Source organism: Myiozetetes cayanensis, unplaced genomic scaffold, assembly GCF_022539395.1.
Source record: "Myiozetetes cayanensis isolate MyiCay16 unplaced genomic scaffold, myiCay2020 scf1, whole genome shotgun sequence".
Taxonomy (NCBI): Eukaryota; Metazoa; Chordata; class Aves; order Passeriformes; family Tyrannidae; genus Myiozetetes; species Myiozetetes cayanensis.
In genome coordinates, this window is record NW_026086604.1 from 68,602,209 (window position 1) to 68,890,566 (window position 288,358).

At 39.9% G+C, this 288,358-nt stretch overlaps 4 protein-coding genes across 16 annotated transcripts in view; 3 read left to right on the forward strand and 1 right to left on the reverse strand.

Annotated features, from left to right (window-relative positions):
• The first annotated feature begins 8,647 nt into the window (after positions 1 to 8,647).
• GRB10 (growth factor receptor bound protein 10) lies at positions 8,648 to 158,602 on the forward strand. 4 transcript variants are annotated; one of them, XM_050324916.1, is made up of 17 exons: positions 8,648 to 8,665; positions 44,899 to 44,996; positions 74,645 to 74,738; positions 101,578 to 101,794; positions 104,546 to 104,687; positions 134,876 to 135,032; positions 140,664 to 140,779; positions 142,780 to 142,854; positions 145,951 to 146,088; positions 146,635 to 146,745; positions 147,924 to 148,022; positions 149,517 to 149,594; positions 150,258 to 150,374; positions 151,269 to 151,335; positions 152,326 to 152,413; positions 154,588 to 154,681; positions 155,472 to 158,602. In XM_050324916.1, exons 2-17 carry the CDS (start codon positions 44,946 to 44,948, stop codon positions 155,616 to 155,618), a joined length of 1,791 nt encoding a protein of 596 aa, XP_050180873.1. In that variant the 5' UTR covers positions 8,648 to 8,665; positions 44,899 to 44,945; the 3' UTR covers positions 155,619 to 158,602. The 4 variants fall into 4 exon arrangements, 3 of the variants coding, with proteins under 3 accessions (XP_050180873.1, XP_050179200.1, XP_050180052.1); XM_050323243.1 differs by lacking the exon at positions 8,648 to 8,665 and adding an exon at positions 9,624 to 9,775; XM_050324095.1 differs by lacking the exon at positions 8,648 to 8,665 and adding an exon at positions 9,836 to 10,130.
• A 5,151-nt stretch (positions 158,603 to 163,753) lies between these two features.
• DDC (dopa decarboxylase) lies at positions 163,754 to 234,127 on the forward strand. Its single transcript, XM_050322378.1, has 14 exons — positions 163,754 to 163,930; positions 184,347 to 184,583; positions 189,834 to 189,947; positions 190,625 to 190,744; positions 194,795 to 194,929; positions 198,655 to 198,798; positions 204,635 to 204,701; positions 206,723 to 206,817; positions 208,623 to 208,690; positions 214,840 to 214,916; positions 218,700 to 218,719; positions 219,424 to 219,522; positions 226,231 to 226,332; positions 230,466 to 234,127. The coding sequence occupies exons 2-14, from the start codon at positions 184,383 to 184,385 to the stop codon at positions 230,679 to 230,681; spliced, it is 1,458 nt and encodes a 485-aa protein (XP_050178335.1). The 5' UTR covers positions 163,754 to 163,930; positions 184,347 to 184,382; the 3' UTR covers positions 230,682 to 234,127.
• Positions 234,128 to 238,723: 4,596 nt separating this feature from the next.
• Positions 238,724 to 241,522, forward strand: FIGNL1 (fidgetin like 1). The gene has a single exon (XM_050324881.1). It carries the CDS (start codon positions 238,827 to 238,829, stop codon positions 240,900 to 240,902), a length of 2,076 nt encoding a protein of 691 aa, XP_050180838.1. The 5' UTR covers positions 238,724 to 238,826; the 3' UTR covers positions 240,903 to 241,522.
• Positions 241,523 to 258,120: 16,598 nt separating this feature from the next.
• IKZF1 (IKAROS family zinc finger 1) overlaps positions 258,121 to 288,358 on the reverse strand; it is a 69,593-nt gene continuing 39,355 nt past the window's right edge. For 3 of the 10 annotated variants that reach the window (XM_050321935.1, XM_050321943.1, XM_050321951.1), the window contains exons 4-10: positions 283,462 to 283,515; positions 281,324 to 281,383; positions 278,998 to 279,258; positions 273,304 to 273,471; positions 271,251 to 271,376; positions 266,776 to 266,910; positions 258,121 to 262,647 (exon numbers count right to left, since the gene is read on the reverse strand). In XM_050321935.1, coding sequence (XP_050177892.1) covers positions 261,944 to 262,647; positions 266,776 to 266,910; positions 271,251 to 271,376; positions 273,304 to 273,471; positions 278,998 to 279,258; positions 281,324 to 281,383; positions 283,462 to 283,515 — 1,508 coding nt within the window. In that variant the 3' untranslated portion in view covers positions 258,121 to 261,943. The remainder of the gene's footprint in view (positions 262,648 to 266,775; positions 266,911 to 271,250; positions 271,377 to 273,303; positions 273,472 to 278,997; positions 279,259 to 281,323; positions 281,384 to 283,461; positions 283,516 to 288,358) is intronic. The other 7 variants (XM_050321959.1, XM_050322003.1, XM_050321968.1 and 4 more) reach the window with 7 other exon arrangements.

Below are 288,358 nucleotides of genomic sequence, written 5' to 3' on the forward strand. Positions count from 1 at the left end.
TGAAATAAAATATTTATGGATGGAATCCCCACTTCAAATCATGCCAGAGTTCTCATATCTTCGTGTTATTGTGAACTTTGCAAACCATGCCATGTATTCCACACAACATACTCCTGACGATAATGTTTGGCTGATACACGTTTTTCTAGCTCCACTTCTACAGAGAGTTTAGACCCAGTTAAGATCTGCTGTTACGGATGTGCACTATAATTTACAGAAAAGTTCTTTGCTGTGTGCCCAGCGTTATTCATGCTTGAGGGTTTTGTTTTCAACCTCATTGTGAATAGAATAAGGTCTGAGAAGTATGCAACTTTCTCTCACTCTCAAATTAAAGTCTTTATATCATCCCTCAACATTTGGGCTGAAATTCTACACATTTCAATATCATGACAGTATTGGTTACTATATCAGTGTAAGAAGTAGGAATATCTTTCTGCTTTTTCCATTTTAGAAATGTCTCTTTCATGACCCAAGTTTGATTGGCCCTGACCAGGGAAGCATACTGACTGTCTATTTATGGTGAATTTCACCATCTCAGCAAGTTACCTGTATCCAGCTGTGCTGGAGGGTATAATGCCTAGTAGGTATTTGCTTTCAGAATTTCAGTTCCACTTTAAACAAGTGCTTAACTTGTTCAAGAGGTGCTTTTTGTTGGCAAGTTGTTTCAGGAGCAGCTGGGTACTCCCCATGCACTCATAGGGTAAGCCTGCAAAGCACAGCCAGGACTGAGCCCCTCCGGGTCCAGGTCCTGCTATGTGCTTTCTTGCATTGCTTGGGAAAGTCTCTTTTTGCCAATGGCTTTGTGTCTGCCTCTAATTAGCATCCCTTAATTTCACATACTTGATGTTTGTGTGCTGAGCTTATAGTAGAATGCTGAGATTTTAGAGATGCTGATTGTTCTTCAGATGGAGAATGGGATCTCTTGGAAAACTGTGGGCATGGCAATGGTGTAACCATGACTTTCACATGCATCAGTTTCCCCACGTTCTAAAGCAGGAAAATCCTAATAACTTTGCTATCAGAGAACTATAAGATTACATTCATTACTGTTTATAAAAGGCATTGGGTTTCTTAAATCAATACTGCTACTGAAGTACAAAGTAATAGTACTTCTTGAGGAGGAAGAGGATTGCCTTTTGAGTTGCCATCTGCTCCTGGCCTGATTCCAATTGCTTCTTAGTGAGTAATCTGAAGTCAATTTTTTAGAATCAATTTTGTATCACATTTTTGCAATATGACATATGTATCTCTAGATCTTAAAGAGGGAAGAACAATCCACCAGTAGTCTGCCTCCCACTGTACGAGCAAATGGTCTAAATTAGAGCATAGTAATTAGACAGATCCATTGATTTGCTGTACATATCCTTGCTGTATTGTCATCCCACTGTCATTCACGGAATGAGGTTTGTATGTTTGTTTGTTTCTTTCTTAATATAGCATTTTCCAAATAATCTTGTCCCTGAGGCATGGGTGAAACAAAGGTCCCTTCAAATGCTTTCCAAACCATAACTAGTGTAAGAAGATCACCAAATCTTTGGGGGGAAGTGAGAGAACCTACAAAGGAAATAGTGTAAGACCAGAAATGTAATATGTCATCTTAGAACAAGGGCTATGTGGAACAGAACCCATACTCTTGAGGTGGGCTCATGATCACAGAGGAGCCACATTCCTGCTTCAAGGGAGCCTAATTGCTGGAGCCCCAGTCCTGCTGAGATATTCTCTGATATTCTCTGTTCACTTTCACTAAACTTTCTGAGGTCCAAATAGCTTATGGTATTAGGCAGATGTGCACCTTTTCACTACTAAGTTTAGAAAAACAGAATAAATCATAGCTAAATCTTAGGCTATAGGTGACAAGCTTGCCTGTCCCAAATTATCAGCTATAGAGTGTGAGAGCTTCCTGAGGAGCACCAGTGGATTTCCTCTCAGCTGCTTTAGTAGCTAATGTGAGACTCCTTGAGACTTCTGACTGTCTGTGGACCTACAATGCTGCTGCTGCTGAACCTCTCCGCTACTGTGTTGTACCACATCTTTTTTTTTCTGTTTCACATCTGCTAAAGCATCATAAGAAAACAATTAGGGGCAACTTGACCTTAATAACTTTAATTACAGTCTTCGATAGCTGAATGAACAATCCTCAAAAATTTCCTTCCCAAGAAAGTTACAAAGTTCACTAAAAATATATTATTTCTATACAGATTATTTGTATACATCTGACAACCCTGGAAAGGACGTCTTTTGATAAAGAACAGCCATCACAGTTTTGAGAGGAGAGGAGTCATAGAATCATTAAGATTGGAATGACCTCCAAGAGATCTTCACTTTGTCAGGATAGCAACTACAGGGCAGTCCTTTCTGTTTGAAAGATTGCTCTCTTATCAAAGGATGTATATCACATTGCATATATCACACAATTTGTCCTCCAAGGTTTTGTCTGTAAAAAAGATACACTAAATGCCTACTTCTGGCCAGACAGTATGAAGTGCAAGTCCCATCCGGATTTGTAAATGAGGCCCTTGCTGACAGATGTATTTCTAGATGCAGCCTGGTATACACAATGGGAAAAATTGACAAATCTGGCCATTTTCCTTACAATTAGATAAGATGATGCATACTACATGGAAAAAATGTCATTTAAAATCTCTTCTCTGCTTGAAGTGAGATACTTTTTCAAAGAAATTGACCCTTTCCTCAGGTTGGATGATGTTCCGTCACGAGAGTCTTTTAGACTGTTCTATTAAAAGAAAAAAAATACATTAATTCATTAACTAAGAAGAGGAGAAAGAATTAAGACAGTACATAACAGGTAAACAGTACATAGTAAATCTTTCTTGCATTGGAGAGTCAACGCTGGGTCTCTACTGTCCTAGCAGGGTGTACTAACTGCTAAGCCTCAGGGTCTCATGCTCTCTCTTTATCTGACCAAATGTTTTTCCCAACAAAAAGAAATAATTTAGATTGAAGAATGACTTCTTACTCCCTTAGTATAGTTGAATAAGTACACAAGATTTGTAGAAAATATGCTTCTAAATCACTGCAGGAACAATTTGTGTTTCAGCAGAAGTTTTCAATGGTCTGCATAAGCAGCCAATCCACTGCTTGCTATGGATGGAGCAAGGGAATCTCCTCCTGCCAGCTGATTTCTGAGAAATGTTTAGCTGAATTGGCTAGGAGGAGTTTGTGAGAGATTGCAAATTTATGACAAGAGACTAATTTAGATGATAATGCAGTGTACATTTATTTTAGTTTGGCAATTTTTTTTGGTAATTCTTGAACCAGGAAAGCAAAATATGACTTCCTTTGCAAAATGCAGTCTAAATATACTTCTAGTTCAGACTTGGATTGACTATTAGATGTCTACATTTTGCTAATTTAAAGCCACAGGATGGGAATGCTCCCAAAACTCCACATTGCCTGCTTTGGAGAATGGCTTGAGACTGGTTGCTATAGAGAGTGGTGGTGCCTACTGTACACAGGGAGAACCTACCTCAGCTCTGCATCCATACCCTGCAAACCAACAAAAGGCCCACCTACACCTTGCAAGGCTGTGTTGTACAGAGGTGCATTTTAATTCAGAGAATGCCGGGATCTACACACAGCTCAGCGTGTAAACCGAGGGAAGATCTGGTTTGAGTCCAATACAGTTATATTGCTCTGTCTCTTCTCTCAGCTTGGTAAAACCTACTTCTATGAAATCTCTTCTTGTTTGCACCATTTAAATGTTTCTGGTTTTCAGATGGCACTAGCCTGATGATCCTGTTACTGCTGTGGTGAGAGTGTGCTCCTAAAAGCCTCAGCATGCAGGGCAAATTATATCATTAAAGATTTTCTTTTTGTCTTTATTATTATTTTAATTCCCCCTCCCCCAGAAGCCAAGAAAAGACTTGAGATGAAATTACTGTTGCACTAAGCTCTGTAAAAGTTTTGCCACTGACTGCAGTGTGGCTGGATTTAATTCTGAGTCACAGTTCTTGTTGCCTTCTCTCCTCATCTGTGGCAAAGCTGTGAATGAGCACTACATGTTTTGAATAAATCCTGATTTCTCATGTCAAAAATGAGCATATAGAGGATAGCTTGAACTGAACCTCCTCTTATTGCAGTATAATTTTAAATTTTTCTTCCCATCCAGTGTTATCTAGCATCCTAGTTGAAAACTGATGCATCAGGAAAGAGGTTGACTTTGATTTGGAAAAAGTAAACACTTTTAAGGTGTCATTCACTTAACACCTTTAATGTCCAGAAATACCCATTTTCTTTATCACTTTATTGAAACTGAGAGAATATAGCAATTTATAATTATTAGTGTTGAATCAGTCTATGTGTTAATTGTGGAGCTAGCGTTGGGAACAGATGTGTTTTTATAGAAGGGTGAGCTAAATGTATTCATCTTTTTAGTGTTGTTTCTGTTTGAATGATCAGTATCAGTTAAAATTCCCTTCTCCTCTCCACTACCCTGTGTAACTGCACTATTTTGTACAGTCCAGGAAGAGCACATCTCTCTCACTGGAGCTTAGGACTCCATCTCAAATTACAAAATGTCCCTGACTATTCAGCGTTTTGAAAAAGCTGTAAATAGAGATATAACTTACCTAGCAACAAAAAGCAGATCTCCACAATGTAGCCTATGAATGTAGTGAGTTCATTCAGTTATGGTCATGCCACAGCTTTTCTTTTTCTGTTGCTAGTCTTTTAGAGATAGACTACAGAAAAAGTATTTTCTGTGCTCAGCTGATATTAAGAAACCATCTTGATAACAATCGTGCAGAAGATGAAGTCTCTAAACTTCTAAAATTAGTGTACTTGATAAAGTTTCTGCTGAGTCAGGTGAAAAAAAGAATTGAGCAATTACTGGTGGAAAATATGAAAAGTTTTGAAAATCTCAGTCTTTTGGTGAATATTGAAATTCAATCTGTATCCTTTGACTCATACAGCTATATTTAGTAAGTGTTTTCACAAACTTGTTTAGTTTCTTTCTTAGTGTTTTCCTTTCTTCTTCCAGCTTTCAATCTCCACCATAGAGTGGAGATATTCCATAAAATAATGGGAAAGTAGGATGTAGACAGAAAGGAATGAGAATGTTTCCCCTCCACCCCCCCCATCTTGATGTTAAAAAGAACTCTTTTTTTTTTTCTGTATTTTCTGTATTTTAAAAATATTTTAAGCATTTGCTTCATCTATAGTAAAAGCAACAAAAATAATTTTGAGTTGGTTTTGTTCCAGATTAAGCCTTATTAAAATTCTACTGTGTTATAAGACGTCCTGTCTATTTAAGGTGAAAAGCTTTGTCCATGACAAAAGAAACTTATTATCATTTCAAAGGTTGGTCAGCACTTTTGCCTATATACCTACTAGGTAATAATGACCATGTTGACCCTTTTTTGATTGCTGAATTCTTTTATCAGTGCATTCTACCCGTTAAAGATCATGCTTAATGCCGACTTTCAAATAATGCTTTCATGGAAGTTCCTTTGAGAGTGAAAGCAGTGGACAGATTCTGATCTCTCCTCTTCAGATCTTCTGCTATTGGATTTTCATTTCCTAAATCAATGTAATAGAAAAGAAAATTATGCCTGTTCTCTGTATATATGTGAAATATATTTCTAAGGAAAACTTCATATCTAGTAGACAGTTTTCATTAGTCTATTTAATAAAACTTTAAAAATTACCTTTTTCTCTCTTGGAACTAACTGAATTGTAGAGCTTAGTGTCCTTTGGCTAAGTTCCAAAATGGAAAGTCACCCTGCAGAGTTCAAATCTCTTGGAAAGAAAACCAAGTCCACTGTACTTGAACTCCAACAGCCATTTATTATTAGGTATTGAGTCTTAAACACAGCACTAAATAGACAGAGAACGTCTATATTCTCCTTATATTTTGGACCTGGTTTTGAACACTTAACACACGAGAAACTTACATTAATGTAAGTTCTCTGAGGAGTAAAAATGGCAAAAAGAGAATTTTCTGGGCTTTATGGATATCTTGAGGGTAGTAAATTGGAGAATAAACTGATATCATAAGCCCAATTATACCACAGGCTCTGAGCCTGGTAGCTGTGGGGCAGCAAGACCCTCTCCAGCTAGGAATGAACTGCACGCCCTGTCCTCTTCTCTCCCAGTGCCCTGGATGCCCCCACGCACAGCCAGGGAGTCTCATTAGTTCTACCATGTTCTTCTTCCATCAGGGATCAGGGGAATTTGTCTTCTCTAACCTGAAACTTAACCACTGCAAAGAAGAAGAAAACAGGGAGCTGGGACAAACAGCCTGGGCACAAAGTCCTGAAGGCATCAAGGCTTTTGCCCTGATGTTTGCCTTTTTGGACTGTACTTGAGCAGGAATAATGTTTACATAGTCGGAGTACATTATAGCCAACATTATTTCTTGTGGGTGTTTTTTTTTTTTTCAGAATTTTTTTTTTTATTTTTCTTAGCAAAACTATTGGCATTTTGGGCTGTTATTTTCATGATATAGTGTACAGTAGGGTGTTGCCAGAGATTTGTTAGTTAAGAGAAAAGATAAGTATGTCCTTCATTGCACTGAAAAGATGCATTGCTACTTCTCCAGTTAACAGTTTTAATGGTGCTATTTTGGATAAACAATTTTATAACAGTACAGTTTTGTCTTGAACGATACAGCTGTAGTCTAGGAAACTAAACATATCTTTCCTAATGTTTTTATTTTTCAGAGGAGTATTTTCAATACTCATGTGTATCTATTCTTTTTAACCCACCACAAAATGAAAAATATTATACTGTTAAGACCTGAGCAGTCACTATTTTTGTATGTATTAGAAAGAAATTTAAGTACAGACACATGCTTAATAATAATACAGTTGAACATTTTATCATTGTCAAAGGCATCTTTAGAGGAATCCATCCACTCTTCTGATTTCCATACAAGTCAATTTACTGTCTTCAAAATGTAACATTAATGGCACTCAGTGTACACACTGTAATCCTTTAAAATAATGTACAAGGGAAACGGATATGTTCTCATGCATTAATAATTTAAAAGTTAATTTTAGGTACTTACTGAATATGATTAACTGATGGATCAGCAGTATTATATATGAGAAACAGTGAGCACACTTAAAGGAAGAGTATACTGGAAGGCAGCCAGGTGGTTGCCTGCGAGATGCTTCAAAAATACCTGAGCTTTATCCCTCCAGTTTCCCTTCAGTGTTGGATGCAGAGCATCACAGTCATAAAGGTGTTCTCTGGTTTTGAGATTCAAAAATGCCTGAGAGTGCAAAGTGCCTTAGGGGTTGAGGTAGCAGGACTTAGGGGGAAGAAGGGGGATGTTTGGGAAGGTGGGAATCCCTGCAATGCAATCCTGCCCATGGCTGGCTGGCTCTGCACCACCAGACCAGTTATGTAACTTCTCTCCTTTCATTTCTCGCTTTTTGAGGACACGCTGTAACACAGAGTTGTAAATTGATATTCTACGGTGGAAATACTAGAGATAACAAAATATAACTGATGCATTACAGAGCTAAGGAATGTGCAGGGGCAAATAGCATGAAACAGGATGTAGAAAAGGCATGTCTTGAAGTCCTTGGCCTTGCTCACAACAGCAGGTTCTGCGAAAGCAACAAGAACTGGACTTCTGTGGCACAAAGCCTTGTCAAATCATACAGGTATATGTATGGCTGCAAAAAAAGATGGAAATTCTCTCTTCACAGAGAGACACAGGGAGCAGACAAGCAGTAACAGGTCAAAGTTGTACAAGGAGAGGTTTCATCTTGATTTTGATTCACTGTAAAAAAGGAAATTTTCTATAGTTAGAACAATCACCCACTGGAAAATCATCCCCAGCTATGGGGTGGAGTCCCCATCACTGAAGGCTTTCAAGATGCGATTGGACAGTGTGACAGACAATGTCATCTTGGCTCCCTTTCCCATGAAAAGTTGGACCAGGTTGGACCGTATCTTTGGAGTTCCCTCCCAGCCTGGGCTGGTTGACCTATATGTGCAGAAAGCTTCTCATGTGAGCATGTGGGGCTGTGTTGCCAGCCATGCTGGTCCTGCCACCTGGGATCTGGCAGGTGGTAGGTGCCTCCTCTGGAGTAATCTCAGGAAGAAATCTGATACCGCCTGCATTCACCTTTCCACTAGATAGTAACCTGGATAGGAGACAGCTTCTCCCTTGCTGAGGCATCAGCACTCTGAGGCTGGACCCACAAAATGCATGATCAGGATGAATGATGGATCACAGAAAGTCAGGGCAGAGCAGCCCAGCAGTGGGAAGAGAGGGCTGAGAGTGGGGCTGAGACGAGATGGCACACAGAGCAAGCTCCCAGCAGTCCAGGCCAGGCCAGGCTGGACAGTAGTGGTGCTGACAGGCTGAAGAGCAATGTTCAGCACTGCATCAAGTGGAGATGGCCAAGGGAATTGCAGTTCCCAGGAGAGGTCGGGGGACTGGTGGCTTGAGGAGGATGAGCACTGAGCAGGCAGGAGAACGGCACGCGTGTCCAAGAGGCTGAGGTGACACACACGAGGAAACTGGAGAGATTATTTGAGGAGTTGAACAGGGAGAGCAAGTGGTGAGAACAGAGCAAGACCAGAGCAGGGCTGGAAACACGGGGACCTGGAGGGCAGGCTGATAAGAAAAACATTCCTTTAAATACACTAAAGAAGAGCCACGGAGGAAGAAACAGCAAAAGCAAAGAAGGTATCATGTTACATTTCAAAATATATTCAGCTCGGGCACTCAGCCACAATGCTCCCATTAGTGTACATGCATCTGTCTTAGGAGGAAAAGACCATAGATTTCTCCCACTTCTCCTTAGGCTCGATTTCCTTTTATAGGGCTGACCACTTTCTTATGAGAGGTGTTTTTGCGTCTGGCGGAGTGAATATTCCTCTCCTCCCAGAGTGTGATGGCTCATGTTGGAAGTCTATATGCTTTAAAACAGTAGCTCTTCAGGAAGCGAGGAGCTTCTCTTCTCTTGAAAGAGCTTTACCACAGTCCTAGTTATTTGCATGCTACTTGCAAAATGGGATGGCTTGGAGCTACCGGGGTGAAATACCAAAAGTCCCAGTGCACAGAAGTTCGCAGCAGCGGAACTGTAGGAGTGCTGGTGGCAGTCTCAAGATTCAGGGAGAACAGGGCGTTTTGCAGTACAGAGGAGCTCTGAGCCGTACCCCGTACTATTGGCACACGCCGGGCGCCTGGTCCACGCTGTCTGGAAGGGCAGCAGGGACACCTTCCCTGCGCAGTTTTCTGGGGAAAAAAATGTGAGAATACGCCCAGTTAGGTTAAAGTCCACGCACATATGCCTCGCGTTTGCAGATGCTGTGTTAGTTTTATTTTAAAGAAAATAAAAGCCCTTCCCAATAAAAGCAAGAGCGGGTGAGCTTTTGTTAGAGGGCAGGAGACCCGCCACGGCTCCGCGAGCTGCCGCCCCCGGCCCCGTTCGCACCGGGACGGGGGAGGGTGGCGATGCGGGGGGACGCCATCCGCACACCACCCGCCGCCGCAGCACCCCGCCGCCTCCTGCCCTCGGCGGAGCGCGGTCCGGGGCTGCGGCTGCGTGCGGCGGGGGCGGGAGCGGGGCGGGAGCAGGGCGGGAATGGGGCGGGAGCGGGGCGGGGCGGCACCGGGAGTCAGCTGGGCGCGAGGCGAGAGCGCGGCGGTGTCGGCGCGCCGTTAGTACCGGGATCGGCGGCAGCAGCAGCAGCAGCAGCAGGAGCGGGCAGACAGGCAGAAGTTTTCTCCGCAGATCTCTTCCCGCAGCCCGGGGACGCCTTGCGGAGGCGCGAACGTCCCCGTACGCTTTGGGTGTGTTTTGCCTTTTTTTTCTTTTTTTTCTTTTTTTTTTTTTTTTTCTTTTTTCCCCCCTCCCGATCTGTTTGATTGCAAATTTTTTTTTTTGTATTTTTAATTTTATTTTTTCTAAAACTGTAATTTTTTTTTTCTTTTGTTACTGTTGTACTTGAGAGGCGCGTGGGTCCCAGAGCTTGCCCTCCCCGCCCGTGCCCCACTCCACCCCGCCGCTCGGAGGATCCCCCGTCCCCGCCCGCGCTCCCGTCCCCGCCGCCTCACACGACCCTTCCTTCCCCGACCCCCTCGCCCGCCCCGGGCTCGGCGGGTGCGCGGCGCCCGGCAGGGTCGGTGCCGGCCTCCCGCCCAGCAGGTAAGGGGCTGGGGGCGCGCAGAGGGCAGCGGCTGCCCCTGGGGAGCCGCAGCGGGGGATGGGGGGGTCGGGCCGGGGTGGGTGAGGGCTCGCCGGCTCCTCGGTGGCGGAGGCCGGTGGGAGGAGGAGGAGGAGAGCAAACTTCCTTTTCCTGGGGCCGCCGGCGAGCTGCCCCCACCCTCCCCCTCTCCGTGCTCGCGGGGAGCGCCCCCCGCCCGCCGTCCGCGGGCCCGGCCGGGGCACGGCCGGCTGCTGCGGGGCTCGGGGGAGCGGCCCTTTCCCCCGGTTTTGGGGCTTCCTTGCCGCGTTTTGTTTGCTCGCCTGCTGCGCGCCTCGCCCCGGCGGTGCCGGGAGCCGGGCTGTTCGGTCGCCCCGCACTGGAGGAGAGTGAGGTCCTGCCCCGCCAACTGTTGGCGGTGCTGCTGCCGCCACCGAAACTCCGCGGTGTTTCCCCTGCTCCGTTCGGGGTTTGCGGGTGTGCTGGCGGATGGGCAGTTCGCAGAAATGCCGCTCCGGAGTGCTGCCACCTCACTGCTCATCCACGGCGGGGATGTGCGGCCGCTCCGGGCGGCCGTGTGCCTGCTGCAGAGCGGCCCTGCCGCGGCGGAACCCTGGCCGTGCCCGGAGCCCCGCGCTAGCCCAGGAGCCCAGCAATAGCGGGGAGTGCGGAGCTGCTCCTACCCCAGCTCCCCGCCGGGGAGAGCCGTGCAGGCATGGCTCTCTCATTGTATAACTGTGGTATACAGCCCCGACTGCGAGCTGGGGCTGAAACTGTGGCATCGTTATAAGAACAGTTTGCAGTTAATTGGTTTGGCAGATGAACGCCTGCTCAATCCTCTTGCCCGCTTCTGCTGCTTAAGTGCCAGCGCCCCCCCTCAACCCCTTTCCCCCCTTTCCCCCCGCTTTCCTTTGAAGCGTCGCATAACTCTGTATTGCCAGCAGGATGGAAAGTGCTGATTCAGCAGCCGGGAGCCCCACTCCATCTGAAGTGGTGGTCTGCCTGAAATGTTCCCATTTGTTGAAATAGGAACATGTGTTGCTGGTATGTCAAAGCAGCATTGATCAGGTTTTCTAAAACAGACCCAGAGAATGTGGTTTGCTTTTCCTTTCGGTAAAGCAGAATGAATTTGAGTTTGGGGGAAAGCAAGAGTGAGCAGGATAGGAGAGATGTGGGTATCTACCACCTCAAGTTACACTTCTAAGGGAGAGTTGAAATTGTTCTGCCTTGTAAAGGTTGCAGAGATGCATTTGCACTCCAACTCCACCTATTCCTGCATTTAGAGACTAGTAGTTGTGCTTAAAGGTCTAGAAAAGGTACGGAGAAGGGCAACAAGGCTAATCCTAGGATTAAAAGGGGTGAGTTATGAGGACAGATTAAAAAAACCCACTACAAATGCATGGAGATTAGAAAACACATGGAAAAAGGAAATATGCTTGAAACTTTAAATAGGAGCTTTGGCTGTGCTTCATTATCATTTTGGGACTGAAGCAGGGTGCAGAAGGTAAGCAAGATGCACTTGCCATGCTGTGTTACATCTTCCTTCAGGGCTTAACCTCTCAGTGCAGCATAAGAAGGAGAGCTGTTCTGGAGCTGTATTCCTCTGGCTATCTTTGTACAGGTGTATGTTAATATCAAGGCTACTTGGGTTTTCTTTCTCCAAAACCAAACTCTTTAAATTTCAGCACAATATAGAGCAAACAGCAAAGCCTGAAGAGTACTGTTTGGTAGCCTTGCTGCAAACAGTAAACTGACAGAGCAGCAGACCCTGATGCTTGCCTCCAGTGATCATTTTAGCATGTTATAGTCTGATTTATTTTCTTCACTTGGACTTTATTTGTTCTTAAAGTAGATCTTGTTTGCCCTGGCTACATATTAAAGATCTTGTGGTACTTCCATGGTTTTCCTTGGTTTTGTTAATCAAACTGTCCCCTCCCTGAGTGCTGTGTCAATTGGCTTTCATCCTCAGATACAGCCACACCTGGATTTCAGTAGCATATTCCTGTGTTTTTTATGAGGTAGTCCAAAAGCGCTGCCTAAATACAAAATGGATCTCTGCGTTTTAGTTCTGCTTAAGTGTATACTGTGTGCTCTGTGAATAAAACAAATATTTGCAACCCTCTGTCTTGTGAGCACTTAAATGACTCCAGCAAGAATTGTCACAAGGGTTTTTTAGAAGTCTTTGGTCATGTTCTCATCTGTGCTTGGGGTGTAAATGGACAGAAAAGTATCTGGATCCTTCTGGCAAAGGTATCCTTCCAAGGCAGGGAGTTCCCAGCTGGCGTAGGAGAGGCATAGATGGGTCATGCACTGCCTCTGCCAGCAGCACGGGAGTGTTGCCTTGGGAATTTGTTTTCTGACAGCCCCGAATGAGCAGATGTCCATCTAGACTGTGAGGCACCGTCAGCTTCCCTGGGTGTGAGTAGCGGTGGCAGCAGGCAAGCTGAGGGGCTCCCAGGTACTGTCACACTGGGTGGGACCATGCTGTTGCTCCTCTCTTCCCTTTTGCCATGCCTCTCTATGTCTGGTTGTAGAGGTGATGGTGCTAAATGAGGCCAGATTTCTAGATAAAACTTTTGCTTAGACCAGCTGAGCTCTGTCTCAGGAAAAGTGTATATGTGTGTATGGGAAATGCACTCAAGTGCTTCTTCAGACCACAGAAACTGGGGGTGGGGGAGTAGATGAAGGGGTTACCTTTTGATGTGGTAGACATTTTTAGGATGCACTTAAGTATTTGCTCGAGTGAAAATTTCTCTGGTTGCACCAAACACTGTGGTGCAAAACCCTTACTATTTTCTGCTGGCCTTTTTACTCTAAACCTCTGGGTGAACTTTAATTATGGGGTCAAGAGAAAAGCTTTTCTTCACTTTAGGCTGACATTTTTTGTCCAAACTAAGATTAAGGAAGGTTGCTTTTCTTTGGATTTATTTCAGTTACGAGAGTATTGATGCCAGTTCACTCTGTAGTGTTTCTTATGTGTGCCCACCTGGTCCAGTGTTTTCACAAACAAGGAAGATAACTCTTGAGACCTCTGCCTCTGTCAGGCTTGCATGCAGCTTGCCAATTGGCTTGACTACAGCATGATTGCATAAGCCTCCTTCTGTAGGAAAGCAGGCTAAGAAGTTTGGATTGTTTTTCTTGGAAACTGGACCTGCTCCTGGCCATGTCCAAAATATACCAGTTGTGACTCTTCACTCAGGGAAATCTAGGAATGGTGATCCTTTACCAAAAAGTTGAAACCCCACAATCTTTTTAACAGTTGCAAGGAATGAGGTTGCCAAGGAGTCCTTTTATTAGCACTGAACTTTATTTACAGGTTTGCTAACCTTGCACTGCCTGCTGGTCAGGAGAGCACTCTACAGTCTAAACTTGGATGTGGCAAAGTAGTCCTGCTTCCTACTGCTTTTTCTCCCAAACCAGTGGTTGTTGTGAAACATAATATTATGAAGTAAACAGATGTCACCTCACTGACTTCTCTTTATACATGTTGAGCTGTGTGCTTCTGAACTAGTCCTGTGCCAGGTCGTTCCTATTCTCATGCCATCTGTTGAATTGGATGATCTTTTTGGACAGCATTTCCCACTTTAGCTCAGTATGGCTCCTCTATTGCATTGTGGATGTGGAGAGTACTGTCCTAGGAAGCCAGATTCCACTATGAGTGCAGCATTAAAGAAAACTGTTGATCAGCATGAGGCATCCTGTCTACAAACAGGCTGTTAATCTCTTCAGCGATGAAACAACCAGAACAGCCTGACTATAAGATTTGGTTGGACATATTCTACATCCCTTTGCCTATATGCTGTATTCCTGTGGATGCCGTCTGTTCAGCAGGTAGCTCATATAAGAGAGACAGATAGGCGCTACATTTTTCAAACAGGTACAGTCATCTGAAAGTGGTGGGTTTTGTGGTTTCTAGCAGCTTTTGGACTTAAAATGTGCAAAAGAGCACTGAATATTGGAGGATTCATGAAGTGAGTCACCATCAGTGACAGGTTATCCTGAAACTGTTTAAAGAGATCTTCACATTCACACTAACGTCCACCCATTGACTGAAAACTTCGCTCCCTCTTTGCTTTCCTAGGGTCTTTCATAAGTCGCAGCTGGATCAGTTCATGCAGAGCAGATGGACATGGTTGTCAGAATTGAAGGCAAGTTCATGCCCTACTTTAGAGTAGTGACCCTATGAACAGTTCTGTGTTTCGTGGTCTCTGTATCAGAAAAGACCAGAGATTTCTGTTTAATGGTGAGGAGTCACTCATGGAACCATGAGGTTTTGAGCACTGGGTGAGTCACCTTCCGTTAGAAGGTGTCAGCAGCTATATGGTGCTTGGATTTTTACCAGCAAGCAACCTTTGTAGGCAAGGACCAGAGACTCAGGTGTGGATTGAACAAAAATATAGTCAGGAAGAATAATGTGGGTTCTTCAAAGCCAAACACTAATGCTTATTTACAAGTCAAGAGAGCTTTTAATAAAACCTGCTAATTGCATCCCAATTTAGTTAACCCATGGGGAATGCTGATTACCACTCCTGAATGGCTACAGCCAAAGCTGTCATGAAGATCAGTTGTTTTAAAGTGGGTGATCTCTTTAGCAGAGTAGGAGACCTCCAGTAGCATGGATAATACAGCATGTAACTACTATTATAAATTATGTGAGGGACCCTTTTCTTGCTGATGCCTTTTAGAACCATTTGGTAAGTCATTGTATCCCTGGATATCAACTTTGGAGAGAGTAAAACAGAGAGAAAAATGTGTAGTTCTCTGATGTGTGATATGAAGTAAAATTACAGGTTGTATCAAACTTGTAGATTGCTAGACTAAAACTTGCATAATCTAGGCATATGGCATGAAAGTCTACCTTGTTGATACTGAGGGAAATGAAGTCTCTCTTTTGGAGCTCTTAGCAGCTTTCAAGACTGCTGTCTTTGAGACAATGTTGGTTCAGGTATGATGGGATAAGGCTTCTTTGCTAGAATAATTTGACCTCTTCTTGGAGAAAGGATCAGCAGTGAGAAATTCTCCCTTTACCACGTGAAGATGGGCCAGACTCTGTTTATTCTTCCCTGAAGTGAGAACTGGGGAGGGGCTGAGGGGAGTTGCAAGTCGTAATTATACTGTGCAGTATGTTTCTGAAAAGAGCTTTGGGGTTATGGTGATAGTCATGATCCTTGGATGCAGAGGTGATGAGTGCCCTAGATGAACTTAACTGGGAACACCATGACCATCTCTGCATTCTCTTCTTGTGGGCAGAAGCTGTAAAGTATCTGAGAAAGAAAGTGTCCTATTTCTGTTGTATCTTTTGTTGGACTCCAGGAGAAGACTGCAAGAGGTTTTCCCATTATCTTACCCTCCTGCTGTTGAGCTGTCATCCTTAGGCCAACAGCAATAAGTTGAGCAGCTATGTTGATGTTAATGTGCAGCAGTTTCATTAATGATTACAGTGTTAACCATTGTAATAATTACTGTTTCAACTGAGCAACAGTTCTGTTGCTCTAGCCATGATATTCAAACAATGCATTTCTTAGTGAGTCTGGTTCAACTTTTTTGGAAGCCAAACCCAAGGAGCATGGGGAAATTCCAAAAAAAGACAGTTTTGCATAGACAGGGCATGATGAATGGGGTGATTGTAAACACATGTTTGGTTAAACCACTAGCAAACCAGCCTCTCATTCTTCCCAGCTTCCATCAGTGCCAGCTTCTACTAGCTCACAACAGGACAAAAATAGGAAATTACTTTCCTGGCAGGCAAACCATAGAGGAAATGCCATGCCATCCTGTTGGAATAAACCTATAGCCCAGTGGGAAGGAGGTCTCCTGCTGAGCAGCAGTGGGGTTTTCTACATTTGTTCACACAGTAAGCTTCAGAGTGTGGTCCTTGTGCTCTCTTCACATTTATTGCTGCAGAATTTGTGTCAACAGAGAAATCAGAGAAACTGAGCTGGCCACATTCAAGCTGAGCCTGTGGTTGCTGAAAACTGCAGATAAGTAAGGGTGGATAATAGTTCATGAGACCAGCATCATTCTTCCATTATGCATCCCTGATGAGAAAATCAATAAGCAGGGAGAATCTATAAGTCTGTAGACTCTTTTCATGATGGAGATTAGCACTTGATGAACACTTAGAAACTTCTTTCAGTGCCCAGGATCTAAATTCTGCCTTTCTGATGGCTTGATCGAGTGGCTGCAGCTCATGTTGTTGCTTTGTAACATAGACTAAGTTTTCAGGAATTATTTTTTTCCTTTGATTAACTTTATTTCTAGGTCATTGTCAGGTGCAATTGAAGATTTGAAACCATGAGGAAGGGAATCTGTAAAATATTACCCAAAAATTTCACTGCAGATGTTCCTCTTAATGAACGAGCTGTGATTCTATAATTCTGATTTGACACAAACATATTTTTGATCAGGAAGTTGCAACTGGATGCTGTGTATATGCATGATTCATATGTTTGTAAAGTGCTTTAGATGTCAAAACTAACTGACAGCAAGGATTTGGATAATTTTCCAGAGAAAAAACTGCTTGAAAATTTTCCCAGATAATTGATTTTAATAGAGGATGATAGCACAAGATAGTTGTATATTAGAAAGTATTAGAGCAGAAGTTTTCAAGGCTGAAATGAAAATAGGGAAGGGATTTTTTTTCTTCTTTTTTTTCCTCTCCCCTTTTTTCTTCCCTTCATTTCTGTGATGTTCATCTCTGCCAAACTACTAGGTATGGATTCAGATAGGAGAGTGTTTTCTCTCCTTAAGTGGGAATTGAGAGAGGGGGTGAGAAGGACTGGGGGAAGGTAAAATCTGTGGGTTGGTCTTGCTTAGTGTACTGTTAAAGCTCTGAGCATCCTTGGAAAGGAACGAGGAGCTTTTATTATATCGAAGCGTGGAATTAAACTTCAAGGAGCTGGAAAAGCTAAAAATTCAGAAGGCTTTGGCACAACACAAAAATATCACAAGCTTTCTTAAAAGGCCTGCTTTCCCTTCTGGCTCAAATGTATTGAAGTCCATTTAGGAGATGTTAAGGGAGAAAAATGTATTGCAAGGCCATTGATTCTTCCTGAATTAATGTCTTGTGGGTGATCATTCTTCATTCTAATAGCTGCTTGTGCTGACATCACCCGAGATGTCAGGGGATTATGTCAGAATTCAAGCCTTGATACTGTGCAGAACAATGGCTCAAGTGCTGTCAGATGCTTTCTTGATGGGTCAGTTTGCTTTTCTTTTTCCTGCTCAGCTCTAACTATGATCCAGTTACTGTGCATAGTCACAGCAGGAGATGTAGTAAACAATTTCCAAGACAAGCATATCTGTGTAGCATAATTGTGAGGACAAAGTACTACTTGTCTCTAAATCTTATGATAGAAGGAGATTTGCCATCAGCATCTACACTCTAGATGGAGAATGCATGCATTTTTAACACTTTATGAGAAAGTTCACTTGCTGTAACATTGTCATCTCCTGTTTTGTTATGAAATATTTCATTCCAGGAATTCAGAAGTCCAAAAAGTTGAGGTCAAAAGTGGTTTTGGTGGAAATGATTTTTTTCCTGGTCGGTCAGTTGGTTCATTGTTGGGGTTTTGTTTGTTTTGTTGTTTTTTTCCCCCTCCTCCCTGGCTATTGCGCACCTAGCTTTAGTTTTTAAGTGATGATTATAACAAAGGCCCTTGTAGTTTAACCTGTCAGGCAACTAAACACCACACTGTTCACTCGCTTCCCCCGGTGGGATGGGGAAGAGAATTGGAAAGAAGGTAAAATTCATGGGTTGAAATACACAGTGTAATAGAACAGAAAAGGAAGGTAAAGTAATAATAACTAAAAAAGACTATACAAACAAATGATGAACAGTGTAGTTGCTCACCACCTGCTGACTGATGCCCAGCCAGTCCCCAAGCAGTGGGCCACTGCCCCCCAGCCAAATCTCCCCGTTTTTTTTGTTCAGCCTGATACCATGTAGAATGGAATATCCCTTTGGCCAGTTTGGATTGGCTGTCCTGGCTGTGTCCCCTCCCAGCCTCTTGTGCACTCCCAGCCTCCTTGCTGGTGGGGTGAGAAACTGAAGAGTCCTTGACTTGGTGTGAGCACTGCTCAGGAACAACCAAAACACCAGTGTGTTATTAACATATTATCGTTCTAAATCCAAAACACAGAACTGTACCAGCTACTAGAAAGAAAATTAACTCCATCCCAGCTGACACCAGGACAACCCTGTGAGGGGAAAGCAATCAAAATAGCCCATTATAATGCTCTAGAAATGATCAGGATGTAATGTCACAGATTTTCATTAACTGTTGCTTTTGATATCCTTTACTGGTAGGCTGTTACAACATTACACAGTCACCACATTTAACATTTGAAAGGTTTTAGAAGAAGCATTAGGTTTATTTTCTAAAAGGCTTCAGGAGAATTGAGCAAGAAAACTATGAGATGAGCTTTAGGAGTGGAGAGCAAATGCTATTTGGGTTTCTGACATCTCTGGTGTGTACTCAGACTTGTTTTGTGTTCGGCATGCATTATTTGTTTTAGAGCTGATGCCAAAAAAGGTCAGGAAGAATCTCTATGGAGTTCCTTGCTAGCAAAAGAGTATTACACTGTTAAAAAAATGAGAAGTCTGAGGAGCATTGCAAAGGCTGTTGCAGATGATGCTGTACATGGCAGGATTAGTTTAGGTGTGTGATAACACTTGCAACACCTGGTTGAGTTGTTGTTGGAGGATAACTTCCTCCCCACTGTCCTTTGAAAAATAGTACTGATACAGCCTGCAGTAGGAGAAGAGCACTGCAAGATGTCTTGCTGGTGTTATCGTTAGCTAATTTTGATAAATATATAATTTGTCCTGGTTTACTCACAAATGGTTAAACTCTTCTTCCCAGGGAACAGGTTCTCATGGGTATTTGGAAAATGGATGATTTTGAAAACTTGAATAAAGGAGTCCTGTGCTGTAACAGCCTGACTGTTTTGCTTGTATTCATCTCTGAGAAGTTCTTGGGTCCTTCATGTCCAACAGTCCAGCTCTTGCTTACAAGGTTTATTCTACAGGGGTCTCATTTAAAATGCCCATTAGCTAAGGTGACATGTCTATAGGCAATGTGAAGTTGCCTTTCAGGTCAATTTGGCAATGCTCAGAGTTTCAGGGAGACAGTGTGTATGCAGCCATCAGAGATGCAAGTCACTTTTTCCTCTTTGAGTGTTGAAATGTTATTTTTGTTTTGTTTTTTGGTTTTTTTTTGTGTGTGAAAAATCTACAGTGTGAAGAGGTGAAGAAAATTTTCCCCTGGGAGAAAGGCAGGTCATCATTTCTCAAGGGATGCGGGCAGTGCTAAAAGCTCACTGCTACCAAAAGATGATGCTTTTGTTAGAGCATTTGTGTCTCTTACCTCAGGCCAACTTGGTCATTCACTACCTGTGTGCATGCCTGACTCCACAGCTGTCACGTGTACTTGTTTTTCCTGAGATTGGTTTTCTTTTGGGTTAAAGGATGGAATCAGTTCTTGGAAGCATGAGGTGAGGCAGATGACGTAAGATGCCCTTACAGGGAAAGGAAGAAAAAGAAATGGGAAAGAGAAGAATAGGTCCCATCTCTTTTCACTAGTATCAAACTGCTGGGCCAGCTTGGCCAGGGAAGCCTACTAATTTTTCTGGCAACCCAACAAAGGTTATTTTTCTCTATGAATTCCAACAAATCTCATGGAACTACGTAAGCAAACAAGCCTAATGACTTAGATCTGGCTTTGCAGAGGGTCTCCAGAGCTTGCCTGTATTTGCAAGGTTTACCTATTGAAGGGCTGAAGGGAATTTTTCTACCATGTGTGGGGGTTAACCTTGTGTCTGATCTGTGTGTTGCTCTGGACTGTGGTTCTAAGAGATGTTGTCTATTTGTGTCTTTAAATTTCACTTTTTTTTTTTTTTCCTAAATAAAATGGACCTGTGGTGTTGGGTTGTTTTCTTAAAATGAATATGAAATGTGTTAGTGCTAGGTGGGGTTTTTTATTGAGCAACTCAACCATAACAAAAATGTCACTATTGCTTTGGTACATTTAAAAAAAGTAAAAATAGCACCTTCAGTTTCAGCAGATTATGTAAGGTATGTTTAGCTGTATCTTATATGATCATCATAAAACAGAGCAGCTGGGAACTAACTGGTAATAAATCTGTCATTATTCATATTATGAAAAATATCAAGTATAATAGCTGTTCAAACACCAGAGACTGGGTTGACTTGCTCTGAAATGTAGTGGCAAAACATACTTGTTTCACACCAGTTACCAGCTGAAATGTGTTTTTTCCTGGAGTGGTTCATGTTTCCAGTCTCAGGTTCCCAGAGCTACCTGCAAGCTGGTTCAGCCACACTGCTCTGACCAAGACGGGTTTCTGTAAGCAAAGTCAAATAAAAGCATTAATGGTGACTTGTCTTGTGCCTTCCAGGAAATGGTTTTAATGACTGCAAGCAGATCTTGCCTGTGCGCTCTTGTGACTCTTCAGAGGCTGCCTTAGAGAGCAAATTTCTCAGCCTTGTAAAGCTAGTATGCTTTAGCCTGAAAAAAAACCCAACCACCCCACAGACTGAAAACCAATGTAAGCTCAGTAATTTCAATTATTATTATTGTGTGTGGTAAATGTGGAATAATTTTGAGGGCAAGGTGACACTTTATGGATTTTCCTTGTTCTACCAAACAGAGTTTGAGCAGATCTAGGATTTGGGTTCTTGGGTTCTCAATTGCATGGCAGGGACTGGGGTTTCTCTTTAGAAACATATCTGAGTAGCTGTTTCCATAATTTTAGCAGAAAAATGGTTGAGTAAATTGACTAACTCAGTCTTTCTGACTGGTACCAACTCTGTTATAGATGGACTCCTGGACGGATGGAGGAAGTGATCTTTTCTCAGCCTTTATTACAGGGATTCGTGTCCATCTAAAAACAGTTTTGGTCTTTTGCAAGGTTATTTGAAGAGTGACAAATTACCTGTTCTCTCCATACTCTGTGTTTTACTTTGAGCACTCTATAGCATCTGCTGAATGAAGTTTGGGCTTTATAACAAATGCTACTCATAATGATTTGGTTGGTTTGCATAGCTGTAGGGTTTGGAGCTGTTGAGGTGAAGGAAGTAATGAATGACAAAGTGTGCCCATAAAATTACTTCTAATGTGGTTGTATACAAATACCAAGTTTCTTCCTCTTCTCAGGATATCTGGCCAACCTGTATGCTTGCCTTCAACCATGTCATATCTGTACTGACTTTAGCAGTGATTCAGAGCAGATTCATCCAGCCAGAGAAGCATTCATGGGATGGGTACTTTTAAAAATCAATTGCTTTATGTATTTTTTTTAAAGTGTCTTAGGACTGAACCTTTTTTCTTATGTGCAGCTGTGGCTGGTCTAAAGTCAATGTTTGGCTAGAGTTCGAGCTGTCTGGTCAGAGTGAATTTTTGCCTAAACCTATGTTACAGCCATAAATTGTTGCATTGTGTGGGCAATGATGCTTTCATCCAGTAGCTGGTCTTAGATATCTCTTCCTGCCAGTATCCTCTAATTCTGCAGTTGTAACTCTGTAAAGCCAAGCAAGGAAGTTTGTACTTTGTGTGTGAACTCACTGAAATCCTGGCTTACTGTGTTGAAAGCCTGGAGGTTCCCAAAGTGTCTTTCTCTGCTCCTCCTCCTGCCTTGCAGCCAGGGCTGCCTACCTGCAAAGTCACCTTCTGTTCCCAGTAGCCCTGTGGCCACGCTTTCTCCCCTCCCAGACACCCAAATACCCCATCTCTCTCTGGAGGATGGACGAGGTCGATGCAAAATAGGATTGCAAAACCAGATTTTATTGGAATACTTTATGGATGTTGAAGGATTCTTGTTGAGCGCTGGCGTAGTTTAGCAGTGTGCTGAAGGTCGGTAAAGGCCTTATAACTGATCCATACATAAAGCTGACTGTTTATGTTCTGTGGGAAGATGAGGGGAAAAGATGAAGGGAAGAATGTGTTGCTTCTCATGGTCAGGGCAGCAAATGTCCTTCTGCACGTCAGGCTTAGGGCATCATCAGGATGGCTTCAATTGAAATGAAATAGTTTACTGTACTCTGGTTATACTACATTATACAGCCTCTTCATGTTGTCTGAGAGTGGTGTATCTCCTCTGCAGTTCATTGCATACTGCATCCAACACTCATCCAACACTTCTTTGGTATTCCTAGGACCTTAGGATGAAGGCTTTCAGCAACGTGGTGTATGAAGGGCTGGTTCATGTTGGAGTATGCAATTGGAGACATTGTTCCAAGCTGGGCTGGGGGGCTGCTGGGTGGTAGTGTGGAACCTTAGCAGGGCTGTGGCTGTATGTGGAGCTTAAGAGCTTGGAGGAGAGAGCTTCAGGTTAGGTCTTCCTATGGTCTTCTGAGATCCTTTTAAAAGTACTGCTGTAACAGGGTAACTCATGATACCTGACACCTTAGCCATGTCAAATGAGATCCCTAGAAAACCAGTGGACTCAAAGGGTTATATTAAAAGTGACTTTCACCTTGTTTATTTAAGTGAAGCCTGGATTGCAAATGTGTTATTTTATCATTGAAGATGATTTTGTAGCATGACATTAATCTTCCTAAAGATTTGTCTGGTCAATGAAGAAGTAACAGGATTTGTATAAACCAAAGCAGAGCAGTCTAAAGTAGCTGTATCCTAAAGCTGACCTAACCTATAAAGCTTTGAATTACCATGTCATCTTCCACCAGGGAACACTGCAAAGTCTTCTGCCGTTTTCCATCCTGTAAGAAAGAATCTAGTCATCCCATTATTAGGGAGGAAAAACTGAATACAGACTAAAGATCTAAAATTTAATGAAGAATGTAAATTACTGATTACTGATATGATTATTTTTTCAGAGTAATACTAACACTTTCTTGGAGCTACTGTCAGGCATCTGTATGAGAAAAGCCTGCAGTTTTTGGTGGCTGTATAGTTTTTGGTGTTTTGCCCGTGTGATGGTTGTATCACTGTGTTTGCTTCCATGTCCCAGCTCGTGGAAGTTAAATTCTCAGAGATGATGATTGTCTCACCAAAGGTGAAGGAAGTGTTAAGAACAAGAAAAAAACTGTGAGAGAACAAGTATTTATACCACAATGCATTGTAAACATCCCACTTGTGATACAGGTAGCTAATTCACATCTAAAACTTTGCCTGACTTCAGTCCTGGTCTAGATCATAAGTGTCAATTTTGAGTAGATGTTTATGTGCATCTCCTGTGGTCTGGTGGCCATTAAGACAGCCAGGGATTCCAGGGATAACCACGTGGTAAGGCCCCTGAGCAAAAACATTTCTGCTCTGAGTGCAAACAGTGGTATGGTGGAACTCCATGAAATGGCAATGCCTGTTCACCTTTCTTGACTTCAAATGCCTATACCTATTGATTTTACCTTTTAAAATCAATTTATTTTCCTTTCTTTTATGTCCCAGCCCTGTCACTCTTTAGGAGCAACTGGCACTTTGCCTTTGTGAGCTGTCAGCCTCATACTCCAAAATCCCAGTATCTGCAGTTGTAGAAATGCAAAGTGGAGAGCAGAGGGTCATTCCTGAGAGGGAGGGCTGGGCACTGGTGCTAATCCTGTAAATCCACAGCAAGTCCCTCCCATGCACAGAAACCTGATCTTAACTCTTATATCCTCCTTTGCTGTGATATTTATATATAATTCCTACTTTTTTAAAATAAGGAGTTAGATCTAGTCAGATTTAAGGAAACCTGCATGAACTAGCCTTATAAATATTTATCTCTGCATTGGCATCTCACTCAGGGATACTCAAGAAAATATGACAAATGACTGTCTTTTTGACACTGCACAATATAAATCAAATGCAATTTCAAAGCCTCCCTTAAGCCTTTGTGGCATGCTTAAATATCTTCCGTTTGAATGGTTAAAGGCTAAAATAAGTCTTGTACCCAGGAGTGCTGGATTTGGGAGATGTGTGAAATGTCTGTCCCCAGCTACTTCCATTGATGCAAATGGTGACCAAACTGCAGAGAGGGGGACTGCATTTTATTGGCTGGATAAGCTGATAGTGCCTGCAGTTATTTCTAACCAGAGTTCATTTCCTATAGATACTCCCAGAGGTTTTGCATAGTGAGAACAAATGCAAATGCAGTTTGGAACACATTGGTGGCTATAGATCAATGGTTACAGTCCACAAGCTAAAAAAAAATTGAAGAGATTGAGATTTTGTGGGTTTCACCCCAGGTTCCCCCCCCCTCCCCCCATACTTCTAGAGATGCTTGCTACTGAGTATGTGTTAATGACAACCTGCAGAATGATAAGATTGCACTTTACAGTACTGACTCCACTTAACTGTGGTGGGATGGCCATGTATAGATAATCATCTTCCATAGTTTTGTGGAAGAAGAAATTTCTCCATACCATGTACCCACAGGCAGTGAAAACCTGACAGGCAGTGAAACCGTAAGATCTTGATCTACATCTCGCTGATTGTGGCTAAGCATTTAAAAATACTCAAGACATTATAGTCAAAGTGGTGTTTCTGCTATTTGTCCCCCAGAATGAGACTAGAGAGCAAAATTTCTAGGGTTGAGGGAGTTTGCAATGTACCTTTCTGCTGTCAGGTACCTCTTTGTTTGTAGTGTTAGGACATAGCTGGATATCAACAGAAGCAATTAGATGGGTTAGACTTCTTAAGCTATTTTAACACCTAAGGTTTTAAGTTGTTTGTTTGGTGTTTTTTTTTTTTAAAGACATTTCAGCACAGAAAGTTACAGTTGGTATGCAACTCGTTGGTGTTCTCATTTTGGGTACTGTGCTTTTAAGAAAGAGAAGACAATGCATCTGTTAAAGTTGTTTTTCTTGTACACAGTCCTAGATCTGGAGAGGAAACTTTACAGAGGTCAACTAGTCCATGAAAAGCTGGAGTATAGTTGTGTTTTTGATGGCAGCTTGGTGAAAGTGATTGGGGGGGGGGTGGGAAACGTGTGTCCTCCCTAGATACTCTTGTCTATTGACTCATTGTTTTTTTCCCCCCTTTTAGCAATTTTGATTTGGTGCTTCTCTTTTCTCTGTTCCCTCACTCCACACCCTCCCTGACACTCCACCCAGTAATGTTTTCCTAAATCTTTGCTTTTTAAACCTTTCTGTTTCTTCTTCTGAAGGTGGTGGGTACAGAGAACAGATTATTCTCTCATTCTCTGCAGCAGGTTTTCATAGATTTGGAAGATTTCATCATGACCCTTACTTTTGCTTCTTTTGGCTGAGCTCCAGTTAATTGTTTTTTCTTTTTTCCTCCCAGATGTCCTGTTTTTCTAATTCTGTGATGTTCTATTGCTTTTGCTTGGACTCTTTCCAGTTGATCTTTTCTGAAATTTGCTGAAGACTGGGTACAGCTTTGTGCTGGAAGCTTTATCAACCACAAGTAGAACAGAACTGTTGCTTCATGATTCTCACATATGTTCTTCTGTACATTCCTGTGTGGTATTTGCCTCTTTCTCAACAAAGACTTTTACAGTTTCTCAAACTTGCTTTGAATTAAGTCTTCCACCAAGCCCTTTAAGTTAGCAGCGTCTCCAAGTTTAATGAATGTAATTTTCTCCTTCATTATCTAGATCATTATTGTCAGAATAGTGTGGTACCGGGGAAGACCTCCGCAGAGGTTATTCAGTATGTCAGACTGTTCTGTATTTCAATTTTTCTTGATATTCCAAGCAAATGTGAGTCAGTGCAGTTACCCAGTCATTTTCAAGTCAGCCATAAGATGACTGTTTTCATTGATAACAGTATGACAAAGTTTTCCTACCTCTTTGTGAGAACGCGATTTGAATTTTTTGATGTGGTTTTGCTAATGTCAAGATTCAGTGTCTACCGCTTCTGTGTTCCTAAAATACATTATTTTGACATAGTAGGATGTTGTTGAAGTCAATGATTTATTTTCTTCCTGATGCTAGTAGATGGGTTAATAGCAATCCATGTGCAAATTAAATAAAAAGTATCATTCTTCAGGATTTTCTTTCCACTCCTTTCTCCTCCCACTTCTTTAGGATATCACTGTTTGCCATTCTCATTGTCTATCTACTATGAACTTTCAAAAATAGTCGCTAATGATTTGAAGCTTTAAGAAAAATTATTCAAACTATTCAATTCATGACTGAATTTCATGAAAAGCAACTAATTTGAAAGTTGATTAATCTAATTTCTTTTCTTTCCTCTGTCCTATCATCACTAGTAATAGTTGGGTTTTTTTGTTTCATTGTTGTTACCTGTAGCTTTCCTCAGAAAGTGATGAGTGGACTGATGTTTCCCTTAATCATTATTTTATTGCTGTGGAATTACAGAATGAGTTTTTGATGTCTCTTGTTTCACTTTCACTTATTTTGGTATTGCAATAATTGTCTGCAGGCTATTGCTCTTTTAGCGGAGTGCAGATGAATGGACTTTGCTTGACCTCTGTAGCTAGTGAGACAGAAGAACTAACTGTTGCTTGCTTTTTGTCATATATGGGCAACAGCAAAACTTAAACATCTTGGGTCTGAGGATTAACTGGAAGCCAGCTAAAAGCTGGAGATGAGAAAGAATAGTCAGTGACAGAAAGCTCTCTTCAAATACAAAGCAAGTTCTTTCATCCAGAATGAATGGACTGAAATGGTTAATGGGCAAATGCCAAAGGGCTGAATTTTTGCCTCAACTTCTTTTGTCAGACTTGGGTTGGAGAACATCATTTAGTTGGTGCCCCTGATCAACTCATCCATAATTGAGAAACCATGAATGGTTTTATATATGTTGCTTCTGCTGCTGAGATTATAATAATTGAAAATATAAAGTACTGAAATATACTGATGAACCCAAATTGACTAGATAATGATATGATAAACCAGAGGCTTAGTTCTGTATCACCACCAAATCTAGAAGCATGTTGGATAAGGGGCTGTTGATAGAACGGAGAGAGAGAACAATGCTAATGCTGTTCACAAAATAAGAACCCTTCTGAAAAGGAACGTACAGTTTCAGGAACAGATGGTCTAGTGGTAATAGAGACTAACAAATTTTTGTTGGCTGGCAGCCGTCTTTCAGGTTAGGATCTTGTCTTTAAAACTCTTTCATAGAGTTGACTTCCTCGCTGCAAAGTACTTGGTAAAAGGACAGAGTAAATTCTTCCTGGGAACTTATTCTTCCTGGTCTAACAAAAATGAGATTACAGTGGAAGCACAAGGCAGTGAGCTCACGGTGACAAGGTAGGCTTTGTTGGAGCAGCCTATGGTTTTTTTGGATTTTGTTCTGCTCCCTGCACTCCAGAATTAGCATGCTGCAGGACGGTTGTCACCCCTGTGATGGAAGGTGGGAAGACTGACTTGGAAACATGCACAAGTCTTGCTTTGATCATCTCATTTCTTCTGCAGAAGAAGCATATTGTTTGTGAGACAGAGCTTACATAATACTCCTTCTGTGTGTGTGTGTGTGTAAACATATTTAACACAGGCCTTTTGTTTCTTGACTAGTTTAAATTTAATCCATAATGTACATGCAGTGTGGAAGGGGACAGAATAGGGGTGAGTTACAGTGCATTTTGGATTTATCCTCTCCTCCAGTGCCCCAGAACTTGTATGGACTCATAACAGGCAAAATGGAGGTGAAATAATCCCATTCCCATCTTCTATCTGTGCCCTAAAAACAAACTGACTGTCTCCAACTAATCAGTGGTATTGCAACCCTTTGTCTTTCCTTACTGAGTTGATTCTCTTGTTGCACAGTAGCTGGTAGAGGGGCTTTAGATGCAGAATTAGCATATAAGCCTGTGCCATTTTTGGCTGGCTGTTAATGTTTAAAGTCGCCCACTAAAGACAAGGCAGAAGAACAAACGTCGGCCTGGATATGTGGCGTGTGTGTTCTTGTTTAATATCGGAATTTCTGGTATGGCCAGGGATGCATGCCAGCTTTGGCAGTACAGGGCACAGTTCAGATACTTAAGTACTGTACTAAAAATAACAGGACTATTTTAGACTGGGACCCAATTAGGGAGAGAATAACTTGTTGCTCTGCAATCAGTAATCTGAAGTAGCAGGCAGGGCTGCAATGCGCATGTAAACTGGTCTGTTTTGCTTGCAGAGTTGCCAGTTCTGACACTGCTCCCTCACTGTGTTCCTTAGATGCTTTTCCAGAGGTTAAAAAAGAAAAATCAACAACCCCCCCCTCCTCTTAAGGCAGACTTTATGAGCTTTAGTTCACATTTTGATATTGCAGTGTTTAATAGCATTACATCTCCTAATCCTCCAGTGTTGGCACGGGAAATTCCTAGAAGGCGGGGAGCAGGAGGTGAGGAGCAATGCTCTCCATGACACAGTGAGTGAGCTTTGTCCTGCCCCACAGAAGGGCATCGAGGGTGAATCTGGGCACTCAAGGAGAGAGGGCCTGGCTGATTTGGAGACTTCCTTTTCCCCTGCTTTGCCTACTGGGGATGGAGGAGAAGGGAGTATGGTTCCCAAAATTTGCTGCTACTTGGTTTCTATGTCAAGGAGTACAGTGAAAATAACCTGCATGTTTAACCTCCTGAAACAAAATATTACTTCACACATCAGTAGTTTGTCTCTGATGATTTTATTTTTGGTAATGCTGCTGGCTGCCACCTTCTATTAAAACCCTTGAATTACAGTGAAGCAAGGTAGAGGAATCTGAATTTCTTTGTGTGCAGCATTTGTGGGTGACAAAAAGGTGCAAGCTTGCTCCAGCATCCAAATCCTCTGGTCTTGGAGGGCTTTCAAGTGATTGGCTGCATCTGATCTCAGTTTTGTGCCACTGATCGGAGCGGGGTTGCTGATGAGGGAATGCTTTATGGAGCCTTACGCAAATGCTTCATTGGATAGACTTGTGCTGATGCTCGAGATGAAAGCGAAATGCACCTAAAACTTCTATTTTTGTACATGTCTTTCTAGCATGCTATTCTGAGAACATGAAAAAGCCAGAATCTTTTTGGTGTTGTGACTCTTGTGCTGTTTTGAAAGTAGCTTTTCATTTTTTTAAAAATAAAAAGCTTATGAGAAATGTTCAAGGCTTTGTTCAGCTGTGGTCTCTTAGCAGCTTTCAGTATGGTTTTGGCTTATGTTGTGATTTTTGGGAGGACATAATCAGGTTTCCTTTATCACGAAGGAAGCTTCGTGTTCTTTAAAATCTTAGATTTCAATTTGCTCTTGTCCTGACCTGAAATGCCAAGGAAGAGTCTTCCTAGATGCCCATTATGAAAACAGCATCTTTTGTATTCAGTGTTAAAATGAATTGTATTGTGGATGTAGTAAGTTCCCATGGAAATAGTGGGAGAGGCACCTTGGCAAAGTGGATTGTGTTTTGTGTTGCAGAGAGCCAGCATTTAGGCATGTGCTTGTCAACTCACGGGCTGCATGTGTTCTACCTTCTTCATACTGCAGCAGGCTGCAGGACTTGCTGTTAAAAGTAAATGTTACATGGAGGATGCCTAGCAACTGTAGTTTCTAGTTCTGTGCCAAACTGTGAAAGGTGTAAATCTGTTGGATTGATGCAGTGTTTTTTGGAGGATGCAGTGTGGCAGTGCTGAGGTGGTACTTCTGCACCCCAGTGATGTGGCTGTCCTTGCAGCTCTCCTTCACCATCCCCATTAGGTTAATGTATAGTGCCCACAATTCACAGACAGAAATATTAATTAAAAAAAAAAAGCTAATTTGTATTGCAGTTTCTTAGGTAGAAAGCCTGCAAGGAGTTTTTTTCTGCTTTTAGACCCTTCTGCTTCATGGGTGAGCTGTGCTCTAGTTCTCTGGACATGCACACCCATTACTATAGTTGCTGTCCCCTAATAAGCTTTCTCCAGTGTTTAGCCTAAATTATTATTATTTTAAAACATTGATCAAAGTCCAGTCACCCCATTGAAAAGATATGCCTGTTTCCTATCTACTCAGTGTTTGCTCTCTTCTCCCTCAGCTGTCTCTCTTCTTCTCTGTGCCAAATAATCCCAGGATTGTTCATTTCTGATTTAGGAATTCCTGTTCCCTGTACTCTTTTTCATTCTATTTACCCTTTTAGTGTCGTAACAGCCCACAGTTTTCAAGAAGTGGGTGTGTCCTGGATTTAATGACTTGTCATGAGTCTGCTTTGCTTGTGGCAGTTCCTGGATTCTTAATACTGTATTACTGTATTTCTTTGTGAGATACTGTCTGCTCCCTCCCCACCTCCCCCTTCCCTCTAAGACGATACTTAAAACAAGACTTAAGACAGTAATTCTGGAGACTCCTTGTATGGAAAAACCCCCTCTGTTTTCCTCCCTTTAATTCTTACCCTTCAGCTGGGTGTTAAGAGGGAACCGCTCCTGCAAACTACAGCAGCTCTGGTCCTTTGAAGTGTCCCCAGCCTAGGGATAATGGCCACATGTGTCTTATTCATACAGTATCATAAACCTTGGGTAGGTTTGAGTTGTAACTTCTGCAAAAACTATACTGACTCTTCCTCATGCCATTTTATTTATTATTCAAGTCCATGATATCTAGTTTTAAATAGTTCTTTCAGAAAAGAAGTCACTTCCTGATGCTTCAGTTCACTGGATTTAGATTGAACTTGTTTCTAAAAACTGATATAACTTTCCATCTTCCATGCTATGTCCAAATCACTTTGTGCATGACAGGGTAAGGACAACAATTAATAGCTTGGTAGTTTGATATTTTCCTCTAGAAATCTTGACTGAATGCTTTCTGTTGTGCAACTTACTACAGTTGCTTAATGCTGCTCTTAGAATGTAATCTGTCAGCAGTTGTTTAGTATATGTGGTGCCTGGTTGACTTATTTGACTTCTTTTAATGAGCAAAAATAATATTTCTTAAGGAACTAAAACCAAAGCAGTCCTTACCTTTTCTTTCTGTCAAGAAACCTAGAAGACGTTTACAGCTAAGGTGAGTTTTGAGGTGAGGGGTGGGAAAGACTTTATTTCCTGTATTTTGCATTAGAGCTGGTAGCAGGTGCCGTTCTAGGCTGGTCTTTGGGTTAAGTCTTGTGCCCCAAATTCAGCCTGGGCATTTGTTTGAAGGTAACCATAAACATGAAATTGATCTTCCACTACCCTGACTTCTGCGGCTCTTGTCACAGGTTATTGGGTGTGCCTGGTACAGCATCAGTACATCCTGTGTTTCATTTCTGAACTTGTCTGCGTTGCCTGGTCTCAAGTTACTGGGACATCAAGTTAACATCTTTGAGTACACTTGGCAGAACAAAGTCAGAGGAATATACTTCTTGGTTAAATCTCCAACTTTTGCAGCAAAAAGATGGATATGAAATTTCCACACCTGAGCAAGAAGTGTCAGGCAAATCTCCCACTGGCAAAGGAAAAGGCCTGGGAAGCTCTCATGTATCTTTTACAATATTTCTAGCACATAATTAAATGCTGCTTTCTTGCCCAGTCTGAGAACTTGTTTATGAAACCTAATACTGCCCTGTGAAACTCTACACGTTTCTTCTTAATACTACAGCTTGAGTGATGCTCAATAACGTGGACAGGGTGCTTTGTGTATCAGCTGTTTTGGGCATCGTGAAGTCTAAATACAGCGCTTCCTTAGCTTGCACTTGGAAGCTTCACCCGCTCCCAGGGAGGGGGAAGAAATGTCAGTGTCACGGCTCAACCCTGCAGCAGATGCATCCTTCAAAAAAATAAATAAAACAGCTGAGTCATTCATTCTTTTTCTTCCATGCTGCCGGCCAATCCCAATACCCTTGTATTTCACACAGGAGGGAGAAGGCAGACAATACTGTCTTTTATTATTCATACCCTGCAGCTCACTATCTTCTTCACAAAATAAGGGTGGCGTCTGTCTGTCTCCACTTCATGGGAAAGATTAACAACAATTAAGGTCAGCAATTAAGGTTGTGAAAATCTTTGAATAACTGCAACATCTGTTCTTATACTAGAATAAATAAAATAAAGCTGGAGCTCTAATTGCCAACAGAGTACTTGCTCATATCTGTTTTGTAATAGAGGGCTTGTGAAATTCGTATTGTTAACTGGTCCCTCGCAGACCAACATTATTGGTCAGCCATTAGTGCAAACTTGCATGGTTTAGCTCAGAGCCATGTGCTGGAAGTGAGGGTGCAGGATGAGAAGTGAGAATAGTGTATAAAATGTGGGACACTGTGAACCTTGCCCTGGCAGGGTGGCCTAGTGGTTCCTGAGATGGCTGTGGGATGTTATCAGCCCCTCACCTTGGACAGAGCAGTTGATCCCCTGAACTTCTCAGTCCATTTCAATGTCAAATAAAATTGTTTTTCCTAAACTGCTTTTAACTGACTGATTCTCTTACTTTGAGACAGAATAGGGCTGTTAAGGGGAATTTTACTACTTCTCAACTGACTGTTGTTTTTTCCATAAGCTTAAATTTGATGGCAAGAGAGCACCTGAGTGTTCAGAGATGGACACTTCTAGAAGTAGTTATATTCAGTGTTGCCTCAAAGCCTGACTTGGATCAGGAAAAAATTTACAAATTCAAGAAAGAGAATGTCCTGAACTTCAGTTAAATAGCATTTGCTCAGATAAAGCCATTTTGGTATAAAACAATGTTCCTCGAATGTCCAACAAATGGAATAGAACATTCCAGTTTGAAGGTGATCATCCAGTCTAACTGTGTGACCACTTCAGGGCTGACCAAAAGTCAAGGCACAATTCTAAGGACATTGTCCAAGTGCCTCTTAAACACTGACAGACTTGGGGTATTGACCACCTTTCTAGAAAGCCTGTTCCAGTGTTTGACCAACCATTTGGTAAATGAATCATTTCTGTATCTCTAGTCTGAGCCTCCCCTGACTCAGCTGTGAACCATTCTCGTACATCCTGTCACTGGATACCAGGGAGAGGGTTTCCAGTAACGAATGGCACATTTACTTAATTTTGTCTGACTAAATGGGATGATATGTTAACTGTCTGCAGAGCAAATGCTCAGCAGTGTTGTACTTCCCATCCAGAGAATGAAAACTTCAGTGCTGCTCAAGTGCTGGGAGCTGGAGCCTAGTCCGTGGCACTTGTGGCCTTTACAGAGGGAAATGTTTGTGTTCTGACTTGGCACTAAACTGCGGTTTCCAGTTGTCTTTTTTTGTGTTTTTAAAAGTGGATCTCATGAGGCATTTAAATCTTAAAAGGCTTAACCTGCTAGACAGAGATCTGTCCTAAGACTTAGGGATCTATCCTCGAAGTCTGGTAGAAAACCAACCATGTCTTTCTGTTCCTCAGACCATGGGAAAAATTCATGAGTGTTGTTTCCTGGTGTGTTCAATATTTCTCCCTCTCCATCTGTTGGTAGTAGTTTTCTATAATCTTACATTTCTTAACTCTAGCTGCAAGACATTTTCTGACCAGTGCTGCTACTTGCTGCCATGGGAAAAATTATATCCATGTTATTCCTGCTGCACGTTTCACTGTTCTGCATAGTCCCACTGAGACTGACCGGAGTGCTGCATTATGCAATGTGTTGTTGCGTTTCTGCAGCAGCAGAGAATAAGGGTATGCCAGTATCTTAGGAGACAGCACTAGGAAGTTCTACAACTGGGTGCTTCTCTGGGAACAATGGCTATCGTCTCCTGCCATGGAGAGAAGAGCAGTTCTGTATGGAGCAGCCTTTTTAAATCTGGCTCAAGAGGCAACTGGCTTCAGTGAACTTCTGTTTCTGTCTTGTGTTTTGGAGAGAAGCTTTTTGGTTTTGTATAATGAAGAGGTTGTCATGTACTTAAATGATACAGTCCTCATGAAAATTGTGCTGCTTATTTTAGGCTATTGACTTATATGAGTTATTGGACTGGAAAAGATGCGTGGGCAGAGATGTTGCAGGAAACAAATCTGATACTTTGCAAGCCATAGTCTAATTTATCTAAGGCCAGTAATGCCATAAAGAGGAGAGAGTATCAGACGCTGGCGGCAAATTCTGTGGTTCTGCTGTCCATTTGAAGGAGATGGGGAATATTACAAGCTAGTGATTGCTGAGATCTGTAAGCATCAAAGCCTTAGGTGAAGGGAATATTCACCCTCTTCTAATGACAGAAAGTAGCATGAAAGCCTGTGGGAGGTATTTATGTAAAGCAGGCAGTTGTGTGAAGCCATCTCTTTGCGCAGAGCTGGGTTTTAATAAAATAGAACTGCTAATTAGTGAGGCTGAAATGAAAATCAAGACTTTTCTGATGCATCTGTCAAATTGATTGTATTAATTATGAGTGAATGCTTTCACAGATCAAAATACAAAGCTAAAAAACCTTTCTGAATTGTTATTTCTTCAATTAACAGCAGCAGTTAAAAATTTCAAATTTCTGATGTTCACAGAGGCTTTTGCAAGATAGCTAGCCTGCCTTTTTGGTAAATCTTTTGTTTTATTACACTGCAGTGTATTTTGGAAGGGGGAGAACTTTTTGGAAAACCAAAGTGTGAACAAAATCTCTGCCTTGAACAGCAAAGGAAGTTCAGGGAAGAAAACTGACATATTTTTGTTTTGTTTTGTTTAAGTGTACTGAGTTCTGCCTTGTCAGCTGAAAGAGTTTTCTGTTGCATTCTGTGCTGCAGATAAAGAATCTCTTCATCTGTTTACAGAGTTTACATGAACTTGTAAGAGTACGTGTATTATATATATATATATGTATACACACCCTGAGTGAAATCAAACCCTGAGAGTTGCTGGGAGAAACTGAAGCTTTGTCAGGATTGACTCCTGCAGTACAGAGATGAAAAATCTGAGACCAGCAGGGCTGGTCTGGCATAGTTTTCACTCTTGTCCAAAGGTGCTGAGAGTTTAAAGCTTAGGTGCTGAACATTGGGGAGGGATTCCTCTGGCTGCTTTTGTGCCTTTAGACTGTGGATGGCTACATCTGAGCCAGTTTGCTAAATTCCCTTTGTAGTCAGTGGAAAGAACCAGGTGCTGCAGTGGTGTGCTTCATTGAATTGTGTAGGTTGTAAGTGGCCTCTAGAGCTCATCTCATCCAAACCCCAGCTTTCTCTAACATCTTTTAGATAGCTGCTGTGTAATGAGATGGACTGTACATAAGGAGAGCCTGTTTCTCCTCACTGACTGATGTGGCAGTGCAGGGGTGTACATTTCTCCTGTACGCATACCATCGCCTAGAGTATATGAGTTTCTTCATATCCTATATTAGTGTTGTGGTCAATTCTTTGTGTAGCCTGGATGTTGATTTGCTTCTGTGGGCAATGTACTGCAGGCCTGTAAAATGATGTTATGTGTGGGGACACTTAGGTGCTGCCTTTTCCATCCTTACTACTGCTGCCAGTACCAGTCGGACAACCTTGGAGGTGGGAGAATGCAGATGGGACCTGTGTGTGGGTTCCAGGCTTGGAGTACAGGTGCTTTGTGGGTTAAAGTACATTGGTACATAGGGAAGGCACTTTGGCTACATCTGGAGCCTATACCCTTTGAGAACAAATGTTCCCCTTCATCAGCTCTGTAGTCTGAAGGTTAACTAGACATGTTCCTTTTTTAACGTGTATCTAGTTAACCTTCAGTGATGGTGATACTCAGCATTTCATCCCTCTGTTAAATAGTCTCGTAAGGCCTGAAACAACAGATTTCCTTTATGGCACCCTGAAAGTACAGGGAAGTAGCTTTTAATGTAGGTGGCTTGGCAAAATACTCTAGTCGAGTATTTGGCCTGCTACCCAGCCTTCGATATATAATCTTTCGGTGCTGCCAAAATACCATTCTAATTAAGTTGACATAGTCTATGAAGCCTGTGTGGTATTATTTCAGTTTTCTTTACTGTGCTTTCCAACACTGCATTTCGAAAGGGTTGGTGGAAGCTCTGACACTTACAACCTCAACAGAGTCTTCATTAAGCTGGGATTTTGGTGACCTTGTGACCTTCAGTATCAAAGGAGGGAATAATTCTCTTTCTTCCTCTCTGCAGGTACCTGTTAATAGCAATAAAGAAATGTACACTAATGCACATGAAACGTGATCAATTGGCCAGATTTCAGCTTTTCATTGAACATTAGCCCTTCTACAAAACATTAACCTATTCTGTAGGTTTATTTTCTGTTTTGCTTACACTTATTTGAGAAAGCTATGCCCTGTTTGTCCCAGGGTGGTATTATATTTGCAAGTAGGTCAGCATACTCGCTTTTGAGATGTCAGCTTGAAACTGGTTTTCAAGGGCTGAAAAGCAAAAGGGGTTAAGAAAGACTTTTGCATGTCCAATATACTTTATTTATTTATTTATTTATTTATAGACATTCCTAGCCTGTAATCAAGAACAGAGCACTGGTAACATTTTAGTTGTTGTTTGAAAGTCTGCACTGATTGCCTGCTGCTAACTATAAGCCACCCGTGGATTTGAAGCTTGTGTGTTGCATAATGCCAGCAAATGCATCTGAGATTACAAAATGGTCTCTTTGCTCTAAGAAGAGATTGTTGTGATTTGTTAGTAAGGCAGCGTTAAAGTACACATGAGGTATCTATGACATCAGTATCTTAAAACCACAAGCAGTTTTTTGCAGTTGAGTGTGCTCTGGCACTGCTGGTGCTTCATTGCATGTGAGTGAATAAGTGCAGCCTCCAAACTGGGTACAGTTTTTATGTTCCAGGTAATCAGTCAAGAGTGTGTGTATTCCTTTAAGTTTCTTTGTGTTATCGTTTACGCTTCTTTATTATAACCCTCTTGAATAGACAGGATTTTCTGTTCATCCCAAGAGAAACACCGTATTTCCTGGAGTTGCCTCCTTGCACTCTTTGGAATTAGAAGCAGAGTTCATGGTCATCTGCTTGCTCGGGGTTGATGGAGTCCAGGGCTCTCCTGGCTTTACTGAGTTATCACAAGATACACGATGGTAACTCTTACCCTGCCGTGTATGAGATGTAAAATTGGTTTGCTTTTTTATTTTTACTCCTTGCTATTGTTACTTACTGTGGTGTCTCTATAGTAATTGTTTCCACAGTTGAATTCTTTAAAATAAAGCACATTTGGAAATACATCACTCCCAAATTCTTTGGAGGGTGAATTGTTGCTATTGGGGAATGCATCTCTGCTCGCAGCATGTGATTTTTTTCAGAGTGTTCTAACCATACAAATGAAATATGTTGAGAATAACCTGCATACTCGTCTAATAGTATCTCAAAAAGATACTGTCTTAGTGAGTGGCCTGTTGTTTGAATTGAAATGTCTAAACTTGCCTTCCAGCTTCAAGTATTTATATGGCATTAGACAATGTAAATAAATTAGTGCTTATTCATGAGCATAAATTATAGATAACTGTAAAAGCCTCTGTCAATTGATTTGCTTTAAAAACATGAACCTTGATGTCTAAATAAAAGCTTTTGAAAGTCCTAGTCAATAACTCTTAAAAAATCTTTTACCAGGAGAACAGCAAGTGACACTTGTGTTGATTGTGTTAACTATCAGTATTAAACCCTGTAAATCATCAAAGTGAAAAACCTAATGTCTAATGTCTTTTCTTCACTATGATGAAGTTTTAGATCCAGGAAAAGTATTTTAACTCACCTGAAGAGTCTGGAGCGCAGGAGAGATGTAAGAAGGGATGTGGATGGTATTGACAGATCTCTCTGTCTATAGCTTTCTGTGCATTTTGGTTTTGAAGTGTCTTATGGTCAGCCGTCTGTAACCAGTATGGTGTTAAAAAAACTAGCGGGCTCATTGAGAAACTTTGCTGAGCCCCCTGCATAAAGTGTCCCAGTAAAGAAAAATAGGCTTGAATAGCTGTAATGACTGGTGAATGGATCATTTGGATGAAACAAGCGTAAAATGCTTGTAAAACTGATCAGTAGGCAATGTGATAGGAGATTGCCTTTTGTTCTGTTTATTTTTTTTTTTTATATCTGTCTTTTGCATCAGCCAGAAGGGGAGGAAAGGCTTTTGTGTACTCTGGAATATTCTCCTCCAAAATAAAGGAGTGTTGTCGAGAAATGAGGGAACAGAAGCTGGGAACAGGGCATCCTTGCTACAGGTTGCTACTCTATGAATTTAAAAGTCCCTCTATCAAACCTTTTTTGCATGTGTTTCAACTATTTTCTCTCCTAACTTTTGTCAGGCTGAACTTGTTCTAATTGTATGGGAGTTGGGTAGAAAAATGTCTTGTGTGTAGTTTAGTCTCTGGGTTGGGGGGTCTAGAGCCATTGGCTTTCAAATTCCACCCCAGAGCACCATTCCATGTGTTCACATCAGTTGAAGGTTGAAAGCATTAGGGCTCATTAGTGTGTCAAATGCAAAAAGCAGTGTTTTGGTAAGTATGCAACAGAAGCAGACTTCAGTTGAGTTGGTACCACAACGTGAAAGTAAATGGCTTTGAGAAAAATGCAACTTTATATTTTATTTGGAGATTTCTCCAGTTGTTTAACTTCTGTGGGATGCCTGGAAAACAGTAATTCTCACAGACGTGCATGCAGTAGGAAAGGTTTGCCATGTCCCAAGGGCAGTAAACAAAGAAAATGAAAGTTCAGGTTTCCTTGGCCAATGCAGTAGTTTGCTGCCACTGGAAGAGGGTGATCCTGTTCCTTTCCCTTCTTACTCGTGGTCTCCTGCCATTCACATTGTGCCAGCTGAACTGCCTGTCAGAACTAAGTTTATTGCACTTGCTTCCTTAGCAGAACACTATCCCAGCAAAATAAATACATTAATTAACACAAGCTGAACTCATTAAGGACCATACATGACACAAAAGTAGGAGAAGGAGGGAGTGCCATGAAGTTGCTGGGAGGAAGTGAAGGAAGAAAGCAGAGCAAGGGCTGATGGAGAGAGTGGGATGTCTGTCCTGTTCTTGGTAGTAACAAGCTATTAAATCATCTTGACTGTTGTATAACTTCACTCTAAATCTTCAGGTTGAATAATAAAAGCCTAAAATAAGATAAGGAAATAATTATTTAGACTGCTTCCCAAAATTATAAACCTTTGGATTCTGTTTTGCAAGAAATGTGACTAAATTGAGGTGGGATGGGGGGGGGACAGTTAGACAATGACAACACAGAGAATAAAGACAGTATTTTTTTGGTTCTCTGGAGGCAAAGAATGTGAGGAACTGTATATATGAAATTAGAGACCGTTAGTCATTGCATTCTCAGAAGTTCACCTTCGGCTGCTTCCCTATGTATATCCTGTCCCAGTCATGCATCTGTGGACCTGCCCTAACTCTGCATATGGCTTGCTGATGGGGTTGTCTCCTGTATACTGCATAGTTTTTTATATCAGTTTCTGTCTAGTTAACATTTTGTTTAGACTTGGGTACAGTCTCTGTTTAGTTGACAAAGTTCCTGCTTCGAAGCTATGGATTTAGCTGTTAAGAAGGCAGAACAAGATTTTCAGTGATCAAGGGAGATGGTGAAACTGCAGTTTGGGAAATATTTCTAAAGTTCATTATAGGTTTGGGGTTTTGTGTTTTGTTTTGTTTTTTTTGTTTTTTTTTTTTTTTTTTTTTTGTGGTTGGTTTTTTTTATTTGTTTTTAACTGAACTACTTACTTCGGATATAAGGGGGAAAATCCTTACGTAGATGGGCTAAGTACTATTTTTCTCCCAGGACTTTATTTTTGCTGTCAGTGAACCTGCTGTGCCAGGAGGTAAACATTAATTCACAGGTTATGAGTCTTGAGCCTTTTCAAAATTTTAGGCAGATTCAGGAAACAAAAAAATGCTGAACTGCATATATTTTATTTAATTTTATTTGGCAAGACTGGAAGTGGGATGGCATCAGCTCTTCTGTGCTTCTTCTGAAGTATATATCTGTTTTGGCTTTCAAAAGCCTGAATTGCTGTTGCCAAGATTCTTCACTTTCTGGCAAAATTACAATGGCAAGTGGCTTCCTTTACAAGGTGTAATATTTAGACTAACAGCTTTGCAATTAAGAATGGCAAAAAGAATTATATTCCCTTTTTTTTATAAGACCAGATTTTTTAGTATGGATTCGTGGGAGTGTTTGGACATAACTGAAGTGCTTTTGATTGATGATTTATATTTTGAACAGTGCTTTTCATTTTAGTGTGCAACACTCACTTGAAATTTTAACTAGAACAATGCTTTGTTTTCAAAGATGTTCAAAGTATTTTTGTAGTTAGGCAGTTGCTCTGTATCATAGACTTGCAAATGCCTTTTGGGTATGTATGTGTAACAAAACGTGTTTGCAGATACCAACTTGTGCAAGGGAAGTGGGAAAGCTGCAAGTATTCTTAAATATTACCTGCTGCTAATCTCAGTAGGCCATCAGGGTGTTAAGGAGTATGTTGTTGAATCTTTTGCGGTTGGAGAGTGATGCCTTTCTGGAGTATTTGGGGAGGTGTTTTGGAGGAAAAAACTTGTTTGAAGGAAAGCTGGCCAAGTATTATTTTCCAGCATGGAAAACCTGGAGACTTGGAGTGCAAGGAGGGACATTTAGAGCTGGGGAGAGAAGCAAGCATATGTTTGGACTTAGTAAATTGGGAAAGTGGTCAATAAAATGTTTGAGATGATGGATCCAGTCCTCTTAGTACCAGCAAAGCCATGCTGTGTTGTTCTGTGTGCGGAAAGCTGCCAGTATGGTTTGAAGTCAGTCTTTTGGTTTTATCTGTTTGACAGCCTGCACTAATGAACCTTTGAGTCCTGCTGGCCAAGTTTTTACCTTGGGAGTGGAGGGCATCCTCATTCTTGTAAACTGGCACAGTCTCCACCTGAAACTATCACTGAAAGAGGGCAACATGCTTTAGAAATCCTTATACATACTGATTACTAAAGCTACAATGAAATCTGATGTCAAACTTGTGTGCTGCCATGGGTGTTCTATGATCTAGTTTCCTTGGTCCAGCCAGCTAGGGAACCTGATGGCACTTGCTTTTCAGCCCACATAGTTGTCATTCAGGCTTCATTCTTGTGAGAAGTTGTGTGGATCTTGCATGCAAAAGCACATCTGGGTCCCGCAGTTTCAGTGCAGCTGGGGACATTGCTAGCTGTCAGGTCTTTCAGCTGAACAGAAGATTCACTGGCATGCCTCATGCTGCTTGTATCCAAATTTATTTCCATTGTAACTATGGCAATAGGAGTAGATTGGGAATAAAGTTTCAGAGTATGGGTCCTCATGCCCTGTGTTGTAGAGGATTGCTGGATGTATCCATTTATTTGCTTCATCTTGAAAACCTGCTTCAGTGATGCAGATGTACATAGATACATATATGTCTGTAGAAAAAAACCAGAACACTTTCCTAGGTGCTGAATCTTTAAGATGTTAAATTATAGGTCAAGTAGACTTAACCCAGACAGTCCTGAAGGTAACTTAGGGGAGAATATTGTATGAACTCAGTTGCTTTAAGGGTTTGTTCTAGTTTCTTAGGAAAATCCAGGTTTGGTCTGCTGAGCATCATGCTGTAGTGTGGGGAGAAATGGAATGGTGATATTTAGTTATGTTAAACCTGAGGTTTTAGAGAAAGGTCTTCAGACAGGTCAAAACTTAAGGCTGTGTTGAAGCTTTTTCCCTTTCCTGTTTCATAGTAGTTCAGTTACAGAGAGCAGAACATTACAGAAGAAAAATAATGAAATACTTAAAAGGGTATAGTATTCAATATATTTGTTAAGTTACCTTTCATAAAAGAGCATAAATCCAGTTTTCAAGAGCTCTGGAGCTTTTTTTGCATCTCTGCCAGGTTAAAATATTTTTTTTTTGTCCTTCCTCTTGTTCCCAACTAATATGCAAGCAATTGCATTTTAAAAATTATTTTTCTCTTGAATTTAAAGACTTTGACAGATGGCACATGTAGAACCTGGAAAACTTCCTGAATTGGCAGAGTGACCATACCCCTGCCATTTTCCTACCGCAGTATCTGTAGGTGCGTAGGCTGTGTCTGCTTCCAGAGTGCTGGGCGAGATATCGTTTCCTCTGCTGGGAATGTGCAGAGAGCAAGTGATAAATCAAAAAAACATACCTGGTGATGGGCTTAATTTACAGTTAATAAATAACATAATCTACTGGTTAGGTGGATAATTTGATTGTGACTTAAACAACTCATTCAGAGCAGCAACAATCTCCAGGATGCATACCTGCAGTGTTTTCCATGCGGGATGAATACCAATCTTTGTTTAGATTATGTGAGTTGGTTTAACATTTCTGAGAGACTGGGACATCAAAGCTATGCCTTACAATAGTCTATTCTTTAATCTAGAGAATGTCATACCAAAAATTAGTCTTATGACCTTTGAAACTTCGTTTATCATGACTGTCCTTCTTTCAGGGACTCTGTCCAAGGCAGAACTCTTAAGCCAATAATGGCACATGAAAGTGCTTGGTTATGAATGTGCACAGGCTGTCTCGCTTGATCTTACATGACAGTTGTTCTCGCCACTGAATGTGGTGAGTTTTGTAACAGTGATTGACTACATGGCTTGTTTTCTATTTACAATCCTTTGGAATTTCCCTCCCCCATCTAAGGCATTTTAGGAAAAGGGCAGTAACTTGGCACTTGAATACCTCTTTGCGATTTATGCTGTTTAACTTGTGTGGAAAGAACATGTATGTCTCTATGCAGCTACAGTCCCTGAAGAGAAGTGCTAAAAATCATGTTTAAGGCAACAGCAAAGGAAAAGTTGATTTATTTATTCTTTCTAAGTCCTAATGTTTATCTGCTGAACACATGAATAAGTATAGAGTTTTGTCCCTATAGAATTTGTTTGTTGATGTGTTACAACAGGGCCTTAGATCTTAAAGGTGAGCAAAGGCTTTTTGTATTCCTAGGGTAGGACTAGTTTGATTAACTGCTTTTAGACAGACAAAAGAGATGCGATCTTAAATCAGTGTTAATGTGTGACTGACCAGGAATGATATCATCTAGAGATTGCTTTCCTCTGTTTCTGCAGTGTTAACAAATGAATACTCAAGAATGTAGCAGTAAAGCAAATGGTTCTTGATGAATTATGCAGTTTTGACTCCAACTATTGTTTGAGGTAATTTATGATCTTCCATTGGCATAATACGGCTGTGGCATAAACTGCAGCACACCCTAGAGTAGACAAATTGGTCTGGTATTGTTTAGAAACATATTTAATCTATGTTGCTATAAATGAATTGGAGCTTTTTGCTGAAACATCAAAAGACAGTATTTTGATATTCAGTCCTAAATAACCTACCATTAAATTTGCATCAGTTGTGCCTTTTCCTGTTTTCTAAATATTGAAGTGATAATAAACATAAAACTGTTGCAGTATAAAGCTGAATTCTTTTCCCTTATCCCTTTACGTAAACTTTTTTGGGTTTAGAGGTTGATAATACAGTTCTTTTTGTTCTTGATGCATTTTACCAGCTTCAGAACAGCTATTTCAGTGGCTTGCCTAATTTCACTATAGGTGAAATTTCACTATAGGTGAAATTAGCTTACAGAAAACTGTACTTCCCAAAGTTAAAAGGTTTTTAAGAGCTTTTCTTAAATTGATGCTTAATTCTCCTGGAACAAACTGGGTGATTAGAGTGAAATATTCAGATCAGTCTTAAAAACTTACTGCAAACTTTTAAGTGCGGAGAAATAGATGCCTGTAGACCATTGTTTATATTTTTAAAGACTAGCAATAGCACAAGTTGGGTATTGTGCCTAGAGAGTTAGATGTTTGAGCTGGCCTCCCCTTGCTTCATCCCCCACTGTGAATGCTGTAAGATTTTGCGTGTAAACTTTCTTTTTCCATAGCATTTACTTACCTAGAATAAACAACTTGATCTATGCAAATTGGGTTGAATAGATTTTCAGACTTGCTGTTGCCAAAAGCAGTTTCCTCCCGAGATAATTGGCTGTAAGAATTGATTGGGGAAAACTGCAGAAGCCCAGTAACTACTTCCTGGAAAGGAGCTCCCAGGAGTTTGCCTGCCTTACAGGAGCTCACTTGTGGTAGAAGTAAAAGTTCTGGCTCTGTTTTTAGCCTGCTCTCTCTACCCCAGTCACCCTTCTTTCATCTGCTTGGAGATGACATCACTTGTCTTAGTCTGCAGAGATGTCTCCAGCTGAATATCAGTGGAAAAAATGCTGGACCAGCAAATAGTGCTTTAAACTTTTATTTATTTTTGTTTATTTTTATTTCCTTTGTTATAAGGCAGCAGTTAAAATAACTTTGACATGTCTTAATACTGCCTTCTCTTTTGTCATTCTTAGTTCTTTAGCCATATGTACCTCTAAATGTTTGCCAATTTCTTTTAAAGCTGTATCAGATCACAGAAGCTATGCTTAAAAGAAACACAGCTCACCTTGAAAAATTGTTGCTGATGATCACTCAAAAGAGCAAATGCAAGACTTGAATGAATTTGTATGGGGCACCCTATTTGATAGATTGTGTGAGAATAAAATCATGAGAGAAAAGGCAGGCAGGAAAGGGTAAAGGTTGATGTTGGTAACTAGGCATTGAAGGCTAATGCTACATAAGGATCTTGATGATCATATGGGTCTTTTCCTACCTAAATGATTCTATGATAAGTGACTGTCATCTTAATCCTAATTAACTCAATGATTTCAGTGGTTTCTTTCCACAACTGAGAAGATAGCCTCAATTGGTGAGAGCCAATTTTTAAATGGTCAAGGCTTTGGTGCTTTGCAATGAAAGAGAGGCTTTCATTTTGCCTGGATAGTGGAAATAAAAGATGAGAATAGTTTTAAAGGATGACCTGAGGATAGTTATGTTGGGATTTTAAATGAAATGCCAAATTGAATGTGTTTTCTAGGCTACAGACAGCAAATGTGCAGAATTGCTACTCCCAAGTTGATGCAAATCCTCATCACCTCATCTTGCTCTTCTTGGTCTTTCCCCTCCAACTGTTTTCAATAATAAGTTGATGAAATGTCTTCAGTATGGTTTCTGACAGTTTGTTTGTACTCTGCAGGTCCTGGGAAGCAGTAGATGTAATTTGAAGAAAATTTGAAGGAACAAATGGCTTTAGCTGGCTGCCCAGACTCCTTTTTACATCTTCCTTATCGGATAGTAAGTCGTGAAACTGCATGTTCCTGTCAGCTTGTAGCATCATATTGCTGTGTGCTGGTGATTGATTGTGCATTCAAACTTTTCATCAAACTGCTAATAGCTGTCTGGCAATTCTCTGGGTTTTGCTAACATTTGGGAATAGAGCCTCTGTTACCATCCAGTATTCAGAATCTGCTGCTGAAAAAAATTGGGTCACTAGTATATACTGATTAAGATTTGATATTTGTCTTCCAAATAGCCATTTCATACTTGGGAGAAGTCACTTATTTAAAAAAAAATGGCAAGCTACAAAATCAGTGAAATGCCTTGCACTGAAATGTATCAATGCTTTCTGAATGCTATATTTGTAGGAACAAAGGCAGAGATTTTTACACTTTGTTAGATCCTATGCTTTTTTGAGTCATTGTACTGTATCTAAGCAGCCAATATGGCATATTACAAAGAGTATGTTTTAAAAAGCCCTCAGATAACTTCAAAGGTACTATGCATGTAACAGTTCCCTTTTCTGGGCAGTTTTAGTTGGCATTATGCATGCTTTGTATTTTTTATGGAACTGCAAATTCGTTAGTTTGGATGTGACCTTTTCTTTTTGCACTTCTTATCTCTTGTTTTCATAATGTGATTATCACCCTGAGCATTCAGTTATGATTTTGGACCCTGCAGATATACAAATAATTAAACAGTGTTGTATGACATTAAAACCTTTTCCCTTTGTCGCAAGAGAAACATTACTAGTAGTGATTACTACAGTCATGCTACTCATTTGGAAGAAAAGCAAAAACCCAAACATAAACAACAACAAAATTCCCCAAAAAACTATAGTACTTGTGCATGCTTTGTAATGTGTCAACTTACATTTTTTTTTCCCCCAACATGAAACCTTAAATGAGTTAAAAATCTAGTGTTAATATATGCTGAGTTGTCAGCTGAATGTACCTGAATGCTTTTCCTGATAACAGGAAAAAGATAACAGTTCCTTTATAACTGCTTTTGCAGCTATAAAAATAGAATGGATGTTGAGAAATTGGGTGTCCTGAAAATCTGTTACTATACTTGGATCTATGATTTTAAAAGAATATATGAATAGATGTGCCTGGACTTCATAATTTTGATGCACTGTGAAATTATGCTTCCAATTCATTTAGAGCATCATCTGAGTCATGATGCAAAGCTGAGGGAGAGGAGAGCTATGTAAGAGAAATTTGACATTATATGCATTCATGTTTGAGCTGCAAGTTCTTTAACTGAACATCAGTCATTCTTGTGAAAATAGTATCTTTACTGGTTCATAGGAAGTAAGAATGTGAATTTTCATTGTTACTTCTTTTCTCTGACAAACCCTGTAGATAATCTGCTTTAGTCTGGGGCAGTCAGCAGACTAGAAGTGTCAGAGCAACATGGGTGACTTAAGATGGTGGGAAAGTGACTCATTTAATTTGGGTCATAGCTTACTGTGTATTAACTACCCTAAGTACTTATAACCAGTTTGAAGACTAGCTTTGGAAGCCCATTCACAACTACTGTGCCTTCTGTCAGAACTGAAGTTTGCATTAAAAAAACCCTGAACATCTGTTTTTCCACCCCTACTAAATCTGACTTAGGAGCTTTCATCAACTTGTCTTTCAAATTTGGCTGCAGTGCCAGCATTTTGTTGGTAAAGGCCTGAAAGAAGGTTAAACTAAATATGCTCTAGATTAGAGTGCAAAGTGTTCTATTTTTTCAGTACATTTTCTGACTTAATATGAATGAAAGTCTATGGAGGATACTGGTCCAGAGATCTCAAGGTTGGGACCTTAATGCTGTAACTTCAACATAAGAATAAATTGACACATCAGAGTTTGGGATTACATTCAAAACAAGAAAAATGAGAACCTGGATAAGTGAGTGTGCACTACAGAATAACCTTTCAGATTCCCTGTTGCCAATCCAACTCTGCTCTTCATTTTTTCTGCTTTTTGGGAGATGAGCAAAGTATAGAGCTCTGAATTTCTTACTAGGCTCTTTGTTTGCAACCTTTGCTCCTTTCAGAAGCTTTCAGGTCTTGTTTAAGAGTTGTTTTTTTTCTTTTTCTTTTAACTTTCTCAGGAGTTAGCACATAAACCAGTCACACTGAGTGCATTCTCCTAAAAACAATCTCTAGCTTTGTACTATCTTTCAGTGGCTTTCAGGAGCCCTTTCCAAATTCTTGAACTCTTCAATAAAAATCCAGCAGTGAGAATTGGCAGTGTTTATCTTCTGTTCCTGGAAATTCAGAACATAGTCCCAGAATTTCTCAGAAAAAATGGGATGATTTACTGTGTTTCCGTTCTTTTGCAATCTGTAGTCACAACAGTATTTATGTACAGTGACTTGAACTCTTGGGGAATATTTAATTCTTTAACCCTTTGCATTAATTGTACAAGTCTCAGTGACATAAATAGCAAAAGGATGGGGTTTTTTCTCAATTTATGAGGAGAAAATTCTGATTTTCTGTTCATCTTCCCCTTTCTGCCTTCTGTTTATTTTCTCATAACCAAGATGTAGGTATATACTTCAGTAATAATTAAGAGTTTGTTTTCAGTGAGCTGAATGCTTATTAGAGAAAGGATTTGTAACTTGGCATGAAATGACCTATAAATACTTGGTCACAAAATAGGGAGAAAATGGAAATTGCTTTCTCATACATGTACAGAGCTGTGGATTTTGGAATTGCTAATAATCCTCTTGATCAGATAAGAGAGCAGAATATTGCACATCATACTTGAGAAGCTTTGTGCACTTCAAGAGCAGGGAATTAAATACCTAGGAGAACTAATCAGAGACTAGCTACTGTAATGAAAGCCTCTTTTAATGATGTCAGATTTGTGGATGTGAAGGTGATGTGCTGCCAATACTACAGCTGCAATAGTGACATTCCTTTGCCTTCACCTGGAGGAACAGCTAGGCACGCTAGGTTTTCCAGGTTTTAGTATGGCAGGTTTGACCCTTGTTTTTAATATAATGATACAGTAAGTCAGACAACACCTTTGGAGGTTGTCTGATCCAAGTCCACGGCATAGTGAAGTTATACTTGTTTCCCTAGAGTGCTTCATCTTGATGAGTGTGGTTTTTTGGGAAACTTGGTTTTTTTCATTTTCAGGGGTGGCTTGCTTTGATTGGGCAGTTAAAGAAGAAAGGGTTTCTGTTTTAGTGAAATAGGGAAAAAAACCCTTTTGATTTGATTAAATCTCTAATTTAATTAGATAATTACATTGATAGATGCCATAATCCTCATCCTGGGGACATCAAGGTGCCTTCTGTGTGACTCAGTCTTATCTCTGCCACTGTGGAATTGAACTGTCTTGTTATTTAGCGTAATATAAGTATACATGCTGCTGTCCATGTCTGCGTGCATGAAGTGTCTCATCCTAAAAAAACCTCCATGAAAAAAAAGTTGATAGCAGAATTTGTCTCCAAGTAGACTTGGGAAGAGCTGTCCAGACCTATGTTTTGGCCCTCATTGTCTGCCTGACACTATTTGAAAATCTTAGTTTTCTTGGCTATTGACAAGTTGTTTATTGAGTCTACGGGCATCTTTCTTACCAATTTTAGTAAGAAAGACATCAGGCCAAAGTGGCTTTGGTCACTCCCCTCCTCAGCTGGGCAGGGGAGATAAAATATTATGAAAGGCTCATGGGACGAGATAAGGGCAGGGAAAGATAACTGGGGGCAGGGAAAGATAACTTGCCAGTTACCATCATGGGCAGAACAGACTTGACTGGGGGAAATTAACTGAATTTATTACCAATCAAATCAGAGTAGGGTAATGAGAAATAAAGCCAAATCTTACAAACACCTTCCCCCCACCCCTTCTTCCTTCCCAGGCTCAACTTCACTCCCAGTTTTCTCTCCATCCTCTCCTCGCAGGGGATGGGGAATGGGGACTGCAGTCCGTTATACATTGTCTATGCTGCTCTTCCCTCCTCAAGGGGAGGACTCCTCCCACTCTTCCCTTGCTCCAGCAGGGGGTCCCTCCCATGGGAGACAGACCTCTGTGAACTATAATGTGGATCCCTCCCTCTCCATCATGCTCCAATATGAGCTTCTCTTCGCATGGGTCCACAGGTCCTGCCAGGAGCCTGTTCCAGCAAGGGCTTCACATGGGGTCATAGCCTCCTTTGTGCATCCACAGGTTCCAGCATAGGGTCCCCTGCACCACAGGCTTCAGGGGATCTCAGCTCCAGTTCCTGGAGTTCCTCCTCCCACTCCTTTGTCACTGACCCTGGTTTCTGCAGCGCTGTTTCTCTCACATTCCCACTCCTCACTCCAGTCTTTGTGGTTTAGGAATGGTACTCTCTAATTTGTTATCCAAAACGAGGTTCTGCAAACCACACTGCCCTCCCACCCCCAATGAAGGTGGCCAAAGAGGAGAATTGGAGGCACAAAAGGCACATGTGCAGGTTGAGATAGTAACAATTTACTGGAAACAGCAGTGAGATAAGAAAATTAACAGTAACAGCAACAATTTTAACAACAAAAGTGTATGAAAGAGAGAATTATTCACATGCAAAATGCTTAAGGAGCCTGATGCCCCTTCTCCTGGGAAGAGTCCCTTTCCCCCACACCCAGCAACTGACATGAGGTGATACAGAGTAACTTCTATGTCCTAGCCCTGTCTTCTCCCTCCTACCGCGGAGAATTAACCCTGCCCCGGCTGGAACCAGGGCACAATTGAATGGGATTTTCCCCCTCTTAAATCCAGTATCAATCATCCAGTGAGGGACTCCCTGCCTCAAGGGTGGTACTGCCACTGTCGCTCATGGGCTTGGCCTTGACCAGTGGTGGGTCTGTCTTACAGATGGCTGACTTTAGCTCTGTTGGGCATGGGGGAGCTTCTGGCAGCTTCTCACAGAAACCACGCCTGTAGCCCTCCCCATTACCACAGCCTTGTCTTGCAAAGGCAATACATGATGTTCAAGATTCAAAATAAACAGTGGCTTAATTTAGTCTTATTAGGCTTAAAAGTACAAGTACTCTGCTTGCATAGAATTTGTCCCAGGGTTTGGGTTTTCCATGCTAAGAGGACAATATGGAAGGACCAGAGTGCGCAGGCAGTCTTTCAAAGTCCTTGGGCATAGCTGAGTGAAAAAACACCAGATGCATTATTGCATTGCATCATTCTTCTACATATTGCATAAAGAAAAGCTGAAATGTTGCTACTGCCAATGCAGAAAGTTATCAGATTTGTGAAATATGGTGTCAGTCAACAGATCTTTTTTATTGACGATGCTCTTGTTTTAACAGTTTACATGTATGTGGTGTAGAGGGTTGATGGACTGGAGCAGACATAAAGTACAAAGCAGTGAGAACATTAGTGAATGTTTTTACAAGACATGTTGCCTCCAATATGACGTTACAAAATCTGTCTCTGTGAGTGCAGACTGCAAATGTTTTTTACAGATAGAGTTTGATGCTGCTTGGTAGTTTTCGTTGAAGACCAACTAAAGCTAGATTTCTAGCCCCTATTTTTCTTGGAAAGAAATCTGTTTAAAAACTTGTCCCAAAAGCAGTCGTTTTCACTAACACTGAAATAAAATTGCGGTGCTCACCTCTTAAAGAGGCCATTGGAAGTGTACTTGCCACCACTAAGGTGTATCATCAGACTATTTTATATGAAGCAAAATAATGTAAAAGAAATTTGTATCTTACACTAAGCCTATATACAATTGATTATGGTTTCCCTTCTTACAGGAAATACATATCAATTATTTTTTTTGTTGTACCAGTTTACCTTTTTACATTTTCAACTGAAAGTCTGTACTTACCTGTTTGCACTTCTGCTTTTGTATTCCAATTTACGGAGGAGTTGGATGGCAAAACATGAAGTCTTTTTATCAAGGTGAATGCAAGCAAGAAATTTCAAGTGGCTGGGTCCACATTTTTCAGTTATTTGAGCTTTTTCAAGCCACAAAAAAAAAAAGGACTCAAAGCATTCTAGTGGTCAATCGTAGCATTTTCTACTTTTGTTACTACTAACAGTGGTCAGGAAACAATGTAGGTGTTTCAAATCAAGGAATTTATTTTGCATCTTTCTGTTAGTGGTTTCATGCTTGAACACTAGACTGAACCTATCATTTAGTCTTGTTATGTCATTACATGCAAGCAATCTCTTGATTTACCTCTATTTTTCATGCATCTTTAAATCTACGGTTTGCTGCTTTTATGCTTAAGAGAAAGTTAAGGGTGATCTTATGAATGTATATATATATACAAATACCTGAAGGGAGGGTGCAAAGAGAATGGAGCTAGGCTCTTTTCCCTGGTGACCAGAGGCAATGGACACAATCCGAAACACAGGAGATTCCCTCTGAAAACTGGGCACCACTCTTCCACTGTGAGGGTGACTGAGCACTGACAGATTGCCCAGAGAGGGGGTGGAATGTCAATCCTTGGAGATAATCCAAACCCATGCAGACATGGTCTCAGGCATCCGGCTGTAGGTGGCTCTGCTTGAGCAGGGGGTTGGACCAAGTGAATTCGAGGCCTCGTCCAAACCCCATCATTCAGTGGTCCTATGAAAATCAAAAGCAATGTGTCACTTTAGGTTCTGACTTGTATGCAACTTTTAAGATGTCACTTCCAGATTATAAAAACATCCATGTTGATAAAAACAGACCATTTTCTGGTGTTTTCTCACAGAACTTCACGAGAACGTTCTGAAGCAATGGTAACAATCAGCTTAGCAAACTATAGCACCAAATGAAATCCTGTATATTTTTTTAAATGAATGTGGTCTTTTCCAAATGAGCATATATTTAACAAGCTGTTTACTAACTGGTTATTTTGGAGAATTACAAGTATTTTCATGTTACTAACAGCTCTAACTTAACAGAAGAGAAAAGTTGGTGTACCAGTCCTGAGACAGCTTCATACTTCTAATGTCTGTGTAAACGCAACAGAATAGAAACTTGAAATACAAGGGAATGGAAGCATTTTTTTTTTTTTTTAAATTTCCTTTGTCATAATCAACTGGAATTATGTTAGTGATAGTTTGGGGGGATGTGCTTTTAATGAACCTTCCTCCTACAGATGTTCTGTGCTCTACATATGAGCAAATAATAACCAGTGGAAAAGATTATTTTGTTTTTTTAAAGAGAAAGATAAGATTGCTGTGCATTTGGAGCTGTCACTTTTCAAGAAAGTACTGTGGCTCGGAAAATTCTTGGTGCTGTTTTCGATGCCTGTTGGCTCAGAAAGGCCTTTTCTATCCTTGGAAGAGACCAATGATATAATATTGTCTTATATTTAAGTATTTCCAAGAAATGTATCTAGATACAGACCTTGTGTAAAGTTATGCCCAGTACATTTTCTTGCCTTACATAGTCTAAAGGGAATCTGTTTGATCAAAGGAAGGACAATATTTCATAAGCACTTATTTCGTTCCTTTTTTTAAAAGTTAAAGGGCAGGGGAGGAGGGGAACTCTTCCAAAGTACCACTCCACAGTCAAAATCCTGTGGTTCTGCATGAAACTGTTTGTGTCATCAACTCTGAGAGAATTTTTCAGCTTCTAAAAAGAAGCTGTGGGTACAGTTTCCAAACTTTATTGTTTATGTGATGTCTTATGGCAGGGATCATTTTGTTTGTTTCTACAGTTGCAGACTTTCCATTCCTTATGCTGCAGCTGAGTCCTGAACTGAAGCTGATCCAAAGAAGAATGGATAACCTGAACTCACTGTGGCCTTGGTGGTGGATGGGCCACTTACCTTGTAAAGCTAGGGGTGAATATATCAGGTTTATCTAGCACTAGCTATGACTGAAAATGTTCTTTACCTGTTCCTTTTGCATCCTTTAAGAATTTTTCTTTCAGTTTCCAATATAAGACAGTCTGAAACATTATTTTTTAAAAGTTGTCATAGAACTCTGCTGCTTTTCAGGTGTATCTTTCATTTATAGTGTTCAGGTATGTTCCCTTCATGGAGATGTGGGATGGAGAGTACTACACAGAGCAAGGGTATTGTTCTTGTGTGACTGACTTTGCTTATGCAGGAGGGAATTTTACCAAATTGATCAGCTTTCAGCAATCCTTCATGAAGAAAGGGCGACATTATTGGTATTAACGGCCTTTTATGCTAGATAGTATTGATATTTTAATCTGAGGCATTAAGATACAGTGTTTTTCTTTCTGGTTTTGAAAGAACAACAAGCAATCAAAAGTAGAACACAAATGTCCAGCAAAGCTCTCAGGCTTTACTGCTATTTTGGTATAGTTTTGGCCTGCACACTGGTACGACCAGTGTGCATGCTTGAAATTCTAGCCTCTACAATGAAAAGACAAGCCCACGGAAACAGCCAGTGGTTTTGGAGCATGCTGGTCCTTTGCAAGCTGAGTGTTAAACAATGACTTAAGACTCTACTACACACTGGCTGTAGCTCTTGATGTCTTACACACTGGCTCCATTTTTTGACATAACTTTGGCAAGTGGGGAACCTGGCAACCCTTCATGCTAGAGGCCTTAGCTCTAATAAAGCGCTTTAGTTATTAGCACAAGTAAATAGTTGTCCATTTGTGCTTCATTAATGCATATTAGTCATACAGTAAATACTGTCAGCTGGCAAGTTCCCCAGAATACTGAATACTTCTGCACAGTTCAGGAGGGGGTTTCTGACAAAGTGGTGTTGGCACCTTTCTTGAAGAAGTTCTTGAAGCTATTAGTGTATGAGAGTGACAGACCATTATTTCAGCTCACGTGGGTTTTGTAAAACTGATACTTCAGTGGAGGCAAAGAAGTATTTTTGATGAATTTTAGGCTGTTGCAGTAGGTCCTTCTTAAGTTTGCAGTTAAATTTTCTACAATCTGCAGCTATATCTGAGGCACGTTGCTTTGGGCTATGCAAAGTACAAATGAGGTGCCTACTTTTCTGATGAACATAAATGTTCTGAAAATCCCATAAGATTGTCCAATATCATAAAATTCTAACTATATGTTTGAAGAACCTAGAATGTGGAGCTCGATAAAGAAACCAAAAGGCAGCGCAATGATCCATGATCTATGTGTTTTGAGTTCTTGAGAGATAAGACCTTTAATATAAATGATATAAAATTGTGAGCTGAAATGTCAGGTATGACTTGTTTTTTGGAACAGCCAGCGTAGATTTACCAATTGGGGTTTTTTTTTTGTCTTTCGTGTTCCTGGCAGTGACTTCCAGGAGGACTTGCTCCATAATCTTAACAGAAACTGGGCAAGGTTGACCAGTTTCTGGTTCTTGATATTGTCAGTGTTACCTGTTTTGAAGAGGAATGTGGTTTTTTGCCCTCTGCAGTCATCAGGACCATCCTCTGATCAGTGACTTACTCTTTTGAAGATATGAGAGAGTAGCCTCTCAGTGGTATTGGATAGCTTCCATAGCACCTTCTGATGCATCCTATCTGTCCCAGGGACTTGGTTCAGTTAGCTTGTCTGATCCATAACTTTCCTTTGCTGTGAGTAATGGTTCAGTCCTCCAGATGCTGACACTGTGTTCAAAGAACTGGAAGACACGAGGATGAACTTTACTAGGAAAAACTGAGGCAAAGACATCAGTGATCTTTTGTGTCATTAGCTGCTGGGTCCCATGCACAACTGAGGACAAACTAGACCAATATTAGCCATCCTTTTGTCCTTTCGTGTTTTTTCTTGTCATCGTTTTCTTGCTCTAACTCTTCTGCATGGGCAGTTATCTCCATATTCTTTCTGCGTAACCTCTTCCTACTTTGACCTTCTTTGCATTATGGACGGCGTTTGAGCTGACAGAGGAGTTGCCTCTCCATTCAGCCTATCTTTCTGCCATTCCCTTGTGACTTTCTGCATGCCAAAATGAACCATTTTTGAGGTTTGAGGAGGTTGTCCTGCAAGATTGTTACCTTGAGCACCTTGGTCCCTCAGAGCAGTCTGCCATGGGAACCTTGCAAGCAGATCTTTAAACAAGCCAAAAATCTGCTTTACCACATTCTAGGACTGTAATTTTGCTAGTCTTGCTCCCTTCGCTCAGTCATTACCATCATCTCCGCTGCCATCAACCTCTTCCTCCCCAACTGGTTCTTCTTTGTCCGCAAGTTGTCTTTGCTTGTTGGTCAAGCAGCAGAATGCTTCCCTGGCTGGCTCACTGATCACTTGTGATGTGATGTTATCTTCAGTCCAGTCCAGGAATCTTTGTAGTGTCCAGTGGCTGCAGCTGGAACTCCACTGTTTGCTTGTGGGTGGGTCAGAAATGTGATTTAGCTGATTTGTCTCTCCCCATCCCATGTACTTGGCTGCAAAAATGAACTTGTTTGGCCTAGGCAAAACAGGTATTCTGAACTTTGATCTTCTTAAAGATGATGGGTGCCTCTTTTGGAAGGAAGTGTTGAGGTGGAAAATGAGGGACTTGCCACTGTGACTGAACCAAAGGAGAGCCTAGGGGTGCTAGTAGCCCAGGTGTCTCCTGGCCCACCTCTGTCCTTTGTGGCTGCCAAGCTGTTGGTACTCAGTCTCCTGTTGTGGCACTCACCCGCCTTCCCTGATGTCTACTCTCTCTTAAAAGGTTTGCATCCAAGTGTACTACCTCCCATACTGCCTTCTCTGAGGACCCACTGCCAGCCATATCTCCCCAAGACTGTCTTTGGGGCAGTGTGGGGAAGGTCCCCCTTGCTAAATGGCTTATGAGCTTCCAGCCTCAGATCTGACTGATGCTGCTATCCTTTGGTCACAAGTGCCCCTGGTCAGAGTCATTTGGTGGGGTCGGGCCTGGGGCACTAGGAGAGTCGTGACCATATGTTCCCCTTTCCACTGTGGGGCCATTGTGGAAGAGATGTCACCCATGTGCCTGGAGAGCAAAGAGAAAATTGGGGTCAGGAAGGAAAGGCTGACACAAGCCTTCAAATGGATGAACTGTTCTATTGATTGTAAAGAGTTCGTGGCTAACCTGGAAAGGCTAACACCTCCCTTTCCTAAAAGCCTGTGGGTTTTCTATCTCCTCCGCCCTCCGGTAGAGACCTGACCTCCCAGGATTTCCCTGAATGGTTGTGTGCAAACTGATGGAGAGTACTGCCTGGGGGAGCTTGGGAGAAGACATTCTGGCCCTTCTAGAAGGAAATAACTGGCTTTTTCTAGAGGACGCCTTGGCAAGGATGATGTCAGAAGACAGTTGATTGAATGTGGGGCTAGCCCACCTCCATGGGTTCTTTTTCCTAATCAGCCTCTGTGGTCTCTGGATATCCTGCCACCTGGTTGAGTGAAGTACTTTAGTTCTGCACAAGCCTTCTGTGTGCTCTCACCCTCTTCCCCTCTGCATATCTTCCTTCTTCCAGAGGCCTTCTTTTGGGCTCGTTCTTCCTTGACTAGCAGAGAAGCAGGAAGCACTGGGCAAGCCAAGGCCACACCACCACAACCTCTTGTCATGACCAGTTGAAAAGATTTCTGTAGAAGGTAACTCTAGGATCATATGTAACATATACACATTCCATACATAAATAAACATCAATTTATTAAAGTGACTTAAAACATCTTTACCCACCCATACATGCACATTCAACTTACTTGATTTTTTTTTTTGCTTTTTGAATTCAAGACAGACTCAAGGAATTTTTAAAACCAGATATTATTGTCAATATTTGAGGGAGTCACCTTGGGTGTTTTGTAGCTGGAAGCATTTGTAGAGCCTGTTCTCTACGGTGAATGCGAATTAAGACCTCAGAGGGACTGTTTCTCTACTTCTGACCATACAGAAGTATAAGGCAGTGTGTTGCAGGTTTGATGGAAAAAATTCTTTCCTACGTGTTAGCTGGTGAAATTTCTGCATGGAATATATATTTTTTTCCTGACAGGGGCAAAAGAGCTAACATTTTTGCTGCCCAGGCTTGACTCCTCCTCGGAACCGATTAAGGCGAGTGAGGGGTGGGTCAGGCTCGTTAGCAAGTGCTAGGGGAGGCTACATAAGAGCACCCCCACAGGAGGAGACTAACAGGGGTGTGGCAGAACAATTTCAAGGCATTTCAAGCAGGCAGGGCACAAACAGCTCCCCCTTCTCGTAGGTGAGTGTGCTTTTTAAAGCTAGCAATGGTTTCCAGAAAAACAAAAGCCGTTACTGCTGTTAATACTAGGAGTGTGTCTGCTCAGACACTCCCCTCGAAGAAGGATGCAGCCACCCAGGTCTCTGGGTGTGCTGAGTGTCTGAGCCTGACGTTGGTACCGGAGGATGGTGTAGGAGGTAGCTGTGTACGATGCGAGCAGGTGAGTGACTTGCTGTGTCTGGTAGCAGAACTTAAGGAAGAGGTAGAGAGATTAAGGTGCATTAGGGAGAGTGAAAAGGAAATTGACTGGTGGAGTCAAACCCTTTTAAACCCTAAGGAAGTCCAACAGGAGACGGTGAAGCCCTGCCCCTCCTGCCATAAGGCAGATGGAGCAGACCAAAATGATGGGGGGGAATGGAAACAGGTCCCTAATGGGAGAGGTAGAAGAATTCTTTCTAGACCCCCATCACCCTTCAGGGTGCTCTTGAAGAATAGATATGAGACCCTGGACCCAGACAGTCAGGTAGGGGACAGCCAAGAAGATCCCTCTAGAGAGCCTCCTCATTCAGCCCTGTCTAAAAGACGGATTACAACCACAGATATAAAAAAAAAAAAAGAAGGGTAGTTGTAGTCGGTGACTCCCTTCTGAGGGGAACTGAGGGCCCTATATGTCGCCCAGACCCATCCCAGAGAGAAGTGTGCTGCCTTCCTGGGGCCAGGGTGAGGGATATTAGTAGGAGACTTCCTGAGTTAATTCAGCTCTCAGACTATTATCCTCTGGTGGTAGTCCAGGCTGGCAGTGAGGACATTAATCGAAGAAGTGCCAGGATAATTAAAAAAGACTTTAAAGCACTGGGTCGGTCAGTTCAGGGGACAGAAGCACAGGTGATATTTGCCTCAGTTCCTGTACTATCTGGGATGGATGAGGAGTTAAATAAAGAGAGGAGTAAAAAAGCCCAACTCCTCAACAGATGGCTAAAGAATTGGTGCCACCATCAAAATTTTGGTTTCTTTGACCATGGGGCAAACTCCATGGTACCTAGTCTCTTAAAATCAGATGGGATTCATCTTTCTAGGAAGAAGGACTGTAGCCCATAAGTTAGCGAGGCTGATCAGGAGGGTTTTAAACTAGGTTTGAAGGGGGAAGGGGTTGAAACCAGGCTCTCCAGTGATCAGCCTAAGGATGGAAAGCCTGAGTTAAGAATGAAATCAGCAGCCCACCTGAAGTGCATGTACACTAATGCATGCAGTATGGGCAACAAACAAGAGGAGCTGGAAGCAATTGTGCAGCAGGAAGGCTATGATGTAGTTGCCATTACAGAAACATGGTGGGATGACTCGCATGACTGGAGTGCTGCCATGGATGGTTACAAGCTCTTCAGAAAGAACAAATAGGGTAGGAGAGGTGGAGGGGTGGCTTTATATGTTAGAGAGTCTCTTGAGTCTGTTGAACTTGAGGTCAGCAACGATAAGGTTGAGTGCCTGGGGACCAGAATCAGGGGAAAGACCAACAAGGCCGACATCATCATGGGTGTCTGTTACAGACCGCCCTACCAGGATGACAAAGGGGATGAATTATTCTACAAGCAGCTGGCGGATGTCTCTAAATCGTCAGCCCTTGTCCTTGTAGGTGACTTTAACCTGCTGGATATCTGCTGGGAGCTCAATACTGCAGAGAAGAGGCAGTCTAGGAATTTCCTGGAGTGTATAGAGGACAATTTCCTTCATCAACTGGTAAATGAACCTACCAGGGGTAAGGCCCCACTAGACCTGCTGTTTACAAACAGAGAGGGACTGGTGGGAGATGTAGTGGTTGAAGGCCGCCTAGGAAATAGTGACCATGAAATAATAGAATTTTCAATACTCAGAGATTCAAGGAGAAACAACAATAAAACCTCTATGCTGGACTTCCAGAGGGCAGATTTTGACCTATTCAGAAGTCTAGTCCAGAGCATACCCTGGGAAACAACCCTTGAAAACAAGGGGGTCCAGGAGGGATGGATGTGCTTCAAGCAGGAAGTTTTGAGTGCACAGGAACAGGCCGTACCGGTGTGCCGAAAGGCAAACCAGCGGGGAAGACAACCAGCCTGGTTAAACAGGGAGATTCTGAAGGAAATCAGGGATAAAAAGAGAGTTTATCGACCATGGAAGAAAGGGCTGGCTACTTACAATGAATTCAGGAAGACAGCTAGATCATGCAGAAGGAAAATCAGGGATACAAAAGTGCAATTTGAAGTTAATTTGGCCACTTCTGTTAGGGATAACAAAAAGTCCTTCTATAAATACATTAATAACAAAAGGAGGGGCAAAGAAAACCCCCATTCTTTGATGGACTCAGAGGGAAACATAGTTAACAGAGATGAAGAGAAGGCTGAGGTACTTAACACCTACTTTGCCTCAGTTTTTACCAGTAAGACAGGTGACCCTCAAGGCAACTGGCCTCTGGAGCTGGTAGACAGAGATAGGAAGCCAAATAGCCCCCCTGTATTCCAGAAGGAAATAGTCAGTGACTTACTGAGTCATCTGGATCCTCACAAGTCTATGGGACCAGACGGGATCCATCCTAGGGTGATGAGGGAGCTGGTAGAAGAGCTTGCCAAGCCACTCTCCATCATCTTCCAACAGTCCTGGCTCACTGGGGAGGTCCCACATGATTGGAAGTTGGCAAATATCACCCCAATCCATAAAAAAGGCTGCAAGGCTGACCCTGGTAACTCCAGGCCTGTCAGCCTGACCTCGGTGCCTGGCAGAGTTATGGAGCAGATCATCCTGTGTGCAATCACACAGCAGCTACAGGATGGACAAGGGATCAGAGCCAGCCACCATGGGTTTAGGAGAGGCAGATCCTGTTTGACCGACCTGATCTCCTTTTACAATCAGGTGACCCAGCTGGTGGATGAGGGGAAGGCTGTGGATGTGTCTATCTGGACTTCAGCAAAGCCTTTGACATTGTCTCCCATAATATACTCCTGGAAAAGCTGGCAGCCCACGGCTTGGACAGGGGCACTCTGTGCTGGGTTAAGAACTGGCTGGAGGGACGGGCCCAGAGAGTGCTGGTGAACGGGGCTGCATCCAGCTGGCAGCCGGTCACCAGTGGTGTCCCCCAGGGATCAGTGCTGGGCCCAGTCCTGTTTAACATCTTTATCAATGATCTAGATGAGGGGATTGAGTCCATTATCAGCAAATTTGCAGATGACACCAAGTTGGGAGGGAGTGTCGACCTGCTGGAAGGCAGGAGGGCTCTGCAGAGGGACCTGGATAGACCTGGATAGACTGGCTGACTCCAATGGAATGAAATTCAACAAGGCCAAGTGCTGGGTCCTGCACTTTGGCCACAACAACCCCCTGCAGCGCTACAGGCTGGGCACAGAGTGGCTGGAGAGCAGCCAGGTGGAAAGGGACCTGGGGTGCTGATTGACAGGAGGCTGAACATGAGCCAGCAGTGTGCCCAGGTGGCCAAGAAGGCCAATGGCATCCTGGCCTGGATCAGGAACAGTGTGGCCAGCAGGAGCAGGGAAGTGATCCTTCCCCTGTACTCGGTGCTGGTGAGGCCACACCTTGAGTATTGTGTTCAGCTCTGGGCCCCTCAGTTCAGGAAGGACATTGAGGTGCTGGAGCGGGTCCAGAGAAGAGCAACCAGGCTGGTGAAGGGACTTGAGCACAAGTCCTGTGAGGAGAGGCTGAGGGAGCTGGGGTTGTTTAGTCTAGAGAAGAGAAGGCTTAGAGGTGACCTCATCACTCTCTTCAACTACCTGAAGGGAAGTTATAGCCAGGTGGGGGTTGGTCTCTTCTCCCAGGCAACCAACAACAGGACAAGGGGACATGGGCTCAAGCTCTGGCAGGGGAAGTTTAGGTTAGATGTTAGGAAGAAATTCTTTACAGAGAGGGTGATCAGGCATTGGAACGGCCTGCCCAGAGAGGTGGTGGATTCACCATCCCTGGAGGTTTTTAAAAAGAGATTGGACATGGCCCTTAGTGCCATGATATAGTAATTAGAGTTGGACCAGGGGTTGGACTTGATGATCTTGGAGGTCTTTTCCAACCCAATCCATTCTATGATTCTATGATTTAACTAAGTGAGCTAAAGATGATCCTAAAAAGGCACCTCTTGCAATATTGTTTTTTCTAGAGTCCATTATGTCCTCAAAATTGTGACAAGCTGATGGCTGTTGAACATGAATTGCCTGGATGGTTTAGTCATAAACCATAACTGCTATGCTGGATGAGAGAAAGCTGGAAAAAATAGTTTTCTGACAGTGTATCTTTTAAAGTATGACTTGCCCTGAAGATTAAAATAAACCCAAACCCACAAGACCAGAAAATTCTTATTGGTTGTCCTGCTAGCATCTTCTGGAACAGGGATATTGACACAATAACATGTAGCATTAGGGTGTAAGACTACACACACACACTGTCAGTATTGCATTGTGCTAAGGAGCTCCCAGGTAATCTGCACAGTTAATTTTCTTGTTTTAGCTAAATGAATGGTCTTCTGTTCATCTGTATCCAGAAGGTGGCTTGTTCCTCTCACCCACAGCTTGCTTCTGAAGCTTAATGCAAAGTTTTTCCTCTGTACCTCCTTTTTTTGATCTCTGGTTGGCTTTAATCTCAGCAGGAATCTTTTCCACTACCTTTATTTCATAGATCTGCATTTCTGGGTTAGAAAGAATAGCTCAAAACTAGAGGAAGCAGTACAATAAACACTGATTGTGCTATAAAAGGTAGCACCCTGAATGCTGGAGTTAATCACCATCTCAGCTGAAGTGTGGTAGCTGCTCATGTGCAAGCTGCCAGCCCCTTGAACTACACAGTAATTAAGTCACTTCTCCTCCCTAGACTTCAGCAGTGGTTTCATGGAAGAGAAAGAAAGGTGTTTGAAAGCCACTTCAATACCAATTGAACACAACGCATCTGATTGCATCTCATCTTTTCTCGGAGTGAACAGTAGAAATCCATTTGAGGAAACTTTCTCATGGTCTGGCTGACCAGCTTTGCAATCTCTGTTCAAATCTCTCCTTGTTTGGAGACCCTGTACCTGGGCAGGTCTTGTTTGAGGTGGTTTGCTTGTTTTGTTTCATGTGCTGCCTTGGCAATGTTTGGCACATCAGACCTTCCTCCAGTAGCATGCTGGTAGTTATGAAACCTCTTTGATCTGTTGAGGCTTTAATGTAGTCTCAGAGGCTTTGTGAAGAATTAAAGCAGCTGCTGCTAACTAGGGTGAAGCTCCGCAGTGTATGTTCTGATGTGCTGTGGGTAACTTCCTTGGATATGTCCAGTAGGCATTAGCAAGAGGTGGGGAGCAGTTGTACAGAATTAGCGGTCACTTAACACACTTATGCTGTAAACAACAGTATAGCAGAATGAAACAAAAAGAACACCTTTCAAGCATGAAGAGGTGTTTGACATGCTTGCTTTTGGTGAGCCAGTTTCTGCAAAAACTAAAGATTGCACTTTGTATTGTGTTTTCCTGGGACAGCTTGCAATTTTACATGTAATTTGTTACTATTTAAATGCAAATTGATGATCTTTTGTGAATTTTCTTCCTTCAGAGTATGTTGAGTCAATAAAGCCATCTTTCTAATAAAGCCATCTTCTTAATGCAGGATAACTGGTAGAGCTACTTACAAAATTAGCTCCCTTTGCTTAAGGAGAGATCATATGGAAGATGCTACCTTGAGATAGATAAAAATAATATTTTTATTAATACTGGAACAAGTGTAACAATTAAGCATGCTACATATTTTACTTAGATTTTTGAAAATTAAGACAGAGATAAAGTATGAAGAGCAGTGAGAGAAGTTCTCAGGCTAAAAAGTAACTTTGAGGTGCTGGGATTTTACTACAGTCAAACTAGTTAATTCTATTTCTAAAGACTCTGAAGACAGAAAATCACAGAATCTTTTAGGTTGGAAAAGACCTCTAAGATCATTGAGTCCAGTGTTTGGATCTTGTCAACTAGACCACAGAACTAAGGGCCGTGCCCAGTTGTTTCCGGAACACCTCCAGGCATAGTTGCTCTGCCACATCCCTAGGCAGTTTGTTCCAATGTTTAACAACTCTTCTAACAACCTTCACAAATTTGTTTTGTGAAGAATTTCCTCCTGATGTCCACCCTGAACCTCTACTGGTGCAGCTGGAGGCTGCATCCTCTCATTCTGTCCCTGGTTGGCTGTGTGAAGAACCTGACCCCCACTTGGCTACAACCTCCTTTCAAGCCGTTGTAGGGAGTGACAAGGTCTCCCCTAAACCTCCTTTTCTCCAGGCTAAACACCCCCCGGCTCCCACAGCCACTCATCATATGACTTACTCTCCAGACTCTTCACCAGCTTTGTTGCCCTTCTCTGGACTTGCTCCAGAACCTCAGTGGCCTTCTTGTAGTGAGAGGCCCAGAACTGGACACAGGACTGAAGGTGCGTCTTCACCAGTGGCTGAATACAGAGGGAACAGTCACTGCCCTAGTTCTGCTGGCCTATTTTTGGTACAAGTCAGGATGCCATCGGTCTTGGCCACCTGGGCACACTGCTGGCTCATGTTTAGCCAGCTCTCAAACAGCACCCACAGGTCCTTTTCTGCTGGGCTGCTTACCAGCCACTCTTCCCCCAGCCTATAGGACTGCATGGGCCTATTGTGACCCAAGTGCAGGACCTGGCATTTGGACTTGTTGAACGTCACACTGTTGGTCTTGGCCCATCTATCCAGACTGTTAGATCCCTCTGCAGAGCCTTCCTACAATCCAGCAGATAAGCACTCCCATTCAACTTGGTGTCATCCACGAACTTACTGAAGAAGTAAGTTCTACTCGTCTAGATCATCAGTAATGGTATTAAACAGGACTGGACCCTATACTGAGCCCTGCAAGTTTCTTTCATTTTGAGAAATGGGAATAAGACAGTGTCACACTGAAATATTCAGGGTGACTCCTGTTGTTAGTCTTATCTTAATCTTTGTTTTGTTTTCTTTCCAGCTGTTATGAATCAACAATTTGTATATAGGTATTTCTATAGCGCAAACTGCAGCATCATTTGTGCTAGAAATTTTGTGCAATCATTGTGTGCAAAGACTTAGGGGTGGTTACTTTATGAGGTCTAATAGAGCTTCACTGTGAGAACTTTTTTTCAGGAAAACTGTTTTGACCATCACTGTGAAAGGTACACTGATGTATGCGACTTTCTTAAAACTGCAAAGGTCAAGTGAGATTCAGACATGATTATGCAGAGGACAAACGAAAGAAACAAGAGGAATACAAGAAATGGCGCGCGATATATGAAAAATACTAAAAGGACTCTTACCTAATAACATGGACGTTTGCAGGCAGTTTAAGCCTATTCGTAAATGAATAGAATGTTCTGTAGTCGTTTGACTAATGTTTATAATGTTTACTGTTAATGCATGCTTTTTAATGTTTGTACCCCGGTTGTATTTGTTATATTATATTTGGACATGTATGAACATGTTGGTCCCCTCATGAATTTTCTCCTCCCTGATTGGTCAAGGTTTCCCTCTCCCTCATTGGCCAGGATTTGCTGCAGTGTGGGCGGTCCTGCCATCTCCCTCCTTTCATGTTATTGGCTCCTAGTTAAGTTATGCATGTTGCTGAATCCCCATTGGTTGTTTAGTCCCATGCTCCTCCCAATTTCCAGATCCTTCCACCCCGAACTCTATATAAGGGTTAGTTCCCCCTCAGTCGGGAGCAGTGTCCTTGAGTCTGTACCCTCATGCATCCCTGTGTTAATAAACACCTACAACAGAGCAAGAACCCCTCGTGCTGTCGTCGCCTCTCCTGTCACTGGGCTGTGGCATGATTAAAGAAAGAAATGCACACGTACAGGCATCTTGTTTTCTTGGTAAAGGTGTGTGGTCTGTTGGTTATTTTTTCTGAGGGCTTGCAAAGTAACCTGTTACTGGAATGTAAGCAGTACAAAAGAACTATTTTTTTTTAAAGTATCCATATATTGTAGACTGTTCTTAGACTCCATAATTTTTTTTTTGCATAAATTACATTACTCATTTGCTCTGAGTGTAACCCTGCTGTTTGGTTAGGGGAGAGCACAGCAATCTGTTCCAATACCTGATCTGATGCTGGGTTATTAATCATGAAAAGGCATGATTATTGTGCTTTAGAGATATGTTTGTGATTTCTGTGGGGTTTAAGTAGGATAGAGAGTAGTCAGCTGAAGTGTATAAATCTTTACCCCATGTCTGAGATTCTGAAATACCATCTTTTTTGTAAGGCTTGGTGTTTTGGAGCTGTGTAAAGAGTTAGTTCTGTATTTAATGCCAAGGGTCACTCTTTGGAAGGAGGGGAGGAGTACCAAGCACACCCTAAATTGCAGCAGTTGAGAAAATTGAGTAGAAAGTAGAGTGATAAGGTCTGTGTTGCTGATAGTTGAAGTAATTAAGCATAGAAAAGTAGTCTTGTATGAATTTGTTCAACATGACACTTTAAATTAGCAGAGTTCCAGTATGAAGACCTGAAGAACAATTTCATCAGCGTGTGAGAGTTACTTTGCTTGCTGGCATCCAGTAAATTTTAGAGGTCTGTGTGGGTACAGATGCTCCTGCCCCACAAGAGGTTTATCATTTTATCAGCTCAGTCAGGGGCTGTGGATAACTATTTTCATCTCTTGGCCTGTTCAAACTCTTGCTTTGAACTGAGCCATCAAGGAGACAAGAGGGGGTAGAAGTATTGCCTGTAAGAGAGCAGACCCACATTCAGATGGCATAAATTCCTTTGCTCTGTGTTTCATGCTACTTTCATTTCTTTGTTAAAGTTTCATCTGTCTTGAGTTTTCAGGGCTGCCTAGCTATGAGAGTATGTACAGTTAAATTTAGGTTATCTAGCTGTGGTTGCTGCTTCCCAAAGCATATAGGTTTGAATATAAATTCTTGAGGAGAATGCACTTGTATGGAAATAGTGGTTCCTTCAACCCAGGTGGCATCTTCCCTTCTCTCCTCCCTCCCCTGGCCTGAGACACCGAAATTTTTTGCTGCAGTGCCAGATCCAGAGTCCACCAGCTCATCCTTTCAAGCGTTGAGCCTTCCAAGGTTAATTCAGGGCATCATTAGCTTGTGCTGGGACAGACTGTCCAAGGCATTTTGCAGAACATCTCCTGTCCACGTGGTGCAAAGAGGCTGTCAAAACCTGACTCCCAATGCCAGTGCTCTGTGAAGCAGCTGGTCATCAGCGCTGCTATAACTGAAGTTCTAGTAGATTTGATGCCAAGTAGAACAGATGAGCTACCTTGTATTTCACAGGTCTGAGCATGGGGAAGGCAGTGCACTGAAAAGGATCAAATATCCTATACCATCTTTCTGTGTTACAGCTTCCCCTGAATGGATATTTTTTTTTTTTTTTTTTTTTTTTTAACCCAAGCTAAAAGAAAATAATTTTGAAGACACTTTCTCAGACTGGACAGGTATGTTAGCAAGTGTGTGACATGCTGAAATTTTCCATAGCACCAGGTTACAAATATTCCCATTGTATTTCTTTTCCTTTTTCTGATGAGGAAGGAATATAGCCTGACCATGCACTTCAGAAACATTTGGACAAAACATAGAAGGTGACCCTGGTAAAGATTCTTGAGTAGGCTAAAGGTTTTACGACACCACCACATTGTTATGGCTTGTGTTACTGCCTCAGATTGCATGAGTACCATCCAGTATAGTAGTTAACATGTATGAACTTGTGCTTTTAGGTCAGTTTAAGTAGTGTAGTCTCTTAAGTCTCAGTTCTTTGATGCAATATGTCACTGAAAAGCCTCTTTAAAAAGAAGAGGAATGTGATGTATTGCTTTATTTATACTTTCTCATGATAGCTAAACTCAGTTTTTCAATTTAATTCCTGTAGGTAAATACAGTTCTCTCCCCAAAAAACCAGATTTTTCAGGGACTTTTTTGGTGGAGTCAGTATTGATCAAAACCAAAGAGCCTAGAACATGCAGCAAAGGAGGGTTTTGGTAGCTTTGTCAGTAGCAGTCCCTTGCCAGTGAGAGTGACATGCTTTGGAGGTAAAGCTAACTTACAATTCAGTAAGCTTAAAGACGCTTTATAAGGATCTATAGGCACCAGCAGAAGAAACAAAATTTTTGTATAAGCATGTGATTTTTCTGCTGTGAAGAATTTCCTAATATAAACTCCATTTATTCAGTGGTTTTGTTAGAAATCAGAAGGAACCTAGTTTGTTTAAAAAAAGAATGCAAAAGAATGCTTTATCAGTAAGTAAATGCTTCATTTTTGTAAGTACTTTATAGGTGAAGACTTCTCTAAGGAGTGATTGCTTTCACTGAGAACTTTGTGCAATTGTTCCTTTTCTGTATCTCAAGACTTTATTTTAGCTGTAAACAGTGTAAACTGTCTCTAACAGACCCAGTGGTTTTAGTCTCATTAAAAATAGAACAAAGCTTTTAGCATTTCTAAGCCTGTCAGTTGGATTCCCTCCTTGCTAGCTGATTAAAAGACAGCAACCATGATGCATTGAATTTTCTTCTCCCATAATAAATGGCAGTCTGGTCCAAAAAGTGCACAGTGTGGAACGTACTATCCATTTTCTCGTACAGAGTACTCGGAGACAGCTCAATTCTTGCAGAAGCAGTTAGTTTCTACTAGGAGAGGACTGCATCTAGTGAGAGAAATTTATTTTGACATTGTTATTTCCAAATTTTGGGTCCAGGAGTGTTGAAAATTCTGTTAATGCCAGTTTTGCAAAGACAGCCTAGAGAAGCTGAATCTGTAATGTTAGCCTGTGTGTGTGCTGTAAAAGTGCATTGCTGGAGCTGTCAGCTAATGTGGTATGCTCACTCCCGCCTTACTGGAGAAAAACCTTTTATTAATAAATTACTCCTAACAGATACTGTTGGAGCTTACTAGTCATGGCCCAGGTCTTGCTGGACTACATTAACTATTTGATTAATTAATTTGTTTATTTCCTGGAGGGCAAAGAGACACTTGGATTTGGGGGGAGGACAGGAAGAAGCTGGCTAGTAGTAACAGTAGTTATTGGTGTGCCCTGATAGCAGTTGCAATGCAGGTAGTGACAAGTCACATAACCGGACTCCTAAAATAAATCTGAAGCACCTTCAGAAAAATAACTTTCTAGCTCAGCTATAGCAGTAGCTTCTATAACTATGTCAGCCCATGGCTGTTAGGAAGAAACACTTCACTGAGTTGGGGCATGCACACTGTGGGGTTTTGGTGTCAACAACAGGGTCCAAACTCCCAATTTTTTTCTGAATTGAAGGACTTATGGTCAGTGGGTTACTGAAACCCAGAGGGTGTCAGGAGAGAAATTCCTCCAAGGTCAGACTGACAAGCCTTTCTGCCTTCCCCTGTATCATGGGATGTAATATAATTCCTGTGATTCATTTAACAAATTCCCTGCCATTGCAGAGACATGCACCACAGACACAGGTCTGTCTTGTCTATCAGTCTCATTTTCCTTCTTTCTTTGCTAATTCCTGGTCTACTGTGTTTCCTGTAGCTATTGTGTATGTTGCATGGTGGGCTGGTAGGTCTGCTGAGGGTTGTATGAATGTGTGGATCACAGTAAGTGTGTACACCATGCCAGGTTTTCAGTGATTTGCAGCAGTGATTTGTGGCACCAAGGATTGGAGGTGCTGCTGTGTGTTGGGAGGAATGTACTGCTGCCCTTGCTGCTCCTGTAATCCTGAGCTGGGCTTGTTTGTTCTTGGTCTCTAGGGTTATTGCTCCCAGTCTTGACAGCCAGTACTGTAAATACAGAAGGATTCCTGCAGTTAGTGGCTTTGCTACTTCAGGAGAGAGAGCCCAACTTTTGACAAAGCTAAGTGGCTTTATTTTAAGCCCTTGTTTGTACAAGCTCTCTTAGCAATGGGAATGCTAAAATTCTAGGTTCACAGTTACTCTGTTGACTTACTGAGCCTTTCACTTGGCTCCTACCTAGTCAAATGACTATAGTTAAGAGGCAGGAAACCAGGTTACAGGTCTTTAATTATGTAATATGTGGGTTGTCTGAGAATGCACTTTAAAGTTTTTTGCCTAGTGTGCAAAGCCTCTTTTTTCTTTATTTCTATGAGATGTTAAGCACTCTTACAGAAAACAGGAAAACATACAAACCGTGTTTGAGTAAAGTTGAAATCATCTGCAAAGAAGTGACTGGGCAAACCCAAGAGCCTTGCTTTTCCCTCAGACCTCTTACTTGGGACACACGTCCTCAAACTCCAGGATGTCAGCTTGCTGAAAATATGCTATACCAGACATATGTCTGGTAGGGGACTGTGCTTCTGTATTTTTAACAAAGGAGCATCACATGCATTGCTAATTGATCTGGACTGTGGAGTTTGGATTAGAACTTGAACATAGGTCTGGATCTGTCAGTTGGATTTATTCTTGTAATAGCTTGTGTGTTTCCCTTCACGGGGCTACATGCTAAAACTGAGTGAACAGAAACTCTGTAGATGCTTGTGGATACCAGAAAGCTATAGGACAGTTTATTAGATGAATAGCTGGCTACTCAGCACTTAGCATAATAGAGTCTATTATCCTCCTTGTACATCTGATGCTTTAAGTAAGCTGCAAAATCACGGTGTAAAGTAGAAGCATAACTTAAAAAGCAGTGCAGAGCTTAAGAAGCAGTGCAGGAAGTTACTTTACATAAATGCAAATAGTCTTTTGTTTGGAAAGTGAGGAATCTTACAAAGCAGTCCTCAGAAGAAAATGCAGCCTAATCTGTTTATTGCCTAAAGAAACTCCAGGAGCATGTTTAGAATTACACTACTGGGTCAGATAAAGAAATGTTCCTCTATCTCTGTGTCCTTCCTCTAAGAGCAACAAGTTGCAGATGCAAAGAGAGAATATCATTTCTCCAAGTATCCCCTTTCTTCTGCAGAAGCCTGGAGCTGTGTCTGCTTTTTCACAGCCCTTAGTGGACACTTCTTCAGTGAATTTTTGTAATTGCCTTTTTTGGAAACCACTTACACTTTAACACTCTGTCATAGTTTCCTTGGTCTGTGATAGCATAAAGTACTTCATTTTGCTTTGCACAAGTTGCCTGAACAGAGTAAAGCTAAGACGGTTCAAATAATGACTTGGCTAATTTTCTCTTTACGCTCAACGAGTTTTAAGACCTCAACCTTGGTGTGGTGAATGAGCTCTGCCAGGTGGGCAGGCAAGGCAGGAATACCTCTGTGCAAACTGAGGTGTATTTGCCTTGATAATCTCCTAAACCACAGTGAGACCCGTCAGCACGTCTGACTTTTCTTTCTGTTGTGCTAGACAGTGTACAAACATCAGAAGTATGTCATGATCTTAATTTGTCGCTGTGGGACTGCTGGCATGAGTACGCGTGACTCTTGCTCAATTGAACCTTTTGTTCAGGGGCATGGCAGTGTGGGTTTGCAAACAGCTACAGTAAATCCAAAACCAGGGACTGTCATCTTGGTGGTCTGGACATCCTCAGTCTGGCCATGCTCCCAGGAGCTTCCGAGAAACTGTGCTGCCACTTGTAGCCTTTCTTCATCTCATGAACTTCCAGTGACTGCTGAAGTTAGAAAAAGTTGAAGCCTTCAGTAACAGGGGATTTCAAGACTTCTCAAGAAAACTGCTCAGTTTCTGCTAATGTTAGGCCCCTTTCGTTGCAAAGAATGAGGGAGAAGGGAAGTACTGCTGATGCTTTATTATTTGCTTTCGAATATTCTTCCTCCCTTCTCTAGGCACTATTTACCCTTAAGATTATCCTGAATGACTGACTAGATAACCTTTGTTGAGTGAACTAGGATGAGAGAAGCAGCAGTAGTAGTACTCCCAGTAGTAGCAACATACTGGTCAGCCTAATAACAATTGTTTCATACTGATAAATACTCTTCTGAGCTAACCTGCAGGTGGGAACAGTACCACTTGGAGCTGAAGAAATTATTAAAGAGCATGTGTGCAGACAGGGGAGCTGCTATAGTATATGACTATCTGATTCACCAATTAAAAACAAGATTTAATGTTTTCTTTGATAACTGAAATGCTTATCATGCTAGCATAAACAGCAGCAGACATATGCCCTAGTTGAAAGATTGCAACTTGAAAGGCTTGGTTATAGATTGAAAAATAAATCAAGATTGTCCTGGTTACTGATACGTAGAGATAACGGTGTCTATGAGTGGACTTTGGCTCTCAGAGCGATGCAAGTGTGTCACCTTTTGTGTCGTGCAATATAGGTTTGCAAAAGGACACTGTTGTGTGACCTGTAATGATGGTGTGTTTGGCAACATGAAATCCTAATGCTTTAAAGGACTGTGAAAAATAAACCCTGCTTCAGATCCTTCTAGCACTCTTGCTAGTCACTTGATTAAATCATCCTTGGTTGCAGATGTTGACTGACAGAGAAAATAGTACATGCAAACAAGTCAGGGAGGGCTAATGCTTTGTTAGCTTCTAAAAATACTACAAAAGCTGGATGGTACAGTAAGTTAAGTAACATGCTTTCATTTCATATTGAGAGCATTTATTGGAAAAGGAGGGAGAGCTGGGGATTAAACCATGAAGCAAACAAATGACTTCAAGCTTGGTTTCAGCCACGACAGGGGGGATGGTAATAGATCAAAGCAGGTGCCCACCTTGCTGAGGGCCATGGCCTCAGCTTTGAGATGGAGCCCAACAACAAGGCTGCTGGCACAGAGCAATTATATAACTTTATTTCCTGCCCCCCTCCCCTTTCTTCTTTTAACCTTGTTCCAGTGTCTGATCTCAGCTGCTGCTGGCCGAGTGCCAGTGTTTGTCTGTGCACAACGGACACAAACAGATTCTGGAGGGTCATGTGAAACTACCCCTAGCTCTTTAAACCACACCGCCCTTACCTTTTCCCCTCCACTGCCTGCATTGCTGTAACAGGTGTGGCTTTGTTTATGCACGGCTTGTTGCTTTGCTTTAGCACCTGGGTTTTGCTGGCCCTCAGTGTCCGGAGGAAACCTTTGTTTCCCTGCTTTGCTCAAGCAGCAGGAGAACTCTCTGGACCTTCTGAGCAGCTGTTTGCACCGAACGAAATAGACAGGGGTATCAGCTTTATAAGGGCAGCAACCAGCAGTCATTAGTCACTATAGCCTCTGCTTCTGCAAACTTTGACCATGGGTTTGGCTTAACTTCGTAAGGCCTGTGGTTCTCAGCGTCTTCTGGTACAGATGTAAGGTGATTCCAGAGAGGGTGTATCCTATTCCTGTAAATTATTGGCAATTGCTAGTGAAAAAAAAAAAAATCTATTTTAATTGAAGAATTGTGGGCTTGGAGCCAGTTGTAAGCCTGAAATAAGGTCTTTTCAGTTAAGTGTTTATGTGTTATTGCTGTGGGAAACTCAAATGTAAAATGATGCATCTTAGCCTCATTTCACCTTTGTTGATACATAGCACTGCATGAATCTTACCTTGCCCTTGTATATATTGGGGCAGCTGAAAACACATTTAGATAAGTAACAAATAGCTTATAACTGGTTTACTTGTTCCAGCTTTTATTTTTCTTGGGTGCCCTGTTGTTCTTCCCAGCCAAGAGGCAATATGTAAATGCATCCATGCGTTGGACATTGAGGTTTGTTCCTGGGAAGTGGAACTGATAGTGCTAAACTGCATCTCTGGGGTTTTAGCTACCCCATAAAAATTTGTCATGTTGAATTGCATGGAGTGAAATGCACAGAGAAAAGCTCTGTTCTAGAGAGGGATGTTCTGCTGAGTTCTCAGTGCTTGGGATGCTCATGTCTTAGCCTTTGTACTGAGAGCAATCATCTTCAGCTTTAGGTTTTGACTGAAAATTTTCCTAGATTAGCATCTCCTCCCTTCTGTTGCCCTTGGCACCTTTGAATCAATTATACTAAACTTTCTGGGGAACAGACTCATAATTTTGTACGTCCTTTCTGCAGTTGCCATCTTGTGTTCCAAGTCCCAGATTTCCTGCCTGAAATGTAAAACTGAGATGATGTGGTCCAGTTCAATGATGGCTTTATGGTGTTCCAGAGAAAATGAGATGTATCCAGTGAGAATGACTAGTGCTCCAAAAGTGCTAGAAATGTTGGAATGTGATACCCTGCAGTTGCAAGGGATTTGATGGAAGCAGGACCTCGTGAGTTGCCTAATACATGTTCAGCTAGCTCCAGTGAAAGAGCTAACAAGTACTGCAGTTTCAAGAAAGTAAGAACAGATAGTTGCGCTGACAGCAGGTCTGATGTGGTTTTGGGTTTTTTTTGATTCCTAAGAAGCTACTACAAAAACTTGTGAGGTAAAGGAGATGTGGCTCATGAAACAACAGCCAGTGTTGTGAAAACCAGTGCAAAGAATGTGAAGAGCTATACGTGGGGATAGTCAATACGGAGGCAGAAGTCTGAGTGGTCCCAGTTGTATCTGGCATAGATGGATGCCCTTTGTATCTTATCATATATTGGTTTACTCATAAAAACCTTCCTTAGTCATACCACTGTTGGCAGCTTTTGTCTTTTAAATGCCTGTGGGGTCTTGAACTGATCCCTGATGGTGAAGACACTTGAGAGTAAGTGCTAGAGAATTTAAATCAAAGCTCAAGTATTTGCTGAGACAGTCTCTCTGATGAAGAGATAATATAATTCATTTCATATATTGTACAACTATATGCAATTCTAAGCTCCAAACACTACATCCATTATGTTTTTGAGCATTAGCTTATATTCTGTAAACTGGAAGTGCTGGGCTGAGAGTTCACGGTTGCACGTAGTTGAATTGCCACTCACTGTGGGCATGCTATAGCTCTGCCATAATTACAACATCATTTGCCATGAAGGTGGTTCCTATGTTTTGACATAAATGTGGGTGATGCCATTGTGTATTTATCCCACACTTTGGGCACAGCAGGATCGTGTATATAGTCACGTATATCACTGCAGCAGTTTATGGTGGGTGATATATCAATGCAGTCAACTTTATGCACTTTTCTATACCCACTCATAACTGGTATGCACACAAAGGTATGCAAACTTTATAAACCTATGTACCTGCTTTAAATCCCCTTCTCTTACTTCAAAAATGTGATTTATCTTGCTTTTCTTATATTCTTGTTTATATTTCAATTCCCCTGCTTTCTCCCTAGTTGTCTCCTTTGGCAAGATCTGTGAGAAACTGTGGTGTTCTAGGCTGAGCCAAATTCAGTTTGTCTTAAAACTTCATGAAACCTGATCTTGTGAGAGTTCTAGTATGAAAAAAACAACAGGTTGGCATCCAGAGGCATGGATGTTTATCTAAACTGAACTTCTGATTCCTCTTGAGGTTTAGTAGTTCACTACTGAATCTGTTTCAGTCCAGTTAATTAGTTACAAAACCCTAAGCCGCAGACTTGGAATTAAAGAAAACAAAGCCCCAAGCCTCCACATAATTTGATGCTAGAAGAAACTTTTGTTAAACTAGGTAGTGCATTTACATCACTATTTCTCAGTTTGAAATGCAAACTCGTGTACAGATGAGCCAACAGTATAGTCATTGATTCTGGATTCATGCCACAGGTATTAATGTGACAGTCTGGTGTCCCCCTCTGCTCTGCCCCCCCACCTTTTCTGACACTGATTTCTCCTGTCAGAGGTATGGCAGGGTTTTTTTTGGTTTGTATCAGTGGTTTGACTTCGTGTAATGTAGCTTACAGGAAGTACAGAATGCCTGGTTTTAATAAGATATTCTGCTCCTCTCTTTTTAGGACAATGTAGATCAGACTTCAGCTCATGGTCGACGGGATCTGGTGGAACCAGGTTTCCAAGAACCATCTAATCGCATCTCCCTGAATCACCAAGGTAAGGAACAGTGGGTGGAAATCCAGGCTTCTCAAGAGAATGCAGATGTGGTTTGATCTCCATATTGCCATTTTCCTCACTGGGGGAAAGAAATGTTCTCGATGGTTGGAGGAGGAGAGCTGAGGAAATTGTTTCTTGTCACAACTGTCCTTTGAGCTGTGAGTGAACATGATGAAGGACTTATATGCATTTCTTGCAGCCCAAAATGGGATTACTAGGCAGGGTAACAGGGATATTCTCCTGTTTTTAGGAGGGGGGGGGAGACAAGTAGTGAAATGGAATTCAACATTTGTAATGTTAAAGTTGCATTTAAAAAAATTTTTGACTGTTATAAGAAGGATTCAGGGCTCTGGGTCAATGTCTGCAGTAGGAGAAAACAAAAGCATGTTTACTTGCTTTCCATGATAGAATTCAGCTTATTTGGGAAAAGAAAGTCCTGAACTAGAATTTGTAGTGCTAGTGTAATAATTCAGCTTCTGTAAGTCAACAAAAGTACTCATAAAAAGTTGAAATAAATCTTAAAAGTCTGTCTTTGCTGATTTCTGTCTGTTCAGACACATAAAAGGCAACAGTTACTATTATTGCAGAGACTGTTCAGCTCAGGTGGTTTTTTTTTAGGTTTGAAATAATTGATTATAGAGAGTGCTGTCTTAACCAGTGAACCCTTTTTCCCTTGGGGTTCCTGATGGTTTAATTTGAAACCAAGTCCTTGAAGGTCATCTTCAAATGTTGTTTCATCAGTGAAACAGCTAATAGTAATGCAGTCAGAACAAGACTATTGAGCAGAAAAGATTACAGATGTATTACTTAAAATATTTGCCAAATATGACATGCTTGAGTTTGTCCTTTAAAAGTCCAGCATTTTTAATTTGTCAAGGGCAGCAAGACTGGAATTTCATGACTCTTAAATTATCAAGACCATTTAAGTTTCACAAACAAGTTCCAGAATGTAATGAGGATTGTACTTTAACTTGCTCCCCTCTCCACGCTCCAACTCTTCTGGTGTTTTTGAAGCTTTGTTTTCAATTGCAATGTAATCCAGTCTAAAACTTTCAGTAACACAGGCAGTGTGTTGTGGCATACTTGCGTGCATCGAGCAGAGTTTATAAATTCATTTTTTCGTTTGTTTTAGTATGGTACTGTTACATTAATTTCATCCATCTCAGGATGTGCAAATCTTGGAGAAGATCTATACAGGTGACTTCTGAAGTTATTTGTAAATATCCCCCTTTTAATCAAGGGATTTTTCTTGGAGGGGACACATGCTGTGTGGTTCGAGTTCATGCTTTATAGTATGTGTGGCTGCTGCTTTTGAAGCCTGAACATTTCTTGAAGAAATAGGTAGTATTGTGTTTTGACGGCAAAATGCCAGCTTTGCAGCCTGACGTTTTCCTGCTTCCTTTTCAGATCTTTCTTTTCCTCTAGTGAGTATTGTTGTACTGCAGAAGGATCCATACAGTGTCACCTGACATGTAGCTCTGTCTCAGCCACTTCAAGACAAATGTCTGTATGTAGGGGTCCAAATTAATTTAGGAAACAGCTGTCTTTAAAGAAAATTTTGCATAGCGGGGGATATTGGCAGTTTAATGCCTATTTCTAAAGCAAGACTCAGTTAATGGATTTCCCAATACTTTCTGAAGTAAAGATCACTTATGCATCTACAAATTGTTTGGGATTTTAATTCTATGTCAACTGACTGAAAGCAATCAAATCCAGGATTTCTAAAATCTTTCTAATTTTGTTGCTGAAGTAAGTATATAGTACATTATTAATCTTGACACTGTTAACGTTAGTGGTGTGGATTAAGAACTGAAATCTGAATGCCTGAAGGCGGCCCTTAATGCTGTGCTGGGCTGTAGCACTTCTGTCTTTTTGCAGTGTTGGAGGGAAGCAATGTGCCTTACAGACGTGATATCTGCTGATTTGGTACCTTTTTGAAAATGGAACTGACCATAAGCATGATATGGTGTCATGTTTTGTGTGTCCCCCTGTCCAAGTGTGAGCATCTACACTCTTTCACAGCATATGACATATACATTCTTATCCAAGGACTTGAAAGTACAAGTATTTTAAGAGCTGGCATATAATCCAGTAACTGATTAATGAATAGTACATAGAAAAAGTACAACACAAAGAGCTTCAATGGGAGTTATGACATAGTCTGAACTAGCTCCCATGCAGTCACATTAGTCACATAATAAATAGGAAGACTAGATTATTGACATGAAATTGATTTTTAAGTTCTATGGCCACTGTTTACTTTGGTGTTTTCTATTCTTACACAAAACTTTGTTATCCATTACTTTCTATTAAAGCTTTACTGGCACTGGCACTGGTTAAAAATGTAAGAGTAAACCTGTATCTGGAAGCAACTTGCAGGACCACTGCAAATTAATCTAGTGGTATGTCTTGATTATGTTGATGATAAAGATACTTGCAACAGACTTTGGCAGTTTTTGCTTCCAGTTATGTACAACGTTGCATGCTGACTTCAGCATATACCTATTATTAGATCTGAAGCCTTTGTTCCTGTGTTTCACATGAGCAGAAATTGTGGAGGTATTAGAATTGGCTAAAATATTTAATGTGTTAGATGTTCCTTACCTTTTTCTCTTTAGTGTCTTGTGCATTAAACGCTGCAGCTGAACTTTAAGCAATGGTACTTGTTATGTTACTTTATGTGTGCACTTCCAATTCATACCTGACCACATTGCTCAGCGAGTGCAGCCGATCTGCCGGTTTCTGTTGAACATTAACTTATGGCCCTTTGCTTTTCACTGGGGGGAGCTTTTGGAACAAGCACTTGCAATCTTGAACCTGAACTGCTTTCCACAGCCTATAAAAATGGTGATTAGCTTCTTCCCAGGCATCTGAATCCCTTCAACTTGAACTGGAAAAAGAGCATTCAAGTGGAGACTGAGATAGCCCTGCCAACTGTCCCTGCCTGAATGAGCCCTTTCTTGTGAAGGGTATTTCAAGTACGTGTTTCCTGCTGAATCACTGTTTTTACACAAGCAGATGCTTTATAACTGCTCAGCTTTTTATTTCAAAAGAGTATCTTGTAAAGATTGGGAAGCAGAAGATACTTTTGTAAAGTGAGGAGTCATTAGAATAGGACGGTTTCATGTGAAACACATGTACAAAGTTGAGTGTAAATGGAATGGTATTTTTTCCTAGAAATAGTTTAATAACTGCTTATGTGTAGGTATGTTAATAAGCTTGCTTACTTTAGCAGTAAGTATTTTTATATCTAAGCCATTATTTAGTACTCACTTTTCAATGATTCTGGTAATTGGGCAAATTTTGTAAATGTGCTAAATGCAAACAGTGAGAACTGTGATGTCTTTCCTGTATTCCCCATAAGCTACTTCATAAATTAAATGTAATAGGAAAAAACAACCTTTGTCTTGCTGAGCAATACTAATATTGCAATACTAGCATTATTAGCAATGCTAAAATTGAAATAGTGATAGCCACTGATGTAAAGGATGCTTCAAGTACCTATTAAAAGTTATAGGAAGTTAATAACAGCCAACCAGGATTTGGCATTTAATAACCACAACTCTAAATATTTCTGGAACAGTCCTTCCAGAAGTTGTAGTGAAGTTTCTAGGCTTAGAGAAGAAAAATAGTTTTAAATTATGTGGCCTTTTCTGAAGAGGAAAAGGAAGGAGCTGAAGAAACAGTCTCAACAACTATTCACCATCTTTAAAAACACCAAGAGAAAGAGAAAGTGAGAGCATGCTTAGGATGGGACAAGTATTGTTATTTTTCGAAATTTTTTCCCTTCTGCAGTGGAATGTGGAGATGAAGGAAACTGTAGCCCCTCAGGCACATCTCACTTTGCAATACATTCAACAGTCACAAATGTTTAAAATTTTGCAATGACAGGTTTTCTACAGTGTGTAGTCTACAGCATTTGTACCCTATCCAGTAGTGAGGGGTACTGTGGGGCAGAGCTGGGGACCATAGTGGTGATTTTTTAGTCAAAAGCCCTGCGTTCACATGAAGATACCATTTTGAGGTTTTTAGTAGAGGTGATGGGCTTCAGCCCTTGTTCTCCCTGTCCTGTCCCGAAGGAGGCTGCTGTTTCTTCTCTCTCCCTAAGGACCCTGGCAGTGCAGCCTCTGTTCCTCTTGGCTGCTCTGTGAGATGCCACCAAATTTAACCTTGGATGTGTCTCAGTAGCAGGACAAATCTATCATAGATATCCCTGTGCAACTGAGGAAGAGTTTTGTTTTGCTGTATGAATTATGGTAGCAAAATACACTATGCTACAGAAACTATAAGCCCAACAGAATTTGTTGACACTGGGACTTCAGGGGCTTTAAACTGACAGCCATGCCACTGCTGTTTCTATTTTCACTCTGTACTTCTGGGATTTTCTTTGTTGAAGCATGTTTTGGAGCTCATTTTTCCTGTTATTGTTTTTGTTGTTTTTTTGTTGGTTTGGTTTTGGGTTTTGTTTGTTTGTTTTTGTTTGGTTGGGGTTTGTGTGGTTTTTTGTTTTTGTTTTTTTCTAGCAAGGAGCAAATAGTGCAAACTTCGGTCCCAGATGTGAAGTTTATGGGCAATGCATTTATTGGTACTTGACATGTACTTTTTGAGATTGAGTAGGTACTTCTTATTCAGAATTTTGAAGCCATACATAAATAAGATGCATTCTGTCACCTTGCCTTTTAGTGGAAGTATTAAATATGCAATTATGGCACTTTCTGTATGTATGTACTTTTGGGATGATTGTCAGTTTCTGTACAAATGTGCTTTGCCATGGGTCTGTGATGAAAGATTTATCTTCCTTTTATTAATGGATTCACATGCACCCTTCCTTTCCTGAGGTCTTGTTGCACTCAATGCTTTTTGTCACTGCAGTTTGCAGACGGAGCTGAGCTGAACCTTATGGTACCTCTGGCTGCACAGCCAGGTGTCTCCAGCAGTGAAAAGGAAATGGCGATATGAGTTGTTTTAGCCATCAACTGCCCTTTGCCAACAGCCAGCTCAGCCTTGGTCTTTCTTGGTTGGTCATGGTAGAAAATCCTGTCTATTGTGAGATGATGAATATGCTTTGGTTGTGGAGTGGGTTGACATTAGATTTCCTCCCTGTAATTACAGACGACTTGCTCCCAGTGAAACTGGAGGGATCCAGGGCATCTGTCAACTTGCATCATACTGCAGCCAACCCTTGAGGTAGATGCTATCTGGTACTTCACTGGCTAGTCACTAATACATTAACTTCCATAGAGAGAGTGAATGTCAGCATGGTGGAAACTATCCTTCTAGCACACTGCCTGGATCCAAAAAAATACAAGCCCATGTAAATACAGGCAGACTTTTGAATGAGCATGGGTGTAGATGAAGTATTACAATGCCTCAGATTTAGCCCAGAGAAGCAGTCTTGTGTAGCGCTTTTTTTCTCCGCCACTGTTGTTATTACTTGCTTTTAATATGTTTTCTTTTGTATCTGCCTCAGGATAGATATGGGAGGTTGAGGCGATGTTGTTATTCATTCCGTAGCTAAGGAGGAGTGTGTTTAGTAGCAGCTGGTGCTACTTCTGAAATGCTTCACTTGTGGGATCTGACTGGGATGAGTCTGTTATCTGGTGTATCAGAACTAATCCATGTTTTTGCAGAATCTAGCTGGTACCGAGTTGAAAATGTAGAGTGAAAACCAGATAGACTTGTTTGTCTTTCAGAGACAATACTGCTAGACATTCATGAATTCTCGTGCTTTGTGTAAATGTTGTTGTCATTGTCCAGCCTTAGAAAAAAAACCCCATTAGTGCCAAAAAGATTTACACTGACTAATCTTGCAAAGAGAGTGGAAGCTCTGCTTCCTGCCTAGCTCATTACAGTACCTTTGTCTTGTTCTGAAGAACATTTCCATTTATATTTGGTGATGAATCTTGTTAGCTACTAGAAAGGCAGCTGTAATAGCTCTGTAGAAGTTTAACTTCCCTTTTTAGATTACTTCCCAAACCCTAGGGCTAACAGAACTCTGAAAAAAACCCCAAAAAACCAAACCAAAACAAACATGAAAAGACAAAGTAGAGGTGTTTAGTACAGATAGTTTGAGAGATTTGCAGCAAGCTACAGGAAGAGAGAGAAACTGAGTTTAACTGGAAGACTGTATATAATATAATGAATATTGAGTGAAATCAGTGAAATGAGAAGAAACAGATAAAAAATTATTAAAATGTTGCATGTTCAGAGAAAAATGTTTTTTGGCTACTGGTGCATTTTCTTTTAATTGTATTTTTTAATTTTATTTCCTATTTTATCTTCCATTTATTGATTTTTTGTTATCAGCTTTGCAAATCATCACTTTTTGGACATATTTAAAAATACTGTGTTCCTCTGAAGCCAGTCTGTGACCTATGGGATAATGGTAGCTATTACCAGGTTTGCAATGATCTTGCTGTCATGGAAGGGAGATGGTTGTTGCAGCAGAGCAGTTGCATTGGGAGAGCAAGTGAAGCTGGATTTGGAAATTGGGTTCCTTGCTCAGGATAGTCCATGATTACCCATCCTCAGGGACTGAAGCTGTATGGGCGTATGGCATCTGAAATAGTGGTTGGGGTTTTTTTATACTAAAGAGAGAGATTGTTTTCACCTCTTTCAATATTTGTATCTACAGTTATCAAGGGGCAGAGGGGAGCAGATTCACAAGGTGTGAATTTAGGGTAATTAAAAGGTCATTTCTTGTTATAGTTAAATTCTTATCTAAAGATTTAGGAGGTGAAGATGTAAATTGGGCCTCTGAGTGGTGTGATTCTCTTGCTTCTTTACAGATATGTCTCAGAAAAAGAGAGCATTTAACCTCCCTCACCCTTTGCTTTTAACTACTGGAAAACAAGTTCCTAGTATAGGCCTAAAGCAATGACTCTGTAAGAAACTCACCACTCAGGGAATACTGAGAGACACTGCCAAAAAGGCACTTTTGTCTTTAGTATTAAGGGACGTGCATTTCCTGCTGCCACTGAAGCAGAGCAAATCCACCTGTTGCAGCAGGCGGCTTTTTGCATCCTCGAGGTGTAATGCAAGAGGTAGCATCGGGATGCCCTCACTCCTTGTCTGGGGGTGTGCACTCTTGGGCACCTCGTGGCAGACTGTCATTCTGCGCTGCAGCTATTGCGGCACGCTTCGGGGGCTCTTGGTGAGGGGCTGGGATGCCAAGAGGCAGGTGCACGAGGCGCTGCTGGGAGTGCCTGCTCTGTTAGCGGGAGGCAAACATTCACATCGAGTATTTGTTTACCTTTGGCACGCTTCCCCGGAGGTATGTCAGCTCGAAGAGGTGATGTCATCGGCGGCATAAATGCTTTCTGTGCTGGTGCGACTACGCCTGCCCAGCGAGCGCCTGTCTGCTGGCAGCCTGATGCAACAGCCTTGCTGGTGGCTTCTTGGGAGGGACAGCACCTTGCACGGGCTGAGAGAGGGCTCCTGGAGGGAAGCAGCCTGGCAAGCCCTTCATGGGGATGATGTTGTTCCAGGTGTTTCATTTTGCGGGCTTGAGCTCGTCGGTCTGACACTTCCATTGGAAATGGTGTGCTTGGAGAAAATCAGATATCAGAGGGAAAACAGTGTCTCAATATCCACTTGTGATGAGATGTTTCTCTCAGGTACCAGAGCTGAGCCTCTTTCTTGTGCATTTATGTCCTCTCTGAGAAAAAAAGTCGAATATCCTATGGGTAGTGCACTCTCTCCTCTGTAAATGTATTTACTTAGCAAATTGCATCATTCCTGTCGCTAAAGCAGCCAAATACAATATATTTCAATAATTTTTAAATAATTTTATATACTTATTTATTTACTATCCAGGGTATGGGGACACTCGTGGTCTCAGGTCTTTCTCTGCCTCCCAGGTGGCTTATTTCTTCCATTTGAGTTAATAGTCCATAACTGAACTTAGAGATCTGAAATACTCTCTTCTAATTTAATCAGTACAAGTTAACTGTAAGATCTTGGGATTAGCTCATATGTTTTCTGGCATAACTTTATTGCTTTTATGGTTTTTTGTTTTATTTTGGTTGTGTTTTTTTTTTTTTAATCTGACTAAATTTGTTAACATGTTAGAGCAGAAGAATGGAAATTAATACTATCAACATAGGCTCTTTTGACAGCTTCTGGATGACATTTTAATTCTGGCCTGTGCCACTCCACCCTCTTCCTGCTGCACAATCTTGGGTTTTACATATTCCCTGTTAGGGGTAATATTTTAAGTGTATTTATCTTTATGTAAGAAGCTTTTGAACCTGTCAGTGAGGGTGTTATAGCCAAATGTCAAAACGTGGCTGTGGGCACTTAAAGTAGTCTCAGTACTAATGAGCTTTCCAGCTAGGAAAGTTGATTTATTATGTAGCCTGGCTTTTAATCATTCCATAACAATGGCAGTTGTTCAGTAAAAACAGTGTCTCTGTAGCATCAGAATTAACTTCAAATTCTGACACCTTAACCAAAATCAAATTCTAAATTTCAAAGGCGTTTTGACATGTAAAGGGGAAGGGTATAGTTAGAGATGGAAACAATCTACATACTCACTATACCGTCTGCTATGAAATACACTTTCAAAAATATTCTTTTAAGAAGTATCTCTAATTTTTGAGATAAAAGCACAATGTTACTATGCAAGGACAGCTTTAATGGAGACAGAACTGCCTTTCAGTATCTGATTACATAGAAAGCTCTAGGGCCTTAATCTGGTTTCATGACTGTTGTGTTCAAGTCTGAAATAAATCTATTCTGCTTATTTGGACATTTAAAAGTATCATCAGTGGATCAGAAATTGATTTTCTTTTATCTGCAGTGCACATTTGAAATCACTGTGACTGCTGAGGGAAGGCTATTTTATTTTTTAAATCTCTCTACTTTGGTAAAAGACAGATTTATCAAGAGCACGGTGTTAACTGTACATACTCTGCTTTTGAAACTGATGGGGGAAAGGAATTCCATTTTCTATGAAACTGATTTCCAAGAGTGTGGTGGCAGTGGTGTGGTGGAGTGCAGGCAGTTGTAATGCCAGAAACTGCTCCTTGAGTTGAGATTGACTGGACTGCAGCTTCACAAGAAAGCTTTTAACAGCCTTGGTTCACTGGTATATTTAATGGTTTTGGGATAAGAGTGGTTTTTTTAGAAGGAGATCCATTTAACCTGATGAAGCCCTGAGTTACTCCCACCCCCATTTAAAGCACACTGAACTGATTTTTGTTCTGTCTCTGACCAGCCATGCACCTTTGATCTCTCTTGTGATGGCAGATAATTTCTAATAACTGACACAGTATAGCCCTCTTGTCTGCAAACAATTCTGAGAGATGTGTATTCAAGTTTTGGATTTTTGTTTTCCCCGACCTTCAAGGTTGTATTTTTGGTCTCTGCCAAAGTAGTGAGAGGGTGGAGAACAGTTTCCTTCCATTGTTTGTCCTAGTAAGTGTCCTAAACTTTGGCTTCTGTCTCTTCTTTCCAGTGTCTCAAGTAAAGTATAAGTTAATTTACCTTTTTATGACTTTCATCTTCTAAGCAGAGTTTTTATCATCTTAGAAATGAATACAGAAATTCACTTTTCTCCTCTTTTAAAAAATAAAAATAATCAAAAAATAAGCAAGCAATGTCTAGATCTGTAACATTTCCAGGGGTAAGAAATAGAATGAGCGTGAGCTAAGACTGGTTTGCAAGAGTGAAATGGGGTGTATTTGTGATACAGCAGTTCTCTTGGCAAAGGCTTCTGTTGCTTTAGGATTCCTAACGATTCAACAACTTTGTGCTCCTCCTTTTCAGTTGTTAACTGGTCTTAATTAGAGGAAGAATTATAAATGCTAAACAAAGGTTGGCCTTGTGCTTAAAAATTGAATGGATTTTAAAAGTTGGCTGACACTATTATAGCAAATTTAGGTTAAGCAGTCTGAACAAGTATAGAGTTAGTTTAAGGGTTTAGTATCCTTTTCTGCATATTAAAACGATTTTCAGGAGCTTACATACTAGAAAAATGGGATTGTCACATAAAGCTGTAACACATTTACAGCTGAGAGAAAAATACCCAGTTCGAGTTATGGCTTAAACATGATCTTTCTTAGAAATGCCTTTTCTGATCTGTTTATTAAATTGGTTCAGCCAGACGACTGGGAAGTTGAGGACTGCAGATTTTAAGTTTTTTCCAGCATGGGAACATATCTCCTTTAGCTGAAACAAACAAGTTGCACTGGAATGCACTCATGGTCTATATCAGCAAGTATAGCTTAACTTAGTTATGTCAAAAAGAATATATACTATGGTATATCTGAAAAAAATAAATGTCACTAAAATACTTGGCTAATAAATTACTGTGGTTTTGGGTGAATGTGAAAGTAGGCTTTCTTAGTGGCAAAGTTCTGTTTATATAAGTATCAACATGATTTTCTATGTTTAAAAAATGATTAAAGATTCATGAACGATGTCAGACTTCAGATAGCAAGAAGAGCGTAAAATGGCACAGGCTTCAATTACAGCAGCTTTATGGTTCTTTCTGTAAGCTCTGCTTCTCTACAGAGTGTCCTGCCTGTATTTACAGCCAGTCCTTGCTCAAAGAAGGCGATTTGAAGGCGAGTGACTTTTGGCTAGCTAGCAGCTTTATTGATAGTGAGGTCCTTACTGGGGGAATGGTTCATTGTTCACTCATTTTGGAAGTTGCGTAGAGTAGCAAACATCCAAAGCCTGTGCTGCAGGGTTTTACAGACTCTTACGCATATATGCGAATGAGTGGTTGCAAACTCTAGCAGTTAATGATGGCAGCAGCAGACCTGGGTCCCTTGTGTTAACCATCTATAGCTCAGGCATACATAAGCTGCTCGGAATAATGGGACTCACTTGAGGTTTTGATGAAACCGGACTGCAGAAATCGTTGCAGGACGCTTCTAAGTGAGTGTTTCTCTGTGTGAGCACACCGAAGCAGCCATGAGCTCTTCACAACCCCCTCCAAGCAGAAGCTGGGAAATACTTTTTGGGGTTGACCCCTGTGCCTATGGGGAGCAAAGCAAAGAGTTAAAAGCACTTGTTCAACAAATTAGCTGTTACATAGAACAAAACAAATCACTGTAGATGTCTACCTACATTTTCCCCATCAGCAAAATGAGGATATTGCTATTGCAAAACTTCTGTTAAATATGTTGTTCAGATCTGCTTGGTAGTGTGCATGCTATTTTTGAGACGAAGTCCTGTTTTGTTCATGGTATTGAACCAGTTCTGATGAGATGAAATCAAGACTGAAATGTGAACATATGTGAGATTGTGTCCTAATACATAGGGTAAACCACAGGGTATTTTTTGACATGGTGGGTAGCCGTTCTGTAGAGTGACTTGTTTGTATGCCATGTTTCACATGGAAGTGGTGAGAAATGATGCGGCTTCTAAGTACATAAACGTGCTTTGATGGTGCATAATTCTTGACTCACAGTATGGAGGAGGTCAGTGAATTAAGCTGAAGGGTAGCTCTAGCTTTTTCTTTGTGCACCTGGGGGTTGAAATTAAAGTTTGGAACAGTAATCAGACTTGCCAGTTGACAATGAAACATTTACTAAAAACAAAAAAAGAAAGGCATTAAATGTGGGATAACGAGATAAGGAAAAACCACTTGAGGCATAAAGCATGGTGAAAAGCCAAGGAGTTTCTTTAAGATGGTTTTAGTATGTAGCTAAAGTGAAACTACTGAAAGAGATCTAATTTGTTTTCATTACTGTAGGAGCCGAGATGTCTACTAATACAGTATTTATGTTTGTGGTAATATCTTTCTGCCATTGTGTATCTCTATAAACCTTCTGTTTAAGAAAACGACCAAACAAAGCAAAACAAAAAAACCTCTCAACCCTTCCTCGGTATGGCAATAGTGCGGAGCTGTTTGGGCCAGGATACATGTCTCCTGCTGTGTTAAGCTGGTGAAATACAAAACAGAGAGATCTCTTTCTGAAGAGCAAGCTTAGAGATGAATCTGGCAGATTGTTGGCTCCGAGGCAAATTGAGACTATCAGAGAAATTTGTTGAAGGCCTGGCTGGGGTGAATGCCTCCTTTCTTACAGTTAGGGTGTCTGAGCAAGAAGAGTTGGTGATCTCGGTGCTGATGACTTTGCCCTGAAAAAAGATGTCCTTTCAAGCAGGCTGTTCTCAGACCATTTACATTCCCCAGGGTCTGGTGTCTCCCAGGGGTTTGGTGGTACAGCTGTGCTGGCACACTTCCTAATGTACTTGTAATAGCAAAAAAACCCACTTTCTCTGAAGGAAGTTTATTCTGGTTTGACAAGTGAAATGAAATGCAGCAATAAAAGCTTTCTTAGACACTTATACTGAACTAGAAATACCGATATTTTAAAAGGAAAAACAGTAGAAATTTGGAGTCATTTCTACTGAACTGGTTGTGTGCAACCTTTCCTTGTATTTCAGGCAAATGTGCAGTTCTATACAAAGTGAGGGCACTAAATTCAAGAGGTTAACATTGAAAGTGTATGTGTCTCAGCTCCAGCCTGAAGGCTCAGCCCCCTGCCAATAAATCTGACACAAAAGAGATAGAGAAGAAACGCTTTTGCACTATTAAGTTTTTTGGTTTCAAATATGGGAGATGATAGAGAGACTTTTAGTGCCATGGGTTAAATAGCTTTTAAATAGGCTTGGAAGAAACTTAACAGTTACTCTATTCTCAAAACTTTTATGGATTTATTTTTAGTAGTATAGTTTTGTGATCCCTTTACTGTATTTTTTACTTGTAATGATTCCTTGGTCAAAATACTTGACATGTCTCATGCTGGCATCTAGATTACTTCTAAATGCATTTTATTGAGAACATGTGGGAAGACAGTCCTCTAGTGAATCCTCAGTTTTGGAGGGGCCAACAGACAGACTGCCTAATGAGGGCAGAATGAGGGGTGTTGTTGACAGAGTGAACATTAGAGACATTAATAGTGTAGAAAAGAACATAAGCCCGCAATGAAATGGTACCCTACTGTGCTGAAAGAGGAAGACAGTAAGAATCTGAAATCCGTTTGAATGAAGTACAAAAGAAGATGTTACTCTTCAGCAAGATAATGCTCAAAGTTAGTTCACCACAAGTTGAAAGGAAGCCCAGGTGGGACATCCACTTTGGAGGACTGTGAGGGATAGAGGAAACTTTAAATGATTTCTAGTGCTTCATGTAGTACAGAAGCTCTTAGTGCAGGTCTTTCCTGCTCTCAGACTGCTTAGTGTTTTGTTCTCTTTATGGTTAAAGTATGTATAGGTGCATAAACACATCAGAAAACAGAAAGAACCTTAATTTATTTTTTACTCCTAAAGATTAAAAATACTTCTAGGTAACTCTACATTCTGATGTTATACTACATCCGCCTTGGCTTGGGCTTTAAGTTGTAAATTTGTCAAATAAGGAAACAAAGTCTGTGCTTGTTTGTTTGTTTTTCTAGTCAGATGCAGGTTCATCTAAGAAAAGACTGAGGAACATCAGTGAAAATGTTGTCATACCAAAGAAAATGCTTTTGAATTTTTTAAAGGGAAGTAAAATAGCAAAAGCTAATATGGTAGTGTTGCATTATTTATAGTGCCTATAGCTTTGAAAAAATTTTGCAATGTTAAAACTGTCCTAAAATGAACTGGAATGTTACATTTCTGTAACTCTTTTTCTCTAATTTCTTACTTTGTCTATAAAGCAGATATAGCAGGGGGGAAAGAGCAGGGGAGAAAACCCCTCAACTTTCATAGCTTAACAGAATAAGCAAAATTTGTAGAAAAACAACTATGTTGTAATTTGATGTCAGTTCTGCACTAAAATCTTTTATCACAGTGCAGCATTGTAACAATAAGCCTCAGTCATCACTGTCTTTCAACCTACCTGACTGTGATAAGCAGTACGGTATTTGTTTCTGCCTTTATGTCAACATTGCGCTGCAAGTAGTTCATGACAGCACTTCAGTATGGCAAGCTGTGTCATGTGAGGATACTTGAGAAACTCATCCTTTCAAGGCAGCTGACATTCTTGCATTGAGGTTGAAGAAGGTTGCAGCACTTTCCTTGAAGCCAAGAATCTTCAAGAGGAAGATCAACCTGAATTTGCTACTTTTTCCACATCTCTTTGTGCCTATTAAAAAGGACAAGCTTCTGTCAGGATAGTTATATTTTCAGCTAAAAAAACACAGAGTTAAATGGGGCAAACCAGCTAAATAAAAAAAAAAAAAAAGTCAAAATATAGCATGAGATGTAGCTAAATTTGGAGTTCTTAACAGCAAGCAGCTGCTTAAGTAATTAAAGTGTATAAGGTGCTACTGACCAAAGCAATTAGTATGTAATTTCATTAATGGTATTAGGATTGCAGTAACAATATTTAAGTCTTTCTGTCCAAATCAAGATTGCAGGCAATTTGTGACGTGCACAAGATGAGGTTAGAAGCAGTGAGATGTTATGGTATGTTACAGCACCACTGTCTGAGAGGATTTGTAACTGCGCAGGAACGTGTCTTACACTGGCTGTATCTTGTTAACGCTCCTAATTGATACGTTGCTCTTGAGTTTCTGTATACATACATTTCTAAAATTTTATAAGCTAGGATGTTTTTAAGTTTACATATAAAACAAGGCTTATTGGGGCTGTTAATTTTTTTGTTTATCTTTGTAATTCATTTGTGAGCTTGCTGCTGTTTAAGAGCAAAAGAGAATTATTCTTTTTATGTATGTTTTTGTGGTTTGGCCTTTAAGTGGTTCAAAAATCCTGGAGAGCTCAGGCATACTGAAATATTCCAAGTCCCTCTGAAATTGAAAATGCCACAGATGACGGGTTTCTAAGTTACAAGGTCTGCAACTCAAAGACAAGTGGGTGATGAGCCCAGCAACTATAGTTAGGTAACTTCATTCCTTCAAGAATAACTATAAATATTCTTCAGAAGATGACAATGAGTTTTAGAGACTAGTTAGAAAAAATACCTATCAGAGGGTGAATATGGAATATACTTAAGTCACCTGCAAGGCTAGGGTAGCATCACTGACAAATCATTCAGTCAGGGAACCGAAGCTGGGAAAGCTTGCTGCTGGGACACCCGTAGGTATTACTACCACAGTGGCTAACCTGGAGCTGCTGACACTGTTAAAAAGCCATTGAGAGGAGTCCTTCAGAGCCTTCAGGCTTTACAGCATCACTTATGGACTACCTTAAGCTCTGTCCTGTTGACGCATTACCTCTTTCTAGGTCTAAGGCTTTCTAGGTCTGTAAATACGTGGGCGTGCTTTTGGCAGAGGGAGCCAATCTTCACTGCTTTTCTGGGCTGTATTTCAGATGTGAAACAAAGCCAGGTGAGCAGGTTGTCTCATCCCCTGTGAATACTGACCCAGGGGTTTTTGGGGCATCATTCCTAAGAGGAGTGGTGGGAGTGACTTAAGGCAGCACAGTGCAGGACATCAGTGCCCTGCAAGCTCTTTCGAGCATGCCAGTGGCATCCCTGTCACGTGGGGTGAAGGAAATGGAGACAGCCTTGTAAGAAGCAATGGGCTGTAATCAGACCTGGGGGAAAGTATCTTGTGTCCTGCTTCCAGCCTTGTTATATGGGCATGCAAGGAGGTGAATCTAGACAGGGAATTGGGCTCCCTGAACATTGACTAGATGGAGAAGAGCAGCGAGCAAAATCACAGGGCACGCTGTGTACCTGAACAGGGAATGCATGCAACTTGTAAAATCAGGCATATGGGTCTCAGAAGGAAAATGGGCATAATGGATGAGTTGGTTTTGACTCACACCAGTATGTGACAAGTCTTCTGTGTAGCACACTATCAGCTTTTGCCTCTGGGTGAGCCTGATTCTGCTTGATTTTTACCGTTGCAGTTTACCTGTGGGATAGTAAATCACAAAGGTCCAGGCTTTGAGTAGCTGAAAGAAAGGAAACTTCATTTGATGAGCTCAGAAGAAACATTAACATGTTTTCTGGTTTTCTTAGGCCTAGGTAAATTTAGGCTGATTTTCAATGAAGATTTGAATGGTAAATTCACATTACTTGTTCTTTTGTATTGTTGCTGGTCTCAGGGTTGTTGTTGGTAATTTGGATTGGGGTTAGGTTTTTTGGTTTTTTATGTTTAAAAAAACCCCGTGTTGGCTAGCAGGAGTTCTTGGAGTCAGTGTAAGGCAGAGGAAACGTCACAGAGATTTTATAAATGACTGTTTTTCGCATCAGCGGTGTGCGGTACAGACACCTTCAGTGGTGGCTCCACACCGCCATTTGGGATGAGACTGCAGCAATATGCTTTGCCATCTGGGGATCCGTGCGGCAGGACTGTGGCGTTCCCTTCTCATGCAGTGGAGGTTTGTGCTGTGCTACAGCAGTAATTCCTCACAAATTATCCACCCTTTGCTGACGGGGCCAGGGGAGATCTCCTTATTCTGTGCCCAAAAGGACTGTGTGATTTTTGAAAATAACCGCTCAGCTTGCCTGAAGGGAAAGCCTAAAATAGACAGCTAATTCAGGGACAGCATATCTGTCTGCAGATGAAATCAAATGCATGCCCGAAAACACTGTTCCTTTAGTGGGGCAAAGAAATGTACAGAAAGCTTATGTCGGTGCTGCATAGGCAATAAGAGGACACTGATGGTAGCTGGCTTCATCTGTGAAGCAGAGCTCAGGTAGGCAAGCGTGCTCATTGTTATCTGTCAGGTGCCAGGTTTCAAAGACCCAAGTCAGAGGCAATTTCTAATATTCTATAAGTAAATTTATTTTAATCCTCAACAGGCTCTTAGAGAAGGCTTTTTTGATGCAGTGGTGCAATATCAAACAACTCTCCCCCAGTTCAGTCTCTTGTAGATAATTTACTAAAATGATGATTGGAGTTAATATGAAACTATTAAAGCTACTGACATAAAGAAACCAAAATTATCCTGGCATTAAAGGATTTTACTTTTTCATACGACTTTGTTTCTGTTAACTCAACTTTGACAAGAAGTACCTTAAATATGAAATATTCCTGTTGCCTGCTTTGCAGGTCCATCGGTCACAACTAGGTAACTATTATGTGCTGAAAATGCAATCTTTAATTAACTTGGAGGAATAGCTGATTCATTAATTGCTGTATGCAACTTTTGGAACTTGAATTACATCCTCAAACATGCTTTCTAAGCCAGCAATAAACCTGTTCAAACAAATTTTAAAACTCGTGGTTTAAACTTGGTAGGAGTAAAGGTGAGCTCGGGTATCAAGTGATGAGTGACACACCTAATTTAATAGCAACAACAAGAACAACTAATAATAATAAAAATAATAATAATAATGCTTCAGCACCAGCTCTGCAGACCCATCACTTCCTGAAGAGAAATGCTAATGGACTTTTTGGGTGAATCCAACCACTTTTTACTTGAAAGCTGTATTTAAGTTGTGGAGTGGCTGTGAAATAAAACACCCTAGGCAAGAAGCCTGGGTGTTGCTGGCTGCCAGGCAGGGACTTCCCCAGGCAGGTGGGTGATGCTCTTGCTGAGCAGCCGCCAGCACTGGTGCTAGAGGAGGCACGCATTACTGGCATTGGCTGGAGCGACCCAGCAGCACGTTAGGAAGTTACGCACGATGTTTCCTGGAGCAGGGATAAGGCTTGGACTTTCTTGGCAGGATGGGAGGGACTAATCCGTGCAGTGGTACTTATATTGATTTGTAAGGATTGTTCAACTGGGATTACTCGGCTGGGTATTATGGTGTTTAATCAGGGAGGGAGAACACAGGTTCCCTAAAGGAAAGGCATAGATGCTTTGACTCTTTTTAACTTTGCTTTTAATAGCTTTAGATTTGTAAGACACGTGGTAACTCTTCTCATCTTGTATGAATTTTTAACTCCTTTTTGAACTGTGACTTGTGTAGTAATGTTGTTTATTTGTCTATATTTGATTTGCACTCTCATTTTTTAATTTTTTTTTTCGCTGGCATGGGTGATAAGAATAAACCATCCAAGTAAAACTTTAGAGAAGCATTACAAGTAGAAATGTGTTTATAGGAAATGGTAGAATAAACTGGGAAAAAATAATATTTTTTATTTCTGTAAACATAAGTGAAACACATAGTATTTTAAAACTCTCTATTCTGTTTCTTTTATGTCGAAGTATGTAATCTTAATTAAAATGGAACTAAACCTGACCTTTGCTATGTCAAATTGCAGTTCTTACTGATACAGGATATCTTCTTATAAATATGTCTGTCTAATATAATATGCTGTCTGCCAAGCATTTACCCTGTGGTCAGCACACAGTATTTCAGTTCATCTTCACGTTGCTACCCAAGATTGTGCTTCCTGAGTTCTGACTTGTAAGTATCTTAATGACTCAGTGAGCTAACACGGATTTGCCTGTTTTCTGAAAAGCTTCAGTGAATTTTCTGTTTGTTTGGGGGTTTTATGGGCTGCACAGGCTAGGAGCCCATCTGCTGCCCAACTATTGCCCTAACCATGTTCTCTTGAAGGATAAGGAACAGTCTTTCTATAATCATCATTTTGGGATGTATCAACAGGACTTGCTTTCTCAGTTTTGCTATTGAGGTAATGCACCAAGATTGAAGCATCCAGTTAGCCTTACCAGGAGGGTAAGACTTGAATGGAGAATGCCTGTGTCAGTCAGTCTCTCTGTCTGTCTGTGTCTCATGCATTTCCCCATGTTCACTGTCTTTTTGGTTTTCATCCTGAGTTAAGAAAGGGCCACAATAAGGCTATAGATTCATGACTATTCTTTGTACATCTATAATTTAAGCTTTAGGTTTCCCTCTGTTCATAACTCCTTTTGGAAGAGGAAAATCCTTCTGGCCTGCACACCATGAGATGTATCACATCCTTCACCAATGTAACCACTCAGTCCTTGGGTTTTTTGAAGATTAGTCTACTCCAACCCCAGGTTTGGCCTTTGAAAGAATACACCACTCTGCCCACTATGGTGCTGCTTCTATCCTTGATGTTATTTTCTGTCCTCTGGGTAACTGAGGCTGTTTTGAGTTTTCCCCTGTCTTGATAAACACAAACAAATAAAGGCTTTCTTTTTAAGGTCTTTCTCAGCCTTTTTCTTAATTTTGTAAACTAAAAGTGACATGACAAAATGGTACAGGAAAACCACTGGACTTCATGGAAGAAAGCTGCAGATGTTACCAGTTTCTTTTAATGTTTTGACTGGATTTTGTAATTAACTCAAGAATGGCAATTTCCCAGAGGTCTACTTAATCTGATATTCTGCTTTAAGTGATGTGTTTACTCAGTGTTTACTGTGCAGTAGTGGCTGTGCAGGCATTGGCCTGAAAAGAGGGTTTTGAAAGGCCATCAGCTGCTTGTGATTGCTGTCGTCAGTCATCAGCAATAACTGCACAAGGGTGTGGGTGCTCATTCAACAGGAGATGGGCAGTTTCACTGCCTGTGCAGTCACACAGGATCAGCTGGTGTCATGTTTGGCTTTGGGTTCAAGCTTTGACCTGATGATTTTTTAAGGAAGGTATGCTTTCTTCCTACCTTGTTTTTTTGTTTGTTTGTTTGTTTAGTTGGTTGGGTTTGTTGTGGTGGTAGGATGGGGTTTTTTTGTTGTTGTTGTTTGGTTTTGGTTTTTAAAGCTGCCAATTTCCTAGAAGAAAATGGGTATCTGGAAGATTAAGTCTCAGTTCTGTTTTATAAAGGGTTTGTGTGTGTCTGGAAAAGGCCATGACTTAAATAGTTTATTCCTATATCCTATAGTTGTAATATGCATAATCAGAATTCTAGATGGTTTAGATGTTTTTGTTGGATTTCAAACCCCTCTCTCATAGTGATGCCATTAGTGCTTCAACGCTTCTGAGTGCCTTAGAGTAAAGTGGTGGTGGTGGTGGTAGCCATCTAAGCAATTGTCTGTCAACACAACACTCATCCACTCCACAGAAGGACCAATGAGACTCCACAATTCTTGGGTTAGAAATGGGATCATGCACACTGGGAGGCGCTTCTGAATGTTGTTGCATCATCATTAAAGACAAAACCATTAAAATCTCCATCACAGACTTGCCTTACCTTAATTTATTTCTGGAATTAAACGAATAAGCCCTCCTTATGCACCCCCCTCCCCACAAATGCCTAGCTTTCATCATATTTACTTTTTATGATGTCAAGTGTTAGATGTGTGACCTGGACAAGAACTGAATTTTCCATTTTTTAGCCATCTATTTTTTTTTCATCAGAATTCCTGAAACATTTTATGCGCTAGTCTAAGGGCACAACTTCATTCCTTCCTGCTGTAGGTCACCTGTAGCCAGTTGCTCCTGTTACTTGTTGACACTTTGATTTTTTTTTTTTTACATACCTTTCATATGTAGCTTATTCCTGTAGTTGTTACCTAGCAACATTAATTTTGTTCAATTTAGTTTGTCTTCTATTTCAAGAAGTCTGTCAGGTTTTAAGAACATATCTGGAGTCCAACCATGAACCTGTAGAAAAGAGGTATCTATAAAGGGAATTCTCTCCAGTACCCGTAACTAATGTACATACATTTGGTGTTGGCCATCACAGCCTTACTGTCAGAAATGGAAATAGATGCATGTACCATTCAAAAATTACTCAGAGGATAGTGGAGCGGTTACAAGTTCTCTGTTGATTTCTCTATGTGGTGTTTCTCTGTGTGGTGTTTCAGTGTGCTCAAAGAGTACAGATGCCTATCTCAATTTCATGCTCTTTTACCAATCAGCATCTCTGTTTCTTGCCCTTCTCTCCATGTCATGGTCCATTTAGCATTTTGGAAGCTGCACATGCACTGATGTGACATTTTCTAGGCCAGCAACCATAGTTACAGTACAAAGTAGAGGATTTCACTTAAGCTAAAGAGCATTAGAATGTAATAAAGGAAAGGAGTTATCAGTGCAGAGTCCATAAGGAAACTTACAGGGTGCATAAAATTTTGGAGTTCAGGCTTGTAATTTTTAATTCAGACTGACCACTCTGGAGTTGGGGATGCCTCTAGGATATGAAGTTATGTTTGTGTCTTCCGGTTTCAATTAAAATGAACAACAAACCTCTAAGCTTCTAATGTTCAACCAAGGCAGTCTTAATATTTTTATGATTGGGTTTGACAGCATTCTCTGATCTGGAGAACAGTGGGAGAGCATAGCGTTTGCAAGTAGTTTTTATATTGTCTTTTTGTTTCTTGTGCAAAACTATCCACCTGTGTGGAGTTTTCAGGAAATTAGGAGGGGAGAGATTGCATAGAATTGGAGCTGATATTGGGAATGGACGGTGTCATTCAGCTGTAGCATCGCTGTAGAGGTCACTGTGGGGCTTTTAAAAAATTGTAAGAGATCTGCTTATTATCATCCGCCTTCTGTTGCATGCATCTCTCAGAGGTGCACAAGCTGCCAAGTGCTAAATGCATGCATCTGTAGCGGGGCTGTAGGTAGCAGTTGTACAAGAATTGCAGGTCAGAATAGTCAGCTGGTGCCTGTGGCATTAGTGGAAGCTGGAATCAGACTATGGAGGGATGTGAGACATATTTGTGAACATAGGAAATTTAAGTTACATGCTCAGAGGGAAAAAGTAACAGAGGAGTATGAGTCCGTTACCTAGAATGGACTTCTTTTTGCATCATTACAACTGTTTGTTGTTAGCAATAGTATACTTTCAAAAAGTTTTAATGATTGAGATTTCTGAAAAAATTTATTTTTTTATAAAAACAGCATTTGGATGCAGCACTGGAGGGACAAGCTGCAGTTCCCTTGTGCAAGGGATCCTATTAATAAGGGGTTGTCTTAGAAAAGGAGTTTGTATGCACATGTCACTGGTAATCGTTACCTGCATTTTTGATCATAAAACATGAGATTTCCACAATACCAACATCCTTGCAAAACATACTTGCATCACCAATATGAATCGGAATAACTTCTATGCGGTTTTAGAGGATTTGATACAGGATGTTGAAGTGGATACCACAAGTTCCACCCCCCCCCCTTCAAATTCTGGTTAAGTCCTTCTGTTCATTTTAATGTAAATATATTTTCCCTATATCACCTATAATTTACATAGTGTTTCAATGCATCATCAATGCAAGATACCTAAGATATCTACAACTTGTTCCTTTTCTTTCACTGTTTCCATCTGTCTCCTAATTTATGTGTGCAGGAGGGCCTGCTAACCACTTTGATACCATCCTCTACTGAGCTAAACCTGAATGAAATCTTGTAGTAGTTATATCCTAATTTCTTTATTTTGTCAAGATGAATCTTGAATGTGCTGCACTGAAACTCATTTTGGGGAACTGATTGCTGGAGTTAGCTTGTCAAATAGGAAGGGGTGATCAATCAACAGCTGTGCTACTATATCAGACAGTTGTTTATTTACATGCTGTTAGACTTCATATAGTACCAGACTAAATTTTATGGTGGCAGAAAAGTAATATAGCCTTTTTATAAATCTTCTACTCGGTTCCTAGTAGCTCTTGCATCAGTCTTCTCTGTGAACTGGTACAAGGGATAATGCTGGATGATTAAATTAAAAAACAAGCATATGAGAAGGAAATTATATATTTTTGAAAAATAAACGGTTTTTACAAGCCTCTTAAACCACAGCTCACTTAAGTCCTGTGATGTTTCTCATAGTGTTTTCTGTGAACTGTAGACCATATGTAAAAGGGGAGGGTATCTGTTGAACTGCCATTGGGAGACATGAAATGCATCCTGGTCTGTAGTTGAAAGCTGGGATTCTTTCCATGTTCTTTCTTTCTTTCTTTTTTTTTTTTCCTTCCCTAAGTAAATTTCTTCAATGCAGGAATTGAGCCCTGACAGCCATGGAAATACCTGCTTTCTTTGGGAGGCTGGCACAGATGAAGATGAGCAGGGATCATTTCAGCTTTATGTCTCTTCAGAATAAGTGAGATCCTGCTTAGTCTTGTTAGCTGAGCTTAACATGTCAAGGCCAACAACTACCAAAATAAGTAAATAAATGAGGATCTAAGGGATAGAGAAGGGCTAGAAGGAGAAAGACAAGTGGGACATGGTTAAGCACAGCTCAGGCCTAATTTAGGGGTTGTCATCCGTCCAATGGCATACTCGAAAACATTCAAGAAGTATTCAAAGTGCTTTGTTTTAGTGGAAGAGGATAGCTTAGCTCAATATCTCAGTAGAGGTTTTGTAATAAAGTTTCCTTTTTTCCTTGAACTGAACTTTCTGGTTTTTTTCTTGTAACTGAAATCATGATTTACTTTACAAAAACTATTACTTGCAACATCCAGTGGTGCTAGTTTCTGAACAAAGCCAAAGTTTAACAAGTTTCAGGCAAAGAAACAAGATGAAGTTCAGGCAGCTGTCAGTGTATGCACTTTGGTTCTAGTTTGGGAAAGAACATTGCTCACAGAAGAGTCTATAAAACTGCCAGTACCCTGTCCACCATCAGAAGTATCTCAGAGCCAGGTTTTGCAAATGTTTTCCTTTTAAAAGTATATTCAAAAGCTCTTTGCAGGTTTGTGCATGGAAGTGATAAGCTAGCATCTATGCTGTTCAGTTGAACTGAAAAAATAGCCCATGAATATCCACTTTCATATTCATTGATCTTATGGCAGAATTCAGTACAGATTAAGGAAAATATCCTTTTGTAGCCCTGGAAGTGCATGTCTGCAAGATAGCTGAAAATCTAGAGGTTTGTCAGCTATCTGCAACTCTGCTTGATAGATCCTTCCAGGTCAGTTGCAGAATATGTGTGCACACACTAGAGGACCAGCCTGGTACCATGCTGACTCAAAGCCCTCTGATTTGCAAATTTTGCTGTTAACTAGCAAGCCTCCTTAAAGTCAGTTTTGTCAGCTTTTTTTTTTTTTTTTTTGTCCCATGTAGAGTGCTCTTGATGGAGGCTCACTGGTTGGTAGAGAAAGATACTTCGAAGGATTGCACTATGTATGAAATACACTTCTGAACAGTATGCCTGCAGATAGTTAAAGTAGTTAAAAATCCCATGGATGGCGTATTTCATTTTTGTTTAGTTAAGCTCTATAGAGAACCATCACAAGTAACATACTGGATTACTTGGCAGGCTGAGACATCTGCTGGCACTTCCGAGGTGCAGGCTAAAGCAGCAAGGTTTCCTATTGCATAATGCTGAAATCTCTTCAAAACGCAATGGTATTTAGTAGTAAATGCCATTGTATGGAGATGAAACTGTATGAAATTCAAGATTGCAGGCTTTGTCTTTAAAAAGCCTAAGGATCTGTGCTCCTGCAAAAGTTTTATAGCAAGACTGAGGGCTATTATTAGCAGTGCTGCACCCGCAGAGAAAAGGAGTTGACAGAGGAGTGAAACCAGATTCTGGACTTCAGTGCAACATATTATTAGGAGAACTCTATATGCACCTTGTCAGTGCTTGTCCTGTTGGAAATTGATATACTTAAAAGCCTGCTAATGGTAATTCAATGCTTTAATCTATGTAGTTGGTTTGCTTAGTATTTTGCATGAAGTGCCTCATTTTATGCATATTAGGCTATACAGGACACCTTTGTAACTATTTGATTATTCAGGGAGAGCTTGAGATGACTCTTAATCACTCCTTCCATGTTGCAATCACCTGAAAACTTAATGATCTTGCACGCTAATAGCTTTGTCTAATTGTTAATAAATTAGCACCCTTGTGGACCAAGCCATATGGACTTCCATTGAATGTACACTTTGACTTTCTTCCCTTTCTGCTTTTCACCCTGCCAAACAATTGCTGTTGGTTGCTGTAATATATACTCCCTCATTCTGCAGCCAGGGTCTGTCTTTTATGTCTCCTACATCCAACCCCAAAGCTTTTACTAGACAGCCATCTGACACCCTACAGCTCAGTCTTCTGGTACTTTGGATGAGTGATAAAATTCTAAAGCTTTGTAATTTGGCCTCTTCCTCTTTAGACTCCTACTCCTGTGGTTACCTTGTGATTGCTCAAGAAGTGTTTTCAGTACCTCCTCTCCAAATAAGATAAGAATCTGGAGTAATGAAATTTAAATTGCGTCTCTGTCTCAAGATCGCTAAAAATAGCAGGAAAATTATTGTAGACTTTGTCCAAGCAAAGCAAAGCTTAGATTGTTTAAAATGCACGAAGTAGCTGACAGACAGAAAAGGTGGTGTAGCCTAGTGAAGGTGAGTCCAAGTAGTAGTGTAGTAGCTGTTAAGTACAGAGATGGAGGGAAATGACCATAAAGCAGAGAAAGGAAGAAACCCATTTGTGAGGCGATGTAAGGGTTTTTTTTGGTTTTTTTTTTGACACATGTTAAAACCTATATTCAATGAAGGCTAAATGGCTGTTACTTTAGTAAAGAGCCTACTGACTTTCAGTGAGGAACATAATATTTCAGGTAACTAAATAGAGCTCAGGTGTAGAGACATGGACCAGCACCTGTTTAATTTTGAGCAGATCTTTTGTTCATCCAACACTGAGAACTTGGGTTGTCAGCATCCTAAACAATCGCTGTGTAAATGCCACGTTCAGATCCCATTATGGTTATCAAAGCATGTTGTTGGTGGACAGAAATTCATCGGTGCTGTTTCAGATTATATCCTCAAGAAATGTGATACTAGTTCAAAATGATTTATGGTATCTAAAAGAAAGTAGTACAGTTAGTTGCAAGCTGAGTAGCTGTTTCTGGTGGTTCATTTACCTAGAAAACATGGCAAAAGAACAGATATCAGAAAATAGGGTGTATTTTAGCTGCATAGCACTGTGCAAGTATTTACTAGCTCCACTGCTTCTCTCTGCTTACAATCCGTGTTGTGAAAAGTTTTGTGAGATAGAAAGTTTGCTGGCAGCGATGGTATATTTTACCAGGCCAGTTGATACAGCTGGAAAATAAGGGCACATTTTTGGATGCATAAAGCTCTGTTTGGTCAGAAGTAGCTGTTCAGGCAGTGACTGTGCTGTAACCAGAAGCAGATATTGATGTGTGTGTTCATCAGCCTGCTGAACTCCTGATAGGGGGTGACGTAACTTGTGGCTAGGGAGTAATTACAGTGCTCTGCAATAGGAGTTCAGAGAGCGGTTAGTGCAAAGGGCTCACAGAGTTCTGTTGTCTTGCAGAGTAATTATGATCGTTAAGGAGGAATGATTGAGCACAAGTTACTTATTTACAGTGAGGTAAGGTGGCGTATATGGAAAGGTTGGTGTCCTTTTTAGGGACTGGTATTTCTCCAGCCACCCCCACCACATCCCTGATTGATTTATGTTGAGCTCTTTAAGGTAGGGGTCTATCTATCACACTGTAAGAGTAAAGATACAGATAGATCTTTTTATATGAAAGTCCTTGGAGTGCCCTTCAAATACTGTATCACAAAAACATGCAGAAATACATGGGTGTTTTTTAAAAAGATATAATGATGGCTTTCCCATGCATGCAACAGAGGAGTGAATGTGTCTTCTAGCTATTGACTTCTGCAGCACTGTCTTCCGGGTTTTTTTTCCAAATTATTTGGTCTTGCAAACTGTTTATTACACTGGAAAACTGAACTTGATACATTGACAAGCTGAACTGAGATATTTGTAAATTATACACTTTTGAAATGTATGTCAGTTTATCAGTAAGAGAAGTTGTGCTTTGCATTAGCATTGTCATTAAAAATCCCACCAAATTCTGCTTATATATCCACCCCCCACACACACATATATATTTATATATATAAATACTATTATAGAAATACTTCATTCCACTTGAGTAGCTTTTCACCAAGGAAGACAAAACAAATGTCCGTTACTGCCTGTTACTAGCTGTGGTTTTCTACCCTAAAATAAATAAATTATTCCTGCAATAAAAATTTGCACTGTTAAAATATAACTATAAAATTACGTGACAGTTTTACTGAGACTTCGTCTTTGCTCTTGCCATGTTTCTTTTATTGGGACTTCTAGGTGCATTAGGCTGCCTTTATTTTGTCTTCCAGATGATGATGTGGACCTAGAAGCTTTGGTAAATGACATGAATTCCTCATTTGAAAGTCTGTACTCCACATGCAGCATGCAGTCGGAAACCACTCCGCTCCTTCAAAATGGTCAGCTCAACCGCAGCCAGCTGCCGTCCTCGGGACCCGGCACACTGCAGCCCATGTCTCCGAGGCAGAAGGTGCAGCGCTCTCAGCCAGTGCGCATCATGGCAGTCAGGTAGGAACAAGGGACTCGCCTCCTTTTTGCTAAGTTGTCACCACGTAGTTTCAAAGGAACTACATTTTAAAATAGGAGATCTGCTTCCATAACAAACCAAGTAGCGTTAGACTGGACTTTAGCACAGGTAAGTGAAGGATGTAATATTTCCACATATTATCACCCCTTTTTTTTCATAAAGGTTTGATGTAGCTGTAGTAGCGGATGTCTGGAAGTGTATCATTGGTTCCAATTGGCAGAAATTATAGCCGAACTTGGATTTGTTTCCAAGCTGTTAAAAACCTGCACCTACTGACAGCTCCTTGGTGTTTTTAAGCATAAGAGATTGTGTAGATAGATGAGGCTGTGTTCAGATAGTTTTGATATACAGAAAGTGCCTCTCTTTGTGGAGATTTCCTTTACAGCTCAAGAGAAACAAAGAACGAGCATGTCTTAGTTATTTAATTGTTCTTTCTAGAGCACCTTCATCTCACTTGAGTGCATTGTGTGAGTCATTGCCAAAAAAAGAAGTGTTAAAGTTGTTCCCCAGTTCTAATGAGGACTGGAATTCAAACTTCAAATGAAAAACTTGATGGTGATGAGAGAGTCTATAGGTGATGTAGAGGTTCTCAAAATCTTTTTAGGCAGCAGGAGGAAAGGAGCTCCTGTCAATATGAGTAGGTAAATAAATTTATTTCCTTCTAGTTAACAATGTCTTCTCTAAAAGAAGTGAAAAGTAATAATATAATAAAAGAAAAATCCCAGATGTGGAAAGTGTTGCTTCTAGTTCTTTATATGAATGTGTTACCTTTCTATTTGAATGGGTAGTATGCAATAACTGTAATGCAACCAAGTCATCTGATGATGCAATTAATTTTACAAGTATTTCATACCTAACCTTGAATAGGGCTGTACTAGAAAGTGAAGTCTCTGGAGTACTATAACTGTTGATATTTTATAAATATCTCAGTCAAAACACTTAATTTAAACTATTTTTTGCATTTCAAAACTTTAAAACTCTATTTTGAGAACACTGTGCCTTTCTGCAATCTGTACTTCCACGCACACAAGAACATCGGGTGTTTTATCATTAAAGAAAATAACAGCGAATCTTTTTTCCAAGTTTATCTAGACCCCTATGCAGGGGGAGGTGGCTGCATCTTCTTTGCAGACAGAACAGAGTAATTGACTGTGGTCTCTTGAGAACACAGGTTCATGTGTGGATCTGTCAGGAAGTAAAAGATGCACTTGTAGTACTACAGACACAGCAGAGTGCAGCACAGAGAACTTCCAGTTCAAGGAAACCACACCTTTCTAATTGTGTTGAGTCTGTGGTTCCACTTCTTACAAAGGAGGTCAGTCAAAAACTTGCAATGTAGTGCACTATTACACAGTTGCTGATATGCCAAGTCTAGTGGTCTGAAGAAATCTTACACTGTCCTTTTACCCTGTGCTATTGGGAACTGCACACATGGGGAGCAGCAAAAAAATAAAAAAAATCAAGCAGGACAGGTAGTTGTTGCCATGTAGACAAGCAGTAGTTGTCATAGTTATGGTTGGAGCCTGCTATTTATGGCAAACCCCTGGATGTCCAAGGCTCGTTTTTGGAACACCAAGGCAACTAAACTGCAGGACAGAGTTACCTGTGGAGTGGATTTCATAGTAGTTAAATTTTATCAGCCCCTAGGTTCTGGTACAGTCAAAGACAGTGAATGTACCGAGAGTGGGACACACTGCCAGGGGCAAACCCAGCAGTTACCTCCGACAACTCTCAGCAGAGTAGGCAGCTCTGTTAAGGAGGCTGTGCTTGCTGAAGGCATGGGGGAAAATGAGAGCAAATTGAGTTTTTAATGGTTTGTCTTTCAAACAGAGAGAAGTTAGTTGATTATCTCTGGAAACTTCCATGATTGCCACTAGATGGTGCTTTCTGCACAGACCTTGAAGGGCAAACTGCTGCAGACACCTAGTGCATCTTCAATGGTGATGCCCTGACATTAGGGAAACCTAAAGCCATCTATGTGGTCATGAATGGGTCTTACAGCTTTTCTGGTAGGCTTTAGTTTTCCTTTTTGTTGGTGTGGACAGTGCAGATGTATTATAAAGTGGAACTTGAAACTCTTGTTGGTCCTATGTAGACTCATGAGGTGTATTTTGGTACATACAAACTTACCTGAACAGTAACTGTACAACTGGCATAAGGTGGGAGGGTGTAATTGCAGCTTATTGCTGAAGCTGTCTTTGCCTTTTCATTTCTCAAAAAAACGCCGAGTTGCTTGGAGATAGAATCTGGTATTATAAAGAGGTGACAATGCTGTTTCAGTCTCAGCTTAGAGAACTTTACAGTGGGGTACATATATTTGTTTTCAAATCTGTGTGAAATTTGGCTCCAAGTGACAGCCGTTGTGTTCTCCTTTTTCTCATTGGTTTGGATGAGCTTTACTGACTTTCTAACACGCAGTGCTTAAGCTTATAAGCTAGTGCTTACAACAGTGAGTAAAGATAGTTATTTGTGTTTATTTTATTTGCACAGTTACCTCAGTTACCCAAGTAATCAAATTATAAGCAACAAAACAAGCATAAATGCCTAACTGGTCATTTTTCACATGTAGTTACCTTCTTAGCTCTAGAAGTTGCTGCAACTGTATAGTAGTTCATTAGAAAAAGATGGTTTTGACCTTGTCTTTAGTGTCAATCGTAAATAGTGGGACAGGAGATCCAGGTCTATTGATGCCAGTTTGCTCCTCTTAATGCCTAGTGCTTCTGTGTCTATAGGCGTCTCCAAGAAGAAGAACAGCAATTCAGAACATCGTCACTGCCAGCCATCCCAAATCCCTTCCCAGAACTTTGTAGCCCCGCAAGCTCTCCAGTGCTGGCCCCTGGATCTTTACCTCAGAGTCAACCTGCTAGTAAGCATGTGAGTATGGGACAAAGCTTTGGGTCATCCATTTGCGTGCAAAACAGCAGTGGACTACTTCATTTTGAAGGCAGAAAAAAGCTTCAAGATAAGTAAAAACACCTGTAGACTTTGTCTATGAGTAGGGCAGCACTGGCCAAGAGACTATCTTCAAATAGGCTTCCTTTCCTAAAAGGTCTGTAAGAATGAAGTGTATAAATGATGTAAGCCTCTTTCAGATAAAAGCATGTTGTGAATGAAGCAGTAATGCCTAATGTCTTTCAGATTTTGTTATTCAGTATAAAGAGTTACTAATTCAGAAGTTATTAGCTTAGAGTTGGAGGAGGATCTATGCATATTATACTGCATGTTGTAGGTGCCACACAAACACTGGACAGGTGGATTCTTTAAAGTCATGGTGGTGCTTTATTTTGCTGTTTTTCATGAAGGTGCTTAAAAAGCAAAATAGTGTTCTTAGAGCATGTATCTATGCACAGCTCCTTGTAATGGGATTTAAGGGGAGTACTGTCCCATGGAAAGCTGGTGTAATCATTCTCTAGGTTCTTGGCAGTGAAGATAGCACAGACTGAGTTGCCATGTGGTCCTGAGTAATAACCCCAGCAACACTGCAGTTTTTCTTCTGTGTCCAGCTCCACTCTCTGAGAAACGGTCATCTTGTTTTGTATTATTCCTCGAGCACACTGAAAGACTAAAGCTGGGCTCAAAAACCTTTGTATTGTAAACTGTTTGACTTGCATGGGGATGAAAGGATGGGTTACTCTTACTGACCATTGACTTACAACAGTTCTGTGCTTGTGTACTCAAAAATATTAAGTTTTATGTCACTGCCCAGTTAGTTTGTAATTACCTCCTACATCTGCTCTGAGAGATAAATGGTTTGGGTGGACAGTTCAGCTACAAGTGGTTTGTTTACCCTTGCATGTTCTGTATTGCATTACTTTGCCATGAACAGCTGCCTACTGTCTTGAAAGACACAGTGCATCTTCTTTGGTTTTACTGTATTTCTTACACATACAAGACAGACAAATATACAAATAATGCACTGGGGAAAAATTGAGTCATCCTCTTGGGAATTTAGCACAGGGCCCTGTCAGAGACCTAAGCAGAGAGGCTGTTTTGCCATGGCAGTGTTGATCTGACTCTGGGGAGACAAAACCAGGGGCAATTCTGCCTCCTAGCACTTGCCAACAGGACAGCAGCATAGATGTAGTTGCTGTATATACTGTAGTTGCTGATGAACCTGTGTTTACTTCTCCAAATATTTCCTGGGTTTGGGGATTCTTTGCCTTTCAGCTATATGTTTTATTAAAATTAACCAAGGCACCCTATACAGTGCTTTGTAAAGTCTTAAGGAATCCTAATGTTCTGAGTCAGTTTTTGATGGAATTTAGAAACTAGTGGTTTAACAGTAGATAAATATAAAAGTAATCAGTCTTTTAATGTATGTGAGAAGATGGCTGTAAATATAGAATAAAAGATTTTTTCCTAAACTTTACAAGTTTTTAAAAAATTAATCTACCTAATTTTAAAATGTAATATCTTGACAAATGTTTTGAAAGCCCAAAATGAAAGAGTTTAAATTGTGTAGATATCCTTGCAGCTGAATTTTTTAATCAAAGACAATCCCTAGTGGTAAAAGCTTTCAGTGTACAAATTGAGGATGTAGAACATGTTGGACAATAGAGGCTTCTTTTGTATATGCAGATATACCATTCATTTCAGCTTGTCAACTCATTGGAGGCAGAGGAGAAACACTGGCTCAGGGTGAGGGAATGATAGAAAAGTGTTCTTTCCCTCTCTAATGAATTATTTCCCTCCTTTAATAAAGAGATAGAGGAATAGAACTGAAACACCACCACCCCACCCCCTCCCCCGGTTTTAAAGTATTGATGAACAAAAGTAAAAAAGAGGAGGTTCAGTTTCTTTGTGAAGGAAGGAAACTTATTTTTAATACTTCAATTTTAAACATGGAGTGTTGTTGGATAACAAAATAATCTGCCTGATCAACCTCCTTGTAATTTGTGTTTAACCTAGTTCTAATTCCCTTCACTGGAGTATGCTAAACATCATGAGTAAAAAAATCAGTAACTTAAAAAATGTTATACATCTTTCCAACTTCAGCCCATCAAAAAAATGTAAAGTTTGACAATTGGAATAAATTATTTTAGGACATGCTCTGACTTATTTTGTATCCATGGATACAAAATAAACTACTGGTTAACAAAATGAGTGATGAACTTAAAGGTTGAAGTTATTTAGTTAAAGGACTGCAATAGCATGTTTAATAGCTGGTAGTTAGTGAAAATAAGTTGTGCTTTAAGAAAAATATAAATACAATAATAAATGCAAACCAAGGTTAAATATCGAGATGCTTAATTTCAGGTTCTCTGCTTGCAGATTATAAACAAAGATTAAAACTGGAGGTTGGAATGAGCCATTCTAATTACACAGGATATATGAGGTGTTAGTGAAAAGTGATTCCTTTTGTGCATTTGCAGGTAAATAAGCAAATAGCAGTTCTGGCCAGCGGTGCTGCAGCTCTGATCACACAGGGCATCACAGCACACTCATGGCATGGAGAAAGTGTTGCCTTTGGTCAGTTCCTATCTAGGGCACTTGACAGGGACACAGGTTAATGTAGCTTTAGGGGATTTCGGAAAGGAGTGGATATTTTGTTTGCTGACCATGTGAAACAGTGGGGGGTCACTGGGAAGCTGGGATGTCTAATACAACTTCATAAGAAATGCAGTGTTGTTAGTATTGTTCCTCATGGAACACCTCAGTCTTATTTTTTAATAACAGTAAAATACAGCTCTGCAATGATAAAACCTAGTAGTGGTTATGCAAGAGGAATTTAAAGATCCAGTCTTGTTAAACGCAGAAGAGTCTCATGTCCTATTGCCAAGAACTGAGCATAAAGAAATGCCAGTTCTCTTCAAGTTTTACTGAAACTTTTTCCCAAGATGTTGTTCCCTATAGGAGAAGGATGCATGTGTGAACAAAACAGTGAATAAAGGAGCTTTCAGGTCATAAAGCTTGAGTTATATTTTCAGCTGAAAAAATGGATATTGTCTTTTCCTATATGTAAAATTTCATTCATCTAGCTGGAGCCTGAGATATAAATTTCTTGTTGCTTCTGAGTCCTTACCGTATTTTTTTGATTCAGTTGCTACTGCTTTTTTTTTTAACAAGTGGTTTACAGCATTGCTTTTTGCGTTTCACTACATTGGTTTCACACTCTTTCTTTTCTCAGCAAAGAAAGGTAAAAGGAGTAAAGCAATGAAAAATAACTGTTAATAAGCCTTTCTTACTTTTTTTGTGGTAGGTTTTTTTGTTATCTCATGATGATGAAGCATTTTTTTAATCTTAGTCAAAAAGTTGTGCATATCAGGTATAATTTCGGTTTTTAAAGTATTTTTTATGAGATCTGTTGGGTAATAGCACTAATTTCACCACAGCAGGAAGCAAGATGCCACTTCTGGCTCTGCTGCCAGTCAGGCACTGAATATTGCTTTTAAAGCTGATGGCTGCAGCAGCACACTGCAGCTGCTCCCCAGAAGACAGAGAACAGTGAGAAATAACGGGTCTTCTGTATTAGCACAAAACTAAAAACACATGTAGACAAATAGGATAGTCATTTCGGAGAAGCAATCTGGGAGGTAAAACTGGAACGCTAGGTTTATTGAAATAATTCCAGATTGGGGGTGGTGGTGTTTGTTTGTGTTTGTTTGTTTGTTTTGGTTTTGGTTGTTTTGTTTTTGGTTTTGTTTTGTTTTTTCTTTTAAACTCTGGATAATCTTCTCTGCTTTAGAAAAAAACCCTTAAATTTAAAGACCTTCTAGATAATTTTTCTGAGCACACATAGACAGGTTGAGAAACTGGCACATAATTTAGTAGTAAAAGACTTAGAAGAGAAATAACTGTGAACCTTTGGGTTACATATCAAAGGCTATCCTGCACTGAACAACCTCCACAGTGGCAGCATCTGCACTAATACAGTTTTGTGACTAAACACATCTGGTGGTAGACATTAAGAAATTACTTGTAATTAAAGGGATACATGCTTCTTCGGAGTTCAGCACCATAATCCTTCATTACAGATCTGCAGGTGGAAACATGCCACCGTGAGCTAAGTTTTGCGGTGAAAAATGTTAGATGTTGACCTGTTAATAGTGAACGGCACAGGGATCTGTAAAAATTGGCACTGCTGAAGTTTTAGTAATGTAGACAACCAGCTGGATGAAAGCACCTGAGTATGTGGATGAAAAGTACCAACTACCTGTGGTATTGAGCCACTAGCTACTTCAGGTACTGGTGTGGTGAGTGAGGCACTGCAGATGTCTTGGGTTTGGAGAAAGCGTGACCCTTCAAGTGGTAACTGACAAAGGGCTCTAACATTCTTAAGTTGAGAGCAGTGTTGTCTATGAGCTTGGACAGGAAGAGGGTGACAGGAGAGTCATGACTGATCAGTGCATGCCCAAGCATTCCTCTCTTCATCATGTGTCTCTCTGTCCTGCAAGTACCACCCAACTGCTCCTCCCCACAAAACCCAAAACTTAAGCAGACCTCTTGAGAGCATGCAAGCGCTCCCTCTTTCCATGATTAGGAAGGGCAAGAAAGGCGGGAGCAGAAAGGACATGTTCTGGGTGACACCATGCAGCACTGCAAGACCATTTGATATTTTTCTTTGTCTCCCTATTCCCCACATCTTTGGATCTACGGCTCATGCACACCTACAAGCAAAAGGTCACCCCATGTCTGAGGGGGACAGTGGTTGTGGGCTGGGAGAAGGGACAGCTGAAAGCTTTTAAATCATTGTTCACTTAACAAGATAAATATGTTTGTCTAAGATAAATGGAAACCAGAAAATTATACCAAGCCAAGACCAAACATTTGTCCAAAAGGTTGCTAAAAACATCAGACAGCTACATTACCACCAATTGAAGTCCATCTTTGTGTTGCTGGTATAAACTAAGAACTGGTTGGTAACTTGGGTTATAATTTCTGGTTGTGTACAAATATTTTGGAAAAAGCATGCAATAATTACATGTAGGTCACTGCAGTGCCACAGGATATTAGGCTTAAGTATCTTGTGTGAGTCAATGAAGCTTTCAACTGTAAAAATAGGGCAAATTTCTCACATCCCCCCTCTATACAGCCCAGGCAAACTTCCAAAAAGCAGTTTGATGTACCAAAATTATTTACTCTTTTCTAGCAAATTAAATTCACAAATGGGTATGAATTAATGCCATTCTTTTTTCCAGATTTAGTTACCCTTCAAGGGAACTCATGTAAACAGACTTCTTAGTTTTAATTGTTCTAATTGCATGTTATGATGCACACTTTTTTTATTTTTCTTCCCATAAAACTTTTTTATTGGTTCTTTGGAAAACAAGGATGTTGATTTCCAAAAGAGAAGCTGTATAAAAATACAAACTTCTGTATAAAGCAAGCGTTATGTACTAAGTTAGATTTTGCATGTATGACAGCAGATTTTATTACTTGATTCTGTGGTGGAATAATCTTTAACAAGAAGACATTTTGAAAATAAATGCTGACATCACAATGAGTCAACAGGACATTACTTCCTCTAAATAAGCTAAATCTATAGCAGGATATAATCTGGACATTTTCTTAGGTCCAGGTCCAAGCACTCCCTTTGGCCTAACTTTAAAATATGGGTTTTCATGGGTATTTGCCATGACACATAATGTGTTTCTCTCAAATATTTCTTTAAAGCAAGGCTCTTAAGCTAATTAAATAAATCATACATAAATTGCTCTGCAGCATGTTTAACTCGGATACCTTTTTTAAAGTAAGTGGCGATTGTGTTTGGAAAAAATTGGGAAAGAACAGGCCTCTGCTGCAGGGCTGTGATATAACTGCATGAAAGCAGGCCCTGCACTTCCCTGGGCACCCCTCTCTCGTTTGGAGAAATAACACTTTCCTGAATTAAACGAGCTAAATTTGATGGGTAGTGTAGGAAAGACATTGCATTACTTCTCGTCTCCTGTGTCGTGAGAACACGTTGTCCTCTTAGTCCTGAAGAAATTGGGGTGGGGGTGAGCTCACTTGGTTCTGAAAGTCTCATGTTCTCATTACTGAAGAAGAAAGTGATGAATAACTGAAGACTAACGAGTATGCTGGACTAAGCTAAAGACTGGCAGTCCTCAATGCTGCTAGTGCTGGTCACCTGGTGGGTCTGCTGGCTCTCCAGCTGGAGCCCCGTGTGGCCTGCCGGAGACTGAGATCAGCACAGAGTCAAAGCTGCTGTTCCTCCTTCCTCACGCCTGTTACAGCAAGAAGCTTTGTGGTAGAAAGAAATGAGTCTCTTTGTTCTTGCTTTTGGAAAGCGCCAGAACAGTAGTTACAGTCCCAACTTGAATTACTGGAAATATTAAAGGCATCTCACGCTCAAACCCAAGAGTATGTTATTTGTTGGGATTTTTTTGTTTTTAATGACATAAACCTGGCCCAGCTCCCAGGAGCGTTTTGGCTCCCTACCCGGAAGCGATGCTCCGGCAGCAGGAGTGTGCTGGGAGGAGGGTTACGTGGTCAGGACCAGCAGCAGCACGCAGGGGAATGCATTGTCCATCCGAAGGAGGTCTGGCACACACTGCAGGATGGGATCCACCTGACCCAAACCTGCCCTGCTCCTCATGTGCTGGTACCCCCACTGAGTCTGCAGCCACACAGTCATGTTTGCAGTTGTTTAAAGAAGCTTTTGCACAGATGTAATGCTGAGAAGTCTAGTATGTGCTGCAGTAACTGTATTAGTGTGTTCACACTAGATTTTTGTGTGTACCATCTGAGTTATGTGTGCCCATGCACATTCTTGTTGCACAACATTATTCTTGCTATATTTTATTAATGGCACAGTGAGAATATAACTTAGCTGTTCTATGCTTTGATCAGGAATTGACAGAACTGAGAAGCTATCAGGCTGGAGTGCGGTGAAAAATGGGAAAACATAACATGAGAGGAATTCTAATTCCCTCTGTGCCTAGTGAGGCGGGCAGGAATGCGTTTGGGTGTAAACATAAGTGCAGTAGGGAATAAAAAAAAAAAATCCCAGATCTATATTGAGTGACTGTAATTATACCATAAATGAATGGTTGAAATGTCATAACTTCATGCTGACAGCCTTTAAGGAGTCACTCAACATAGTAAGAATAGCTATGCTAAGTCTCAGCCCTCCTTGATGTCTAGGCTGTCTGGACTTGAGGTGTGAGTTCAGGTCAACTTTTGAATAGAAACCTTTTTGGACCTCTGCTACCAAGATGAAAGAAAGCACCAACTCATAGTTTAGAGCTGATGCTGTGTATTCTGCATGACCTTGTGGCATGATGTTGTTGGCAGCAATTGGTAGGTGAGCTGACCGCGAGGTTCTTCCTGCAGTGAGTTGTGGCAGCCCTTACAGAGCTGTGCTGGCACCTGTGGCTGAGCTGCCAGTGATCCCCTGGTGAATGCTGTGGACGTATGTAGTGCAGGCCTGGGAAGACACCCAAGTTTTTGCTTGCTTGCTGGCATCTACTTCTAGGGATGGAAAGCAAAGCCAATGTTTATTTTGTTCATTTCCAAACCATCAGCACAGTTGTTGCTTAAGTATCAGAAGTAACACTATTCATTCACAGCAGGTACAGGCTTCTTTGGACTTGTAATTTCCTGGACAGTGATCTGTGCCCATGATGAAAGTGAAAATCTGTTTGAAATGTCCATGTTCACTTAGGTGGTGTATGTGTGTAGATGCACGGAGAGGAATAAACTTGGAGTTCATTGTTTTGATAATGGGATGTTTTTACATTGCTGCAAAGATTGCAGGTACAGTTTTGTTCCATTTCCTAAACAGAAGGGAATGTTAGTTGGAATTTAATAGCATTTTTTTATTAGAAAAATACCACTGAGTTAATTAAATCATTGTGGGATGAGTTTCAATTCTCTGTGCTCTTGATTTATAGTCTCCTATTGCTATCAAATTCTTATGATATTATTCTTCCTCCTAATGGGAGTGCAGAATTACTGTACTAAAAAGTGATTTTGTTTAATTAATGTAAGTACCTTCAATCTTTTCTGCAGCTTCACTGTAATCTGAAAATCATTTACAAAGCTTACATAAAAGTGAGTTTAATCTGGACATGTTAAAAGGCAAGCCACCATTCATAAAAGCTACAAGTCATATTTCTCTGGCATTAGGATTGCTTATTCTCTCCAGTGGTAGACCCTGCTGCTGCCAGGGTTACTGGAGACGGTTTCTCCTGCTGCATTTCAGGAAGCAACAGAGTTAGAAATAACCTTCATTGTGCTTCATGCCTGGAATGTTTGGTTTTTCTGGTATTGCTGAGGGAGAAATGAATAGCAAAATTGATTGATTATAAGCTAGGAGTTTGGATGCGAGATCCCACGTTGAGCCTGGGATGTTTCTGGGGAATGTGGATAAAGCAACTTTGTCACAGCAGACTTATTACCAGTGAAGTCTCATTAGCAGCAAAGCAAGCACTGTTCTGCGAGTTTTTGTGGGGGAAGGGGATGAAAGTGGGAGAGACCTTTAAAAGCTGCTTCTCCTTCTTACTAAACAGATGCTACTTAAAAACATCCAGCCAGCCCTTCATCTGCCTAGCTCTCTTCTCTGGACAGAGTGAGGAACTACTCTGTTTTTTGGGGTTATTTAGATAACAGGCTATGAGGACACTGCTTTACCCTTCACACACACAGAGTTTATGGCGTGCATTGTCCATCTAGACATCTAGGAACAGCATCCCTACCCATGGCCTCAAGCTTTCCAAGTGTCCTGTGCTGTTGCAGGAGTATGAGGAGACAGCTTTGAGTGCTGAAACTGATGTGTGTGCCTGACAGTCACCGAGGAAGGTTGGCTGCCTCTCTGTATGGTGACCTTGCACGTGTTCCTCCTCTCGCCTTTTACATTTACCTTTAAAAAATCGGAGTTCCCTACCATCCTTGTCAGAATAGGCAATATGAATAAGCCATTCATAAGGAACAAATGTTGCTTAAAAAAAAATGCTGAGAAAAAAATGAGGTGCAAAACATTATGGAAAGGAGTATTCTAAGGTAAACACCACTGTCCTGATAGTAAAACACCTGGATTTAACTTATTTGACTTTACAGACAGTTTGCCCCTGGGCTTCTGTGAGTCATTTTTGAGCATGTCCTTGCCTGCAAACTTTTAAGAGCCACTAATTACTCTGAAGTAACTTACTTGTCATATTGTTGCTGATCACACTTGACTTTCCCTGATGCTTAATAAAATCCACTGAAAGCAAGCCAACCACAGTATTTCTAGATGTTATAAATAGCTTTACAGATGTTTTGAGCAATTCCCATTCACCAAGTGCTCAGTTATGTTGAACAAGCTATAGATGGAATCTTTGATAAGCATCAGATATCAGGTGCACAGTTTTAGCATTGAAAAATACCTGTTGTGCTTCTGTTTATGAATGCCTTTTACTAAGTTCTCCCAAACTCCAGACTAGTGTTACATTTAAATGTTTGAAGTGTATGTGTGTGTGTGAATATATATATATATATGATTGTATGTAGGAGAAGATCAAAAGATTACTTACAATACTGTCACACACCTTGTAATGAATTTATGGAACAGCTTGAAAAGAAATAGACTTTAAATATACAAAAGTCACCCTCCCCTTCAGGAGGCAAAGGAAAAAAAGATAATGTTACAGGAATAGCAACATCTAGTCATGCAAATAAAACAATGTATTTTATATTCTCCAAAGTATTTTTCTGTATTATATGCTGGTTTGTTCCATGTATTTTTTTCCCTGGCTAACCTTTGAACTTTTTTCTTTAACAAACTAGCTTGGCAAAGCTTTGTAAAGCTCATCCAAATGAGGCTGAGACTTGCTTGTGTTACAGCCTTGTCAAATGAGCACCCTCTAACAGCCAGCCTCAAATAATGTGTTGCTGAAAAATGTCCTTGCTATGCTTGAAGCTAATGTTATTCCATCTGCAGCATTTAAAAGGTCCTAAATATACTTGAGAACCTCTTTTGTCATCTTCATGAGAGATGCCAAGGCTGGGTTTTATTCCTGAATGTGGATTTAGTCAATATTTTAGCTGAAAGTTTTGGTTTATGCTTACTGGTTTTCTTTGATAAGAAAAAAAGTTATATTGCATCTTTGATACTTGTCCATCATGATTTTCATCCTAGTCTGTTGGGGATTTTGGTTATTTTTTTGGCATTGGGTGGTTTTGTTTGTTTGTTTTTGGTTTGGTTTGGTTTTTTTTAATGTCTGCACAGATGAAAAAGGTAATCTAAATCCCAGATCTTTCATCTTCTGCAGAGAGAGGCTGTCATTCCAAGGGAAGTGAAGTGCTTGTCAGCTGGGGGAGGCAGAAGAGCACCACGTTCAGCTCCAGGGATAAAGAATGTCTGTTTCTAACAATTTGTACAGTGTGACACATTTCTCAATATTTTCTAGGATATTAATAAGAAGGGGAAAATCAGGAGGCTGCCGGCTATATTTGTGCAAATGTACCTCCAGTGTAATTTCCCTTTGCTACCAGCGAACATTCAGTTCTGTGTTACACTCCATGCAAGTTGCAAATGAGCATTTGCTTACAGCCTAATTAGGATAGCTTAGAGCAGTACTTAATTGCAACACTTTAAGTAACACAGAGGAACTTCAAGCCAATCTGACTAACAAGAAATTAAGTTCGTGCTCTGCCCAAGGTTGCACTACCTGCTGTGTCTGTAAGGCTTCATTATGGCTTACCCTCTCTATGTCCATGGAATAGCACTTAGGCAATCTTCAGAGATCGCTTTTTGTCTAGGAGAAACCTTTAGGATTTAAATTATAGCAGGAAATTCTGCAAGAAGTGAGACAGGGCATGATGGAGTCTTTCAGTGAGTAGGAAAATTGCCTGTGAAGCAGATGCTGGCTTTGAGTATCTCTAGCAGTTCATCCATCGAACAGATGTCCAAACAGGTCTAAGGTGAAAGACTGCTGTGTTGACGTATAACCATTAAAATGAAAGAGCTGAATGAACTTCATAGGCTTTCTATATGTTACTTTTATCTCTTAAATAAATAAATAATATAGTAGTTCTGAAGATGATGAAATCAATTTTACAGCACTGTAAACATGCTCACATCAGTTTCTTTGCTTTGCCTCTTTCTCAAGCTTTCTCCAACATGCAGCTGTAAAAGCTGTGGTGTTTAACTTGTCTATCAACTTGCTTAAGGATGATGTGCATACAAAGGTCTTGTTTTCCCCCTAAGCCAGAATCTTGGACGTGCTAATAGACCTACATTCAAATAGTAGCCATTAAGAAAAGGGAGACCCTAATAAAATTCCAGCAAAAATAATATAAGAAATTTTGCACAGTGTCATGATTCACATGATAGTAAACATGATACACAATGACAGCGTTCTTTGAGTTTGCAGCAGTCTCTGCTTTCTGCATAATTAAGTTCATCTCTAGCACAGCTGTGTCTTTTCTGAACATATTAGGTGCAACTTAGATCCAATATCTGGATATGAGGAGTGGTGGATTGCAGTGGAATTAGTTGATTTTCTTCATTATTCTATTTTAAAATCTGTAAATGTAGGGAAGTAGAAAGTATTTTTTTTTCTCTTACGATATTGGACTATTTAGATAAAATTTCAACCAGTAAGGTGTCACTTAGTTGAAGAAATACATTAGAAATATTTGAAGAGAAGGTATTTAAAGTCTGAGTTGACAATAGCTCAGAGTGCTTCGCTTAGACTTGCAGAACTCTGACAGTGATATGGAAGGACTTCTTCCGTTACTTTTGTACAAAACCAATTCTGTTGGTGCAAAACCTTTGCAAGGCCAGTTTTACTTCAGTGACTTAACAGATCTTTTAAAAGGTTGTTGCAGGGTATTTCTTTATTCTGAACAATTCTGCTTTTTCAGTACAATTACAATAAAGTATTTTTGAAGGATGTATTTGTCTTTACATAAAATGGTTGCTAATTAGTTTCGTATGCTGTAGCTGAACTACCAGTATCTGGACCTAAATACCTGTATTGATTATTGATTGCATATTGAATTATAAAAGGTGTTCATTATTGTAAGACAAACTTGGAGGTCTTTACCTTCAGCTGACCAGTAGTAGGAATGGCCATGTTTTCATATTATTTGCTGTGCAGTGGCATTTTTTTTTTGCTACTGGAAAGTAGCATGTAGACTAATGCACATATCTGCGTAGTTGTTTTGCCTACCTACAGCAGCCCCTTCTTGAATCTCAGCTTGCAAAAAGTGGAGATTGAAATCTTTGACTTCAGAGGAAGATACTGAGATTTCTTGCTGAAGGTAATCTTCACCTTTTCCTGTCCAACTTTGTATCGTGAATATTCATATCAGCAGTTGGCTTGAAGTCAGTGCATAAGTCTCTTCTAAGCTCTGGAAGAGTGTTGGGTTTAATCACCCTTAGGTTGTCAGATCCCTGCTGTCAGATGAGACATGATAGTCGAGCCTTTTACTCTCCTTCTGTTCATAGACCTTTTCAGGTAGCTGCTTGCTTCCTGTTAAAAACAACTTAAAAGCAAGTGCTATTTTGGGAAGGTGTTGCATTCCACATTTTGCTTGATGAGCCTCATGTCTGACCAAGGGACCTTTGTGTCTGCTCTGTTCCTTCTCACCTCCTATTTGGGTTGCTTGTTTGGGTATCTCCAGTTAACAGTGAGATAGGGAAGTACCTTTCAAGTGCATTCACACTTTCTTATGGTACAAAGCTATAAAAGATGATAAACTGCAGAGAGTCCCTCTTCCTCTTTCCATTGACCACACTGAGAACCTGAATGACTACTGAAGACTAGATGTGCTTTGAAGTAGCTGGTGACAGTTGAAATTACTATCACCTCTGTGTAGTTTTGGAATGCAAACCAAACCTTAAACTAGGTAGTGATCTGTGATGATGAAGATCCTTTCTTTCCCCTAAGTTACTGTGCTGGTTTAAAGGCAAACTGGCAGGAGAAATTAACCCAAGTCAAAAGAGATTATAAGTCAGAATTACAATTTAATAAAAATAATACAATAAATACAATTATACAGATGAACAATTGGTTTTAACCCACAAAAAACCAGATGTATAACCCGGCACCCTGGGGCATGAACAGAATAGTGTTCATTGGCCCCTGTGCTGAGCCTCACGTGGGCCCCCTGAGTTCAAAAACAAAAGGAGAGGAAGAACCTTTTGGTGTGAGTGATGGTCACAGTCTGGTTGAGAGCAGTGGTTGCAGTCTGGTCGAGGTTCTGGTCATCCTCTGGATCCCACGAGTGGTACCAGAAGTCCCAAGACCCCAGGATTATATACACTCAGGTTCAGGCAGGAATGCCCAGCACCTCCCTGGGGCGGGGAGTTCCACAGTGGGTGATTGTGAGTTGTGGGTGTGAGGACGGGAACATCCTCCTATCTCACAGACCTCTTAACACCCAGCTTATAGCCTGAGGGGTCAGGTGTGCTCTGGGCAGCTGCTGCAAAGGTCTATTGTTAACAGTTTCTGGGAAATGACATAGAGGGTGTAGAATACTCAGTTTGGGTTACACCCACACAATGATGAACTGGTCCCGCCTGCTCTAACTAGGACAGTTACTAAGCTGTTTTATTAGGACCAAGTCAGGCCTTGTTTCTAAGTGGGAAATGGTTTTGACCATTTGCCTGAATGGCCAACCTCTTCCTCTGTTACTCCTGGAAGAAACAGCAGAGTTTGTTTATCTGGAGAGATGCTGGCAGCTCCAGGCCTGATTTTTTTCCCATCATCTGTTAAAGGCTTGTGATGAAAATTTTTCAGTTTCTAATCACATTCCTGTTGAGCAAATTGAAGTCAGTGCTCTTCTGCATGTCTGTTTAGTGGTTTAACCTCAGTATGCAGTGTTCAGACATCTGAGGTAGCCATTTTCAATAGAGGAATATATATATGATTAAGGGAGGGAATACAGGCTTTCATGGACAGATATTTTTAGCCATTGGTACTTGATACACAATAGTGATGCCAATTCTTTCTTTCTTATATATATATATATATTTTTTTTTTTTTTTTACAAATGGGAATCTTGGTGGGGGGAATACCTCTTCTTCAAGAGCCAGTACCTATGGGGGAAAGTAGTAGCAGAATTTTCCGAGGTAGAGGGCTGTGAAACTGGACCACCATTACAGAAAGGTAAATTACCTCCCATTTGCTTTCTGATTTTGTACTAGGGAAAGCTACCCTCAGCTTTGTTTTGTGTAGAAAACCAGGGGCAACAAACTTCAGTTGGTTTGTGAAGAAGGAAGGAGGATTTATTTCTCCTGATTGATTATCTTTGCAATGCAGAATCAAAGTCATTAAGATCTATTTCTGATGTTTTAGTTAACTAAGAAATCTTAATTCGTCATTTCAAAATGGTTTCCGTCTTGAACCCCAGAATGAAACTACCTGGTAATTTATCTAATCCAATCTGTACATATGGAAAATAATGATCTTTACAGAGAAGATTAAGATGTTAGGCTTAATGCAGCATTGTCTATGAAAGGGAAGTGTGTTATATCGCAACTAGAAGAAGTATGTACCTTTTCACTTACTCTTTAAACAATTTTCATGGTATAGCTTATGGAAGTTCATGCACTTGCTACTGTTGTTATGCTTTAAAAAGTGAAATTCATAGGGTGTACAGGTTGGCAAAGCCTTAGTTGATGTGAGCCAAGCAAACTTGGGTTGTTTTCTGTACAGCTGGGTGCCCTGAGAGAAGAACCTGCAAAACTCTGGCAACAAACCCACAAAACCACTTATTTCTTGCAAGTTACACTTTGGGTCTGATCAGTGTCTGCTATGCTGAAGGATGTATAAGCAGCAGTTGAACCGAAAATAGTTTCAGTACTGAGTATTTTTTGTTAATACTCTGCAGCTAGCCAACAATTTTTACTTTTACCATGTTCAATCTTATGCAGCAAGATGGGGGAGTTGTGGAAGAAACAAATGTTGTGACACTCTTCTATGCTGTACAAAAGGCAAGATAGATTTTTCTCCAGTAAGAAACCTTATGCTCAGCCACCATCCAAAGACGCAACCTTCTGAAGCTTGAAAAGGCAATAAAGTTTTTCCTATGTGTAGAATTGTTTCTCTGTGAATCAATTAAGAGTGATAACTAGTGAGATTTGCGGAAGTCAGCAGATTTTGTTTGACACAGTTAGAAATGCAGGAATAATTAATAGCTAGTATTAATTATTATTCCAGTTGTAATTATTAATACGATATGTTTCTAAAGGACACTTCAAAATAAATTAGTTATAATGTGTACCACTATGTATTTAAACTGTGAAATTCTACATGGAGATTGAATGGAAGAATTAGATACTGAAATTTTAAATGTATAGAATGACATTTAAATGTATGTTACTGGTTTACATAAATATAAGACTGCAATAAGCAGATACACTAAAGGAAGCAGATCTTAGTATTCAGATTCATAACAAACACAGGCTAGTGTTTGGGGTGGGGAAGGAAAGGAAGAACTCTGTTTACATTCAAATACATTTGATTAAAGTTTTGTCTAGAAGGGACTATTAAATTACTATGTTGCCCAAGATGAGATGTTTACATGTCTTCTGTTATATGTTGATCTAAGTTGCACTTTTGCCCTTTAAGCCTAGCCTTCTTCAAGTCGTACTTATGTAGCTGGGACTGATAGCCAAGTGCACAACATTTTAAAAAATGTTTTATTTTGAAAGGGAATGGAATTACTTACTCATGGAAATAGAAACTTCAGAATACGAAAGATGTCCAAAGGTCGATCTACCTTCTTCCAGTCAATCTGGGGGGAGAAAAATGAACTTGTGAAAAGGCAAAGTAAACCTGACACCAATGCCTTTACATTCTCTTTCAGTTTCTCTGTGGTTCAGTTCAAGAAGGTTTCAATGACCTAGATTTTTCTCAGCATAATTCTTAAAGAAGATCCATGATATAAATACAGAGCCATTAAATTCCTTTAAGAAAAAAATTATCATTCTTGCCAGAACAGAGATAAAGTTACTGGTATGTTTGCATAATGGATTTCTTTAACCTCTTGACAATAATTTATGGAGGGGGGAAAGGGGAAAAAGGAAGCATGCTTGAAGGTAACCACTCTTAAGTGTTATCTATAGCACATAAAAATACAGAGCCCCCTCCCTTGTCATTGCCTTTCTGAGTCTTGAAATGGTTGTTTTTTCTATGATCATCTATGGTAGTAAGGCCACTGTTAGATGATTTCCCACTTAATACCATGCAGAATTGGTTTCTAGGGAGTGTCGATTCTCTTAAAGAAAAGATTTGCCCAATATTTGTTCTCTGGGGATCTTTTTCATACTCGTTTGCCTACTCCAAACAAAGAAGCTAGGCATGTGAGCTATTTGAATATAATTGTCTTTCTAATACAGGTAATTATTTTAAATTCTTAATGGGATCCTCCTGAAAGTTGTTGCATAAACTTTTCAATTAGAGAGAAGGCTCTTTGATCACATTTGCACAAGATCTTTAATTGGGTGAACAGCACAGAATAAATACATTTAGAAATTATCTCAGATTACCTGCTTTTAGGGGGATGCCTATAGGGAGGAGAAAGCTTTGCTTCCAATCAATTTCAAAGATAAGATAGCTTAACTGGAAGCTGACTATGCCTTGACAGCTTCAGAGTAGCAGTGACTTCCATGTAAAATAATCTGAAGCAGATGCTGAATGAAGAAGTAGCATTTTCTTTCATGCAAGCTTTGGCATCAGATCTCTAGCATTATGTTATCTAGTTCTATATCAGGAAGCATTTTTTTTGTTATGACACTGGTTTCAACCACTACCTCAGATTTATACCTACACATTTAAGTTCATCAGCCTTTAACAAACAGATCATAACGCTAACTTAAAAGGAACTTTGAACCACTGTGGCCTGGCTTGGGAAAATATTGCTGAAGGATCCTAGGGAAAGACCCATTTAGAGTTCCAAAACTATGATCAAATGTCATTAAATCTTTCTCATGCTTTTAGTTAATATTGTGGTGTTTATGTAACTTTTCACTATCTGCATAAGAGATTACAGGCTAAAGAAAGGGCTGCAAGAAACCTCATGAAGTTCAACAAGGGCAAATGTAAAGTCCTCCATCTTGAGAGGAACAACCTCAGGCACTAGTACATGCTGGGGGCCACCCAAGTGGAAAACATCTTGACAGAAAAGGTCCTGGGAGTCCTTGTGGACTCCCAAGTTGAATATGAACCAGCAATATGCCCTTGCCACCAAGAAGGCTGATGATAACCTGGGATGCCATAGGCAAAGCATTGCTAGCAGAAGGTTTATTCAGCACTGGTGAGGCCACACGTAAAGTACTGGTTCCAGTTCTGGGCTCTCCAGTACAAAAGAAACAAGGACATGCTGGAGAGCATCCAGCAAAGGGCTAGAGAGATGATTAAGGGACAGGAACATCTCTGCTATGAGGAAAGTCTGGGAGAACTGGGACTGCTCAGCTTGGAGAAGAAAAAGCTCAGGAGCATCTTATGAATGTGTATAATTACCTTGAAGGAGGGTGCAAAGAGGACAGAGCCAGGCTCTTTTCAGTGGTGCCCAGTGTCAGGACCAGAGGTAAGGGGCACAAATGGGAACGCAGGATGCTCCCTCTGAGCATCAGGCAACACTCTTTTACAACACTCTTAAGTCACAGCCAAGAGAGGTCGTGAAATCTCCATCCTGGAAATATTCCAAGGCATCTGGATGGTGTCCCGGGACAGGTGACCCTACCTGAGTTACAGGGGTGGACCATCTCTGTGTTATGTCTTTAAAACTGAAGTTTGGAATTATGAGGATAAAGCTCACTATTAATTCATTTATAACTACTGAGTTTCTAAGAGTAATGTTTTTACTTGCTTGGCACGTGTCAGCACTATCAACATAATCTACTTGAACATCTTGCAAGAATTCTATTAAAATTTACTTTAGGGGGGATTTCTACATTGAATGTTTTAATCTTATTTGGCTATGAACAGTATTGAAGTTAAGCAATGGCAATCAAAGTACACCTAAATATCTGTTCTATGTCCTACATCAGTAAAAATAGGGAGGAGCCAGTTGTCTGATTTATAAATGCTGAGAACCTGGACCAGAGCACTTAAAAGATGATCTGTTCTCATGGGAAATCCTCAGCCTTGGAGGCACTAAAAATAACATCACTAAAATACTTATTCAACTAGTCATAAGGGATAGAATGAAAGATTACCAACTGGCAAAAAAGATGATGGAAAACATTTAAGGGCTGCGAAAAGAGGTTTATATGATTTAGTGCAGCTTTGCACTGAAATCTGCTTGATAAGTGGCAGTGGAATACTGATAATGAATGTACTTGTAAAGGAGAAAGCCTAGTCTAGTATGATGGGAATGACTGGGTGGGGAGGGTGTATTGATGTAAAGGTAAGAGGATCTGCTTTTGAATAGGTCACTGTGTCAGTCGGCAGTACAAAGCAGCGTTCACATCTCTGTGTTGTGACCTGCAGCAGGAGATGCAGAGAGCTGACGTGTTATTCTTCAGGAATGGGATAAAGAGAGGAGTTGTAAGAAAGGAAAGACGGAGCAGTGTGTGATACTTCAAATCAGGCTGATGAAAACTGAGGAGAACATGAGAGAGGAGAGCAGAGGCTGTTACTGTTCAGTCAGTTACATGGCCACAGGTCCTTTAAAAATCAACTTGTGTGTATGTCTGCTGAACATCTTACCCATTGTAGCTTTAGCAAAGTAACCTTCTTTTTAAAAGTTGGCATGAATGCTGCAGACTTCCATTGAAATAATACCAACCGTAATGAGCTAACTACTTCACTTTTGAACCACTGCTGCTTCAGGAATTAGTGCTTGGAAACCTCAGTATATTTAGATGATAGGGGAGAGCTTCTGGAGGATTGTGAGTAAGATTGTATAGAGGACCGTTTAGTTGCCTTTGTTTCTCATCTTTTGGTAAAAACTGGTTGATTCAGTTCATAATAGGCTGAATACTAAGTTGTTTCTATAATGTCATGGATTGCTTGTTCGGCTTCTTTTTAATTAGTGACATTTTATTTAGTCCAAATTAAATATGCCAGATGTAGCTGATTTAGTAGCTAACAATGATGAGTGAGGGGGGGAGGGAGGAAGAGCTAACATATAGCCGTCTGTTCTCAGGGAAGTTGTTTTTTTTTTATTTTATTTTTTTTATTTTCTAGTTCCACAGGAGAAGTTGGAGTGGTAACCATGGCAGCAGGGAATTTGTCCCTGTAAGATAAGCAAAGGGTTGGGTTGTGTGGGGTTTTTTTGTGTTTGTTTTTTTGTTTGTGGTGCCCCCTCTAGGAGGAAGGGGTGTGTGAAATGGTCTTGATCAAGCCCTGGAGAGGGAAATTGGAAATAGATAAGTTCAAATCCACTTGCTGTGGACTTTGAACACGTGAGTTGGTCTTACCATAGCATGCATGTATGGATGAGTGCAGCAGTGAAGCAGAGCAGTGAGAGATGAGAAAAATGTCTTGGTAACTTGGATCTCTATATTAGGTGTTTTGGGGTAGGGTAGTTAGACACTGTATGCTAAGAAATCTCTTGTACTATTTGGATTTATGCCCATACTTTTCTCACTTTTTTCCACTGAAAATGAATAATTCTTAACAGATTGGAAGAGACTGAGATTTGCATGGGGCTAGCTGCATTCAAGAGAGAATATCCAGGTTAGTCATGGTGACATAACCCTAGATTTTGCATCAGCCCTGTAAACTTCTGCCATATCATTCTTGAATTTGTGGAAAACCATTGTTTTCATCTGATACTTAAATCTACCAAAAATTAAACAGCAGAGCCATTTCATGGAACAGCTTCCTTCCCATTAAAGCAATTGCTGAAAATGAGAATTATACATGCCTTGGGGAAAGGATAACATAAGCCCTCTTCTTCCATTGACGTAACTTTTCCTGGGTAAAGATCTGCAGGGGGTTAATTCTGGCCACACAATCGATGCTTACACAGTTGAGCAGAAATAACCCCCCCAACGCGAGCAGCTCTGTTAAAAGCATTTATTGTGTGCGTGTGACAAACTGACCCATAAAACATCCTGAACGTTGCAGGCAGCAACAATTAGCTGATACTCACTGCTTGAAATCGCCAGCTTCCAGAGCCGGTAGCTTGGGAGACGGGAAGTTAAGCAATATTGCTGAATACTGTACAGTGGGGAGGCAGCTGACGGCCAGGCATTAGGGATGCTTTGCCATGCTGCTGTAGCTAAGCCTGTCACCCACTCCTTATAAAGCACCCTGCTGTTATTGTCAGAGCAGTATGAACTCAGCCCTCATGGAAAAACCTATTGGGGGTTGAAGCTGATGCTGTTGGAGTGAGGGAAATTTGTATTTCCAAGATGTGCTTGAGCTTTTGGGATTTTCAGCACATGGAGGCCTTATGTTATGCTATACATTTTCATAGTGTGTTTATACTTCAAGTTGCCACTCTTAAATTGTCATCGTTCTTTGAGAGCCTGGAGGCTATAGCCAGTTTTCATTAGGAGTCTTTCTCCATGTTTTGCCTTCTTTTTCCAGTAGCTTCCATTACCTTTTTCACTGCCCTAAGTTGTTCTCGTTTTCATATTTTCACACTTTGATTGGTTGTAGCCCTTGTATTTTGTCTCCAGGTGACATACCATACTTGATTCTTCTCTGATCAAGCTATGTGTATTGAATTCATAGAGTTTTTCTTAAAAGTTTTTTTTTTTTTTTGCTTTCCAGCTTCCCCCTCTCTCCTGGCACCTTTGGTGTAACTGCCTAGTCTGGGATGTCGGTATTGGTTCAGCAGGATATGGGGGAATAAAGCAACTCTTGTAGAGACAGATAATTGATTTTTTTGTTATCTAGTGCACCACTGTATCTGTCTCTGAAAACTCTTTTCATGCTGCCGTAGACAATTCTGGCAAGACTCGTTAGGTCTAGGAGCTGGGGCTTCAGTGAAGAACCTGTTTTCATTAGTTTTTAAAATTTATTTTAGACTTCAGGGATGCAGAGAAAACCTTAGGAACTCTGCATTTGCAAGCACAAGGGAACAGATTCACAATTCCTTGGCTTTTTCACTCCTTGTGATTACTTTTTTGGGAGGATGGAGGAAGAAACAGGAGTGGGAAGAAGGTTCATCTTTGTCTTCCCCTATAGCATTCTAAGTTTGTAATTTCTGTCCAGCCCTGCATCTTACGCTTGCTTAGATTCCTTTGCTACTAGACAAGGTAAATTGGATTGCATTTGTTCAAGACAAATTTCATAACTATTGGTTCTTAAAATAATGTGTTTGTTTTTTGTGTCTGGACATTCCAAATATAACTTACTTGGCATTGTCCCTGACTGAGCTGCTGGTTTTGTTCTGCTTACTTCTATTATTACATCAACCACAGTCAAAATCCCAAGGTCCATTTTATCAGATAAGAGACAGTCACTGCCGCAGAGGTTTTCCCATGCATTTAAAATGCATGTATTTTCAAATACTAATCCTCAGTTTCCAAAGACATCTTTGAAAGCAGTCTCTTGTCCCTTCCCCAATAATACGTGGCTGTACCGGTACATGCAAGTGGAGTGCTAGGTCTAGCTGAATATGAAGCTCTTAATGGTGTTCCCATTGTCTGCACTTCAACCTCACTGCTCTTTTCCACTCAGAAAAGCATGCAATGGAAGGGGGATTTTGTGGACTACCCATGCAGAAGTTCTACACAGATAATCATAAATCAAAGCACATTGCCAAACCCTGTGCTGAAATGGCTTCTTGGCCCATAGGGTGGCCTGGGCACTAGATGACAAGTGCTTCACCTGCAGTTATCACAATGTCCTACTGGGAAGGAAGGAGCCATCCAAGTCTTCAGGACCTGCACCATTTTTCTAAATCCTATGGGAAGCTGCTCCCTGGAGCCTTATTGCACTCTCTGCCAAGCTTCAAATTAATGTGGTTCTTGTGGTTGGAAGCCTGTGCAGCAAGGAAGATGTGGTAATGATTCCTTTTCTACAGAGTAATTTATAATGGCAGAGCAATTTAAAATACTCAGTAACTAGCTTGGTTACTTAAGAATTTAATCAAGAAATTATTATGTTTTTCCTTTTTATTACCCTTTCTAGGGTTGTTAGTGATTTAAATTGTGTTTGCAAGAACTTTTCTACTAAACCTTTCTCTTGGAGCAAATTCAGACAATAAATAATGCATTCTGTAAGCATAGCTGAGGAAAGATTGCAAACTATCTAGGGATAAATTGCACAATAAAATATATGAAAGACAAAGGTTAATGCCAGCAACATCACTTAATGTCTTCCATTACATAATCAAAGGAGTGTAACAGTGCCTGTAACTATCTTTTTTTCTGTATGTAAAGGATCTTAAAACCAGAAAGGATTTTTGCATAAAAAGTAATTGCTGTTGGAGGAGCCGTGTGGAGAGAAGGGAGACCAGACTTACAATCAAAACTAACAGAAAAAGCTGGAACAGTCTGGACCCCCAGATTAGGAACTGGGAGAGCTGGCTATTGCTGTGCTCCCTTGCTGCTGGTGTGGACTGGTACTTTGTCAAAGCCTATCCAAACTCCTTCCCAAGCTTTCTGTCTTCCAGCATTCTGCAAATACCCCGAAGCTTCAGTAAAATTCATAAAGGCCTATTGTTACTCTTAAAAGGATTGAAAATTAGTCTTTCTCCTATCTTTTACCTAGAAATGAGAGGCAAGCGAGGAATTGAGTGGGAAGATGTGAAAATGTCAAACAGGTCAAATGATCTATCTGAACATCTGAGCATTAAACCAAAGTGGGAAAGAGTGAAACAGCTTTTGGGAAAACTGTCGCAAAATTGATGTGTTGTCTGTATGTCGGTATGCATCACTTAAAACGGCATTCTGCTATTTATTTTTAAAATATGGAAATTATAGGGTAGCAACTTACAGTTTCCAAACCTTCAGCCTCTAAGTATGTGAGCACATGTTGGAATAAATCTTTTGTTCATGCAGGCAGTGGTTATGTCTTGTAAATGTGCTCTGTACAGTCGTTTCTTAGAACTATATTGCACAGTTGTACATAAGTAGCTGAGATTTTTGAAGATTTGATGCAGTTGCTATACAAGCCTAAAGCTATACAGAGAGAATAATACTTCAAGTTTTGAGAAGATAGAAACAGATAAAGACTATAGATTTTTTCAGTGCCTGCCTAACAAGTAACCATTTTCACATGTAGTTTTGAATTAGAGAAGGAAAAGCTTTGGTTTGTTTCTAAAATCATTCGTGTTTTAAACTTTAATAGTATCCCAAATGTGCTTGTTGTATATGTTCCTTTAAATGCGCTTTATGTACATGCCACATCACACACTTTGCTTATTTTTCTAAGCTTAAATAGCTACAATTGCAGTGTGTAATCGTGCTGGTTTTGACTGGGGTAGAGTTAATTTTCTTCTTAGTAGTTGGTATGGGGTTGTGTTTTGGATTTGCAATGAAAGCAGTGTTGATAATTCTGGGACTTTTTTAGTGACTGCTAAGCAGTGCTTACAGAGTGAAGGTCTTTTCTGCACCCTTATCCCACCCCACCAACTAGGAGAGGCAGTGAGGGGGACACAAGAAACTGGAGAGGACACAACCAGGACAGCCAAGCCCAACTGACCCAAGGGAAATCCTGTATCATTTGCCATCATGCTCAGCATATAAAGCTGGTAGAAGAAGGATGGGGGGACACATTTGGAGTGATGGCATTTGTCTTCCCAAGTCACCATTACACGTGATGGACCCCAGCTTTCCTGGCAATGGCTAAACAGCTGCCTGCTCCTGGGTAGTGGAGAATAAATTCCATGTTTTGCCTTGCTTACATGCGTGGCTTTTGCTTTCCTGATTGAACTGTCTTTATCTCAAACTTTTCTAACTTTTATCCCTCTGATTCTCTCCTCCATCCCATTGAGGGGGAGTGAGCAAGTGGCTGTGTGGGGCTGAACTGCTGTCTGGGGTTAAACCATGATGTGAATAGTGCAGAGAGACGTGTTTGCTTGATTAGTCACCACGGTGGCCTGAATTCAGCCAATACAGCTTATATGGCATCCAGCTTAAGTCCAGAGTCAGGAGCCTGGATTCCGTCTGTAGCTAGCAGATAGACACAAATGCCTTCGTCATGTGCTTTAGATGTTAATTTACTCGATCTCTCTCCTTACCTTCAGAAGGATTTTAACTCTCCAAAATCACTTAGGTCAATGTGCAGCTGGGTGTTCATACATGATGGATTCAGAAGAGCTAAACCTCCAAATATAGATGCTGACTTGAACCCAGTGTTAATCCTGCCCTGCCCTTCTCTGCCCACACAGTTGTGATTCCCAAAACGTCTCTCACTGGTGCAACCCTCATGGAGTTCATGACTTTAGTGTTGGTTTTGATGACCACTGAACATAAAATGATACTGTGATTCTCTGTCAAGTCAGGTTATTCCTCTGACAGTCAGAAATGGATTTAAAATTAAATAGCCCAGTAAAGAGGGACAGAATCAGGGTTTTGAAAGATGGCCAACTTAAGTGGGTTTTTGTGGGATATTTTTTTTGAGGTTGCTGTTCTGAATATGAAAGTCAAAGACGAAAATCTTCATCTTATAACAGTTGTTCTCCTCTGTTGCTCATAGGCTTTTAAATGTGTACCTAAATATAGTATATGCCAGAGGAGAGAGTTAATGTTGCTATGAGAACCTTAACCTCAGCATTTCCTAGGGTTTTATGTGTATATGTAGGGGGAAAGAAAAAAAGCAATTATCAAATAACTCACCATTGTTTTCTTTTGTAAGGAAGTATTATCTGATGCCTTGTATTTAAGTGATCTTATTCATGATGTATTGCTGTTACCACTGCTGTTTGTCTGAAGGGTTTTTTCCCTCCACAAGCAGTGCAACAGAGAAGGCAAAAAAAAGCCATAGGGTTGACCTATTTTAATTATTATATATATTATTTTATATATATATATAAATATATTATTTTATATATATATAATTATATATATTATTGCAGCACTTGAAATTCATTCCCATGTCTTATAAAGCTGCCTAACTGCTGCTGGGCAAGTAAGGGGGGACTGGCTGGTGTTCCAGTCTGTAGATGTGGCTGACTGAGTTGCTTGCCTGTCAGGTGTGCACAGAGCATGCCTAGAGGCTTTTCTTTGTCAAAGGTTTGCAACTTTAGAAAGCAAAACCTCCATCTAATTTGTTGCTTTTTCAACTAGGCAAATAGCAGTTCAAAGGTAGAGCTTGAGTCTTCAGCAACTCTGAGTTGACCGATCCTAATTGAAAGCTTCCCCTTTCTTCCAAGTGGCTCTGACTCTACTCTTGTGAGCTGATGAGTTTTGATTATAGAAAGCTTTTGGAAAAAAAAGATCTCATCAAAAACAGAGTTCCAGTGAAAACAGCAAGTACCTGCCTGGTACATAGGTGCCTTCTGCAATAAATAGTTACTTCTGCTTGCACAAGGTACATGCATGTCAATTCCACTTTTCTTCAATTTACCTCACTGATTGCGTGGTTCTCATGTCTGAACAGTCTTGATGAGTGAAATCAGAGGATGAAAGTCAAAAGTTGCTGGACTGATTTTCAGTTTGTGCAGTTCTTGTTAATGACTCTTCAGTGTATTTTAATGGCTTACTGTGAAGTCTCTGATCTTCATCTCTAGTAAAGGGAAACTTTTGAAGAACTAGTGTACTGAAACCTTTTAACTATTAGATTTCAGTCAGAGGGCCTTCTGATAACTGGTACTCTCTTCTTATGTTTGGACTCATAACCCAGAATAACAAGGGTTGGTTTGCACTGATATAAATTACACTGTGTTTAATTTCAGCCTGTAGAATGCAAATGTAGATCTGTTTGATGCTGGAGATTTCCAGCATAATGTCATTTAAAACTATGAATTTTTATGATCATTGTGTATAGTCATAGGTTTTGTTTTGAAGAAAAAAAAAATTAGAACAAATAGAAAAGTGGAGAAGAAATAATGTGACGAAGACACGACTGTTTTGGGTTTTTTTGGTTTTTTGGGGTATTTTCTCTCCACATTCTTAAAATGTTTGCATTACTTGATGCACACAAAATACTGCAGTGAGGTTGAGGAACTGAGACTGGAAGATGAAACAGTCATGACGATACTCAAGATACATGACCCATTATATGAAACCACTGAAGTGATGAATATTAATGTTCCTTTAAATTTTTAATTTTTTTTAAGTCTTTCTGCCTTTCAAAAGAAAAAAAAGAGAGAAAGCTTGGGGGAAGAATTCTTCCCAGAACAATGGTGCAGTCTGTTATCTGCTCCTTTGCACTGTAAAGCACTGAATGTTCAGCCAATATACTGCTCTGGTTGGCTTAGCATTCTTAACCTTAATTTTGAATAGAAGGTGCCTTGTGCCGCTGACGTAATTAGGGCCTTTTGTAAATCACTGTTGCAGGCAGTCTGCTGTTGCATTTCACTGCATTTCTCGGAGGGATGCAGGGCAAAAGTGTCAGACTAACTTTCTGAACCTCTCTTTAGGCTAAGTGTTTTTATTATTCGAGTATTTTATTCAGAATGAATTATGCTTCATTTTCCTTTGTAGATAATAAGCCCCAAATCAACTCTGGAAGTGAAACAGCATTTCTGCTGGAAGAAGTTTGAAGAGAGAGCCCTTAACATCTTAAAGCAGGAGGTGCTTCCTTGAATAAAAAAAAAAAAGGAAATATGAGAGGGTGAAAGGGTTGGATTTGACCAATTTACTTTAGACTCAGTCCTCTCTGTGATACAGGAATATTGTTATCTGCCTCTTTTGTCACGGAAGCTGTCAGAAAGTTGGAGGTGAAGCTTTGTTTTCAAGTTGGTTTCATATTTGTGGTTGTACTTTATGCTCTGCAGCATTGTGTGGGGACATAAAATGCCCTTACCTTTCATGTAAGCCTCTTAGGGGCCATTGCACTCTTGTGTCTGCAAAGGCACAGGGTTTCATCTCACTTGTGCCTCTCTCCTGTCCCCTAGGGCAGGGTTCAGCTCAGGCCATTACATCCCCTCCTGATGCAGTGTTTTATATCTCTGATGTCAGTGGTGATACACGGCCTTGCACTGTCCTTGATGGCAAACACAGCACTATTAATAGTCAGTGAAGTTAACTTGCTCATTGCTGCGTTTACGCTGCCCACCCGCTGCATTCCAGTCCCTGGCCTTTAAAGGAACTGTTAAAACCCCAAAGGCTGACCAGTCCCGCAAATGAACGTATCCATGTTTGTAACACAACTCCCGTAGTGTCTGTGGTGTGGGAGTAGCGGATGCTGCCTGCAGGGCCTGGCTCTCGGGAGGAGAGCTGTAACATGGCGTTACAGCAGTCACACACTGAACTGCAGCACTGGGTATCCAGTACCTGCTTTGAGATGCTGTGGTACTTCAGAGGAGCTGGCATTGGCATCAGCTCTGGCTCTGGGCAAGGGGGGGAGGCTGGAACACACACCCGTGACCCCTTTACTTCATACCGAGAGAGCACAGCATGAATGAGCATAAAAGACAGCTGCAGTTTCATCCAGTGGCCATATGCCATTAAGTCTTTCCATGCTTGGGAGCAAAGTGTGATGGTTGTCTTTTCCACCTGCACAGGCTGGAGAGACACCTGCAGCAGAACAGCTTTGCCTCTCTTTTGGGACTTGGCATTGACAAGGATCAGGTGCAACCTGTCCTGTATCACTGACTTGTTCCCAGCAAAACAGCAGGGAAGGAAAAGAGGGGGTTTTGTGCTCCAGGTGTTGCAAAAGTGGCAATTACTGTGGCATATTCCCGATTCTGGCTCCCCTGTGAAAGCTGAGGCAGAGAGCACAGGGCTGTGCTTCTCGTGACTAATGAATGAATGATGTCACCAGGTTGGTTCCCAAGGCAGGAAATCCATCCAAGATAGTTCAGTTTCAATACAGAAAGTGGAGTTAAGTGCACAGAGTAAGCTGAAAGTAGAAAGGAATTCTTTCACCATCAACTTTTTGCTTGTGGTACTCCTTTCCAGTCTATATGCTATACTATAAAAAGTAGAAGGAAAAAAAAAAAGAGTCAAGCGAGTGTTAGGTCCCTCCCATTCTCCACTAAACCCCAAACAAATAAAATAGATACTTTCTGCCTTGTTGAATACTGGCTTTTCGGTGTGCTTGCAAATCCAGGGAGGGAACATGGGAGCTGCGCTGCCCACTTGCAAACCAGTGTGATGCCTGCGGGGTGTCTCGGGCATCCATCCACTCGTGTTCCCCGGTTCCACGGGTGCGCTGCCGATTTGCAGAATGGGCTGGGACCGCTGCGGGTGTGATGTAGGGCTCTGCTGCGAAACGGGGGCTAGTGACAGAACAAAGACTTGCCCGCGGGACAAAAAATGGGGGCACCCCCACGCCCAACAAATTCCTGCGTGTGCGAGGATGCCTCTGGCTTGGCTGAGTGTTGGCAGGAGTGCAGCCGTAGCATTGTACAGCACGAATGCCTTCCCCAGAGCAACTGGGATTCCCCCTCCTCTCCTCTCCAGAGCCCACTTCTGAAAGAGCTGGCTCATCCCCGCTGTCAGATGAAGCCGTTTCCTGAACGCGCGGGTTTGAGTCACTTGGGCTGGGATGAGGCTTTTAACTCCTCCCTCACTGGGCTCGAATTTGTGCTTGGCCGGGGGACCGGCGGGCCGGGGGCGCGGGCAGGGAAGGCGCCGGGCGTGCGGCGGTGGAGCCGCCCCCTCGGTCCCGGCCCGGTGGCACCGCGGGGCCCGGAGCGGGTCCGGGCGCAGGTCCGGCCCGGGCAGGAGAAGTTCAAGTGCCCAAGTTGCAGGCGGATGACATCAGCCGCGGGCAGGCCGGGCTGCGGGCGGGCTCGGCACCGGCGCCGGGGCAGCAGCACACGCGTGCCGGCCTCCCCCCGCCCCGGGGCGGCCCCAGGGGGCTCCAACGCCCCGAAGGTCGTCATACCAAAAAAAAAAAACTAAATTCCTTTGTAATTCCTTTTTCTTTTTTCTTTTTTTTTTTTTTTTGAGGGGGGGGTGGGGGAGGCGGGAATAATTTGGAAGTCTGATAGTGTGTGGGAAATGATTACATCAGTCGGAGGGAGGGCTAGGATTGGTCTGCACAGTGTGGTTTGATTCACTACCGCAAAGATTGCGTGTAACCCTTTGAGTGGAGCCCTGGCAGAGTTGTTTCCCTCCCCAGAAACAGTCCCCATAGCAGGGGCTACGTGACAGGTAGGGTACAGCCACCCGCTGACGCCGCCGGCACCCCGAGCGCCCAGCCGCAGGCTGCACAGGGTCAGCGGAGGCAGAGAACTAACTCTCAGGAGGCAATCCCTATTTAAAATGCCATCTTGTTCTTCCGACTGCTGCCTTTTACGTGCTGTTGAGGTAAGATTTTCCATATCGAATTACCCTCCAGGTTTTTGTTAGACTCTCCTTCTCTCGTGCTAGGATGTGGAGCATTTTAAACACAGAGTTCGTTTAAATCTGCGACCTGCATGTTTGCCCAGAGAAATAATTTTGCGGCAAGTGTCTCTTGCTTGAGCAGAACAATGCAAAGAGGAAAGCATCTGTATAATTCGGGAGGTGGGGAGAAGGTTCCTGACTTGTTCTTTCATCCCCATTAATATTTAGGATGTGCAGCGTATGCACATTTGGTTTCGAACTACTTTCAGGCTAGAATCAAAAGAGAAGTCAGGGTAGAGAGAGAGATCTGTGGACTGTGCTAGGTCATTGATCTGCCGGCAAACTGCAAGTGGGACTTCCCCACATAAAACAATCAAAAGTTAGTGGGGAACAAGAGAGCCATATTAAATCTTCGGGGTCTTGGCCTGCTCCTCTGTGAATGATCAGAGGCCTCTGATGGGATCGCAGTGAAAATTGTGCGTGTTTGACTGGATGTGATTTCTCTTGCCCACTGTTGCCAAAGTACTCTCCTGACACTGTTTCACGTTTGCTTACCTTACACAGCTTTATACAGAACCTGCTCTCTCACTTTTTCTGTGTACGTGGTCATATTAACCCTGCTGAATCTTTGTTTAGTGCAGGGAGGTGTTGGGGAGGGGGGAGGGGAAATAGGTCTAGGGGGCATCGAGAGAAAGCGTTATAAAGTGAATCATCCATTTCATTTGTCCTGGCAGCCAAGGTGCTTGGAACCCTCATGCCAAGACGATGATGCTTTTCTACAGTAGCTGTGTGGTTTGCCTATGTTCAGAGCTGTTGATCTGTAAGTGTACCCTTTATGTTGCAGGATGTAAAAGTCTTTAGTGAAGATGGAACAAGCAAAGTGGTCGAGATTCTAGCAGACATGACAGCCAGGGACCTCTGTCAGCTGCTCGTTTACAAAAGTCATTGTGTGGATGATAACAGCTGGACTCTAGTGGAGCATCACCCTCACCTAGGATTAGGTAGGGAACGGTCAAAGGGGTGGCATGGTTACCTGGGAACATAAAATATGTTTAATTCGTATAAATGTGCTTCCAGACGGAACGTTTTCTTTCCATTGCTTTTATTTATACAATTAGCTGAAGTCACATAAGTGCTTTCTGTGTATTACAATTTCATGTGTTAAGCGTTTAAGTCATTTTAAGTCCTTCTCTTATTTCCCATCCTCTGGGGTTTTTTTATATAAAAAAAAGAAGAACTGTCTAATCTTCATGCTAGCGCACTGTTGCTACCTTGCTGTGTCTGAAGCTATTGCAAATAAACAGCTTAGGCAAATTAAGCTTGATCCTTAGAGTATGGTCCTATGAAACAGCTCAGCTCATCACCAGCTGGGAGACCTGGGTGAACAGACTCAGCTTTGCATACCTACAGTAATGCTTATGAAAGCTAGACATGCTGAGGTGGGGGAGGGGGTTAGCTAAACTTGACTTCAGGCAGGGAAAAAATGGTGGCACCACCCGCAAATCCATGGGCAATTTCTGGACCAGCAGTGGCATCTGCTCTCCAGGCAGCAGCTCCTCCACCTGATTGAAATTAAGGTGTCATGGTTACAGTTTCAAGAAGGCAGCAAGAGGAAGAACCATGGGGAATTAAATAACACTGTGAATTGGTTTAATTACAGTACCTGAAAGGATCTCATGTTATTCAGTCTTGCTTTTCCTGTTTTTTTGTGGCACTGATTAGTTGCAGGGTTCTGCTATGCAGCTTGCAACTGCATATTGCTCAGATAACGCTATCTATAATTCTACGTAGCATACAATAATGCTTTAGAAAGTGTAGCATTTGGGGTATTAGTCCATATACTTCACGGGAAATTTTTTCTAGAAAACAGAGAAAGACAAATCATAAGCTGTGATCACCAGCACTGGAATTGTGAATGCTATCTGTAGCTAACAGAGGGATTTTTATGTCAAAAATCTAATTCAGAACCCTTGCAAATAAAAAAAAAGGAAATTTGCTGGAAATGTAATGCCCTAAACCAATACTGTAAAATGCTAATAAATGCACTGCTCTGCAGACCAACACTTAAAAAAAAACCCAAACCCATAGGATATCCTGATTGTTTAATGGTTTTATTATCTCTCCTAATGTAGAATATATGAAAAAATTAAGATTAAATACTCACTGGCATATGTCTAAGATATACTTTCAGTTCTGAGGATATAGGCCGAGGTGAAGAATTAAGGTATAAATTACAGAACCTTTATCCCTGTAGCTTAATATGCCACATGCGCTTCTAAAAACCTTTACAAATTTTCAGTTTTATCAATGCTCATTAAACTACCAGGCTCTCTTTTTCTATATTCTCTTTCCCATCATTGCTGATTACCAAGGTATTGTGTAAACAGAAGCCTTCTCCTTTGTAACCAACATCCTTCTCCTGCCAGATTCATTCAATGATGCCACAATTCAGTGTTTGTGACATCACAATAGCTTCCATGGTGACTAATTGTGCTGTCAAACTCTGGTGTGTGACATCTCTGAATGAATCGGGCAGGGGGCTGATTAGGAAATCAAAAGCTTCTGTTTACACACAAATAACTTGGTAATTAACAATGATGGGAAAAGAGCAAGATACTTATCGGGCTGCATTTATATACATGGGGACCTGCCTGCTTTGGACCTCTGTTTCACACTGAAGCACAAAGCGGGCCCCCAGAGAAGCGGGGTGTGCAGGTTGGGGCTTCAGCAACCACCAAACTTTGTTCCACAGGGACTGCTCCAGGGCTGTCCTCTGTATGCCACACAGTAGATCTGTGTGAAAAGTAATGCAACCTTTGGGGGCATAAAGCAACCAGACAAAGAAGAAAAGCATTTAAAGAATCAAAAAAGATAAAATTATACAGATTTCACATACTTGAAAGGATGTGGACAAAAAAGAGAATAAATGAGTTCATTTAATGGGAGACAACTTCGTCCGATTTCTTGTGTTTGGGGTCCAAAGTATCCACTGTGACATAGTCAGTAAAAATTAAATACCGACTTTAATGCTTCTACCCATTTTTGGTTGCAGTTTGAATTTTGTATTATTTGGCTGCTTATTTCTAGCTTCTATGTAGTTTAAATGCTTCCCTGTATTTCATAGACTGTCAGATCAAGGTCTGCATCCTAGGTGAAGTTATCAGGTGTCTGATGTTCCATATTTTTTTCTCTAGATATAAGATTGCTAGTGTAAGTATGAAACAGTGGTATGTGAAAAGAAATATGATTTAAGAGTAGTGAGAATTCTTTGTTTCCAGAAGACATTATTTCTTACACAATATATCCTTGCTTATTTAATGCTGTAGGTGCTAATCTTGAAGCCCACCAAAAGAGAGGAGTTTCCTCATTTAGTTCACTGTCCTTTTTTTTTATTCCTTGATCTTTCCTAATAGTACTTTGCAAAAGAGCTCAGTTTGCAGAACCAGTTCATCATTTTACTATTGGGGAGACTGAGGACAAGATCAAATTTTTGAAGGCAGCTGCATATTTATCATTGCAGTGGTCTTCTAGGTCCCACTTTGTAAGGAACTTTCACCTGACTATTTACTGTGCACGCGTAGTCAAGTATATTCCGCACAACATGCATGCTTGCAAATGGCTTCAGGCAACTGTTGGCCTGCACAAAGAATTTGTGTTCTTAGCTGGAGGCAAAGATGTGACAATTTGACCTCAGAAAGTCTTAGATTTGACATTTGAAAGGGGTCCCTGCTGCACTGAACCACTGCTTTAGCAGTTTGTGAAACTTGAATTGGTCCCATTATTTCATTTGCTACTAGAAGTATGCCTAATCTGTTCATAAAATGTGGTATTCTCCTTATGTGCTACTTTGTGCCTAAGTATCATCAATTTAGGATGGGGATGGAGATCTCTGTATTGGAATTACCCGAAATAATAATGATGAAGACAGGTCATAATAGTATGTGTCTAGACACGGAAAGACTCCCTACCTACAAACCTTGTTTTTCCAGCTCCAGAATTGACAATACATATTATTAAATATAGTTGACCCAGGAAAGAAAAGTAGTAGGGCTCTGAAATATGTAAGGGTTAGAAGAAAGCATTGCTGCAGTTTTGTACATAGATTTTTTTTTTGTTTACATGCCTTAATATGAATGAATTAAAAGTGGAACAGTTAGACACAGCCCACACAGGGAGGGCTTTTTCATATGGGGGTCCACTTGTCATTTGTAGTGATTCTCTATATGGGAATTTTGGGCCATTCTTGTGAGTTGTTCATGATGGAATCCAGCTCCTTTTCCCATCTTGTATCACTGCTACAGTTTTGTAGAAGTTTTGATAAAAATACAGAGCAATCTGGGTGGGTGGGGGTGGGAGGCCTGGGACTGGCGAAGCCTGTTCTTCTAGGAAATATGTAGAGGAGACTGAATGGAGCCTATCAGATAAACTGAAAGGACACATTTCTGGTCACTTCAGCAGCAATGCCACTTGAAGACAGACTGACCTATTGAACTTAGCAGGCTAATATCTGTGTGTCTAGTCTTGTAGCAGGAAGCTCAAAGCAGGGCTGAGGCTGAGTTGCTAGTGTGTCAAGTGGTAGTTCATCCCATTTGTACTAACCGACTGCAAATGACCCAGGACTTTCCAGGTGTACAACTCCTATGAAGTAGTAGCAAACTGACCAGGACTAGCTTCCTTTTTACATGTACCTGCTATGAAATGCTGTACCCTTTCTCCAAGATGGCTTTTACCTTCAAAACGAAAATATGAACATTAAATCAGCGGGAATATTACCACAGAATCTGAAAAGGTTCTTGATTTAGTAACAGAATACATGTCAGTTGTCTAAAGCATCTAAGAAACAGACACTGAGTATATTTACAGAAACTAACCATTGAAATACAAAACCAATTGACAAATGGTCATCTATACTGCATTTCCTCAGAACAGAATGAACAATTTGTTCCTGCCCTTAGATGAACCATTTTCAGTGCATTAGGAAAGCGAAGAGCACAACTTTGTGTGGTGACAGAAGCAGACGGTAACAGGACACATGGTTTTTTGGGGTTCATACTGTGATAAAGTTTCATACCAATGTAATTAAATGTTTTTTTGAGGAAACATAATGTAAAAACAGACCTTATTGGCCCACGGTCCTCATCACAATGTGAAGGAGGTTTGATTAAGTTGTTTAAAACCATAGTAGTAGCAACAGATCAGCAATATCTGAAACTTCACCTGTGAAGCCCCTAGATAATGTGTAGGTTTAGGTGATGACTGTTGAGGTGGTACAAAACATCCTTCCTTAACAGCCATCAGTAGAAGCATTGTCACACACATTAGTCAAAGAATACTGCTTAAAAGTGCTGTTATGGCTGATGCCGTAGAGCAGCCCACTACGGAAATTTTTCAGTGTTAACCCCTGGAAAATACAGTCTGTAGCAAGGCTGGACATTGCAAATGCACAGTAAATGCTGACGTTATCAATGAGCTGGTGATGACTGACAAACTAAATGCAGGTGAAAGAGACAATGGGATCATTCAGACATAGGTTAAATTTTCAGTCAAAGAACACACATTAATCTGCTAAATTCAATAATTCAAGTAACATTCAAGAGCTTACTTTTTCTGAGATGCCAATGACTGCTTACTCTCTATCCTGAAAACACCGCAAGAGCTTGGGCGGCACCCTGACATTTCTAACTGTAGGAATGCAACACCAAGTGGGGAAGGGACTCTCCAAACTTCTTTGGTCAGCAAGTCACAGGCATTTTGTTTAAAGCTTTGCAAAAGTTATGTTTTGTTTGACCTCATTTTTTAATTTTGTATTATGTAAGGGATGAAAGCACTGACTAGTTAAAACTTTTGAAAAATATCTAAATATTTTCAGGGAAACTTCTGAAGACTTGCCAAGATAATGAGTTCATTAAGTAGTGCACACTTAGCCAGTTGCCTTCTTTCGAGTTACTGCTTTCAGTGAACTGGATTTGCTGAGCTATCTGTTCATGCTTTGATGTGCCATTCTTTTGACCAGAGAAGTGGTGGTTATGGGGAGTTACCTTGTAACCAAATCTAGAGCAGAAAATTGCCCTGTCATGTGTACAAAACGTTTGTCTCTGTCAGTATTCCTGTAAAGTAGATCCTGTGACCTCTTTCATAATAAACCCCATTGTCTAGCATCTACAATAAAGGCCTGAAGTTCACCTTGAACTGAGCTGGTTTTATAGAGTGTGATCAAATAGGATACTGTATTTCTGTGATAGTTCAAGACCTAACAGTGGCCTTTCTGTAACTTTTTTTCTCCTTAAATCTGTCCACCTTGCTAGTTCCACAGTGTACAATCAGCACAAAGAGGTTTGTCTTTATCATTTAAGCTTCTGCACATAAAAAAATATATTCCTTTTGAGAAAAAGTCTGTGCTTATGAAGCCCTGATACAGGAAATCTTTGAAGAATACTGCCATATAATTAACTTTGTAATACTTCACAAAGTAAAGCATTGTTTCATGGCAGTGTGGTTTGAAAGCTAGAATGTGTTTTGCTGATTTCTTAAGAGGTAATGGAGTTACACTGGGTTGTTTTACTGCTATTCTTAGTTGGTCTCTCTCCTTCTGCTGGTTGGCTGTGTGTTAACATCATGTTCTTTTTCCACAGAGAGGTGCTTGGAAGATCATGAGCTCATAGTTCAAGTTGAATCCACAATGGGAAGTGAAAGTAAATTTTTGTTCAGGAAGAATTATGCAAAATATGAATTTTTCAAAAATCCCATGGTGAGTCTCATTACTTGTTTACACCACAGGGGGATGGATTGCAATAACATTGCTGGGCATTGTTATGTCTTAAACATCTATTATAAAAAAAAATAGGCAACCAACTAACAGAATTCTTTCCGAAGAAATTTTAACCAATGTTTAAATTCCTTTTTCTCTCCTCCCAGCCTGAAAACCTCAAGTGTTTTCAAGTTACCAAATATACTTGTTTCAAAATGTCTGTTGCTATATTGGAGGGTGACCAAGACAGGGAAGTCTTGGTTGGTTTAAGAAAAATAATCAGAAGTGCAATTTACTCATCGTCTTAAAAGTTACTTGATATGAAGCAAATTGATCACAGAGCATGCAGTATCCAAACCTTTTAATTTCTGACATTAAAACCAAAACTCCTCTGTGTAACTCCTAAAGCACTTACTATATACAAGGGATTTCCAGTTTATGTATACTGAACATTGTTTCACCTATGACTGTGTTTTACTAGTGTGCTCTGCCTTCCTTACTCATCATAGTAGCTTGCTCTTTCTATGTCCTCATGTATATCCATGTTTGAAAAGTATTGTATGTCATAGCTATACTTATTCCTGGATTTGTAAGATCCTTTGAACACTGTAATTTTAAACTGGTTACTGTCTTAACTGCTTATCTGGGAATGACTTTTCGCATTTTGTCTAAACAAAAGTTGGAACAGACTGTTGACATGAAACAGTATCAGCTGGTGTAACCCACCTTGATAGTTGAGAAAAGGTGAGAGGTGGTTAGGTAGGAACAGATTTTGGGTCAGTCAGGCATCTGTGAGGTGAGAAGAAAAAAGATACATGAGGTCACATGTAAACTCATTGCTGAAGTAACTGCAGACGATAAACTCATTCGTTTTCTCATAGATGCTAATGCACAGTTGCTGCATCCTCACACATGTGCTTGCAGATACATTTGTCATCTGCTAGTGCTTGTTTCAGAGTCTGTGCCTTGACTTACTGAAACATTTCTGTGCATGGAGTGTTCATAATTTTTCACTTCTGTTGATCTTACCATCTGATAACCTATGAACATCTGAGTGTTGTATAGAAGTTTTGGTGTCATAGGAGCGAGCACATTGGCTTCATATGGTCTATTTTATTTAATAACAGAGCACGGGAGTAAAACCCAGAATGCTTGGCATTCAGTCCCAGGCTCCTGCAATCACAAAATAAATCATTCTTTTGGTGTAAGAATGCGAAGGCTTCCTATCCGTTGCATTAGCTGTTGCCATATGGCACTGTTTCTACTCAAGAGAGGCTTGTAAATGTTAGCTTTCATAACTCATTGTGCAACTTACCTGGCAGAAGGGTGATTCCTCTTCAGTCCTTCTCTTTATGCCCGAAAGACTGAAATTTATATTGCCTGAAGAGTGACAAATGTTCTAAACTGGAAATGTTTTTGTTGTGATTCATCTTGTTATAATCAGTCATTCTTTTATTTCAGTCATTTCTGCATGTCTCCATGCTTCAAATAGTGTTTAAAAATTTCAGGAATGACTTCATATCATTGCTGTGTATAGTAAATTTACTGTACCAAATTATATAAGCATTTTAAAACATGGCAAGTGAAAGGGGAACTGGAGGATTAAGGATGAAGTCAAGTCATTGATGCACTAAGAAAGGAATCACTGCATACTCAATCTGCAGGACCATTCATCTTGTCCTTTCCAAGAAAGTAGAGGCTGTTAGCAATCCCCAAAAGCCCTCAGTAGTAGAGGAAATGATGGGAAAACGCACTTATGAAATGCTGCATATCAGATATTTTAAAACCCCACAATCTGTCTGCATGGGCATCTGGTGAGCAGAAGGAAGTGAAGAACTGCACTTGAAAGCCCTCATATTACTTTCTGTGTCAGGGGATCTCCAAATTGATTTAATAGTGATAGTTCCAAAAATGAATGACTGGAAGAAAATATCACTAGTTTTGTGTCACAGTGTTCACATATAAAGTGACTTCCAATTGTCTTCTCTTTATTTGTCTAGAATTTCTTTCCAGAGCAAATGGTTGCCTGGTGCCAGCAAACAAATGGCAGTATTCCACAGTCTCAACTTTTGCAGGTACCGTAAATTATCTGTATGGACAAAAAAAGTTTTGGCGCTGGAGCGGGGAGATTGAGAGGAAGGAAGGGAGAATTCAAGGGTCTGGAAAAAGTTGGTCAGAGAAAGACTAGGGTAATGAGTTAGCATATGGTGCTAATGTTGAAAATGTCTGACAAAGATCTTACCCAGTGGCATTGAGAAGTAAGTTGTAAACACGAAGTATTCATAGTTGTGTCCACACATACTTGTTGAATTAATAATCAACTTACTCTGTGGGTATCTGGTTTGGCCACGTGATGTTGCTCCAAAAACAGTCTTGGCAGATATATTTCTAGGAAAACAAACACCCTTTTATAAAAAGCAGAACAGAAGTACTCCTCTATAATCCACATCATAGCACAGGAGAAAGTGTAAAAATGCATGTGGATATTAGAAGATGGGTTTGAGATGATGAGAGGTTTTGCTTTTACTTTTTATGTCCCATGTTTGTGCCTGGCAAGAATTAACAGTAGGGACCAACTTTCCCAAGATTCAGCCAATTAGCTGCTTTTTTGTATAGCAAAATAATGCCCTAAGAAGTAAGTACAAGTAGAAATTTGTATATAGTATTTGCAAGGTAATCCCATTTAAAGCTTCCCAGATTAAATGACAGGGGTGTGTACCTTATGCATATGTGTTGGTAGAGTTGTGTAATCTGTGTGGTAGTGGCACGTGCGCTGCATTTATACTGAAGTTCTGATGTCACTGTAGAGTTTCTTGCTTGCTCGTGAAGGAACCATGGTGGTGGCACAGTTGGTTGGCCTTCAAGGATGGTGTTGAGGGGTGGGTTACCTCTCTGATCAGTAACTGATTCACTTAAATATCTCAATTTTAGTGTGCTGCAATCTAAACGCTGTAGTCTAAATCTTTTAATTTCAGTTGTTTCCTCAAACTGGGGTAATTTAACTCAGGACATTCAACTCAAAACACAGTTTATTCAAAGAGTGCTGTATTAAGAATATAAGATCATGGTGCCTGGAAGACAGTGCCATGAGTACAAGGCAAATTATAAAACAGAAGGCACAAATATATGAAGAATGTATACATACAAATAACTGATTTTAGCTTGACTTCTGTCATTTTGCATGTTTGCAAATATGCACTGACTCTCTGTTTAAAGACAACGAGTTTCCACTGACTTTTGAAACAGTGCACTCATTTTATTCTGTAACCATGTCAAAGTCTGTTAAATTCTGGTACTGTGTTCACTGAGAAGAATTTAAAGCATTAGTGTCCACTCTCAGCTGGAAAACAAACAAACAAACAAACAAAAAATCAATCCAATTTACAGAATTAAAAATGAAAGTCACAAGCAATGAGTGCTTGTGATCAGGAACCAAAACTGTCATGGACTGGCATCGGCACAGTCTGGCAGGAAGAGAGGTGTTCACGTCTTGGACCCCTTTTCCTGTAGTGTAAGTAGAGAATTGAGTTTGCTTGTTAATACATGCAGCAGGACTCCCTAAAAGAGTAAGATGTTCTTAAAGATGGAAAGGTTTTGATCCTAGGGTAATTCGAATGATAGCAAAAGGAAAACCTTACCACCTCTTGAGATACAAGAGTATTCTTCTGCGAAGGCTCACTTAGGTGCGGTCCTGGAGAAGCAAAAGTTATGGGGGTTAACAACATGAGAGGGGGAGGAAAAGAAGATAAGTATATTCTCTCTGTTTCATTGCTTAACCGTAAAAGAACAGTCTTTCTTAAAGTATTTATACTGCATACTCCTTTTCTTTAAAAAAACACACAACTGTTTTTCAGAATTTCAGTGGCAGTTGTAATTTATTGAAGGTAAGCTTCCTGCAGCCATGCATTAAGTGTGTTGCATCTGAGGCCACCTTAAACACTGAACAATTCCACTGTATTTAATTACACATAGAACAGGCAAGAATATTAAATATCATCTCATGATATCATATCCTGTATTAAGAGCTAGTATTTTTAGTCTTAAGAATAGCATTAAAACCAGCAGGATCTGTTTTCCCTAGTCTCAACCTGGCTCATATACACAAAAAGCCTGCATCTTAGTTTACTTTTCTTTTATCTGACTGAACAAAAAGAATATATTCTTCTTTTTGTTTTTCCCTTTCTCAGTTGAGAAGTGGATTCATAGTACAAATAGCAGGAGAACTGACTGTTCTTTTCCATGCTGTTAGATGAGATGAGAAGGAGGACTGGGAAAAAATAGCTTTTAATTCTGACACAGGGCACTGATTTTTGGTTTTGTTTCCTGTGGGCATTGTCCAAATAACACCAAAACACAACTTTGAAGGCTATCAGAGGCATCTAGCCAAACAGGTTTATGCATTTTTCTTATACTGTTGAATTTATTAATTTTGTATTTAACTTACTGAGCAAGCCCTCTGTCATTTAAACATCTGGCCCATTGTAATAAGGGAGCAATCCATCAATTCTCCTACCACAGTTTAATGTTTCCTTTCTGTGATATATCACAAATCAAATTATTCCATATGTTGTCCCTCTACTCATGTCAAGAACTTAAATGCTTCTGAATCTTGAAGTCTGGTATAGTTGTTGGCACTTATTTGACTACTCTGCATTTCATTTTCAATTAAATATTCTGTTGTCTGCCATACCTCTTGTCTTGGGACAACTTTAATGCCAGAAGTCCTGAAACAGGCTCTTCCCTTTCAAAAACTTTGTGACAAAGATGGAGATTTTGGCCAATATTTCCAATTTAGATAATTTGCCAAAATTGCTGTGAGAAGGTATTATTTTAAGAATTAATAGACTTACTTCCTCTTCCTTCAGGCCAAGTGCAAGAAGAATGGGGATACACAGAAATGCTTAGCTTTTTGGAGATATAAGTATTGACGCAGAGAATAGGAAGATGTCAGTGGTGGAGGAGATAGCAAGGTAGATGCAATGGGAAGAGCAAGAATTTCCATTTTTGTCATAAATCAGGTAAAACATCTAGGTCAGTTTAAGCCTAGTGTGAAACTGCACCTCAAATCAGCAAAGTGGTTTGCTGCTTGCTTCTCTGGTCTGTAAATACAGTGACAATTTTAAAATCCATCCATAGGATACAATCTTAATTTACATTTTCCTCTCCAACAGAACTTTTTAAACTCCAGTAGCTGCCCTGAAATTCAAGGTTTCTTGCATGTGAAAGAGCTGGGTAGGAAATCATGGAAGAAACTGTATGTGTGTTTGAGGAGATCAGGACTTTATTGTTCTACAAAAGGAACTTCAAAGGTAAGATTAAAAAAGAAGTTGCACACTACTAGCATGTGAAAACATTTTCTTCTTTTACAGTGGGCAGTTTTTTGCTGGTTTTTAAATATCTCCACATAGAGTTCCCTGGTTTTATGCCACAGAAAAGGATAAGTAAGCCATGATCAAAAGACAGTCAAGCCCTGGGCTCTCAATGTGTGAACATAGCCATATAGTTTTGTTATAAAATAAAACCAAACTAGACAGGCAACGTCATTGTGGCTACTGAAGTTGTGCTAACCTGCTCCTCTGACCTGCTCCTCTGGAGCAATGTCATAGGCTATACCATTTTTAATGTGATGTGTTTGGATAAGTATAGTATTTTGTAAGCTTCCTGTATCAAGCACCTCTTGCTGGTAGGCTGATATTCAAGAGCTGCCAGCGCCCTGTCCACTTGAGGCTGCTGGGGAGAGGAACAATGTTCGTACACTGCCCTCTGTTGGAGGCTGGGCTGGAGAGACTGCAAAGCTTGCACAAGACCTTCCAAAACTTTAAACTTACCTGTGATAAAACACGTTATTTCCCCAGGAGCCAAGACATTTGCAATTGTTGGCTGACCTCGAAGACAGCAATATCTTCTCGTTGATAGCAGGAAAGAAGTTGTACAGTGCACCTGCAGAGTATGGATTTTGTATAAAGGTAAATCTCATTGAGTTCTTCCAATGTTGCAGATGGTGTTGGTAGCTCAGAGTCACCCCAACCCGCAGCTAAATGGGATTTATGTCTAAAACTCTGCATGCCTTTTCTATCATGAGGACTTGATCTTTAACATCTTTCGTTTGGCAGACATGTCCTGTGAATTTTGTCATCATCTTATGAGACATTTTTTTAACGTTTTATCTTGTGTTCCTTTGGTTTGGGAAATTTCTGTGCAAGAGTAGCTTAGTGCTGAAGCATGGTGTGCCTGCGAGGTGGCCTTGGTTCACCTCACAGGCGAAAACTTTTTCCAAGTATTCTAATTGAATAGAAAAGCTTCTGTGGACAGTGAGCACCAAAATTATACATCAACTAAGAATCAAGCTCTGATGGGTAGTAATTTTATCATTATTATGGGCCAGAGGTTTGCCTTTATTTAAAGAGGAAGATTGTCTTGGAAAAATGAAAATAAGAAAAAAACAGTTGCCTTTGAAAATTTTTAAAACTGTTGTGCTGATAGATTGGTTTGGGAAGTATTTCTAAACTTTGAAAAGTGTAATTTTCTGAGAAGAAAATAAGTCTGGAAGCTGGTTTTATTGACAACAGTGAAGTAGTCTCCTTCCTACCAGCCGTTCCAGAGCTAGATAATAAGGGTTTTTATCAAAGAGACTGTCAGCAGGACTGATCCTCAGCCAGTTATGGAAACTTTCATCCTTCATCTCGAAATGGGGCTTATAAAACTTCTCAGAGATTTTTTTTGGGGTGAGGGGGAAACAACAAAAACCAAAATCCAACAAAAAAACCACCTTAACAACCAAAACCAACAAAACTAAGTGCCCTGCTTTGGTAGTAGCATGGCCTGAGTATCTTGTTCCTATAAACTGCCAAAACTGCAGGTTGTTTCAAAGCATAGAATCATAGAATATCCTGAGTTGGAAGGGACCCTCAAGGAGTCTAACTCCAAAGTCAGAAGGCACAGACATTTATCTTGCTAGGCCCAGCTGAGAAAGTGATTTCTTTCAAAGCATACTCGGCCTCTTCTGAGCTTTAATTCAGAGTAGTGTGAGCTTTTTCTGGTTATTCTTAAGACTAATACTGTACCTGACTTTACTCTGCAGTAAACTTAGTTGTGCTGTTGGTTTTTTATTGAATGTAGCTGACTTCCCTCTAACACTTTAAAGCCCAACAGAGTGAGAAATGAAACTAAGGAACTGCGGTTGTTGTGTGCTGAAGATGAGCAAAGCAGAACGTGCTGGATGACTGCCTTTAGGCTCCTTAAGGTATCTGATAATCTCTTCTACTTGTGAAAGGCTACACCTAGAGTTAAGTTGCATTTTCTACTTTGTTCATGAGGAATTACCTACATGTTATTAAATATCATCTGCACCAAAACAATACAGATAAGAGCAAAATGCCAGGCAGGCCTGTCCCACCTAAGATTTTAAGCACAGGACTGAGCTCTATTCCTTCCACATATGAATCAAGTATAGTTTTAGTTTGGGATCCAAATTTGAGACATGTGAATAAATTAAAATATCTTAACAAGGTATTTGCAAGTAATCATAAAGCTAAAGAAAATGTTTTGATAATGGTTCTCCTAACTAGAACAGAGTGCCTTTTGAAATTATTATTTTTAATTTTTTTTAGTTTTCTGAAGGTTCTATTAAAAGAAGTAACAAAAATAAGTAATTCTATTTCCAGGTGAAAGTTATTTATATCTGAGAGCAAACAATGAAATTTCTTGATAATAGGATAGGAGACTTCACTGTTTTTTTTGAAACAAAATCAGGATGGAGGGAACTGAGGAAAAAGTTGACCGTTTTGTGCCCTTTGAAGCAGAGAACTTCCTGGTCTTCATAGGAAAATGTGCATAAGTTCTGATTCGGTTTTAAGTCTTTGCCTGAATACGCTGTCTTGAAAACTGCTGTGTTCTTCTCTATACCTTACTACGTCCTACGTACAGAGAAAAAGGTTTTGTTTTTAAGGAACACCAAAAGATGACTAAGGGTGTACAATCAGCAAAAATTAAGGCTGTGCCTCAAGGCTGTGTCTGTGACCCTTCTTTTTATTCACCTTTAGCTTTCCATAGTCCTATATTACCCTGTTCACAAATTGTTTAAACCATTTCAGTTAGAACATTCAGTAAGCAATGTTGCTATACTTCAGCACTGTGCCTCAAGGGAATGCACTGAGTAGGTGTTTTCCTACCATCCTAGCTACTAGCGTTGCTAAAATTTATCATGTTCAACGAGGAGCATGACTGGAATTCAATCACCTTATTTTTATAAGGATGCGAAAAGTACCAAGTTTCCTGCTGAAATTTATTAAAAGAGCTAGTGAACTAGAAAGGTTCTTATTTTTTATCGTTTCGAAAACTGAGTTTGAATGCTTTATGAAGAATGTTTTTAAGTTCACATTACTGGAGGGTAAAAAGAAGGTAATTAATATGTGTGTTCTGACCTCGACTGAAAGCTTGTATTCTACAAGGAAATAGAGTGATACCTCTGGTGATAGCTGAGAGTGGCAGAAATTACCTGTGGTATTTCACTCAGGCTTCTATTTTTTAAATAAAACTTGTGCGTTTTTTATTAACTGCTTGATTGCCACCTGCCAATTGCTACTGCTCCGTGCAAATCGCTTTGGGACAGCTTCTGATCAGGAAAATAATAAACCGCTGGCACCTCGCTCCAGTGTAAGTGGTATTATGAAATCACTGCAGTTTTTTTCCTAGGGTGTATATTTGAATAATAGTGTCCTTGCATTTCTTTTTGCAGTATGGAATGCTACTGTATCAAAATTACAGAATTCCCCAGCAGCGAAAAGCCATGCTTCCACACTTTTCCACTCCAGTAGTAAGTAATGAACTTAACCTCATTGACATATGATGTTGGAAAAGATACATTTGCTTTTGCATTTTAAAAGTGGAAAATTTTACGCTAAGAAATGTAAATTCAGCATTGTGTAGCAAATCAATGTAAAGTTCATGTTTTGCATGAGTATAGTTTCCGTGGTTGGCTCTCCATTATCTCAGGCTTACATGATCCACATGATTGAAAAATCTTGGCTACGTCATGCTCTTTGAGACGTATGGTACAGAGACATCTGGCTGTCTCTGCAGAAGCCAGCTTAGGTCTGGCAAAACTAACACGTAAATTCCTTAAAATAGGCTGGGCCAAGAGCTGACTGTTAACTATCTAAAAATGAAGATCCTATATTTGGATTCCAACTGGTCCTGAAAATGACTAGAATATAGTAACGGGGCAAGTGGGCAACTTGAGCAGTACATATTTTATTCTCAGCCTTTGAATCCTCTCCCTCCCCTATGGCCTAATAAGAAAACCCACCTATTTTTGTGTCAGTGAATCTTTTGAAAGGGGAAAAAAATGAGATATATTTTTTGTGATGTTGAAGGAGAACCTTGGACAATCTTCTGAAACCAAAACATTGTGAAATTAAACTCTCAAGCTGGATTTTTCTTTTCCTGTTTTTTGAAACAAGTGAAAATTCCTTTTCAGAGAAGTGTATCTGAAAACTCACTAGTAGCAATGGATTTTTCGGGGCAAATAGGAAGAGTTATTGAAAATCCTGCTGAAGCACAGAGTGCTGCCTTGGAAGAAGGACATGCTTGGAGGGTAGCTATCTTCTCTTCTTTTCTATTTTTGCAGTCAGTAAGTGTCTGTTGAGAGCCAAAACACAGAGTGTGCTATGATGTTAGTGCAGTGCTGGTCACAGTATAGCTTAGCTCCGACCTGAAGCAATCACACTGCAAGCATGCAGATCTGAAAGTCAATATCCATCTTTAGCAAAACTGTCACATTCACAACAACCTTCTACCACTGCTTCTCTGTCCCCCTAGTGTCCAGAGGAAAGTTGAGGGGGAAAGCAGACCCACCAGAACTTTACTGCCAGTTTGCAAAACCAGTCTCTGAGGAGGAATATGTCAAATTAAATGCTTCCCCACATGGAAGAGGCTGGGGCTCTGACTAATGGCTTGCTCCCAGTAAGTTTAATTGCAGAATATACAAGAGGCAGGACCTCTTGCAATGAAAACTGATGTAACTTGTTTATAGTGTCTTGTGGACAGACAGCTGCAGTACAAGTTTTCCCACATGCTCGTCTTTTAGGGAAAAGAAGTCATTACTGAAGCATTAGCTGGTGCTTTATGTACGGGAGGGAAACACTGCTTGATTTACTGAGTGCCTGGTGTTTTGCCTGAGCAGAGACATATCAGACTTTTCTTTCTTTTCTGTCATTTTTTTCCTTTTTCTTTTCCTTTTTTTTTTTTTTTTAAATTTTTTTTAGATACTGAACTTTCGTCATTAACATCTGGCTTGTGTTTTAAGCCAACTGAAATGAGCTGCTGCTTGTAGATTAGCCCCCTTCAAAGTTGCATTTCTTTTTCTCATCCTTGCATTAAATTTGCCCAGCCCCCAGTTTCCTGTAAATTAAATCTGTATTGCATGTGCACTAATTCTCTTCTGTTGAGGCATTAGTGTGGATTTAACGGTAATTCATTTTCTCTGTAGAAACGTAGCACAAGAATGAACATCTTGGGTAGCCAAAGTCCACTCCATCCTTCCACACTGAGTACAGGTAAATTCTGCTAGTTTGTAAGCATAGTATCAGAGACCTCTGTGGGTAAAGAAAAGCTGTATTTCAAATAGAGTACAGTCATGTAGTATTGATGTCAAATACACTGTTTATGTTTATCAGTAGCTTCTGTGTCATTAGCATACCCATACAGACATAGTAGAAGGAACTTGTTTTCCTTTGAAGGCACACTCAAGCTTTTCTTCAGAGCTAGTCTTTTGAAACTCAGATTTTATAAAAATGGATACTCCATAAATGTTTCCATTTAAAACAAACCAGAAATTAATTCTCTGTTTCAGACAAGAAAAGTCAATGAGTGATCTGCTAATCTTTAAAGAGTAAAATGAGAGTTTTCAAAATGGAATTCATTCCATAATAACTGAATAATGTAAAATATGTATTCCTGTAATGCAAGTCCTGAACATCTGAGATTGTTAAGTTTATTAAAATAATAGGAAATTTCATATTAATATCCTGAACTTCTTAAAGGAAACACAGCTATTCTCTGTTGCTACTCTGTGTTTCTACTCTGTTGAACAGAATTTAAAAATACTATTTGAAAAATAAATAATAAACAGAAAATATTTGAGGAAAACTCTGCTCTTGAAAGCACAAGCTAAAGTGTTTTTCTATATTTGAGAATTAAAGAGACTTGGTTCTAACTCATTAGCTTATACATTTTCTTCTAAGAATTGTTAGTCCCAACATTTTCAAGAAGCAATGGAAAGGCAATATAAGAGATTTCTCTTGTTAACTTCATTGTACATCTGAAAATCAGAAACTACATGAAATAATGCCTCTCTACTTGGTATATTAAGTAGATGCATTTTTTGATATTGATTTTTTTAATAGATTGATGGAAGATACTTTATATCTATAACAAAACTATACCCACTTTTAAAATGTTTAAATAATTAGTGCGTGGAAAAAAATGTTGCACATGTAACTGGTTTTAATCATCTTCTCTTTCCTTCTTTTCCCTCTTGCCTCCAGTTATTCATAGGACACAGCACTGGTTTCACGGCAGAATCTCACGAGAAGAATCTCACAGGATTATTAAGCAACAAGGGCTTGTAGATGGGTAGGTATTGTTGTTGCTTAGTATTTATGGTCTTATGATGACCGTTGTTTCCCTCATTTATATGGAGTTATGGTTACTGAAGGGAAGTTGCTTGAACTGCATTCAGCAGTTCTTTATTTGTAGGATGGGAAAAGCATGGTTGCCTTCAGTTCACTAACCTCGCTGCTGTCAGGGTTAAGGTAGAAACATCCATGTTGGCTTCTCAGAAGACAGTGAAGTTCCACCCTTTCTTTGTTTTTTCTAACTTTCTGATTCAGAACACTAATCTTTGTGAAGAATAATATACATCAGAGAAATAGAATTTGGTAGTGCACATACATATTTATCAATCAGTGTTTTGGGGTCTTGGCTGGGCTAAGGCTTTTGGGTTTTAGCTTCACAGATCAAACAGAGAAGAGAGGCTGAGAAAGCAAAGGAGCACTACTGATTTGTTTGGTTTCTGGTTCTCTCACATGACAGATCTTTATAATCTTGGGCTCATTTTGACTTGTTGCCTTAGGAATCTGGTGGCCCATCCTTCATGAGGTTTTCAGGAATGTGTTGTGTTAATGCGTTTGAGGCGGTGTTATGTTTGTGCCTAGTCAGCTTAGTCACCATGGACATGTAAGATTGCTAGTTGTCTGTAGCAAGGTCAGTCAGCAGTGACAAAAGAACCACGTTACCTATGTGCTCCAAGACCTAAGGATTGTGATTTTCAGGACGGAGAAACATTGCCTGTGTTTTCCTGCTGTGTGTTCTGGAACAAAAGAAGGTAGAAGGGCTATCTTTGACTGTATCTGGAAGCTAGTTTTGAGGATGCATCTATCTTTATAGTCATTGTTTGTGTGGGAGCCAGTTGCTTGCCAGAGGTTGAATAAACATTTGCAGTTTCAGTTGTGCAGAGCTTTGCTTTGTGCCACCAGCTTATGATAACATGGATTATCTGAAACAGCTGCATGAAAGCTAATTTAGAGATACCTGCATGAACTGCAGTAACCATAGGGCAGGTACAACCTTTCCCCCTGACATGGATCCTAATGTATAAGGGCTTTTGTCTCTGTGCCACACATCTGGTCTTCCTAGGACTAAAAAAGAATGTCAAATACCATTCATGGTTTCTGATGGTGGCAAGACAGGCCTGTCTCTGACTACTGAACTGACAGTGGTTATGATGGTGCATTTTTGTGGTATTGACATTTCTCAATCAATTCTGAGGAGCTGGAGTAAATTCTTTTGGGTTCCTAAGACTACAAGCAGTTCTTGCAACTCAGCCTTGGAAAAGTGTGTTCCTGGCTTAGTGATTAGCAATTAAGAGGGCTTGAGGCCTGCCCTCATACTGTATTTGGCCATCTGAAAAATCCACTAGTGATTAGTGCTGTAAGCCTTGTGCCAAAGACATATTGTTGTTTCCTGTGGCATGGAGAAGATCTGCTTCCTTGGTTCATAAATGTCAAGGAGAGAAAATGTGGGGGTTTTTAGCCAGATTTTTTTTTCTCCTCTTCCTATTTCGTATTTAACCATTTGAGTTAGGACTTCAGTTTTGTGAGTCAACTTAAAAGTCACAGTTAGTGTATGGTGTTGCTAGATGTATTGCTAAAGTACATTTTTTCCCAATGACGCTGAGGGAAAAATACTGTGACTGTTCTAGAGGAAAAATCAGCGTGTGTTTTCCCCATCTTGATAATGTGGAAGCTACTTAATTGATAAGTAATTTTAAGAAAGTACTGAGCTATTTCTGTACAACTGCAGCCATTTAACCTAAATGTAATTTTGCTGACAGTGGATTTCTGTGGACTGATGCGAGATACCAGAGAGTGGGAATGGATTCGCATATATTGCTTTCCAATCTACAGAAATTCAGACTTGCTCAGAAGTTAAATGATAACATTTTTTTCATGAGAGTACATACCATGTATATCAACGGAAAGCTGAGTTAGAGAGAACCTTACAAAAAGCGTCATGTACATGCTTAGGGGAAGAACTACTGTCATGTATGTTTCACTTCTTGTTTCTTCATCTATTATTGTTGCATTGCCATGGTATAAAAATTGAAAGCAAATTGCCAGTTATGGAATCACCTGTTAATGCAGCTAAAGAGGAGTTAGGCAGTGGCACAAAATTACTTAGCCGTTCTGATTATTTATGAAGAAATAGATTGCAGTATTCAGTTTGCTCTTAAAAACGTTCTCTCCTAGATTATTTCTTCTCCGGGACAGCCAAAGCAATCCAAAGGCATTTGTACTTACGCTGTGCCATCATCAAAAAATAAAGCATTTTCAAATCTTGCCGGTAAGTAGATTATTTTTGATACTGATAACAAAAAACGAAATTTTAAACCATAAAGCTTTTGTCAACATCTGAGAAGACCTCTTATTAATTACTGATGTAATTAACAGGGCTGTTTCTATTAGCAAGTATATTAGCAAGTATTTTTTACAATTGTGAAATGTCTGATTATAGTTATTTATTAACATTACCTGGAAAACTAGTGTAAGTCACTACATTACACAAGTCTGTGTGATGCACAGAACTTGTTCTCTGTTTCTGGCAACAGCAGCTGTTGTCTGGCTGTCACTTAGGCAAACATAAAATAACTTAGGGAATTTAAATGTAAAAAGTTTTATTCTAGAGGTTATTCAATAATGTTGAGCTTCAAATAATGTTACACTGAGATGCTGGGAAACAATTTGATTTTATCTTGATCAAAAAAGCACCAAAAACTTAAAATCATGTAAACCTTTTTATTGGTCTTCTTCCCTTGTTTAGCCTGCCAATTTTACAAACAGCTAACAAATACCTTTGGGGTATTTTCGTTTTATATAATGAAGTCCAGTGCTGTCTCTACAATTTTCAATTACTCTGCCCACGAGCTTTCAGTTTCATAAACAAAATATTACAAGTTGAGTTAACATATGTTTTTTCTAGTGCTGTATATGATTTCATGAAGAACTCTAGGCACTCTGTTGTTTGGGCAGTGCCCATCTTTTATGTTATGTCACACACTGGCGGTATTCTGTTTTGCCACACTTGCATCTCTTTACGTACAGTCTAACTTAAAAAGGATGTTTTGTTTCCCTAGTGTGAAGATGATGGACAGATATTTTTCAGCCTGGATGACGGGAACACCAAATTCAGTGATCTAATCCAGCTTGTTGAATTCTATCAACTAAACAAAGGAGTCTTGCCCTGCAAACTCAAACACCACTGTATCCGAGTGGCCTTATGACCTCAAATCTGACTCTCACTGAAGACTGGATTTGCTAGAAGAGTAATTGTAAGAGAACGTTGACACTGGGGAATTGGCAGATTTGTAAGTTGGTAAAAAAAAATAAATATTATGCACCTTGGGACTCTGAAAGGGATGGATTCGACAGGTGCCAACAGACCAAGATTGCTGGTTTGTCTAACACCTAAGAGTGATTGCTGCTGAGTGTCCCAGCATCCCAAAAATGGGGGGAGGGTCTGTAAAACAATGAGTAAATTTGAAACAAAACTGGAAACTATCTTGGCTGGGCCACTTAACAGGAACAAGTGTGAAGAGAAATCTTGGAAAAGAACTCTTGCCCTGGAATAATCTTGACAATTGAGACTAGTGTGTTTACTTTTTGTATTGATCACTTTTTTTGCACTCCTACTTTGTTTCGGATATTGTATGCAGCCTATATTAGGAGCTGATGTGGCTTTTAAAATTCATGCAGGAGTTGGGTATTAATCTGCACCCTAAAATGTATGGAATGCTTCAGCCTAAAAGGAACTAGAAGAAAATCAAGAAGTGTGTGTGTGTGCGTGCGCGTGTCTCAATACTTCTCTGGAGACCTGAGGTTCAATGATCTGCAGATGTCTTTGAAGAAGCAATGAGGATACAATTCTAAAAGAACATACCACCAATATACATACTCTTAAAACTGTTGACCTGTAGCATTATGGCTGTAGTGTGTTGATGGCATATTAGTGGCATCCAGTCATGCAAAGACTGTATTAGATTCTATGCACAAATTTTTATTATTGGAGTGGTGGTTTGTTTTTTACAGCCTTTTGACTGTTTTCCTGAGGAAACTTACTGTTACTAAATAGAATAGGACTGAATGACTACACTTGTATTTGAAACCACCATTTTTTGTGAGAAGAGTCTTCTGCGGGTAGTCTTAGTGTGACAAAATAAAAAAAAAAAAATTAAAAACCAGTGTTTTTAGCTTTATAGCTCCTTGAATTTTCAGACTGTTTCAAAGAGCTCTTTCCATATAGTAAAGCTACAGTGACACAAAGCTCTCCTGGGGATAGGGCATAAGAACTGTACCCCTTCTGCTTTTTGTAGGGCCGTGGAAGTTTACATGGTGAGAAAGAACATACTGGGAATAGAAACAGATTTGATTGTGAACTAGCTGCTGGCAATGTCATCCATCGAGATAACTGGTGATCCCTGTGTCATATATGCTACCGAATGGCAGACAGGCACGTATCTTGCTCTGTTGCTGGTTTGTCATCAGAACTACTTTATTGTTACTGTTTAAATGAATTATTTAATGTTTACACAATAACTCTTTCTGATGATAAATCGGTATTAAAGTTGGACAAGTCCCACCTAGATCCTCCAATTGCAAATAAACCATTCTTTCAGCAACACGGCTGGTGCAGGAACTGTTTTAAGTGAAACAACCTCCCAATGCTTCGTGCTGTTAGCCACAGTCAGGAGTATTCCACCCTGGGAACTTGCAGAGTGTAGTGCAGAACAGAGCATTCTTAGGATGGTAAATGATTTACACGGGCTACTTCGTCTTTAGTATTTGCCACTAGGTTTGAAATCCTAGCCATCTGAAAGGGTAAAGAAGGAAATCCAATCCTACACTTTTAGGTCTTCATGTAGTGTTAAGAATAGCTTAAGACAAACCATAACCTGCCTGAGTCATCCATATCAGCTTAAACTATGTCAATGGTATAGAAACACTGTATTTTAGTTTACAGAACACATTTAGTATTTTTTTCCATTCAATGTCTAGATACTAAAAATGAAGAAACTTGATTTTGTTTTTAGTAGAATCCTTTTTTGTTTTGTTGTTTTGTTTGTTTTTTTTTTTAATTGTACATAGTGAAATGAGTGTTCCTGCTTTCTAGACAATGTATTTTAAAACCTTGAAATTAAGCTAACTTAAGTCTGACTTCACTTTGCATGCTTCTATTTGGCCCCTATTAGGAGAAAAAAGATACTTGTATCGACTACATTACCAGTTTAATAAGACCATTTATGCTGTAGTTTTAAGTTTTTCTGTTTACATAGCTTAGTGACAACCATGCATTTTTTTCCCCGTAGGCGGATAGTATTTGCAGTGTTTCATATTTATGAAAAAAAAAAACTTGCATCTTATTTAAATTGAGAATAAAAGTTTGACTATGAACCATAATTTTTGTATGTAGATGGTTGACTTAGTATTTTGTACTCTTCCCAGCTAAAGTGAGCTGTTTTGAGAAAGTGACCACCTTCAAAGTGGCAACAATCTTACTTAAGCAGATCACTGCTTTGTCTTCTTTCTGCTGGAAAACAGTCAATGCCACCTTAGTTTTCCAACAGATTCAGCTGGCTGCCAGCTCAGAATACCAAGGACTGAAGGACATTTGACTCTTATTTTTGTATTTAAATGACATGAATGTAAAGGGGATGCTCAGGGTTGTTTTGGAGCCTGTTGAATTTTTATCTTTTTGCCTGTGATTTTATTTTCTAAATAAATACTTCATGTAGCAATCTTGAATATGTTGAGAAGGAAAATGCCAAACCATTTTGGTAATGAGGTTACTAGTTAAGTTATGTTACGATAGGTGTTAAAAGTACAAAAAAACTTTTTATTTGTTAATTAATCTTGAAGAAACACGTGCCTCAGTTTAGATGTTTTGTCTTATCTTTTCTGCACTAAATACCTGACAGTTTGACCAATCAATGCACCTTTCCAGTGGCAAGACTTGCTTATCGTAAATTATATTGTCACAATGCAAGATTTAGTGACTGTAAAATGGAATAAAGTTTAAAGTTTCAGGGAATGCAAAAGGTATTAACTTAAGAGACAAAACCTTTATTCAATATGCTTTGCTTCATACTGTAAATAGCTTTTTGGCTTGTGAACCTAATTGTAATCTTTCAGGTATTTTTGTACAAATAAGGGACTGATATTCTGTTTCTTGTAATTAGAAATAAACGTTAATACAATGCTATTCATTTTACATTGGAATGAATGTCATCTTTTGGATATATCTGTACACTATGTATCTCTTGCCTTAAGTCAGAGTTAACTGGGTGGGTTTCATTAAACATCTCTTAAGAAGAGTGAAGAAGGAAAACACAGTCCCCAAGATACCTTTATTCTGTCTTAAGATTCCTATTAGGACAGACTGCACTTTATTTAGAAAAGAACTTGTTTGCCTCTTTTGTTTGAGGAAAATTACTGGGGACATTCTGCTATGATATTTATTCATTTGGGAAGGCTGCTAGAATCAAATCAGGAAAACATAGCATGTGCATCTTTCAGGTCATAAAGCTATAACTCACTGAAAATGTACACTCTGCATAAAACACTTTATTGGCCTGATAGCTGTTGGATCAGAAAACTTTTCAATAGTGCTTTCAGAAAGCAACTGTTCATGCCTGTAATCCTTGTATTTGAGTGGTCTATCGGCATTTGTCTGGAAAAGCACATCTGCACAAAATATGTTCTTCCATAAAAAATCCAGGTTGGGCGAGGGACAATTGGTTGTTCTTCTGGTAGATGGAATAACAGAAGGTTGGGAATATTTCACTTTTTAGTTGGACACAATCCTTTCCTGTTTCTGCCTTGATAATCCATAGAAGCCATCAAATGCATTCAAGACTTTGTCACGCTCTGAATTCTTCTGCATGCTTCATCTTCATGTGAGTTTATACTGCACTGTGGCATGACTTAGTATGCTAGCATTATGAAATTCATCAGCACATAGAGGCAGAGTACTTCCTTTGGGCTTTGATATTTGCCAAGTTTTTTCTATCTGGAGATGCATATTGAACCTAAAGTGATTAGAGTTTACTATCCTGCACACAGCAAGTTACTTTTTCACTAATGAAGGGTACTGCTTGCTTCCAAAAGATTTGAAGATGCCTATTTCTTGCTTAGTTAAAGGAAGCCATGCATTGAAACTGGCCCCCTCTGTAACCATTAAAAGTCAAGGGCTATAGTTCTACACAAACCTGTAAAAAAACCCCCAAAAAACCACCAACAAACCAACCAACCAACCAAACCAAAACCAAACCAACCAAAACAAAAAACAACAACAACAAAAAATCAACCCCAAAACCTCAGGTTGCTTTATTGTATATACTGCATTTGGAATAGGCAAGAAATAAAATAAAAAAAAAAAACCACAACAAGAATATCTTGGTAAGCCTGCCCAGTGGTAGGGTAGTGCTGCCTGCGTGTTTGTCCAAACTGCCCACCCCTGTGGCAAATGCAACATGAAAACCGTGAAATCTGGCCCCTGACATTAGCAGCAGGTACCTGTGCTATCACCTGTGCAAAATTACTCTGGGCCAGAAGTGGGTGTGTGGTACAGATTTGAATTACTTGCCTGATAGAAGGCTTGTGCTGCTTTCACATTAGTTGCAGAACAATAGACATAGTCAGACATGTGATGATGCTACATAAAGCATTCTAGCATGAAGTTCACCTGGCAAAACAGGTCAAATGTGTTTGGACCTATAAGTAAATTCCTATCAGACTAGTGTTTTACAGCATGTGGCTGCAGCACTTTCATCCTGACACAGAGAACTCCTAAATTCTACACTAGAACTCCAAAATTTAACACTACCTGTACCTGTAAAACCAGATGAGAAAAACATCCCCAGAATGAGACATTTCCCTTGAAGTAAGTAGAACTTTATATGACTTTGGACATTTGTTACTGCTAATTTTTGTTATTGCTAATTTAGTAATGCTTTAATATGGTTTGTCATAGTCCAGTCTGTAGATTGTTTGTCTGACGTCCTGGAAACTTCAGTAACAATGTCAGCAGATGGAGAAAAGTATCTTGCTTTGAAATACCCATATTGCCTTAATTTGGGTTGCTTCTGCATCCTAAATCTTATGTCTTCCTTCCTTAACTTGAAGCACAATTTAATTAGCATTTGAAAACCCAATATATCACAACTATGTCCAAGAGCTATATGATTTTCATTAGATATTGCGATTAGTCACATCTGAGACTTCAAAATGAATTAGCTTGTGTAACACTCACTCTGCAAACTCCTAGCCTGAAGACATTCTGCTCTAATTGCTCATCATTTTGCGCAGATACTAGCAGATGTTTTAGCAAGAAAGATCAGTTCACATAAGACACTAAGCTGTGATTAACAGGGTCTTGCAACACTTGTTGGTTACACAGGTTTGTGTGCTTTGCTATAATCAGTTGTTACCCATCTGTTGGCTGCAAGATTCTGGTGCCACAACTGGGGAATAGGAAGGCTAAATTACAAACAGCTGCCAGCTCTGAGCCAAAGTACAGCCTGGGTTTATGGGCTCTGAGGCTCAGCTCAGCTCAGCTGGGAAGGAAGTAGAATGGAGAAAAGAATTACTCTTAGGCAGTATTGTCCAAGCGATGGTTTGGGTGTGACTAGGAACACGGTGAAGACAGTGCTGTGATGCCCAAGTGCTGCTCACCAGTTCCTTAGAGTCAGTTTCCTCTCCGCTTCCCTCAGACTTACCTCATAAGTCTGCTGCTGAATATATTAACATGATAATTATGTGCTCTGTGTGACTTAGCAACATCTAGTTTTCAGGTTGCTGTAGTACTCTTCAAATCAGGTCCAAAGGCAAAAACAAATATAGAAACAAGGCAAGCTCTGAGGATTAAAGCTTCTTGAAAAATAACTCCACAACAGATCTAGTGATGGAAGAATGCAATTTGGTAACTATAGAATTGGTGGGTAGAAACACTTTTTTCACTAAAGACTGAAAACATGATTTGTAAGACAGCTAGCTAAACAAGGATGAAAGTCATTGAAGGCTTACAAACTTTGCCTCAAAGTATTTACTATCAATTGCTGGAACAAGCGTTTGACCTGCTCTAGAAAACAGTGCTTCAGAGAAGAGCGTGTGCCTGGAAGGGATTTGCATCTTCTTGCTTGTATTCATACCTTCACTAACAAAATCTTAGAAGATGCTGTCCTTGAAAGTATAAGAGAGCAGGAACTCCTATGGCAGGAGCAGAAAGGAAGACTTGGGATGCAGCAGAAATGGAAAAACAGACATGAGGGTCAGAGGAACAATCAAAAATAATAAGACAGTTCGGTCAACTAGAAAGCAAAGAGTGAGGGTAGGATAACAGACATAGATAAACATAGGCAGCTGAGCAGAATACAAAACATTTAATTATGATATTTTTCGATACAAAACTCAAGAGTCATCTGAAGTGTGCAGGGGCCCAGTTCAGGAAAAACAGAAATATTTCGTCACAGACTGCTCATATAATCTCCACCACAAAATGCAGAATGTGGGAAAAGTTCCCATGGGTTCACAAAGGGCTTTAAACATCATGATAGAGAAAACTCAGCTGATAGAATGTTAACTACAAAAATACCATCTTTCACTCTGGAAATCCATTGGTCACATGCCAAAAAGTGCCAAGAGCAGTCTTTAGAGGAAGAATCATTACTTAACAGCCCATATATATGTACATCTTCCCTACATGTCCACTACTAAGTCTTAGGCAGGAGGTAGAGATATTTTTGATCTGATCCAGTGCATGTACCCATGAGAGCTGGCTCAATACAGAAGCAACTGAAGGTAGCACTAATAGTTTAGGAAAGACCAAGAAAACTTGCTCTATAATCAACTGGAGGCTCCCACTGACTGAATTAAGGTTAAGGCTGCCCTTATTGAAACAGCCATGTCAGTATTGAATATGCTTCCTACCCTCCCAGAAATGGGATGCAACAGCTGTCCCTGTGTACCATCCCCCTCTCCAGCCTGCCACTGGGATGGTTTGCTGCAGAAGTGGGGCTACTACAGCACAGTGAAGTCTGTCAGGGCCCTGAAGTTGTTCAAGAGTAGTGTCTGGCTTCATTCAGCCCCAAAACAGGGTGATAAATGACCTGTATTCTAAAATGAGCTCTAAACTGAGAATAGGTACTACTTTCAAGTCTGGAATGGGTATCCTAAAAGTTTTGCATAAGTGGGTATCTCTGGGTATTTCTGTGGGTATATCTATGGGTATTTTCATTCAGCAGTGCACAGGAGTGTGTTGTTGCCCAAGCAGGGAGAGAATGGGAAGAGGCAATCACAAAATCACAGAATTGTTAGTGCTGGAAGGTGGAGATCATCTAGTCCAACCACCCTTCCAAGGCAGGGTCACCTGGAGCAAGTTACACAGGAACGTGTCCAGGTAGGTTTTGAATGTCTCCAGAGAGGGAGACTCCACAACCTCCCTGGGCAGCCTGTTCCAGAGCACTGCCACACTCAACTTAAAGAAGCTCTTCCATATGTTGAGGTGGAACTTGTTGTGTTTTAATTTCTGGCCATTGCTCCTCATCCTGTCACTGGGCACCACCAAAAAGAGTCTGGCGCCATCCTCTTGGCACCCACCTTTGAGATATTTTATATGCATTGATGAGATCAAACGCTGTTGCCCAGCCCGGTTACATCCTGTCCTGGAGGGTGGGTGGGGATCCTGCTGCCGAATAGGCTCCCGGCAACACACATCACGGGGCGCCACGCACGGCCCGGCCTTAAACGTGCGGATCTGGGGCTTTTCCTCGGTTTGGTTTCCTTTGTTTTATGGCGGCACCCTGGGCCTTGTCTCTTGTGAAACTGCTGTAAAACAGCTCTAAGTGTAGGCAGGGTGCGCCCGGCGGGTCGACTGATGCACGTGTCAGTGCTGGCGCATGGATCGCCGTGGGATGCTCGTCCCTTTCCCTACCCCTGCCCCACCAAGGGGAACTCGTCTCCGGTTTGTGAATGTGAGGGTTTCCCCTATAGGCAGTCGGGCAGCCGCTGCCCTGGAATGACTGGCTCTGGGGCGTCCCAAATTGTCCCGCTCGCTTCCTCAGAGGGACCCGTCAGACACCTCCGCTGTGTGGACGTTCTCGTCAGTGCAGCTGCCCGGCCACGGCCCGGCTGAGGCAGGACCTGCCGGCGCTCTTGGCTCGCTCTGTCCCTCTTATCATTGGATTTTACACTTGAGGCTCTGTGAGTAAGTGAAAAGTCCCATGTTCCTCCCATCCCAGTGCATGTGAAATGCCGCTGAATGAGCTCACAGGTTTCCCGTTTTTCCCTTGTTGAGAAAGAACGGCTGATAAAGCTGATGAACACAGGTCTGAACGTGGTTAATGGTTAACCAAAGAGTGCAGGGCGAGCACAGCAGAAGTGAAGACCGGATAGTCACGAGAAAATCCTTATAAATTTCTTGAGTTTAAAATTCCCTAGCCACTTCTGATAACGTCTTCCTCACAGGGTGGGAGACTATAAGAGAACTACAGAAAATACCTGCTTCCAAGGTACCTGGAAAAGGAGTGAAATCTCCAAACAGGTAAGAATAAATTCGATAATGTCTAAAAGTGAAATTGCCTCTGCACTTTCACCAAATAATCTGATCCAACAAGTCCACATAATGTGTTAAGTATTAAGCTAGTCAGCATTCAGAAGTGCAGCATGATATGCTAGATGTAAACCTATTTTAATTGACATGTGCTTTAAGCCAATTTTGTTGAAACATCACAAATTCTTGACTATATTTTGAAATCAGAACTCTGCAATTCACAACATTTTAAAGGGAATCTCTTCTTACCTGCTTCTAAAAATTGACTTGAGGGCACTGCTGGTAAAGCGAAGAAGCCTGGAGGGATGGCAGTAGCTCTGAGTGATGGTACACTGGGCAGTCTTGGAGCTGAATCTCAGCTGTCAAGGTAATTTTATTAACCTTTTCAAATTTGGTCAGGAAAAGAAGTTATTATTTCTTTGAAAATTTAGTTCTCCTAGTCCTGTAACTTTATTTTATTGTAAAAGTGGCATTAGGTTTGTCGTCTTGTAGAGATCCTGTTTATGACACAGGGACTGGAGCCATCCCCATAAATTGACACTACAATTTTATACGGGTCTAAACATGAAACAGGAAAAATTACTTCAGCGTTGGTAGGGTTCAGAGAGCAGGAAGAGAATGAAATTGGAACTACCATTCATAAATATAAAACTGGAAAAGGAAAGGTGGAATAAAACGACAGTTTTTAAAAATTACCATTTACGTTACAGAAATTTACTGTTACGTCAATGGTAAATTAAAGGGGGACAAAAAGATACTCCAACAAAAGTGTGATGAAAACCAAGTTTCCAGTATAACTGTGATACATGCTGAAAGGTTTCCTTAGGTGAGTGACCCTTGAAAGAAGAGCATTCTGGCATTCAAAGTGTGGATCCCCCACCAGTGCATCTCCAGTTCCAGTGAGGAAACTGGAATTTCTTGCAATTTTTCATAAATAGGGGATTTACTGAGACTAAGGTCATGGACTGTGGATTTTTAATTATACAGCTATGTCCTTGCTGCACACATGGTGGAGTGAAACTGTTGCTTCACTGGTAAAACAGAGACTGTCATCTCTCCTGTCTGCCTTGTACTGTGAACACAGTAGAACGAAATAGGACTTGCATATGTAGAAGTTTCATGTGTTCATCTGTTTAAAAGATATTATGGAAGTTCTGACAACAAAGAGGTTGCTGAAACCTCATATTTGGGAGTAAGGAGATGGAATAGGGCAGTTTTCAAAGGGGGCTGCAAGCTGGTGCGATAATCTCGTGAAAATGCAGAAAATTTGAGGTATATTTTGCCTTGCCCCATTGCCAATCAGTTAGCTTCTGCTGAGCACATGTGCAGAGCCAAGGCAAGCTGGTGAGGGGATGGGTAATGGTGGTTGAGATGGTGTGGTGTTACACTGTAATGGAAAGAAAATTTCTAAAGATTGTTTAAAGTTGTCAGAGAGTTTCTTTAAATGGTCAGTTGATCTGCATCCATGGGAAATTTCTTTGTTGCTTCAGCCATCCCTTTAGTATATGTTTCTTACTCTGTACCTTCCATTATACATTAAAAACTGGTCATTTCATTCTTCTGAGGCACAAAAAATGATATATTTTTTCAATCAGAGATAATACCTTGTGTAATCAGCAAAATATATGGCCAACAATATTTCATAATTCCATCACTGGTAAGTGAAAAAAAATTATTCCAACCTGTACAAAAAACCTTATTTCCAGCATATCCTAATCACAATCCTGTTATTCATCTCAAGTAATTCTGTTGCCTCTGCATAGACACAGTCCTCCAGTATTCCTCTGGACAGTGTTCGTGCTGCTTACATGTTTCATCTCCTGGCAAAGATATCTTACCTGTAGCGAACATTTGGAATGCAGCAACTGTCTCATTGCACATTTTTCACCTTCCTTCTTGATCCTGTGTAGATTGTATCTTCATCTCTTCAAAACTAAATAATGAAACAGGAGAAGAAATATTATGGTAAATAATCATTATTTGAAAGGTAAATTGGGATTTTAGTATTGGGTTCTTAGAGAACTGGCAAGAGCATTGTACACTTAAAAGATTGTTCTTACAGTTTACTATTAAATAATAGCATTTTTCTCCCATCTTGAAAGGATGTCTTTGAAAGGAACATTTGGTTTGAAAATTAAAGGAAAGTTTGTTAAGCTTTGTCAAGACGTAATAGAAATTAGTTTTGTCCTTCCAGGTTGTATTTTTTTTAGAGGAATTAGATGATTTTAAGGAGTCAAATGTAGTTTAATGTTGCTATTCTTGTATTATGTCAGACATATTACTTTATTCCTGAATTTATTCTTTACAGTTTCAAAGGCAGACAGTGAGAGAGATTTTGTCTCTAAGAAGATGATGACTGATGTGAGGATTAATGGCAGCACATAATATTTTTTTCATTGATTCTCCATCAGTGAAATGCCATGCTGTAAGTCTCAGTGTAGGAACTTGGGATGATTTGAAGAAAAAGATGTGATGCCAATGCTGTTTAACCTATCCAAGAGTCCATACAGAGGATGTATCTCCCCCTCTGTTACATCCAGCCTATCTCTATAAGCCTGGATATGAAACAGAGAGGTTAGGAAAGTTTTGAAGTGATTTGAACAAAGATAACATGGAAAGGTTTCTGTCACTGAAAGGAGGATAAGGAGAGAGGACATGGGATTCTTCTGATCTTAACACTGGAGTCATCTGAAGCCACAGTAGCAGCAACTGTGCATTCCAGTAGAAGCTGCAATAATAATAGCCCTAAGCCAGCGTTATTATTAGCGTTTCAGAGTTTCAAGCCAATTGTGCCAGACTTAGGTTTGTGACATTCCTTATGTTTCAGAAAAATTTATTTTTTTTTTTTTTTGTATACCAAGTACCGTCTCATTGCTAGGGTAACGTCAGTCTCTGGTGTCAGCATTACTGTCATGTAATTTGGAGTTCAAGGGATACAGCAGCATGTTGAAATGCATAGAAGGAAGCTGCAAAAAGAAAGGGAATAATATCTTCCTGCTTAGTGGATGTGATGTAAATAACAGACTAAATCTGGGGGAAAAAGAGAGCCTAGAAAAAAAACGCACTGTAGCGTATTGTTTAGGAAGGCTATAAATTCAGCATCAGAGTAATGCTAATGTTAAGTTGCTTATAACACTTCCCTCTGTTTTGGCCTCATTTGCACTCAGTTGTGTTGTTGACAAATTGTTTCATTTAAATGAAAAAGACCTCACAGTTTTAGATATTTTCTCTGACACATGACAGTGCAGGTACAGTTAACATGATGTAACATAAAAAGAAACAAGCATCATTACTGTGACTACTTAGTCATGTAAAAAAGCAAGATGGGAAATTACAGAGATACTGCATATGGTGCTTTCTGCTTTTAAAAACAATCTGAGCTCATAAAATTAGAAAGCATCCAGCTAATTGTAGAACCAGGTATATAAATTTCAAGGCAAATACACGTTTCCTGATACATGGGACACTCTGAAGGCTGCTGAAATGAGAGCATGCTGGGGAGATGGCTGGCAGACACCTTTTCAGCTCAGACAATACCCTAAACAAAATGGTCTTTCAGTGGGGCTGATATTGTCCCTTTCTGTGCTGTTTCTTTAAAGGGAGGGAGAGAGAATGAATGCAAAGGATTTAAGAGGAGGTGACATTTCTTTAATGACATCCTGTAGATGCATTATCTCACAGAGACCTTCTTCTTTGTATCTCACTCTGATTAGCACGTGTCTTTGTGCAGTTTTAAAATGCTTGGACAGTTTTCCCTGAAGAAATACATGTGCCTTCCAGCAGCTTTAAATTGCTCTTGATATGTTTGATATCCTTATACATCTGCAAACACATCAGAATCTTATTGAGTTCTTCCTGTGGTAATTATATTTTCTGCAGCTTTAACCGCACATGATGTGAAAAAGTGTTTCTTTCTGTCTGTTTTTAATCTGCTGTCTTTAATTTCCCTGAGTAGTTCCTTTTGGGCTTTTTAAAATTTGAAAAACAGAAAGAAGTTCTTTATCTTCTCCCTTTACTCTTTCATTCCCTTATCCTTTCCTTGGTTTCCCTCATGTTGTTCTGTTTTCAAAGCTAACCAGGCCCACTCATTTGAATCTTCCCTAGAGGAGGGCATAAGTGGCTTTGAAGAGAAATCTTCTCTTACACTTCAGGAGGGCAGTGAAGTCTTTTTGAAAGTGAAAATCTGAGAGAATATTGAATATTCCAGAACTGTTCCAACAATTGATCAAAAGCCCTTAGAATATTTTTCATATAATTCCCTGACTTGTTCTTACTGGATCCAAACTTCTTGTTATTCTTGATCATACTACTTGCTAAACAGAGGTTTTCGTTCAACAGTGCCACCAAGATTGCTTAGACTATGTCCATTAGTTTGACCCTTAAGATGTTTTCCCCCCTTTGTACACTGTGTTACTTCAGAATTAATGTTACTGAGCTTCCTGCAACTCTGTACTGACTGATTCAACGTGTGACATTCCTAGTTCTCCTCCCCAGTTCCTATGGCTGCATTTTTAATAGGAAAAGAAAAAGAGGGGGGAGTGGGATGGGATCGTGGGATGATACCCTTTCACTGCAAGCTTTCATATCTTACTAACAATTTCAAAAGCCCCCGGGTATTGCGGCTTTCATATATTTTAGGCAGCTGGGGTAGAGGAGTCTAAGAGACCGCCTTGGCAGGAACTGCACCCCTAGTGGTGATCTTGATCTATGAGGAAAACCCCTTCATATCACTAAGTTTCCAAAATAATGTGTAAATAAAATTTAGTATTACAATGTAGAATCAGAAAAATACTTGATTGTGAGAGCTTGGAAACTGCTGTACGACTGTACTTAACAGTATTTAATATTAAGGAACAATGATAAAGTGGGGTATACAGTCAAACTTCATAACAAATGTAGATATGGAATTATCATTGCCCAGACATTTAAGTTCTGAAACTAAATAAATTTTTGGGTATACATTCACCTTAATTAAGCTGATTAATTCAAACTAACCAGTTAAGTAATAGAAAGCATTTGTGAATAATAATAATAGCATAAGCATAGCTTTAAGGAATTGTCAAACTCAAACAGAACACATCTCACAACCCAACTAGAGTGCCAGTACAGGCATCCCTAGGCAGTCACCAGCTTAGCAGCAGGGTCATGCCGCAGTTCTGAGTGCCACTGGCTCTGTGGCCTGAGTCAGCAGAAAAAGCAGCAACCTCTAACTGGATGGACATGTTACACCTACTCCCATGGTTTTCCATTTTTGATCTTTTTCTTAGCATTTTAATCTTTTTTCTTATGGCATAATCTTCTGTTTCTTCAGTATTCTTTTTCCTGCAAAGAAATTTATATTTAATGTTGGCATCTGTTTCTAAAATCCTTCTTTTTATCATGTCCTAGAATTTATTTAATGATGTAGTCATACCTTCCTGTTTTTGTTGAGGCTGATGACATACAGCCTTTATTCAGGTGGGTGTGTAAATTCTTGCTTATATATGTTAAACTTTTGTTACAAGATCTTTCCAGACTCTCCTAAGTCTTTTATTTGCTAGTTGCTAACATGACAGGTGCCTCACACACTCTCTCCTGTTTTCTGTTGCCTTGCACATGCCAGAATTTTTTTCTTGGCACTGCTCGCTGAGGCGACGACTTGTCTTCTCATTTGTCTGCCTTGCCAGCTTTTAAATGGGCCCATATTGTGCCATTATCTTTAGATACCTGGAGCCCAGGTACAAAGGTGTTAATTCCCGAGCAAGTATTGCAGGACCACACTCTGAGGCCTGCCACACCTGCCTTGTTGTGCTAGGCTACTGAAAATAACATTTATTATAATGAAAAGTTTGAATTCAAAAAGTAAAACTCAGAGCCTTACAAATGTGTTTCGTGCTAATGAAACATAAGGCACAAAAAATAGAATACATTATTATGATTATATGTAAGTGTAAGGATTCTCTGTAGCTGCATCAGCAGCTCAGCTACTTATAAGGCTGATCTCAAGAATATCTGCCCACGGCACACAACTGTTGTGTGAATTTATGCCCAGGGTTGTTCTTACACCTACCTCTGCCTCCTCCTTTTCGAGGTTATTGATACATGTTTCTATTGTACATCATCGTAATGAGAATGTTCCTGCCTTTGGGTGATTTCCATTCTACCACTATCAGAGAATCTGAGATGCAAACCTATTTTTTGTCTGCTTAATCTTCCTTTTTAAAAAAAAAAAAATAAATTTTTACTATTACAGTAATTTGTTACCATGTTGAAAGTTGTTCTGCTCAGCCCAGTAATTAATTGCCTACTAGTCCTTAAATGACTTCAAGATTGAGTGGTGAAACACTCATTTGCTACTACTGTGGCTTCCTCATGTTTCCTTCCAAGGCTAAAAAAAAAAGTACAAAAATATCGTTTGTTTTTTGCTACAGCTTTTGGTTCATTTTGGAGGTTCCTTTGGCAATGTTTTTCTAATTTTTCAGGAGCACATTTCTTTTCCTTTTGATTTTATATTTCTTAAAAATACATAGTGCCCTTTTGGATCAACAATTTTTGACTTAATACGTCTTTATGAGTAGTCCATTTTAAAGACACATAAATTTGGGCAAAATCTCATATCTGGCAGAGGGAGTTAAGATATTAAAGGTGGTAAGGGAAGTCAGTGTTACTAATCCTACGAAATAAAAAAAAGTTATTACAGATCAGTAAGTACTGTCTACTAGCACCTTCTTTCTCAACTGTTCTTACTTTTCCTACTGTTGAAAATGGCTGTTAAAACCCCACCTTTTGGTTACTGTTTTATTTAGAAAATCATCCCTAAATTGCATGTTTCATTGGTTTTGAAACCTAAAATGATCATGATGTTCTACAGGTTCTTAGTAAACCTATACACTTGTGCTGTTTTACTAGGAAAGGCATATTCACACATCTTTTATTTTTCTTAGCTTGTTCCTAGCATAGGGTTCCATCACAAGTTCTTTTTAAGAACAAGGCTATCAAGGCTATTTGCTGCACATTGCTTTTAAGTATTTCTTTTTCTGCACATACGTTTGGTACATAAATTAAAACAAAAAAAAGTGTGAACAAAGTGTGTGAAGTGAACAAAGGTGTTTGCTGTTCCAAAGCTTTGAATGTTATTACATCGTGTTACTATAATAAAATTTAAAATAAAAAGATTATCACATCTGATACAGCTGACCTTGCTACCAGGTTTTGATTTGTCAGCTTTTTGCGGTCTCTACTGCTCAGCACTATTCCATGTTGGAAGTAAATCCATTAGTTGTTTTCAGAAGAGGATTTTTTTTTAAAAAAAACCCAGTTCCTACAGAATACTGGTAGTTCCTTTAACAACAGAAACCTCTGATAAGTTGTGGAATTGTTTCAAACTTTCTAAGAAGTTACATCAAAATTTGTTGTATTCAAAGCAGTATAAAACATTCTTTTGCTCAAGAAAAGTATCTGTAAAAGGAAACTGAAAGGAGAACAGAATAAATGTAGATGTAGAGGCACCATTTGTTTGAAAAACAGCAGAAGGGTTATCTTTTTAACCAAATAGGAAATTTTATGAATAGAAATGGCTTACGCAATAGATATTTAACAGGACAAACAGAGAGAAGTATGAAATGGGTAGTGCTAGATGATGGAGTGTAACTGAGCTGTAAGCAGAGGAGGTCGTGTCCTCTGCTGTAATTTGTACATCATTCTCTGCTTCACTGCACAGTGCCTCTACACTCCCAGTTCGATCCCAATCACAAAATTCAGCTCATTTTTCCTGGGGAAAAAAAGATAAGTTTAGATGCCTGATGAGGATGTGAATTCAGCTTCACTGTAAGAAAACCCACAGCTCCACCTATCTCTATTCCAAATTCAACAGGCAGAGCCACAGCAAATGTTTTGAGTCTTAACATACAGGTTCTGGATCTCGTTTCCCAGTCTTCTTCCACATACTAGTTGAGGATGCTTCTGGTTACCTTGTCATCACAGTTTTACAACTTGTCTTCCTGGGTAGCAGCAGTAGCAGCCAGCAGAGCTGAAAGCTGCAAAGCTGAGGAGAAGTATATTGTCTTGAGGATCCAGAAATATTGTCGGGCTTTTTGTGACAGCTTGCTATTCTAGGATTGGTAGAAACCAACTTTTCTTTGTAAGTATCCACTGAATGTATAACACTATTTCTCATGGGGTCTTTTTTCAGTGAATAGAAAGCAAGCAGGTTGTGTAATTCATTCCTTGTTTCACATCGCATTGAGGTATTTCCTTTGTCTTAGCAATGTTGCAGGCTTGGAATGTGTTTAATATGCATTGTACTCACAGCTGAAGAATCCTGAGTTAAGCTTTTTTTAGATAGTAAATGAATTACTTCAGTTATTCTTCTTGAAGTTTACAATCACATAAATTGTGGACTACTGACCTGGGTTCTATGAGTTTATTATTGTGGAAGATAAAGTAAATAAATCATAATTTTGATGAAGGATTAGTGTGATTTTACATGCTGAACATACATATTAAGAAAGAAAATTAGCAACCAATGTAAAATATTAACTGCTTTTAAATAATTTACTAATCAGAAAATGTAGACACAGAGCAGCTTTCTTAAGGTTTGCTTCAGTGGGCAACAGGAATAGATTTAGACTGGTGTGTTGTTGAAAGAGAGAAACTGAAAATATCCTCTAGATTCAGCAGAAGCTATAGGCAGGTAAAGTATCTTACTTCATTATATGTTTCAATGTATGTAATGTAAAATGTGGTAGTGATTCTCCTTCCCTAAGCATACTTTCCCACCATTCTGTGTTCCTCTGAGCACTGAAGAAGAGTGAAAAATTACATTTCTAAACCACTTTCTGCTGAAAAAAGTAAAGATGGAAGAGATGTCTCTTAAGACTACACAGATCAAGACCTCTTCTAAATAAAGGAGATAGGGGTTTTTTTTAAGAGTTGGCAGGAAGGAAAAAAACAGAAATCTCAAAATTTCCCAAACTTTCCTAGATTGTCTTTCAGAGAACGATGCAGAATGTCAGACTGATGTAAAGGCAGGTTGCTTCTGGACTGGCAACAACTGACCTCAAAACAAAGAGGTTCCAAATCTGTGCTTCTGACTAGAGAGTTCTGCCAGAGGGAGGTGCTGCCACTTTAAACCTGGCCTAGATTTAGGCTGTTTGGATTCCAAATCCAGCTGGAGCCAAATGTGGTAGCACAAAAAAATAAGCTGAAAGAGAACAACCCTTTCTAGCAAAATATTTTATGGAAAATTCCTCTGAGAACTTACCCAGAATTGCACAGCATATGGCAAAGGGTTGCATCTGTACTTGAAAGCAAGAACTTGAACTAAGGTCTTTGAGCCCAAATGTAATGAATACATTGGACTGTCCTTCTTATTTAACTGCCTATCTCTGCCAGTCACATGTAAATCCCTCCTAAATGAGAGCCTGCCTCTCTTAATGGTAATGTGGAAGCTGTGATTATCTGAGGTGAGGAAGGGAACAAGATCATAAGGAGAACAGATGGCAGGCAGTTCTGAGTGGGGATATGGCTGGCTTCACTGTGGTGAAGCTACCTGCAGCAGCTTAAGCTGTTATCTTTTCTGGCTCACTGTTTTCCCACCTAGCTGGAGATGATTGCCTTTCTTGTGGAGTTGGCAGGAGGGATTGTGTGAACGCTTGGTGGCTCTGTCCCCTAATGCCACAGGGACAGCCAAGTTCTTTTAGGGGTAGAATGAGAATTAGCCCCAGGGTTTTAGTTACAATTAGACATTTGTTTTTATATGAAATACTTACTTTTCAGCATAGTTTATTGTTATCTACAATTTTTAGCATTTCGCGTAGCTTATTCTTGCACAAAGTTTTTATGAATTATTATACTTTCCGTTAAACAAAATTTCTAGTAATGAGTGTAGCTTTCTTACTGTCTAGAGTGTTTAATTACTTACACTTTTAGTCATCTGGACTCTCTGCAGATCATGTCAAACCCTAAGTAATAGATGCATGATACAATAATCATAATCTGGACCCAGCCTTTACCCAAAAGAACATGAGTCACTGCATCTTCAGAGGAAGAAAACAATGGTAGCTGCATCCCAGGCCACTGGGGGATCACAGGTTTTGCTGTCCAGCATCAAGACTTGCAGCTGCTTGATTTTATGGGCAATATCTCACATAATGTAACACTTCTGTGTCCCATAACATCCTGGCAGCAGTGCTTGGTGGGCAGATATTTTTTTCACAGTGCTGCCAGGGAATCTGGCTGTTCTATAATGGGGGTCATGACATCTTAGTGACAACTACGGTGTTGCAAAGGGAAAAAGAGAAGGAGGTGATACATGATTAGCACACATTTTATGGCTGTTTGTCTTAGGAAATGGTGTTGTTAACCATATTACCTCTGGTCAGGAGCAGGTCATATAGGGATCACATGGCTCCAGTGGAAAGCCATCATCTTAGTGTAAATGAAACTTCCTGCACAAGTGTTTGGGATGTGTACATATGTCACTCCCACCTCTGAGGCAAAGACAGTAATCCACAGCAGAGGGTAGCAAACATTACCTTACTTACTGGTTCAGCTGTGAATGTGTGTCTGTGACCAGGGAGACCTGTGCATGTGGCAGGTTCAGTTCCCATTCAGTTCTCCAGAGCTCTAGGTTTTTGATATGTGTGAAGTAATTTCTCTTTCTTGGAGAAAGTCCATGTATTCAGCAAGTTTTATGTTATATTAAGCATAAAGTCTCCAGAAGATTTGTGTTGGTCTCTTCTAGAAAGGTGCATGTGTTAGCACAGACTGAAGGAGAGCCAAAGACACCTTTGCAGCGAAGCTGACAGAATGATCCCTTGCCATAGTATTTCCTGTAATCTAAGAAAACTGGATACCAACATGCTCTTTATGGGGAGACTCTAGTGATGTTCTCATCCTATAAAGAATGACTCAACGCTTATACTGGTGACATGCTCTTCCAAGCTTATTGCATAGGGCATGGTAGTGCATGGCCGTCGTGACAAGGCATTAATCACAGTCAGTGACAAAATGTCTTTTTGACTAAGTGTTATGTGTTCTTTGATATCTTTGCAAAGTGTGATCTAAACCAATCGCTTGCATAAGAACAAGTGCTGCATTATGTTCCCCTTGTATCTCAAGCCATCTTTGTTCCTCGTGCCTCATCTGGGTCTGTCCTTTCATCCACACAATGGACTATTCCATTCATAAACTGCTATAACTTGCTTTTCTAACGTGAGGTCTTCATAGCACATTTAAGCCCTGACAGCAGTTCATCTATCAGCCACAGCTTCTGTGAGGCTCACAGTAGTCAGTGCTTGAGAAAATTCTCTCCGCGAGCAATACAGGGCTGGACGAGTGCCCTGGCAGTGCCTACGCCTCTAGGTAAGCACATCTTCTCAGCTCACAGAAGAAGCTATTCCTATCTCTTTATTGGAAGAGTCTGCCTGCTGTGATTGCAGCCTGCTCTCACTGTCTCTGAAACTCTTCACAGCCTGTCAGTTTTTCTGTTGACACTTTTTCAGTTCATCACAACCTCTCTCTTTTCGGTAGGCTGGCTTCCATAAGAGTTATGTGCTCAGGCTGCCTCGAACCAGCAAGTGGTACATTAACTCCTCTGAAGCTGTGTGTTTCAGTCTGTGTCCATGTTCACTTCGTTAGCAGTTCCTTTTTATCCTTCTTTGGTTTACCTTCACATGTTCACACAGACAGCAATAGGAACTGAACAGGGAAAACAAGTCACACATAAAATATTCATGAAAGAGAGGATAGTTACTTTCCCAGTTTGTCAGCACTGTCTGAGATTCATCTCCTGGCTAATCTGTCGCAAAGTCTACTTATGTTCTGCAGGAGACTTAGGTTTTATCTTCATACGTTGCAAGTAATCCATCTATTTGTGTCTGAAGGCTTTATTTGATTCTTACTTTCTTCCAAAGGAAATGCACCCTTTGTTTTATTCAGAAAATTGTTAGTTGCACATTTTGGTTAAAACATTCTCCTCTGTCTTGTCTCATCTTTATGGCTTATGCAGATTTGGACCTTGTTTATGGAACATATAAGGACTTGTCATTCCAGTACATCTGAGTGACCCTCAAGGTTTTTTTTTTTTCTTTCTTTTACCTTTTTGTAGATAACTTTCTTTTTCATTACTGGGGCAGGGGGGAAGGCAAAGATGGGGCTCTACTACTGTTCTCTCTTTGAAGGAACAACAGCAAGGAGAACAGGAAAAAAAGGCCTTCAGCCTCCAAATAGCATCCCTGCACTACAGATAAACCATATATTAAGCAACAAACCAGTGTTTTTTCTTGTGCTTAGGCAACAGTGACTGTTCCTTTTACACCAACTGTGGAAAACAGGCACAAACATTGTGCTAGTATGATTTCTAATGAATTGTTTAAAATTATTTTCTCAATATTTAAAGTATTGATGATATCTGGGTCAATTATAAGCCCTTCATGTTATAGCTTAGAACAGGTTTATTCAAATAATGTTAGGCTCAGTGAACTACAGTACAAACACACCTTGATCAAATTCAGTAACTAGAGTCACACCAGGAGGCTAACATAAGTGTCAGGCTATTCAGGTGAGAAAAAATAAAGTCGGGAGTAAAATCATCTAATTGTGACTGGACTGAAATCCTGGGAAAACTGCCTTTTCATTTCTAATCTTCATTGTACAATAGTGGAAGAGGTAAAACCTATTAGAAAGTGGGTACAACTTCCATTGCTTTGATCCATGTCTTTGCACTTGGACTGACAATGGGACTGCAAAGTCATTGATAACACATTGTTTGCATCGTTTTCCGGTGCTGTGCTGAAGCCTCCTGTTCAAACACATTATCTCTCCCACCTTGTTTGCAAACCAAAGGGTTCAGCAATGGTAAGAAATTGATACCATTACTGCATGGGTACAGTATTGTTATATATCATCATCAGGGTGACATACCTCCATGTGCAAAAAACATATTGAAGCTTGTCTCTTGTTAGGTGTGAATAATGCAGTCTGTTAGTTGCTTATCAACAAGCCCTGGCCTTTAAACCTTTTGGGATCATCTGTTATTTCTCACACAGTTCTGTCTTGAATTTTGAAACAGTTTGGCAGTAAAGGGGAGATCTCTATTCATTGTGTTTCAGCAGTAAAAGAAGTTATTTTCTGTGAAAGAGCCTGAAGCCCTTCAGCATACTGAAGGGTCTGGAGAAAATTCATAGGGCCACATCAGGTCTGACTTAGCCAGCACCTGTGACAGAAAACTTTGTGATCTTGCTTTTGTCCGCTACAGAAAGATTCTGTTAAGCAAAAATTTGTGTATTGCCAATAGTTGATGATGAGAATTATGACAGTAGTAGGAGTCAGAAGAATTACTAGAATTGTAGAGAGACATGGAAAATGCTTTTTAGAAGGGCATTTAATTTCCCTTTTCCAGCTTGCCAGTTGTATATCTCACACTTTGTTTCCTTTTTCTTCCTGAGGAATTAAAAAAAAAAAAAAAAAGTGATTGTTGTCTGTTCACAGGAAGCTTTACAGGTACAGCAGAGAAATAAAAACATATCAGATGACTTTGAGGTGGTATTTCAACATTGGTAAAACCACCATTTTAGTACTCCAATCTTAATTTTAGTTTCCGTTTTTAATTTCCTTTGAAAATTATTTAGCTTGTGCAAGCCATTTAGGTGAAACATTAAAGTGAGATTTCAGTTATCTTTAAGTTTACTAGAGACATCTTCCGTTTCTGCATCTTTTATACCCTTACAACAAATTTTGAATTTTCAGCCTTTTCAGTCAAATTCAGGGATAAAGAAAAAATAGAAGTATCCAAAACACTTGTTTTTTTTATGGGGTCCCAATATGTCAAGGCTGTAACTCTGCACATTCAGGAGTTGCATTTGCTCTGGAAAAAAAAAAAAAAGAGAGAGTCAACAGCAACTGACTCTGGGATTTCTGGATGCTTTTCAAGATCGTAGACAAATCATTACAGCAGCCAACCTGGGCACTGAAAATGCAAGTCAGATCACAGAATAATATCTAGCACAAGCAGCACAGTGGAAACAGCAAGTTGACCTGTGGAATTTAGGTCCTGTTTTTATTTTGAATAGACTCTTCCAGAATTGTAGTGGAGTTGTATTTGTTCTTATAACATTATAAGAGCAAACACAGCCACAAGAGTTTTAAAATATATAACAGCCTGGACTTCTTTGTCCTTCACAAAAAGGTTGGCTCTAATACTGGAGGCTGATGTAGGAGCAGTGACTGTCTCAAATCTGCGACACTACCTGGCTATAAGCTGTTCAGGATTATGAAATGCTGATAGTATTTTTTCTTTTTTTTAATTAACTTGAACTGCATAAAAATGACAGGAAGTTATCTGGATTCATCTAGGAAAGAAGTCATCGTAAAACTTTTAGAATAGGAAAACGAATCTTGAACACTTAGTATTGCTTCACATATGATGGAAGAGTGAAACTGAAAGAAGTTGGATGAAAGCATATCCAGTGATGTTAATTCCACATATATACCTGTTCAAAATTAGCAGTCCCTTGAGTGGTGTTTCAATCATATCTGGCTTTGTTTCCTGGAAATAATGTTTCACAAAGTGGATCAAAGCACTCGTTCTTACAGCAGCAGCCTCGACAGAAACGTCCTGGAGTGTGTAACACAGAGCGGGCGCGTGTGATCACTCACTGTTAATGAACTCAGACTTGTTAATGGAGTCCCTGGAAGAAAGCACACACCACTCCATAGTTAAGCAGGCAGTGGCCGCTTCTCGGTCAGATCCATCTGCCTTTCGGTGGCTTTTTTTGCTAAGTATATTTTGGAGGAGGTGTGGGAGGAGGGAGAGATGCTGCTGCTGCACGTTCAATGCAAAGCCCTTCGCTCTGATAGGCTGAAGGAACATGGGTACTCTGCCTATATATGCAGGCAACTGCATCCTCTCGACTTTATAGCTGTCACAGAGGAGCAAAGAAAGACAGTGAGAAAGACAGAGGAGAAGGAAAAAACAACTCACTGTAAGTAACAGTCTTTGTCCTTAAGGGTTTGTAGTTATGAAATTCAAGTAGATGCATTTGGATTAATGCAACAATTGGTTACTCAGCTCAGCTAATAAACAGCCAGCTTGTGTTATTTTAGAGATAGTGACAAAAATAAAAGCATTTATTTTTAATCTAAGTTTGCACAATGTATTGTGTACCTCTCATTTTGATTTTGCTTATTTTTTACATCTGCTGTATGTCAGCTACAACTTCTTATATACAATTGTGCAGAATCCCATGTATCCAAAAAGTTTGTATCTTGCCTTTTCAAATACAGGAGTGCTTGCAATAACCAAGTAGACCTTGAGAAATTATCTGCCAATTATTTTGAATAATAAAATTTCAAGATAAATGAAACAAATAACTTTTTAGGATGAGGTTTTCCTCAGAAATAACCCTTTCCTGTCACTATAGTAAGACTCCAGAAGGGAAAATTATGAACTTGCAGACTGTGTGCTAGTGACAGCAGTGGATACAGTCAGCAACTTCTAACTGGCAAATGTAATTTTTAAAATAAAATGTGAGGACTCTTAACAGATATTCCTAATTCTTGGCTTTCACAAAGGTAGAAGTACAGAGTAAATCCAGTTCCTTTGTTACTCATGCTGAAATAAAATTCATCCTGCAGTCCTTTTTCAGGCAATATCCCATTGCCAACAGTGGAAGTTTAGCTTAACAGTAGCAACAGCTGCAAAAACCTTCAGTTGAGTTCAGTAGCAGGAAGTTCTCACAGCTTCAGTGGTGTCACTGTAGCACCACAAGCCTTTAAATTACATTTTGTTCTGCAACAATTATTTGGCAGAATAGAAAATGCGCTTTTCTCATTTATTGGAAAGATACACAGTTATTACTTTTTTTTGTGCAAATACAGTTATCAGTTTTAGGTGCTATTAATGTGTCTATGTGTTCTTCCTGTCTGTATTTAATAAAAGGAGCTGCTAAAAGATTTTATTATGTTAGCTGTTATTTATTTTACTTTGATGAACTGGAGAACAAACACACATAAAATTGTAATGTATCAAATATACCTCTCTCTTCATTTGTTCTCCTATTCTCTCTTATTTCTCCTTTTTCATCTTTTTTTTTTTTTTTTTCCTCATAACAAATTTCTTGGTAGCATTTAGATGTCTTTTACATTTCTGTTTAGTAAATACAACCCTCCCCCCCCCCAACAAACAGATCCTAAAATTATAGACCTTTTAACAGAAATATTGAAAAAGCTGAATTTATCAACATAATATTATACCTATAAATGTATTTAATAATTAATTGTGTGTAAACGGCTCATTTGTATGGTTCAGTTTCAAATAAAGCAGAAAACTGCAAGTGAACATATGCAATCTGAAGGCTAACAACAATTTTCGGTAATTCCATTGAAAAAAGATGTGGCTATATTCTAATTTCAGTTCACTGAGGTAGAAGGAGTAGTTGAAACAAAGCAGCAAGGGATATGTCAACTTTAGATTGTGTAGTGTACTTATCCTCTGACAAATTACAGCAAAACCAAAGACCTAAGAGTTTATATATGAATGAATAATACTAAAAAAGATACATTGATATAATTTAAGGTTAACGGGATTGTTCTTGTTTTTACCTGCAGTTTAGAGCAGAGCTCAATCTTCTTCAGTAACGTAGGATTTGATCCGAAGTATGCAGTGGTGACAAGACCCATTGATTCTTGCTGGGAACAAAAATACTCAGACATAATGTATGCTTGGTAAAATTGTATTTTATCACTCAGAGTGAGGCTGTCAATGACTTTGCATACAGACTGTTTACAATGTGGTAGAGGTTGATAATTAGGCAGGGTGCTTCCTGAGAAGCTGTGCTCTCCTCGCTTGGGGTTCAACTGGCAGATCCTGAATATGCTGAAATTCATCCTGGGAGGTGTGAGATCTCTGGAAGCGTGGAGCACTCCTCACTCTTTAGGAGCCTACAAGAAGATAGACTACTATTAAAAACTTTGGAGAGAGGCTTGATTTCTCTGAAATTTCTATTTAGTGTTGGAAACTTGGTCTTCATTATTTTGCAGTTTAAGTTCCTTTGACCTAAGTGGATGTTTTGAGTGCACACAGACTGTAACACTCATCCCTTCAGAAAATAAGGATTCTCTCAAACAGTGTTTTCAGCCCTAAGGGCTGAGTTGTCTGAGGTATTTTGCTCCTTAGAAAATCACATTCTGTATTTTTAAAATATAGTGGCATAAAGGGAAGGTCTCCATGCACTGTGTTTTGCATTGTTCATGTGCTGAATATGCATGCAGGAGGTGGAAATATTTGGTACTGGTAGAGAGGTGAAGTAGTTTGTACTTTGAGAGTATTAACTGGTAAGCATTGCAACTGTCTACTGGATGTGGCTTCCATAGCAAGTAGTAATTTCAAGCATATGAAGTGAGATCTATAGTGAACAGTTCAGGAAGAGAATAAAAATAGGGATGAGTGTGTAAGTGGGTCTTGTCACTCAGAGAAGAGATGTAAAATAGGAGGTGAAAAGGGTGACCACTGTGTTCCTGCAAGGAGCATGCCTTCACAGTTTCCCCATGAGATATGTATATTACAGTAGGTAAGGAATTTTCAGGCAAGGACTTTTAGGGAAGAAGATTCATGGATACAAAAAAAATAGATTTTTAATTTCTTAGTATTGCCTTTGGGGGGAAGAAGAATGGAATACTCTGCTTCAAATTGAAGCAGATTGATATATTTCACTGGATCAAACTGAATTCTAAGTACATTTGAGGTTAAGTAAATACTAGTTTGTAACAATTTATAGCACTGCAACCACTGTAGCGTATTTATGATGGCAAGGTTCCCATTCTTTATGCTTAAGCTTCCTGGTTCAGTTAAAAACAATGAGTTTCCCCTGTAATTTAATTATTTATCCTGAATTTTAAGAATGCTATTGCAACAGTGATTTATGACAGAAGCAGTGCAGATGAAACAATGCTAGGATGAGCCAATGGACCTCCAGTTCTTGGGAAGAAATATAATTAGCAAATAGCAAACAAGATCTCAGTGATTATCTAAAATGTGCAGTTTGTCAAATTGGGTTGACAAATTTCACTTCCAGTTCAGTATCAATTTCATTGATAGGGCAAAACCACAGAATGTGTACCTGATGTTTAGATACAAATTGTATTTGCTTATCTTGATACCTGAAAAGAACTTTGTCCAAACTTCTAATAATAAAAATGACAATAATTATATCAGCACACAGTATATGGCAACAAGGTGATGTAAACATTATTTGTAATACAAATAAGGTTTTTATGTTAAATGATGCCCTATGTTTGATTACTATGAAGTAAATCTAGAGAGTACTATAGTGACTATTCTTCCATATGCTTACCTATCTTGACATTGTACTTGTGGTTCACTGGATCCACAAATATGGAATGAGATACTCAGATGAACTGATCCATGTGTAAAAGTCTGTAGGAATGATTATAACACCTTGGTGAGCAACAGTAGTGCTGGAAACACCAATCCTCGAGTTGTGAGTCAGTTCAGTGTCAGGCATCTCCCACTAATTTGTCAGTTGTGTGTTAAATTTCATCTCTGAAACCAGAGGAAAAAAAAAAAAAGATTACCTTGTAGAAGTTCTTTAGAGCAGTTATAGCAATGAACCCATGCATGAAGTAGCATAAAAAAAATAAAACCAGCATAAATTAAGGGTTAAGTTAGAGATATTGAAAAATAAGTGCAATAGTACAATATTTAGATTTCTTCTGGCAAAAACATCTAAACCAAAGAACTGAGCCTTGGGGTGTAATTAGGTTGCTGCCACAGAGATGCACATTGATTGCTGCAGTTCATGTGGAACTGTGAACAGAGATGTGTCAAATGAAAATGCACATAAGATTTGGGAGGTATTGAAGAAATGGAATCATCCTAATTTTAAGGAGTAGAAGCAAAACTACTCCCTTAAACAGAATCTTTCAAAAGGGAGATGACACACAAAGCTGCCCACCGGACTCCTCTGAGGACCGTAATGACTACTGGCAATGTGTTTCCAGCAACTTAGTAGCAAGGTCTGAGAAAGGTCCTAATACCCTTTTCAGAAAGGCGTAGACAAAGTCAAATAATCACATTCATAATAGTTAAGGAGAGTAACATAACTCTAGTAAAATAGCAACAAGAACAGCTATTCTCCGGGGAGTCTTGAAGTCCCTACTGTGCAGATCCTTGCTTTCCCGAGTGGTTAGTGACCTCCAGCAGCACCCGGCCTTCTTAAATAGCGGCAGCAGCAGCTGCTCCACACAAATCCCAGATCCTCAATTTGTAGCAGCTGAGATATCTCTAGGACTGTGTTTATCAATGATGTCTTTCTTTTGTGATGCTACAGAACTGGTTCAAATATAATAAAGTCCAGAGGGATCTCTTTTCTCAAAGTGATGTCCTCAGTTATAAATCTTTAGCACCAATATTTGATATCTGAAAAATTGTATCTTAATTACCAAATATTCACATTGTACTTACAGTAATTATTTCTTTAAAAAGTGAAGAACTGAATGTATGGGAACTAAGCACAGTAATTTCTTGGCACCAGCAGTGAGTGTCCTTGTTTCACTTGCTAGTTTTCTTACTACCTCCCAAGAAACAGTACTATTCAATCTGAGAGCATTAAGACTCTGGACACTTTTTAGGCACTGTGGTCTCAACTTTCACCAAGTACTCAATGCAGAGAAACATAGAGTAAAAAATTTGGGTAGGCCAGGGTGTCGGGAGCAGGCACCCTAATGTTGTGAATTTATGTTTGCAAAGCACTTTGCAGGAGAACTCCAGCTCATTTTAGCTGAGCCGTATATCACCTTGGGTGTGCTCACACAGTCTCTGCCTATTTCAGAGCACATCTGGAGCTCCAGCCCAACATCTTGGAAATATGGACAGCCCCAGAGAGCTTCTTCACATCCTCCTGCAAAATGCAGTACAGATCAACTCGAAGTGAATTCTAATTAAAACCTCTTTAAGAGATAAGGTTTAGTAGGTAACACAGCATGTGCATTTATAGTGAAAGAGTAAAGAAGCTAAATCTTGAGGCAAGACAGGGGTCAAGAAGCAGATAAAATGACAGAGTGACACAGTGGATCACTGCAATAGCTGTGATTATTATAGCTTGTTATTACAGATTATAATAGAGACACACAGCATGCTATTTTCTTAGACCTTTTCTTTATAAGGCAGGAGAAAGTAGATTATGTGTTACTTAACAGTGCCACATCCTTGTATCAACCAGCAGCCATAGGGATTAAATCTGTGATTTCGAGACTTCATCAATGTGCTTCTACTGTTCTTCTGTCTATCTATATTAAGGTAATCTACATCATGACCATATGAGTCATCCTATAAATCATATGAATAACATGTTTAAAGCTAGTAAAATTTTCTTTTAAAAATTACTTTCTTTTCTCTTTTTTTTTTTAGTGTTTTTCTGATAATAAGCCCTAAACTCTGATACCCATGGATGCTGCAGAATTCCGCAAGAGAGGGAAGGAGATGGTGGACTATGTTGCAGATTACCTGGAGAAGATAGATAAAAGACAGGTCTTCCCAGATGTGGAACCAGGATACCTAAGGCCCCTCATCGCAGACTGTGCACCCCAGGAGCCTGAGAGCTTTGAGGATATCTTTAAAGACATTGAGAAGATCATTATGCCAGGGGTAAGAAAAACAGATCTGTAGTGTAATCTTCAATATTGCATTTAGGTTTTCACAGACTTTAGAGAAAGTGTGGGTTGAAGGCTGTGCAGCTAAATCTTACCAATGTTAAGTACCCAAACTTAAACTTTTAGAAAGCAGGAGTCTGCTTTACATGTTAAATATGATCTCACGCTTTACACAACTAATGTCTTCTGTTCTTCCTAGAAATAATTAAGTAATTCTTTTCCTTCAAGCAAGGCTTACTTTTGGAAATAATCCCCTTTCCTCCCTTCAACTGGTTAAGGCAAAGCTTTATAAGTTTCAATTTCATGTGATATTTTTGCTACTCTCATAGCACAGTAAATATTTTACAAAATGGTATTTTTATTAGTCTGCTGTGCCTAAAGTGTTCTTTCAAGCTGATCTTTAAATGTTAAAATTGTCTTAGGAGACTTCTTTTTATTACAGAGTTGACTAGAAAGGATTCTCCCCAATACTTGTTCTGTTGACTTTTGCTCTCTGTGCTCTAAATGTCAGCTTCTTCTAGTACCTTGTAAGGCAGATGGCCACTACCTAAATATTTGTCCCTGGATAGGTTAGTATTGGACAGCAGTGCAGAACAAAGCATCTGGCATTTGCCTAAGTCTGAACCTTTTTTTTTTTTCTCATCGTATACTTTTTTTATTTTAGATATATGCTTGTCTTCTAAGATCTCTAAGTAGCTTGAAGAGGACTGAGTTATAAGTAAATGTTAATAAGGAATCTCTCCTTTGGATCTCTGCAATAGCTACCTTGGGTTACTTCTCTAGGTATAGCTAGGTGATACAACTGTGATGTGAGTGGACATCACAATCTCCAAATGTGTTTAGTCAATGTACTGTAATACCAATTCCTTTTCATTGACCAGTGAAAATATTTGATATTCAAGATGACTTTATCTTGTTTCCCTTGGAGCCAGTCCTGCTGTCCTTTAGCAGGCAAAAGCTTCACTGAAGTCAATTGAAATCTCTCCACTCTTTTCCAAGATTTGTGGATGAAGTCTTAAATCCAACAGAGTTAAATCAGTACAGATTAGATAAGAGAATTATGTCCAACACATACAAATACTTTAACTGCTGCTCATAGATGTGATTGCCTTTTCATTGTAGGAAAATGGTAATGACTGTGAATTAGAACAGAAAACACTTTACTTTGAACACTTAAGAACATTCAATAAAATAATGCCAGATTAAAAAAATAAGAGATGAATCATTTGAGAATAGAAAGTGAGACACTGAATTCCAATTATGTCATCAATATGTCATGTTCCCTCTTAACTTGATTTATGCTTGATATTTACATGCCCTGCAAACAAATTTCCTTTTACAAAATGATACATTCTGAAGAAGAAATTTTCTAACCAAAATCTTTCCACTGTGAAACGTTATTGTTAGTGATGCAAAGAGCACAGGTACAAAAATCCCAGTTCTTATAGTAACTCTGATTCTGCCTGTGTTGTTTTTACAAAATTCTGAAGACTCACATGAGCACAGCATCACAAGGTCATAGTACTGTAGTGATTGGATGGTGCCTCTGGGGATCATTTAGTCTACCCCTGCTGCTCAAGGCTGAGTCAGTTAGAGCAGGTTGTTTAGGACTATGTCCAATTGGTCATGGAGTATCTCCAAGGATGAACTCTTCACAATCTGTTGTCCTATTCCAAAGTTGGACCTGTCTCGCAGTAAAAAAGCTCTTGCTTATGCTTAAGTAGAATTTTCTGTATTTCTATTTGTACACATTTCTTGTTGTCACTGGATCCTGCTGAGAAGAATCTGGTTTCACCTTCTTTACACCCTCCCATGAAGTGTGTAAAGAGAGTTAACACATGAACAGGATACGCCCTGAGCTTCCTGCAAGCTGAACAATCCCAGCTGCAATTAGTAATCATCTCCATAGCCTTTCACTGGAATCTATCCAGTATGACCATGTCTTTCTTTCTTGTCCTGGAGAACACAGAACTGGACACAGCATTCCAGGTGTAGCCTCCCCAGTGTCGCATAAAAAAGAAGGATCACCTCTTTTAAGCTGCTGCCAACAGTTTTCCTAATGTGGCCCAGCAATGCTGCTGGCATTGTTTGCTGCAAGGGCACATTGCTGGCTTATGTTCAGCTTGTCCACCAGGACTGCCCCAGTCCATTTCTTCAGAGGTGCTTGCCAGCCAGTCAATCCCTGGCCTGTACCGGTGCAGGGGGTTATTCCTCCCCTGGTATGGGATTTTGCATTTCTCTGTTGAACTTTATGGCCCATTTCTGCAGCCTGTTAACATCCCTTTGAATTGCAGCATGATCATACCATGTATCAAACACTCCTTCCAGTTTTATGCCATCTGCAACACTGCTGAGGGTGCACTCTATCGCATCATCCTGGCCTTTAATGAAGATGTTAAACTGTACTAACCTTTCTTCTTCACAAAGCTTTGCTGCCTAGCCCAAATAACCTTCTTGTCCCATGTTTGGAAATAGCTTAAAGATTCTTTCATCTTCCCTGGGATTGAGGTGAGGCCTGTAGTTTCAAAGATCCTTCTTGAAGATAGGAGTGACATTTTCTTTTTTTTCCAGTCTTCTGGAACATTCCCCAGCTGCTTTAACCTTTCAAGGATATTTGAGAGAGGTCTCAGTGACATCCTTTAGCTGCTGCAGCACTTGTGAGTGCACCCCATTAGGCTCCATGAACTCATGTATGTCTAGTTTATTTAAATATGTCCTAACTTGATCCTCCTCCAAGTAAGGTCTTCCTTGCTCAAGTCTTTGCTCAAGTCTTTTCTCATGCATTTCAGGAGCCTGGGATTCATGACTGGATGATTAAAAGTGTGAAAATAGTGTTCCTTCAGACGAGCAATGATCACTTAATAGTGTGGAAGCAATTATGCAGTATCCATTGCTATCTTTACCCTACAGGAGAACAAGTATTCATGACTAGTGAAACTTCTTTATGGAGACTTATTGTGAAATGTAATGTAGACCTCCAAAGGGCAGTGCACCAAATGATAACGACAATAATGGTGATAAATTCCTGATATTAACACAGGGCCAGAGAGAATAACCAGTGAACTCTGATCTCCACAGCAGGAAGGCAACATGGAAAGGGTCTACCTGTAAAAATATCGATGGGAATCACTTTTCTCTCTCAGATTTGCTTTCTTCTTTTGAAATGTATCTCCTTTTTCAGAGCCACAGATGACTGAGTGTAGTTGTAACTGCAAATATCATTACTGAAGATGCTAATTTTCCTCACATTGGATCCATTAATGTGAGAACTTTCAGCTGAATTATCAATCCTTAGTGTGTGGTAAGGGAAGACTGTTTCTTAGACTATGCAAGCTAGAGAAAGACGTCCTTAGAAGAAATACTGGAAATCATATCTCTGAGAAGCATTAGAGTGGTAATGAAAGTGAACCCAAGACACTTGTGTATCATTATTTATCAGCAGTGGGCTGAAAAACAAGCATCAATTATGCCATGCTCTTTGCAATATTTGACTAAGTGTATCTGTTCCACCATGGTGAAAAAATTGAATTTTACAGCCGCTTCAAGAGAAGGGGGAAGGGGAGACAGGAGGAAGAACCTCAGCTGCACTTGCCCTAGGGCTTTTAGCTTTTTTGCTTTATGTGAGTAGTGCAATTGAAATCTGCTGTGTTTCATCAAATAAATGGCTCCCAGCAAGCAGTCAGTTTAACTTGATTAACCCAAGATGAATGTCACAAGTCTTTCAGATCACAGAGGATTAGAGCTGGGGAGATGAACAGTGGCAGCCCTGCCTTGTTATGGACGTCAGTGAAAGTGTGATGTGGGTTCTATCAGGGACCACTGTTTCTTGCATATCTTATTGTTTTCTTGTGAAGAACCAAGTCCCACCCAATTTTTTTCTGATTTGTAAAGGAAAATGTTTGCCAGAAGTGCTCTAAACTTTGTTACAGCAGAGAAGGAGATCCTGATCAAATATGAGATACGGCTGGAAATGTTAACAGTGACTTGTCATTGGGTGACTGGTTTGACAGGTTTGGACCTAATGATCAGAAAAATGAAATCTTGAACAGACCAGGTACGGGCCTAGTTTATACAGTGAAAAATTGTAACAGATAGGAGCTGTTTTCATATGAAAGAGATAGGGACATCTGAAATTTTATATATGGTATACTACAGCAGGAAAAATGATGCCTGACTCATTGTGTATGCAAGAGTTAAGACAGTTTCCCCTTAGCATGTCCCTTCAGGAAGAGCTGGTTGTTGGTATGAAGAAGGTTAGAAGAGGAAAGAATGCAGAACAGTGCAGTACAGTGGTTCCTGAGTTAGTTCCAGAATCAGAACCCTTATCACAAACTGGGAGAGAGGAGTGTAAAAGGTAAAATTCTTGAGAGATGGGAATGCAGAACAAAACAATGAAACACTGAACTCAGTCAAGAGAGGATGTGTATTCTTACTCTCCTCTGGTTCTAACAGAAGAATTCCAGTATTAAAAAAGAGGAAACAAAGTGGTGTAAGAAAAGGCTAGCCTTCAAAATCTCATCAGCCTCTGGATTTCCAGCCAAGAAAAAAAATCTTATATATGTTCTGCTGAATTACCACTAATCCTCTAGAAGCACTTTTTAGAAAATTTGCCTTTTACCTTGAGTGTGAAAGTTGTTTTTGCCAAACATATCACATTATCATATCACATTCTGTCCAGTGATCATTGCAGTGTGGCCGTACATTTCCTGTTCTTGAATTTGATTAGATTGGAGTTGTGGAGCACTATCGAGTATCTCACAGATCCTTAAAATTGCTTAGATGTTACATTAAGTGCCCGAATGTTAACAAGTAACACCAGAGTGTGGGCAAGAGAGTTCTGTGGACCTCTGCTGCACTGAAGACACTATTGCTAAGGCGGTTTCATGACAGAGATGGAAAAACAAAATACCAGGAAGTCCCTGACAGAGGCCCAAGAACAGTGTCCTGCACAGAAGCTTAGGCTGCCTCAGCCCACGCAATTCTTGTCTTCTAGGCAGACAAGAGAACTCTGATTTTGGAACCGCTGGGAAGCGGGGGTGAGAATTAATTTATTTTTAATTTGAGTAAAAGATAGATAAAAAATTGTGAAAAAACAAGGCAAGTTTTCTAAAAAGTGGGATCTTCTGTTACAGCCAGGTAGTCAAGAACTGTTGGCTTGTCTCAAACTCCAGTCTTCTGATTTTGTGACAATTTGTTTCTACTTCCTGCATTAGTTAAAAGTAACTATTTCCCCCCCTTAATACAGGTGACTCATTGGCACAGTCCGTACTTTTTCGCCTACTTCCCTGCAGCCTCTTCCTTCCCAGCTCTTCTTGCAGATATGTTGTGTGGTGGAATAGGATGTGTGGGCTTCTCTTGGGTAAGTTTACTACAGTGTGTACTGCTATGTGGTAATGGTGCTTCACCTTGCCAAGATTTTAAACATTTCAGTAACATTCTATAATGAAATTATTGATTAATAGCAGTGAAGTCACAGGACTATTTTTACAGGTAAATTTCCTTAACTAATTGTTTTCACACAGACACCCTGAATAACTCCAGGAATAAAAGGTTATTTCGTCTTACAAGTTTTGCCCTTGAAAAATCACCAGCATTTAGAATTAGTGGTAGCAATGCAAACTCCCTGGTAATTCAATAAGTAGTATAACTACTGTCTGTCTTCCAATGTTGTTATTTCTCATTTCATCTGGATTAATGGAAAATTGTGTTAAAAACCTCACATTCATATGAGGTGGACTTTTCTCAAAAGAGGCTGGTATTGGACATTGGAAAAAAAAAAAAAGCAAGATGTAAATCCTAGCTTTGACATTTGATAATTATGGTTCTATGTAAGGCCTATTTTGAATTTTTTTTTTTAATAAGTATTAGAAACAACATGCAAAAATTAGTCTTCAGGTCCCTAATTTGGCTGGTAACATTAGTTATCTAGTCTCTTCCTCTATAGTGAAAAGACAAAGAATTATTCTTGCTCTGGTAGATTTTGTTTCTCTTCATGGTGTAGTGAGGTTTTCCCCTATGTTCTGTTTTTCAACACAGGCTGCAAGTCCAGCTTGCACAGAGCTAGAGACTGTCATGCTGGATTGGCTAGGGAAGATGATTAATTTGCCTCAAGAGTTTTTGGCTGGGAAGGATGGCCAAGGTGGAGGAGTCATTCAGGTAAGAGGGGACCTGAAAAAAGAATACAAATTCATTTTAAGAAATTTATGATTTTGTAAAATCTTTATTCTAAGACATTAATAAAGGGAATACCTTTTTTTCCCTGCCACATGGGTTCCCTTCTAATTTTCAGAAAGATTGATCCTCTGTGAGAAGGTCCACAGGTGGATAGGATCATTCATGAAAGTAATGGTTTTGATTTGAGAGCAGCTGATTTCTGAAACAGTATTTCTCTATGAAGAAGTACTAGTAGTTCAATTTAAAAGCACAGTTGAGGCTTTAAATTAAAATCTGAATAATTTAATTTGTTGATCAACAAATTGAGCTCATCCCATCAATGTGCGACAATGTCTCCTAGCTGAAATTAGAAAAAAAATCTTTTCAAATAGAACTATATCTGAGGAGTTGAGTAGAGCAGCATGAAAAGTGGTTACAAAGGCTTACATGAAGTCCACTTTACACATGTGCAATTATTTACTTCAGTCAGTTTTCAGAAGAGCCTTCCTGTTTTGGTTTGGTTTTTTTTTTAGGAGAAAAAGTGACAGAGATCAAGCAATGGATAACAACTTAGGAGATAACCTTTGCTACATAGAAATAGCGGAATGTTGCAGAAAGTCTATCACTCTTTGTGAAAGATATTATTTTAAGAAGTTTTCCTTATGTAATAAAAAGAAATATTGGAATATTATAATAAAATGAAGAGCTGCTTAAAATTTGAACCTAAGTAGTACTCTCACTAGATAATACCATTTTCAGACTACACTGCATCTCCAAAATAGAACAAAACCCCAAACTTTGACATTGACTGCTTAATGAAACCTACAATGTCTGAACAGATAACGTGAACAACAATGAATATGTCATCAATGGGCATGCAAACTTGCATGCATAATAAAGCTATATTATTTGTTAACCATAGCTCCACTAGCATGTGGTCATTCTGCAAGTGCAACTCTGGTCACAGCTATTAGTCTATCTAAAATAGATCTCTACTGGGAAAAAGACTAAATTTTAAATAAATATTCTGTGCTGCTTTGATAATCTCTGGAGTCTGGACATTGGAGGCCAGGGCACAGTCCATTTTATCCCAAGACAGGCTTCTAATGTACATCTAAATTAGATGCTAGAACCAGAGGTTCTTTCTTTGATCTCAGCTGCAACTGCCTACAGCATATTCCAGTGAATTCTTCCCAACATCTTCCAAGGCAAGAATGAATTTAACCCAACTGCTGTGATTCTCCTAGGTGGAGCTGCACCTACACTGGTGTATTTACAGTATAGTTCTTCACTGATCTGTTTGCCCTGTTAGTATCTTTATTATTACGATTGCTAGGGAGGGGGTTATGTTCAAGAAATCAAGCTTTCGCCATGCATCTTAGCAGCATCTCTTTTGTACCAGTGAAAGCAAGCAATTATACCTGATTGTTATCAGCAGGAAATATTGCCCTTCCAGGCTGACAGTGCTGGATTGCCCATAATTTTCATCAGAAACCAGTCAGTTTCAAAAAATCCAAAGTGGGCTGTGTTCCTGCTTACAATGCAGTCATTTGGGCTGCAGATCTTCTTGTCTTGCTCCTGAAACAATAATGATACAAATAAGAGGCAAAGTGTGAGGCAAAGACAACATGAGTGTGTGAAAGTGCCAGTCATTCTCTTGGTAAATGCCAAGTAATTATTGTGGTATTGGGTAAAACCGAGCCTGCAAAAATTGGCTCTTAATTACATTTGAAAGTCTATGTCAATATGAAGCACTTTGTTGTTGTGTGCAGAATGACACTTCAAAATGGCAAAAGATGAAAGAAAATTTCAGTTCAGAGCTCGGATGGACATGAACATCAGCTCTTGCTGATATTTCTTCCGCCTCTTGAGCCTGCTTGCCATGGCAACCTTTGTTTGCTTGTGGTAAAAGGAAAGGTATTATCATCCTTCATTTAATGTAGAATACAGCATTCAAGAGGGGAAAAACCAGCTTTTAAAAATAAATGAGAAAGCAACTTTTTTCCTGAAGTTTGTATCCTGCTGTTCACTCTAAATAAATTGCTGGAAAGTGAATTTTAAAGAGTTTTTTTTTGCTCAGCAAAGAAAAAGTATTTTAGGATTGAGAGAAAAATATCTTTGGCTAGGCAAGGAACACTGCTGATTTATCTTTCTTGTCAGTTAGCCAGGTAGTTCAAGAACCAAGGGGGCTTTTTCCTCAAAAATATTTAGTGCAAGACTTCAGTGCCAAGTGTATAGAAGAGTCTTGGAAACCAGGTTCTGCAAACACTGTAAGCTTCAGGATAAAAAAGGTGACTCAGTATAAAAAAGGTGATTTATGGAAAGTGAGGCAAGGTGAAAAAGCCTGTGTCTATTGTGAGACATCCAAAAGCATTTCCAAGTTGCTGGATTCAGGTGCCTTTAGGCTATGGCCCAGCTGTATATCAGAAGGCAAGACCCAGCTGGGCAGCAGGCCCTTTCCTTTTCATCCGTGTTTCCCTATAAGGACATTCACACAAGAGCTGTTGTATACATTGACTATGCCCCAGTCTGGATGAACAGCCAGGATATCTTGTAAAACTCCACAGAAAGCTGAGGCTATTCTTCAGCCTAAGTCATTTGCCCACCCAGCCAGGCTGCCACCAGGATAGTGTGTGCCTAAATTTCCAGGTCTCAAATTAATGCCTTAACTGTTGTAACTTCTTACAGCCATTTTCTTTTACATATCTGTGAATATTTTTTTAATATGCATATTCCTTACATGTCCTGGAAATACACTAACAGTATAAACAGTTATTATATTTCAGATATTTTGATTTCTTAGACAGAAAAAGTAGGATGATTTCTCCATGTGTAAAAGACACCTTTGTCTCATAAAAATAGCTCAGCTAATTTGAGTATAGGAGAAAGTCTGAATTCACTGTGATCATTTTCACATATGAAATCTGTCAGATCAGGCCCACCTTCAGGGAAAAAAAAGGACTTCTCAAGTATTTAAACATTTGTTGTAATTAGTAAGTACACACAGGTCTTCAGCAGAGAGAGGATAGAATTTTGGTACAGGACGAAAAACATCACTCCAAAATTAGTTTGTTGACACTGGGGATATTTCAGAGACATACATATTAATATAATCAGCTGTACTCATTGCACTGTTGTGATTCACATGATGATTGATTAACTTTTAAAGTACCTAAAGTCTTGATCTTGCATAAGACACCCCAATACACTGAAATTTATGAACACGTGTTTACAAACTGTTACTTGTGGTTTAAAAGAGCAGTTTAGACCATGTCTCTTCTGCCTATTCTAGATGAAAACCGTAAAAAGAATTTTTGGAAAGTTGTATTCTGTGAAATTTACTGAAAATTGATACAAAAGATTTCCCTTTTGTTGTCACAGAATATCCAAGGCACATTTTAAACTGCGAGTTTTGTGAGTCAAAGTGCAATTTAGAAATAGTGTGTAACTGTTCTTTTCATCTGTGTGTTTGTGAAAAAGAAAACATACCTAACTAATACTTTGAAATGCAGTTAGCTCTAATGAATCAGCATTTTTTGTTTTTCAGTGTTTTTTTCTCTTTTAGACACAATAATTGGTTTATGCAGGGTAATTCTAATGTCAGAGAAGACATATAATTAGGCCTGTTGCTTGATAGAAGTGAGAGCTGACATTCAGATCCTGATGGAACATAAGTGAGCAGAAATTCAGAGTTAGAACAGAAATCAGCAGTTACTCTGCATTGTTACTGGTTAACACCTGATTGGTGCCTGGTTTGAGAGCCTTTTCACATACATATAAGTCGGTGAGTCCAGCTTTCTAGCACTGACTGCAAGGCTGGTGCCTAAGCTGAACAGGCATAGAGATTAAAGAAAACAGGCAGAGGTATCAAGAAGGAGAGAGAGATTAAGCACAGATTCCTCCCTTGCTGTCAGACATATTTTTAAAAGTAGGAAATTGCACAGTGTCTCATCTGCAGTTTCTCTTAACAACTTCACAGATTCATGCAGAAGAAAACATTGCTTTTCTTCTGGAATGTTTTCATTTTGAACCTTGCCTCAATTTGTCTCATAGGGTAGTGCAAGTGAGGCCACCCTGATTTCACTGCTTGCTGCTAGAACAAAAACCATCAGACGGGTGCAGTCAGAAAAGCCTGAGCTAACAGAAGCAGAGATTATGGGCAGGTTGGTGGCTTATGCTTCTGATCAGGTGAGTACCTCTCATTAACATGGAAACATGGCATCTATATTTAACAATTTCAGCCATCTGAATGGGCATGTGAATTAGGTATAAACTCCTTGGATTGGTCACTATTTGGTTTTGCTTGTTTAAATTTTGCTGTACATCATAAGCATATCCCTCAGGGGTCCATACTGGGACCAGTGTTATTTAATATCTTCATTACAGACATAGATGAAGGGATGGAGTGCACTGTCAAGGAGTTTGCAGATGATATTAAGCTGAGTGGTGTGGTTGATAAACTTGAAGGACGGGATGGCACCCAGAGGCACCTGGACAAGCTCAAGCCCATGGGAATCTCATGAGGTTAGGGCAACCCTTAGTATCAATACAGGCTGGGGGACGAAGGGATTGACAGCAGCCCTGCTGAGAAGGACTTGGGGGTGCTGGTGGATGAGGGGCTGGATATGGGCTCGTGATGTGCACCGGCGTAGAAAGCCAATTGTATCCTGAGCTGTATCAAAAGCAATGTGGCCAGCATGTCAAAGGAGGGGATTCTGCACCTCTGGTCTGGTCAGACGCCATCTGGAGCACTGGAGCACATCCAGCTCTGGGATTCCCAACACCAGGGGTCAAGAAGGATGTTGACCTGTTGGAGCAAGTCCAGAGGAGTGTCACCAAGATGATCAGAGGAATGGAGCGCCTCTCATATGAGGAAAGGCTGAGAGAACTGGGGTTGTTCAGCCTGCAGAAGAGAAGGCTCTGGGGTGACCTAATTGCAACTTACCAGTGCCTGAAGGGATACTACAAGAAAGATGGAAAAAGACCATTTACAAGGGCATGTAGTGACAGGACAAAGGGAAATGGTTTCAACTGAAAGAGAGTAGGTCTAGATTGGATATTAGGAAGAAATTCTTTACTGTGAGCGTGGCAATGCACTGGAACAGGTTGCCCAGAGAAGTTGCCCCACCCCTGGAAGTGTCAAAGCCAGGTTGAATGGAAGCTCTGAGCAGCCTGGTCTAGTGGAAGATGTCCCTGCCCATGGCATGGGGATTGGCACTAAGTGATCTTTGAGGTCCCTGCCAACCCAGGCCCTTCTATGAGTCTGTGATAAGGGGGAATCTCATGTATGCTACCATAATGCAAAGAGTAAATATCCAAACGTCAGTGTTACGTAAGTATCACTTCTTTATAAAAAGAGCTCATTTGAAGTAAATAAAGATAATTAAATAAGGTGTTAATTTTAATTACATTAAGTAATTCTAGAGCATCTTTTGTGGCATCCAAACTTGTATGTCCATCTATGCACACATGTGCATACACATGTGCAAACAAACACATATACATCATCTCCCTATATGCATGCATGGGTGCAGGTGCAGGTACACAGACGAATCTAATGCATGAATATAAAGCACATTGGTCACAGCACTTGAAGAAGACCAAAATGTTTTTTGTTTTCCTTTTTAAAGAAGGAAAATTCTAAGATCTCCATCTGTCAATACAACTAAGAAATCTTATAAGGAACCAGAAAATATAATCCTTGATTTCTGACTGTGAGTGGTATTTAGCAGACTGAGTTATGCTAAATGCTCAGCAGGCCAGGACCATGAGAGGTTTTTACTGTCAATGAGAACAAATTGTACTCTTATGAGTTCTGCTGCTGCTACCTTTCTCACACACTAGTACTCCTAAAGGGCCAAGCAATGTTGTTTCTCTTAATAGCTATAACATTTTCTTACCTACATGTCAGTGAGACAGAAAAAACCCTTCCTTAGTACCTAATGTTTCTTTTTAAATAATATCTGATTGTGCAGAATAAAATGGGCAGGTTTCAGCCTTACTTTGATTTACTACTATGTGTATGTTAAAAAGCACTGTAGAAGTTAAAAGTACACTTGCTCTTTGCTGTTGGCAAGAGTGACTACACTTGCATGGTGAGAAGATTCAAGACAAGAAAATATGAGGAAAGATAACTGCTTTCAAGAGGCACAAAAGATATTTGTCCTTTTTTTTTGCCTGAGACCCTAAGGTCAGTATTGCGCAGACCACCAGTCCCAGAGCTCTGACTGACCCAATGATGCACAAAGGCTTTTACTTGTTTTGATTTTCTGTCCCATGTAAGTGGCTGACCTGAAATGAGGACTGACAGGCCTTCCTGCCTACTGAAGGTCAGAGGATCTTATGTTTACAGAAGGATTTGCCTTAAGATACTGTTGACCTTTCAAAGCAGATTGTTGCAGAGCTCACCGTCCCTTCTGCATTAAGAACAGACCTGTATGACTCACAGGCAATAATCCACAAAAGAAAGTTAAATGTAAGCCATTCTGTGGGAGTGAAAACCATTCACTGATGGAGCCCAACAATGCAAGAACGCATTTGGAAGAGAATATTGCTACACTTTTTAAGTCTTGACGAAGCAATTTAGAGGTTCTGACTGGCTAAAACCCTCATTGTATTATTATAGTTTGCTTATTTGCAATTCTTGTATAAAAAAGCTATAAAACTTATTTTTCTATTGTATACTTGAATGAAGTATGGTATTGCTATGCCACACATTGTTTCCACTTTAAAAGTTATATTTCAAGTTTAAGCTTCCAGATTTTCTCAAGTTGGTACCTAATTAGTTTACCAAAGCATTTTGACAAGAGGCACTTCTGAGATACAAATTAATGATACAGCTGCCTTTAAAACATGTAATTCCAGGGATATGTGAAGTTGAAGGGCAAAAGCTTTATCTTCATCTAGTCTAGTTCAACTGAAGTTTTGGATTATTATTTTTGTGATTATATATTAAATTAAAATAGAACTGATAAGCACTCTTGTAGGTACTGGCAAGAATTAGCAAGGTAAGATGGAGATGTGAATAAGAATAGCCATGATATGAAAATGTGAGGAGTTTTTCTCTTTCAAATTAATGATGATTAATGAAACCGTAGAAGGTGGAAGGTAAAATAGGTTTTTCTGTTGTTTTAGTCATTCTGTAAATGAGAGTATTTTGTGGCTAAATGTATCTTTCGTTGTCAAAAGAGTTATTCTAGTTATTCTATTGTACTTCATAATTTTACAAGAATTTCTTAGTGATATATTTGTTTTTATTTACTGACATGTGCTTTATGCTCTAAAAAATATTATTTCCAGAGAATTCAAATGAAATGGGTTGTAAATAAAATAAAATAACATATTGGGAGTGGTCCTTACTTGCCTAACAAAATGAATGAATGATTGAACCACAGTTTAGTCAGTACATAATCTAAAAAAAAGGTAATGTAAGAAAGTATCTTGGTTTATACCATACCATGATGTGTACTATTTTAGAGGTCAGCAAAGCTGTACACCATAAAAATATGCTAGTGAACAGCTCCATCATTCTCAGGCAAGCTGATTATCTGCACATCTTTTGGCTGATTTAGAGCCAAATCCTCAAGCTCTACATCAATCCTACCATGTTAATTAAAGATCTCACAAAGGTTAGTTGAACTCTTGTCTGAATTGTGTCATGGCAATGGTCTCAAGGATATTTCAGGATTTCTATCAGTTAATTGTGTGTGTAGGTATATATATTTATGTGTGTCCATCTGTCTGTCTACCTATATGAAAGAGAGAGAGGTATGTATCTGTCACTTACCATCAATAGTCCCAGAATCTCAAGTATTGCTCTACTTGAAAGAAATTATTTTTTTTCTTTTTAAATTCAAATGAACTCACATTCCAATAAAAGGTGTCAGTCTTAAAACTTCCCCATTTCCTTGTAGGCTCATTCATCTGTGGAAAGGGCTGCATTAATTGGTGCTGTGAAGATTAAAAGTGTTCCTTCAGATGATACATTTAGTGTTTGTGGTTCAACCCTGAAGAAGGTTCTGGATGAAGACAAAGCTGCTGGTCTTATACCGTTCTTTGTGAGTACTGGATTTTAATTAATCAGTGGATTTTTTGCTTCTGATAAGCTACTTCTGACAAGAGTAGATGATCTAATCCCTAACAGAGGCATTGATAGGCAGCTGAGATTTGTAGTTGCATGTAGTTCTGCAGTGTTATAATCTCCTAACCCTTAAACTCTGAACTGTTTACCCTTATTTTTCAGTTTCTAACTTACTTAAACATAAAACAAGCTTAAAGGAAATAAATTAAATTATGCTCCCTCAAGCTTAAGTATTTTCAAGAAACAAAAGTTTCCCCTCCTCAGTACTTTAGCAAAGAGATGAACCTCCATAATATACCTCAAATAAATATCATCAATATCAGGCATTGTCAGTTGGGTATTTGTGAGTACATAACTAATCTCTAACAGGTGAATGTGGCTGTGGAAACTTCAGGTGTCATCATTTCTTGTTATCTGTCTTGCTATCTTGTTTCTTTTCCATAGATTCCTGCTTTTACAACAGTCTAGCAAAAGCTCTGAATTTTTGACGTAGAATAGTGTTAGATTAGATAAAATTCTAAAGTTCTGTTGTACTATAAGTACCCGATCAAAAGAATATTTTCTTATTTCTCACATCTACTCCTCCTACCAGTTCAGAGCACCATCTTATTATTTCAAGTTAAAATGAATTTATCCCATGAAGCAAGTAACTTGTGTTGCAGTTTTGTACATCACCAAGAAAATTTTTTCTTGTTTCCAAGCATTATGCCTCTGCAAAACGTGATATTGACCATGGGCTGTATAGATATATTAATGGGTATAATATGCTACAAGGAATATGTTTTTACTGGCCTCCACTGGAGAAAAACTGAACAAAAAAAAAAAGCCACCGACAACTAATTTGGAAACTGAGAACTTCAGAAACTGATTTTTTAAGAGATTAAAAAATGTGTCACAACATTTTCAGAAAAGTCATGTCTGACAACTTTTTTCATTTTCATGTGGTAACATTTTGAAAAGGGCTAATGTGAACTTCAATTTTTATTAACTGTTTTTAGAAGAATTAGCAGATTAAGCTTTCTTATACTCATGGATAAGTGCCAAATGGGACAAAGAAGCTTAAATTTCACCAAGCTCTTTTGAAAATATAATCTTTTTACTAATCTTGTTATTGACCTTTAGAGTCTGGTTTTTTTAATGTAGTATAAGGATAACTAGAGTGAAAAGTGGTTTTATATGTGCAGAATGATGCTAATTTTCAGGCTGCCTGGAACTAGCGAGTCCTTGGAATGACCGCAAGCAGATCCTATCATTTGCTTTCCAGTATAATAAGACGATGACTGAGAAACAAAGCATCTCTAGGGCTTCCAAAATGAACTTTTTTCTGTGGGCTGCACCTGCTGAGGGGGAGAACATGCCACAAGCCATGTTTCATTTCTCTATGATCCCAGCTCATAATACCTTACACAGGGTCCTACTTTTATATCTTACTGTTAATTTTAAACAATTACAAGTACAGCACTATATCATGTCTTTATGCACTAACCGCAAAGTTAATGTGTTTTTTCCTCAACTTTTGTCCATTAACAAAAAAAAAAATGCAACTTGCTCTTCATAAATATTCATTCCTTATTAATTTTTCTATGTGTAATGAGGAAATAAACAAATCTGGTTTATGTATCCAGTGACATCTTTACAACGGGTGATTAAATTGTTATTTTTCTTCCTCTGTTTGGTTTGCTGTGCAAAACAGGCTTTCAGAGACAGCAGAGGCTCCATCTGAGTTAATATGGCCTGTACCAGGTCTTCCACTTATTTGTATGCAATAAAACATGTCAGCTTAGATTAAACTAGATCTCATTATCCTTATGGTTGGCTTCTTAACTCAAAAGGTGTGCTAATTCTCTGCCGTGCTGAGCAGCAGTCCATGGACTGTATTAGTGCTCCCTTTTCTGGCTTGAGGATTTCAAAAGTGTTTCCATTTCTTTTGTTCTTGAGTAATTTGGTGCTATTTTATTTTGTTCTGACAACAAAGATATGCACATTACCAAGGAAACACCTTATGCCACTTGATTCCTTGTCTCCCTGTATTCACTGATCCTTCCTTAAGGGGAGTGATTCAACATCAAAGCAACAAGTTTGACGGAAGAAATTCTGCCTGAAGAGACTTGTGACAGCAGAGAGATCATTCCTAATGAAGACGTCTTGTTTGCATCCGAGCTGTTTCAGTCTCCCTTATCAGCAAGAAGTTTTGTAAAGGATTAAAAAGAAAATGCAACTAAATTACAATGCCTTATAGGCATGATTCTCCTCTTATACTTAACGAATAAATGAGGAGTCATTATACAGAACTTGATAGAAATGCTTTCCCTGTAGAGGTGAGTTGAGAATCAGGGCGAGGCTTCCTTGATGTGAAAGAGGTTCTGCCATTACAGCAATATGGTAATTATAGGTTTGCTTTTCACATACATAGGATTTTGCAATCAGCCTTTTTTTTGGGAGGGGCATTGTCTTTAAAAGGTGTCTTTGCATTCCTACCTACCATCAATATCTTTTAGCATTAGTGATGTGTATATCTTTCTGTTCAGTGAAGGTTGTTGCCAATGGGATATGCAGATCTCTACTTTTAATTTTTTTATTTCTAAATTTGGACATGTGTTAATTTGTCCATTTCAAAATACTTTTGCAGAAATTGAAACGGGTATTTTCATATAGTAAAGCAAGCAGACTGTGCAAACAAAGCACTTAACTGTGTCAGGTGTTGAGGCACTAAAGTTGCCACAATTTACCAAGGAGCAATTTTCCAGTGCGGATGATACGCAGCCCTTCATCTGGCCACCATTAAAGGGAGATATTTAAAGCATATGCTGAAGTCATGTCCATTTCATTAATTATAAACACACACTGGTAGCTAAGCACATGATAAATGCCTTTCTCAGCTGGGCCCTATGGTCCCAGCTTGAGATAGGCTTCTGTGTTTGCTGAATGTTGACTGGGATGCTCAAATTTGGAGACCCCTAAGTTAAGCACTTCCGAATTCAGATGTAGTGTCCATTGCATTCAAGCCCAGTTCACTTGAATGTGTGTAAGTGGCCTGTGAGCTTTATGCTGTCTTTCATAAACCAACACTGATAGATTGCAGCTGGCAAATATATAATAAAATACTCTTCAACAGCCTTATCCAGCAAAAAGTTGCTATGACATGGTTGCCTTGCTACCCAGCATGAAATCTTTCTGATTCTAGCTGAAATGACTCTTCTGAATGATGATCTGCAGGATATTAAGAAACAGGCTGTTTATACCCAGACTCACTTGGGAAACAATAAATCAGAATCAGACTGACAGAGGAGCCATCTTTTCAGTAGAAGTCAACACTTAGATCCTGACCACAGATTTCCATTTGGAAGAAGCATTCTGGAGACATGTACAGATGCCTAGGGTGATGTTTCTTAACCCACAGTTTATGACTGATCGCTGTTTTGTAAAATACTGAATGGTGGTTTAGAGAACTGTTGCAGTTTTCTTCAGACCACAGGCATTCTCATAAGTGCAAGCTGGCAAAGAACTGAATAGGAGAAAATAAAAACAATAAGGGAACACTGAAAATCCTGCCTCATTTTAGTTAGTCGCAAATGAAAAGCTTTGTCGTGAAACCATGCAAAATGTGTCCGTGTCTTTTGCAAAAGCTATAGGAGGTCTTCCAGTTGAAAAGAATGAGTAATTGCTCTCAGGCATCATAAATGTTCATGCATGTTTCCTGATATAGCTCTTCATTTCAGGAAACTAATACATGAGATGACTGATGCGAACTTTTTAGCTGTTTTGTATTCACAGCCAGGGCTGAGTCAAATTTGAAGTGCACAACCTGAAAAGGATAAGGCCTGTAGGCTATACTGAGCCATCAGTCCCATTTCTGTGATGCAGCCTGTCCCCTGCCCTTTGCACAAATGTGATTTTTCTGGTGTTACACAGGCTACAAATTGAGTTAGATTCATTCTGTAGTACTGAGGCAGGGTAATGAGAGTCCTGACAAGAGCAGGTGCTGTCACTTTAAAGTGGTTTCTGAGAATTAAGGCAAGTAGCTTTGAGGCTTAGGTACCTGCAGAGAGGAAAACAAAATTATTTTAGAAACTGAGGTATACTTTACAGAATAAGCCATTATTTAAACAACTAAGAATATTTTTGAACTCATATAATCTCTCATTGAAAAAACCTACTCTTTATCCTGATTAGAAGGAGAGTACCTTAACTGCAGTACAACACTTGCAGAGAAGTCGTAAATGTATCTCAAAGCATTTTAATTTTTTTGTTCTTCTCATGTGACTCAGGAATATAGGAAGACCCAGTACAGATAAAGATTAGATTATTTTGAGGAAAAAATATGTTAGCACACAATTTTACCAACTATATGTAGAATGTGCTTCTCATTTTCAGAACTGTATTTGTTTCAGACTCAGGTTCTTAATAGCTTGATAAAGAAAAAATACTGTATTGTCCCTTTATTACTTTAATAATTACTGTTTGCAAGTTTTGCTATGACAGTATGTTTGTTTCTGGAAAGGTCTAGTGGGTGGACAAGTACCATAGAGGTTTTTCCTTTTTTTCCTTATTGTTCTCATCATGAATTCACTGAGGGACACGTGCACACGTACACACAGAAAAATGTGGCTAGTTGCTGATACATAGGGGAAAACCGTAAAAGCAAAAGGTAGTGCACTGATAGTGTACTTGGCAGAAAAAGTAACTAGAAATAATAAAACTAAAAAAAAAGAAAAATTCTGGATTTGGCATTTTCATAGTCATCTCCTGGCTGTACTGTAGTCTGTGTGTGACCTTGGATAAATTATCTAGTGCTTTTGTACTTCAGTACTCTGACTAAAACCCAGCATACTTTATCTGTCTATTTAAGCTGTAAAGTGTCTTTTGTTATTTAAAAATCCAGTACAAGACAAAAAATAGATCCAGCCTTTGTAAGTGTTTTCAGAAATGGGACGGGGTGTTTAAAACGTAAATGTATCAATGAAAAATAAAATAATGTCAGTTTAAATGTATTTGGGATTTGGGATTTTTTTGTTAAAATTCTACCTGCATATTCCCAGCAAATTAGGATAGCTCATTTTCACCTAGTTATATTCTCTTTCTATTGTGAAACTTGAGCATTTGTTACCTCTGCTTTTGATCCACTGGTCACACAGAAGAGGACATTAAATGAGACATTAAAAGAATGAAGGGAGTATAGTTTCAGTATTTTAGGATGAATTTCTGAGAAGTTTACCTGGGAAAAAATCTTGCCAGTCTAAGAGTAAACATATGCTACTAGGGAACAGCTTCCAGGCTGAGCATTGAGCATAAATCAGTTACAAATCTCTGTTGCAGAGCTCTAATCAAGGCAGCAGCATTTGATGACCTATTCTGCCAATGAGAATTCCAGCACCTCAGAGATGGTCAAGTTCAGAACTTGCTTATATACCATGAACTGCAAATTATTTTGATGGCAATTGCATTTGTGAGGTTACTATTTGGCCACATGATAAGCATAGGGAACACATAGAAATTATATAAATTATAGAAATAGCATAATACTGTGAATATATTGCAGTAATTATCAATCAATTTTATATTAACATTTGATTTTATGCATCTGTTTCAATGGACTCTTATGGGAGCTTTGGAAAAAAAACCACCCACATTCTCAAAAGTTCCACTAAGGATTGGCAATGACTAACATCAGTTTATTTTGCCCTAAACCACAATAGCCCTATATCATTTATCATTTACCATTTACTCTTTTTGTTTATTATTGGCTTTGCAGACAGTTTTTTAAATTTGGTAATTTTCTGTGCTGTAACACTTTTTTTTTTTTGGTTCTGCAGTTCTGTGCAACTCTTGGAACCACACCTTGCTGCTCCTTTGACAAACTGTTAGAACTGGGTCCTATTTGTAAGTCTTCGCTGCTTCTTTCTAAAATTGCAGATATCAGTTTAAGCCACGCTGAGTCATTTCCAGGGCGTTGTGCAGTGCCAGTGTTCCAATTCAATAAAGTTACTCAGAGATGAGACCTTCAATTACAGTTTTATTTCTAACATTAGTCAAGCAGCAAATGTGCATCCTCAAACTCTTAAAAAGTAGAGAGGACATTGCCTCAAGGGTTTTTTTCGGGGCGGGGGGGTCATATTTTGGAACACTGTCAGTTAAAAATTACTGTAACTGCTTCAGATTGTAACATTTCTCTTCAAGCCCTTCTACCTGCAAGTACCTCTACAGCAACGGTGCATATCAGGGGAAAGTTGAACTCTCATTCTCCTCCACACCAACTGTTTTGTTTCTACATGGTTCTAACAACAATGAAAAGTAGAGAACTATGCACCAAAAATCCACATTCTTAATCCTTACTTTCCCCTTCCCGATTTTTTTCATCTTTCAAGAAAATAGAACAAGTGCCAGGGTGTTTAATGCAGTGATTGAGTCAGGAACTCTTTGTAAGTATTTCTGTGTGATGGTTTGTTGTGTCAAGCTTTGATCTGCAGCAGGGTTTGGTCGAAAGCACACTCTTGCTGGCTGATGAAAATGCAAAGTGCACCATATCTATTCAAGTATACATTTAGAATAGGAAATTTACAGCTATAAGCCATTTGAAACAGCTTCACAGAAACTGCATTTGATGTTCTGGTAATTTATTCAGTGGGGTTTGAAACTTTGGGCCTTGTGTGGCGTTCACTTGCTCTGTGAGGTTTCTTGCTCTTCAGCACAAGCCCCAGAGACTCAGTTTCTCCCAGTCCTCCTTTCTAAACAGGTTTCTAGTAGTCTGCTTAGCAGCTACAGGTTATTTTGCTGTTTGGCTTATTCCTATAGACCTGACCTAATAAAACAGCAACACCAATACTTTTAGGTATAGCAGCTAATCATGTGTGTTTCACCTCAATGATTCCCTGTTTGTGCAGCAATGATGAGAAGTATTTCACACCACTGAAATCAGAAGTCTTGTGCTAGCTTTTCTCCCTAATTTTCCTCTTAGTATATGTGAACATATTTAAAAATAATTAATCAGTAGAACTTTTGATATATTTTCAAATAAACCTCAGTTGTGGATTTTTTGAATAATATTGTGTTAGCTTGAACTTGGTGTCCAATTGCAGATCTCAATGGATATACCTCTGTATGTGGAAATAGCAATCAGAATTGTCTAGTGACCAGTGTAAAAATGCTATGTGGGCTTTAGCCATCAACTCATAGACCAGAATTGTTACCAAATGCATTAATACTGTGATCTGTAATAGAATGTGAATACTAAATTACAGGGAATACATGAGCTGCTTATATGACAAAATATTTCTGCAGAAACCATTCAGTGACTAATCAAAACTAGCACTTTCTTAACACTTCAATGCTTGCTTTTGCAGAAGTATCTCCATCTTGTAACAAATAGTTTGCTGCTGGTAGTTCAAAAGCATGTGCATGCCTATATATCAATATGCAAAAAGTACTGTATAGAGACATGTTTGTGATTCATGAGTTAGAAGTGGGGAGCACAGCTAATATTCTAGCTCTTACTGCCTAAGTAGTTTTATTACCTTAGAAATTATAGTTAAAATCTCTAGATACATCTTTTTTTTAAAATGTATTTTATAATGGTTCTTAAATCAAAATCGTATAGTATTTTATGTTGCTTAATATTAGTAAGATAAGACATGATGATCCTTGTGATCCCTTCCAACTCAGTATATTCTATGGTTCTATGACTTTGTTCCACTAGAAGTGGGAAGGAAAAATAATATATTATGTATACATCTTTATGTGGAAGTGAAAACCCAGATGGTAGAAACATTTATTCTCTTAATTTAATTTTAAATTGGAAAAATAATAACATCAAAGAAAAATCTCTCAGGCACTTGGTTTCATGCAAATTAATAGGGCTTTTTAATCTGCTGTTTAATTTATTTCCCCTTCAATTATTTTTTTAGGTAATAAGGAAAATATCTGGATGCATATTGATGCAGCCTATGCTGGGAGTGCATTCATCTGCCCTGAATTCAGGCATCTTTTAAATGGAGTGGAGGTGAATGGTGTTTTTTCTCTAAAAGCCTGCTAAAACCTTGCTCTTTGTGTGTTGTTTATGCATCCAAGAAAAATGAATCTTCCAGAATCTCTGAGTAAGCTGCACCTCAAATCCCTGTACATTCTATTACATTACTTAAGTTTATATAATTTTTACTGTTTTATACTGGGAGTATGCAAGTTACCCCACTATGCAGAAGTTTCTCATTCAGAATAACAAGTAGTAGTGAATCAACAAAGTGTCTTACAAAATAGAAAAGTGGAACTTTTTCCCAAATATCCCAAATGACACATTTATAGAAGCCTTACATATACACACAAAATTATTCTTACAAAAATGTTATGTCTCATTATGTCATTATGTTTGATTTTTTTCTTACATCCTGAAAGTCGTATAGGATAGAGCCAGTAGCTCTATCTCGAACAGACAGGGTTTAATAACCAAGAGAGCTAAATGAAATATTCCCCCAACAGCACTCCTGTTCCTTTTTCCTCCCCTTGCTGAGCTACTTGGCATTCAGTTGCTTAGATAAGAATACTTCAATTTCCTGCTGCTCCCCTCAGACAGTCAGATAAGTCCTTGTCTTCCACGTCAGTGGAGAAAATATTACTGTTTGGTAAAGCCAGAAGTTTAAACACAGCACTGATAGGTAGTGACTAATGAAGAAGAGGAGGGAAAACCCCCTCACAAATAAAGCATTTCTTTCTGTCTCTTTTTTTATCAGCAAATGAAGCTTGTTGTAATTTCCTGTGTGGGAATATTTTTTAAATTATTGTTATTGGTTCCTGTAGGAAATGAAACAGCATCCCTTGTCTGGGCAGCATTTGTCATAGGAGTAAATATTTAACCACCATGAATGAGTTTTCTACCATACCTAGTACAGGGTGATAGCTAGATAGATATATAGATAGATAGACAGATCATCTTCTCTTATTAGAGTAATTGTTAATTGTTTACAGATGACAGGGAAGGTTATGAGAAGCAAATGAGAACATAAAAGTGCTGTAAGGTGCTGCCAGGCCCTCATCTCTCTTTTTTAAGGCTGATGACTTCTGCCTTTGTTAAAACAGAAAACATGGATGAAGCCTTTCCCACATGATGTTCATCTTACCTACCTGGGATTTTTCTGATGCCACACCTAAACATATCTCAAGTAAACTGGGCCTGGCACATTATGTGTATAAACATGTATTGCCAGTCCTTATTCTTTGGTAGTATTTCTTTTGACTTAGATGAAAAACTAATTTCTACTGAAAGAAAATACCCTATCAGTAAAAAAACCAAAACCAACAATCCCCAAACATTTCCTAGTCAGTTGTAATTTTATGAATAAATGTGATGTGCAGATGCTGAATTAACTAAATCATTTGTCTCTGTATATTTGAATTTTGTGTGTGTATGTTTAATGCTCTTGGAAACAGAAAGCTTAGTGAATTTTTATTGGAAAACGTGATATGAACCACAGTGAATGTTTCTGAGTATACAGATTTATTTATTTATTTACAATGAGATATGTACTTTTCCTTAACATACATATCTAAAAAGTATAATTGTTAACAAATACTCAAAATGTTGATAATGCTAATAGCCTAACTGCACACCTAAGATGAACTGCATTCCCAAAATGAATGAAGATTTAACTAAAACAGTTACTAACTAAGGTGACACCAGCATGAACATTATAAAGACCCAATTCAAGAATTCATTTGTAGTTAAGGGGTACAGAGACAATATTACACTGCTGTATCATTAGCACATGGATACTTTTCTCTTTCATAATTCGGTTTTTATTTATCCATTCTCAGTTTGCAGATTCATTTAACTTTAATCCTCACAAATGGCTCCTAGTGAATTTTGACTGCTCTGCTATGTGGTAAGTATTACAGTTAAAGAAAACATTGCAAGGGGAAAAAATCACATTATATTAGTCTGCCCTTCTACCAGTAAACATTTTTTTACGTTTCTCTATTGAAATGAGGAGAACTGGATAGCTTCAAGTCTTGTAAATTATTCACAAAATTCCCTTTTATTTAATCCAAGTTTCAAAAATGTGAAATTTAGAAATAGGCATTATGTTCCAGAAAGAGAGAGAGAAGTCCTAAAAAGTCTGCAGATTCATACTTGGTCCATTTTGGGACTGTTTAAAAACATAAATGAAAAACTTAATTTAGGGATATCAGTGCAACAAACAATATGCTAAACAGAGCTTTTTATTTTTCTTTTCCATAAAATTTCTTTTTGTTTAAGCTTTTGTCTTTTAAAAGCCTTTCTAAAAATGTTTGAGATTTGGCTGATGAAAAGCAGCTGATTTCAAAAAGGACTGTTTATATAATTTTGTACTGACTTTCAATTTCCCCAAATGACAGCAGAGACAACATTTTGATATAAAAAGATGCCAAAATAGAAACCCATAGACATACTTTCAAACAAACCAAAGTACCATACCAGTAATAATAGCATGGTTTTGTTAAAACTATTCCATAATAAATGATCCTATTGTGTCCCAAACTAGATGTTTACCAGCATCACAATTAAACAGCTATTCAGTAAATGCAGACTATTTATCAAAATTAAGTGAAAACATTCATTTCATTTATAATGGAACAAAATTTGCGAAAATGAGAAAAAGGAAGGAAAAACTGAATGTTAAAAAGAAGACTCCAAAACAGCATGCAGAGATAGGTCACGTTATTTAAAAGAAGAATAAATGTGAGACAGTAATCACTCAGTTGCTTTTGGTTAACCTCTGTCTCTTTTAATATCCCCAGCAAAGCTGACTTTTCAGGTGACATTTTTTACATAAATATTTTAGTTGATATAGGTATTGCAAATATTCCAAGCCATTATGATCTTTTTTTTCTTTTCCTTAGGGTAAATGGCTTACATTTTGACCCTAATTCGTTAGTAGTGGCAGTGATTAACCCATCGCTCCAGTTTATAATTACCTCATAACATGCTGTGTCTCTGTGTATTTGGAAATAGGAAAACAATGAAACAAACTCCTTTGCTAGTTTCTCCTTTCTTTTTCCCTTTACTCAAAGATATGTTAAAAAAAATAGCCACCTGCAAGTAAGACAGTACACTATAATTCTCTTTAGTGTTTGTAGAACAATTAGGGTACAGAGTCTAGTCCCTAAATTTTAATTTCTCATTAATTCTGCTTTCCCTGAAGACCCCATGGAACTATGTTAAAAGTGTTTTACCTGGCTTTCCAGGAAAACAAGGTATATCCAATCCCACTGTGACTTCCATCTCAGGTGATTTAACTTCTTTGTAGCAAAGCTTAGAATGTTTGTTTTCGTAGATAGGAAGATTCCATTACAAGGAATCTCAAGGGGCTTTACAATGCCTCCTTACTCAAAGTCTCACTATTACAGCCAAACAGGCTGCATTTCAGCAAGGCATTTATGTATAGATGTTATTCACTTAATAAAGAATGAAATGTACACATAAACTCTTTGACTTGAAGCCAAAACCACTGTCCAGCTAACTCTAGGACACATGTTCAACATTTACCTCTCTTAACAACTATTACACTGCCTAAAAGGGTGAAATTTGATAAGAAAGGATGAAGAAACATGGTGTGAAAAAGTAATTGTGAAGGATACATAGTCCTCTTAGGATCCATGGGAAGTATTAAGCATGATATTGTAGTAACATGGAAAGAGTTCAGTAAACACTGAACATCATTTCCGGATTAAAGTAATATGAGTTCCTTTGATGGGCAGGCTTCTAAATAACCCAGGCTTCTCAGCACTTTCCCCACTAAACACTTGCATTTCTTTTTGCTGCTGATTAAGATAATCTAGCCATTAGATCTGTAATGTAATTATTTAACTACTCAGTGCAATATGTGGTACTGATATAATTTTGGATTTGGAGGCAATTTCATTATAAACCTTTTGTAAAATATTCTCAGTCTTCTTGATGTACAGAAAAGAGCAGTCAGTTTCCTAGAAAAAGAAATTTAATATGGCCATTCCAAGAAGTGCGTATTTTCTATACTCAAGAGTCCTTTGGAGACTTTGCCTTGAAACTACCAGTCAGTTTTGCCTCACTTGTTCACTTGCTACTCTGGAATATTATAAAATGGGAAGAAGTGTCTTCATTCAGAGAGAGTGAAAATAATAATCTTTCAAAGTCTTGGTATTCTTGGTTTTTTATTACTCTTTTCAGGGCTTAAGTGTTAACTTTTGGTTGGGAAGGGTGTTTTAGTATTTGGAAGGAAGGTGCTTACAGAAGATGCTTATCTGTAGATCACAGAGCACAGAATGGCTAAGGTTGGAAGGGAACTTAAAGATCATCTAAGTCCAACCAAGTGTATGGTTTCAAAGCCATGTATCTCTTCTGTTTCAGCCCCTCTAATACTGCTTAGCCTATTAACTCTCTCTTGTAATTCAGCCACCTGCTGCAACAGGTAATCAACCTGGGCACCCTCTGTGCAGGTACCAGCCTTTTCTCCAGTAGAAGTATCTGGGCATCCATTGCAAACTGCCACCTGTACTGATGTCTCCTTCCTTACCACTTCAGTCTGGGCTTGAGCAGCAGTCTTCTCAGGGGCTGTCTGAGTAGACACACTGGGTTTGGCTCCGAGGTTAGTGCCCACCATTATGGCAGAGACCTACAGCACTCAGTCCTCTGGTGTGGACCTCCTGAGCACTCAGCACTTACCTGAGGTGTGGACCTACTTGCAGGTTGCAGCACCCTTCCTGCATTCCCTGCTTACATGAACTGCCACTCAAACTGCAATGTCACATCCTTCTGACGTGATCCGTCATTCGGCCAGGGGTATTTGCAAAGTAAGTTAAGAACACCACTCCTGTCACAGAATCACAGAATATGCCAAGTTGGAAGGGATCCACAAGGATCATTGAGTCCAACCCTTAGCCCTGCACAGGACCATCCCAAGAGTCACACCATGTGACTTAGAGTAACATCCAAATTCTTCCTGACCTCTTTGAGTTTTAGTGTTGGGAGCACTTCCCTGGGGAGCCTGTTCCAGGACTCAACCTCCGTCTGCGGAAAGAACCTTTTTCTAATATCCAACCTAAAGCTCCCCTGACACACTTTGGGCCTTTCCTTCAGGTGCTGTCACTGGTCAGCAGAGAGAAGAGATCAGTGTCTGCCCTTCCTCTTCCCCTCAAGAGGAAGTTGTGGACTGCAATGAGGTCTCCTGTCAATCTCCTCTTCTCTGGGCTGAACAGACCAAATGCCCTCAGCTGCTCCTCATACGGCTTCCCCTCAAGGCCCTTCACCATCCTTGTTTCCCTTCTTTGCATATTCTTTAATAGCTTAAAATCTTTCTTATATTGTGGTGCCCAAAACTGCACACAATATTCAAGGTGAGGCTGCCCCAGTACAGAGCACAGTGGGACAATCCTCTCCCTCAATCAGCTGGAGATGCTTTGCCTGATGCCCCCCAAGGCACGCAGTTGGCCCTCCTGGCTGCCAGGGCACTGCTGACTCACATTCAACTTGCTTTCGACCAGGATCCTCAGCTCTCTTTCCATGACACAGCTTTCCAGCACCTCATTCCCCAGTCTGTACGAACATCCAGGGTTACCCCATCCCAGGTGCAGAATCCAGCACTTTTCCTTCTTTCACTTCATATGATTGGTGATTGCCCCACTCTCTAATTTGTTGAGGTCTCTCTGCAGGGCCTCCCTGCTTTCTAGGGAGTCAACAGCTCCTCCCAGTTTTGTTATCATCTGCAGACTTGCTTGGTATCCCTTCCAGTCCTGTGTCCAAGTCATTTATGAAGATGTTGAAGAGCACAGGGCCCAAGATGGAGCCCTGTGGAACCCCACTAGTGACAGGTCCCCAGACTGATGTCACCCAATTCACTATTACCCTCTGTGCTTGACCTGTGAGCCAATTGCTCACTTACCTCATGATGTGTTTATGCAGCTCTTTTTCCTGTCTGAGATAGGTGCATCCTCTCAGGTGTCAGTGGACCAGGTGTTGAGTAGATCATCCCATTTGTGGTCAAAAACTACAGAATTTGTCCAGTTCACCAACCCCAGAGCCACTCATTGACCTGATGGATCTGCCTATTCCTATCAATATTATTTCTTGTTACTGGAAGAATTGAGGAAACTGTTCACTACCTGTGCTCCTGATCCCTCTACAATTGTCCCAGGACCCTGAAATCCCTTTTGATTGCCCTTGGACTTCTCTTTGTTATTTCATTGCTGCCAGTTTGAACAACCAATGGCACATATTAATCAGAGGGCCTTACTAGACTGGAGTTCACCAGTAATGTCCCTTGTCCAGACCACACAAGCGCTTACTGCAAACTTCAAATACATAGGGTGAAATCTAGGCATGGTGTATAGAGGTGCAACTCAAGTGGTTTGTACACATTGATGTCCAGGCTTTGGATTTATTTTAGTAATCCTTTTAGATAGTTTTTCATGGTTGCCAGATTAAGACCTGTGAAATCTCCTTTTAAAAAAGCAGTGACATCACCAAGGAAGTACAAGATGGTAGCATTTTTATGTCTTCTAAACTAGATGTTCCTGCAGAGTAGTTATCTATTCCATTGTTAAACAGAGGAGAAATTAAGCTGTCACAAAACAAATAAGTACATTGCTTGTAATTTGAATTAGTTGCATACAGAATGAGCTAATGAAACACGAATATATCAAAGTAATCAAGCATATCAAATAAACTACAGTAGAACAACTTAAGGTTTGTTAAAAATATTTACCCTAATTAAACCTGCTTTCAGTTAATAGTTTCTTCCTTCTCTCCACAGGACATTTCCAGCACACAAATAAGTTATTAATTGTTTTTATTGAGAGCATTCTGAAAGTTTGTTGCTATTTTCATGTGCATAAGCTTACTTATCTTCAGCTACATACTTTCCATACCTGAAGGAAAGCACTTAGCTGTTAACCTTGGTACTTCCCTGGCCATTAGTCATAGAGAGGCTTTTTGTTTGTTTGTATAAGATGTTTTATGACCATGTGAATGAGAGCTGGGAGTATGTACCGTCTTTATAAATACACAGTATAAATAAATATATATATAAATGTGCATTTATAAATGCACAGTAAAATATTGGAAATTAAATTTTTCCTTAGAAATTTACAATTTCACATTGAAACCACAGGAAAATAAAAGGTTTGGACTTTGGTCATTTAGAGCATTCCCGCGTTGATACAACTTTTGCTTACTTTGTAATATATTTATAGGCCTAATATAATGATGTAGCAGTCTTTGCCTTTTTTGATTTATGGTTTCTTCTTCTTCTGCCTCTATAAACCCCAACATTTGTGGAGGTGAGTCAGTCTTACACAGCGTGAAGCACGAACGAGAAAAAATCTTGTTGTTAACCATTGGCAAAACATAGCTTATTCTCTCTAAAAGGGACACACTGGCTTTTGAACCTCAGTCCAGTCACACCACCCCTAGCTGGCAATAGTAAGGTATGCTTCTCAGTGTTACATTGTGCTGTAGCATGTCTGTCAGTAATTGTGTATTGGATCCAGCTAAGGGCATGGTGGTGCAAGAGGGAAGCCTGAGTCTGGACCGGGTGGCTTGTCCCTACCAGTGGCTGCAGCATGGAGAGACAGGGGCCAGCATCCACAAAGCCTCCCCGCGGCTGTGCACGGTGTTTAGGAAGCAACAGCTCTTCCCACGCAGCTTTGTACTGCAGTAATTTCAAGACAACTTCTGTTGACTGCAAACATTAACATTGCTTCAGCTAGTCTCACATTCTGGTGTGAGTGTCTATCACCATAAAAAGATCCTCTATGTCTGTTTCTTGTCTGTTTTTAAATATGCAGTCGTGCAGTCATGCTGCCCGTTCCTGCTGAGCCTTACACTTAACTACTTGTAAGTACAGTACTGATATGGCTGTGAAAAAGCACTGAAAATGGCACAGGCTGTGCTCAGGAAATATGCCAGTTTAAACACATTCAATTTGACTTCACTTCTTGTGGAAATAAAATCCCTTAAATTTCTATTCCTAAATTTCTCAATTTGATTTTTTTCTTTTTTTTTCTTTTTTTTATACAGGGTGAAAAAAAGATCAGATTTAATAGGTGCCTTTAAATTAGAACCTCTTTACCTGCAGCATCACCATCAGGAGTCTGGTAATTTTACAGCTAAATGAGATTATTGTTATTTTGTTCCCACATTGATATTTAATGGAAAAAAAAGGACTTAAGGTGAAAACTGAAATTCTTAAAACTACCTAAGTTGTTTAGGAGCCTATTTCCATTTTCTGAGTGCCTGAGGGAGTTAAGCTTATTAAAGTGCAAGTATTTGTTTAATGAGATTTTAGTTAGTTAAAAGTAATAGAAGGAAGGTAATTTTATAAAGCATTATATTACTATTTTTGTGCTGGGATTTCCCCAGTTCCAGACTTACCATTGATTCTTTATAGGAGTGTTGAGAAAATTCTTTATGGTCTTTTGGCTGTCAGATAAACATATTACTGGGTGCTGAGTTTCAAGCTCCTTAACCTGCCTTCCCCAACATATCTTTCTCCAGAATGGTTTCAGGATCTAATTTGGTTTTAAAGTGTGTGACTTTTTTCTTAGCTATTTGTGTAATCCCTGATTCAAATTTTTCAAAAACCCACGTAAGGAGCAAAAATTCCCAGAAGCCACAAAGAAGATGCTGTCTCTGCTATATTTTTGAGCCTTCTGTGACATCATCCTGTAGCTCTCATGTTCTTACACTGGCTGTAGAGGAAAGCAGTAAGAGCAGACTATCTGTCTTGTACAAAATGCTCATGAAAGCTCTTCACAAAATGCTCACAAAGAACTTACAAATCTTAGGCTCTGTACAAAGCTCCTTAATGGATTAGTGCTGCTCCTGCACATACGTAGAAACTGCAGAATGATATTTGCCATCTTGAAGCCCATTTTTACACATTTGGTTATTAACTGAATAATTGTGAAGAAGGTCACAGCAGTGCAGTGTCAACATGTGGTGGAAGTTCTCTCATAACTTTCTCAAGAGGGTGAATCATACGTGGATGCTCTTACCATATACTCAATCTCATATTTTTCCTGGAATTGTTGGTCCCAACCTGCATTCAGAAGTGTATCCTGAGTACTTTATCTCCTCTCTGTTATGGCTATGAACTCATTGACATTTAAATTAATACCATCCAGAATTCCACCATTCACTAAAAAACCCTAGGAGAAAATGGATTCCTGTGCCTTAATCCTGAACTGGCATAAATCTTGCATTTTATTTCTTTTGTCCATTTCTAAGCAATGCAAATACAGTGCAGTAAACAGGAACATGCAGTAATTCTGCATGTTCACCCAGCTGAGGTTCACCCTCTAAAAGCTAAAATTGTTAAGAAAATAATATGTACCCTTTTTTTGCCTTTTTAAATGAAAAATACAAGTTACAGCAAATACATTTAAGGCACAAGTTTTTACATACGTTAAAAATATTTACATACTTTAAAAATATTTCTTTTCAGGAGAAAAAAAATCCAGCCTTAACTAAAGTGAAAATACATTCTTGTGACAACTGACAATGATGATACGAGAGCCTCAGACCTTCTCCAGGTTAAATAACCACAAGAAAATCAAGCCTTTCTTAAAAGTAGGGTGCCATTAGTAAGGATATCTAGTTGACCTGAAAACTTTATCACTTCAGTTATATAAAAAGTTGTTCAGCCTTCATCTTGCCTTCAGAAGCAGTGAGAGCATGTTCTATGATCTGACATAATGATTTCAAAGAGATCAGCTGATTAATAGCAGCCTAGTAATGCTAATTTTTTTCTATTCTCTATTCTCATTTAGTATCAATTTTTGCAAGGAGTTGGACAACACTTTTCAAATGCAAATGTCTCTAGTTAAACTTCCAACCCACACTTACGCCTTCAATAAATGTAGTCAAATTTGCTACACATTTACTACACAAAGGTGCTACAGTCCCTATTGATCCCTGTGTGATTATGAGATGTCAGCACTCCTGGAAGTATGACTTGTCTAATGGAGGGTCTTATTTTCTGAGTATGTCTCAGATCTGAGAATTCCCATCATGGTTTACAAAGCAAATGAAGTAGTATTTTTGAATTCACTCATCTCTCACTCAGGAATTTAAATGAGTGGAAAAATATCTCTATCTGTGAGCAATTATTCTTAATAACCATATGGCAATTATGTGTGTCCCCAAGGGGAAAGTCTTTATTTTGTCATTAATTATAATTTTATGTGATTTGCATCATCACACCGGGAAGATTATACTAGCTTGCCTGACAGCCCAGGATATAGGTCAAATCCTAATGGCAGTGTTAGAAGAATGCAGCTTTATACTTCATTGTGAACACTATGTATGCTCCCACAATGCAATTCCTCCTGGTTAAATACAGATGTAAGACTAAGGCTCGTAATCAAGGAATCAAGGACTAAGCATTGATTACATTCTGCTTCACAGCTTGTGAAAGGCGTTGTTGTGTATCATTAGACATAGCCCCTTGCAGGAGCGTAGGATTATTTATCTGTCACCAGTTGCTTTCCTCTCTTTGCTACCAGTCTTGCAGCTTTCAAACAGAAATGGCTGCTACAATGCAGAAGAATATGAATATTATCAGTTTACCTCGTTAAGGTGAAAAAAAAAAAAAAAAAAGTTGAGACAACCACATTCATTTCCTCAGGTCCAGGAACAGGTTAATGATTGTTGGTTGGTGTGTGTGTGTTTTTACCACCTGCTAACCAACACAGTAACAGGTTCAAGAACCCATTGACTATCTGTTACAGGGAAAGAAGGACCATGTTTTTTCCTATGTTTTGGCTGCATAGATGAGAGAACATCAGCAAGAGAGCTTGTAAGACAGGAAATAGTCCTTTTTTGCTGGTTTTTTATTATCTCCTAGGAAACATAAAGCCTGAAAATTATGTAAATGACAGACTGGTCAAATTCAGAAGCTACAGTTCTATATAGTACCTTGCAGTTCACAATTCCATGAGCACTTAGCATTTTCCCTAAGAATTCAAGTACGTACTTGCCCATGAAGCTTATATGACATGGCAGAGTAATAAAGCAGAATAAGGAAGCTAAGCAGATGTTTCCTAAAGAAATGCTTTAAATTTTACATCTCTTAAATTTCTGTCACTGACTTACAGCAAGTAACTATGTTACGATTCCCTTTACTATGAAATCAGTTTAATTACCTTATTACAAGAAAAAGTAGATGCGTCTTGACACTGTGTGTTTATATAAAGGATAATTAATAATGCCCTCTATTTGTCTCTCTGGACTGCTTTGTGGCTTGGTCAGTCTGTGTTTATAATGAGCTTTCACTACAACAAATGAAAAGCCACAAAAAGTACAGAGTAGTATTGTCCAAGCAGGAAGAGGTCAAATTCTGAGTCAATGTTTCCAGTCATTTATTAGACGTGCTGAAGAATTAGCAACAAATATGAGTATAAAAGGTAGTTAGAAGTGGATTATTTTAAGTTCCCAGTTCACTAGGCTAAAGGTAAATGACATTTCACAGCAGAGAATGAGTGATGAAGTGAGTTTTGGGATTCTGCAAATTGTTTAAAACAAAATTAGTGGTAGTTGTTTTATCTGCTGCCTGCTTATAAACATAGTATTTGGTCTGTCATCTCCACAGCATCTGCAGTATAAAAGAAAGGAAAATTGTGTTTCTTCTCTAAAAGGGCTTAATTTGTTAGTGGCATATTCTGACTAGCTAGGGAATGAAGGTTATTACAAGCACCTTTATTTAACATGCTACCAGCTATCCTACTAGTTACTTAGGGGTCCTGTTGATACTGATGATGCTGAAATTTGTACCAGATGGAAAGTGTAGCTAAGATACAGCTTTTTAATTAACATTAGAATGATTGAAGGCTTTGGCTATTGTGATGATGCAATATGAACATTTTTTCTTTGATTTCCAGGTCTTGTAACAGATTATCGGGTAAGTACAGCATCAGTGTAATAATTAATACTTGTATACACTTGTATATACTTGTATATACTGGTATTTTCAGGACTTTTATTTTCCATTACTATCATAAACCTAAAAAAATTTATGTTTCTTTCTAGTAAGGATGCAGCTTGCTAAGTTTTTAACATTTCTCAAACTGAAATTTTAAACTCTGTTTTTTGAAAACCAAATTGTTTAAAGGCAGAAATGGTCTTCATGTGCAAAATCTCAAGGTTCAGGAAGTAGAAAGAAATGTCCTAAAGTTGTGGGTTTTTTTTTTCTTTAACATAGTGAATATCACAATTTAAAAATAAAAATAAAAGCATATGCATTTTAATCTTTAATCCATGGAAGCATTGTTGTTTTGAAATGGAAAAAGGGCCTGTCATTATAGATGCTAGCCCCACAACTGCAAACAAGCCAATGTAACAAGCTTCCAACATACTTATTTTTCTAAAGCCTTTGAGGAGAATCCAGGATGCACAAATATAATTTGACTTGCCATGTGACCCTTCCGTTCTGACACCAGGGCATTAAAACAGGAATAGATATTCCTACTATTATTTGACCCACCTCTAGGAACTGCCTGTGGCAATGTGGTTCACTTCAAAACTGTTACAGAATGTAGTTTCTGCTGCAGCACTGCAGCAATGACTCCTACTAACACGGGTGCCCTCTCTTCTCGTTGGTTGCAGCACTGGCAAATCCCCCTGGGCAGGAGGTTCCGCTCCCTGAAGCTTTGGTTCGTGCTGAGGATGTACGGGGTCAAGGGGCTGCAGGAGCACATCCGCAAGGTGATTTGCTTTCTTGGGTGACTTGTGGTGGGCAGGCAAGGGAAAGTGAACTGGCTGGCTGCCTGTCTACTTTCCATGACTTCTGTACACGTCAGAAAGCACAGGCAACAGTTTGAGGCAGCTCAGTTCAACAGCTGGGGCTGCTCGTTTACCCCACGTAAGGTCACAATTCCATATCACGGCAGGATCAAAGCTGTCATCCATTTTATGTTAATCTTTAGGGAAGACAAGTCTAGGAATTTGGAATTTCTACAATATGGGACCATAGTTCCCTCGTGATTAAACCACACTCATGGTTTTATTATGGAAACACATGTATATTCATTACTTCTTTATCTTATTAATGTGCATGCATTGATAGCATGTTTAGATTATGATTAAGGGATACAGCGACTTATTTGGCATTTCTACTTCTACTGCTGCTTTGTTTCCTGTTTAAAATGCATATTTTATTTAAAAAAAGAATGTGTACAATTTACAGTTTGTTAACATTGATATGAGTACTACATTTATTCTTGATGTAAAAAGAAGAGGGTTTTAATCACTAAAAAAACCATCTGGCGCCAGTCTAAATTATATATATACTCCCTCTGTAGCAGTAAAGTCAAATTCAAGCATACCTTTCATCTTTATGAAGTTTAGGGAAACTTCTAGTTAGGGGAGATCCATGACTTGGCTCTAAATATTTACAAAAATATCCATTAGCTAAAGGTCTGGTCTAGCATAGCAACCTCCCTGCAGACACGCATTTAGTACTACATATTGGGGTACTAAACAGAAGAATTCCTAAAAAAGACTTTTTCCACTCTTGTAAAATCACTGTGTGAGGAAGTCTCTTTTGATTTGGAAAGGTTCTGGGATGGAGAATAAGATTGGTCCTTATTTTAATCACAGTATAATTTTCAATGGACTCTCCAAATATCAAAATTAGATTTTTATTCTTAATGAGGCTTTCAGAAATAAATTTTGGCAGCTATGGAATCCTGATGTACTGTCATCCTTATGTCAATCTGATATGTATCATTCTGATGAAAAATTGATATGTTTGTTATCACTTTATTTTTCTATCATTACTATTCCCAGTGGGATTCTCTCTCAGGTTAGATTTCTGAAGACTGCAATTAATTCAGTTTGTTGAATGTAAACATTGACCTGTGGCTAAATCTCATGCAATGGGATAATGAGGCTTCGAAGCCTCATTTTCAATTGCATGAGATTCTAGCTCCTACAGGTCAATATTTACATTCAACAAATTCCCTCTTTCCCTGTTTCCCTGATATTTCTCTGACTGTCCAGCCATATATCACAGCTGAAGACCAAGTTTTGATATTTGAACCATACAGTTCAGGAAGGCTAAGAAAATCAATCTTTTCTTAAAAATACTGACTCCAAAATAAAACCTTATTTGTGAAGGTAATTCAGATAACTAGATTTCCAAGGGCTTGTACAACTGAGTGTGTGTGTTTTATACATCATTAAGGACTACATTGTTCTCCAGTGTAGATATAAAAATAAGTTATGAAAGGGCAAGCGGGATAATTAAGTACAGAATTTGGCTTACTGTATACTTCTTCAAACTGGAACCATTTGTTTCTTCTCACCCCCCTGCTCATTCCCCCCAGTGTTTGCTGGTTTGATTCAGTGGGATCCAGAGCATCTTTAAAAAAAACAAAAAAAACCAGTAGTAATTTCTATCTCTAGTAAACCTCTCTGAACTCAAATTTCAAGAAATAATTGCATTTCATTTGCTCTCTGCTTTAGCAGAATTTAAGATATCTCTTGTGAGTTTTCAGACATGTTGGTAAAGTTATACCAGTAGCTGCAAAATAAAAATTAGAAATGTGTTTCATATCTTGCACATTTTACTCTCAGGAATTATCATGAGCTCCAGATACATTGTGATGGCTTTACTTTGGATGGAATAGCAATGAAGTATGTAAACCAGCCTGACACTGGTTTGTATTTTAAAACCCATACATAAGCTTCCAAATGAAAAGTAATTTTGAATTTAACTTCACTTGTTAACTGCACTTTAATATTGCTTATCCCAGTGCCTGGTCTTGAAAAATTTCTTTCTTTTAAACATGTTGTAGCTGAGCTTGTAAAAATCCCAACATAGATGCTGTGAATCACCTAGGGAAAAACAAAAAAAAAAAGGACACTTCAGTTCCTAAGTGGTGGAAAACCTGTGGGAAGATCTATGCAGTGTTTATAGATTTCTAGTTAGGCTTCTTTTGTGCAGCCAGGTATTACTTACAAAGTGATTGGAGATTTTGAATAGTGATGCGCTTCTGACATGATATAGAGCGAAAAACCACTTTTATGTTCTTAAGAAGCCACCCTATTTGTTGTGTAATTAGCAAGATTCTATATGGAAAACCAAAGACATCTGCAACAGTCTCTTCATAACCTTTTCTTTTCCTGGATCTAAACTGTCATAAAAATTATTCTTCTCTTTCTGTCTTCTTTTCTTCCCTTTTTTTATTAGTATGTTTTAAGAAAAAGATGTTTGTTATCTTTGCAGCTTTAAGGTTTACATCAGATGACTTGATAACCACTGCAATCTGGCATTTGCTTGAGGATGGCATTTAGGAACCAAAATATTCCTGGGACATGAGAGTGTGTGACTTGGATTTAGACACAGTAATTTTTTTTGTTTTCCAAACATTTGTTATGCACTCCTCTCGCACACAGCATGTCATATTAACCTATTGCAAAGTATAGGTTTCAAAGCAGTGGTAAAGGGGAGGACAGTCATCTCTGAAGGATGTGAGGAGAAACAAATACAAATTTTGGAGTCCCAAAGCCACAAAGGAGATGTACAAAGAGGGCGAAACCAACAACAATAATGATCTTCTGGACTGATTTCAACCACTCTAAGTCAGTATGAATGTGAAACTCAAATGGCCCATTTGTAAACGGTCCATTTGCAAACTGCTTGACCATCTATTACTCCTTTGTTGGTTTAAGTCCTCTCCAAGGGTTCATAAGTAACTTGAGAAATTTAGGAGTTAGTGTGCTTTTGTATGCAATCTCTATGAACATTCTGACTCAGCTGAATCCTCCTTAGGACTAGAAGTCATCAGATTACCACATGCCTCTTTCTTCACCAAGGATAATGAATTCCATTAAAAATTAACAGCAGAGTCCAAGAAATTGGAACTGTAAAGAATAGCAACGCCAGATATAGCATTTCAGCAGGGGAGTGGCACAGTCCAGGTGGCTGTTGAGAAGCCTCTTTTGACAGCATTTTCCTTCAGAGTGTAGTGGGATGCAAGCTAAGGCAGGCAAAGAGGTGAAGTCTGTAGGAGGAAAAGTATGAAATGATCAAGACTAGGCTGGTGTGCTCATTTGCATGTACACAGTAGTGTACTCTGATGCTTCAGAGAAGCTCCCTGCAATTAAAAACTGTTTTGGCTGTTGAAGGCTTTGCCCAAAAATTAAAATTCAGTTTCAGCAATTCAGTGAAGAAGGATTCATATTTATATTCACAAATACACATACAGAAACACAGATTTTTAAAATAGGGACCACATCTTAACGCCTCACAAGTTTTCTGCTCCTATTATTGATTATGTAAGACATTTCCCTTAATCTTAAATAACCAAATTCATTAGATCTCTCTGTTGTTTCCATTCTCACTGCAGAAGAGCAAGGGTTATTTACCTGAGATAATAGTGACACATAAAAATTCCTTACAAGTTTCTTTTCTTCAGTCAGGTAAATTTCACTGTGAAGAGCAGGGCTGATATTCTGTTCCTGTAGAGCAAGACATTTCAGGACACTAACACTGTCCATGTGATTCCACTTTGAGAACCCATGTGATGAAGGGATTGTCCAAATCCCTAAATCGTAGAATCATAGAATGGCTTGGCTCGGGAGTGACCTTAGAGATCGTCTGTTTCCAAACCCCCTGCCATGGGCAGGGACACCATCCACTTGACCAGTTTGCTCAGATGATAACTGCTAGAAACAGTATGTGAGTTGGTTTCTGTATGTCCACTTTTTTGCTCAATTACATGACACTGTTAAATAAAATAAATTTGAAAGATTAAATAATATTTGAATGCCAGCTCTAAGTTAATGGTGTAGGGACACAGCCTGACACGGATGCCAAAAACAAAAGCACTTGGAGGATTAAAATATACAAGCTTGGTATGTACACATTCAGCAGAAAACCGAGAACAGCCTATCAGTTTTTTATCTCTTCTTCCTTCCTATCCTTGGCTGCAGTGCCTGCAGTTCTGCAAACAAGACTTTATTTTCACAGTGTTGTCTTGAAAAGTTGAAGCACTAAAGCCACACGTGTCCTCCTGTGAGTTATTGCAGTGCTTATATCCAGAGTGTGGGTGCAGCTTTTCGCTGCACTGAGGAAGCTGTGATACCTAAAAGCCCTTTGGTTTTACAGAGTTTGAACTTCCAGTCTTAATAATATTTAACTTTACTGTTGCAGCAATCTTGGTAGGAGCAATTCAGGACAATAGCTAATAGTTCAAAGGTGCAGAGCCTTGGGTAACTGTATTTAAGCAAAGCTTTCCATGTGAAACTCCAGTTAAATCACCACTTTCTCTCCTTACAGTTCTGTAAAATCTAAAACTCTTGGTGCCCCCCAGTGTCTTTACCAATTATTGCTACTTTTTGAGACTCGCCCTGAATAAAAGTACTTGCATCCCGACATAAATGCAAAATACTTTTAAGGTTTTGTTTTGTGACTTGCTGAATATTTTCTATTTCCCCCTGCTTTTATTTCTTTCAAATTCTTGACAAATCCTTTACTGCAAAAATTGGACATAAATACCTGCTATAAAATATACAGAATGGGTCCAGAGCTTTCTTGTACAAACTTCTCGTAGTAAGCCAAATCTTAAATGTTTGTTTTATTCAGTTCTTACCCAGATAAATTTTGATGAAACACAGCTGATTACATTCATCTGAACAGTTGTGAAATTCCCATCTCATCAAACATGATCTGTTTTGTGGGTTTGATTTCCAAGACGCAGTATATGCAGTGTGGAATTTTGCAGTCTTTTAACATGCTTGGTTAAAGCAATAGACTGTCAGGATAGGAGGAGACAGTGAAAGACCATTACCACACACATGCCTATTTCACATATGTTTTCCATGTGCTTATGCATGCAAGTATCTTATATGTATACAGATACTTCTGGTCGGTTTTTGTAGCTGTAAACTTATGCTCTTCATATTAGCAGAACATTGAAATGCCCTGGAAAGGACTGGGCATTTTATTGGTCTCATTCCTGGCTCAAAGAGCTTTGAGGCTAATTTTAGAGGGAGATGATAAGTGAATGTAACAAACAGCAGAGAGGAAGTGGTAACAACAGGAAGATTGGCTGGTTGTGTAGGATACCAGTATGCCCAATGTGAAGGTTTTGAAGCAATATTTTGATTCAATATAAACTATGTTTTTCTATTTGAAGAAATAAAAAAACATCAGAAAGCTATGATTAAGATTGCAAAATGTGTTGTTTTTTTCTTTTTCTGTAATTTCTGTTTATGCTTATTCTTGTCCTTTTGGAAAAAGTTCCTGTGAGATGAAACATTCCACATTTAACCCTGGCCCAAAGTGAAATATTTCATTTTGGTTTGATATCTGTCCTTGAACTTGCAAAACGCCAAAGTGTAAAAGCAAGAAACAACATGGGCTTAGTTGTTTATTTTTATAAGATTTTTTGCAATAATAAATATATCAAAACTAAAGAACCTTTAAAAATGTTCTTTAGACGTTTCAGATAACTTTTGATGTAGACAGGCTATTGCATGAAGACAAACTCTAATTCTAATAGCTGGTTGCTGTTGCTGGCTTACCTTTTTTTTTTTTTTTTAGGGTAGTGAGCATGAAGCTGATGTTATAGCCAGTGAGAGGGGAACTGGATAGGTACTGCAGGTACCTTTTTTCCCAAGTAGTTTTGAATTCATTGTCTGTTTGGAAAAAAGCAAAGCCAAACATAATATGAGCACTCAAGTATCACTGACTGGTGTTTAGAATTCCCAGCTGGTTGTTACCATCCCTGTTGGTATTTTTCCTATTTATTTGATTTTGGAAGAGCACTGGTTTCCTATGCTTCAAAATACTTCCTTCTGGCTCGGTGCCCAGTGTCATTGTTTTATCCCCAGTAACTTATCAACAAGTTTGCTGAGATTTACTATTCGTTTTCTTGATTATACTGCCATCACCCTTCTTTTCAACTGAAGCTGAGTACCCAGGTCAGAATAGTGAGCAAGTTCTCCTCTTCTTCACAGATATTCTCATATTAAGTTAACTATTCTAAAAAGAGTCTCTTTCCAGCTTAATTTGCACTGGAATTGTGACAATTTTCTCTCTCTGTATCTGTGCATTTCCCCTTTTCCCTCTAAAGTCTTTTGGACTCTAGCCATTACCAGCCCAAACTGACAGTGGTAGAAAACCTAAAGGAGAATTATTAAAATTATTTACTATTAATATGCTATCATATGAAATTGTGCTGAAATGTCTCATTAAGAAATAGGCTAGTACTGCCTAAGATAAATTGAGCTACTAATACAGTAATGGCTCAGTATGGCTCATCTGAACATAAACAGATGGTGACACGTGAATATTATCACATATCAGAAGAAGGAACAGAGAAAAGGAGTGGAAAATACTTTAGCAAACCTTTTCTCTTGATGAATCAAATTTATACAACATAGATATCTTCTTTCTCTTCTCAGCACGTCAGGCTGTCACATCAATTTGAACACTTAGTCCTTCAGGATGAAAGATTTGAGATCTGTGCTGAGGTTGTCTTGGGACTAGTCTGTTTTCGGCTGAAGGTAAGACCTCCCATTTCTTCTGTCATGTTTTATAGCAACACAATAACCTGCAATTGAATAAAGTCTTTGTAATTCATATACCTGATTATTTTTTAAGGAAAGGGAGTTCATGCAGAACAAAGCAGATTAAAGAAAGAAGCTTAAGACAATTTTGTTAAAACTTAATCAAAAGCTTAAGAGAAACTCAAGCATATTAGGACATGGAAATATATAGCCAAGGCAAACAAATGTTGTAACCAGTCATACAAAATGACTGTTATATTCTATGATGAGATTTGATAAAGATGATTGTTTTAGTATATTTCCCTAGACATCTGTATATGATGTGTGTGTGTCTATGACATGTTTCTTGTCAAGTTAATTTATTATGAGTGTATATTGAATATTCAATTTTATATTTATAATGACTATCATAGATGAAAATTGGAGTGCTAAACACTTTTTTTTTTTTTTTAAGAATAGTTTTTCATCAACAGAACTCTATAGTCAGACATGGAAAATTTAAGCAAAATATGTATAAGAACAGGTTACATGGGAGGCCAGCTTCCCAACTGCCCTTGGTCCTGGTCTGCTTTTTATTGCTGAACATGATCCTTTTGCCCCGCTTGGCCTTTTATACCCCAAAATCTCTCAAAGTACCAAGTTCATTGATGTGGAGACCTTGCCTGACAGAAACTAGAAAACTCACTCTGCATTCAAACCATAAAAGCTGCAGTAACTAGGAGGGCTCATTGTTTAACCAGACACTAAAAGGGGATCAGTGTCTTATTTTAAGTAATGAACTCATTTTATAGAGAAACTTGCAACTAAAGCCTTTGTAAAGGACTGGATGGAGACACTGAATCTGACCACCAAGCAACAATAACAACAGCACTAGTGTTTTCTAGTTCACATGATACCTAAATTAGCTTTTAGCTTTTCTGAAGGCTTGCAAGCACAACTTGGCTCCTTCTGGGTAGTGTGGTATTACAATTTGTCAAAAAATTCTTTCACCAGTCATTCAGTTGCCTCAGTTACCTGGGTTTGATGCAACTGGCTGAAGAAGCTAACAAATCTTTAATGATGAAGTAATAGTGAATTCATCTGCAACTGGAAAATGGTTTGCTTTGAATTTATATTTATATTCTTCAAAATAAAAGAAAAAAAGGAACTGTCCCTAAAGGATCAGACAGACTACAGAATGTGGAGTTTTTTCAGTAAGTGGACACATGAATATAATCTCTTTCCTAATAAGAACTTTTAAAAGATTTTGAGGAATTAGTTCTGTGGCTTTTATTGCTCAATAACAAGATGCTGGTTGCAGTCTGCTCTCTCACAGGGAACAAGCAAACACTAGTTTTCCAGATCCAGAGACAGCTGTTAGTCAGTGCTCTACATTTACTTTAAAGGAACAGTCCTGGTGAAATAGAGCATAGCAACACAGGAATTGTCACTTTTGATCAGACCAGTAGTTCATCTACATCTGTTCTTCTGTCCCTGATGACCCAGAGGAAGAAATAACATCTACAGGGAAAGACAATTTTACAATAGGAGGTAAATACTGAATGCCTAGCTAAGAAAATTTTGAAAAAATGGTAGAATAAAGGCCTGATTCTACTGAAAACCAGTGTTGAAAGAGCAGTGTTACCAGTTGCTTGCCTAACTGGTCAAGAAAAAAAAAACGAACACCAAAAAACAACTAACAAGCTTTTAAATAAAGATATTTTTATGGCTATTTTTGTAGCTTTATTTCTTTTTTATATCACTCCTTCAAAAATCTTCCTGTGATTTTTATAATTCTTATTATAATGCATTTTAGAGGCATTTAGAATATTTGTAACTTTTATGTAATTGCAGTAGGACTATGGGTCAGGAGACTTGAACTATATAATACTGCACAGCTGTAAAACTATGAGATATTTTTTCTTCCTTCCTTTGTTCTTGAGTAACCTTTTTTAATATATTTTTGCCTAGCTGTAACTTTTAATTTTTTGCCTTTCACACTGTTGAGCAAATGGACTGATTACCTATGACTTTCATATTATAATTATTTCATCAAATGTATCATGCCAAAGGGTTAGTTTTTGGCCTCCTTGTCATGACTGCAGACAAATATAAGTCAAGCTAGTAATTTCTCCAAGGGAGTGAGAATGCTGTCTTATTGAAGCTCACAGGCTCAATCAGAGCTGGCTTCTCAAAGCTCTGGGAGAGGATTAGTCACTACTAACTTCAATTTGACGTGACACCTGAGTGTCACAGCAGCCCTAAGGTGGAGCTGTGAGAGTAGAACAGAAGAAAGATACATGAATCTTTCTCCTCCCTCCCCTCACCCCTGCCAACTTAACATCGTATAACTGCTTGTATTGCCTAAAAGCCAGTGCTGTGCATTTCATACTAAAGTCAAGGACTGTCATTTCAATAATGTATTACCTTTGATAAGAAAGCAGGACACCGTTGTCAACAGTGACTGACCCGTAATAGGTGGGGACTTGCAAAACACCAAAGTTGTTCTATTTTCTTAGTTAGGAGCATTACAGTTGCATAAATATCTCCTACAAGAGTAAGGCTAAGCCAGGAATTTCAGGATGTCATGCAAAATTCCAAAGAACTTGTGGTAAGTCAGAACAAGGTTTTGACTTTGGTCCAGCTCTATATCTTAATATGATCCAAACCCATGAAAATTATACATTTATCCTTATTGCCAATGGGAAACTGTCTGCCTTATGCTTTGGTTTTATATGGAAAAGGCTAAGCAGGAAAGTCACAACTGCCCAGATTTGAGAGAAGGTGTTTTCTGATATGGATGTTTTTAAGAAGACCTATGCTGCTACCGTAACAACAGTGCTGCCGAACAGATGGATTGGTCCATTTGTGACTCTTTTACCTCAGTGTTCAGTAAAGGAACACTGCAGAAAAAGTGCAGATGTTCCCAGAGTCTCTTGAAATTCCGTTACCTCGAGTGTAATAGAAAGTGTAAAGGTTGTGCAACAGCTAAGATACTTTCCCAAAGAATAAAATTATAGCACTCCAGATCAACCTGGTATGTCCTAAACTATTATGGCAAACTGTCCAGCAAAGCTGGAGCCATCTCTCAGTCTGCTGATAAAAAAGGTAGACAGATGGGTTCCCTTAATTTGGCTAATAAAGACTGTCAAAGACATGCAGCTAGCACTTTAGCCTGTGACATTAAATCTGACAAAAATCCCAAGATTTTAGGGATATCTTCATTCATTCTTTTCATTTAAAGTGATTTACTACTGTTTTTGAAAATCTGAGGACAGATACCTTTTGTGTTTTTTTCAAATGCTGATGGACATGATCTAGGAAAACCATTGATTCAACATTAGCTGAACCTGCAAAAGAACCAGTACTCCTCACCTTCACTATTTGTGCTTGAGGAAAATTAAGTACATTAGGAGGAGATGAAATTCAATACTGCATGCATGTAGTCTCTCTGACCTTCTGCAAGACATTTAACATTTATATCTTTGTTTCTCAGAATGCAGAAGACTGTTTACTTCCAGTGGGTGGGTCAGTTTACCACATTTCTAAATTCCTTCACACAAAAAAGCCACTCTGTAGGATTCTGTGGTGGACACTCCCTATAGAATCTGAGGCAAATGCTTTTTTAGGGCTTCCACTGATAGTACGAAATGTACTTATGCCAGGGACACATTATCTTAGCAATTTCTTAATTAAGGGTAAGATTTCCATATTCATATTCAAAAGACTCTCACAGCAGCGATGCTTAAGTGAAGACTGACAGGTTTGTTTTATGAAAGTTAGCATAGCTCATTGCAAAACTTCCTCCCATGTTTGTTTGATTAGATCCAAGAGTGTAATGACATGGATACAATAATGAATGCTTTTACATAGCCCATGACCTTAGGTCACAAAAAAGCACTCAGCTATAACAAATACCCCAGTGTGAACACTGCTTCTAAACCCAAGGTAATCCATAAATCCCTTTGTAACTCAAAAGTTATCTCTTATACTGTCATCTTTTTGTAATGCTTTGATAGCAAAGCACTGCGAGATGAAAAATGGCTTCTTGTTACTAGTGGTATTTGGGCTTGGCTGTTTGGCAGAATTTACGTATTCCAGACTTGCTTCTGAAATTCATCACAATATCCATTGAATTACAATGATTTCAGGGCTCAAATAAACTAAACGAGGCACTTCTTAAAAGCATTAACGAGGCCAAGAAGATTCATCTGGTCCCATGCCACCTGCGAGAGAAGTTTGTGCTACGTTTTGCTATTTGTTCCCGCACAGTGGAATCCACCCACATCAAGTTTGCCTGGCAGCACATCTCACAGCTGGCAACCGACCTCCTGAAAACATGGGAGCAAAACCACCACCAGCAGTAACAGCAGTGAAGTACAAGTGGAGATGAGGCAATTAACTGGCTTTCTCTGTGTTGCCAAGTTTTATTTTAGGGGCAGGTGGGAAAGTAAAATTATGAAGGAAAAAGATACAAAACCTGTTGTTATATAGCCCAGCTGCAGTAGCAAAATCCTTGCCAGCAAGTTGTGTTGTAACCTTAGTCATTCACTGTAGTTTCATCTTGCCTGTTTCCAGGATGCACATAGCCAAGGAGACTCGAGCTGTCATTTCTTACCAGTTTGTAACCAAGAGCATTTATTCAACCAGGCAATGGAAACGGAAGGGTTAGTGCTCCCTCTGTTGTCCCCACTCTCCTCTAGCACACCCATTCCTTCCTTCACAGATGAAACTGAGAGGTGTTATAACCAATGAATTTAACATTGCTATGGCTTTAGAAGAAATCCAACTTGGGGAAGTTCAGTAACCTGTTTGTCTCTTATCTAAATAGCCACACACAAATGTCATTGTTAGAATTTGGGGCACTGTCATGTCATGACATGCTGCAGTAATTTTGTAAATGAGCAAAGGACAAAGGACTTCCAAGACTTCCTTCACTGCATAGCCACATTGGGGGAGTGACCACTAACTGAACACTACCCATCCTTCCGGCAGGTTCTCTACTTTCCCCTAAAGGGTTAGCTTTTAAAACAGCCATTTTATCAAATATCAGCAAAGAGGTTATGCTGGCTTTTGGTTTCCACTTTGATCATTCATAATGAAGCCTCTGAACTCTCCTCCTGAAGAGTTTTGTCAAAAGCCATGTGCTACCTGGCATTCTATATTTATAACCAAGTTACTGTAAGCAGTGATTACTTGAAAATAAACTGTAAGATATGTTCTGTGAAATTAAGTTATTATTTATTTTTATGGCTACCATTCTGCTTACTTCATTGTGTAATAAATCTTTGAGAAAATGAGCTTAGAAATCTGATGGCAAAAAAAATGTTACTTTTCGTTTCTCAAATTAGCTAACAAAGGACAATAGAAATTAAGAGAACTGACACCCGAAATATGCAGTGGTTCCCCCTTCAGTGGTTTTCTTCCATTAACAATGATGTGTGGAATACGAAAATATTGGAAAACAACTGTTCACAGAAAAAGTTGTGTACTTGACACAAACCATTTATATGTCATCCTGTTGAAGGCAGGTACAGTAAAGAGCTAAAATGAAAGTCAGAAGTGAAATGAAAGTCAAAGCAATATTTGACTTTAAGAAATACTTTTACTGTTTTTTAAAACATAAATTCCAGACAAGTATTTCTATACAAATAAGAACAACCTAATTAGCTACTCCAAGAAAAATAATATGTAGGATTAATTTCTACATCTGCATTTTAACCTTCCTTTTACTGCTCATATTACTTCTAAAGCATCTTGAACAACTTACACAATTATTCAGTTTTCTTCCTCCATGCCTTGTGTATACACTTCCTACGGCTGGGAAGTCGCAAGTAGACCATGAAACATGGAATGGGACAGTTAATTTGGCACACAGTCTGCTCCTACTCACTGTCTTTCCAGAAGGGATTAACGAATTTGAATATGGACTGTGTGGATTTTTCTGTTGATTCTTAATCTCTCACTTCTGAGGTGCAAACTAGGAAGGACTACTATTTCTTTAAGAAATCGATTTCCCAGGGAACAGATGAAGAAGGGGATGACAAATCAATCTGGCAAAACCCTGTAATATTTGAGGAGATGACTGACCCATTTCACAAGACACTACTCTCATCTACAGTATCAGAAATTTTGATAGCATCATTCTCTTTAGCAGAACCAATATGAAATTAAGCTTTTCTGTAGTAAATGCAATAGATTGGCAAACTGAAGAGAGCAGAAAATGCTGGCAGTTGTTTCCTTTCTCCGTTAGTCTTTTTTAAAACAACATTCCTTCATTCTCATGACCTGGAAAACAATGTTCATCCATAGCACATACGGTCCACACTGATACAATTTTACAACTTTTACATTATGAAAACTCTAGAATCTTGGAGCCAGAGAGGAATTACACCTTGTCTATGAGACAGACCGGTATCTTGCATGTCAAATGTATAACCAGGTCCATCCAGGGATAAAAGAAAAAAAAAAAAAAAGATCAGATTTGGATCAAAGCTATCATAGAGTAAATCCAGGATAATTCCACTGAAATGAAATGGAATTGCTTTGGTCTTAGCCAACTATAATTGAGATTAAAATCTGACTATTAAGTATTGGAAAAGAAAGGCATAAGGTAAGACAACACTAAACATAAGAAGATTTTTGTGGAAGTCCTCTCCATGGAAACCAGAGCAGAGGTGGGTGATGCACACCTGTGTGAACCTCAAACTGCTGTAAAACTGCGATGCAGGCAGGATGCGCATCCAAACTCGGGAGAAGTGAAATGTTCCCAACAGACCAGAAATTAGATATAAATCCCTCCCTTCTGAAATTCTGGGATGATTTGAATATGTAACTAGTGAAGGCCTTCAAAGCATTCAGTCTCTAATACCCTCTTTTTCCCATGGGATAATTCCTTTGTAAACTATTAATGTTAGGTCATCTGAAAAGGAAATCTGGGCTATGTAGTCAACTCAAGAACAAGTGCTGAAAAGAACATTTTGAAAGAAGAATATAACTGCAGTTTCTGTTCTGTAACTTTGCAACATATCTGTAAGTGAGAAACACTGTATTTACGAATAGTATGTTAACCTGCATTTATTGTGCCTTTTGTGCAAAAGCTAATACAGTCTGTGCCGATTAATACTGTTTGATATTAAAAATAATTACAAAATCTCAAAATTGTACTTTAGTAGAATACCCACATCTCAAGGACAACTGTGGCTATTAGAGGAGGAGGAAAAAAGCTAACTTTTCAGTAACCACAATTTATTTTTTTTAAAACTAGCAGAGTACTAGTACAGTATTTACATTCTTAATGACAGATTATATTTTATTACTGATGGTGAAATATTGAAAAGATATGTATTTATGAAAGTATTGGTAATATATTATACTCTGAACTGCATTATAAATATTAAATTTCTAATTTACTCTTGCCTTTACATATAAGATTCTGGTCACGGTTGTTGTTTTGTTGTTGCTATTGTTTCTTGTAAGGATAACATATGTGATGAGCAGTACTCACACTGCAGTTGCCTTACAGCAGCAGTCTAAACCTTGAGAGGTATAAACTTCAATTGCTCAAAGACAGAATGAGAAACAAAATTGAGAACCCTGATGACCTGGGTGGTTGGTGGGGGCAGATTAAATAACCATCAATAGATAATATCTACATAGCATATGTAGAGTTTGTGTGACTTAAATGGAGAAATAATCAGATGTTTAATGCTCTAATTGTAATTTGTGAGCTGTTGACTTCCTTTAAAATCTATGTCCAAACCGTGCTGGACAGACATGCAGTTTTTAATTGGCAACATTAATAAACAGAAACAAATCTATGATTTTGGTCTGTCTTTGTTCTTAACCAAACTTTTCCCATCTTATTCATGCCGGACATGCTGTAAGAGGTCCAACTTCTCCACTAATATCAAGTCAGTGCCCTGATTTTCACCATCAATCACTTTTTCTCAGTGTGTCCTTCAAACAAATTACATTGCAAATGGGAGTTCACAAACTTTCCTGAGGGAAGTTCCTCCTCAGCAACATGCATCTGAAAAATACATGGATATAACCAGGGCCGTGCCGATCCTTCTGTATAGCTCTGCGCAGTCCTGCAGCTGGATCTGACACTGGAGCCAGCTGCCCAGTTTTGGCTTTGGTTTGCAGCTCGGGAGCCATCAGGTACAACAGGGAAGGGGCCCATGCCATTAGTCCTGCCTGACTGCAGCCTATGTCCCCAGGGGCAGCTTGCAGCTGCAGGCTTCTTCACTGCCTGCCCCTGTGCAACCCAAGGGAAATGGGGGAAGCATGCCTTGGGAAAAATTTGATGGCAGCAGTATCACAAACTCCAAATGTTAGCTCAGCTGGGTCTGAGATGATAGCTCGCATACTAGCACAGACAGTGTAATATGCTGTCTGCATTAATGGTGTAACAAGCTTAATGTATGACAAAAACCTGACAGTTACTGCAAGAAATGTTTCCCATGGGAAATCAAATGTCCACCCACACACAAGTGTCTGTGTTAATACCAGAGGTGTAACTGCAGCTTAGTGTGGTAATTTGCATCTAGTTTGGTGTGCTAATTTGGATGTGGGTTGGTGTGATCCAGCTAGGGACTGCATGATCAGATTCAGCACATGGGATACATCCACCCAAGGCCACCACCTTTAGCCCTCCAAGGCATCCTGTCATTCGCCTTGTCCCTCTGCCACAAAGTACAGCTACTGCTGCTCAGACCTTCAGCAGAGCTGTTCTCCCAAAAATGCTGTCCAGCATTTTTCCAGGAGCGTTAGACAGCACCACTTTCTGACGCTGCCGTGGTGGCCCTGCAGCTGTGCCGCAGTGGCGGAAACGGAGCGGGTGGCTGTGGAGGCCAAGGGCTGTGTGCAAGAAGGGTGGAGTGCACGTTGCTGGCACCCAAGTCACCACGAGGGAGGCCGGGGCATTGTGTCTGGGCCTATCTTCCCTGGCACCCGCCTCCTGTGGATCTCATCCTGCAGAGTGGGGTTGCCAAGGACGGAGCCCAGGACCCCGCTGCCTGGCTGCCTCTTCTTACTGGGAGAGTAAGGAACAGCGGGTAATGGGTGTGTGGATGGTAGGTGGCCACCGTGCCATTTTGGCAGCCAGAGTCGAGTTTGGCACAGAAAGAGCCGCAGCAGTTCTGCTCCTTCAGTCACCGAGCTGTGCGTGAACGCAAGGGCCTCCTCCGCCTCGCAGGAGCAGCGCATCGCCGTGGGGCCACTTCCCGCTGCTGCTGAAAAAGGGCTGGACAGGCAATAAACATGACATTCTCCAGCCTCTCCCCTCTCGGCCGCTGTAACTTCCAGCCGAGGAACCAAGCCTTTAGGAGGAAAAGTTTTTCCGAGAGGCGTGGCAAAGGCTGGCAGGCCGCCAGAGCCGCCCTGGGCAAGCCACAGCAGCCGGATCACCGACCGGCACACGCCTGCCGAGGGGAGAGGGCCGGCCCGCCAGAGTACGATTTAGCGGGGCAGGCGCGGGAGCGCGCGCGAGGGACGCGGTGGGAGCGATGGGAATGAGCCGGGCGGGAGACGCGCGCGCACCGACCCACGCGCTGGGGGCGGGGCGGGCCCGGCCCCACCCCCAAGGCACGGACCCCGCGCCCATTGGAGAGCGCGCGCCTCCGGCGCAGCCAATGGAGAGCGCCCGCCTGCCCGCCCCGCCGCGTGCCTTCCCGCCCAGCGTCTCCGGCGAGCCCGATGACGTCACTAATCGAGCCCGCCCCTCCCCCCGCTAGCCCTCCCTCCCGCTCTCTGATTGGCTGCGCCCCTCGGAACCCTGTTACCCGATTGGCGGGCGGGGCGGGGGCGGGGCCGGGAGCGGCGCGGCGCGCGGAGGCGGCGGCGGCCGGTGGGTGCGGGGGTCGCGCGCGGCGCGGGCGGGAGCGGCGGGGTCTGCGGGAGCTGCGGGCCCGGCCGGGCATTGGGGAGCGGGGTCCCTTCGGCCTGGCGTGCGGGGCCAACGCCGCCGAGGAGCCCTCAAGGCTCCGGGCTCGGCTTCCCGGCGTGGTGAGGGGACCCGCCCGCAGCCGGACCCGCGAGGGCCCCTGGGCTGAGGGGCCCCGGGCTGAGGGGCCGTGGCTGCCGGCGGGGCCGCATCGCCCTGTGCGCACTGTGCTCAGCCGATCCCGGGCAGCTTCCCGCCGGGATTGCTTGGCCCGCGGGCAGTGAATGGGGAGTGTGCCCCTGTACTTCCCGGTGGTTCCCTGGCCTGCAGGCGGGCGTACCCCTGGTGCGTCTCTGTGTGCCATGAATTCATTCGTGTCAGTGCTTGGGTAAACCTCCTCCCAACTTCACAGGGATGTCCTTGTACTCTAGGAACAGTTCTGCCTGAACGTGCGTGCGTTTGGCTGTCCTGGTGGAGAAATAGTGAGGCTGTGAGGACAACTAACAGGGATTAGAATAGGGGGAGAGAATATGATACTAGGAGATACTTCAGAACCTAAGTGTCTAAGAGGAGGGTGTCAAGAGAATGGAGCCAGGCTCTTCTCGGTGGTGCCGAGCAATAGGACAAGAGGCAACTGATGCCCAGGAGGTTCCACCTGAACGTGAGGTGACCGAGCACTGGAACAGATTGCCCAGAGAGGCTGTGGAGTCTCCCTCACCGGAGATGTTCAGGAGCCGTGTGGATGCAGTCACAGCGCGCACAGCAGCGTGCTCTGGGATGACCCTGCTTGAGCAGGGAGGTTGGATCAGATAACCCACTGTGTGCCCTGGCAACCTGACCCATTCTGATTCTGTGAAAAAACAAACTGAAATTTTAAACTGGCTACCGCTATTCACTTCTTACAACCTTCCCTCGGTGCTGCGAAGGTGGTTGCTAAATCCTTAAGGGAGTGGTAGTGAGCTTGGTTTTATTTTCTGAATGATGGAAGTTACAGAAATATGTCATGGGAGCAAATGCATGCTATTAAACTTTTTCTGAACTTAGCTTTTATGTTGCATAAGATTTTTGATTCAACAGTTACAAAAAAGTTATGTGCACAGTGACTGCTGTTGAGTAGTTGTTTAGAGAAAAGAAGCCTTTCTCTTCCTGTTCACTCACCTGTCACTCAGCTACAGATGGATTATGATGTGAATTTACCCTGGATTTGGTAGGCAGAAGTTAGCCTTCTCATGGTGCAAAAGGTGGCAGTAATTTTTCAGGGAGAAAGTCTTATTTTTGTGGGAGTATTTTTGTTTGTTTTCATTAGATTTGCTTGTAAAGGCACCAGATTTGCAGGTAAAATGTATTTTAACTTTTCTAAACAGCTCTAAAAAGTTGGGCTGAAGTCTAAAAAAAAATTCAAAAGAGATACCTACTCATTATTTATTATGTGTGTAACCATATAATCATATGCACAATAGTCATATTGTGCTCTCTGTTGTCTAATCTGATGCAAGACTTTTAAAAAATAATTAGAGAGGACAGCCCCCACACCCTGTATTCCTTCTGTTCTGTCTTCCCAGTCTTGTATGAACATTGCACCTGTACCTTCATCTGCACTTGTACGTAGTCTGTAGCTGATTCAGAAGAAGATTATGAGTTGACTCATCATCTGTTGGAAGGGGTGCAGAATATATGGACTTACACTTTAATAGTTTTTGTTTTAAGTATTCCCTGTCTCTAACATGCTTGTACCTACTGAAGTTAATAAAAAAAAAAATCCTGTTAACTCACTGAAGTAAAAAGATAAAGATAAGGAGATCGAAATTACTGCATTGAGAGCTTTCTGCAAATCCTGTTGAGGCAGCAGTAAGTTTCTCTTAATTTTTCTTGTTCTGGTGTCTCCTCTGAAATGATAAATTCTTGATGTTACTTGCAATATCTCTGCACATGGTACTTTACAGAGGAAGAAGATACATCGTAAATGTGAGCAAATAATTTCAAATCTTAAAAAAATGCTCCTTCCGAGCCAAATGTCATCTTTACTACTTAAGTAAAAAATCATTAAATTTAAATTCGTCTTTTTAAAACTGAGAAACAAGCATTGCTTTAAACATGCAAGAGCTTTGTTTCTCTAAAGGGTAAAATGGGGACATTTTAGTGCACTCTAAATGAAATAGTTTTGAACATTTGCTGTGAATCTGTAAATATTTTCTTTATCTGAAAGTTTACTACATTCAGGCTTTACTACATTCTGCTTTTACCTCTCCTCAGAGACTTTGCATATAGTTTTATTTTTTAGCTTCATTGTTTCCTTTTTATTACCATCATTATAATAAACAGTCATTCTGACAGCAGTGTATAATCTGTCCTCCCCTGCACTGTGCCTCTTTTCTTTCTTTGAACAGAGTAGAAAAGAGAACCTCAGTGTAAATGCCTTTACACCACAAAGCTGGTTGCTTTTTGAAAATGGCAAAGTGTCCGGACTGTCTGAGTAGCTTGCAACATCTGCTGCGCTGTTTTTCTAATCGATATGATTCGATATGTGTTTCATGTGCATGTATTTAGGAAAGGGGGGAAGCAGCTGGTGCAAATGGCTGTGAAATGCTTTTTGTAACTGCAGGTATTTTCTGTTCCAGTGTCAGCGATGGAGGCCCCCGCGCCCAGCTCCGTGCACCTGAGCGACTGGCAGAGAAGTTACTTTGCTATTACCTCTGACACCTGCACACCTGCACAGAAGGCAGATGAGTACCGTGCCAAAATCCTGCGTATTCAGTATGCATGGGCAAACTCTGAGATCTCCCAGGCCTGTGCTGCCAACCTGTTCAAAAAGTACGCGGAGAAATACTCTGCAGTTATTGACTCTGGCAACACGGAGACCGGCTTGAATAACTATGCGGAAAACATTTTGACTTTGGCAAGGTGTCAGCAGAATGACAGTGACAAGTGGCAATCTGCCTTGACAACAGATAATGTATTTGAATTAAAGTGTGTGCAAGAGAGGATGCAGGCTGGCAAAATTTTCCAGAGCTCTCAGATGGCACCGACAGATGCCTGTGTACGAGCTGGTAAAGGGGTCAGTGCCTCTGCTGCTCCAGCTCCTTCTAAACTCTGTGTCTTTGGCAGTGCCGGAGAGACTGAGCTCTGTGCTGGCTCAGCAAAATGTGCAAATCAAGGACCAGATCTCCTGGAGCATCCCTCGTCTTCAAAGTCTCTTCAAAGCTGCGTGCCCCCTGTGACCAAGACTTCAGATACACTTCCTGCTGCTTCAGCATCCTTAAGCAAAAGGGTTCAACCGGTTTTCCAGGCAACTCCACTGTTTGGAAGTAAAGAAGCCACAAGTAGTAGTTCTCTGAAAATGTCAGGTAACTGTTGTGATGGGCAAAATTTGTCTCTTTTTAACCAGTCAGCTGCACCTGCATGGTCTGCGAGTTCTGGGAAAAGAAAAGCATTCTATGGTCTGGCTGATGAAGGCAGCACAGTTATTCCTAGCCCTGCTCCATGCCAGCCTCCCATTAGCACAGAAACTAGTAGTTTTTCAGGGCACAGAAACAGAAATGAAGAGAGCAGTGCTCCAGGTTTTAAAACTGCAAAAGAGCAGCTGTGGGTGGATCAGCAGAAGAAATCTCAAAACCAACCCCAGCGTGCACCAGTCTCATCATATGGAGGTGTAAAAAAATCCCTGGGTGCAGGCAGGTCTCGGGGCCCATTTGGCAAGTTCGTTCCTCCGGTCCCAAAGCAAGATGGAAGTGAAAATGGAGGAGCACAGTGTAAACCTCACACAAGAGGACCAGCAGATTCGTCGCTGCCTGTAGATGAACGGCTGAAAAACATAGAACCAAAAATGGTTGAGCTCATTATGCACGAGATCATGGACCACGGGCCCCCAGTCAACTGGGATGACATTGCTGGAGTTGAGTTTGCTAAAGCTACTATAAAGGAAATAGTGGTGTGGCCCATGCTGAGGCCAGACATCTTCACTGGGTTGCGTGGTCCTCCTAAAGGAATTCTGCTCTTTGGCCCCCCTGGGACTGGCAAGACTCTCATAGGCAAGTGCATTGCATGCCAGTCTGGAGCAACTTTTTTTAGCATTAGTGCCTCTTCTCTGACTTCCAAATGGGTGGGTGAGGGGGAAAAGATGGTCCGTGCGCTGTTTGCTGTGGCACGATGTCAACAGCCGGCGGTGATTTTCATCGATGAAATTGATTCTCTTCTGTCTCAGCGTGGGGAAGGGGAGCACGAGTCGTCAAGAAGAATAAAAACTGAATTTCTGGTCCAGTTAGACGGAGCAACAACCTCCTCTGAAGATCGTATTCTAGTGGTTGGGGCAACAAATCGACCCCAGGAGATCGATGAAGCTGCCCGAAGGAGACTGGTGAAGAGACTGTACATCCCCCTTCCGGAGGCCTCCGCCAGGAAGCAGATTGTTACCCGTCTCATGTCCAAGGAGCACTGCTCCCTAAACGAAGAGGAAATTGAACTCATAGTCGAGAAGTCCGATGGGTTTTCTGGGGCAGACATGACACAGCTCTGCCGGGAAGCTTCTCTGGGCCCCATCCGCAGTCTGCAGTCCATGGACATTGCGACCATCCTTCCGGAGCAAGTACGGCCCATCGCCTTCCTGGACTTTGAGAGTGCCTTCAGGACCGTGCGGCCCAGCGTCTCCTCCAAGGACCTGGAGCTCTATGAAACCTGGAACCAGACATTTGGCTGTGGTAGATGAACTGCAATCCTAACTGTTACACAGGAACATTCCTTTAACACTGCCATGTATTAAACATGTGGTAATTTAGAGTTGTCTGCACTTCTTTTTGTTTCTGTCTGGGAATTAAACCTTCTTACATTATGCAGGCAGACGTCTAGGCTCTGGCCTGAGGTTTTGCCAGCTGAAAAGACCATGAGGAACATCAGAAACTGGTCACAAGATGAAAAATTGCTGAACACCAGTAACAGTGAGAAGCTGACAAAATTTACAGATAGGTACTGTGAAAGATGGATGAATTTCACTGATGTTCAAGGGAAAGATGGTCAAACCTCAAATATAATTGAAGGGAGTACTGGGGGCAATCTTACAAAGCCCACTGTGCTGTATTAGAAGGGAATCCAAGTAATACCAGAAATAACAGTTTTGGGTAGGGATATAACAAAACTGGGGAAAAGAAGTCAGAAATGCATTGTTTGGGAGGAGACAGGAGCAGAGGGAGAAAGGGCCAAGGTGGATGCAGAGTTGCATGGAAAAATAGAAGGGGGAATAAAAGGGGAAAGTCTCTTGAGCAGTGCTGTTGTCGGCCTTGCATCACTGCAGTCTGTGCCAGCTCCTTATTAAAAACTTTCTCTGCCTGACCTTGCTTTCTGTGCTGCATCAGCATGTGTAGATGTGTTTTATTGGGAGGTCTGGACACCTGCAACTGGAGAAGAGGCCATGGATTGTAGAGGCTCTAGGACCCGGGGCCAGCCCAGTATGTGTATGACCAGGTGCTGCAGGGATCCCCGTGTGTGTGTGCAAACTTCACTAACAAAACTCACTGTCAAACTTTAGGCTGAACTAACTGGCAAGTAGGATGAAACCAGCATCTGGAAAGAGCCCAGGTATGAGCCAGTGGCAGGGCAAGGGGGCTCAGGATCTGGGGATGGCTATTTGATCAATTTAAATTCTGAAGGCTCAGTGAGTGTGGTGTCCTTGTGAAGCTGGAGAATGTGTGTGTGTGGGGGTTTCACACTCGTGAGCTTTAGTCCTGTTTGGCTGGAGATGAGGGACAGGATGGGGCTGTTGGTGGATCTGTGTGAGTGCATTTGCTGTGTGTGTGTGCTGGTGAAGGTACTGCTTGCTCCGTGCCCTTGTTTCTGTGTGTGTGCATGTTCCCAGATGTTTGGATTAGGGGCTCAGACTTGCTCCTGGCTGGACCCACAAGCAGAAACAACAGTGGCTGCATCCATCAAACTAAGATGGAAGATGCCTTACTCCAAGGGTGCTGGGCTGTAGTGATAAGGAAGGAGAAGTCTTGTGTCCCAACATTGACTGGGTTCCACTGCTCCTTAAAAAATCTCGATGCAACAATGGTAAAATTTCTGACTATCTTTTATTTGGCATTTCTTACCTAAAGTATGAAAGACTATGTGGCCTTTTGTTCACATAATTGGTCCTTGCCCGCTGGCTGGACAGGGAAAATAAGTGGAAATATTTCCTTTGGATTCATTTGTTAGTGTGGCAGAGCTGGCTGCTATGGTGTCTGTGCTTCATTTTCAGTTCCCCTAAAGCACCTTTTCTGCAGAGCTTAAAAGCTAGTTTTACTTAGTTTTTTTAAGAAATGGATAAATACTGTTTAGCTACTGTTTTTTTAAAGCCATTTGGGAACTTGAGGGGCTGGGAGACTATAGGGAGCCTTGAATCTAGAATAATTTGGAAGACTTGGAACTTCTTAGGGCTTATCCTGATTTAAACATAAAAGTCATTTTTATTCATAGCTCATGTTTTTAGTAAAGCCTGGTATGTATTAGAAATTGTTTTGCAGAGATGTAAAAATTCAGGTATGGGAATTTTTCTTCATTTTTGAAATAGTGAATGTAAAATAATTAGATTATTTTGTAAGGATAAAAGTGTGATGGGGTCCAAACTGATTGACTTTTGTGCCACTTTAGTAAAGATTATGAGATTAAGTCTGTTCTTACAAGTTCAGTATTGGAGAGCTATAAATATGTATTTGGTAAGTTTGATTTTTGCACTCTCCCAAAATTTCTTTAAAATCATTGCTCAGGCAAGTTACTGAAACACCAGAGAATTTTACTTATTTAGTAAAACCTAAGGGTTGCTCCAGGGTAATAAATCCCTTATGTATGGATAAATAATTGCCTTTTTTATGCTGGGAATTACTCTGATATGCTATGTGAGCGTTCTGTGGTCACCTGTGTGTCTGAATATTCACATTTTAATAGAAATGATTCTACAGAAGGACCAGTGAGAATGCACATGGTGATAGACAATAAAACTCCTCCCAAGATGACCAGGACTGGGACAAAAGTGCTGTGCTGCTGTATTAGTCTCTTGCAAAGTGGAACTTGTGAAAGAGATAAAAGGTAGAAACACCAACACCAGACAAGAGTGTTTTTCCTCCTCCTTTTTTTTTTTAGGAAATATAGAAATAGTGAAAGGAGATATTAGGTAAAGATTATTCTGTTTTAATAATGATGCAGGTAATATGGTCATCTCTTCAGCCATCTGGCATTATTCAGGCTTTGCTGCAGGGCTCACGAGTCAGCAGGACTTCCAATGTTACCCCAATATGTGCTTCATAACCCTCTACAACAGAGCCACCACACAATCCATTAGATTGCAGTAACATAATTTCCCAAAATACAGAAAATTGCACAGAAGTGGGGCATGATTGTAATTTAAGGGAAATGGTGCAGATAAATCTACCTTAATGGATCTGTTTAGTGTATGCAGAAACCTGTGTACTTCATTATTTATTCTTTTTGGCTGGCTGAACTTTGGAAGAAGAAATGCAAGACTCTCCTCTGGTTTTGTGGTTCGGCAGCACTTGATGCACAATCTCTTAGTTTCTTTTAAAGGTAAATAATTGCAGTCCTGCAAAAGTGAGGTCTCATTAATAAACAAGGCAATTCAGAATCTCCATTTTCTCAGTGCATCTTGTATTTGAGTTAGCTAAATTGTCTCAGAACAGAATGAAATCCCCAGGGGAATTTTCATTTACAGAAGACTGTGCCAACACAAGTAGGGGAAAAGCTGCTGAGGCAGCAATGATCATCACCTGCTAAGGTGAGTGGATATAAAAACCAGACTGGTCTCTGAGAGCATCACTCAGATTGTCCTTTTGAAATAAGGCAATTTCTTTCTAATAGGAATTATGGAACTTTTCACAAGCCAATGTGCCATTGGAAAACAACCCACGAAATAAGGAAAAATTACTACTGAAGTGATAATTTTGGTGGCAGTGAGAGATTGGTCTTAGTGAACACTTAGATTAATTAAGACTTAAGAGATGCTTGAACAGTAAGTTACAGAAGCAATGTTTGCACTTGTCTTCAAACTTATGAGTGGAGCATTCCTTTGAAATTTAAATGAAAGGACAGACTTGGGAGAGTTTGGAAGAAGGCTCTTGAGTAGTTTTCTTATCTAAAAAGGTACTCTGACAGTCTAACCTTGGCTAACAGCCAGGTGCCCACCCAGCACCTCACTCACTCTGCCTCCTCAGTGGGACAGAGGGGAGAAAATAGGATGAGAGGGTTTGTAGTTTGAGGTAAGGACAGGGAGATCACTCACCAGTTACCACTGTGAGCAAAAGTCACTTGGTGTGGGGCAAATTAGGTTACTGCCAATTAAAATACATTAAAACATTGAAACCTTTACCTTTACTCCCTGTTGTTTCAAACTCAACTTCATTTCCAGCTCTTCTATCCTGCCACCACAGGGCTCAGGTGGGTGGGATGTTGCAGTCAGTTTCTCACTGCAGCTCCTTCCCCCTCATGTTTTTCTTCTGCACTGCTGCAGGCACTCTGTATATTTAGGAATATCCATCTGCTCTGGCGTGGACTGTCTCATGGGCTGCAGTGTAGATATCTGCTCCACCATGGATCTGTTGGAAACAGATGTGTCCAGTGCAGGGCAACTCCTGGCCTTTCCCCACAGAGGCCACCCCTGCAGCCCTCCACTATCCAAGCCTTCACATCCACTCCCAACACAGATGCCTTCAGCAGAACAACTCGCCTAACTGCTGCTCTTAGTGAAGACACACAAAATTCCCAAAGTCTAGATTTCTTAGCCTTGCTTTTAAATATTTTATTACCATTCTTTATGTTTGTTATCTGCAGAAAAGCAATCATTTGAGGTGCTATAGCTAAAGCAGCAGTAGTACTTATAGGTCTCTAGTACTTGTTTTAGTTCCATTAGATCAGAAACATCATATAATCTTGGTTCATAGATGTGAAGCCAAAATAGCATTATCACAGAGTTATGGATCTGAAAAATCATCAAATTCCCACTTATCTAGGGTGAATTAGTTTTTGTGATTCCAGATGCAAGTTTTGCCTAATTTGTTCTTTAAAATTTTTTATTCAATGTTCATTCCCATACCAGTGATATAATCACACTCAGGACTTGATGTATTCAGTATATGCTGCTATGCAAACACAGTCTGGTAAATGTTTAATGTTAGCCATTAATCCAGTGGCTTTCATGCCTGGATTCTTCTTTAGCAAGATTGAAGATGAGTAAAATTCTTCCCAGTGCCTCATCTCTGTTGCTGTGATGCAAACATTCCGTGCCTTATCCTGTCCATACTGCTCACAGGCACAGGGAAATGTTTAATCATCCCCTTTGTAACAGGTACTTAGAGCAGTTGAGATTTGTTGTCAGTAGGCATTACAATACTACCTGCACTAAAAGAAATGTCCCTCTTCTACTCTCATGGAGTGTGCTGTTGGTTAGACTTCTGATCACTTCTGTTCACGTCTCTTCGGCACTGAAATCCCCTAAACAGGACAGTGCCTGTCAGCGATAAGGGGTGAAACTGGAGCAGAGTAGGACTGAACATGAGCGTAGGGTGGAAGATAGGTGAACTATTTATTGGGACATGGTGCTTGTGTTTTCAGTTTATAGCTCGTTGTCAGCAAAGTTGTTCCATAGTTGCTATGGTTTTCCTCTTTCCCAGCTTGGTTTCAACAGCAAAGTTACGCAGTGGAGACTCCCTCTTCCCTCACATAGTTGCTAATGAATACATTGTCACTGCTGCAGGAAAGACCCACGTGAAATCTCTGATATATACACTGTTGTTTGTCTATAACTGCACTTTGATTATGGTAATTGGTGTTATAATAATTTAATAATTTCTATTTTCAGAAAATATCACACAAGAACACTCACATCAGGTATGTCCTGTTCTCATGTTCCCATAACGCCAAGGCACGTTATCTGTTCTAGAGAAATACTGGGTTGTTTTCTTGTGGAGAAGATAGAACAGCAAGAAAAAGGCAATATTGTTCTCTTCCTGAAGCTGAGGGTCAAGGAAAGTGAATGAAAGCTTCAGGGATGCTGTAAAGATACCAAATCTGCTTTCTGGCTGGCAGAGAGATGATGCAGTGCTTCCTCCCTGTAGGTTACTGGGGATAAGGGGAAGAACTGCCCTTTCTTCACCCGGGCATGACCAGAGTTGTTAGCTGGTCAGGGAGGGGGGGTAACAGAAAAGGGGAACCCTCAGCTGTGTGAGTGCAAGCAGGGGCAAGGCTGCTGCTCCTGTGGTTTGGTTGTAGCATTACAGCCCTGTAGCTCGTCCTGCCTTGCATGTGTGCAGCTGAGGTTGTGCCTCAGATTCCCAAACAGACCCTAATCCTATGACTGTCCCTTTTTGGGTTGGATTGGTTTGTAGTCTGCATGGGTAGGGTGGCTTCTTGTGTTCTATCATGCTTCTGATCATGTTACTCCTTCCTTTGGCTACGGGTGTAATCAAACACCCAAGCTAGAAACACAGCCGGGCTCTTCAGAGGTTTTTCACCAAAGCCACATAAGAAAAGGTTCCAGGAGCTGAGGCTTTCCTTAAACTGTGCTGATAAAAAATTCCAGTTTCAGATTAGTTTGCCTGGTTTTGGAACTGGAATACTGCAATCTGAAATTCTCACTGGGCTTTGGAAAGTGGAAACAGCTGGGTACATGAAATTAAATGGCCAGTATTGCTTTGAAAGACTGTCTAGAACAATTGTGTATTCACAGGGAAAAAATAATGCTGGCTTTTTTTTTTTTTTTCAGAAGTAGATCACAAAATTCCAGGCAGTGGCTTGCGAAAATTCCTGCCCAATTCTTACAGGTTTTGAGTTCTGTACTATGGGTAAGAATGTAATGAGAGATGAAACTCCCTAGGCTTTTAAATTTAGAGTGTTTCCTAGTTTGGTGGTGTTTTTTGGTTTGGTTTTTTTTTTTTGGTTTTTTTTTTTTTACTCTATTTACTGATATTAGTAAAACTGTCTCTTTATAACTTTTTGCTTACAGCCAAAGGAGAATATGTCTTTGCCAGTTGGAACCAGTTCCCCCTAAACCTGTTATGTAGAATCATTTTGGTTAATAAACATCACCAGTTAGAAATATTACTCAGTGGTGATTAAGACCTACAAGTCTGTTTTCTCCTTTTCCAAATGAATAATTTTATTTTGTGACAGTTACAACTACTGACTGCTTCTCCTTACAGATCTGATGTAACCAGTGACATTTCTCACAAGAGTTGTCATGAAATAGCTTGTGCTCATGCACTTAATTCAGTATTCTAAAGAAGGAGAACTTTGGTCTTCGTTTTTATTTCAGCTATGGAATCTTTTTTACAAATTTGAAAAGAAAAGAAAGAAGAAGAGGAGTAAGGTATTGACATAGGGAGCTTGAATGCTCTAGATATATTGTATTTTTTGCACAATTATTTGTGCTATGGAATGGGTATAGATATGGTGTAGTGAAGGAATATAGCCATTTACATGGAATTATAGAGACTCCTGATTTTTCTTAAATGATGGAGAATCTTTTTCCAGAGGGAACATGAACCCTGGAAGACGGTTTCTGCAACCTATTCTGGTGCCAGCTACTCTTATAAAAAAGAGGGAGAAAAATCAGAAAGAATCAACAGAGAAAATGGAAAAGTGTTGTGGGGAAATCGATACACATAAAGATGCAAATTCATATGTATACTTTCAAGTTATTTTGTCAGTGATAGTATATTTGTCAATACCTGTTGATGGCCTTATGTTATATAAAAGCATATATTTAGTGGTGAGGGCACAAAATAGAAAAAGAAAAACTCCATTTTCAAGAAGGTCACAGAACCTCTGGGCTAGTATAGCTACAACTGGAGAGAAAGGAGAGGTAGAAAATACCAATAGAGATGGTGAGTCTGTTATTTTCTGAATGTCCCTTGTGGTTTTTTTTTCAGTGATTTTAATGCTAAATTTAAAAGGTTTCACCCTGCTTAATGTGGTACCTTAGTGTCATATGACAGTGAGTCTTAGAGTTGACTGAAAAAAAGTAAATGTGATAATTAAAACATTGTGATATCAGAAGTCGTTCCAAAACCAGAAGTTTTGCACCAAAGAAATGCAAGATCAAATTTTCAGCAACTTTTCCTGTCATCTGCTGAAAATACACACTAACGCCCTGTCTGTAAACGTCTCAGAAGGGACAAGGCTGAGCTCCCTGGGGACTGCTCCATTGTGGTTTCATTTATGAAAACTATTTCTCATGTGCTTTTAAAAATAGTTATGGTAGTGCAGTGCCCCATATAGTTACAATAGTACAACTCCCTCCTCTAGTCACCCCAGAGAAGGGGCAATTCATGACAGGGAATGCCCTTGTCTGTAGAACATAATCCCCATAAAAATTCCATTTTTGAAGAGTCTTTATTGCCCTTACAGCAGTGTAAAAGTAGTGCCACCTTATTTATACTGCTACAGAGGGATATAGGTATTGCCCACGGGTGAGTCCTAATATCCTGGGCACATATGCCTGCAAATGCAGGTGGCAATGGCACTGCTGCTCCTCATCATCCACAGGCTGGGGATGTCTTTCACACAGCACTGTGCGCAGGAAAAGTTGTGCCATGGGATACGGGAGCCAGAGGAGCTCAAATGCTTTAGCTATACATGCACTTAGGACAGGCTTAGAAAGCCTAAAAGATGCCTTGCTCATTCTATCCTATATAAGGCTTAAAAAAATCACAGAGAAATAGTTACCCCCGCAAATCCTCTCCATTTCCAGTAACAGCAGTCTTTTCCAGAGAGATGAACCCTGCTGTAGTGTTATCTTTTTTATAGCCTACCACCAGATGGAGTTCTTTTCCCAAAGAAGTCCATCCAATTTCTTAAGGAAACCCCAAGGGTAGTCAATGTTCTGTTTCCTTGTTTTGTTGCTTAAAAAGATCCAGTGTTGATGACTTGCTACTAGAATTTTATTAATTATTATATTTATTGTTTTTTTCATTGGGGTGGATGTTGATTTTTAAGATTTTTCTTAGGGAGCTGTGAAAACCAGCCTGACATCTCTAAAACTTCCTGTTTAACAGAGAGGTTTCTAAAAGATTAGTTTTACTTTGTGTCTCAGGTCAGCTAAGGCTGGGAAAAGAGGTGAAAATCCTGATACAGTACTTTTTTGAACACTAATCCTTGATCTTAGGAATTTTAATAACAGAGTAAATGAGCAGATATGAGCAGTCTCCCAGGCTGAAGATCCTGAAAAAGCATTGAAATGTAGATACATTAACAGGTAGGTAACAGGTTCTGAGTCCAATTAATTCAACAGTCACAATTCATTTGAGTTTTGGTTGATGGTAAATGGCATTTATCGCTCTCTTAGTATTGCCTCCCAAATAAAAATCATTAGTTCTGTTGCAATAGGGTCAAACACCTGGCACCACTCTCACCCCAGTGGTGTAGGGACCTTCCTGACAGAACTGTGTGCTGGGTAATTAGTTACCTTTTTGGGTGATCCCTCTGCTAATGTTCCGCTGAGCTGTCTGGGCAGTGCCAGGCATCCCCGCCTGTGGCCTGTAGTATGGAGTTTTCATGACTGAAGAAACCACTTGACTGATTTTTCAGGTGCAGTAATTCTCTGGAGCTGCTAAAGGCTTTCAGCCCCTTGAGCACATTTCAGGTGAAAATCACCGATGCCATCCTTGATCACTGATAAAGAATTTTAAAACCCCATGTACATTTAGATATAGGTGGCTAATACTGCTCTATCTTCCTGAGTCCTACAGTTTCTCACTTCCCTGCTTTGAGGGTCAGATGCTCTGCAGCCAATTTACATCAATTCCTGGCACTGTTTTTAAAGGAAGCAAGGGGGAACAGCGTGAAGTCTCACTTTCTGCCAACAACAGGAAGCGTATGCTCTTTGAGTCAGGCAGCTTGTTTCAGCCATCCCTTTAGTTGAACCAACAGATTACTGGACGACAGATTCCGTCTTCAATAGCACCTCTCAACAAATCCATGGAAAGGGATGGTCAGGGGGAAAGCTGTACTCTGCTGCAATTCCCTTTTCCAAAAGGAGCATTTGCTTTAAAGACCAATCGTCTGAGGGAAGAGAAAGGAAATGGTGATAACATCCCTCTCTTGTTCAGTCCTATAGGTCTGAACGTGCTGCTACTGAAATCTTGCTGGGAGTGATGGCTGGAGGAGTCTCCTGTTGGCCTCTGAGATAATGCCATGTCACATAACTGTCCTGCCTACTGAGGCAATCTGAAGAGGTGCATTCTTGTGTCCTATACTTATTTTTGTGCCTAACGCAGGCCAAGGTACTCTGTGGGGTCTGGGAATTTGTTATGTAGTTTTCTGAGACTTCCATAAGTCAGTTTGAAATCCCTTTATTTTCCTTGCCTGGTATATAGTTAAACTAATATGATGCTACTGTAGAAATAGATAAATCCTTTTTCTGCAATGTACACCTTTGGGATAGCCCACTTAGCCAGGCACACTTTTGTATGCTGACCATACGTGGCATTTTTCCTTTTATTTTTATATATATATATTTTTTTTTTTTTTTTCCTTATCACCGCAGTAATGCTTTTAGAAAGCTAACTGCAAAATCCAGTGGTTTTTACATCATTCCTCCCGGTGTTTTCCAGATGCAGAGGCAGACTTAGCTTAGTCTAAAGAAGCGAAGAACAAGTAAAGTGCATATTCTGAAGAAGTTATTCCTTGTATTTTACTGCCCCCAAATACTTTTTAATATTGTCTAAATTTGCTTTCCCCTTTCTACTGCCACCAAACCTCCACGTGTTGGTTTCTTGTAGGTGTTTTTTTTCTAACTACAGGCTAGCAAGCTTGTCAAGGTGTGCTGTGGGGCTGAATGCAATACCCTCATGAGGAAGTGGGATGTCTCAGGGTGCCAAGTTAAGATTAGAGGCAGATGAATGCCCCTGAGGGGGTTGTCTGCTGGCCAAGGGCCAGGGCTGGGCTGGGGCGCTGCCTACTTTCCTCCTGCGTAGGCCTGTGCACTTGCTGCAGCTTGGATGCTGGAGGAGCTGATGGGCCTCAGCAGGGCACGTCCCAGGCTGGCAGTACCGGGCACGCACACGCTGGGGAAGGGTCCTGACCGATGCGTTGTCAGGTGGCAGTGGCACTGGGACAGCTTAGAAAGCCAGACCTGTCTACCTACCTATGACAAATCATTTATTCTTCTTTTCTGGAGAAAGAGCTCCTAGGATGACCTCAGGAAACGCTGAGAAAGATGGGCTGTGTAACTTCCCGTGTTGGCTCGATGTGAAACGGCAAAGGGACTTGGCCCTCTGTTCCTGCATGCCTTTTGGAGAGGCCCTGCTAGGAGGTGCTGAATGGCATCAGCTTCCCTCTTCCCTATTGCCCTGGAGACTTTACCTTGCTTCATAATAGTGCAGTCAGGGGCTTGAGAAGTAAGATCCTGATACAATATTCATAATATAAAATTATAGAAGTAGCCAGAGACTTAGTAGCAAAAGTACACAGCACAGCAGGATGTTGAAATGATGGGGTTTGAGTTGAATATTTCTCTAATTGCAGAGGAAATTAGGCAAGCAGTTTATACAGGAGAAGCAGAACCAAAAGGAAAGCTCTCAGTTTTCCCCCTTGGCACATGCTGTTTCTCCAGAGAAGCTGCGGTGATCCTGCAAAGTTTGACAAGGAGGGTGTAACAAGTTCTTCCCTATTTTCTGGAAATCCCACCCTCTTTCCACAGCTTATCTGAAGTTTCTATTTTGCATGTTGGTATTAGTACAAAGTTTCCAGTGAGCTTCATGTTTTCTGTTGCAAATGAGCCTGTAACTAAAGCTATCATAGGTTGCTTTTTTTTTTTTTTTTTTTTGAGCATTATATTTTCATATGGCTATTGCCCTGCTGAGTTTTTGGGTTTTTGGTTGGTTGGTTGGCTGCTTTTTTCCCCTGATATAGTTGGGATGGTAAATAGAGTGATTCTGTTTTGTGTTTTTAAGGCTTAGAAAAGCATCCAAATTTGTTAAGTTGGTTGGTCATCATAAAACTGATATTTGAGCAGAACAGCAGAACATCCATAGAAAAACTGAGGGGACCCCCAGGGCTCTACACCAGACAGAGGACCACTCTTCCAATATTGTTTTTCTTTTTATCTGTGCCTCATTTAAAGGCATTTGTGAGGCGAAAGCTGTCTAGCTTCAACAGCTAATCATGGAACAGAATATGTATCTTTGTATGTTTGGTCAAAATATTCGTGAATTTAGGCAACATAGGATGTTTTCAGTAACAAAGATGTGGAAGGAAAACTGGCAGCTCTTGGGTAAAAATTTATAAATTATTGAATATTTTGAATTAGACAAATATATAGTTTATACACATATAGTACATGTGCATGCACACCCACTCACACACCCACTTTTACATAATATAAACGCTGAATTCTTAGGCCTGTGGTGGCTTTTTTCAGTTCTTAGGTGTTAGTGCAAGGGTCTGCAAATGGGGATTCCTGAGTTTAGTGCCCACCAAAGAGCAAACCTTGTTCACAGTTGGACATAAACAAATGTTAGGAGACCTGGCTCCCAATCCTGATTTTGTCAAAAACTTATTGCATGATCTTGCGTAAGGAATTCAGGGTTTTTTTTGTTCTACAATTTCCCTTTCAGGGAAGGGGAAGGATGTAATTGTTTCACAGTAGTGCTGCTGTTTACCAGCTTTTCAGAAAATGTATCTTGAATTTTGGAAACTATAGAATAAATTCAAAGACGATAGGAAGAACTTACACTACTTTTTGGTTCAAAGTAATTTACACTTATTTTAATCTTGCACACATACACACATACTACACCCCCAAGTCAACAGAGCTACACACCTGCAGTATTTGAAACAAAAATGAGTATTCTCCAGAACTGTGTATCTCCAGAGACTGGGCTATTAAGAAAAGAGAAATTTTGTTTAACATTAATGAGAGCATGAAAGGAATTGATGAAAAGGATTTACACTTACATGATTCTCTGCTTTGTCAGGTATTGAAGAAAAAAAGGAAGTGTGAATGTGTAGTGAGAACACCTGCATTGTCTGTCTGGATTTGGCAGGGGTGGGGGGTTAGGGTTTCGTCAATAAGATCCAAATAAAAAATAGTTTTAGCTCACAAATTGGTTTCAGGTTTAAGGATAATCAAGAGAAGAGGACAACTCTCCCATAATATAACAGGCACTATAATAGCCATAAAACTATTGAGAAAAGTAGAATATTTTTAATTTCCCTGAAATACACTGGGTTTGGCTTTTCTTAATTCTGTGGTAATAACCCTTGTGGTAGAGAGTAATTTCTTCACTGCTGAACTTGGTGTGTTAATTTTTCCACCCAATCTTCTACCACCCTTCATTTCCCTTCTGGTCTGCCTATAACTTCTGGTACATTTGCTCCTACCTTCGATGACCAATGGATAAGCTATCAAGAACTAGTTAAGGAAATTCAGGCATATGCCTATAGTCTACTTCTCCTGGCTTGGGCTTTGGAATTTTGTTGAAAATGCTTAATTTTTAGATGATTTATTCGATTTATGCATGCATTTCATTGTTTTCCTAAAACCACTGCAGCTTTTTTTCTTATGTTTCTCTACTCTTTCTGCTGATCAGGGTCCTGTCTTTGTACAAAGGTCAGTTAAACCTGATGTAGTTGTGACTCAGGGAGAAGCAGCTGGACGTGCTCGAACTGCAGGGTCTGTTGGTACTGTGTGTTCTTCAGCAGCTTGAGTATTTCCACTTATTCAGGTGTACCCTGTTTCCTGCAGTAGAATTTCTCGTGTCAGATACCATCATAAAATCAGTGTCAGACCTTATAAAACTGGTTTGTGTCTCAGCCTTATTTACAAAGAGAGGGTGAGACAGATGTTTCCAAAGCAGAAGTAATTATTCTAATTTGAACCAATATTTAATGAGTCCAAAAAAACCCCTACATCCGTATATGTGTTAGGCGCAATCCCCATGTGCATTTGCTAGACTATGCAAATAAAATACTATATATATTATTTGCCCAGAACTAAGAACTAAGTGGATGCAATGCAAAAAGAAAGAGTTTGTGAATTTTTCAGAGATGGACTTGGGGAGGTAAATTGCATATGTGCCTTGCTAAAAAAAAAAAAAAAAGTAAAATTCATGTAACAATGTTTTGGTTACTGCCTACAAATATGTTTTCAGCAAGTATTTACACCCACTTCTCTTTCCCAACACAATGGAGAATGAGTCTATATTCCCTCCCATGGCTTCACTCAGGAATCTCTGAGATGATAAAGGTACATTTTTGTGCCCCACAACTATCAGCAAAACAAACCTGGAGTATTTAACTGCAGGTTTGAACGTCCCCTAATATTAAGAGCTCTTTGGATCTCTGTTTTAATTTATAAGATGATTAGAGCTGTCATATATTTAATTCTTGTAAATGCAACAGGGACACTACAAAGTAAAAGCTGCAGTCAAATTGACATTATGTCCTTTGAAAGAAAATAGGGTAGAGTAGGAAAAGAGAAATCCCTCTTACTTGTAGTACATCATATCTATGTATTAAACTGTCCCCTCAGTACTCATGCTATTTTCCCATTTTTTTTTAGTAAAGTGCATGCAGGCAGGTGCAAAGGCTCTGACGGTTTGCTGAAGCTTTGCAGCCAGAGAACCCCCCATCCCTGCTTCCCAGGGCAGTGAGGAGAGATGATGGGATTCTCTGGGGCCCTTGGCTCTGCTCTTGGTAGTAAAGAGTTTACAAGGGACGTTAGCCCAGGCTCTGTGAATTTTGGTGAATGCAGATAAGGATAATAGCTCAAGCTCAGGTTTGCTCCATGTTCATAAGTTTATGAATTTTAATTTTAAAAAATCAGAGCACGCTTGGAATTAGTCACTAAAACATCAAGTGATTGGACAGAGATCATGGATTTGGCCCCAAAAACTTCAGCAGAGACCTGCTGAGTCTTCCCTGCCTGTATCACAGGTTTCCTTAGAAGATAGCTCAGAGGAACCCCAGGCCAACAGTAAGGTCAAATTTAAAATTTAATCTGGTTGAACCTTGAGTGGGAAACAAGAAGTGAAAACTGTCAACTGTGCCCAGATCCATTCAGATCACTTCTAGGGACAGTTTTGATACCAAATTATCCTTGTTATGCAAAGTTCCTCACCAACCGGCTGGTTCCCAGTTATGCATGGGGAGAAGCGGTGGCCACATCTGCTTCCCGTTTTGCCCTTTCGGAGACGAGCCATCTGTTTGGCCTCATCCCGAACAGCCTGCTCAGGGCTGATTAACTTCCTCACCCCCATCAGCCCCAGGCTCACTGTCTGCTGCAAGGTGTAGATTTTTTTTCTACTTTTTTTTTTTTTCTTCTTTTTTCTTCCCTAACTGCTCATAAACCAGAACCTTCACTTCTCTCCCAAGGGACAGGAAGGCGTTGGTTTGTGTGATTTGCAGCCGCCACCAGTGGCAGCAACAGCTGCAGCTACCCTCTATCATTCACGTTTCATACGTGTGGTCAGGACAGATAAAACCAGGAATTGTTCTATGTCCTGGGATGATCTTTAAAGCAGTGACACCTTCCTTTATATGAAAAGAAAATAAAAAATTGTAACGTTAAATACAGCAGAAGTCTCACTGCAGTTATCAGGGATCTGTTAATTTAGCAAGAGTCACACTCACTGCAGCCTTTTTTTTGTTTAAATGTGATGAACTCCTTCCATCTGAAACCTGGCTTTGGATTTCTCACTCCCATTTTCAGGGAAACTCTGCAAAAGTTTGTCCCTCCTGTTTCCTGCATACACATATTTTGGCATTTATAGCAGGATCTCAGAAACACTGCATGTCTGCCTCTGCCAGTGGCTGCTGTCAGAATTGCATGTTCAGCAGCCCTGAAAAGTCAAAGTCTGTGGGGCCAAAATAAAGATGCACCAAAAATTAAAATTTAGAAACTGGGATAATGGACCTCCTGATAAGATTAATATTTCTGTTGCCTTCCATGGGCCAGGTTTGAGGAATTTTTGTCTTCCATGATGCACTTGAACCAGAATTTGTTCTCCTGTACCATTTTCCTTCCAGACAAGAAGCTGCCTGTGTTTCATGCTGATGGACACTACCTGCCTGGCCCATAGCTGGGAAGGATGCCCTGGAGCTCTGACCCACAAGACAGGCATGAACAGTTTTTTCAGACATAAACCATTTTTGTTTTCCAGTTGTCAACGTTTTCAGCTTTCAAGCTGCCGGTACTGCTGTTGAAACTTGAAGCTTTCAGTGAAAGATTTTCCTTTATTTTTGTCTGTCTCACAAGCTGCCAAAAGCAGTGCAGTATATTCAGTACACTGGCAAAGTCAGGAGCATTTCTAACCCCTTTTCCCCAAATAAGATGTTGAATGATTCACACACATCAAAAAAAAAAAAAAGGAAATTGTGACATTATCAGGTCTGCACGCTCCAGATCTGGCTCTGAGTTCTCGTTTTGGTATCTACTAAAAGGATCATGTGTGTTTTAGTGTGTTTCTTGATTTCAAAAGCATTGGTTGTTGAGCACACATTAACACTGTTTTGGTGTTTAGATGCTTATGTATGAATTGGGAAGCCTTTCTGGGGACTCAAGGCTGAAAATAATCACTCCTGCTAGTTGTAGGTTTTGTCTGTATCTTGGCACCTACCACAGTTTCTGATGTAATATAATCAAGCTATTGGAGTGGGAAAAAGTATAAATATGATGACTTGATGAGAGTCTTTTAAACATAATAGGCAGATGCCCAGAACAGATTTTGAGGTAAACAGTCTTGCATTTAAATCTGTAGATGTCTCTACTTTGGTTCAAGGATTTATTAACATTGGTTGATTTTTGTAATTATTATTACAAAAATGGTTTTTTTGTAATTATTATTACAAAAAGTCTATTTTTGTAATTGTTATTACTATTAAACAGACTTTTTTTGGTTTTTTTTTTTTTTTTTTTGCAGAAGAGTCACCTGCTTATACAGAAATTTGAAGTTTGTTTCATTTACTTAGAACTACCTATGATGGGGAACAAAGGAATTAGGATGTTAGTTCCTTCTTGCAGACAACTAGTCATAGTTTATGAAAAAAACATCTCACATAAACTTAAGAAAAATTTAGATTTTGGAAACCTGTAAAAGAATTAACTGTAATACCATTAGTGTTTGTTTTGGGCTTGTTTTCCTATTTTTTAACAATCTCATTTTGCTCATAATAATACAGTTTTATAAATGGAAATATTTTTAAAACTTTATAAATGGTTCTTTTTTTTAAGCAAAACACTGATTCTTGTTTGCATTAAATATCTGATGTGAAATTTACTGTGCTGGAATCTGAAGGGACGCCCACAGAGAAATCACCTTTGTTATGGCAAATAGTAGAAATAATTTCTCCGTGTTTTATTTTGAATTACCATGATTCTACATGCAGAGGTAATTGTGTTCTGTAATGACTTCGTCTGGTTGGTGGGAGGGAAGGGTAAGAGGAGAGGGCTGGAAAGGAAGCAAAGTCGGCTGCTCACAGGAGCTGTGTGTGTTTTTCGGGCGGGGACGCTCCAGGCAGCAGGTAGCCAGTTTAGGACTTGATCTGGATAAGCAAGGCTGCCTCTCGTAGGTGGTGAGCAGGGGCTGATGACAGAGCCTGGCTTTTTTTGGCCCGAGAGGATGGGCTGTGAGGGCAGCACGGATGGACTCCCCGTGGAGCAGGGTGCGGCTGTGGCAGCAGCAGCTGAAGCCCCACTCAAGGCTGAGCGCTCCCTGAGCCCACAGTGTGCGCCTCGCTCTGTGTGCCTGCACCTCACCTTACATTGTGCCCCCCACAGCCACCACCCCACAGACACAGGGCCTCCAGCTGTGCCCAGCGACTTCATCACCCACCAGCAGACTGAGAAAAGGATTCAGGGGTTTGGGGTTTTTTGTCTTAAAGGATGCATCTCATTTTGCAGACATAATTTAATTACACTTCCAATTTTTATGAAATTTGCCTTTTTTTTAAATACAATATTCTCAAAGAAAAATGAAGTTACAATATAAAACCACAGCAAAAAAAAAAAAGTGTAAATACAACTCTTCTATTAGAAAAGGCAGTGCCTGGGGAAGGACTGGGAAGCAGTCATTTGTTTACTTTTTAAAAACAGACATAAACTTAAAGCCACTCACATATTTACTTCTTTTAAATTTCAGCTAAGCTATATCAGGGTATTGCACTGTAGCAAAAAAAGAGAAAAAGGGAGGTTACACTAAACTAGTTTTCCAAGGGCACAATTTGTTCCGATGTACACAGACACAACATCCTATTTTCATGCCATCCTTTCATATGTTCATAAATAAAATTATTGAACCACTTGTTTCAAAACAAAATGAAGATGATTTTGTGCAAGAGAGAAAAAAACACTGGAAAAAAACAAACCTTAGAAAGCCCTTTTGTGAACAGAGAATGCCATTTGCTCCTGCTTTTAGACTATGCCCTCTCATACATTGTGCCTTAATATACTTACTTATACTACTGTACTGTTTAATATATAACATCAACATATTCTGTTATAGTATAAATAAGAAAACTCCAGAGCCAGGAAACAAACCCACTGTGACTGACAGTGCATCATCATTTCATATAAACCATTTTAGATCTCTATACAAATACATATGTATATAAAATATTAATGATACACAAAGCCACAGACACGGCATGTGCATGTCAGCAAGAGAAGTGACACAGAGACTCGAACACGTGCATGTGTGCACAGAAATGTTGTGAAGGCAGCAAACCTATCCAGTAATCATAAATCACATTTCAAAGCCATGTTTGAGACAGTCTTAAACTCCACTGGAGCTGTGCTTGTTTACACGGTTCATGAACGTGACGTTATTTGTGTCAGATTTTGGTAAAAGCAAAGAAACAAAACCACCTGAGTAAGCTTCTGTCCCCCTCCCCTTTATAGCCTGGGGTCTCTTAAAATAAAGGGTTAAAAAAAAATACGGCATAGGATATATATAGTGACCTAAATCTTGGAAGAGCAGGAAAGAGGTCTAAGAGCAACAAAAGCAGAATGTTACTGTACAGCCAATGTCTGATCGCACACAGGACGTTGCAGCAGGGCTGGGAAATTACTTTGTCCCCTCTTGGTTGGTCTTGATCAAAACTGGAGAGGGGTAAGAACAGCTGAATATATCCCTACCAGCTATGAAAAATGGATCTGTTTCAACTGTATTTAAATAGAAAAAAATATTAATGGACACCCAACAAGTAAGCTACCCTCTTAAAAGTTCTCTTCAGGTTATTTCTGTATAAAATATTTGATAATAGCTCTTTGCCAGGTACAGTCTGTCTTGAAGCTGAATGTGTAGCAGGCATTGATGACAAAACCACATCTGGGGCATGAAAGCGGTCAGCGATTCCTTGTGCCACCCCTTTTGCAGCATCTTGAGCTGGAAGGCTACAAGAATAAAGTCTCAGCTGAGTTATAACATGGGAGTGGAGGGAGATCAATAAAGTTCCTTAAGGCAACCGAGATATACTGTAGGAATGGAGGGGATCACCTTTGGGTCTGTAGTTTATACTACTCATTTTTGGGGGACTGTAGGTCATCCTGCATGTACGAGCCCACCTAACATGTGCTAGTGATGTGTTCTCACTGCTGCGGGTGCATGCACCAGGTCTGGGCACATTCAGAGCCAGCCAGAGAAAATTCGCATCTGGTGACAAAGCTGCTCAACTGTCAGTGACACGTTCATTGTAAGAACGCCCCTGTGCCCACGTGTCAGGTGAAGCAAGCTGGCATGAGCTGGCACAAAAAGCCGAGGCCTGTATGGCCTGCCTTATATAGCATATAGAAGCATGTATTTGTAATTCGTTATTTCATCAGTATCTTTCCTCTAGCTTCAGTGTTGTTGCTCCTGACTTACACCTGCAAAAGTGAAAGCAGAAGAGGGAACTCTGTGTGCCTGTAATAGTACGTGTATATAGGAAATGTGCATCGAATATAGCTCCAAGTATCAGGCCACACTGGCCTAGATGTAAGCAGTTCATGATGCCATCAAATCTTTTTTGTAATAAACAGATGTGCTTGCACGCACTTATGAATGGAAAATGTGTAAATGTATGACAAGACTGCTAGTCTTGTAGGTTATTTGATTGTGTTTATTGCAAAATATCCAGCTATTATCAGAGTGGAAGTACTTATACATTAAGCTACAAAGATGGGTTATTTTTATGGATGTTGCTCAGGAAGTATTGTAACACTGATGACAGATTTTTATGCAGCTGCAAAAATGTCTCTTTTGCCCAGTCCTAAATTACGAGGGTGTTCAGGGAAAGAAAAGAAATATTTGGAAGAGGAAGCTAAGTAGAAGCTTTACAAAAAAAAAAAAAAAAAAAAAAGGTATTTTTTAAATATCAGCTGTGTTTGGGGTTAAAATTTATTTGTCATAGAAATTTTTATTATAACTGAAGGTACAGTATCTGCAGCAAAATCCCATGGAGAAAGCTTTTGGTTGACCTTGCTGCACTCTGCAAAGTGCTGCAGTCTCTGGTCTCCCTTCTGCAAAAGCCACCATTTTTTTAACCTTACGATTAGTTCCCTGAAGTAAAAGTAACTCAAAGCATGTAGTAAAATGACTAAGTGAATAGGAAGTCGAGGTTCTCAGCACCTTTGTGGGCTTGGTCCCTCATGAAATGGTGAATGCCAGTAAAAAAGAAGAAGCCTGCAAATTTTGACTGGATGGTTTAATTCATCTGAGTGCTTTAAAATTAATTAAGTGCAACACTTATGAGTAGAGCCACAAAATCTACAAGAGGGCGTCTTCTGTGCAAGCAAAATGGGATTTTTTTCATATGTAAGAGAGGGACATTTGGATATTTCCCAGACAGTTTAAAAAGATGAAAAATGTGCATAAAGAGACTTTCCCCACACATATATCTATCTAGGGCTTCTCTCAGCTGTACATCATACTTTTCTAAATAACTGAAACTTTAAAAAGAAAGAAAAATTAAATACATTGTAACTTGCTTATGCAGAGAGAGGAGGGGTTACTTAACAAAGAGTGGGGGTTTATTGGATAGGAAGAGAAAATATTTATTCAAAGAAGAGCCAACAATTTTCTATACATTAAATGCAATTTATACTTCACAGAGTATATTACAAGGGTGTTTTTTCTATCTTTCACATTCCTGCCCACCTGCCTAGTGACACAAACAAGGCATGTTGTGATGTCAATACCGGTAGCACCCTTGCAGATGGAAACGTTCTGCTTTACACCACCAAAGCAACTCAGAACCTTCTGGCTGGGGGGTCCTGTACCACCCCAGCTGTCCGTGAAGTCATCTGAGACGGGCCCCTACTTCTTCAGTTGAGTTCAATCTTCACAAAAGAGTCAAATAATACCAGGAAGTCAAAAAACATACATCTGGTAGAAGAGTCCAGTGCTCAGGGTGTTAAGAGAGAAAGCTTGGTCACTCCTGCCTGTTGTGTCCTCGTCGCGTGGTGCATCCTTGGCATGGTTAACAGTTCTGGCAAGGGAGGTTTACAAGAAGCATCAGTTAAGGGAAGGGCTTTCAGCTATGTGACTACAAAAGCTCCTACTTACATTACTAAAGGTTTTTGGTGATCAAACATTTTCAGTAAAAACTCATTTTAGAAAACTGAGTTGCAATGCATGCTACCAAAATGAAATCTCTTTTCTTGTGAGAAAAAATTGCTGAACTTCTGATTTTCTTGTTACTTTTACTGTCCAGTTGACTTGTGCTTTGTTGCTGTCATGGCTCGTGCAGCTCCAGTAACACAGCTGTTGAGGCTAGATCTGTGCCAGAGGAGTTCTAACTCATGTGGAAACGGTGCTCCCCTCGAGTTATGTGGGAAGAGAATTCGTACCTGTCCTGGCTATGGTAGCCACACATGTTGCACTCAAAAGGATCACGGAACCCGTGGCAACCCATGTGGATTGTATACATCACATGATCCAAGAAAAGGACTCGACAGTGTTCACACTTGTAAACTTTCACTTGCTCCCCATTGCTGCTGATCACTTTGAAAGCATCCTGGGAACTGTCACTACCCGCTCTCAAGACGTCATATTGCCTGTTTTCTTCTTTTATAGAGATGCCATTTCTTGCATGGGAACCTATGTGGTTTGTCAGGTAGATCAAACCACTGCGCTCCTCATTATTGCTCTCTGTATCTGTTGAGTCTTGGCAGCTGTTGCTGGGAGAGGCATCTCGTTCGGAGGAGACAGATTTGGCTTTGGAAAGCAGCAACAAGTTTTCCACTGCGCTGTCCTGAGGAAGGTTGGAGCGAACCTGACTGTCCCCGAGAGGTTTATGGAGCTGATACATGGGGCTGATGACAGGCACCACCTCAGAACCCCCTGGCGGTGTCTGGACAAGGGGACGCAAGGACTCTGCCCCCAGGTAACTGATGGCATTATTAATGGCCTGGTCGATGACGTGCGTCTGCATAATCTCGTTCTCCTTCTCGTAGTTGGTGGTGGCATCGTATGGAAGGTCTGGCAAACACTTTTCACCTGCAGTGAAAAAGAGTGAGAAGTCAGATGGTTCATTTCTACACAATTAAGGAACTGCACATCATGGATTAATAAAAGATGGAAGAAGACAGTTGACCAAATCCACCTCTGAAATCCACCTGAGGTATTCACAGTTCTCTAATACAGGCAGAAAAATGGAGGGTTGGTGGGCCTTTTTTAGCCTGATAAATAATCTGAGGGCTTTAGAAAAGCAAATGGATGAAAACTAGATTCTGGAAATAATTACATGGGACTCAGGGGGGCTACAGACCAAGTGCTTCATCCTCTCTTTCTCCTTTCTAACTGGAGTCCCTACAGTGAGCTGAGGCATTGTTTCTGTGGTTAGTGAAGCCAGTGTACCAGCACAATCACAGTGAGTCTGGCCTTCATGCTTCAGAGCATGAAGTCCATTATCAATATTTTTCCCTGAAGTATTACATTCTTAGACTGGAAATTGTATGCTTTAGTTTTAGACCTTCAGTTTCTTAGAAATAACCCACATTGCAATGTGGTCACACGTAATTTAAAGAAAAATCAACAAAAACTTTACATTTTGTACTGCCACCACCCCCACACACCTGGTTTTTAATAAGCCATGTTGGACACGTTACCAGAAGCTACCGATGTTCCTAAATATTTTGTGTCAAAAAGTTGTCACATACAGAAGTAACCAAGAACCATGGAAAAAAATTAAGGTGTGTTTGTAGTTGGAATATATTTTTCCTACACAGTAAAAAGCCCCATCTAGAGCAAGATTACTTGTTACATATAACTTGACTCTGTTGGGATGCCAAAAAGTTAGGGGGAAATCTTTAACTTTTAAAACATCAGACTGCACTTATGTATCTCTAGCTGGATACCCTAGTACCCTAGAACACAAATTTCACTACAATTTCCCCCAAATTCCTAGACAGATACGACTAAGCAAAACATAGAAGGCAAAAGTTAGGAGTGGAAGAAACTATTCAAATGCACAGATGCTGATTTTATGAATTTAGGCAGTCTTCTCAATGTAAACCATGAATGTTATTATCAGGCCTCTAATAAATTTATGCAAATGAAAAGAAGTAAAATATTTCCACAGATTCCTATGGTCTACCAATAAGAGAATGTTTGCAGTCTGCATGGATTTTCTAGCTCTGCAGATCTTGCAAAACACTGAAAGCTATAAACATTTCTATGTGCCGTCATTATTTCCTGTTCAATATGAAATTTGCTGGTAGGTCTCACAGAGTCCTAATTTGTCAAAAGGAACATTAACAGAAGCATGGAAAATTTATCAGAAGTTCTGCACATTAATTTATCAATAATTTCCCCACCCGGTTTTCACTCAAATTGACTATCCAAGGTCAGCGAAGAGCCCAGAAACCCTCTAGCCTGACACTATTGCAAGGATGGGGATCAAAGTGTAGGAAGTCCTGCTGTCGGTATTTCCCACGAGATACGGTTTCCTACTAGTTTGTCCCTGCTCTGCAATCAGAGAAAGAAATACTCTGAGCATTGAGTAAGTTCCTATAGGGGATGTAGGGTACAGACACCTTCTAGCTGTGCTGCATAAGCTTCCAGTTCCTCTTGTTTTCTTTCCCAATCATTCTGCCAATTTAAGAAGCCCTTTACTGGAGTGCATTCTTCAAGATTTATCCTTGATAATGGTATAGTTTTCAGGCAGAATTTGATGCTTAAGATTCAAAATAGGCCTTGTGAAAGACTCTTGAATTAAATGCAGAACACCCCTCCTAATATGAATTTATACTCTTGATTCAAGGAGGCTAAAATGAGGTCAGTATCGTTTATATTCCATGGGCACTGCACACCACTGAAAACTGGGACAGGTCTTCATTAAACACACAATTTTGGGCATCCAGAAGGCATGATTTTAGTATCTCTTTCTTGGGTAGTATTTGCTTTATGTAGCATAACTAGTTGGTAGTTGGCCTGAGAGGATCAAGTGTTCATGAGAAAAATTTTTTCCAAGTGAAGTGCCCGAAACAGACACAAACCTAAGGTAGGCAGGTACCATTTCTGTATCTGGGCAATGTAGGAAACACTTGCACTCATTAAAAATAATAGCTCATTTCTGTGGTTATTAGAGCATAAGTAAATTAAACTGCTAATGGTTTGATGCACTTCAAGTTTTGCACTGCTCAGGATTCTGAAGCAAGTACTTAAAAGGTAAAAATGCACTCAGCGCATGTGGATACTATTTTTCTTGGTATTTTTAATCCCTCTCTTTTCTTCGCTGCCTATTTTTTAAAACATGATAACCATGTGTCAACCTTTCATGCAGTTCTCATTCTCTGGTTTGGATGACCCAGTTCTGCTTTTGGGTCTGGGAGTTATTCCAGTTTGGAATACAGAGATAATTTTACAGGTAACTAGTTGAATTTGGTGAATGATCCCACTTTTGAAAGGTAATGAATTCAGTCTTGAGAAAAAACTAGCAAAGCAGAAGACAAAGACAGTCCTTCTCTTATGTGAAGGATGTCCTTTGCCCCTTCTCCCTGGGATTGGGATGACACAATAATCTGCAGGAGCAATAAACATGTCTCACTACCCAAAAACTCTACTGACCAGCCAGCCCAACCTTGAATTAATCAGAAATTTCCCTATTATATGAAGCAGCAGGTGAGGACTGGAAAGGAAAGGATTTGGGGGCATTTTCTTGTCAGCAAAGTTTGTCCTTTTGAAGGTTAGCAAATTTCCATAAATATCTGCTGTCAGTAGGTTGTCTTCCCACACTGCACCCTGAATAACTAACCGACAGGAAACTCTGCCCTTCCAAAACTCATAGTTAAACTGACTTTCTTTACTGTTTCTTAGGGTGAAGAGAGAAAAGGAGAACGATACAGCTAGTCCACACCCACGGATACATTGCATATAGGATACTTGCTAGTACCTTTTAAAGTTTAGCACTTCTGGTCTTCCTGGAGCTTTCACAGAATTAGTATTTTGCCTAATGCAATCAGCTACTAGAGCGTCTAAAATAATATGGTTTACCTGACACAGTTGACATATTTTTGGTAACTACCTCTACTACAAATTTTGTCCTTTTACAAGCATTTCTTATCTTTTACTGCCTCCTAGAATTGTTGCCTTTGGACTTGAAAAAAACTTGGACTTTATTTCAAAATCTTTTGTTGCACCTTCTTATGTAGCTGGAATTCCCTTTCCTTGTCTAGGAAATACTAATTTTCCTTTCAGCCTTGTGTTCTTGTTGAAGAAAGTGTATTTGCATTTTCTGTCCCACAAACTGGTCTTTTTTGCCTTGACTTTTGACTGAAGACTTTCTCAGCGTGTGTTTTACTTCAAAGACTTTAGTTTTATCTGATTGTCTCCTCTAGAATAATATTATAAAAGAATGTACAGAGAATTATAAAAGAATCTAACTAGATATGAGTATATGATGTCCTTCGATTTCTGTTTTTATTTGTTTAAGACTACCCTCCATAGCTGACAAAATATTGTCTGTGGGTCTCACAAAACTGGTGTAACCACTGCTTAATAAAAACAGAACAATACATGAGGAGCCTTCATTTTTATAGGCATGACATCAAATTTTTCACTGTTAAGACAGGAACTACTAGGTGTAAATGGGCATGAAATTTTTGCATCATTCATAGAAGTACTCAAAGATCTTTTCATTTAGGTATTTTTCTCAGGAAGGATGAAGAATATTACCCAGTCTATGTTCAACTATTCGCAAACACTTTCAGAAACACCAATATGCCCAGATCTTAATGTCATCCAAGAATTCAATAAAATAACTCTGAAAGTGTGGTCAAGTGCCATCCCAACAGGAAACTTCTATTCCTATCTTCAGGTTCTTAAGGCACCTTCAAGAGCCTGTCCAGATCTTGTAATGATCTGGTTCATAAACTTTTAAAAAGGCAGAAAAAAGATTTAAATTTGATCTCCAGATGTGGAAAATTAAACATGCAAAAATGTATGCTGGAGATATTTGTGTCTTTTTTTCCCCCCAACAAATCTCTGTATCTGCTTCTGTAGAGATACATACTATTAATTTATAAAACGAAGTAAAATCATAAAGCAAAAGTAAAAATCCTGTAATTTTTTTGGGGGGGTTGTTTTGTTTTATTTTTTAGGAGACAGCAAACGTTTAACTCTTACCAACAAATTTCTGAGGCATAGAGCTCTTACGTTTGGCGACGTTACTTGCTAGTCTATCCAGCACGAGGGCTCTTTCTGACCCTATCTTGCACAGGTCTTCAGCCATTTCACTCTGGTTAGTTTCCTCTTTTATGACTGAAATCAAATGACATCAGAAGGGTTAGGCAGGCTTGTTCCATTTTAATGGAACTGTTGTCTTCAGGTTATTGTTTGTCAGTTAATGTCTTTTAGCTCCCAAGCAACTGGATGAAGGAGCTCACCGCATCAGACACAGGACGGTTCTGACTCTTGGTAACAAAGTCCCTCACACTGATTAATCTATGTACATATTCATGTTTCCCTCATTTAGGATACAAAAATGAGATAGCAACCGTAAAGTTTCTGCCTGTATGTCATGCAATCACTCCACTTTTGTTCTACAGCCACTCTGCATTTCTGTGAATAAACGAGGTCCTAACATTAAACTGGACATGAAGCAGTTTATTGTTTCACCCTCCCGCTGACACCTCCCACTGTCCCTCTGCACCTCTCCAAGTCAAACCACTTGTTTGATCATCGCTTCTTTAGCAGGAAAAATGGATAAACTTCTAAACTCCAGCAATGGAAGATATATTTGCAAGCTACACCAACCCTTCTCCCCAGTCCCTTTTTCCCTAGCAAATATTTAGATACTTCCTTGATAAAATTTATATTTTAAGTAACCATTTAAACTGATAAAATCACACCTACAGTGGAATACTGACTTCCAATACTCAAACCTGTTTCCCAACCTCCTGCTGTTGCTGAGACACTGTAGAATTAGGAGCTTAGCTGTGAGGCTCTAGGAAAAGAAGACTATTTCACTTTCACTATATTCTACTTCAGTATTTTCCTGCAGAAACAAAAGGGATGTATGAAAATGCACTGTCAAAACAATGACTATGAAAAATGCATGGAAAAGTATTTCTGACTTTGAGCATCTAAAGTGAAGATGATATGCAGCGAGATCAGAGCACAATTGTTTTGTTGGGTTTTGGTTTTTATTTTTTTTTTTTATTTTGTCATCATTGTTATTGTTTGTCAAGGCAGAGAGAGAGGTTAATTTTACTTTTACCTGCTACTGAGATATGAACATTTTTCCTGAACTTGTGAGTTTCTGTTAAAGGAAGAAGCAAAAGATGATTTTTAGGCTTCAATTCTTTAAGTTGTTTCAATTAGGTGCCCTGCTCTGCTACATTTTGCCTTCTGTGCCTGCTGAGAATTCCTTTTATCACTGGATTTACTGGTTCACAGAACCCATTACTCTGGTACCTTGGTGTTTCTCAATAGTTGAGAACACATTGTTCTAATGCAACATTATTCTGACACTATACCACAGCCTCAAAAGGATGGTTGTGAAAATTTCACTGTCCCTGAAATACGTGAAATCAGAGTCTGGTGGATAACTGTGAGGAGCAGGTTAAGTGTTCCAGACAACACCACTCTGCAATACCAAACTGAAGAATACATAGGTGGTTCTTGAGTCCTTGCTGCAGCAGAACATACTACAGTGATAGTGACAATGACAATGACAGTGACAAGGGAGTCTCAAAGAATTATGCCCCAGTCCCATAAGACACTAAAGATTGTGACCAGTGTAAGAAATCAGCAGAATTTGGTCGTGAAGCTGAAGAAGAGTAAAGGGTGTTGATGGTACATAGTCACCACTGAACAAGCACACACCAGCATCTTGTGCTGGCCAAGGCTTTCAAGTACAACCTCAGGAGGAGACTTACAGAGAATGTTTTAAAGCAGACATTTAACAGGGAAACAAAAGACTGATTTTTTAGTTAAACATTGAAATGATCAAGAAGTATTTGTTTAGAATATAATAGCATTACATTTCTAATCAGTTCAAGAGAGGATGAGTCGTATTCAACAGTCAAACTTTCAAACTTTTGAAACTGCTATTAAAAAAAAGGGCAAATTGTATTACGTACTAATATCCATCATTTGCAACTGAAACCCCCTGTAATTTGTTACCAACTGGAAAACTATTTCTCTGTAATTCGGTATCTGTAAACTGGAAAAAGTAAATAATTTTATCTTTTCAAATTAATATTCCCAAGTGACTGAAGAATTATAATTGACCTTTTTAAACTTCATAAACTATTTCTTCTGTTATTTTATATAAGCGCAGTAAGACTTCAGCACACTTCCACTCAACTCAAATGCAAAACTCCACATAACATCTCTAAGAGAAGAACTTCACATGAACAGTGAGATTCTAGTCCTCTAAAATAAGAATTTTTCCATTAAATTCATCAGGTTCCAATTTTGTGTTGCATTTCCTTCTCTTAAAGGAAGAAAACAAAAGTTAAAGTATAAATACAATCTCTTTTTCCCCTTCTTGCTCCTTTTTTCTTGATCTTTCCTTTATTTAATTTCTTTCACAATTATATTTTGAGATTTATAAGCTAATGGAAAACTTCTACCAGTGTAGGTCCTTTCAACTGACATTTTTATCTACGTATACTGCAAAAGGTGCTTAAAAATGCTGTTAAAAGCAATCCTGCTGTGGTGGAATGTCAAATCAGATACTCTAGCAGACTGTTGTATCAACTTTTTTCTGGTATCAATGTTTTTTGTTGTATCAGCTTTTTTTGGGGAAAAATGGCCTGAATAATAGATCCACATCACACCTTGAAATACTGTAATAACAGAGGCAGTATAGCTACTTGCTTTTCTAGATATAACACAGAATACACAAAAAGTCCCAGAAAGACACTCTATTGTTTCTTGTATATTTTCTTCATGCAAAATCCTAGGAAAAATGCAGGAAAGTTTCATGTTCTAGAAATGTAAAGAACTGATTCATTAACTGAGTACTAAATTCTTTTTAAGAGTGAAGTCCTTCACCAGATATAAGGTCTAAGACCTGAACTTAATACTTTTTTTTCTAATTTGCAAAAGCAGTCCTATTACATCAAATACAGATTTACAAGATACTTCCAGTATATACAAGAAAAAAGTGATTTTTTCAAAGCATTAATGAATTCCTCAAGTTTTCATCCCACTGAGATATTAGATATTTAGCCGTACGCTAGTGTAAGCTCTCCTGTCATGATTTGATATAAGCAAATGTCCATCTCTAAAACTATTAAAGTTTATGATTCCTGACACCAGTTCCATCTGGGCATTTTTCCTACTAAGACTTTAGTAGTTGTTCAGCTACTCATTCCCACAGATTCAAATCCATGTACCAAACACCGAAGATTGAAATTCTAAAACAAAGTATTTGCTTCTAAATCATGTCTCCTCTTTGAGGAGTAAATATTGTTGCCTACTGTATATTACACTAAGCTTTTCTATTTATACATTCTCCAGCCCCTCAATAAAATTAGAAGGGGCGCTGCTCTAACATGCTGTCTGCCAAAAGCATCTCAGCTGTATTCACTGCTATCATTATGTGCATATACTTTACATTATTTGATAGCATGTAAAAACATATTCAGGTTCTGTACAGAGATAAAATATTAAATGAGGCATAATTGCAAATAAGGCAGAGAGAACCTTCCATTTTTGTCATTTGACAAACCAAATAACATATACTGACAGGATCAAAAGGGTATGCAGGAAATGGAACTTAAACTCCACCACAGAAGCTGGATCTTCTCTATCTAAAACTGCAAATACGAGGGGATTTTGTATGGCTAATTACTGTGATGGATCCCATACAGATCTCTAGGATCTTTATTAAAAAATACAATCCAAGCCCCAATATCTGCTTGCTCTATTTCTAGGCATAGTTTTAGAGTTGATATTCTCCAAGAAATAGACTTTACCTTCATCATAAAACTAATCTCTCAGAGAAGAACAACAGGTTCTCACCTCCCCTCAGTTTTCTTTTAAAGATGAGGTTGGGAAGAAGGCTGTCAATAAATTATTAACATTTCTGGACTGGCTCAAGTCAAACTGCCTAAATTAAATGCCTCTGGCTTCATGTCCTCTTGCTTGGAAGAGTGAGATCAAAGACAGATATCCTTGTTACATGAGTTGGTCCCAGGGGTCAAGTGAGCCCTTTAAGCCATGCCTGGAAAGGGAAGGAGATGTGCAATGCAGAAGGTTCTGCAGCCCTACCTAGAACACTGGCATTAAATTTCTTTAAAAAAAAACATCCAGAAGAGTATTACAGTATAGGACTCCAAACAAAAATGGTGAGGTGATGTAGTCACACTGTCTCGAGATGAGGAACTGATGTTTTCCAGGTCTTGCAAGGGTGTTGCTACGTTTGAATTGTGCTTTGGCTTTTTACTTGAGCTAAACAAAGTGAGACAACAGCTAAATATTTCTCAAATAAAGAATAATCCAGATGCAGTATCATACATATAGGGGGGAGTGGGGAGGGGTGTAGTGTGCCTCCACAATGCCACAAATGGTATTACTGTTCCTTTTGCACTCCTTTTCCTGCATTCATGACAGGACAGCGTTATTCCCCAGATGGACACAGTTATTACCTGGATAAATGCTGCTTGAGAGATTCATGGTTTGCAGGTAGTTATGGCAGCGTTCTTTATGTTCTTCCAAAGAGCTGCGCTGCTTATAACTGCGACCACAATATCCACACTTATGGGGTTTGCCAACTGGAGGAAACACAATCAGTTATGAGATTCAGATGAGGTATTCAACAGCATATTAAAAATGGCAATGACGATAGGAAAAACCCACTCCTAAAATTAAGCCATGCTGTGGTGAACTGAAGAAGGATTTCATCAATGTAAAAAAAATCTAAATGAAAACAGAACTAAAAGAAAACTAGTTATTTATCTTTACATCAACAGGCAAAATTTGTGGGTGCTGCAAGCTGATTTTAGACGATCCACATCAGATAAAGACTGCAACACTAAATCTTTAAAAGCAGCATCTGCACAAGTTAGAAACTGAGACATCTTCGAAGGTCTGAAAGTATTTGCTTTAGTGTCTATACCCACAGAGACTGCCAGTGGAGGAACTGGTAGTATAGGTAGAGACTTGCCCACAGCTGGATGTCGGTTCTGATGTAAACAGAATGAGCCCAACCCTTTTCAGACAATCTTAGATTCTGCATGTTTTCTGTTTCTGGAAATTCAAGAGAAATGTCATGACAATTTCTTTTCTGTTTTACGCCAATCCAGGTCTAGCTAATTCTAGGAATTTCACACCAATACTGTTTTGGGTACTTTTAGACTTGAATTTTCTGTCTTAATGTGAGAAGACTGTCACCTTATATGTGATTTCACAACTTTAGATGATTGCACAGTTTAATTTTTGAACTTTATTTACAAATTCTTACGTGAAAATCAGATTCAGACATCCAACTTGTTTTATAATGTATTGATGTCAATTTACCAATTGCAGGAAATAATCACTATCTACAGTTTATGCACTGTCTCTTCAACGACAGAATCCTCATAGTTTGACAAAAGCGTCTAGGTGCAATTTCAAATATATACATACATACATACATATATATGTATATGAAGAATTATGTTTCAAATCGTGCATCTGTGAAAATCAGTAACAGCAAAGGAGAGGGAGGAAAAATACTATTTTAAGTATGTGCTTTCCTCAATCAGGCTGGGACCAAACAGGAGAAGTGCAAATTATTTTGGAGATCTGGGATCAACACTAAGGATTTTATTATGTTATTTAATATGTGTGCTAGAAAAGAACTTCCTTAGTTTTGTGCAGCACAAAAACATCACTTTGAGAGCTCTCCTTTTGCCACCCAGAACTTGGTCCCAAAGCCAACTTTCACAAGTAACGTTACCGGCGTCAATTCCAGCAATGTGTATTGGAGTTCTCCCATCCCAATAACAATCTGCATTTGCAGCTTAGCTTGGGAAACTAGATGAGACTGCAGTCTGCTTTTAAAGGCACTTAAATGTGCTAAATTGGTTTTACTTCACAGTAGGTATGTGACTATGGCTTCTGTCGAACAATGACAGGTTCCTGATAATGGAAAAGTGCAGCTATTCAAAAATATTTACTCATATCCATATTACTGTTGAGACAAGAAACTAAAAAAACTCCATCATAGTCCCCTTTTGTGGAAGATTATTATCTTTCTTTCTGCCACCCTCTCCCTTCTCCCCACTCTTTCTCTTTAATAGTATGTGTAATAACAAGGTACAACAAATAATACTGTAGGTTGTGTTCACTCCTTAGGTTGAGGATGACTACCAAACTGTGTTTCAACCTATATATCATCTCTTACCCTAAGACGTTCATCAGCTCTAACTCATGTTTGTACTTTCATGAAATGGATTACTCACATGAGGCTTGTAAGATGAAACCTTAGTACAGAAACTTTGAATCATCCAAGAAGTATGGGAAAAAACCCCAGGTCTTCTGGGGAAGGGTCATGAGTGCGAGATGTGTTTAGTCATTTCTTTGCTGCTAACACACTGTGGCCAGCTCACAGCTTGGTTAACCCCAAGATGGGGCTATGTGCCTCTGCAGGGTGAGAAGTGGCCACCCTTACCTCCTCAAGAGGGGTGCTTATCAGCTTAGTCCTACACCTTCACTTACCTGAGTGAGTCCTCAGATGTCCTGTGAGGGCATCCCTGCGACGGCAAGCGTAGTTACACAGGTGACACTTGAAGGGTTTTTCACCTGAGTGCAACTTTATGTGGCGCAGAAGGTTGCCCTTCTGTGTAAAGGAGGCTCCACACTGATTGCACTGGAAAGGGCGTTCTCCTATGGGGAGAAGAGGAAAATACATGAGAACAAAAAAGTCTTACACGGTAACAAGAGAAAGATTTCAGTGAGAAAGTTGTTTCCTCACTGCTGCTCTGTGACTTCCACCGGCTGCAGGTTTGATATAACATGAGGCTTTCAGACTAAACCTGCCAGTTTCTTAATGCTTCACTGGCTGGGTCAATTTGATCTGAAAATCTAATTTTTTTTTTCTAAATCAGAATGGCACATCACAATGCAAATTCAAACTCATTTAAATAAAGTGACTGCAACATTTTGTGTTGAAGAGCCACTCTTCCTGATCAGCAGTTTTGGAATAAACCAATATCCAATTTTGCATGTTGTGGCATTTGGTGGGGTTTTTAATGTGGCTTTTTTCAAAGGGTCTTTAAAATATGCCACTGAAGCAGCAAAATAAAAAGGAAACTCATTAAAAATGCATTTCAGGATCACAAGTTCATTTCAGCGTTACATTCTTATATTTAAATGAAAGGCACTTCATTATAACAGTTATAATAACTTCTTTTCATTTACATTTTCCCTGTATTTTCCCTTTCAATTTCTTCTCCATTACCTGTCTGTCCCTAAGCAGCCAAATCAGGAAAGAGACAGAGAAAAGAGAGAAAGAGAGAGAGAGCAAAATCACAGAAGTTAAGACAGTGCAAAGGAAGCCCTGTACTTCCATGCAAAGTCCCAATCCTTCCCTAGGTGAGGTATCAACAGAGTAGCTGCACAAACAGGCTCTGATGGTCTACACTTTGGACAGACACAGGGCAAAACTCGAAGAGACACAGCCTTGATTTGTCTAAATTGGTGCCTGTTATCAAGGAAATGAATCAATGCCTTTGCAAAAATTAACATGGCTGTTGTTTGCTTTGTAGTGCTGTTTAAAATCAATATGCTCATTTATTAGTTTGTGATTTTTTTTTTTGTTTTGTTTCTGGGCTTTTTTTTGGAATTTTTTGTTGTTGTTTTTTTTTTTTTTTTTTTAAATTTAAGATGAATGAGGTCTTTTTCTGAAATGAGTGGGAAATAAAATATGTTTCCAGTTGTACCAGACAGAAACTGCTTTTGCATGCCTGCTTCTCCATAGCCCTCAACTAAGTCAAACCAGGCTTTGAAACTCATTTTCTGAATTCTGTTTCTTTTAGGCATAAATTTAATCTGCTGTAGTAATTATAATGTATTAACAATACTAGAAACAGCCCAGAAATTACCTGGTTTTAGCTTTGATTTTATTTGCATAACAGTAACATCGTATTTAAGATTTCACAGCTTAAGTTAAAATATATATATAAAAAAAGTTAAATTATTTCTTTCTTCTCTCTCACTAAACCATCATGTATTATTTTGCACACCTAGGATCAACTTTTATGTTCATACATGTGAATATATGTGCAGTGTGATCATGTCTGACTTCAGGGTAATGCAGCAGAAGAGCTGAAGATCAATTAGACAACAGCACAATCCCAACCCAAAAATCTGAAAACCCTGCCATCAGGGCTGGCAGCTTTAGCATTTAGCAATCAGTAAACTGAATCCACTTAATGACAAGATATTTTCATTGGTCAAACAGTTTCAAGCAGGGAAGCATAGACCTTGTCAACCCAGACAAGCTCACTTTCTTTGTCCATCAAGCAGCTGTAAACTATGCCCACAACTGGGTCAGCTGGGGTGGCCAGCAAAAATGCCAGCGTAAGCCTTACAGGACTTTGCAATGTGATTCATAAGTCATGCACAGTAGTGGTTGGGGAAAAAGAAAAGAGGTAAGTATCTCTGCTTTGGGGCAGTTACTCAGCATTTTTCAGAAACAGTCTGAAACAGTAATGAAGAAGTCAGTGCATCATGGGGGACACAAATCCAGAAGAAATGGTTAATTGTTACTATACAGCTTTTCTAGCATTCATTTCTGCTATTTTTATTTAGAGGAGCATAGGAGGAAGAAGCGAGGATAGTAAAAGTACTCCTGGAATGAAATGCAAAGTAAAGTAAGAATGAAATGCATCTCTAGACTACAGCTCTCCCAATTACAGGGTGAAGTCTTTTGCTGTGTGGAAAAGACAGACAGAGGGAGCATTTCAAACAATACTGCTGCATGCCAAATATTTCTACAAAACTTACAGTGGGATCAAATATAAGGGAGCCTGCACCCATCTTTCTGTACAAGAGAAACACCATCACCACTGAGAGACCCTGAAGTTATAGGTAGCTTGGCTGGCCCTTGCCTGTCCATTCCAGAATTACTGGGATGGGGAATGCCTGCCTTGTAAGCCCAGCAAAGGCTCCCAGACCTGCTGGACTGCTAACAGTCACCGATGGCAGGTTACTGGGTCTGGTGATATCTCCCCAAATGAGGATGGGACAGGGTGGAAAGAAAAAATATATAATTACCTTTTTTTTTTATTTTTTTTTTTTAACAGTGAGCTTTCTGTGTTATTTTCTCACCAGTTCTGAAGAGCACATACCTATCCTGGGCAAATATTACCATGTTGTGTAGTCATGGACAAATATGGGCCCAGGAACAAAAACTGCAATGGGACCCTGAATTGAATAATTTAATCAACCACCACTGCAGTGATTTGCAAGCCTTTGTGGGAGCACAGGCCCTGGACCACTTATTCAGTGAAGAATATATATAATCTTAATTGAACTTTTTCTTATTTCTTAAATAATATGACAAAATCACCTGAGAGACCTGCAGAGCTCTCTAGAGTTTTCTTTTTTAATTTTTTTTAATGCTCATTCTTCAGTTGGCATTAGTTTTCTAAATAAATTCAAGACACACCCAACAAAAAAGATTTAAGTGACGTAACTGGTGACTTAAATTACAGCACTGTACATATAAGGAGGCAACACATATACCTATGCACACACACATATATGAACATATATACACATAAGTGTACACTGAGCAAGTGAAACCTGAACCTATACCCTGAGGTATCAGCACCACTCAGCAGAAGTTTCTTTCTCCTTTCTAGATCTCCCTTTTCCTAAACACCAAGCAAGACAATGGCAAGCTGGAGAAAATCAACGTGCTGAAGGGGAAGGAGAGTGAGAAGAGCTGGGCATCTGTGAGCAGGATTTGCTCAGCAGAAGGGGCAACAGGCAAGGGGCTAGGAAGCGGTGAGTGCTGCACAGCTGCCTGCAGACAGGAGGGGGCAGAAATATCAGGTGCTGCTCTGCATATCTGCACTTGGCAGGTGTATTCATTAAAAGTAATTATGCTTTTTATCAGGTCAGGCAGTCATTTTATTTTGGCACTTTAGTGTGCTAGAGTTTTGTTCACTTATCAAATATTTATTTAAGAAAACCTCAAGGCATATGCAGGTTTTACATGAATTAGCAGCAAAGTAATTCATTTGTGAGGCTTATTCCTTCACCAGGCATGTATTGAAATGGGCTTTGGCATAGTCAGTTAAATGTCTGTAATAGTATATCCCATTTCTACTTTAATTTTCACAGTGTGGCTGAAAGGAAAAGCAGTCACCACTGCTTTCTCATGACGTCCCTTTAATTTAAACTACCAGCTCAAACTTCCAATCCCTGTGCCAGCCCCTGAAAAACCACCTGAGCTCACTCAAAGAGGCTGCTCAGGAAAGGAGATGAGGACAAGGTGGGAGGGAAAGCAAAGGCATTCTTTCCATGGAAGGACCTAGGAATAACACTTCACACTCTTTAGTTTTACTAAGTGTAAAAGAAGGGTGTCCCCCTGAGTGAAGTGCCTCTTGTGGGGTGCTTCCACTGCAGGCTTGAACTATATTCCCTGATTCCCTGAAGGTCTCTTTGGCAAGGAGAGGGCTCTGCAAAGCAAGCAGAAGCCTTGGAGTGACAGTTCTTGTGTGGCAGCACCCTGAGCACCCTTGGCAGGCACACAGGTCCCTCTGCCAGGCAAGGAGTTCAGGCACCTGACCTTCTGTGCCAGGGATATGACCTGGCACCCAGTGAGGCAGCCCTTGGGGATGCTGTCACAGGGAGCAGGCAGCCCAGCTCCTTCTCCGGAGACTTGGCCTGCCGGCTACCAATGAGTGGTTTAAAAAAAGGCAGCTCTGCTCACTGCCTCTCTAAAGTTAGGTGTATCCTTACACAAGCTGTTCAGCCCTGGTGCAAACACTTCCAGAGACCCTCAAGGACATCTCTTCTGAAGCAGTAACAGAAGGCTATTTTTTAAATAAAAAAGCAGTCTGCTTAAACAAGCATAAAGACTTCTACCTCTAAGTACATTTTAAGTTGCAACATACTGTTTCAACTACTACAGCATCCTCTTCAAGCCCATGGGTCTTTTTAAAAAGCCTCATGTACAGGTCATTTTCATACACATTTTATCAGCTTTTAAATGATCATATTGACATTCTTTAATTGAATGGAAAAAAAAAAAAAGAATCAACCAACAAGCACTTTATTATATCTAGGATGTAGGCTACAGCCTGTTCTGAGAACTAGCTGTGGCTTTTCCAGTAAAGGTAATTATCTGTTCTTCCCCGACAAAAGGATTTTTCACATGGAATTGAAGAGTCCTTTGAAGGAGGCAATGTAACACTACTGCTTCTGAAGGTGGCTAACCCATGTTACACTAGCAGATCCCACTTTTCCATAGCTTGAACACACACAGTTACAATGAAAGACACTGGTGGGGCAGGGGGTGGACAGCACTTGGGGTCTCTTGCTGGATCCTTTCCATGAAACTCTGAAAACACTTTGCTAATCTCACTCCTTACTAATTCTGGGGAAGTTGTTTAAGCATGACTGTGGAGGAACAATCTATATGTTTACTGGCACAACTGTTTAATGGAATCTAACTATCAGCCAGGTTGTTCTTACCTTAAAAATATTTTAAAATTCCCTCTGATTTGAATATTTATGAAAAAAAATGCCAAATACTCTATTTTCAAAGTAACTTGCATGGCACAACAGTAGAGTTCAGTTCTTCTGCTCTGACTATGTATGATGTTAGAGTTTACATTAGAAGTCTAATATTTAGACAGCTTACATATCAGGCAAGGTGAGACTCACCCTGGTCTTTACTTCTTCATTTGTTTCAGCCTCTTCATTTTTGGCACTCTTTGAAACTATTCAGAATTAGAAAATTGAGGCAAGAAAATTTACAGCACTGTATAATGCAAAGCTATCCCTATGGATATCTCTTTTTTTATGTTTCTTTTAGCATCTCAGCAGAAACCCTTTAGTGCAGATTTGACCAGTGACAATACTTGTTTTTAATTCATGAAACGCTGGACATAAAATTAAACCCTTTTTTACCCAGACTGCCAATACCATTCTCTTAACATGTATTTTACCAATCACTTTCATAATCACTGATCCATAATGAGCTTTGTTGCTTTGCTGGAATCATTACAGTTGGGTGTGCTGTCCAAAAAGGTGTACCAAAATAACTGAGTTACAAATGGTCACTAATGCTGTATTACCTTACAAGAGGCCACATTTGCATGATACAGAAAATAAGTCTTAGTTACTAATATGTGTCCCATTCTTGCCAACTAAAACAAAAACTATGTCAGGCCTTACCAGTGTGGCTTCGTTTGTGAACCATGAGCACATTGGGACCGATGCAAATTATCCCACAGATATCACATTTTAGTTTTCCGTTAGGAAGTCGAATGCCTCCAACTCCTGACATAGCCTTGCTGCCTGGGCCATTGTGTGAGCCATTCATTTTCTCTCCTGTAGCATCAAGCATTCGTAAATCCTCTGCACATTCTTCCCCATTCATTTCACAGGCACGCCCATTCTCTTCATCACTATGAGTCTCTATTTTAATATTACCAGCTGAAAAAAAACAATACAGGATGCCACTCAGTTTTGTTACAGAGCAAATATTGTGGCAAATAAACAGTCACATGAAAGGAGTTAACTTCTAAACAGCATGTACAATACATCTGAACAACAAAAGCTATGAACACAACTACAATTCTACGGGCAATGCGATGAGTTTGTAACACACAGAGTAATGAACAGTGAATATCAGTAAAACAAATATGAGGCATCCAGGTAGCTGGGAACCCAAACAATGTTACAAGTCTGTCTCTAGGTCGCTTTGAGATGTTTGCATTTATAGAGTCCATTTTGACAATTCAGGCTAACTGGAACAAAACTTTAAATGAATCCACTTCTCAGGGGTTTGTCAGAAACAATTGTGAAAGTAATCAAAGACAATGGATGAAAATAAACAGAAAATGCAACATTCTCAACTTGGTAAGAAGATCCCAAGTGTTGTACTGAATCCAAATATTTGGGATTCTGTGGATTAAGCAAGGACAAAGGGAAAGCAAAGAGTACAAACACTGATAAAGAAACCAGGGTAGGGGAAGGATGGAAGGAAGAATTTAAGAGCAAGAACTAGCACTTCAGGAAATTAGAAGAGTGATATTTGTGTTTTAGGACAGAAGGATTAGGATTGCTGAGTAATAAGAGAGGATTTCCACAGCCATGAGCTACTATTATAACCAGTCAAATCAACAAAGGTGGGCAGGGGAGCTGTTATGACTTTATTGGATAAAATTCTTCTTCTGCAGCCAGAAGAAGAATTTGGGTGTGAATTTGTCATGGGCTCACAACATGTGATAAAACACGGAGGCTATGAAACACAGCAAACTTTAACATTAAGGAAAAGGTCCAAGATTCAGACCAGTTCATGCCAATATTCACTCCTCTTCTCTCCACTGATGTTTTGTGTAGAAAAAAAACAATCTTTGCTGTTATTTCTGGTTTTTTTCTGATCTAGTGATTTTGGTAAAAAAATACTTCTTCACTAGGCTGAAAAAGGCCATTTCATTGCCCAAAATCTTACTTTCCATGCAGTAAAAAACCTCTTCCTTTACCCCACCCCAAAAAGGAAAGCATTTACTTTAAAGGTTAGCTGGTCTGTTTTATCCAATAAAGTTCAGGACTTTTGCTCCTGTGGAATGGCAGTTTCATGGTAGCCTCATTCAAAAGCAGTGGTGTAATAATGACATAGTAATAAGCTATGGACAATAGTTACCTCAGGAGACGAAAGACTCTGATATTCCTTTGAAAGGAAGAGGTTTGACAAACTCTTCTCTGATACACATTGCAACCCCCAACATGTCCCATGAGGACTGCATGGATGTGACTGACAAGAGTATCTAACTCAAAATCTTACTGGTAAACAGAAGCCTAAAGGTGTTCACATTTCTGAATACTGCTTGACTGGATACCTTTTAAAAAGTCTACCAATCTAGGCATTTTAATGATTTTTCAGACATTGCATATTTCAATAGAAATCATATGCAAGACAGAATAAGCGCTTATCATAATAAACAGTTTTCCCTTAAAATGTATGTCATAAAAGGGGGAATAATTTAGCCATATGTAAAAAAAAAGAAATCAATGACCAAACAGTGATTTACAAAGATGGCATAACTGGCTAAAGAGAAGTGATTCTACAAATTTAGTGGACTACAACCCCACACTGCTGTTTTCACCATGGCAAACAGAAGCAATAGAATTATTTGGCTTGAGCATGTTACAAGATTTTCCATAATTAACCACCAATTTTCCCCTTTTAATAATAAAAAATAATAAAAAATAATAAAAAATAATGTAATATTAACAACTAATAAATTCACATATTTATGGAAAACAATTATAAGCTCCTTGCCTGCCAGGGATTTGGAGAAGGTGGCTTTTGAAGTAGATTTTCTGTTAAGTTAAAACAAAATACATGTGAGCAAAGCCAAAAGATCAGACTACTTAAGCTCTTTGGTAGTACATGCAGTACATTATTCAGAAGTGAAATGACACAAACAAAAGTTATAAAAATAGGAACTAGATGGAAATGCTCTGTAGTGAGCTGAGTTTGCAGTATACTTACTGGAAAAAGATTTGGGAATTATTGCATGAAAGTCCCTAAAGCCTTCCGCCCCGTATGCAGCTGCAATAAAGAAGGCAAACAAAAGGCTGGTTTGTGGTACTGCTAGCAGTAAATATAAAAGAAGATGGCATTATTGCTATCAGATAAATACCTAGGAGAAAGGCAGAGCTACCATCACAGAGGCAACATAAGTAGTTTATGATGAAGGAGGAACAGCAGCAGGACAGCTGGCAGGGGAATCCTGACTTGTCTAGAACAATTCCCATTTGTGAAAATGCCCTTTTCTTCCAAAGCAGCCAACAAGTTTTATCATGTTTTCTAAATACATGTCTCTTGGGTATTCCCCTGGCTAGCAGATTAACTCCTGCTGAAGTCAAGAGAAACTTTTGCTCGTGTCTCAAAAGGGTCAGTGCAGGTCCCTACAGTGCAGCTTCCTCAGAATTTGTTTTGCCAATATGCCCATTCTGATACATTCTTGCTTCTAGTCTCTGCCATTATAAAAAGTGAAACCAAATTACTTTCTTCTCATGCCTGCTGGTCTTACGCAATGGAAGAAGAGGGAGTGCAATTTTACATATATATATATATACTTTTGTGTATATTGGCATATATTTTGTTTGTATTTCTAAGGTTTGTCCTCACAATGTATCTACAAAAAAGGAGTTGCACAAATATACTATACCCTGCATACTGTGAGCAGCCACAAACAAATTAACATGCCACTGGGCACACTGATGCAGGTAACGATGGAGTTCATTACTTGGCATAACCAATGACAGGGATATTGATCCAGTCAATCTCCACTAAAGCTCTCTGCAGCTGTGCCGCTGGGCTGCTGCAGCCCTAGTGCTCAGTGGGTGTCCGCACACAGACCAGACCAGGTATCCAGGATGCCTTACAAGTGCATCCTTTTGGCAGCGCAGCTCATGGCAGGAGCTCAGTTCAGGTGCAGAGTGCACTTTGCCAGTGAGAGCTGATGGACAGTGAGGCCACCCGACACACCTTGTGTCCTCACAGAAATCTTACAGGTCTAATTAACAAACAAAATATCTCCATGTTCTAACTTAACACTTCTTGCAAACCTGTCTGCTATATGAAAACTAGTGAAATGAGCTCCACCGATGCAGGAGATACAATAGGAGAGAGAAATTATGTCAATAGAAATACTAAGGACTTTTATTAAATCTGAATAAGAAATGGGAAGGCAGAGTATACTTTCTTTTTCTTTTTTTTTTTTTTTTTTTTTTTTTTTTCCTGGGGACTTATATTGGAAATAAAAATCAACAGTGTTCTCTACTTCTTTTGTGGGAAGGATTCCTGTCCCTCCCTTGCCACTGTGGGTAGGTACAAAGATGTGATAAATACCTGTGAATCATATTTTTCAGATGCACTGATCAACAACATACTCAGCATTTGTACAGGTTTCTCAAACAGTTACTCAATACAGTCTTTGTAGAAATGATTTCTTTGCACATCTGCATCCATATACACACACATGAAGACATTAATTAGCTCTATAACAAATCATGGTAATAATTTCTCATTGGCTCTTCTAACACCATTAAGACATTACTCATTAATTAATTTACTTCAGTTTGGTTTGAGGTGACCTTAAAAGGCTCTGGATTTTACTCTGTTTGTACACATTATTACAATTCACAGGAGTTTAATACAAACCCACTTTTCTGTGCAAGGAGTGTGGAGTGCTTTGGTGTTGCTGAACAGCTCTACCCCACTCCTTTTTCACCCACCAGAGCATGGATAAGTACCCGAAAGCAGGGTACTCTTATGCTCTATGATATTTACTGGAAACTTCGCTCAGGATTTTCTGAAGAGCATTTGAAATTTATGTTAAAAGGACTGTTCTACATTCTATGGCTAAAGGTGGTTTATGCAAGTCTTAGAAAAAAAGTGACATGTCAAAGGGGGGAAAGGGGAGGATGATATAATTTATCACTGAAAAGCAGCGTAGCTGGCTCCACACCAGACTCAGGCTAGGACAATCAGGAAGGCAGGATGATATGAGAAGAGACAGTCACACTTCCCTGGAAAGAGTTGAGCAACATGGAGAGGGAAGGGAGGTGTTTTGCAATGAGTGAAAGAGCCAATAGTGAGGAGAAAGAAGAAACCAAACAGACCTCCTGGAAAACTGGACGTAGAGGGTGGCTTTCGAAGGACAGAGAAATAGGCAGCTGGAAAAAAGAGGCATTTGAAGAATTAGTAATTTGTTTTCAATCTGTTGCCAATTTACCTTCTCTTCTAGCTATGGGACTCCTTTTCAGATGTGAAATCCATTCAGTTTTTGTGATACTTTAGCAGCGGCATTGGTCTAAGTACCTGGGCCAAAATTCCATTTGGAAAGGGGCATTCCCCTCCCAAGTCATATTCTTCTCCAGTGGGATTTTTAAAGAGAAAAAAGCATAAGACCTGGCTATCAAAGAAATTTAGAGAGTAACAGAGAAAGAGAAATCACACTGAAGCTTCTGTGGCATTTAAACAATAGAGAGTTCCCTTACTCCTTTTGATTTTTAATGGGATTTGACCCTTTATCCTTATAGGTACTTAAGTGTATCTTGTGGCATATATCTGTCTTTAAGAACTTATCCCTTAGCCTTCCTTTTAAAATAACCCAGATAATCCAATTTTGGCTCCACGCAATGTCTTGCTTGTACTTAGTAGCCAACAGCAAAGAAAGATCTCTCTTGAAGTTGCTGCAAATAGTTTGGGTGCATGTAATTTTTCGTTTGAATGGCCCACTTGACAAGCCAGAAGTATTTTGTTGATGTTAGTTGATGTTTAAATGGTAGCTTTAAAGTCCAACAAGAGTTCTTATGAAGGCACTTTAACTATTCAAGCAGCAATCATACCTGACTGATATGGACAGTACATTATCATTGTTACAGTGAGAAAAAACTTTAAACACCATCTTTCTAATAAATGATAAAAAATGTTGCTAAAAAAGCAGAATAAGATGAAAAAAAGCTTATCAGGCCAAAATAAACCACCTCAGCATACCAGCATGTGTCAAAAAATGCAGAGAGGATCTCTTCTTGTTTACACTTCTTGTTACAAAACTCAAAAAACAGAATATTGCCAGCAATTCCACTTGTTATTTCTGATATAAGACATTAACAGCTATTTGGGTTTGTTACAGTGTACCTAAAGTCTAGCACTTGGCTATGGAGCTGCAATTCAAACCTTCCCCTTTCCTTTTTACATCGTGGTCATTTACTGTGGTATCAGCTCTGTTTTCACCACACAAGAGCGGTGCAAGTGGAGGATGCCATTCCCAGAAATGCAAGTTGTTTGTCCACAGAATACTTAAGGAGTCATTATTCACCAGCCAGACTTGACAAGAACAAACCCAATTCTTTAACTTAAATTATGTTTCCATTAATAGTATCTTTACCTTATGAGCTTTTGAAGGGACATGAAGAATCATGTTCATGTGAAAAAGGACAACAAAAGGTCTGGGCAGAGGAACCATAATTAGTTATGCAGTGGCTTCAGCCTTTCTTCAGCATAATTCAAAAGACACAACAGAACATAGATGGGACTGAACAAACTAATTGGTTTCAGAAAAAGCAGACACTGAGGTGCTTTCAAAAATTATTTTTTTGCACTCTTCTTTCTACAAATAGCACTGTATTGCCCTATTAATCAAGCATTTGTGCTGCCTCTCTGTGTAAAATGCTGAAAGATAAAGACATTTTTAAAGGGTAACAAAAATAACAGGAAGAAGAGTAGTAGCAGGAACTGCTGGGACACACCTGCAGGTAGAGCAGACTGGTGCTGACGGATAAGGAGATCCTCCCTGCAGGGTCCATGCTGCTTCCTTTGACTCCAAGTGCCAATCAGCTCTTGGCAGCCAATTTCTTCCCTACTCTAATTTTGGCTTTCAATCAAATGTATATTATTCCAGAGACACAGGCGTGCACAGATAAGCTATCTCCCATGGGACAACTGGTGTGAGGAGCTCCACCCATGCCATCACCCACGACTGCTATTTCTCGCTGCTGCTGCTTGTGGGGAGGTGTCCACCCAGTGTGCCAGCACCAGCGCCTGTCGGCATGCACAGCTCGTTCTCAGCAGTAAGGAGCAGGGAACTGTGCTTCACTGCATTGCAAAGCACATCAACATGTTTTTTCCAGGGGCTGAAGTGAGATTGAACTGTTCAGAATGCAAACAAGTGAACAAAGCAACCAACAGAGTATGTTCTCTCTGGGTACAAAAAGTGACTTCTGCTTCATTGTGCAGACTCCCAGTAGCCTCCCAACCGGCAGGAATCCTCTAAAGCACCAGTAAAGACGGACAGAAAGACAGATTCAAAGATAGATTCAAGTAATGCCCTCAAATACACTTATATACTTGAAGCTAGGTGCCTTTAGATATCTTTCTAAATTTGTGTTTCAGCAGGAAACGATCTGTAACCAAGCCAAGGAGATGATCTAGTTCATATTTCTTGTCTTTATTGTGCTACTTGCTGGCACATTTTGTACTGGATTCAAGTTGTTTTTCCAAAGGACTGATAACTACCTGGCTGCTTGATGTTCATCATCTGAACTACAAGTAAAACTAAGTTTTAAAGGCAAGAGAAAGAGCATTATCAAGAAATGCCATGTTAAACCTGTTTTTCAAGTTCCACATGGATGTGTAACCCATGGTTCCTCTACTGGAAGTTCTCTATATCTTTTACTGGCTGTGTGATGGAGAAGCTAAGGGAACTGCTGCAGGCTTGCTGGTAACAGACTTTATTTACACTTTTCTGCTTTGAGAAGTAAGCTGGAAAGATTTTCAAACTGGAGAGAAAAATTTGCTAACAAGTGATGGTAGGAACAGCGATTCTCATTCTCAAAGTCTTTCTTTGTTCTGCTTCTATCAGGTTTTTTTTTAACATGGGAATTAAAGGATGAGGAAGTAGCAAAAGGGCTGTTAGCAGAAAATTTCTGAAAAAGCAAAGTAACCTTAAGTAACGATGGACAACACTGAGAAAAAACACTACCATATATGAAAACATTCCCATTTCACACAGGTGTATGTGTGTGAATACTCTTGCTTTACTTGCTGAGACTAGAACCTCTGAAGCTGCATTCTCCAGCAATGCTCTTTCCCACACAGCAACAGTTACCCAAGAACAACAGAGCCTCAGATATATGATATTCTAAAATTTTAAGGCATCTCCTTTCTCTAATCCTTCCACAAATCATGCTTTAGTGAAATTCATGGGTGTTAACTTGTCCTCAACTTATGCAAAAAAATTCTATCTAAAGGCAGTCACACGTGGCAGCTGCAAGGACATGGGGGAAGTGAGCACCTGCAAAGAATAGTGTTTTGGAGAAGAGGAATGACTATGTTGAGATTCAAGAGGCAGACCAAAGAAGCTCCTCAAAGATGGGAGAGACAGCCAGGCTATTCCATGAAGCCATGCTGTCCTGGCTGGAAATTGTCCTTGCCTGGGCATTACTGTGGGGATCCCTAAACAAGGCAAACAGCTTAAAAAAAAAAATACAGAAACTCGATTAAAAAACAGCAACACACTTAAGGTGATCATTACGAATAAATTATGTGAACTGTAGTTAGAGGGGGAATTTCCACCTTGCCTGATCTAGAGAAAAAGCCTGTGAAATTTACACACAGAGACCGTATTGGTCAGGCCTATACCAGCTGAAGGCAACAGTCTGTTACCCTGCAGAAGAAAACTACCACTTGGGATCAATGAAGTCCCCTTGGTTGTGCGATTCGGGGAAAGGCAAGCAGATGAACTGTTTTGTCTATTGCTTCAGAGCACCTACATTTGCCCTGCCCTGAATGCAAAGTTAGCCCTTCCATGCAAACCTTACTCTTTTCATGTGCCAGCTCAGTGAGCTGCTTGTGCGTCTTTAATTTCATTGCTGGAGTGGCTCAGGAACAGGCCCTTGCAAGTCCATCCATGCTAACAGCTAACATGTTGTGCCTTTGCTATCAGGGAAACAGACACAGGGACTTTTCCAGGGACCATTTAGGTACCATGAAGATGCCTTGGGTGACATTTTACACAAATGTCCATAGTCCCTCAGCTGTCAAAGGGTTAGTAGATCTAAAATTAGACAAAGTAGCTGTGTTTAGGTTTGGAAAGGTGCCTTTGGATGCCATGCCAAGGCTGTGCACTGTCAGCCTTCTCTTTTTAGAAGAGCTGAGAAGTTGAAATGGAGAAGAACTTAGCCATTTCAGCACTTGAGAGGGAATACACTATGAAAATTTTATTATCTTGACTACTCTGACAACAAATTGCTGAGCAGAGTCTTCTGTGTCCCCCTCATCAGACACAGGGGGAAAAAACCTAGGGATACTGGGTATTTTAGAATTTATGTTAGAGCAAATCAAATACAGTCATCACTTTATGAGTGATAGAGTAGATGTTTTCCCTCAGGACTGTGCAAAGAAGATGATGCTGAGGTACAGAGCCTGTTTTAGGTCTGTTAACCCTGAGTACCCAGTTATTTTTCTAGATACTATTGAAGATTTTTCTTTTTGTGTTGTAGAAATATTATCAGAAGGTTTTGCAATGTAAAATGCTGTTACTTGATTACAGTGTGCTCAACAGTCCAAGGAAAGGAAATCCTAACATAGAGCTTCTGGGGCAGAGTCATTGCTCTACATGAGTTTCAAAGTAATTCTCTGAATGTGGACATACCATGTAGATCCTGAGGAGAAAGATTTCAGGACAAAATTAATTCTTTCCCACCACGTATTTCAGATAATGTTTTGCTACAGGGACCTGGAGTCCCCCTCAGGCAATCAGTCGTCTTGTGTTGAAATGGCAAGAAACCCCAAATGGTGCTGGCAGACTCTCAAGCACTCAGACATCTGGATCATTCTGAAAGTCTCCAAACTCAGTTTAGTATACATTTTTAAGAGACTTCTTGTCTTTCCTCATTTTTGACTATTTTTCATGCTTGCTGTTTTCTTGGTTTTGCCTCAGGAAAAACAAGCACAACTTACTTTTCCCAAACAGAATCCAACCTTAGCCATATTAGTGCTATGAAAAGTTATCCC

What these genes read in the sequence shown, in the direction of transcription:
- FIGNL1 (XM_050324881.1), top strand. Translation starts at nt 238,827, where the DNA reads ATGGAGGCCCCCGCGCCCAGCTCCGTGCACCTGAGCGACTGGCAGAGA.
- DDC (XM_050322378.1), top strand. Translation starts at nt 184,383, where the DNA reads ATGGATGCTGCAGAATTCCGCAAGAGAGGGAAGGAGATGGTGGACTAT. An exon ending in AGAAGATCATTATGCCAGGG is followed by an intron (nt 184,584 to 189,833) that starts GTAAGAAAAACA and finishes CCCTTAATACAG; the next exon opens with GTGACTCATTGGCACAGTCC. An exon ending in TGGCTTATGCTTCTGATCAG is followed by an intron (nt 194,930 to 198,654) that starts GTGAGTACCTCT and finishes ATTTCCTTGTAG; the next exon opens with GCTCATTCATCTGTGGAAAG.
- GRB10 (XM_050324916.1), top strand. Translation starts at nt 44,946, where the DNA reads ATGGCTTTAGCTGGCTGCCCAGACTCCTTTTTACATCTTCCTTATCGG. An exon ending in GTCAACCTGCTAGTAAGCAT is followed by an intron (nt 104,688 to 134,875) that starts GTGAGTATGGGA and finishes TTTATGTTGCAG; the next exon opens with GATGTAAAAGTCTTTAGTGA. An exon ending in TCACCCTCACCTAGGATTAG is followed by an intron (nt 135,033 to 140,663) that starts GTAGGGAACGGT and finishes CTTTTTCCACAG; the next exon opens with AGAGGTGCTTGGAAGATCAT.